The sequence below is a fragment of the Microtus pennsylvanicus genome, chromosome 13, assembly GCF_037038515.1.
Source record: "Microtus pennsylvanicus isolate mMicPen1 chromosome 13, mMicPen1.hap1, whole genome shotgun sequence".
Taxonomy (NCBI): Eukaryota; Metazoa; Chordata; class Mammalia; order Rodentia; family Cricetidae; genus Microtus; species Microtus pennsylvanicus.
In genome coordinates this window covers 71,277,106-71,564,589 of record NC_134591.1, presented here as the reverse complement: position 1 = coordinate 71,564,589, position 287,484 = coordinate 71,277,106, and the positions used below count along the sequence as shown (strand labels likewise).

Sequence of the window (287,484 nt, the reverse complement as noted above, 5' to 3'; positions counted from 1 at the left end):
CCAACCTGTGCAGACGAGTTTCCTGGGCCCTAAGAGGAAAGAAAGTCTTGAACGGGACCTTTCCCCAAGCTATAGGTTACAGAAGAGTGCTAGGTCACCTGTTACCCCGTGTCTTTGATCTCCTCAAATAATCAGAGGGGCCGTGGGGGGCTTATCTTATTATTTCTTCATTCTTGGTGCCTAGAACGGGGTTTTTTTTTTCAGATAGGAAATAGTCATGGATAGACAGATGAATAAAAGGAAGAATGGATGTATGGATGGATAAATTGATCCATGGATGGATGGATGAGTAGATCAATTGAGAGATGGATTAATGCATGAATGATCAATGGACAGATGTATGTATGTTTGTTCAGATGGATGGATAGACATATGTATATATGTGTGGATGGGTGGATGAATGGATAGATGGATGGATGAATATAGTAAATATAAGCAAAAATACAGATGAAAAGATAGACACATGGGTGGGTGGTGACTTGGTAGTTTGATGGGAGTGTGGATTTATGAATGAGAGAGCCGAGGAACAGATGTGTAGGTGGAGCCAGAGTAGTGGTTACATGAATGAGAAAGAGAGAGGTTAGGAAAAGGATAAGTGGTGGGTGGGATTCAGGAGTACGTGGGAGCATTGCTGCTTTGCAGGGCGAAGGAACTGCATATGGCTGGGTGGGGCAAGTAGCGTGGGAGAGTCCGTAGGTTACAGCTAGGGCTGTAACGGTGGTGCGAATGCTCAGATTCTTCCCAGCGCCCAACATCTCACTCAGACTTCTTAAGTGAAATGGCCCTTCTGAACTCGGTTTCATCAAATCCTGTCCCAAGTCCCCCTTCCTTTCCAGCTCTCGGCCCCTTCCAAAGCTAGGCTCTTGCATGCCAGATGGAAACCTTCCCAGGAAGCTGGGCTCCAGTCCCTGCCTCTGCGCTTAGCGCTCATAGTGAACAGATTTAATACTTAACTCCAGCGTCTCTCCGCTCCTCACCTGCCTGAGGAGGTAGAGGCAGCAATTTGCATATTTATTAAATATCTCTTAGCAGGGTACACAGCCGCAGTGCAGCCTCCCGCTCCTGCTGGCAGACAAGCCGCACGATCAGAGCCGCATCACGGCCCGATAAACAGCTATTAGGACCCGGGATGCTGGGAGGGGAGAGCGGGGCTGTGGGAAGCTGGGACCTTGCTGGGGAAGAGGCCCCAGGGGCCCAGCACGAGGTTGTCAGACACTTGCCGGGCAGCAGGAGCTGCCGTTTGTGGCCCAGACAGAAAGGGCTCCCGGGGTATCTGTTCAGCTTGACTCCATGGAATACCCCTGGAAATCAGCCGTTTCTTCAGAAAACCCCAGGAGAAAAGGTTCAGAGCACGCTTGTTTTGTGTTTCTTCTGCTGTTCAGAATACCTGGGAGCCCTTCCTACTGTCTTCACAGAATAGTGTCTGTGTGGGCACAAGCTCACTCCTGACCTGCCTTGGGTCAAAACAGAGACACATCCACTGTGGGTTGGGCTACCATGCTCCAAAAGGAGTCACTAAGAGGACCAGGCTTGGTTATAACATCCAGGGTCTTGGTTACAGGTCTCTGCATAGGTGCTGAGTGCCCTTCTGTAGATTAATAGGACCCTGCCAGAAGCCTGGACGAACTGGCCCCCTACACAGTTCATCTTGGGGGGCCAAACTCACCTATCTGCCTCCTGCCACAAAGTCTAGGCTGGGTCTTGGGGAGTCATCCTGTCCTGGTGTGAGTCTCTCTTCACTTTTTTCCAGCTGGGTGACTTTGAGGCTCACCTTCCCCACTCGTTCAATGGGGTTGAATGATCGGACCCTCCCAGGCTTGCTATGAGGAGTTACATACAATGAGGGATGCCCAAGGCTCAGCACAAGGCCTAATTCCAGTCGGGCAGGCTGGAAATGTTTGCTATTGTTAGTGAATCATAGAAAGTCCGAGATGCAAAGTCAGGCTGGTTTAACTACCCGTGGTCAGCTGTGGTCTGAAAATAAGAGATGCAAAATTCCAGAGTTCAGCAATTCGTAAGGTTTAAATCTAATGCCGTTCTTAATGGAGTATTGTAATTTTGCTCGCCTCCGTCTTGCTTGGGGGTGTGCGGCATCATTCAATCTGATGTGTCTATATGTACTAACTGTTCACTGGTCCACTGAGACGCAAGCCATTTTGTTTATTAGGTCGGACCATTTCAGAATCCCACGCTAAGTTCAAAGGACACTTATTCGACTAAGTAATAGTGGCAGCTGCAAGAGTGTGACAGAAAGGTGGCACAGGGACCCAACGCAAACAACAGGGTGGCACAGAGGCTCAGGTTAACTCTGGTTCCCCGGGAGCACTGCAGGACATTAAGAAGAAATGGTATAAATAAAGGCTGGTCACTATCCACAGTTCAGGTTTTCATTGGGGATCTTGGATCTTGTCCGCTGTGGATAGTGGGGCTGTTCTGTTGTGTATGTTGTCTGCTGCCTCTGCCAGAATCTGAGTCCTCAAGACTCTTCAGGGTGGGTAACACAAGACCCTCATTTTGCAGGTGATGAAACAAAGTCCAAGAATAAGGAAAGGGACATGTGTGGTCACATGAGAGTGGGAGGGGCTCATCTCTCTTGGTCTTCTCATTCAGGGAGAATAACAAGAAGGGTGGCCATGAGTGGGGTGACCCCAGCAGGGAGAACCTGGGGACACTCCTAAAGTCTCTGGAAAACTCTCGTAAACGTAAGGCCTGCTGCTTGCAGGGCTGCTGCAGACAGCAAAAATCTCTGGTCATAAAGTGATCCTCATAAAACAAAGATGAAAAGAAAAAAAGTTCACAATAAAAGCAGCAGTGTCCCTTAGGGAGGAGGCGGAGAAAGGCTAAGCTCTGAGGCTGGCCCCTGCACGCTGGGTAGATCCAGAGTTCAAAGCCGAGAGTAAGTGTGTGGCCAGCACAGTAAGGAGGGCAAGACCAGAGACCATTGCTGCAACTGTGGCTAGGATGGGGGTCACTGTGGGGGTCTCCGGTGGCTTCAGACATGTTCCTGAGCATCCCTTTCTGTAGTCGGAGATGATCTGTCCCAAGTCTCCTGGGAAGATGAGGAAAGTTCACTGTGTGGGTGAGGTCTGGGCTTGCTGAGTGTGGGAGTCGGGTGTGGACAGTGTGGGACGCTTACAACCATGGTGGCAGTGGGCTTCCTGGGCTGAGGGACAGGCAGGTCCTCGTGGGTGAGAATGGCTTCTAGATGGGTATGACATGAATCTCTTGGGCCATCTTCAGAGCCTCCTATGGAAGCAGCTCTACTCAGTGAAGCCTCAGACCCTGGCACTAACTGTCCCCTGAGCTCTCTCTGTTCCTCACGCTTGTCTTTTATCTACTGGATCCCAGCGAATCCATCTTGATGAGTGTTCCGTTCCTTTTCTCTCAGGCTTCAGAGCCGAGAGACATTGTCCTTCCTGCTGACAGAGGCAGACTCTGCCTCTCCCTGTGTAACGGCTGGTGCCTCTTTGGACCCTTGCTGCCCAAGGACTTAGTAGTTCCCTTAGGACCCCTGCCTAAAGCCCCAATTACAACCTCTTTGAACAAAAGGTACCTCTTAACTAACCAGGGACCTCTATCTGTCTCCAATAGAACCCTGTGAGAACCTCGCTGACCCCTTCCTGGCATGCATCTCTCTTATCCCTCTTAGCTGGACAGAGTTAAGGACCGTGCTGACCCATCCTCATCTTAGGAGGGGTGTGCTTGGGATGCATGCTTCCCTGGGGGTCATGGAGCCTCCTAGGCTGAAAGGAGCTAACCTGCTCATAGGCATGCTGTCTCTCTCACACTCTGGAAGATGTAAAAAAAAATCCTCTCAAAAGTTTGACCCCACACCCTGTTTGGGGGACACTGTGACAGGAGAGGGCCTGGGTTTGGGACTGGACAGGGAGGAAAGCAAAGCTTACAGAGATCACAGTTTCACTGCTTGGAAACCGGCTTCTTACAGTCATCCCCACGGGGCTGCTGGGAGATAAGGCAAGCATTTCATAGCACCTGACATATGGCAAGTGAGAGTCACGTGTTGTCAGTGATGGTGCTGTCACGGGTGGTAACATTATCTCAGAAAATGCAGTTGTCACATAATGTCACTTTAAATGGCTCCCTCAATGCCTCGTATCACCCTTGTCATGATCTGAACAGGGGCCACCTTCATTCCCTTGCTCTCTCATGGCAGTGGAGTGGTTCTTCCAAACATAGAGTCAACATCTGTCCACATCTGCATGGGACCCTGCCACCTCTACTACTGGGTGACTGGACTAATACTTGCTTTCTCAGCCTTCATTTCATCGTCTGTGAAGAGGAGGCTCACATCTAAAGGACCTGAGGAGCAACAGAAACATCTCTAGTTGGGCTAGGTGACTAGAGGATGAGGTTGAGGACTGGGGCATGTACTCTGCATGTGGAGCCTCCTGACACTGGGCTGCAGCAATCCTTGACCGTGGAGAGACTGAGGTATCAGTAAGGCTGACTGCATGCACCCTAGGCTCAAGAAGTTAGCAGTGATGTGCTGGTTCCTGGGAATACCCTGGAAGATACAGGGAAGGCGGCAAGGAGGTATCAGGGTTGGAAGCTCAGAGCCCAGCAGTGGCGGAGTGAGACAGTATCAGCAGAACAACTGAGGCTAAAGGAGGTGGTACCCTCTGCACTCGGTGGTGACAGTAACAGCTGGGGGGGAGGGGCAGTCTCGCCATGGCTGAGTCATCATGGTAATGGCAGCTTCAGCCTCCATGCTGACCGAACTTGGCACCTTGTGGTCCATGTTTCACTCCGGCAGTCCTCGGGATGTGGCGGGATCCCACCTCAGTCCACACACCTCATTGCACTTGAAAACAGGTTATGAGATCAGTCCAGGACCACGCCCAGCTCTGGGTTGGAGCTTGTGTCTGCCTCCAGTGCCTATGATTGTTATAAGAAGTTAGACCAGTGGTTATTTACAGGTGGTCAAGTCCACTCTCTTGCTAAGCACACTGCCCTGGGGGGCGGTGCGTCCCAGGATTTGTGGGTGGACAGACCAGGGCTGGACTCCTGGCCCACGGGAACCCTAGTGTAATGGATACTTGTGAACATGATGCTACACATAGAACTCGCACGTGCACACCACCTCTCAACGCTGAGAATCCTCTCATACCCTGCCTGCTCCAGTACCTTCCAGCACGCCTGAGACTCTATTCACTGCGCCTGGTTTCCGTGCCGGGGACATGTTTTCCAACCCAGCTCTGCCTTGCTCTTTCCTTCAGTTGGTTCCTTCAGGAAGCTGATTCTGATTCCCCAGGCTGTTAGGGGCGCCCCCTCCCTTCTGGCCCTGCAGCACCTCTAAGAGCCAGCTCCTCCTGGTAATTGCCAATTACCTGTCTGTTTGGAGTACCTGGGGCAGGAGGATGTCATAGCTGTCCCCAGCACCCTGCAGTTGGCAGAAGGTGATCTGCACTGGGTGCAGAGCAGATGAGCGATTGAACCAGTGAACAAATAAACAAATAAATGTGACAATAACAGGAAAGCCACCACGAGCAGCCCCGCCACTCAGCCTCCTTCTGGGTCACAAGCATTCTTCCCTGCTCCTCCTCAATGCTCCCCCATGCCCCCCGCCACCGCCAGTCCTATCACCACAGGCGACTTTTCTCAGCACTTGAATCTTCCTGTCATCTTTGTAGAAGATGTTGTCTGGCTAAATATGATGGTTCGCGCCTGTGATCTCAACACTCAGAAGCTGAGGCAGGAGGATTAAAATTTTTGTGAGTTTGAAGCTCTCCTGGAATACACAGTGAGTTCGTCTCTCAAGGGGGTGGGGATCTTAAAAGGAAAGAAAGGAAAAAGCTACCTGGATCCTGAGTCTGTAAGGTCCAATTACAGTGACTGTACAGCTAGGGTTCACATCCAGGACACAATCTGGATGTAATGGGGCCCCTTAGAGTTGTCACATCTAAGTATGAGGATCCCTAAGATGCCCAAGAGAGCTTCTGAGTTCACCTCCATTGTTTTGCCTTCTGTATTTTGCTGGAAGGGAAGTTGTCTTCCAACACTAGCCATCAATTTCCTATCCCAAGCGTGTCCCCAAAAGCTCTGGCTGTGGGTTCCGCATCACCATGAACCGATAACCCCCTCACACCTCATCTCAGAGAAGTTTCTCTAGAGCTCACTTCTAAACTGCCAATCCCTGTCTTCCTGGACTTTGGACACAATCCCTGGAGTGGTCTGTCCAGAGGAGATGATCTCGCCACAGTTCCCTGTGTCGTAAAATGTCAGGGTGTCTGCGCTCTTTATTTATAGACATTGCTTTTCAACTCTTCTCACTCCAACATTCCAATGTGTTATTTCTGAAGATAAATGCACATTACGGTTTCATAATAGAAACTGCATCTCTCCCGTGTGTCACCTCTAAGCATGTATATACATAAATATGGCACATTGCCTCTGACAGTAATTTAAAAGGCACTTTGGGGAACATATTGATCATGACCGAGGAGCTGAGCTGGCAAGGTCTAGATTTCATAGAATCTGCCTCCTCCCAACCCTGGAGTTGGGAGCTGGGGACTTATGGATTTCATTAATCTTTATATATTGGGGTGCTTGCTCAATAAGCACCATGGGCTTAGAGAGGAGGGGAAAACAAAATTTTATAACTAGAGTGTAAACAAGAAAAGAAAAATGCAGAAATGCAGACTCCACAACGCAGAGCAAACGGCCAGGAAACCAGCTCTCCTTTCCCAGATGGGACTTAAGGTTTCCCTGAGGAAGGCCATCTGAAGCTGCCAGGGGCCCTGGGGACTTTCAGCTTAGCGACCCATTCTCCAAGGATGGCATATGCGGTCCAGCCAGAGCATCCTCTAGGACCAGCGTAGTGTCCTCTCTCCTCACTCTTCTGCCTCCTGAGGACCTCTGAGGCTCACCTTGATCTAGTCACCTATGCCCTTGGAACCAGTCATCTTTTGGACACTACTAGAAACCCATCTCCTCTAGGAAGTTTCTCAGAACTGAACCCCAGCATCTCATTGGTACCCTGGGCCAATCTTAGATGTGATTTCTCTCTAAACTGTTATGAAAATGGTGTTGTCTATCCTAAGGTACCTTTGGTTGTCACAGCAAAAGATGCTAGCATTTGCTGAGTGTCTGTGGTACCCCAGGCAGGTTCCTTCGGCCCTTCCCAGTCATTCTCTACAACATTCCCAAAGGGCTGTTCTATTCCAATTTTTCAGGAGAGTAACTGAGGCTTGGTAATTAAACTATTCTCCCACCACAAATCTGGAGATTTGAGAGTACATAGAGTTGCTGCTGCAGGGGCTTCAGGTGGACCTTTTCCAGGCAAAGGAGAGTTTGCTATGTAAGCATAAAGGCCTGAGTTTTACCCATCTAAAATTTCAGGCATGGTGGTGGTTCTCAACACTAGAGAAGTGTAGACCCAGAGGATCCCTGGGGCTTACAGGCCTGTCAGTCTGGTGTAGTCTGGGAGCTCCAGGCTAGTGAGAGGCCCTGTCTCAAAAACCAAGTGGAGACCTAATGGAAAAGAATACCTGTTACCAACCTGTGGCCTCCACAGCTGCACACACACAGAACACAGACACACATCCTTTTTTAAAAAAGTACAGCTGATTTCTGCAGTTCTGCTACTCACAAAGCCTATAAATTCAGAAGCTCCTCCATCATTCCTTGGCTTTTTTGGTGCTGTCCACTAGGCTGGTCAACCGGAAGTCCTCTGCTTCCTTCATCCCCCTTTCCAACACTTCCCATTTCTCTCCATCCTCTGATCCCTCATGAGTTCGGGCTTGAGTTGCTGTGGTGGCTTCTTAACTCCCTTCTCAGTTGTCTTCCTGTCCACATTGCATGTGGCAGCCCGAGGGAAGCTTCTCAGGCGGAAATGAGTCAAGCCATTATCTTGCTAAAAACCCACCAATGCCATGCCACCAATGTGCCTTATTGGTAATGTTGATGATCAATGAATGTGTCTCGACTGTACCCCTCTTTTAGGTCAGATGTACTCAGTAGGTTCTCAATAGATGGTTGCCAAGTAAGTTCCTTCATCACCTCTGGGTCTATTCCCAAGGCTTTGTGCCCATTAACTTTTCCTTCCAGAACCTTCCAAGAATGATTCTGATTCAGAGCCTCAGCTCTTCCTTGGAGCCAAGAGCATGAGGGCTGATCTGGCCTTTGCCTCTGCCTTCCCCTCTCAATTACATGGTAATCCCTGTTAAAATTACAAATTTATTTATAGGTTTTTTTTTTGCTTCTTTTTTTTCCCACACGGCAATTTTTACGGCTCATCGGCCATAACAAATTCTACTTCATAAAGCGAAGGCTTGCCATTATTACCACATGGAAATAGACGGGGCAGTGACTCCTATTCCCAGCCGGCGTGTTGTCTCCACACATCCATAATAGTCTCAATCAATGCCCTCGGGGGATTTGTTCTGCTCTGCAGGGACAAGAGCATCCGGACCCGAGAATGACGCTTCTGCCTCCCAGCCAGCTGGCAGCAGTGGCCTTGCCCCATGAAAAAGCAACAGCAAAGAAGCCCTAACTGTTCTATCTGGAAACAAAGGGCCCATATTTAGTGCACAGCTGTAATGGAAGCCACAGGCACATGCTAATCATTGTCCCATTTTCCAGAAGGGGAAAGTGACATCTGAGCCAGGCATGGTGGCCTATTCCTGTGATCCTAGCTAGTGGGAGTCGAAGGCAGGAGGATCAAGAGTTCAAGGATTGTCTTCAAGATATAGAAAGTTCAAGGGCAGCCTGAACCTCTTGAGACCCTTGTCCCAAGCATCATTGACAAGAAAATACATGTAGCCGACTCCCAAGAGAACAGGGAGTGGGGACAGCTGTAGGGGCATGTCCCTTCAGGCCCAAGCGACTGGAAAATCCTTGGGTTCCCTTCACTTCTTTCCTGGGCATCACTGAGGGAGTCCATTACGCCATCCTACCATTCATTCATTAGCTCGTTCATTCATACAAACATTTTGGCATTTCCTGGGTGCCGTGTGCTCTACCAGATGCCTGGACTCTATGTTGTGATAACCATCTGTGAAAAATTGGGCCATTATCTTCTCCATCATGGGAAAGGACATTTGTAATAATGTTCTATCAAAAAGAGGGAAGACAATGAAGAAGGTCTGGAGACAGAGGAGGAGGCACAGACCTCTCTAAGCCATTGATTCCAGCATGTGGTCCCCTGTTGGCCTTTTTGTATCACAGACATAAGGGCCTGAGGGCCCACCATCCATTTCCCCTCTTACTGACGTCAGACTGGGAACTCAAATGTCTGTCCCAAGGTCCTCATGATAGTCCCTCTCTGGGTCCCAGACAGCCTATGGAGCAGAAAGGAAAGTCAGGGGATGCAAGAGTCAACTTGAATCCTGCTTCTTCTCTTCCAGTTGTGTGACAACTCTAAGCCCCTTCACCGGGCCTCAGGCTCCACCTTTCCAAAAGATAGATAAAGACACCACACCCAAGAGGACCTTGTAGGGTTTTTATTTTTATTTGTTTCTTGCTGTTGTTTTGAGACAGGGTCCCATGCTGTAGCTTAAGCTAATCTTGAACTTGCTATGTAGCCCAAGCTGGTCTTGAACTCATGGTGATCCTCCTGCCTCAGCCCCTCTCAAGTGCTGAGCTTACAGACATGTACTCCTTGTCCCACTCTTAGGCTTTTTAATCTAAAGTAGAAAACCACATGTGGCCAGCGTGTTGTTCAGCCCACAGTAAACTCTAGAAGCTCTGGGTTTCCTTTCCCACCCCCGTCACACCCACCCTGGTCCTCCCCAAATTCCTCCATACCTCAGCCTTCTCTGGCTCGCTCATGGAAGATCATAGTTACCATGGCAACATCCACAGACAGTGAGGCGCCTGGTCTCTGCTCGCCCAGCCCCATCCCTCTTTGTCCTTTCACCTAGCCTGGCCCATTTTAAGCTCGGCAGCTGCCAAGGCAACAGATCTTGTGAGAGGCAACTAGCCTTTCGTCCTGGGGCAGGCCCCTCTGCCTGGAGGTCTGAAGGGTTTAGGATTAAGTAGGCACCATGGGCTTTTCTCAGCCAGACTCTCCCTGAAGATATATTCCTCAGCATCAGGACAAGGCACCATTCATTGGTCTAAAAGCAGAAACAGGCTGCCTCACCCTTCTGGAGGCAGACATCTCAGAGGGAGGTGTTGAGCCATTGATAAAACTACCTCCAGCTGAAGCCATGAACCTGCTGCAGCCCCTATCCTGGTGGTAGCTTGTAGACATTCTCTGGCCCCATTGGTTTCTCAATGTCTACCCTCACCTTTGCCTGACATTCACTCTGGATGCCTGCCTTCTGTGTGTTAGACTGTCCCATTTTATTGAGAACACTGGAAATGCTGAGATCAGGGCTCAATTCAATGCCATTTTAATTCGGGGATTATTTTCATTAAGACCTTGCTTCCAGGGCTGAGGCAATATCCTCACCAGTAAAGCACTTGTCTCCCTAGCATGGTGGCCTGTTTAGTTCACAGAACACATGTAAACAAAGTTGCATGTGTTAACACATGCTTGAATCCTAGAAGACAAGAAAGGTGAATACCTGGAGCTTGTTAGTCAGTCACACACTAATTCTCTCTCTCTCTCTCTCTCTCTCTCTCTCTCTCTCTCTCTCACACACACACACACACACACACACCACACACACACACGTGCACACACACAAATTTACACACAAGCACAAACACATGGGAATGGTGGGTGGGGTAGGGTTGGGTATAATTCAACCTCTCTGACTATCTGTGTGGCCTTGAAAAATTACGTCACTTCTCTGGGCCTCAGAAAGGCTTTACTGGCAAATAAGGATAAAAATCATGGCCATGAGGCTGTTGTAAAAATTCTAGGTGACAAAGGGTACTATCTGTCACTAGCTCCATAGTTGATGAGGCAAAAACTGTGTGCCTTCTACATCGTGTAACCATGACACAGGTACTATAATCACCAATTTATATAAAAGGGCATCGGTGCTCTGAGTCTAGTGTGGTTTGCCCAAGGCATGGTGAGGCTCAGGCTTAGCAGTTAAGCTGCAAGCCTGTGGCAAGCCACGGGGCCCCCCACAGGGAATCAATGTCTTTTCTCCACTGTGTGGCTTTATGAAAATTTCAAGCCTAAGCTACTGGTCCCTTGGATCATCCCACCCTGAAGGAGGCCTCACACACTCCCCCGCCATTGGCACCCTCCGATGGCACCCCAGCATGAAGCCCCTGGTGATCTGTCTGGTATTTTTATCTTCCCTCTCTTTGCCTTCAGTTGTTTATTGGTGCAACGCAGCCTGCATACATGTTAAATATATATGCGTCCCCGTGCGCGCCTTCTCGACTATATTTACACAGCTCCTCAGAGGATTAATTTAACCAAATAACCGGAGCTATTTAGGTAGCTGACATTTACGTAGAGTGGAGATGGCAAGGTGCTGGCTTTACTCCCAGGCCTCAGTTTCCCTACAGCCAGGGCCCAATGGATAAGGAGTGCAGTAGTTGGTCTGGTTCAAGGTTATAATCCTGACCCTATTGCAAGGATCTGTGTCGTGTTAGGGAAAGCCAAACGCCTAGTCTCAGTTTGTTCAGCTAAAATGTCATTTTCCTCACAGGACTTATCAGGTGGGTTGGGCATACCTGGAGCTTTTTTCATGGTGGGTATTTATTTGTTGGTGGCATTTTTTGTCTCTTACCCCTCTGTAGGGGTAGCAAGTGACACAGACTATAAAATCAAAATTCCCTGGCTTGGCCTGACAGGGGGATGGTGCTCCCAATTCTCTGGTTCAAGTTGATTTTTCCTTCCTGAAGAACATTCTGGAAATGTTGCTTTCCCTATGCTTAGACACAGAGCCGTTCTATTGAGACATCCAATGATAGCATACACTCTCAGTCAATCATTACTCCCATGAGCTTACAGTCAGAATTCGGGACTTTCTCTGGTGGCACCATTCCACTTGCCTTACAGTCTGATGGACATGGGGGAGACAGGGACATCCTCACAAAGACTCTCACCCATGGTCAGGAGAACTGTAGACCCATGCTGCCCTCTAACCTACTGTTCCCAATGTCGGGAGCCTTGGTGGTCCCTGGAAATATTTTCCCTCAATGTTCCTTGTTGATTTTCTTCTCCATTTCTCTTTCCCTGGGGACCCTTCAAAATAAATTCTTGACATGGAATTTTTGTTTTGGGAGGTCTTGTTCTTGTAGCCATCCCCTTAATATCAAGTTGTGCATCCTAACAGCCTGGACTCTGGGACCTCCCAACTCACCTGTGAATCTGGATTTAAGAAGTCCCAGGGATGATTAAGCTTTCTGGAGATGCAGTTATACCTCTCTGTACCAAGAGTGGTAATCCTTGGGCATGCTCCATGGAGGCACAGATGTAAGCAACCCCCCAGTCATCTAGCTTCAGTGGAATCTGTTCACAGCTGTGGATCAGCACCTTGAACAGCTGCTGTACAGCAGAACACCTTTCAGCACTTCGGACAGCTGATCTACCCACGAGACTACTGTTCAGCACTGTGGACAGCCACCGTGCTGTCTGAACAGTGTTTAGGTCCTTGAACAGCTATTTGCTCCCCCTCTCCACCTCTCAACACTGCTCAGCACCATTGCTAAGCATTGGACCAATGCTTTGGACCAGTGGACAGCTTCTCAGCCCCAGAACACTGCTGACTCCTCTCCTTTCCCTTTTCTCTCCAGTCTCACAGGGCTGAATTTTGCTCTCCTGTTTCTACCTCACTGGATTCTTGCTCAATCCTCCACAAATCTTGTCTTTCCTTCATCCACTGTTTTTCCACTCATCTCAGTGGCCCAGGCTTGGAACTTGTTTCCTGAGGTGACCTCTCTCAGCTCTCACTCTCCTTGCAGGGTCTGGCAGGATGCATTGGTACCCGCAGCCCGCTTCTTTCCTTAGAACCCAACACAGAGGCATCAATGAGCTTCAGATCCCTTATGCTACCACAAGATTCTCAAGATTCCCAAACTTCCCTTTCTCCATCATACTCCGACTAACTGATCTTACACAGCTGGGTCATCAATTTTAGATCTGTATCCAGCTTAACCAGTTCTGGAGATGTGACCTCAATTTCTTTTTTCTCTGTCTCATGTCTGGGACAGCTCTGAACAAGAATGGGAAAACCAAATTTGATTAACTGAATTAAACCACAAAGGAAACTCTTGGTAGGTGCAAAAAGCATTTATTTAGCATGTTATGGTGCCACCCACCTCTCATCCAAGTGCTCTGGGGACTGAGGCAGGTGGTTCAAGACCAGCCTCGTCTACATAGTGAGTTCCAGATCAGCCAGAGATACACAGTGAGACCTTTTCTCAAAAAAACAAAAATGGCTTTAAAGATCTTGGCCTGCCAGTTTTTTACATGGCTTCAGGGAGTTCTTTAACCTCTTGGTGCTTCAGTCTCTTCATATGTACTCTGTACCACATAAGCAGGTTATTCTGGGAGATTCCTTCAGTGGAGAAGAAAGGGTCCTCCACTGAGTATTAAGAAAACATCAGAAAGGCTCATAGCTGGTCGTGATGTTGATCCTTCTGTGCCCTAATAGTTCAGCAACTGACCACCCCTCCCATCTACAGGAAGAAAAGTATATGGGGCTGGAAACCCTGGAGATATGCTTTCTAGTGAAGTATCAGGACATGCTCTCCTCTTTGGGAACAGAAGGCACTTGAGCCTGAAGGAACTGTCGCAGTCTTGGGCGAGGATTCACCCTCGGCTACTGCCAGCCTGTGACTCAGAAGCAGAGTCCCCTTGCCTGTGGCTCAGTGGGGGTGCAGCCTGCACCTGGTGTGTGTAGCTCCATTCCCCTGAGACATGCAGCTTGCAGCAATGGCCCCACACTTGACTAAGGCTAACTGCATCAGAGATAGAAGCCTAAGACAAAGGGCCCCACCATAGGCCGATGGGAAGTCCTCACTTGGGGACTCTAAACCACACTGAGAGCTCATCCTGATGGCCATGCCATGTGCTGAGCTCACAGTGTGAAAGTTAGCCACCCTGCAAGGCCAGTGGTAGGATTCTCATGACCATTCCACAAAGGAGAAAGACTCCAGAGGCTGGGCAGTTTGCCCAAGGCCAGGGTTTGGATCAAGTTTTTCTGACTCCAGATCAATCACTGGAAATGTCTCCATCCTCCCTAAGGCTGGCGACTCACAGAAGTTCTGATTCCTCCTTGACTCAGGAAGCTCCATGTGTCCTTCCTGCTTCTATAAGAACAGGCAAACAGGCAGGCTGGGGCAATACAAAGGAGCATACACAGAGAGAAAGACAGTCAAGAGAAAGCTTGAGCTGAAGCTGAAGCCAGAAGTGCATGGGAGCCTGGGGGCTGAGTCTGAGAGTTAAGGGAAACAACAAAGCAAAGAAATTCCTGGGCTGTGAGGGCCATGCCTCCCTGTGGCCTCTCTACCACCCCTATGACACCAGTGTGAGCCAGAGCCCCACTTGTGGACAAAGCCTGTGTTTTCTTGAGACTAGTCTTATGGTGGTCGAATGCTTTCTTAGCTCTAGAGAAACTCCAATATTGTGTGATATTTTGATTTCATCCTGACACTAAAGTTTGTTTCTAATCAGAGGGTGGAGCTAACCACTAGCTGACCAAAATTTTTGGAGGACTGAACACACACACACACACACACACACACACACACACACACACACACACGGGGGGGGGGGAGTAGTGAGGCAGGGCTTAGAGAGGGGTCTTGGCCCATTTGGATGGAGAAATGGAAGAGGTAGGAGGTCATTGGTGGCTTCTCCTCTACAGATTATCTGATCATTCAGCTTTTTTACTCCAATATCTGACTCCTGATTTTTTATTGATAAAGAATGATTAGGTCAGGCGGTGGTGGCACATGCCTTTAATCTCAGCACTTGGAAAGCAGAGGCAGGTGGATCTCTGTGAGTTTGAGGTCAGCCTGGTCTACAGAGCAAGTGCCAGGACAGGCTCCAAAGCTACACAGAGAAATCCTCTCTTGAATAAAAAAGAAAGAATAATTAGATAAACCCTTCACCCCAGTGTATCTGTGTCCCAAGTAGACCCCTGCCCAGATGCTCTCAACTCTGCCATCACACACCACACTCTGAGAATATCTCTCTACCCTGTCCCACGCCACTTCTTGAGCTCTGTGTCATTGCCCACGTGAGCACCATCATCCTCCCCTCCTTCCATCCCACAGATACTCACTGAGATGTTCTCTCAGCCACCGAGAGGACAGGGATGAGAAAGGCAAGCTTCAACTTGCAGGTCCACCCACCATCCCCTTTTCTCCTCCAATCCTTAATGTTCAGCACTATGGTCCCCAGTTCCAATGGGATAAGGGTACTCACCTCGCTTACGGAGTCAACTTTCCACAGCTGTGGCAAATGCCATAGAAAAATACCTTAAGGAGAAAATGTTTGCTTTGACCCACAGTACAGCCTCCATGGGGGCTTGGCCCTGTGGCACCAGGGCAAGATAATGCCTCATGATGGAGGCTGCTTACCTCACAGGGGGCTGGGAAGCAGAGAGGAAGAGAGAAAGGGGTGAGGTTCCAAAATGTCCTCCAAGGATACTCACCCAATGACCTAACTTCCTCCTCCTATGGCTCATGTCTCACCTCCTGAAGGTTTTTTCATACCTTGGGCCTCCAGCCTTTAGCCTGTGGGGTTTGTTTTGTTTTTAGGGGGCACCAAGATCAGCACTTCCTGAGCCCACATTGACTGTCATACTCGGAGCAAAGTATGGAGAAGACAGAGGGATTCCCCTCCTGCTCAGTCCACAGCCTTACTTCTACCTTGCATCAGGCATGGAGGGAAAACCCTTCCACACAGACAGACTCCAGCTTCCCCAGATGGTCCCTCCTGAAAGGCTGCTGGGAGTGGGTCTGGCTGGCTGTTTGGAAATCTTTGAGTACAAAAAAATAGCTGAAATGACACCCAGGAGGCAGCTGTACTTCCCCAAAAAGGGAACACCGCGAACAATGCCGTTCCTAAATCGCGAACCACCCTGTGCTGCCAGAGAGGGGTGCCAGAAAGAAGAAGATTGGAGTGTCAGCAAGGCCCTCTGAAAGGCAAATTTAAGGGGCAATTCATAACCAGGGGTGGGTAGCTGAGGACCCATCTACTCCCCATGGGTCCTGTGTCTGCAGTCTCCCCACATCGTGCTTCCTTCTGGCCCTATGCTTAGTATTACAGAGTACACCATCAGCCCGGGGCTGGGATTTACTTAAATGGCCAGTGAGTCACATGGCTAACATATGTATTAAGCAACATTTATGAAAATCAATATGCCAGCCCCATAACTGATCCAGAAATAGAACAGCTGAAGGAGCTCAGACTTCAGAAAGAGCAGGGTGCCTGCAAACCCGAGGGTGACCACCCAGTCAAGACCAGCCTCCTTCAAGTGATGGCCTTTGCCCCAGGGTGGGATTGTCTTCCCCGGCGTTTTCTCTTCTATGTTTGCCTGGAGGAGCATTGGGAAGAGCACGTGGTTGTCTTGCCTCCATGAGGAGGTAGGATGGAGAGGCAGCATAGGCTGAGAGCAGAGGCATGGTTGAGGGGACAGCATGCTGGTCTAGGACTTGGTGGAGAAAGCTTCTGTATCTCTTGTTGTTGTAAGAAGGCTGCTTGGCTGCTTGTTCATTACCCTGGACCAGGGGAAACAGAAACCTATGTCAACATCTCATAATGACTTCTTTCCTCATGGGACCAGGGCAGCTTCGGATGCCTGGATGCTTTGTGTCTGGAGAGAGGGATAGGACACAGGCGACACTCCCGATTTTCAAAGCTTTGTGTGTCTCTGGGTCTGCACGTATTTGTGTGTGTGTGATTGTGGGTGAGTGAACCTGCCCGTGTGTGCATGCCATGTGGCAGAGTCTCTCCTTGTAGCCTGGGGACCATGGATTCAGTTAGGTAGCCAGCTTGTCCTGGGCATTCCATCTCTGCCTCTCGAGTGCTGGGATTACAGACTAGATTCTTTACCCACATGGCATTTGCACATGGGTGCTGGAGATCGTTGATCTGGTCCCCAGCCCTGCACAGCACACACTTTCCCTCCTCCAGAGCTGTTGTCTTAGTCACACCACCTTATTTTCCAGTACAGGGTCTCTCACTGAGCCTGGAGCTCACCTGTTTTACTAAGCTGGCTGGCTAGCAAACTCCAGGGACCTTCCTGTCTCCTCCTCCTCCACAGCACTGGGATTCTGCTAGGCTTTTTAATATGGGTTTCCAGGATCTGAACGTGTCTCCATGCTTGAGCAACACGCGCCTTGCTGACTGAGCCATCTCCTCGTTCTGAAGCTGCTTCTACATGAGGAGAGCATTACTTAAAGGACAGCTAGCTGCACTGCATGTTTAAAACCTCTGCTTTGGTATCCCAAAGTGCTGGGTTCAAATCCCAGCCTGGCCACCATCTCCAATGAGTCATCCATTCTGTTTGCCACCGACTTCAATTAGTCATCTATCCTGTCTGAGAAGCCACTGCCTTTGCCTGTAGATGTGGGCAATAATACCCCCACCCCCCCGCAGCAGGCTCCAGAGGCGCGCAGTCAGCTGATGAGCAGAAGAGCTGAGTGTGGAGCCTGGGTGTGGCTAGGGATGGCAGATAAGACTTGCTGTGCTTGGCAAACAATGGCCCCAAAGTCCTTGCCCTAACCCCCAGAACTTAGAAGTGCAACATTGTGACATAGGGCACTTTGCAGATGGGGTCAAGTCAAGGATCTTGTCAGAGATCTTAAGACAGGCAGCTTACCCTGTGTCCTTATAGGGTTGCTCTAACAGGGACAAGGGAAGCCCAGAGTAAGAATAAAGACACAAAAGCAGAGGGGAGCCATGTCCATGACCTAGTACTCAGGAGACTGAGACAAGAGGATCACAAGTTCAGGACCAGTCCGATACCCTGTCTCAAAAAGCCCAGGGCTGGGGACAGGCAACCTACCACAGTGACCATGTGCCCTGGCAACTATGGGGGAAACCTGACAGACTGTTAGGACAGAATGACAGTTTCTTTCTTCCCAAGATTGTTTTTGCACTGAGGCACACAGGGCGGGCTCAGGCAGGGGACCCTGACTAGCTCACACAGGGGCTGGCTCAGCAGTGACTCAGACTGGGAAGCAGTGGGCGGCCGCTTCCTTCTCTTTTGTCTGTTCTAAACCAAGCTGCCAGCTCTGCAGCTTCCTTGCCTGCCCCAGAAAGGACTACAGGGGGAGGCGAGATGGTGGGTATAGATGGAGGAGGGTAGGTGCTGGAACTGCCGTGGGGGTGGGGAGAGATATGGGGAAGAGAGTGGGAAGGCGTTTCCAGTATGGAAGATTCTAGGGATCTGTCGAGAGCGTTCAAATAACTCTGTGAGGGCCCAAGCTCAGGAACCTCATTCGGTGATCTGGGGTGCTTCTCAGCTTTTATATGTGGTATAGGTTTGAGGACTATTAACCTCCGTGTTAGTTTGAGCATAAATAGCTTGCACATTGGTTTTTGAATGAGCTGTGTCAGAGAACAGAGAACCTATGAACTTGAAGAAGACAGAGAAAATAAACAGGAGACGTGGAAATGAGAATGGTCAGAGAAATAAGAAAAAGAGATTTGAGTCTGAGATGCTCCCCTGTACCTGCTCCTGCAGAGGTCACTGCCTCGGGCCTGCTCCAGCGGAGGTGGAGGTCGCTGAGATGCAAACTATGTCCAGTCAGGGCCACCAGGGAGCAAACTTGAGCCTGGGGCCTTTTCTCACCAGCCAAGGCCACAATGTGTTTCCCATATTCAGGGAGCCTGGCAACAGCAGCCACATGGGTGACCTCCTGCGTGATTTGACCCTTGCCACTCCCTGCCAGCTTAGCTAGCACCCTCCTTCTCCGTTCAGATGGCAGCTACATTCCTTGCCGAAGGTCCTGGCTCCCCCTCTTGCCATCGGAGAGACTTTTCCCAACCTGCCTCTGTACATCCATAGTGTTCCTGATGCAGACATGGCATGGAGGCAAGCTCCCTCAAACTAGCAGTTATCTTGGGTCTAGGCTGGCATTCCCAAGTGTGATAGGAGGTTCGGAACCGATCCTGGTGGTGTGAGTCCAGCCTCATCAGGAAGCGGAGGAGGAGGCAGCTTAGATGTGCTGTTCACTGGCTGTGTGCCCACGAGGGAGCCTCTGCAAGCCTGTTTCCAGTTCCTCAGTAGGAAAGTCCCATCTTTCCTCCTTCACCAGGAGCACTCAGAGTGCAGGTCACCACCATCTGCACAACAAACTCCACACAAGAGATTTATTGGGAAAGACTCAAGAGGGTGACGACCTCTGTTTGGGTGAGAAGCAGCAGGGAACTGAGCGGGAATTGTGCTTATATAGGGTTTTGGGGGGAGTAGTTTTCCAGGGTGACACTTCAAGTCCTGAGCTTGTGGCAAGACCAGGGATTGGTGGGATTTGGGCATTGTTGGGTTTTCAGGCTCAAGGTTTGGTGGATTTTCAAGCTCAGGAATTGGTGGGTTTTCAAGCTCAGAGACTGGTAGGTTTCGAGCTCAGGGATTTGTGGGCTTTAGTGGGTTTTCAAACCCAGAAGTGAGCCCAGACCTTTTACTCTACACATACACCTCCACCTTATGCCTGCAGCTTTGCCATTCTGCCCTCTGAAGAGGCCTGGGCTAGCCTCACCCAGACTTTAACGGAAAGAAGGCTTTGGGAGCAACAGATGTGGGTCCTGGGTGCAGGCCTCAGAGGGCCTCAGACATTCCCATACTCTCCTCAGCTTTTTGCCTTCACCAAGGGGGGGGGCGTCCTGGCCTGCAGGAGCCTTGGAGGAACTATTAGAGTTATCATAGAATCACCAGGAGCCACCTCATGCAGGGTACCCCAGAAGCACAAGATCAGCAGTCACTTGCCTGACCTGCAGGGGACCATGGCTGCAGAAAGAAGCCATGCCCAGAGGCTTTTAGAACTGGGCATTTAGTATTCTGTATAACTGAGGCTGGAAGACATTTGTTACCTGGCGCTATTGGGACAGTCAATTACTGATCATAAGTCGCTGGAGAAAGAGCCAGCTAAGGGCTGGGGAAGGAGTCCGTGGGCCTTAAGAGTGTGTATGTCTGTGAGTGTGGTGCCGACCTTGATTGCTACCTTCTCTGTCACCATTTCTGCTGAGCTCCCGAACAGCAGCATCTTTTAAGCTCTGCTTTAGGGCTCCAGGCACCTCCCCACCCGCTGCAGAACAGCCACAGCTTGGCACTGAAAGCCCTGGGGCAAAACCCGCTTCAGGAGCCCCAGGCTGTTCCCAACATGCCTTGGGCAACTGTTATGGGGGAGACAGTGAGGGCTAAGTCATTTGGGGATTCCAGATGTCAGCACTTGGCTGCACCCCACCGAGGCCTGCCTGCCCTGGTTTGTAGCTTTCCAACAAACTTTTTAGCTTTTGAGAGGCCTCATGGAGTTCACGTTAATCTCCTGTGTTAGGACCATACAGTGATCCCTTCTGTCTCATAAAGAGTGGATAATTACCAGGGCCGTCTACCTGTGACCCCAGTGTCCTGTCTCTTGGCTACCCTTTCACCTAGCCAGTGCTCACATGGTACCACCTGTTCATGAAAGGTCCAAGAGAAAACAAGAGTTACATTTGCAGATTCTGACACTCTAGCTAACATTCTTCAGAGAGAGAGTCAATTTTACAAAGGCTCATTTCTGGCACCTAGCTGGGCTAGACCTGAAGAACACTGCCCAGGTCTAGCGTTGTAGTGGGGAGGAGGATGCCCCTACCTCTACTATCACTTTGAAGCCACCAGCATCACTCAATGTGTTGTTGATGAGTTGTCCAAACACGAGACCTTCCAAACACTGGATAACCTCTTGACTATTCCTCAATGCAGAGAACATTCACAGACCAAAGGAAAGCATCTTCCGAGTGTCCCTGGAGGTTTACATGGTGCTTGTATGTTGATCCCATTCTTTCTGCTCTTATTCCAAGGGGCAATGGTTTCTTTTGCCCAGGCAGAACTCATCGTGGCTTCTTCCCTAGGGAGCTGGCCTCAGACAAGCTTCAAAGACGTCTGTAGGATGCATCAATGTGGTGGTACACACCAGTAACCCAAGAAATCAGGAATTCAAGGTGATTCTTTGTTAGATAGTAAGTTCAAAAACAGCCTGGGCTGCATGAGATCTATCTAAAAAAAAATCATGTCATGTTGATGGTCTTGGCACTTTTCATTGAGATACCTGAGGCTGAAGGATTGGGAGGAGTCCCTGCGTATGTTGAACAAGCAGCTCCACATCCAGCACACACACTAAAGAGACATGCTGTGTCCATAGCGGTGATACTGACCACCACAGCCAGGAGGGTGAACATGCCATCAGTGCATGCACGAGGAAGGTGTGGACTCTACATGCAATGGACATGTGACTCAGCTTTTCATCTCTGCCCAGGCACTTGAGGTAACAGTTTGAGGGAGGAGGGCTTTATTCTGGCCTTCATTTCAGAGTTCAAAGATGCTGCATCCATCGCTTCTGACTTGAGTCCAGGGAGAACACCGGGATGAGGCAGTATGCTCACCTTACGTCAGAAAGAGCTCATGAGGGAGGGACCATGGGCTGGAGGATAGCTTCCTGAGGTCCACCTCTAATGACTTATTTCCTCCAAGTACACCTCCACCCCGCAGTTCCACCCCCTCCCCACAGTCTTGCTTCTTGTGCTGGCTGTGGAGATCTTTCCATGCCAGAATTTCCCAATACCTCCTTCAAGGACTCATCAGCTTCCTGTGCCGGTCAGAGTCTTCATATTTGAGTGGGTATTCCTGGCTAGGTATTGCTCCCAGTGACTAATGTTGATAACTTGCTTAAGCTCTCCGGTAGCTTCCGAGAAGGTCCTGTTAGCTTCCTCGTCGTATACAGAGAGAAACAGTCCTACAGTTGCTTTGGCACTGGCCCAACCTCAGTAATTGCTCAATAGTAAAGCAGGCATCCCACTGGGCCCAGGACCAGGTGGCATTTCTTATCACCAATAATCTCCATGTGACTACCCAAAGTCCTTATTTGTGGACACCAAGGCTCTTTTCACTCCTTCACTGTTACAAATAATGCTGCTTGGATTTATGTATGCACCCGTGTGTCTATTATACATGTGTGACCATGTGTATGTTGATGCTTGTGTGCATGTTCTGTGTGTGCATGCTCAGATGTACATGTATGTATGTATATATGTACACGTGTAAGCATGTCTACATGCACGAGTATAGCTTGTGTGTGCACACATGCACAAGTGAGAGTGTGTGTACATGTGCTTGTGTGGGTGTGTCTGAGCTTGTGCGCATGTGCATCTTTTACCTAAGTATGAGAAGGAATCCCTGAAGGAAAGTCCTATCTAAGACAGCCTACAGAGTCTGTGCTTCTCAAAGCTTGGTATTATCGTCCAATTACCTCAGAAGCAGTGGAATCAATCCACACTCTTGTCATTAACATGTTGAGGGGTAGGCACGGGGTGTTTCTGAAGAGTAACTGAGGATACTGCAGGAACCCTGGGGAGGTCCACAGCCTCTATAGTGAGGCCAGCTCCTTGGGGAGACCGGGGCCTGGACCACCCCAAATCCAGAGGCTGCAGAAAGTGTGAACGGCTGTGATGTTGTGATCTGGCTACAGACCGATGTGCTGGTACCTGGCTTTCCGAGAGGAAGAACCTGCCTTACCCAGAGAGCTCTGGGGACAGCTTCCATGTGGCAATTAGGCAGGCAAGATGACACCTGGGTTCCCACCCCAGCCATGCCATCACTGGCTGTGTGAGCCTGTGTGTGCATCCTTCTTTCGGCCTGCGTCTCTATCTATTTAGTGAGAGGGAGGTACCAGTGCTGAGATTCACCCAGGCTCTTGTCCTTAGCTTGGTGGCTTTCAACATACGCAGGAATTCCTCCACAATCCTCCTTCAGCATCAGGTATCTCTATGAGACACAGCAAGACCCTCAAATACCCTGCAGCCAGAAAGCCTGGGTTAAGCCCATGGTAGTTGTGTGTCTTCCCAGAACCTCTTGATGGTCCTTCATCCAATAGGACTAAAAACAGTTGTGCGTGCCAGAGCCGGGCATGGTGACACACATATGTAATCTCAGAACTCTGGAGGGTTAGGCCAGACGATTGTGAGTTTGAGAAAACCTGGACTACGTAATAAGACTCTGTATTAAAATCTAAGAGAAAACCGTTCAAGGTGTGGGCTGTTGGGAGGTTAGAAGAGAGATGGCAGGCATTCTGTCCAAGCTATTTAATCACTGGGGAAGGCTCGCACACTTTCTCTTGGCACCTGAGGCAAGGAGACCGGGCAGCGCGGGCTGCTGCTCAGACTTCAGCTGCCCAGCTGGCCGCCCACCAGGGTGCCTTACCCTGCCTTAAAATCCATCTGTAAATGAAGCTTTCTCTGTCACATGCCAAGGACGTCTTGAAGAGCCAATGAATGCAAGTCGGTGTTTGCACCTAACAGCAGGAAAGGGCTTGGGGCCAAGTCCGTGGAGAGGAGCCCCGGAACTCCATCTCTCGCTCTGTGCTGGTTGGGAAAGCCAGGATTGAAGAGTCTCCTACCTGCAGTCAAGGCTGCCTGTGGCACCCAGGAGTTCGTGTGCTTGGATGAAGAGCTGTGGTCTTTAAGCCCTCTTTTCTTTGAGAATGGCGGAGCCAGTGCTTTGTGGGGCTGGAATAAGGAGATCATCCACAAGCCGGGGCCTGTCCCCACCACTGACATTCTTCCCTCTTTCCTGTAAGTCAGGGGATCCTCTGTGAAGAGCTCAGGCAGACAGACAATGGGGGTCTGTGGGAAGCAACAGCTGAAGTCCCACCCGCAGGGCACACCCAAGCCAAAAGGGCCATAGGTTCCACTTTCGACTGTCAGGGGTGTCATTTGAAAGCTCTGGACACAGTGTGTGCAGGGCCTGGACCTAGAGCCCTAGCCTCCCATGGGACGCCCCCCCCCCCACACACACCATGTCATTTCAGGTGTCAGCTCCCATCCTGGAACTAGAGCCCCATGTAACTCATGGTTTAAGAAGCCTCATGTATAAACCAATGGCATCTGCCCTTTCCAGCCCAGAGTGGTCACAGGCCCTCTCTGTGGGTGCGGTGATTTGAAAGAAAATGGCTGGCCCCCAAATAGAGTGACACTCTTAGGAGGTGTGGTCTTGTTAGGGGAAGTGTGTCATTTTCAGGGTGGGCTTTGAGGTTTGCTCATGCTTTCTCAGTGTGACAGTCAACTTCCTGTTGCCTCTGAGTCAAGATGCAGGACCCTCAGCTCCAGCACCCCATTGGCCTGCCTGCCACCATGCTCCCTGCGACGGTGATAACCGACTGAACTTCTGAAACTGTAAGCGAGCCCCCTCGATTAAATGTCTCCGTTTATGAGAGCCGTCATGGAGTCCCTTCACAGCATGACCCCAGCTAAGACAATGGACCCAGAAAGAAACAAAGGAAAGGGTGTGGCTGCCCAAGAGCTGGGTGGGGGTGGGGCAGAGATGTTCCAGAGGGGTCAGCAGTCCAGACACAGGCTCCAGGGACAGGAGACAGTCCCAGATCAGGCCATCAGGACACAGCCTCCGCCTCTTCCAGGACAGGATTGCCTCAGCTTCTTCCCTCCACCTCCTCATCCCCAGAGTGCACTGAGGAGACCCAGGCAGCTAGGGCCAGCGGCTGGTAATGAGGCTGAGCCACCAGCCAGGCCCCCAGAAGGCACATTAAGGACATTCACTTGATCCCACTTTAATAACTTGCCAGCCTGTGCGGCCAAACGTGGCTTGGAAATTGTGGGACAAGAGGGGTTATCTCTTATTATTTTTAATAAAGAGCTTTCCATAACTGACTTTGTCGGTGCTATTAACATGCGCCATGTTTAATAAGACCGCGCATAACAAGGGGCCTGCCTTGTTACTCACGGGCTGGGGAAGCCACAGCAGCTGCAGGCCCATCAGCCTTCACGTGCCAGTGAACACCCGGGATGGAGGCGGTATGCCAGGTCTGCATGAAACCTCACTCACTTTGGTCCCTATGCACAGGTGGGGCACATACTTGCTCTCATAGGATATACAGGTCACACACATGTAGGCCCCATGTTCAAGTGTATGAAAGAGACCTGGTCATATGGGATGATGTACGTATGTGCTCATATGTAAAGAGATGTGTGCCAACACACACACACACAGTTTTCCAATCCATGGCCTGTTGGGACATCTGAGAAACGGATGTCACAGGCCCTTGGATGTTGTCCCTCAGATAACCTACAGAGCAGTACTATTGGAGAACCGGACCTGGGGGCCCCTATTCCCTGTCAAGCACAATGTGGGTGAACAGAACCAAAGTGGGTGTGGCCAAAGAAAGGTGTCGCCTTGCCCTGTTTCCTGCCCTCTGTCAGTAAACGGTTTGCTTTTCTGTCTCTGTAAAGGACCCTGGGCAAGCAGGCTTCGGGCCTTCAGGCTCTGACCACCCCCACAGCCAGCCTGGCTGGGGATTAATATGGAGAGAGCGGGAAGGAAGAAAAGAGAAATCAGAATGAGTGGCCCCAGCAACACAGCAGGGACAACACCATTGTTCTGCGTTAGTCTTCATGTTAATCCCAAGGTGGCAGAGGCTCAGTGGCCTCCTTTCCACACCAGAGACCTGGAGAGCTGTGCCACGTGCCTGTGACCCACTGATGCCATGAGGCAGGTACCTTTCCCGGGTCTGTTGATTATAGTGGGTCCCAATATAGGACCTCGCAGCATCACCACCCTCCTGCCCACTCTGCCCTGTGGGCTAGCTGTTCCTTTGCGGGCTGAGCATAACAGCCAGTGTCCTCTGAACATCCCTGCTCTGGCTGCTGTGACAGACACCTGTCAGCCTCTTGTCCCAGCCTCTTCAAATAGGATGAGAGGGGCCCTTTTATGAGCCAAGCTAAGAGGGGATGAAAAGAAAGGGGCCAGCGTGATGGGCCGGGGAGATAGGAACAAAACCATCTTTTGCAAAGGAACACGTGAGCAGCTCTGCCTTCTGATCTATATGCCTCTGGAAGTTGGGGTCTGCGGGGGTCCCTCTGAGCAGCTGTTTTTATTCTGACTTCTCTGCTCCGAGCAGCTTTCCAGACCCATCATCGAACAGGCTCCCAAAGGAGCCATCGATGTGGCCACAGAAGACAAAACAGTGAACCCCTCTGCCTTCCCCAGGCCCTTGGAGCAGGCAGTGACAATCGACGTTTTAATAGCTGTAGTCAGCATGGCACCGGACGCCCCTGGCCCAGACAAAGGCACTGGATGCCTGTGTCTCCCTCCCCAACCCCAGCCTGGCCTCCACCTACCTGCAGCTTCCCGGGCCCTGTTCAATGTTGGCCTCCCTCACACTGGGCCCTCTAAAAGGTCAGAGGCTCCAGCCGGTCTGTGTGGAACCCGGACCTTGAACTTCAGAGGGAGGAGTGAGAGATTGCAAGAAGACTTGGGGCTGGCAGATGCTGATTCAGAAAAGAGGCCTGGGTGGGAACCGTGGTGCTGGGAGCAGAGAGAGCAGGTGAATAGAGGAGGGAGGGGATATTGGTAAAAAGCTTCCAGCGTTGTGGTTAACAGCTCTCAAGTCAGGTGGAGCCGCCAGCCCCTCCAGCTTCTGCACTGACCTAGTTTTCCAAATCTGCATCTCTCCGCTCCCTTGCCCAAATCCACCCAGTGTCCCTGCCTCTCAGTACAATCAAATCCAGTAACGATATTGGATGTGCTTAGGCACACCCCAGAACCCCATTAGTGCCCACTGTCCCAGCACACGTCTCTAATTGAGTCTGAAAGCTCAGCAGGCCTCAGATGAAGGGCACGAAACATCAGAGGGGCCACATTTAAGTATAGACCGAAGTCTTAAGATGTTATAGTCACCACCACGGGGATTTCGACACCACAGAGTTAGCTATTTACATGCATGTGTTTAGTGTAGACATGATTGAAAAGGGAGACATGATGATCTTCCTTTCCAGGTAGGGAAACTGAGTCAGGACACCTGACACCACATTCCATATAACTTTATCTGCACCCAACATCAAGGACCTGGATGTGCGGTTCTCTGCTAGGAGGGCTGACTTCTCCCCACAAGGGGGCTGTCCTCTCTGTCCAGTCCTATTCTGTCCTGATCACCCCCAAACATTCCTATGCATGTTGTTGTTTGCTCTGACAAATATAATCTCCCCCCATCAGATGTTGAACAATAATGAACCGATCTCAGCCACCCCCAAGCAGGTGGCTGCAGACTTTGCACCCACATTCTCTGCTGAGAAGGGGGAACAGGCTCTTTGGGCCAGTTTCCCACTAAGAGATAGAAGGTGTGGAGCCTGGGATGTGTAGGGGGTGGGGAGATGAATCTTGTCCTAAGGGGTTGGGATCAGCAGGAGCAAGGATCTGCCTGTGGGCACTGGGTTAGTTGTTTTTCTCTTGGCTGTGGCATAATAAGGGACATAAACAGCTTAAGAAAGAGTTTATTCTGATTCAGTTTGAAGATGCGGTCCATCATGGGGAGGAAAGAGCTGTCCATCATGGGGAGGAAGGGGCAGTGGCAGGAAGCAGCTGGTCATGTCAGGAAGCAGAGGGGATGCAAGAGGGTGCTCAACTAGAAACATCCTTTTCGTGAAGTTCAGAACTTCAGCCCATGGGATGGGTACCACTCACGTTCAAAACGGCCCTTCTCGTCTCAGTTAGAACTCTTGGGAACATCTTCACAGACACACTCAGAGCTGTGTCCCCTAGGTTACTCTAAATCAAGTCAAGTTGACAATGAGGATGGACCATCATGCAACAGAGGGGGCAGTGGAAGAGTGAGGGACCTAATCTCCTCTGCTTGTGAACCGTGCAGTTGCCACCAGCCATCTTTAATGTCACCTCCTTTTCCCAATTCTGGAGGTTCAGGGACAGAGACGGGAGGGGCCACATGGAGCCTACACTTGAGAACCATTCAGACAGATCCAGCTGTCCTGTTGTCTTCATGGTGTGACTTTGGCAAATAACTACCTCATGGCTATGATTGCTGGCCAGCAGCACCCGGGGATGCTCCTATGTTCTGCTGCCCCAGACACATGCTTCTCCATGGTTCTGGGGAGCATACCTCACATCTTCGTGCTTCTATAAGGAGCTCCAGGTTCAGTGAGAGACTCAAGAAAAAAAGTGGAGACTTACTGAGAAAAGCATTCAGTGTTGACCTCTGTACATCAGCGTGCGCACACACCACACACATATGAAAAACCACACACACATATACAGCAAATGCAAGTGTTAAAAAAGAAGCCAGGCAGTGGTGGTGCATGCCTTTAATCCCAGCACTCAGGAGGCAGAGGCAAATGGCTCTCTGTGAGTTCGAGGCCAGCCTGGTCTACAAAGCGAGTTCCAGGACAAAGAAACCATATCTTGAAAGACCACAAACACATACAGAGAGGAGGGGGAGGAGAGGGAGAGGGAGAGAGACTGAGACAGAGAGAGAGAGAGAGAGAGAGAGAGAGAGAGAGAGAGAGAGAGAGAGAGCAAAAAACCACAGCAAGGAGAACCACCAGGGCAGATCTCTTGCTCTAAGAGCACTAGCTGTCTTGGGTGAGGCTCACTTTAAGGAGCTCATTTTAACTTTACACCTCTCCAGAGTCCTTGTTGCCAAACACAGTCACATTCGGAGATAATTGGTGACAGCTTTGCATATGCAAGGGGGCAGATTCAGCAACCAAGGAGGTTCATGGAGTCAGGTGGGAGATGGCACTGGAGGGGTGAGCGCTCTCAGAGGATGCACAGAAAGGATGCATCTGGACATCTGGAGGCACAGGTGAGGCCCCAGGTAGTAGGTTCGGCTGGAGTCCTCCCCCTCAGCCTCTCTGGACGGGGTTGGAACATGAGAGTCCCAGGTGTGCCCACTTGATGTCTACAGAGCAGAAATCCTGATGATGCCAAAGCATTTCCTCCCGAGCCACAGCACATGTGAGCGTCAGCCAGCTCCTGAGTCGGCAAACATTTCGGGACAGGCTAAAAGCAAAACTAACCGAGCCACCCCCAGCATGCTCTAATGATAACAGCAAAATCAAGTCAGTGGTCCTCGAGGATTCCAAAGCCAGGAGATCCGCCCCTTGAAAACTCCAACTTCCAACTCCACCCTGCTGATCCAAGGAGCAGGTATCTATCTGCACAGGCACAACAAACTGAAAAGTCCACACAGAAGGGGCATGCATGTGGTAGGGCCCAACTGCTGAGTGAGGCTGTCCGTCCACGGGGCACCAGGTCTCTTCAATGCTTGGTCTGAGCATTTGACTGGCGTATTGCCGTCACTGTTGATAACCGGGGATGGGGGAAGGTGAGGGAGGGTTGTAAGTTGATCACAAAGAGGTCTGAGCTTGATATCAAAATAAAAATCTGTGGGAACCTGAGCTTGTCTAATTTGTTCATGGCCCCCAAAACGTGACCCTTGGTGCCTGAGTGTTTATACATGCACACACACACACACACACACACACACACACACACGCACACTCACCATGAACTAAAACTACTGCCATTTGATCTCTATACTGGTCGACTGGTTCCAGCTCCACAACAGGTTTGTCTACCAGGATAAAGACAAGAGGGAACCACAGCATTTTAAGATGTGCTCTCAGTGAGGGAGATGCTAATGTTGTCAACTCGATAGGATCCATAATCACCGTAGAGGTATCCTCAAGCGACTGTTTAGGTTAGCTGAGGTGGGGCCACGTGAATATGGGAGACACCGTCCCATGGGCCGAGGTCCTAAATTAGATAAAAAAGGGGGAAAGCAAGCTGAAGCCAGCATCCGTCTCTCTCTGCTTTCTGACTGTCAATACAATGTAACCAGCCGCCTTCTGTTCCTGCCACCATGCCTGATAAGCCCCTGAAAGTGTGGGCTGAAATCAATTCTTTCTTTCTTGTGTTTTTTATTTAGAGTATCTTATCATAGAAACAGGACAGTTAATGAACATGGTGGGAGAGGTGAATGCTTCCTTACCTGTGTTTAAAAGTTCCTGCAAAGGCCTCTATCATGTTACTAACAGACTCCAACAGGAAAAGCCCTGACAGGAAGCCAGAAGGCTTGGGTTTGACCATGAGTCACCTGGATAGAGGTTTTTCTTCCCTCTGAATGTACTATACAGGGGGTGCCCAGGGCATGTCCACTTTACCTGTAGCTCTCCATCCTATTCATTTCCTATATGAGTCAGCTGTTGCTGTGTAACAAGTACCCCCAAAATAAGAAGGTGAAAGTTTATACTTGCTCATATTGTATAGTTTATATGGGTCAGGAAACCAGGTCCTCTGGCCCTGCGTCTGCCCCCAGCTATAGTTATCTAAAGGTTCATCTGGGGACAGACCTTTTGGCTCACTCTAGCGGTGCTGGATGAGATTCAATCCCTGTTCCTTGTGAGATGATTTCAGGGCCTCTTTCACTTGCTGGTCACAATGGCATTGCTACAAGGTTGCTGCCAACATGGCAGGTAGAGTTATAAGGCTAGTAGGGACAGTGCTGGAGAACATCAGGAATCTCTTATAGCCTGAGCATGGAAATGATATCACCCCACACCCCCCAATCTCATCCCTGAGAAGCCAGCATGAGTTGCCTCCTCAATGGGAGGGGACTGTGCAAAATCAGGTGACAGGGATCAATGGGGACTATTTTAAAAGCAAGCACCTGACTTCTCTTGTCATTCCCCTTGGCCTCTCTGGGTCATGGGAGATCATGGTCCACGCTTTTAATGTTTACACTAGGTTCTCCATCAGGAAGGGTAGAAAGCCTAGGAAGAGGTAGATGGAACTCAGGAAGCAGATCAACCGGGCAGCCCCAGGAGCAGGTGACCAGACCATGGTGAGCTGGGACCTGGCAACAACTGTGTCCCCATCACCACAAGCAGGAACATGTCCAATTGCAATGGAGGTACTACATCCGAGTGACTTAAAGAACAGGGTTAAAGCCACAGCTCCATTTGTAAAGCGTTCATCTACTATACCAAAATCCCTGGGACTGACCCCTTAACACTGCATATGCCTGGAAAGTTGATGCTTGCCTAGTATCCCAGTACTTGGCATGGATCAAGAGTTCAAAACTAGCCTGGGCTACAGGGCAAATCCAAGGTCAGCCTGAACTGCACGAGAGCCTGTTTCCAAAGGGGAAGGGCATGTGAGATTAGAAATTGTCAGCGAGGTACAACAATTTATCTGTCATGGTCCCAGCGTTCTTGGGGTCTGCTGAACCCTGACTCACTAGGGCACCAGCAGATACTGCTGTACCCAGATCTGTGCCTTCGGGCATGCAAAGGCTTGGCCTCTGTGAGAAGGCAGAGGGAGGAGACCCTCCAGTGTGTGGAGATAAAAATCTCTGCATCAAGAGAAGTTGAGGACAAGATAGATGCCGTGGAAGACAGAAGAAAAAGCCAGGACGGGTCCCCAAGATCTTGCTTTCATTTTGTCCTTACAGGTGGTAAAGAAGACCTCAGAATAAGGAAAGCCAAGTGTCCTGCCAAGCCCCTGAGAGGGACAGATACATCATCACAGGTGAGACCCAGCTCCCGCCCTCAGGCTCACGGACAGTCTCACAGCCCCCATGCTGAGGTGGACTGGGCTAGGTCCCAGGTAAGGCACCGAGAGGGTGTATATGCTACCTTAGCTTAGGAGTCCTACCGTAGAGTGCAGTGCGGTGTGACTTCTGCATGTGCCCTGGGGCTGACAGATCAGCCGGCTGTGTGATTATTCACTCAACATCAGCCTTCCCATCTACACTGGGCACTGGGTCTGGCTTCGTTTAGTGTGTTTCCAGCATCTCCTCCGGGGTCCGGCGCTTGTACTAGGGATGGATGAAGGAAAGGATCAATCACCCAGTCAATCCATGAGCTCTCCAGTGAGGGCAGGCCCATTGATCAGGACCTCGTTCGGGGGTGCTTCCTCCCAGATGCCTTTGCTCCTGTCTGAGCTGCTGTCACCCCAGGCATTACAGTGTGAAGTGCCCCAATCACAGAGGGGTTCTGGAATGCTGGGATAATGCTAAAACTCTGAAGTTCACAGCCGTATATGACTTTGCTTCCCTACTCCATCTCTTTTGAGTTCTGTGATGCCGGCCCATTTGCTGGCCCTTTCTGAAGCCCATTTCCTTCTCGGTAAAATGTAGTCAGTGACAATGCCTTTTAGGGATGAAATGTTAAGCACCAGAATGATGGCAAGCACACAGTAAGTGCTCAATAAATGCTGGTGCCAGCCCGCCTACCACCCTCCACTGTAAAGACTCCAACTGGTTCCTCTTGGTCAGCTCCTGTATTAGATAATACATCCTACCTTTGCTTAGGGACCCGGAGTTTTGCATGAGGAGGGTAAAAATCATCTAACTCTATAGCCTTTCATTCCCTCTCGTCTGTGTCCCAGCACTCCCTAATCCACACCCCTGAAGAGGACTCTGGGTCCCAGGCTCCCCTGTCTTATCCTTTATTAACCTTGATTCCAGAGTCCTTGCTCTTGAGTTGATTTTCAGGTAGATGCTGATCAGCCATGAGAGGGGAGGGGAGGGGGTCTGGGGGGAGTGGAGGGTAAATGCTCTCCTGGCTAACGAGGAATCATGGCCTCATCATGATATAGCGTAGCTAATTAATACTGAGAGTGTGTTGTGGTGAGAGAAGTCGGGATGAGATAGGCGGAATTGGGGGGAAAAGCTGTAATTTCCAAGGGGCCAGAGTACGGCTGAGGTTCTGAGAAGGGCCAAGACTCAGACACTGGCTTCAGACTTCTCCTCCCTTGGACTAGACCCCAGAGGTCAGGCAGGCAGAGAAGGTTCCAGCATCTCTCCATCTTGCCCTGCCTGGTCATAGCAGCTCTGGCATGGAAATCTGATGTAGTAATAGGAACAGCCAGCTACGTTCCTGGCACCAGGCCGCCCGCACGGCTAGCTTTTGCCCTGAAATAATTACATGGAAACTGTATTCTTTTAAACTCTGCCTGTCCCATTAGTTCCAGCCTCTTATTGGCTAGCTCTTACATATTGATCTAACCCATTTCTAATATTCTGTGTAACACCACGAGGTGTCTTACCAGGGAAGATCTTAACCTACATCTGTCTGGAGTGGGAGAATCATGGCGACTGCCTGACTCAGCTTCTTTCTCCCAGCATTCTGTTCTGTTTACTCCACCCACCTAAAGGGTGGCCTATCAAATGGGCCTAGGCAGTTTCTTTTTTAATTAACCAATGAAAGCAACAGATTAGAAAGAAATCACTCCCACATCAATCTGATTGACAGCCCGGTGAGTAGGCGGTGAATGGGGGGACAGGAGAACCTGAGAGCAGGAGGGTGAGAGGGCAGGGGTGGTAGAATGACATCAGGGTAGTCTGACTATAGGATGAGGGCATCACAGCCAGCCCAACATCCAGGAATCCAGAGCTGCTGAACTGAGGCCTCCAGGACTCATGAACTTCAGCTCCATTCTGCCTGCGGGGCCTCTCCACAGGGCTGCTGGAAAGCTTGGCTTCTGTCTTTATCAGAGCAAGCAAGGGCCAGGGATGGAGAGCAGAAAGACCACTGTCACCTGTGGTCATATCGTCTCAGAACTGGCACCCATCACTTTGTGTGCTATTATCTAAGAAAAATCTCCAGGGGCAACTCAGGCTCAAGGGGAGGGCCGGGTGTGAGCACCTGGAGGCTGTCCAGTGGAAGCCACATTGGAAGCTGCCTTCCACAGCGGATGAGAGCTGCCTGGGAGGAAGGACTCAGAGAACCGGGCTTTGTGTTTCTACCCCTAGAAAAATGGCTAGCATCAAAGAGGCACCCAATACTCTTCAGTATAGCATTGAGGATTCTTCCCTGCAGAATGAGTGGTATCCTGTCCTCTCTGTCCTTTTCTGGGATCCAAGCAGGATCTACAGTTCATGGCTGTGTCTTTTCTTCCTATCCAGCCTGATTTGTCACAGCTCCTGTCTGCCTACAAGGCAAGCTCCCCCAGTAAAAAGTGTGGAAACAAGATTTTCAACTGGGGTGCAACCTCACCATGTTTTATCTCTGCTGCCATTTGCCTTACAGACAGAAGCCATTTCTTTAAGCAATCCTTCCTTGCTGGAGTCTGAGCCCACATATCTTTATCGATGCCCTCTTGGCTGTTTCTGTGGATGTATTCACCCAGGCAAGTTGTCACTTTTCTCTGGCCCCAGCCATGGTCTCCAGCCAGGGAGCCTCTACCCAACTCTCCTTCTTCCTTACTTTACCCTGCAGTCAGAAAGGCAGTAGGAAAATGCCTGTCAGGGTTAGAGACAATGCCTGTCTGTAGAGAGTCTGCCTAGAATCCATGGTAAAGAATAGGGGTATGGCTTAGTGGCAGACTTTGCCTAGAATCTATCAGTGAAAAGATGGAGAGCCTTATTTGGCATTAAGCCACAGTTGCCTCCATAGCCTTATGCAGCCTAGTTGCCACCTCCTTCAAGAAGCCCTCTTGATTGCACCATACCCCTTTTGTCATGGTTCACATCGTCTTCATTTACTGCCTGAGACAGGCTGCCACCAGCAAGCTTCTCAGCCTAGCTGTTGACTTGGATATTGTGCTTTTCCTGCCAGCAGACACCCAGCTCCATAGGCCAAGGGAGTACTGGTGATCTCAGCTGTGACTCCAGGACCAGAAGACTTTGGGACAAAGTAGTTCCCCCTACCAGAGGATAGCAGCAGCTTCAACTGCTTGGTGTGCCCACAAACTCACCTCCTCCAGCCTTCCTGGGGCATGGCTGCCAGATAAATCCATGAAAGCACAGCTTGGAGCTCATCCTTTGGTGGCTTCTGTCACTCCTGGTTCCTCATTCACAATGCAACTGTTCAGACTTTGTGAGTCTTTTTTTTTTCTAGAAAGTCCCCCCTGCTGCTTTTGTTGTAGAGATGGGAAAAGCCTTGAATTCTGAGTCAGGATGGGGTTTAAACCTCTGCTTTGTTACTTGCCCTGGTACAATTTGGAGTCTGAACCTGCTTAGAAGGTACAACTCTGTCTAACCAGCAGAAGAGAGACTCTGACCTAGGTAGGTGGAGCAGGTGGAGCAACTTAAGAGTTCTTTTAGATTTAATGGAAATAGATGAGCCCCTCTCTTAACTATCCTATGATGTATGCCTCTGTCCCTATTGGTCAACGAGCTACTTCCATCAAGTCCATATCTTCAGAGGTGAGAGCAATATGACTGTGACATCTATCACCCTGTTGATTGCCAAGGTTGGCTTGATCTGCTCTTCTGGATGCCCAAGTGGATGTCCCCTTCCTCCATCACCTCTCCACATGTGCCGAATTTGCGTTGTCAGTGGGGAAAGGTGAGCTTCCTCCATCGAGGAAGACCATTCTCCAGTCAAGGATAGAGGAGCCATGCTCACCTGCTAGGACCACCAGAAAAACTCTGATGGTCCTTTAACAGGAGAACAGGGGTGCTTAGGGTTCCAGAGAGACATATCCAGATGAGGTGCTGTGCCTGGTGGTATCTGTGGTTTGTTGACTGCTCTTGTTCTTGATCCTCCACTGAAATCTCAACGAATATTCATCCTTGGTGCTCCCATTATGCCAGCAAGAAAGAGCCTAGCCAGCATCTCTTATCTAGAATGTTCAAACCACCCCAACTCATTTGGTCAAGCTGTGGTCTGAAATGTCCCCCTGCAGGCTTGTGTGTTTGCAACCTTAGCCCACAGCTGGAGGTGCTGTTTGGGGGTTTGTGGAACTGGCTTGCTGAAGTAGGTCACAGGGCCAGTCCTTTGAGGGTTCGAGTTCAGCCTGGCTTCCAGGATGTTCTTTCTGCTTCCTGATCCACCGCATGCAAGCTCTGCTGTACTGAACAGAGCTTCCAGACACCACCATAGACAGAGACATCCAGATACCACAATGGACAGAGCCACAGAGTCTACACCCTACCATGCACACTACCGTGGACAGAGTCATCCAGACGTCACTATGGACAGAGCTGCCCAACCGCCATGTCTACATGGATAGAGCCCAGACATTACTGTGAACAGAGCAGCCCAGTTTCTACCCCACCTTGGATAGAACCACCTCATACCACCATGGACAGAGCTATCAATTACCACCTTGGACAGAGCTAACCTTTCTCACCGTGGGCAGAGCTGCCAGCCAACAAACCTTCTTCATCAGGGACTGATATTCTGTAAACTGTGGCCAAACTGCTTCCTTCCTCCAGGCAATTGTGTGTCAGGTACTGATGACAGAAGTGAAAAAAAGAGATGAAAACAGCCAACCATCTGTCTCTTCCTATAGAAGCTTCATCTCCCACAGTCCTTACCCATTAATTAGGACTGGCCCCTTTCTCCCATAGCTTGGTCTGCCCTTTCCGGTTGCTCTGCGTGGTTTCTGGGAGGACATTGTTCCTCTCCCTAGAGAAGATGCCCACTCTTCCCACAGTGAGACATTTGAGATATGAGTGCCATTTTGCACTAGAGCTATCCTGCCCCAACCTGTCTGACCAGACTCACCACCTTCAGAGGCAGCTGGGTGCTTGTTGAGTCCTGTAAGGACAGTCTCCATCCTTAAAGAAACCCGTTCCCAGGTGCCTAACAAGAAGAATTGGAAGCTCAATCTAGAAGACATTTGTCCACCTGTATTCATAGTGGTGTGGCACAGGATAGGTCAAAGGTAGGGGGATGGATAATGGACAAGTAAAAGACACTGTCTGCATGCAAGGAGTATTACTAAACCTCCAAAGGGGAGGAAGTTCTGGTGGGGGCACCTCAGTCAGTAAAATGCTTTCTGTGCAAGGATAAGGAACTGGGTTCAATCCCCAGCACCCATGTAAAAATCTTGGCACAGCACACATCTGTAATTCCCCAAGCTGGGGAGACAGAAATGGGAGGGTATCAGGGATTTGCTGGCCAGCCAATCTAACCAAATCAGTGAGCCTCATGTTCAGTGAGACCATTTCTCAAGAAGGTAGGTGGAGAGTGATGGAAAAGGACACCAGAAACTGACCTCAGGATTTCACATGCATGTGCACATGTTGTGCATACAGCTCTGCATACACACACGAAAAATGGAAGGGGTGGCAATATGTATTGTCACATGGGAGAACCAAAAGGACATTGCGCTAAGAGAAATAAGCCAGTCATGTGAAGATGAATTCCATGCTTCACTACTCACACGAGGAGCCTAGAAACCCCGAAGTCAGAACAGAGAGGAGGGCTCTGGCTGAGAGAGGAGCAGCAGTGGGGGGAAAAAGAAAGGCAGAGGTGTGGAGGTGTTTGATGTGTGTTCTGTGAGATTGACTGAACCGTCATGGGACTCCGTGGAACCTTCCAAGCTGAGCTCTTTAAAATGCTGAGGATGGTGGTTCACTGTGAGGTCCAGCATCTCACCAGACAGAGCAGTGGTGCAAACACCTGGGCAGGTGGGTGTGGCCCCAGGGTTTAGCTTGGTCTCTGTGCCTCACCTGAGGCCACCAGATTCTGCTTCTTCTCCCTCCTTTCTTCAGCGTAGATGTACCTCCTCTTCCCACACCACCTGGTAACATAGCATGGCCTGCTTGGGCTGCTTTTTTTTTTTTAAAAAAATAAATCCCTGAAGTTAGGAATAAACCAGAAAGGAAATGGAAATAGTCAAGGATGGAAGGTAGGTTTCTGATTCTAGTTCTCCTTCCGGCCTCTTTCCTCAGGACTTGACCACACCAGCAGTCACCGACTGACAGCCACACTGAACTCTTTACTGAGAGCCATGATGCTTCTCCCATCAGCCCCCAGGCTCTGTGGATTCAGAGGCTCTTGATAAAATCCACTGCTCTAGCCTCTTGCCAACGCGAGGCTCTCAGACTCTGTCTCTGCCTTCTCCAGTCTACCTAGGGTTCTCCTTAAAGGTATCCAGGGCTACAAAGTGAGACCCTGTTTTTTTTTTTAAAAAAAAAAAAGACTTAAAATAAAAAGACAGAAGATACAGAGATCAGGGGAGAAAAAGAGACCAAAATGTGGGGCTGGAACTCAGTATCTTTTGATCTATAATTGTTTTCTTATCTGTCTTACCCCAGACACATGCCCCCACACACTAGACTGTCTGTCTGTCTGTCTGTCTGTCTGTCTGTCTGTCTCTCTCTCTCTCTCTCTCTCTCTCTCTCTCTCACACACACACACACACACACACACACACACACACGCTGGTGGATGAAAGTCTGCTTTCACCCAAGCTTGATGAGAGGCAGCCCTGGAAAGAGAGCAGATGTCTCCCATTCCCTCATTTTCCCAATGAGCTCTTCCATCAGCACCCTGGTGGACCATGGTGGCTAGACTTTGCCTGGTATGATGTCGCCTTCCAGGAGAGAGCAGCCACATGTGGCCACCTATTGGAAAGCATTGAAGTGCCCCTCATTCAAGCCTGGGCTCTCCAGCTCATTAGCTTCTTTTATTTCTCCGACCTCCGACGTCCTCCATAAGCAGGAGACGTGTCTCCCACTCCGTGTCACAGCCATGCTCAAGTTCAGTAATGTATGGAAAGCGCCAGGCCCTGTCGCAGGAGATCTGCGGTGGCTCCCCTTCCTCCACTCCTCTCCCCATGGGTGCGGAGGCAGGAACACCCTGAGCATCCATCGCTGGCATTACCACAGCTGGCCTGCGCCATCACGAAGCGTGGCTGGGGAGGATTCGTGATAAGCCTCTTACACTTGTGATATTAGAATTCTCAGAGCCTACTGCAAATTCTTCATCAAATTTGTTCTTTAGGAGAAAAAACTGGGAAGTTTATAGGGAGGCAGAGTTAATCTCAGGGTATAGCTTTCCATTCCAAGCTAGACACAGGGGAAGGACCTGTCCCAAGGTCGCATGACTGCTGGGTGGCAATGTTAAGGTGGAAAGGCAGATCTTTAAAAACTTGTTTTATTTTTTAAGTGTTGTTCTGGAAAAGTTGGCTCAGGTGTAAGGGCAGAAAGTATCCCTCTAGGAGATGGGCTGGGGAGGTGGCAGGCATCTTTGTCCCCGTGGAGTCTGTGCCCTGTGTGAACTTGTCACGCTGTTCTCTGTCTCACACAGTGCATCCTTCCAGAGACCCTAAAGTGCTTCTGTGCGCCTCGTACATATTTATATGCCTGCGTGCTCGATAAAAATAAAACCACTTCACCCACCACTGAAAAGCAGTCACTCGGGGTGTGAAATATGGGACTTATCGAACCACCAAGAAGAATGGCTCTCAGGAGAGACCTCGTCCCTCCTGACATTGCAAGGGGGCAGTGGGGAGGAGGGAGCGTTTGTCTTGATAATGAAGTTCTGGACCTCTGTGGAGGCAGGTGCCATGAACACCTTGGCTTGGGTGTTCTAGAATGTGCCCTTCACACACGTCTTGCCCATATCCCTGAGCCTCATTCCCTGACAAAGGCCTGCAGGCATCTGGCTCCCTGCATTCCCAAAGCCCTTGTTCCTCAGGAGTCAGCTCATGCTTCAAGGAAGGACTTAGAGGCTGCTGTGAGGGAAGAGGCATCCGATCAAGGCCCGGCACCTTGGATGCTACCGTTAAAGGTTATTCCAGGTGGGAATAGACCCACCCTGGCTGCTGTGACCTTCCTCTGGCTTGGTGACTGTCATATGCGCTGGTCAGACTGAGGCTTTGTGCCACTCTCTTCTTCTCCCTGCACTCTGACCTCTCCTCACCATCGTCCTGACCCACTGGGGCAGCACAGTGTTGGGAGAACCTGGTGAAAGCGCTGCTGCAGGTGTTCTGAGCGAGGGGCAGCAAACCTGAACTCTGAGCCTGAGCGAGGATCAGCCAGCTTCCTGGGCAGAAGAGCTCCTGTGCCCGGGGTGGTGCAAGGGAGATGGCAGTGGGTGAATGGCCTGAGAAGGGGTGCTCCAGTCTGAGGGAATAGCTTGAATGAAGTTCTGTGCCAGAGAGTGAGTTGCCTGGGCTGCTGGTGCAAGGCTATAGCCCTAGATGTTTAGGAGGATGGAGCTGGAACAGCAAATTCAAGGTCATCTTAGATACCTTAGTGAGACCCTGTCAAATCAAACAAAGAAAAATGAATCAAAAGGACCAGGACTGTAGCTCCATGGTGGGACATGTGCCTGGGATGTATGAAGCCTTGGATATGATCCCCAGGATATGAGAGGAAGAGCAATGACCCAGCAGTGACCCCATATGGAGCTGGAGGCTGCAGAGAGAGTCTGAGGCCCCAGGCCATGGTTATACAGGGAAGGGCTCTGCGGGGGGTATTTCATCAGCTTGTCACTGCTGCTCTGTCTGGGGACATGGGCTATGTGTACAGGTAGGGCTAGGCCCAGTAAGTGAACAAAGGCCAGTTATGAGGACCCTCACTGTCCCTTTCAGTAAGGGGGTCTTATGTGGGCTGAGATTGGAGCATAGAGGATTTGGAGAAGACCAAGGGGATGCCCGAGAAGCAGGCATGGGAAGTAGGCATGCAAGTCTGATTTGAGGTGCAGGTGGGTACCCCAAGGCTGGCACCCACCCCTGCCAACTGTGAGCTCCTCATGGCAGAGACCAGGCCCTTCTGCTTTAGGTCCTTGGCACTCACCATAGGGCCTTGTCCAAGTCTAAGCTTCATGAGTCTACATGACCTTCAGTTTCCTTGACAATAGTGGTGAACTTTAAGAACCACTGAGGGACAAACAGGGCATGGTGACGTAGGTCTGTAATCCCAGCACTTGGAAGAGAAGCTGAACATAAGTTCAAGGTCAGCCAAGGCTTTATAACAAGACCATCTCTAAACCATCAAACACTAAACAAAAGGGTTTGGGTCACATCAACCTGTGCTGTGCTGTGCTGTGCTGTGCCACACGCCAACCTGACCCCCTTTCCTAGATGTCATGAAAAAGATTAACAAGACTGTCTGTCTCTCCAGTTGGTGTCCATTGGTTCCCCTTCCAAGAGACGGATGCTTTGAGGAACAAGAAATTCTCTGCTAGGCATCCTATAGCCTCTGTCTCTGGGAAAAATCTCCCAGCCCGATTCACCAGCACCTTCTCTGCAAAGTCAGCCCCTCCACTTGACAGAGGGGATGGACAGAACGACAAGAGCCAGTAGTGAAGGGAGAGCCGAGTAGCCTGCTGGGATCAGCAGGACAGTTTTTGTCACCTACCCAGAGCAGAGTGTGATGGCAGTGAGCTGCCAGGATGACTTGAACTCTGGGGTCTGAGGATTGGTCATTTGGATGGATCCCAGGATCTGTCAACAAGTGTGTCCTCCCTGCTATCTCCCCCATCAGTTTTCTCTTCTGCACATGGCTCTGAGCAGTCTCCAGAGACAGCCAAAGACCAGAGACTTCCCCCGCAGGGTCTAGCTGCCCGCTGTTCTTAGATGGTGACCATGTGGAGTGGTGTGTCTGGAAGGCTTCCTACGGGTGATTCCTCTACCAAACTCTCCCTCCCTAGCTAACTGCCACCCGCAGAGCCTCAGGGTTGCACCTCATTCAGGAAGCCCGGCTCAGTGCCACAAATGACACCTCTCTTCATTAGTGGCCAAAGACAGAGTGAGGAGGAAGTGGTCCATGTCAGCTGTCACAAAGAGTCAGCCCCATCTTTGCCGCTTCCCAATGGGAATCATGAAACCTACAGAAGAGGAATCATCTCTCTACCTGTCCATACTGGAAATCGGATGGGATTTTTCTCTGACACTTTGGGACCTGAAGACACAAGACAGAAAACAGGTTGCATAACGGGCAGAGGCCGTGGGGCTTTACCCTGAGCATTTTGTAATGAACCAAAGCCTCGGGCAGACACACCATTATGCTCCCAGTTGCATGCTAACCTGGATAGTCCGACTCTCTTCTTGACTTTCGGAACCACAAACCTGGAGTCTGCATGAAAAGCAACAAGAGAGGTCTCACAGAATAAGGTAAAGTGGACCGAGAACTTCTGGAACATTCAGTGAGACCAGGGGAGACAAGATTCATGGTGGGAAAAACTCTGCTCTTCTGTCTAGTGGGAACAGCATACTCTTCTACACATGTTGTGGGGAGCCTCTCCCCGGGCCTCAGTTTCCTCATCCACAGTATTTCATCGTCCATCACGTAATGGCGACTCACTAGGAGCATGTCGGGGGATATCATGCCTTGTCTTGGAAACACTGACACCTAAGGAATTTATGGACCATTTTATGATTCAAAAGGCTAAAAATATGGGGGAAAATCACATGTTTCATGGCGCCACCTATTGGTAATGTGCAAAATTGCAGCGTGGTAGGGAAAAGTATGAAAGGGAGGGTCTAAGAGTGACCTCAGATTTCAACCCCTGAAGTGATAATCCACAGACAAGAGTCTAAAGCCACAAATGGATGGAATAATTCTTTAAAGTGTAAAGGGGGAAATGCATTGGCTCCCCCCTTTGGTTTCTGATTATGGTCAACACTTTGCGAGTCTCTTGAGACCTTCCAACTGTAGTCCACCAATTCCTCCCTCTCCACTGCAGAGGCTGGGTGGGCGATTAAGGGCCGTAGAATCAACCAGATTGTGGGTCATTATAACACCACGTGTTGCTGACTGCCCCGGATGCAGGCCTAAGAGCCACAGTCGATCCTCCTGGTATCAGCATCATCTGATTTGATTACAAGCCACCCTGGTCACTCTTGTCCCATCCATATGTCACAGGTGAGGAGGAGGAGACTAGCCCAGGCAGGTATAGCAATGTGATAATTCACATTTTCACACTGGATATGAAGGGAGTACATCCTTCCTATCTTCCAGTCAGAAATTGCCTTTCAGAGAGTTGAGGCCAGGATTTGAGTCTAGGCAGCTCAAGCCCAGAGCCCATGTTTTCAGTCACTTGACTGCGTCTGCTGTCACCTCTGGTAATGACTAGCACCTGCTGGCCTGCTCCTTCATAGCCAGACAATGCAATGGAAAGGAAAAGAATAAATCCTGCTGCTGTTTTCTAATCTATATTCATCCATTCACACCAGCCTCTCTGTGCACAACCACCAAGCCTTTCTCTGATCTGTCTGTGTACCTGTCCCTCCATCCCATTGCCCACCCATTCATCCATCCCTCCATTACTAAATAAGTATCACAATTCATCTACTCATCTGCCTATCCATCCGTCTGTCTACCTACTGTCCTTACATCCATTTATTTATCTATCCATTCAGCCATTCATTCATTCAAGTGTACATTAATTCTTCTATCTATCTATTCATCTCTATATAAATTCATCTATCTATCTATCTATCTATCTATCTATCTATCTATCTATCTATCTTTCTTTCTTTCTATCCATCCATCTCTTTCATCTATCTATCTATCTATCTATCTATCTATCTATCTATCTATCTATCTATCCTTCCCACCCATTTCCCATCCTCTTATCCATTTTTCCCATCCATCTACCCACAGCCTATTCATCCATCCATTCATCTACCCATCCAACCACCAATTCATCCCTTCCTTCCCTCCTTTCTTCCAACAGTCACTTTCTTGAGTCATTTTCTATCTTTTTGGCACAAATGATCAGAGATGAATCATCTGTGGTCCTGCACACACCAGGCCTTCAATGCCCCATGAAGACAGAGAGCAGACATCTCCAGCTTCAGCATGGAAACTGGAGTGAGTGGGATAGGTTGGAGAGAATGGCCTGGGAAGCAGATCTGGAAGCAGAGGCTGATCAGCAGAGGCCATCTAGTTTTAGGTGCCTGTTTTACCATGCACTAGGCAGGTGACCTTGGGCAATGGCTTTATTCTTGGTACTTTCACTTCCTTACCTATTTGATGGACCTACAGATGGAATCTGATACACAGAGCTGTGCAGGGCTCAATTAGTATAAGCAAAGCACCTAACACAGCAGGCTGCACCCAGTAAGTGGGAGGACATGTCATCAGTCTGTGGTGGCCATTTCTACTTGCTACTGCTGTCACCTGTCTAGAGAGGGACCCAAAGGTTTGTCCAGAGCCATACTCCCCACCCTGTCACCCATAGAATCCTGGGGCACAAGTGTTAGTAAGAATTGACAAGAACAGGCTTATCAAACAAAGGCAAACTCTGCCCAATAAAGCTAGAAACAGGTGAAGAACTGCAGGACTCCTCGGAGCCTTTACTGTGCTCTTGTGGACTGAGGGGAAACTACTGGCATTTTTCATACAAATTTAGCCATGGAACCCTCTTTCAAAGAATTTTCATTACAAGCTTGCAAATGGTCTGTGGAACTCAGTTTGGGACATGGTGGCCCCCAACTCCCTCCTCTAGGTGAACGATAGGTAGCACCCCCATGTATATCTCCAGAGATTCCCACCAGAGCCTGTGGGGTCCTCTTCTGGGAGATGTGTGGAAGCCTGAGAGCGTAGATGGGTTAAGTCTGTTAAGGACATGAAGTGGGAGTTAATTCCGTGTGGCCGACTCGCAGTTGATTTGGGTCATGCCTCCACTTCCAGTTGTGTTTAATTTAAGCAAACAATAAAGAGCTGGTCCTGCCTGGGATGTGTCCTGGTGGTGCTCATCCACATTATAAAAAGAAGCAAAGGTAGGGAGAGAGAGAGAGGGAGAGAAGGGGGGGACGAGATGGGGAGGTAAAGAGAGAGGGAGGGAGAAAGAGAGATCCTTTGGACACATACCTGTCCCTACCTCTAAATTCCCTGCCCTACCTACTCTACATGATTCTTCCGGCATCTCTGAGACTCAGCTTCCTTATCTATAAATTATTTATACACAAAGTTGCCATGGAGTGCTTCCACGATGAGCCTGTGGGATGAAAGAAATGGACGCAATAGACTCATGCAAGTTTTTCCATCTGACACGTGTGTATATTCACAAATATATTCTCACACATACATGTGTGGGTGTTGTAGGTGTGTACTGGCCTAGGAGGGTGTGTAAGAGCTCTAGCCCTGGAGAGCATCCTGACTTAGAACCTGGGTGTGTCACTAGCTGTGTCCTGGAAAAGTTGCTTAACTTCTCCGTTCCTTAGTTTTCTCTTCTTTAAAATAGGAGTCACACCAGCACCCACTGACGCCTCCCTGTTTCACACACTAAATCCTCTGCCAGAACCCGGCACAGAGGCAGGTCCCCATATTCTTTGCCTCATCGAGTAGTTGTACCCAAACCTGCTAAGCCCACCTCTCGGAAACTAGTCTGCGAGAACCAATGGTACCCTCTCCAGGATGAAAGCGAACTAGAAGCCCCTTCGTGACCTGCAGGGGAGATCCCTGGAGTGGGGCGGGGAAGGTTGCTCTGTGCGCTAGCACCCTCTGTCGGGAGAGCCCGTCTCAGCACCAAGGACAGAGGACTAGGGCGGGCTCAGTGCTGGGGGCAGGCAGAGAGCAGCACCTTGGCTGCCTAGAGGCCTGTGGCGCCTACTGGACCAGAGCCCAAGGAAGAGGCGTGGCCCACTGTGACTCATGAGTCTGAGTACCAGGACAACAAAATGGAAATCTTGCTTCTGCCGGGCGGCAGATCCATTAGTAGACAGAAAGTAAATTAAAAGCCCGTGGCTGCCCTGGGTGACTTTTCCTTTGCTAAGTCACCCCATGCCCCCTGCTAACTGACTCTCTGCGCTTCGGAGTCGCCTTTCCGTGCAGCAGAAGAAAGGACTCCAGAGCTGTGCTTTACGGAGCTGGAGGGGCGGGGCTGTTGGCTGAGCCGGGAGGCGGGCTGTTGCTGTTATCATTACCATATGGTAATAGGCCTGCATTGGCAGCCTGGCCCCTTCTAGGGGAACCAACTCTGCACCTGGGCAAGATGCCTTTTCTTTGGTGGGCCCTGCTGGGCTTCACAGTCCTGGGCCTCTGAGAAGGTTTGTGCTCGCAGCTTGCCTGTAAGGACCAGCTAGAACTCAGAGATAAGGGACAAACCCGTGATCTCTCATTCAACCTTTCATTCCTTCTTCCATTCATCCAGTACTTAGTGGAGACCTGCCATGTGCCACTGCTGAAGGTGACCAGTGCTTTTTACGTAGGGTAATGTTCAAGGACAGTGTGGACAGTCAGATGACTTGGAATCGAAGGTGAGTCCACTGAGGGTCTAAGATTCCAGGTCTAAGATTCTCCGTAAAGACGCACATTTCCTTGGTCTCAAACCTTTTCTCCTAGCTACCTTCCCCATAGATGCTGTTCTCAGAAGGCTCCATGGAGGCGATTCCCTGACCCTCTGAGGCTATCCAGGACTCTCCCCAGCTGCTTGAGAGTGGGGCTGATGGGGAGCATCCCCCAGGTAGGCAGGGGTTACAAACACTTCTGCTCCTTTCATCCCCCCAATGGCAGGGCTGGGTAGGTGCAACCTGGAAGCCTTACCCACACAGCCTTCACTTGAGGAACTCTTGCCCGTCTTCCCTCACCTGGCTGCCCCCTAGTGCAGCTGGGCTCCGAGATGATGAATGGTGTGTGTAGGGGGGTATTTTGGCTTGTTGCTCCTTAGGCAGGGAGCCTCTCACTCAGAGGGTTTGGAAACCTGGGTAGCTTTTTTTTCTGAGGCAGAAGCAGAGAGGTGGAAGGGAGAGCCTGGCAGGAGCGAATGAGCAAGGCTTGTACTCTTCCTGCAGCTGGGTTAGGCCAGAAAGAGGATTTGGGAGAGATGCCCTGGAGCTCACCCTCAGCAGCTTGAAGATGAGGAGCCTTGGGGGAGGGGCAAGAGAGAGCAAAGAACAGCCAGAGGAAGGATAAAGGCCCAAGACTCCTGCGTTCACGCCAGATCCAGCCCAATCAGGCTGGCAACCAATTAGTCTGATTCAAAAAAAAAAAAATACCCACGTAGGGACAAACTGTAATCAAACACCTATTTATAAGGGTTTATTACGATCATTATTATTATTTTACTGAGAGGATCATTCTAAAGCTTGTCAGGTGAACGTATGCGTTCAGATCTAAATAAATGCAAATCGCTCCTTCCCAAGGAGCAGAGGGGCTGGGCAAGCCTGAGTTGCAGTTGGGAGGCCACGTGCTGAGGCTGCAGAGGGCAAAGAAAGGGAGCAGGTCACTGCGTGGGGCATCCTGGCACCAGTCTCTACCAGTACCTGCCAAACCATTGCTCACTGCCCACCTCTCTCCCAAGGACCACAGCCAGTGGAACTGGCAGTGTACCCATTGCCCATCTGAGTAAACTGAGCAACAAATGGATGCAGCCGCCTAGCAAAGCTAGGGGAGCTGGGACTTCCCAGGAGAGCGCGGTATAATGAGCCCCGAGTCCTGGTTTGTGGGCCCAGATTCACCCCCTGATCCTGCTGGTCATTCTGGACCTTGTTAGTCTAACTTCTGGTACCTTGTGTAGCTTCACTCCCCGCCCAGCAAGAACTAAGAGCACCTGGTTCCTCTTCACGTGGCAGTAGACCCCAAGATAGTCGTACCTCTCTTGCTGGGTCCTGCCTGGATGCAGAATGCAGCTGCGCAGGGTGCGGGGGTGGATCCCTTATTTGTGGAACACTGAAGCCCCGAAGCCTCTAAGGAGGACATTCATGGTGTCAAAGCCAGCCCCGAGGACCCACAGACCCCCTCCCTCCCGTCTCGGGAGGGAGGCATCTCTCCTAGAGGGAGGGTGCTTACATCCATCTAGATCATGAAAGGGGGCGTCTAGAGACACCGTCAGGTGGAGGTGGGGGGGGGCGGTTCGGGTGGAGCAAAGCGTGGTGTGTGTGTATGTGTGTGTGTGTGTGTGTGTGTGTGTGTATAGGTGGATGTGGCTCACAAGCAAGCACTTGTAATGTGATGGGGGGGGGGGCGTATATAGGGTAGGAGCCGAGGGGGAGGGGGCGAGTTCTCCTCTCTGCAATAAATCGGCTTAGCGGACGAGAGCCGAACAGCCCAGAACGGATTAAAGAAAAGTCTGTAGAATACAGCGGCGAGAGTGGCACGGGGGGGCGGGGGCTGGGGGCGGGGCGGCGGGGAAGGAGGAAGAGGAGGGGGCTCGAGAAGAGCGAGCGCGGGGCAGAGCGCAGCGGTGCGGGCAGAGCTTAGGCTCCAAACTCCGCCGCTGCAGCCACGGATCCGACTTCAGCCGCCTTGGGCGCCGCGCGCAACCGACCAGCCGGGAGCAGCTGCACGCCCCAGCTAGGTCCGGTGCAGCCCGGAGCAGTCCGTGCATCGCAGAGCAGCCCTGCGCAGGCGGTGCAGTCAGTACATCTGGTGCAGCCCGGAGCATCCTAGTGCAGCCCAGAGCAACCCGGTGGTGCATCCCTTAATAAGCCGGGGCAGCCCGATACAGCCCAGAGCAGACCCGGGAAGCCTGGCGGCCCGGTCGTGGTAGCATGGGAACGTCCCCGTGGAGCCCCGCGCTGCTCGTTACCGCCACGGCCGGCGGCCCGGGTCACAAGCGCGTCTGAGCCCATGGCGAGGGGACCCACAGCCGCCACCACGATCGCCGCCACCGCCGCCCCGGCCAGCTCCGTCAGCTCCTGGGCACCATGCGAGCTGCTCCAAGCCTCCGATGCGTCGCTGCCTGCCTGCTGCTAGCCGCGATCCTGGACCTGGCGCGCGGTGAGTGTGCGGGCGCCCGCGGGAGCCCGGGGCCAGGGGACGCGCGCGGGGACCGAGAAGGGCGCGGGCCCGGGTGGCTCTGCGAGTCTCGGGCAGCAGGCACAGTCCTGGAGTAGGAGCTTTTGTGCAGCAAAGCTTGACAAGAGAAGACGGGTCTTTCGGAGAAAGCCTTCATGGGTCTGTGCCAGGGTGTGTGTGTGTGTCTTTGTTGCGTCTGTATGTGAGTGTCCGAGAATCAGTCATGTGTGGAGAGGGCACGGGAGTACATTTAGATGTGCCAGTGTGATGGTGTGTGGGTCTGTGTTTGTGAGGGGTGTCGGAGAGTCTAAATCAGTTACGGGGAGGTGTCGGAGAGAAAGTCTTGAGTATTTGGGGGTGTGAACTCCTTCGTGTGGGTATGAAGTGTGTGAGTGAGTGTCGCCGCATGTGCGAGCCTGTTAGGAGGAGGATTGTGAGGTGTGGCATTTCACGTGTACCCCTGGTGTGCTCGCTGGCCCCTGGAGGGCTATGTAATAAGCTGGTGACTGTATTTCTGTGATTTGTGATGTGAGTGTGCCTGCCTACACGTGGCAGTACAGGACTTCAGGTCCTATAAGCTTGTGGTCTGGGAGCAGGTGCTGCGTGAGGGAGCTTGGGGTTCGGCTGTGCAGAGAACTCTGGTCACATCTCCGGCTGGAGAGGAGTCCAACGGCTCGGCTTGAGCTGTGTGTGTGTCCTGCATGTACTTGGCCCTGGACTGGGCTGAACCAAATGAAAGGGAACTCGAGCTCAAAGGGTTGCCCAGAGCCAGCAGTGCTGGGCAGTTCTCGGGTGCCCGGGTTGGGGTTGCCTGGGAAGAGGGGCATCCTACCCAGCACTGCCCTCTGGTGGGTCTTAAATGCTGTGGAAGCCAAACCTGACGACCTTTCCAGCAGGAAACAGGGACAGATGCCTGGCCAGCAGGGCAGAGGCAGGGCCGACCAAGAGTCATGGGTGGGGATTCCTGAGGGCCTAAGAGACAGAGGCCCTTCCCCAAGTCAAGTCACAACCAGAGTAGGGCTCCCCGCGGGAGGTGGGAGAGAGTATGTGAAGAGTAACCACTGTCTCCAGCCCAGCCTTGGCCTCTGTCCCATACAGGCCATGGTGATGGGTCAGGCCTTGTCCCCCATACTGGGAAGGGCCTATGAGCTCGCGATTGTCCTGCGTGGGGGGTGCCCCTAAAATAACCTACACTCTTCAACGCCCTCAGTCTTTGGCGAGGCTTAGTCTGTTGATGGGAGGATTTGAGTCTTGGAAGGTGGTCCTGTAGGCAACGGGAGAGGGGCTGGTGTGACCCCAAGGTACTTTGTACCTCCTATCCTCAATACGAGCAAAGATTTTCCGAAGTGTGTCACATCCCGCTGTAACTTTGGGAGTGAGGGCTCCCCCTTTGGGATGCCTCTAGAAGGAAAGATGGTATGTGGGAGGGTCCGGGTCCCAGCGCCACCGTGGTGAAGGCATGAAGGACTTTGTGGGAAAAGGCACTGGAGCCCTCACCTGGACACTGGAGGGAGCGGGATTGGGGGTTGGGGACCTGACGGGAAGCACCCCTTTCCCTCAGCCTGGGATGCGCATAGTGAAAAGAAGCAGGGAAGGGGGTTGGAAGAACCGGGTGGGGATCCCCGACTGCGTCAGGACCCCACCCTGTGAGCTGGCACCAGAGCTGTGAGCCCTGGCTCTGGCTTGGCAGCGGAGAGCTATCCCAGCTCACTTGAGCCTCAGATCGGCTCGCTAGCTCTACTGGCTGCGGGGAGCGCTGACTCCCGATACCCGGGTGAACGCGTGGAACCAGGACTCGCGGGTGGGAGGACACTTCGCCTCTCAGCTCCGCAAACCCAGATCTCTCGGATTCGAAACTTTGTGCTAAATGCAGGGACCCCGGGGCAGCAGAGGCTCCTCTTCTTGAGATCTTCCGGATAAAGATACACTTTCCCTTTCTAGGCTAGGCCATCTTTAGAGGCGGGATCGCGAAGAGAGTCCTCGCGAGGCGTGACCGGCGGGCTGTGCCGGTGGAGGGCGCCTTTCCTACAGGCGGTCTCGATGCCCACTATCGGTGCACCTGGTGTAGCTTTGCGGAGACACCTGCCAGGAGGATGCCTGGGAAGAGATGGGAGGGTAGATTCCAGGCAGCACACCCAGAAACACGCTGGCCCTCCCGGAGGAGGACAAAGACCGTCATTACCGCGGGACGGGTACGATCAGTGTGGTGGCAGAGCAAAAAGGCTGAGTTGGAGAAGTGCCTGTATACCCTTCGCAACACTCCGTGCTCCGGTCTCCAACACCAGGCTCTTCCAAGAAGGCCTTGTTTTCCTGGGCTCCGAGATCTCCTAGGGACTCCCTGAAGCACCCTGAACTGGGCAAAAGGAAGCCACACACCAAAGAGAGAATGTGCGTCAGGCTGAGGAGGTGGAGGGAGAAATGAGGCTCTGGGCTTGCCTGGTTCAGCTCTGGAACATTCTCCATTGAAAGCGGTGGGCACTGGGCAGACCTAATTAGAGCTAAAAGGGTCCAAGGGACCTGGCCTGCTGGAGTCCACGGGGCTGGGGGTTGGGCAGCTCTACAAGTTTGGCAGCTGGGTGTCATCAGGTGTGGTCTGAGCGCTGGCTCCACGATGTTCATTACTGTAGGGGCTGCGGTGCTGTGAGCAGGTATGCGGACTTAACACATAGTCCTCTTTCTGCTATCCCCCATCCCACCCCCTGCTGTCCGGGGACACCACCCTCCTCTGCTGGGGACTGAATGGGGGCCTGGCAGAGACTAGCTATGGGACCTGAATCCACCATCCAGCCACCGTGGTCCCGCTTCTTCCTAAACCGCACCTCCCACACTCAAGAACATTTTTCTGGGAGGTCGAGTTACTGAATTACTATAAATGGGGGTTTTGTAGACTCCGGACAACTTCTGACTTCCGGGCTCAATGAACTTTGTGACTTTCACCTCTAGCCCCCAAATCCCAGTGCCTTGAGCCGGAAGGATGCTATGCTTCTATGCTGACCTAGTTTGATTTAGACCAGTCTTTGCTCACAGTATGTATGTATGTATGCATATGTATGCATTTTGACAATCCAAGACCCCTTCTAGCTATCCTACCTAGCTAGAAGATATCCTAGCTGGAACCCGCGGTGGTTTGATTTCGACTTTTCTCCTTAATAGCTTCCATTGTAGTGGTCTGTCCTCATTTCTGCCTCAAGATGGGTTCACAAACCTATTTTTACAGATTAGGAAACTGAGGCTCCACTCTTCAAGATTAATCACAGACAGAAGCATGTCTCCTTCCAGCTCCCTCTTGGCCCTGCCCCACACTCTCTTTTCCCTGTTCCTTCTGGCAGAAGAGATTTCCAGTGGGCAGGGTGTGCCAGCCAAGGCTGCGTGGGGCGGGGGGATAAGTAGTCGGGGGTGGGGGGACGACACTCTCAAGGATGCCTCTCTGCCTGGGTCCCCTGGCTCCTCAGAAGATGAATCGCTCGTACACTTGCATCTCGCTCTACTCTGGCAAGCCTGGCAGAGAGGGGAGGAGGTGATGGGGTTTAGGGAAATATTCTGGTTTGTAGCCATCCAGGACTTGAGCTGCAGAGGCCAGTCATGAGGAGATGGGAGGCCAGTGGTTCTGCTCACTGGTTCTTAGGATCCTAAGAATTTTTGATCTGGGTGACCAGCAGCCTCTCTTTCCTTTCTGTCCCTCTGACATTCCCTAGCCCAGCAAACACTCATTTGTACACTCAGCCCATGCATATTGTGTGCAGTATGGTGCTGTGGACCTGACCAAGCAGGGGAGCAGCCGCCATAATGAGGCTTGCATCCCCATGAGAGGTGGATCCTTTGCTTAGTGGAGGAAGGGGCTGTGAGTGCTCCAGCCACATGCTTTTTCTTTCATATTTCCTTTAAGTTGTATACTCCCTCTGAGGCATAAAATTAGTCCCATTTTTGTAGAGGAGGAAACCTAGGTTCAGGGGAGTTAAGTGACTTTGCCAAGGTCACCCAGTCAGTAAGGGGTGAGCAGGGGCCAGCACTGGGCTGTCTGCCTCCCAGCCTGAGCTCTTTGACCTGGGGGAGATTGATACTCCCTACTTTCCTGGGACCCAGGTCTGTCTGAGTACTTTATCCTTCACTAAACTCAAGGTGAAAGAGAATTATTCAGTATGTTCATCCGCACAGATGGGAGAGGGCGTGTCACTGGTAGACACTCTCATCATTAAGAGAATCAGTGGGCATCTGCCAGGGACAGGGTATACCTGCAAAGAAAGAGAAGGACCAACAAACATGACCTCATCCCAATGTGTGTGTGCATGGGGGGGGCATGTTCCTGAAGAGATAAACCCTCTCTCTTTTCTTTCCCAATCTTCCTTTCCCCCACCTTCCCTTTCATTCCTATACTTTTTCTTTCTTTCCCTCCCCTCCTCTTCCTACTCTCCCCCTCCCTTCCCTTTAAATTCTTCCCTTCCCTTTCCCACTCTTTTCCCTCCCCTCCCCTCCTTTTCCTCCTGTTTTGTACCCTCTCTCTTCCCTTCTTTCCTTCCCTCCCCAGCTCCTTTACCTCCCCTCCCCTACTCACTCCCCCTTTAAAACAACAGACAAGCTGAGAATCTTTTCATCAGTGGAGGCTTGGAGTTTCTGCCAGGTCAGAAGCGGTCCCCACACAGCTGCACTGTTGTCCTTGAAGGCGGATGTGGCCCCTTGGAGTCTGTGCTGGAGGTACCGGGTCTTCCATTTGAAGCACAGGCGGTGGAGAGTATGGTGTCACCCCTAGGAGTATCCATTCTTAGGAATAAGTCTCAGGTACAAACAGGGTGGCCAGGCCCCACTGAATGTTCCCAGTGGATCAGAGGCAAGAGCGGGGCCTGCTGGCTGGTCAAGGCTCCTCAGAAGGAGCTCCTGGATGCAAGGTGAGGGACTGGAGGTAGTCACTGTGGAACCCAGGGTCTTAGCCCGGGAAGGAATCTGTGCTGGCATCTCTGCCAGCCTCTCTCACCTCCTGGCCACACAGATCTGCTCTGGGTTTCACTTAGAAGCATTTCCAAACTACATGGCAGCGAGTGAGCCAAGGTCTTCGGGTTGCATGACTCCAGCCAGAGCTGCTCCCTCTGACATTCGTGTGTCTTCAGGGAAGAACTGGCCTCAGCTATAGGCAGGTGTGGCCCTCAGGTCAGGCCTCCCTGGGACAAGATCATCAGATAGAACCAGAATTCTGTGGAAGAAGGTGGAGAACCACTTAGGCGGCTCCCCTTGCCAATGAAGCCCTAAGAAGCTACCCTCTGTTGTTTCCCAGGGCCTGGTGTTGGTGAGACTGGCCTCCCTCTCAGGAAGAGAGCTGAGACAGAGCCAGCTACAGTGTGGAGGCATTTGAGATCCTGAGGGTTCCAGTGGTGGGGGTCCCCTGTGTTCTTAGCACATTCAGCTCAAGAGGAAGGTGTTGGGTGGGAATCTCCCCAGTCTCCTCATCAGCCCCTCTGGAAACTGGAACCCTTTAGAGGTGGTATCAACTTCCTGAAAAGAACAGCCCTGGATCCTGTATATGGCTCTCAGTAACACTGGGAGGACCATGTGGTCCACTGGCAAGAGGTGGCCGGTCCCATCTCCATGTTCTGCCTTTCCCTGGAGGCCAGAGCCCCACTGAGTGCCGTCTGAGACCCACATTTGTCATCTCTTCTGAGTGAGATGGGGGCCTTGTTTGTTTCTGCTCATTATTGAGTCTTCCCCTAACACATAGTGATGCTCAGAACTGGGCTATTTGGATCAATAAGTCACTTTTAACCTTTAGACTCATATGCCCCTGCTTAGAGGAGCCAGTAGGCAGCTTCCTGCTTCTACAGAAAGCACATGACGAGGTTTACAGCATGTGAGATTTAGTCTGGATAGATAAGAGAACTGCCTGGCCGGGAAAGCCTTCCGCTCTTGGAACAAGCCTCTCTTGCAGAAGACTGGCAGGTCATCAGAGTGGTCGCTGGATGAATGAATGATGTTTTCCAGTGCCTGAACTCTCAGACAGACACTGGTCCTGGCTTGTCTCCTGGTGCTGCTCTGTCCACCACTGGCGGAAGTGTGAGAGTGTGCCTCCTGTCCAGCTCTGTGCATCGTCAGGACACGGTCACTCTGGCTGGTGTCTGGGCAGACCAGTCAACAGTAGAAGATGGCGGGCGGAGCCAGTCTGCTCCCCAGGAGCGGGGAGGGCACTGCCCTTGGCTGGCGCCAGATGTTGGAGATGAAAAGGAAGAAGAAAGGGGATGGAAAGTATTTGTTGAACAGTGACTCTAGACCAACCAGATGTACCCACAGTTTGTGTTACACCCTATTTGTGAGACAACCTCTCCATTTTGCAGACTAGGCTATGAGACTTGGGTAGCTTCTGTGGCTGTCCCAAGGCCACCCTGCAGTGAGGGGGGTGAGGGGAAGCTCTTCCAGGCCTCTCTCTGCCTGGCCCTCCTCAGCTCCGAGGGCTTCCTGTTACTAACTTGCAACTGACTGGGGGGGCACTTTGATATCCCTGAAAGGGTCAGTGCCACCACAAGGGCTCCAGAAGAACCTGCTAGAAAACACTGGGAAGGACACCTAGGCCTGCTGGGTCTACCTCCTTCTCATCCCTACTGGCCCAGTACCCAGTGCTCATGAGTTCAAGTCCTCACTTGAACTGGGGTCAGAGAAGGCCACTTCCTGGCATAGTGTACCTGGACTTGTCCCTGCCCACCTCAGTCTTAGCTGTTTTGTCTTTTAAGGGGCAAGAGCAGGAGACTGGGGGTGTGGCTCCATTGTTAGAGCACTGGCCTACCACACACAAGGCTCTGGAATGGTGCCACACACCAGGAATGGTGACACCTGCCTGCAACTTTATCCTAGAGATGGGAGAATCAAGAGCTCAAAGCCATTCATAGTTGTATAGTTTGAGGCCAGTGAGGGCTACATGAGACCCTGTCTCACATAAATAAATGTAAATAAGTAAAAAGCAAGGGCTGGGGGATGGAGGGAGATTTTCCATGACACACTCCTGGTGCAATGGGGCCTGGGGTTTGTGCTCCATAAATTTCTGGCAGGCTACGTGGACTCGCCCATCCCTGGCTTGGCACCACTGCGGGCTGACCTTGAATCCACTAATAACGGCCACCTCAGAACTAATGTGACCCTCATGAAAGATCCCCAGTGTGTGGACACCTATCTACACAGTACCTCTCGGCTTAAAAACAGTCGTCAGAGAAAGCGAATCATTAAACAGGCGATAGAAATGGGGCCTGGTGATGAGAGAGCTGGCCCAGGAAGGCTGTGTAGACAGGGACACAGTAAGCCTTTGTTTAGTTCAAAGAGTCCCAGAGTCACAGTCACACACAGCTTTGAATTGCTACAAACACAACATCATAAGCTAAGTTAAAACCTTAAGGTGTGTGTGTGTGTGTAGTGTATGTGTGTGTATGTGTATTGTTTGTGTGTATATATGTGTGTATGTATGTGTGTGTATGTATGTGTGGGTTTGTATATGGGATATGTGTATGTGTGTGTATGTATGTATATGTGTGTGTGTGTGGTTTTATTACAATGTCTTTCACTGTCAAGAGGTTGCATACCCCTGATAGTGAGGAAGGGGTCCAAGGAAGATGGAAGAACAAAATTCTACCACTGAGCCAAAAGGGGTGGCCAGCGACCAGACTGGCCCTGGACAGACTGTGGATGAATAGCAGGGAGAGGTTGCTGCTACTCAGGCCCAGGATTTGGTCTCTTCTTGGACCCAAGGAGCCAAAGTGGGCTTGACCCTGTAAGTGGGAGCTCTCTGGAACTTCTCTGGGTGATGAATGGTTGCGGGGCTGCCAGGGCTGAGGTAGCCTCTGGGAAGATACGCTGCCCTTTGGGGACTGTTCATGGCTCCCTGTGTCCTGAGTGGGGCCTTCCAGGACTTCACAGCCTGGACCACAGCTAAGACTGATGGGAGAGGGTACTATTTCTGGAGAAACTTCTAGTCTTCAGCAGGCACCTGCCCGGTCAGGTCTTGTCTCCAACATGTGTCCGGTTTATGAGCTCGAGGACGCAGTCACTGCTCCCGGCCTTGGTTTCCCCAAAGGCACAAGTCATGTAAGGCTGCTGGGATAGGCTTACCAGGGGAGGCGAGGAAGCCTTGGTGCTGGTGTAGAACAGGTGCACGAGCTGTGGCTATTATAAACAGCTCCTGGCTCTCAGAGAGCGGGTGGAACCCCTGCCCAGGGCCCAGACAGGTTGACACAGTGCAAAAAGCCTTAGAGTTCCAAACTCTTAGAACAGCGGAGTGTTGGAGTCAGAGAAGAGAGACACGGACTCTTCCTCTTCCTTCAACTGTTTGTTCGTTTCCTTATTTCAGCACTGGGGGCCTTGTGTGTGACAGGCACAGTGACCTTCCGAGCCACAACACAGACGGCTTTTGTTTTTTTTAAACTTTGTTGTTGTTTTTTAGATGGAATCCCTCTATGTAGCCCTGTTTGTCCTGGAACTTGTAGACCAGGTTAGACTCAAACTCACAGAGATCCTCCTGCCTCTGCCTCCCAAGTGCTGGGATTGAAAGCGTGCACCACCACCACCGCCCAGCACTCTTATTTTTGATACTGGGGTTCGGTAAATTGACCATGCTGGCTTTGAACTTGCATAATCCTCCTGCCTCAGTCTCTTAGCAATCCAGATCTCAGGCTTGTGCGCCTGATCTAGCTTGTCCTCCCTGTTACTAAGACACATCTAGAAGCAAGGGATGAGAAGGACTCTTTCCTAAGCATGTATGGAGTAATGCAGGGGACGTGTTCCAGCTTCCCATCCCTGAACCGCCCAGTGAGAAGATTTCTGGGGTCTTCTAGTGCCTGGTGGAGACTTGGCAGCAGTCCAGGGGGTGGGGGCCGTCCCCAGCCTCATAAATCACAGGGCCGCCAGGGAGTGGGGCAGCTGAGCCGCTGGGTTCCTTTACCAAGCATTCATTCCCCTTTGCCCTTTTGTTTCTGTTACTGCAGAGGCTCCCCGATGGCCTTGTTTGTCACTACTTGTGGGCTCTCCTATTATCTCGCCAGTTCCGTCCCTTCCTTCCGGCTCGCTCACATCCCACCCGAAAGGAAGGTGTCCATTGGGACTGCCCTGACATTTTTCTGGGTTGGATGGGCAGTGCAGAGACTCTGGGGCACAAAGGCCAGGCTGGGGGTAGGCAGGGGACTGGGAACCGCGTTTGTAGTTGGCACTCATGGTTCGTTGCCTGATTCAGCCTGGCTGGTATTTCATCAAGCAGAAATTCAAGGTGTATGATAGCCAAAGGCCAGGTGCCTGGCTCCAGGGAGCAGGTGAACAGCTGCTAATTGTCACGGGGCACCTACTGTCTCAGGCAGGGGTGGAAGGAACACTGTGGGGGCGACCATGATGGCCACTTCACAAAGACCTCTTTGTTCACTTCTGCTGCCGAGAAGTGGGTCGCTGCTTGCTGGGAGGGGAAGCGGTGTGTATGGCCGGGGATGAGGGTGGGGGTCTGGGACCTGCTGCCTGACTGAGGAGCTTGAGGTGGGATAAGGCAGAGGCAAGGAGGTGTGGAGGCTCCTGAGGCTGGTACTGTCTGGGTGGGCAGGGTTAGTGGCTTCCAGGATAGCCAGGGCTGTAGGGCGTGGCTTCTTGGCGCAGGACCCAGCAAGGTCCTCCCCCCTTTTCCCTCCATCCTCCTTTCCTCTGCTCTTTTGTACAGCAGGTGAAGATTGCATGGTCCCTGGACCAGGGACCATATTGGGTTCTAGAAATCCGAAGGATGAATGAACTAGTTCTGGCCTTCATGGGACTTAGAGTCCAGGGCCACAGCTGTTGACTGTCATGGCTGTGGGGCCAGGGAGATGGCTTGGTGGGTAAAGTGCTTTCTGTGGGATCCCCAGAACCCCTGAAAAATCCAGGCATGGTGCACACCCATAACCCCAGGGCTCGGAGGAGGAAGGACAGAGACAGGTGGGTCCGGGGAGCTTGACGACCTGACAGTCTAGACAAAGGAGGTCCGCCAGGATCTGTGAGGACCTGTGGAGATGCAACTGAAGAAAGACTGAGGTCCAGCATCAGCCTCGGACCTCTACATACACCTACATGGGGTGGGAGTACACCTGGACACACATAAATGCACACACGTATATACATACACAAATACACATGAGTAAATACATCCATGCAGATATACACACACATAAACACATACATGCAAACATACATGTACACACACATACAAACTCTCACGTACACCCGCATAAAAAGATAAACACTAAGCAAAGTTTCTCAGTGTTCCTTAGACTGAGTCAACAAGGTTCAGTCCCAGTGACCACACAAGCCTCTTGGCATGGGGGCTGGTGACTGATGGGACATGTCTACTTCAGCAGGTCCCACAGGCAGGTTGGTCTGTGCCATATTCCTTTAAGATGGAGAAAGGTGTTGCCATGACGAGTGGGGTGGGGGTGGGTGTTCTTGTGTCTTTTCTTTTTTCGACTGTCCTCAGGGGATGCCACCCATCTTGAAATCTCTGCCCCCACCTGCTAGCCTCCCTGTTCAGCAAAAAATAATGAGCTGGAGGCTAGCCTGAGCTACATAGCAGGTACCAGGCGAGCCTAGGCTACATAGCAGGGCCCTGTCAAAGGCAGAGTTCCATCACTGGGGCTGCCAGCCTTCCATAAGAGAGAGGGAGCAAGATGCCTCACATGCCAGTCTGGCTCTCTTTGTCATTGGTTTCTTGGTCTATTTAAAGCAACTGGTGTTGGCTTGCCATTTGGGACCATGATTTAAATTCTCGCTCTCTCTTTCTTTAAAGTGGCTTGATCTAAGTAAATAACAAGGGGAGTTAAAGAAAAATGTTAAGTGCAATTCAGAGCAGGTGGCATGGATCAGGTGGTCTGCGGAGGGGGTGGGGAGTGTGAGTGTGAGCCACTGGGTGGGGTGGGAGCTTTCGATAGACAAGGAATGGGCTGGGGCTTCAGGGGCACCGCCTGCAGGATCTGTGAGTGCTCAAGGTGACATAGGGGACCCAGGGGAGGGGCCCCCTCAGGGCTGTTGGTGCAGGGATTGGATCCCCAGTAGCCTGGAGAACTATGGAGACCAGGAAGCAGTAGGCATAGAAGCTGCCTGAGGGCATGGTAGCCTGGACAGAGGGGACTTGCCAGGGACCTAAAGAGGGGAAAATGCCTAGGAGTCTGCTGTTGGTGCCCACTGAGCAACAGCTGGAAGTCCTAGGTCAGCCTATGAGGCGCTCGGCACACAGCCAAAGCAGAGTGGGCTTTATGGCCAGTATGAGAGAAGCAATCCACTCCCATCAAGCCTCAGTTTCCCCATTTGTCAGGGGAGGATTGCTCTGTGGTAGCCTGGTGTGATGGTGGTGGTGATGTAAGCAGAGCTTGGTACGCTAACGGAACTCTCACAGTGTCACAGTGACAGGGCCCGTGACAGGTTTCCCCTGAGAGAGGAAAGAGGTAGCTTGGCTTCTATAGGTCACCGCAGTGTGCATGGGGTGTGCCAGCTTCCACACTGGGCTGTGATGGCCTCAGCTATGTGTCCCTTCCAATTCTGGAAGCTGCAGAATCCCTGGGCCTCCCTGATCCCCGGCCGTCTCTCTGATGGATGACTTCACCTCAGGGTGCACTGATTCGTCATTCCCGGTCTATTTTCCACTCTGTTTCCCACGGAGATGTCCTTTCTTCTTAGTCCATTCTGATCATCTTTCCTCACATCCCCACTGGCTCTTGCCATGTGACACCCAAGCCACATCCATCACCAACAGGCTCCAACCTCACTACTCCAAGCAGGTGCTCCCCAGCGGCTACTCTGCCTCACGGGTGCAGGTAAGGGGAGGAGGCTGGTGAGTGAGCCTCATGGGGGTGTGTGTGTGCGCGCAGAGTCTTCCTCTTCTTTAAGTTTTTATTTTAGAGTGCTCTCAACAGGGAGAAGCTGGCCCCAAAGTCTGAGAACATCCCTAGTCTGCCCACCCACTTCCCCACTCGAGCTCTTTCCTCCTGACTGGCAACTTCCCCGTCCCCAGCCCCTCCTCCATCTACCTGAAGGTTCAAATTGACTTTGATGCCAACTAATTTTGCCAGTTGAAATTCAGGAGAGACTGGTGCACACGGTGCTCGGCGAAAATTCGCTGTGACAAATGCCAGCAACAATTTCTTCTCTGGCACCATCTCTGAAGTACTTGGGGCAAGACAGAACTCCCTGACTCAAGTTGACTTACGACCTTCCACGAAGCTAGCCCTGCCCTTGGCTCTGCTTCTGAGTAGGCCCTATTCCAGACCTTTGTTCCCCCCAACACTCCTCCCCTCCCCCCCCAGCTGGCTTTATGCCCTGAGCCTTCAGGATATCTGGCGCCACCTTGGGGAGCAGGTGATAGTCCCACGCTTATTACTTTCTCTGTGTACCCGACTGTTCAAATTGTTTGATAAGGACCACTCTGTGTTCTGTGTCTGGTCTCTGTCCACGCTCCTAGGACAGGGAGCTAGGTCATCCAAGAATTCCATTTCCCCAGACACTGGGTGCTGGTGGGTGTGCTCCTTCCTCCTTGCACTCAGATGAGCTATCAACCCAAGTCCCCTTTCTGTGACCTTTGTCCTTGGAACATCCTGCCTTTACTGTTCCCATAGTGGCTCTCTGAAAGTCAAGCTGAAATGGCTCCATTTGCCTTGTGCTGAGCGTAGTGTATGACTTACAATACTAACTGAATGACTAGTGGTTTATATTCAAACACTCGCGTGGCTGGTTCTCCAAGACAGACCTCAAGGTGGCTGCAGGGACTTTGAAAAGGACTGGTTTGATGGGAAGTCCCCCAGTCTGGGGGTCTTGGGCCTCAGGAGCTGATGTCTGTGAGACATCCCGCCTGCATTAACCCTCCCATCCACTCTCCTGAAGTGCTGAAGATGGATGGATTTCCGGGTGGATTGGAGCTATCCGGAAATCTTTCACAGTAGTGCGTGTGGAAGACAAGCCCACTTGTGTCCACGAGGGCTCCTAAAGACCCAGCAGGTACTTCTCTCAGCTGCAGGGACCCAAATTTTACAGAAGGAAAAACTGTGGCTCAGAGAGGTTAAGCCACTTGCTCAAGATACCGCAGTCCTGAGATAAAACATCACCCCCTGAATGAGTAGATGCAAGAGTAGATGCAAGAGGGACAAGGGACAATGCAATTGCCATGCATGCCTTGGAGCGTAGACCTGTCCAGTCCGTAAGCATCAGCTCTGGGTTGGACCTTGTCCTCCAAGTGGGGCTAAAGTTGGTTAAGATCATTGTCTTCAAGTGGACACAGAGTCACAATTCAATAATTACTATTAGAAAGTCTAAAATGGGGAGAGCCACCAAGTCCATGGGGGACACGGGCTGGGGAATCACTAATCTACGTGCAAGGAAGATAATAGAGAGGGCCACGCATGACTGGGTCTTGAAGATTGTTTAGAAGTTTACATGGGAAACATGGGAGCTGCAAAAACGGAGAACTTTGTCTACAAAGAGCCTTGGGCGCCTGGAGTTCTGGGAGGCAGAGAGAGAAATGGGGTGAGGTGTGACACACTGCAGGTCCCAGACAGCTTCAGTGGCAGTCAGCGAGACCAGCTATGAGGTGGTTTCCCAGGTGTGAACTGCAAGTCCCTGGTGTCAATGTGACAGGACCTGGAGTCACCTAGGAGACAAGTCCCCAGGCATCTGTGTGGGGTCATCTAGGCTAGGTCAGCCTTCAACCCATCATCAAGGGACTGCCTTGATTAAGTAATTAAGATGGGAAGACACGCCTACACCTGGGGTCATGGGCAGAACAAGAAGCAGAAAGTGAATTGAGCACCAGCATTCATCACATCTTGCTTGGTCACATGACTGTGGATGCCATGTGACCAGTTGCCTCACACACTTGCCACCATGACTTCCTCATCATGATGGACTGTGTCCTTAAACTGTAAAACCAAGTAAACCTTTCCCTCTTGATTTCTTTTGTCTGATTGTTTTAATCACAGCAGTGGGACAGGGGACTAAGATGCAGCTGTACTCGCAGCTCCATCCTGGGACTCATGAGAGGCTCTTCCCACTGAATAGTCCTCTGGGGCCAATGGTTGCCAGTACTCTGTCACCCGTGTGTACCAGGGGACAGTTCTGGACTCACAGTCCAAGATGGGGCTGCCCAGGCCCAGGTCCACTGCAAGTGGAACCATCAGCAAATGTCCTTTGAGCATCCTCTGTGTGTCCAGCACCGTGTCTGCTCTCGCCTGGTTGAAATCACTCCCATAACATCTTCCTAACAGGCACCTGTTTGTATGGAATCTTCATTTATTTTTTCAAAAGAAACTGCAACCCCAGAGATGTTAAGTCACTTTCTCCAGGTAGCATGACTAGTGTGTGGTCCTGTTTTCTGCCTGCTTGTCTCTCTGCTCACTTGGTTTAACCTGATCACTGCTGACCTCCCATCCAGACTTCACGTAGCTCTTGGTGGAGCTCTGGGGCTCCAGGATCTAATGGATGGGCCACTGGGAAGGTCGCAGGGCCTGTCCTTCTGCGCATCTCCATCAGTGGGAGATGTTCCCTGTGCATTGTTGTCTCTGGCCTCGTGATTATTCCTTCTTTAGAGGACACGGCTAACAGCTTCCTGCAGAAAACATGCAACCCAGGTCTCTAAACTTTAAAGGATTTTACTTAATCAGCATTGTTTTTTCACAGAAATGAGCCATAGAGGCAGATTGTGTGGTATATCTAGTGTGCCATGTGAAGCTGAGGAGACAGGTGGGGTGGGGTTGTGTAGGTGTGTGGGTGACAAGGGAGGCGTGGTCCATGGTGATGGGATGCAGGCAACTCTTCCTCCTCCTAGAACCCCAGAGAGCATGGCTCCAAGGAAACCCATTGTTTATTGTTGAGGAGAAGTGGAGGAGGGGTTGCATACAAGGAGGGCCACTAGGGACGCACAAAACTAGACAGAAAGGTCTGCCTTTCCATACTGAGCTGTCCTAGGACTTTTGATTTTTGTACATGTCAAACCCTCTGTTCAAACCCACGTCCTTTGCACTGAGTCCTTCTCATGTGATAAGAGTCTTCTCTGAGGCATCACTTCATTCATTCATTCATTCATTCATTCATTCATTCAATATTTGGGGGTCACTTGCCAAGCTCACACACTGTGGAGCCCAATAATGCCTTATCTTCATCTTCAGACCCTCCCCCATACCCTAGCATGTGCCCTGGAATGATTCAGTAATCTGCAGAGTTTGGGGAGTCAGTGTGTGTCTGCTCACCAGGAGCTTAGGACCTTCACACCAGAGACACCCAGAGGTATGGTTGGGTTCACTAGACCTTCAAAGCCAAACGAGCAAGCAAGGATGGAAGAATCCTAGCTTCTGTGCTCTATTCATCTGCCTGCCCATAGATCCATTTATCCACTTGTGTATTGTATCCACCTGTCCCTCTATCTATACATCATCCTCTCATCCACCCAAGCATTCACTCCCATATGCATCCATCTGTCCATCTATCCATACATCGATCTTCTCATCTACCCAAGCATTCACCCATATATGCATCCATCCAACCATCCATCCATACATCCATCCATCTCTTACTCATTCTCTCATCCACTCATATCTACCTACCCCATCTACCCATCTTTTCATTCATCTGTATTTTCATCCATCCATCCATTGTCCATTCTCCCACCCATCCACCTATCATGTACCTATCTATATTCTTATTCATCTGTCTTCTTATTCATCTACCTATCCTTTCATCCATCCACCTGCCCACCTATCTATCTATTCATGCATCTATCTACACTCTTACCCATCCATCCATCTATCCATCCACCCACCCACCCACCCATCTTTCTCCAACAAGCATTTACTGGATTCCCACTGTATTGCAAGTGGCACAGCAGGCATTGGACGTGTGGGGAATGAGGCTAAGGTAGAGGCTTTCCTCTTGAGCTGTCTCCTCAAGGGCACTACTAGAGAGCAAAGGTCTCCATGAGTGGGGAGAGGCACCCTACTAGTAGCAAGAAGAAGGTTAAAAGGAGGGATGGCCACATGTGGGGTTCAGTGGGGAGGGTCCTGACTGCTACACATCTGCTAAGCTTCAGGTGCTCGGGCTGCAAACAAGAGCAACACCCGGTCATCGTGGCAGGACCATGTGGCTGGAGGCTGGGCTTGGAGTTTACAGGGACTCAGATGAGGCCTGAGAGGGCTTTGGAAAGCAGGAAGGGGTAGCCAGTATTTGACTGGCTCAGAGTTTCCAGACTGTGCTTCTGGGAACCCCCAGTTTCCCACTGGGTACCATGGTACCAATCAGGAGGTGGCACAGGGGTCATGATGGCAGCTTGGTACATGGGTCAGGATGGTGGCTGAGGGGCAGCTCACTCCTGATGTGGGGATTTCTGTTTGTTCTTTCCTGCATAGGGAAGTAGCAAAGCCGAGTAAAGCCTTCAGGGGTGAGGACAGGAGAATGAAGGGAGGTCTCAACCTCAGGGTGCCAGGTTTGGGATCCTCTCTCATCACTTCTGTGTGGGGACAGTAAGGCTTAGGGAGCTATGAGTTGTCCTGGGCCACTTAGATTCTTCCCACCTCCCATACAGTAGTACCATGTGGGTTGCTGTGGAGACGCCCCTCTCCATCTCCACACCCTTCCCTAAGACACCCCTGTGCCCCGCCTTCTCCACTGCCAGCCAACAGCTCCGCCTCACCTCATGGGAGCCTTGAATTAGCAGAAATGTTCTAGGATCCCACGCTTCATTGTGTTTTATTAAGAGCACCCGAGCTGGCTCTGGCTGGCACAGCTGCTGGCCGTTCCCACCCCTCCTCTCTGAGCAGGGCCTGAGCCACGTGTGACTTGCTGCTGTGAGGGGGGAACCCTGCAGATGCACAGAGACTCTGGGATTTAGAGAGAGAGTCCTGCGAGGTGTTCACACATCTCACGTGTCTGGTCTTGTAGTAGCCATTTGGAGGATGGGTTCAGAGAGACCAAAGGTCCAAACCAGGGTCACACAGCGCAGGAAACATGCCCCTAGTCTTCAGTTTATGACCCTTTCTTCGGGATTTCTGCAAATCCAAGACCAGACCAGTGTCCTGTCCCAAGAGGAGTTACTCTCTGTCCCCTGATGACCACAGGGATGATTGGTGCCCACCCAGCGACTTATGAGTTTGGGCTTGGGACCCTGAGAAAGCACAAACATCTGGTTATATCTTCTTGGGAAACCACCCTCCCCCCACTGCCTGGAAGATGCTGCTGGGGTGATGGAGCGTGGAGGCCGTGGTGCTTTTGTTAGTAGTCACGGAACGCATGTGGTGGCACTGTCTATGGAGTCTCCTGGAAGGACCGGAGGTGTCTTGGGAGAAGGGAGGAGGGAACGTCTTGCTCTCCATATTATTACTGTTGTTGTTGTTGTTGTTATCTGTTGCAATCGGCTTGATTAACTAACACTGACTGATCTACCATGTGTCAGCTGATGTGGCATTATCTGGGACCCCAGGACTGACAATGGAGCAGATGAGGCAGCTGTAAACATCTGGCTGTGGCCCTGCAGTGAACAGAGGAGACAGTGAAGGGTCTGGGGTGGAAGAAGGGACGATCCAGGGTGGCTTCCCAGAGGCGGTGTCCTTGAGCTGAACAAGGGGAGGAAGGGAAACGGGAAGAGTTCAGCTCCACCTAGCCAAGGTGTGTGCTAGTTGCTGACCCCTTCTCAGGGAATCTTTACCCAGATGTCCACATTACGGTCACCTGCAGTCTCTGGTGCTCTTTTGGCCTTGGATCCCAGAAACAAGGCATTCTGAGTCCAAAAATGCAGAGTAGGAGCTGGGCACAAACACACACTGGACCTGCTCTGGAGGGCTCCATGGTGGGTCCTGCACTGTCTCTAGTAGGCAGATGAGGAAACTAAGGCTGGGTGGGGTGCTGTTTTTAGGGGAGCTGGGTTCCCCTGGAGTCTATCTATCACTTCTGACTCCTCTTCTGCTTCTGCTAGAGTGTGTCTGATGGGGTGGGAGCAGAGCTATAGCACTGACGATCTACCCCTCGCCTGATCACTTCCACTGGGTCCTCAGATGGCCTCTGGGTCCCCTAGGCCCCAGGGAGGGCACAGTGGGCTAGGTGGCAGGGAGCCCATATGTATTGACGTCCCTCGGAGCTGGCAGGCGATGGGAAGCAGAAAGGTATTAATTAGCAGTTATTTGCTGGCAGCGAGATGGATAGAGATTAAGGTGTCGGCCGGCATATCCGTTTTGTAGCAGCCGAGAAGCAGTGGTAAATCAGCGCTATGAATCGATGCTGCGAGAAGGAGATACGTTTTAATCTTATTAGTGGCGTAGCGTTATGGAGCTGAGAGAAACCTCACTCAAGCCGAGGAGGGGGAGGCTATTGTGCGTGAGGGGGGGGGGGGAATGCCTGATGGGAGGATTCCAGGCAGGGAGTCAGCAGAGGGGCCCTGCCCAGCTTCCTGGTGTCTTTGTCAAGGATTTACCCCTACTGTGTGCTCTTCTTGGACCTCCTCGGGAATGGAGGGCTCTGAGTTGATCTGCACGGGCCTGGTTGGGGTTTGACTTGTGCCCTGGGTTACTCAAGTTCAGGATCAAAGTTAAACTATGCTGCTTCTTGGTGAAGAGCTGAGGTTGAGAGACTGGCTGATGAATGTGAAGAGGATAGGGCTGTGGCTAGAACCTTGGCGGGTATGGGATGCTACTATGAACAGTACAGCCTTCCAACAACTTAGGACAGTGGGCGTGTCTGTGCACATGATTGCAGGTCACGTGTGCATGGCATGCCTGCAGAGGTGAGGTGGCAGTGTTGGCAATCACCTTCCATCTATTCTGAGACCCCAACACACTGCATATTCTGGAGTAGCTGGCCCGAGAGCTTCCAGGGATTCTCCTGCCTTCGCCTCCCATCTCACCACAGATGGTGGCTCACAGTTACACACCACCATGTCTGGCTCACACAGGCTCCAGATATTCAAACTCACAGTCTCACAAAAAGTGCTTAACCCACTGCGCCACCCCACCCAGTCATGTCCCCTTTCCCCAGGAGAAGAGACGAGGGCTCCCTGTGAATCAGGAAAAGCCATCCAAGGTTTATACACTTCTTATGGAATTGGGCACAGCCCCAGAGAATCTCTTGTCCCAGGTCGGGGACAGGATACCAATAATGAGATTTTGTTCTTTCCTTTCCATGTGTCTTAGGAATAGGAGACATACTGGTGGCCCAGGGTTGACTTCCTGACCCCTCTTCTGTACCCAGAGACAAGGGAAAATGTAGCATCTCCATCTCCAGCCACAACTCCCTCATTTATACCTCCTGCTGTGTGTCATCTGGATATTGGATACTGGAATCAGATGCCAGTCTTGGACCCTCCCCCCATCTACCATCTGTGTGGCCCTGGGCAAGTAACTTCACCTCCCTCAGCCTCGGTTTTCCAGTGTTTAAATGGGAAACAGCTGCCACACGTGGTTGTTATAAAAGTCAAATTAAGTAATTCTCTCACTCACAGAATGGCTCTTTGTAGGGTGTAGCAGTTAGCCATGTGGTGCTGTAACAAGCAAGCCTCCAGCTGCCCTCAGAGGGCTCACCTGCTGTCTGTTTTTCTGCTCATCCAAGGGCCCACTGCAGCTGGCTTTCCTCCACACAGAGTTGTAGGGATCCAGGCTCTGTCCACCTAGCAACCCTGATGCCCTTTCCTGCTTTTTGCCCAGTGGAAAAAGAAAGAGAGAGAAAAGACTTTCCTAATTATTTGAAGGTTGGTAGCCACATTCTTCTCTTGACCCTTCTGTCACCTGTCACTCCAGGGTGCAGGCTTGGGATAGCAGGGGCAAGTGGAGACAACCTTGCCGAGGGAGGCCATGGGTTTCTGACCTTGCTGTAGTCAGACAGAATCCCACGCCTTTCTTGCTGCTGGCTCTGTGTAATGCCAGAGTCTCTGTTGCTTGGACTCATCTGCTTCAAGGTATCTGCTGCCCCAGCGCCCAGCGCTGAGAGGGTACAGTGTTTACGCAGCATGAGATAGGCACATGGGCCAGTGGACAGAAAGAGACTTGGCCATTCCACAGGGCCCTGAGGCTCTCCTGGGATTTACTGCCAGTCTGTGACCTTGTGGGCCCAGCCTGCCTAAGGACTAGACTGCTGGAGTCTTGCCTCTGAGTGTGTGTGTGTGTGTGTGTGTGTGTGTGTGTGTGTGTGCAAATGGCAGATCGCCTGTCTAAGGAGTGGGGTCCTCTGTGAGCACCCTTGGAGAGGTCATTCAACCTGGGTGATCCCAACTTGCTGCAGAGGGGTGGCCAAGGTAGTGGAAGGGACCCCCTCAGTCCTTCCTTGGCAGAACCCCGAAACCCCAAACTGCCCGCCCACCACATGCCAGCTGTGACTACTACTCTATGTTCTGCTGTACTTGAGGCCATGGAGAGTGCCGTGGCAGGTGTGACAGGTGTCCTGTGGTCACCCTCCCACCCAGGGTGTTTCTGGTGGTCCCTACTTCCTCCCCTGGTGGCCAGCAGAGCAAGCACAGAGACAATATAGATTAGACAGGCAGAAGCAGGAGGGAACCCCGGTGACAAGTGAAGTGGGTTCCTCTTCTTTGCCAGGCTGGTAAGAACTTAGCTTTAAATTCTTCACCTAAATAGAGCCGTCTCCACACTGCCTCCCCCTAAGATGCAGAGCACTTTTTTGGAGCAATTAAGGAAAAGCATAAATCAGTCCGGGTTTAAAAGCTCCCTCCATCTGACTCTGTGGCTGGCTAAAATTAGAGCCTCCGACAAGGAGGGGGCAGGGAAAGCAGAGGTTCACCAGGGCTGGGAGTGAAGCCAGTCTTCAGGCCAGGCTGGAGCAGGGGAGTCAGGGCCACCAGCCCCACCTTACCACTGCTAACTGGAGCACCGGTGCGTCTGCCTCCAGACCTGGCCTTCCCAGATGCCCGCTCTGGGGGACACTGTATGTACACAATGATAGAATGAACTCACACATGTTTACTGTGTGGCCTTGAGCAAATGGCTCTACCTCTCTGAGCCCACAGTGTCTGCTTCTAACAGCCCTTCCCCATTATGGGATCACATCATGTGAGCAGATGAGATAGGAGCGAGCGCTGCTGAGCATGGCTGGCTGGGGTGCAGGCTGAGTACTCCGCAAAAATGCTCAGGTGAGAACACTTTCAGAATTCGGGCTTTGGACTGGCATTGCCTAGTGTATTACCCTGGAGATAAGACTGGTGTCTAAATGGTCACTTGGAATTGAATTGTCTCATCTGCATTTTAAACATGGAGCCCACTGGGAAGTTCAGACAAGATCAGAGTGGTTCCAGGCACCAGACAAAGTTTTGCAGTGTGGAATTTCCCACTTATGTCGTCACACACCTTCCAGAAAGTTACAGACCTTGGAGAATCTTGGACTTCAGGTTTTTTGATTTAGGGTGCTTGACCTGTGTTCACAGCCTCTTGGAAGACTGGCAATGTCCCTCTGTCCCCTCTGACATGAGACCGTCCCCTGTACCTGGCCACCACAGCACACAGTGAGCACAGGGACTGTGATCCTCACCTTAGCCACTAGTGACACATCCCCAAGGCGGACACCCTCCCTCTCTCCCCGCAGCCTAGGCCCAACAACAGGGTTCCTGTGCAAATGGGGTCCCTGAAGGTTGATGGCATCTGTCCCTGATGCAGCGCTCTGAGGAGACAGAGAAAGGGTGAGAGATGAGTGGAGGAATGAGCGAGTCGTTGGAAACGGGAGTGACTGAATGTGTGAATGAATGAATGAGTGAGTGAATGTGTGAGGGAGGGAAGGAGGAAATAGACGAGGCACGGAATGAATGAGTGAGTAGATGGAGTGAATGGAAGACTACACCTCTCTTCTGAGGCCTCCTGACCCCACCCTTCAGTTCCCATTACATAGCTCTGTCCACCCTCTGCCAGTCACTGAGACTGTACACAGGCCAAGGCATAGCCATCTCACTCAGGCCCCTCCAGAGCTAGGCCTTCACCCATCGCCTGTGAGCCCAAAGGCCCTGAGTATGGACTGAGTAGCATCTCTCTCTGCGGGATGGCTTTGTGGCTCCCCCTGGGGAGAGTTAATTGCTCCCAGCTTATCGGCTCATCTCCAGGCTTCTTATCTGGGAGTAAGCATTTGGGCAAACACATTAGGTCCAGCTAGAGCCTTTGGATAAACACCTGCCACCTCTTCTGGTCCAAAGCTGGGTGCCCACCCAAATGGCCAGCGCCTTTCTGGCCGAGCGTTGCTGTTGCACACCGCCAAGTCTGCCCAGCTACCCAGCATCCATCTCCTGGGGTCCTGACAATCCCTGGTGCCCGAGCCCTGGCTCTTCATCAGCTCAACCATGGCCTCCCAGGTAATAGAGATGAAGAAAGCCTGCATACAGTTCCTGGCTATGTCCAAAGGACTAGGAGTGTCTGGGTCTTGCACCCAGTACTGCCCTCAGCCCTGAGAGAAATGAACTCTCTTTATTCCTGCCTCACACTTTGGGCGACTGAACCCCTGGTATAGCCACTAACAGAGCTGTCTGTGGTTCCCTGGCCAGTGGATCATCCTGGGTGGAGGGGATCTCTGAGTCGGTCCCTAATATCCAGTACCCCAAGGTGTCGGGAGCCACCTTGGGAAAACAGAGACTTAAATGGAGCTCACAGCTGTGATCCGTTTGCATGGATTTTCACCACGGAGGGTGGATTTTCACATGTTTATCATCTGATGATCCCACCACAATCCTTCGAAGTAAGCAAGACATATTTATTTAACAAATATTTATGTACTACTTACAGTGCGCTGGGCACGCTCTGAAGCACCTTATGAATATTAATACCCTTAATCGGCATTAAAAACGCTGCTGGAGCCTATTGTTCCCCCCATTTTATGAATGAGGACATTAGGCACAGAGAGGTTAAGGCACTGACTCAAGGCCACATAGCAAGTGAAGGACGGAGTTAGCCAGTGAGGCTGTAACTCCTTCCTGTACCTCTACCTGTCTGGGCTGGGGCTGAGCATCAGGACCGCCAAGACGGGGATTAACACATGGGCGCTAGCATCAGTGAGCTTTAAGATCCGTATCTTGCGTGGATACAACATAATCCCTCCCAGGCCACAGGCCACCTTTCTTCCCAGCAGCAGCTTTGTGTTGGCGTGGGCTTTATATCTTCCGTGACAAGGCCCAAGAAGCTGCAGAACCAGAGGTCACAGAGAAGTCATTTCTCAGGGGTCACGGGCTTTGGGGGTTCCCTTTGAAGCAGAGCCGGATGCAGGGATTTGGACATGGCTAGTATCTTCAGCAGCGGCTCCAGGAGGCAGCTGTAGCGTGGAGGCAGGAGGTTGGTGACCTGTTGATGCCCAGGGACACTTTGGAGTGCAAAGTCCTGCCTGGCCCCACATCGAGTCAAGCACAAAGGTGGTAGATTCCTATTGGGTGAGATTGTGTGTGTTGGGGGAGGGTACCCAGTGTGGTTTCTAAGCTTCTGCTCTGTTTGCAGATGGGGAAACTGAGGTACAGAGGAGAAGCCCTATGGTCTGTGACCGAGGCAGGAATCAGGCTGCCAATCATGGAGCTTTTATGGGGTGCCCACTGGATGCTGGCAGGTAGCTCTAACCTGACAGTGGCCCTGATGGGCCTCAGTCCCTCCTGAGTCCTTAGTCCCTCCTGGGCTCAGCCTGTATTTTCTCGGGGATGGTCCCAGTTGAAGATCCTTTTATTCCTTTCAATAAAGATGATTTGTGGCATGTGTAACCCAGCACGTGACATTTAAACCTCTGTAAAATGCTTTGTGTGAGTAAATTTACTCTTCCCTTCTCTCCGGGAAGGAATGTGGCCACTGAACAGACCCGGGGTGCAGGCTGACTCACAGAACCCATTGCTGGGGAGCTGTGCCTGGGGCACCCTCATGAGAGCCAGGGACTCTCAAGTTCTCCACGGCTGGAAGATTGTGGGGCTTCTTGGGTGACGTCTCCCAGTTGGTGCATGGCCTCTGAGCTGTCCCACCCTCCCTCTGACACCCTGGTGTTCCTCAAGGTCCTCACTCTCCTATGAGGGCCAACCAGCTGGTTGTGGTTGTAGGCAGGCCCTGGGGCATGCTGGGAACTGCCAGTCTGATTTCTGTTGCTGTAACAGAATACCAGAGACTATGTCATTTATAACAACATAAAAGTTTATTTGGCTTATAGTTCTAGAAGCTGGAAGTCTGGAGCCTGGTGCTGGCATCTGCTTGGCAAAAGGTGAACTTGGGGGTGCATCTGGACGTTCAGCCTAACCCTGGGTAGAAGTCTGGCCACACAGTGTACCAGGGCACGAGCCTGGAGAGATTGCATAGTTGCTCTGGGCCTGTGCCCTCCCCTGTGAGATGGGATAAATTAACTACTGTGCCTGTCTGTGCCTGTTGGTACCTGCCGGTGCCTGCTGGTGCCTGCACCCCAACACTGTGACTCTTCTTGTGCCCCGGCCCCACTGTAAGATCAGCTCTGTCTGGGGATCCATCCCAGAGCTGAGAACTCTAGTGGTTCAGAATCAAGGGCCAAGGGGCTTCCCCAGCAGCTTCGGACCTGACTGCCTACAGGCCATCTGGATGGACGTCTGTGGGAGGAGAGACATCTATGGCAAAGCGGGGGTGGGGGATGGGGGACGTGGTGATGATCTAGGCCCCATCGGTTAATAAGGACAAGTTCACTTTAGAGCAAGAGAAATTGGGGTCAGACGCAAGAAGGCACTTTTCGCTCTTTGGATTAGCAAGGCTGGCTATCTGGTTCTCAACTGGTTGTGTGTGGAATGATGGTGGAGTGAGAGGAACCCAGAGCCCAGGCCATAGAGCAGGCAGTGAAGAGGGAGAGAAAGGAGGTGGGAAGGGAGCTACTCAGTTGAGAGAGGCCGAGAGGCCCTGTTCCCCGTCTGCTCTTCCTGGAGAAATGAAGCAAATGGCTTCACCTCTCTGGGCCTCCATTTACTTATCAGTAAAAGTGGGAGAAGTGGCAGCAAATTCCACTGGCTCAGCCCACTGTCTCTCAGTTCCGTCTAGAACTGTACAGTCTGTAGCCACGACTTCACACACACTATGTCCAGCGTAGACCCTGCGTAGTCTACACCCCACCCCATCCCAACCCACCCCAAGAGGCCCTTTCCATCTCTGCAGCAGCCTGGCTTGAACACACTGTCTCTATTTTACAAACGAGAACACTGAGGCTTAGAGAGGTTGGTCACTCGTTCATTGTCAGAACAAGAACTCAGGAATCAAACCCTGGCTTGGGATGGGATGCTGGAGTCAGCCTGGGTCTCCAGCGTCCACTCCGCTGGCCTCTGGTGGGAAGGCTCGAGGCCCTGACCCAGCTGGTGAAATCACTGCCTCTGTTTAATCTGCAGGCATTCACCAATGCTCAGCTGACGAGGTATACAAGGGGGAACCTGTGCCAGGCAGGGCGCAGGCTCCATGGGGGCCCCTTCTCTGAGGGACCAATGGAGGTGTTCAGTTTCTCTGTGCCTCGGTTTCCCTATCTGTGACCCTCAAGGCTGGTGGCCAGATGGAGGTGAGGGTGGCCCAGCGGCAGCTGCTGTCCTGGCTGAGGAAGTGTCTGGGAAACCAGGCTTCCCGCAGTCTCAAGTGAGACAACTTTATAAAACTGCTTCTGGATTCTGAGGGGGCAGGGTGCCTGAAAGCTGGGGGTAATCAGAGTGTTTGAGACACACAAGAGAAAATCGTGCCTCCATCAGGTGTCATTATCCCACCTGCTGGCCTGAGCAGGGGGACATTGTCAGCTGGAGGGAAAGCAGAGGGCAATGGAGAGATTTCTGTCTTAGAAGTCATCACCCCGCATCCGGGGACAAGGCTGCCCTGGCCTTTGTTCCCTGGCTCTCACGCTGGTGTCTAAAAGCCACCCATTACCCTGTTTTCACCACCAATTTCCTGGAATCATCCTCCCGAACCACCTGGGGGACTTTGTAGACACACAAAGGCATTCAAAGTTAATAGCAAAGCCGGGGTGGAAACTCAACCGTAAACCCACCTCCTCCCTGTGCCCAGCATCCGGTCCCTCCCGGCCCCTGCTCGGCAGTGTGGGCTCTGCTGTCCCAGTTGGCACTGGGCCTTGGACATGGGGAATGGTGACAGCAAAAGTCCTAAAAGGGTGACCTTCCCCCTGCAAGACACATTTGTTTGTGCCCAACAACACACTGGCAATAAATATAGCCATAATTTATGTAGATGTTTTGAAGTCCTGCAGAAGGGTGAGTAGGAACCAAGATGGTAATATTCCTCATGTCAGCTTTGAGGGCAGTCAGTAGTTCAAGTTCACAGGAAGCCCCTGTGGACACGGACTAGAGGGCGTGTATGTCCTTAGTGTGTCCTTGGGCCCCCAAAGGGCTCTGGGAGGAGACAGGGCCAGATGCCAGAGGAGGCAGCGCTAGCATTTCTAAGCTCTGCTCTTCATCCTGGGGAGACCTCTAGATTGGAAGGGACAAAAGCCTAACCTGGTCTGGTAGGACTGGGTGGACCAGAGTTGAATCTGGCTGTGCTCCGCAACCTTGAGAAGACCTTCTATCCTCTCTGATGCTGTTGGGAGCGTGCAGGGCATTGTGAAGAGCCAGGCAGAGCTGGAGGTGCGACACGCCAGGGGCTCTCACCTCTGTCACTTGCCCACTTCCTTGCAAGCTTAGAAGGGCCAGATTGGCTGCTTAGTTGGCCTTAGAGCTCCCAGTGAGAAATCTTGTTTTGGGTGGAATGTGCCATGTGGAATCGCCATGTGTCAGGTCTGGCCTATGCCCTGGAGATGACCCTGGTGGAAGGGGACACTTCAGGCCCTCCAGGGAGCAAGCCATCAGGGTGGGCTGTGGGAGTGGAGGGTAGCTGCTTCTGGCCCTTGGCAGAGAGGGGGTTTCTGTCATCTATTTGGAGTGGGAGGAGCAGGGTGGGGTCCCCCAGCCAGCCTGTGCTGTGACCAAGATTGCAACCATGGAGGATCTCAAGAGTCTAATTGGGGTCACCCTCAGATATTCTCCACCCCTCACCCCCATCCTCCTAGCACCTCTCCCATCCTTAGCCAGCTTCCAGCAGATCCCACGGGTGTCACGCGTCTTCTTCCAGGTTGCCAAATGAGAAGAGCATGGCCCAGAGGTTAGGTGACAAATCAAGGTCACACAGTGAAGCCAATGTCGGGGTCCACACGTGTCTCCTCTTCTCACTCTTCCCCATATCCAGAATCTGGCTGCTTTTCTCTGTTGCCACTGCCGCCCCCAACCCAGACCACCATCTGCCGTTTCTGCTTCCTCCCAGCTGGCCCTGGCTGCCACTCTAACCCTCCCTATCAGCTCCTCATGGTGCCCAGAGACACGTTATTAAAATGTAAATCAGATCCAATTGCTTCCCAGCTCAAACCCTCCAAGGCTGTTGTACTTGACTCCTAATCCCACAGCTCATCCAGCCTGCAGGCTGCTGCCACTACGACCTTACCCCCCTCCCTCGTCTCACCCCCACACTTACAGTTTCGGTTCCCTCAGGGCCTCCTGGCTGCCTCCCCACACCTCTTGTGAGGGGCTGTGCCATCAGAGACTTTAGGTATCTTACCTGAGGTGGCACAGCTGGTTAGCGGTAGAGCCAGGATTTGAACCGGCAGTTCTGTTTGGCAGACAGGTTCTGAGTCTCAATGCCAACCGTGAGCTGGTCTGTTTTATTCTCTGCGATGTCTCCAGTGCCCAGAGCAAGGTGTGCTTACAGGATAAAGGAACATGGACCCAAGTGAGCAAGACCCGGTGGGAGTCTCAGAGGCCAAACCCACGGAAGCAAAGACGAGTGGAAGAGGCGAATCTGTGCCACTTGGGGAACATTTTGTTGTCATCAGCGAGTGAGGTTATTTGTATGCAGTGTGGAGCGGCCACCCCACACAAAAGGACCAGTGTTTGTTACAAACTCAGACCCAAAGCCCAAGGCTTGAGCTTGAGCAGGCTTGCCTGGGGCCCTGGGAGGCAGCCTGCTGGAAGGCATGTGGTTTTATCCCCAGGTCTCCAACAGACTGAGTCCGGGGACAGGGCTCTGGGTCTGTATTGGCCTGCAGGGCATCTCACTGGGACACCAGGGGCTAAGTGTGTGCCACACGTGTGCCCTGAGCTCTGCCAGTCAGTGCTCGGACCCAGACCAGCCACCTGCAGGGCCTTGGGGCCACTTGGGTACTGATGCCTAGAGACAGGAGTACTTGGGAAAAGGGAGACTGGGGTGTTTGGGAGGCCAGGGCTGGAAGCTCCTGCAGATCTTGGGGTGAGGCCCCTGTGTGACAGGGAAGGTGACTGGCAGAAGGGCAGTCATTCGATTGCATGGCTAAATCACTAATTGGTGTTGTCAATACCGGCCTCTGTGAGACACAGGGTGGTTGCTGCTCAGAATTGGGGTGATGCATCTCATGGAGCTGGCTGGATGACTGCCTGGCACAATGGTGTCCCCAGTGCTGCCTGGCTCAGTAGTCAGATCCACACATGGAGAGTGCTCTTAGCAGGGTAGCCCCTGGGCTAGGTTCTCCTGGCCTTCATTTACCCACTCTTCCTCAACTATGTGACTGTGGTCCAGTGTCCCCCCTCATCACTTACTTGTAAAATGTCATAAAGTCTACTGTAGGGTCTGAGGCTTCTGAAAACTCCAGTGAAGTTCTGATCAGAATGTGGACTCTGAGCATCTGGATCCTAGAAACCCCAAATCCAAAATGGTCCCAAATCAAAGTGCCAGCCCGGAATCTTGATGGAAAATTCCACACCAGGAAACGATTTTGTGCACAAAATAATTTAGCGCATTGTATGTGGCCTGGTGGTGTTGCTCAGTGTTCATGGGACCCTTGTTCCTTTCACACTGCAAATAAACAATCATTCATCTATCCATCCATCTGTCCATCCACCCACATATGTGGTATGAAATCACCACGAGACCATGTCAGAGTCACATGAAAAGCAAATGTGAATTTGGAGTTTAGATGTTGACTAATCTTAGTTGTCAGCCTGACAGGATCTAGACTCACCACGGAGACAAGCCTCTGGGCATGGCTGTGAGGAAGTTTCTAGATTGGGTTAGCTGAGGTGGGAAGACACATCCTGAATGTGGGTGGCACCGTCCCATGGGCTGGGGTCCTGGGCTGAATAAAATGGAAGTGAGCTGAGTAGCAGTATCCATTTCTCTCTGCTTTCTGACTGGGGATACCACGTGACCGGCTGCCTCAGGGTCCAGCTGTCTCAGGGTCCTGCTGAAGCACTACCCCACCATGGATGTGACTGGGGATGCCACGGGACCAGCTGCCTCAGGGTCCAGCTGTTTCAGGGTCCTGCTGCTGTGCCTACCCCATCATAGATGTGCCTACGGATAAACCCTTCCTCCTCTAAGTTACTCGTGTCAGGTGTTTTGACACAGTCATAAAAATGAGACCTTTCCAAGCTCCCAAATCATGGACACACAGGTATCCTTCGGTTGGAGGCATTATGACCTGGGGCATTTTGGATAAGGGTTGGGAGAATCCTCTGGCTGATACTCACTCAGAGCCCCGGGCCTCCCAGACCCCCAGTGTCTTCATCTGTAATATGGGGCTATCGCTGTGACCGTGTGAGGGTCAAGCACTGCTTCCGATTAATCTGAGGACCCACTGTGTTTCCACTCGGCCTCCTAGGAGCTGTGGGAACTGGAAGGAGTTTAGTCAGTCCCCCTGAGCCTCAGTTTCCCCACAATCAAAGCTATCTTTGGGGCAAGGATAAGGACCAGAAAGAGAATACCCAAAGAACCGAGTGCAGAACCTGCCCACCATGATGATGTAGCGAGCCGCTGCTGTGTGTGCCGCAGCCATGAGTTGAAGTCTCCAGGGGCACATTGACCCTGCCCTAGGTTGCCAACAGCAGTAGCACATGGCACTGAAGGGAGAAGAGTCCCAAGGTTGTACCAGCTTGGAGCAGGTGGCACGTCTAGGAGGTGGAGGCTTGCCTCTTCCTCTCCCCAAGGAGAGTGATGTGCGTCTTTCCTCCTGGCATTGACTTCTGAGGTCACACTGGCATCCCTGTCCCCACTGAGCCCTACATCCGGCCCATGTCCAGGCTGCACCCAGACTGAACTGAGTCCTGTACCCAGGCCTGTCCTCTGACCTCAGCTGGGCCCTGGCACCTGACCTCCACCAGGGAGCTGCAGCCAGCACAATGATTGCTAGTTAAACAACAGTGACCAGATTCTCACCTTGAGCCAGGTGGGGCCTGGTCGCTCTTCTCCTCCCACCCTGTGACTGAGTTACCATCCATCTTCGTAGATAAGGCCGTTCGGGTCAGGGAGGCCACACGACCTGTAAGGGAGGCCACACGACCTGTACAGGGGAAAAGAAATGATCGACTCTGCAGCCAGGTGTGAGTGACCGTGGCTGGGGACGCAGATCAAGGTCACGCCAAATCCCGTGTTCAGCAAAGAGCTTGTTGTTAATAGAACAGCAGCGGCAACAAGGAGCAGGTGTTTTCAGATACATCATTAGAAGCATGAGGTAGGCAGGTTACTGGAAGCCACTGCCACAGGCCTCAGAGGGGAACTGAAGGCATCCTTTGCCTTTGGTGGAAGCTGAGGGTCGGTCTGTATATTCCAAAGCTTTTTATCTGATAGCCAAAAGGGTGTCCGGTTAAGACAGGTGGGCAACCGATGGCGATTGAGAGGGCTAAAGACACCTTGGTTAGGATTTGCAACATTCCAACTCTCCAGCATCACTGGAGAGTTTCATCAGTCTGGCGGCCTTGTCGTGTGTTTAACACAGGCTCAGCTTTTGCAGGAGCCCCCATGTAGACCTCCACCGTGTGTGCAAGTCCATCACCACGCCTCCGAGCCCCTGTGGCTCCATCTTATTCCACAGCCGAGTTCACCTCACTCTATGAGACACTGACACTCAAAACAGGTAGACATGGGCCTGTAAGCAGGGACTCTGTCCCCTGAGTACGTGTGATGATGCTCCTGTGTCTCCCGCCCGAGCCCCCTCCTCCACAGCTGTAACCCCTGTGGCCTGATTGGCGGTTGCATTAGTACCCAGCTCAGTATGGGTTTCAGACCCTCACTCCGTGGGAACTGCCAGGAAGTGATGGTTCTGTCCTCTTTGTGCTGTGTGTGACCTTGGGTACCAAGGAGATGAGGATGCCTGGTTAGCATAGCTGCATGGAGTGAACCCCCTGGACTCTGTGCACAGTTTACTGCAGGGAATTTCTTAGGAACCCACCCAACACTGGCTGCAGCACAGAGAGTGGCTGGTCCCAGCTCACCTTCTCCATGGGTGATGCTACTGAGCCCCTGAGTGGGAGGGGCTTTGGGGGATAGGGCCTCCTCACAACAGGCTGCAGGGACCTGGTGGTTGTGCGTGGTTGTGCGAACTCAAGGATGGCAGAGCCTGAGCTGGGGGCTGAAGGCGGACTGCGCTGGGATGATGGGCACGGGGAAGCGCTCTGTCAGGCCTGGAGGCAGAGAGCTTTGCGTTTTCTGGATGCTGGAGCCACGACCTGACCTTGGTGTCTTGGTGTGCCTCATTTGTAGCCGGGGGAGGAGGGAGCTAATGAGGAGTGGGTGCAAGGCCAGGAGGCTAATTGATTAATGCTGGGCTGTGTTTTGATGAGCAACATGGGGCCGGTGAAAGGTGAGGTATTAGTGCTCGCACGCATAATTTCACGTCCGCCGATGGCAGTCTGTGTAAATAGTTACCCAGCAGGAGCCGGTCTAGTAAGCAGCCCACTGTTCCAGGGGTCTCCAAAGCCCTGGGCGGGGGCTAGCCATGGCTGTCCTTTCCCACTATGAAGGCATCTTTCCGACTGGGTAAGCCCATGCCTGGGACCGAGACTGGCTCTTCTATTGTCAAAGGCACAACCTCATTGAAGTGACTTTCAGGAGCGGAAGCAAACTCCCGGCAGACCACATGTATTCACCTTGCCTCTGTTACATCTCCCTCTTCTTCGCAAACAGGAAGGTGAGTTCAGAGAGGCTAAGCAATGGGCCCAAGGATGCACAGCAAGTGGGTGTCAGAGCTATGATATCCATCCCAGTCAGCTTGGCTCTGTGCCTGAACTTGGCCTTTAGGAAAGCGAGGCTGAGGCCACGGATCCCAGGCTTGGACCCCAGTGGAGGCCTCTCCTGCTGGGCCTCTGCAGAACCTCACGCTAAGAACACAGACGGGGGCTGCAGCTTCCTGACCAGGGACAATCCCAGGTGGCTCTGGGTTCCCCTAACCTCCATTTCCCTCCACGGTGTGACAGAGAGATGCCAAGGATAGACTGAGACCTGATTTCAGTATCCAGTAGGTCCCACAAGAACCTCCTGACTCCCACAACTTTCTTTATCCCCAGTGCTGGAGGAGATGGGACCCGAAGCCTCTGCACACTGGGCAGGCTCCCTGCCGCTGAGCCACACCCCAGCTCTGTCCGTCTCTGAGCTGCGCCCCATCTCTGCCAGCCTCTGCTGCACCCCAGCTCTGCCCACCGCTAAGCTGCCTTCCTCCTCCATAGCGCCAGCCTCTGGTTCTCCTGGACCTTGGGGACTGAATGGTGCTGACACTGCTCCATCCTCTGTCCCTTGGCCTGGGAACTGAAAGGTGCACCTGCTCCATGTCCTTGCAGTGAGAGACCTTGCCCCGTGGCTGCCCAGTCCCCGTGCTGCGACTCTGTGGGTCTCTGCTGCAGCCCCCATCTGTAGTCGCTCTAGGCAGGGCCTTGGCTCCTCTCTGGGGCTCCCATGTCATCCTCCTGCAGTGGCTGTGACTGCTCTGGCTTCTGCCTCTGGGTCAGGCCAGTGGTTGGGAAATCAGTTCAGTTCGCTTCCACCTCCCTCCCTGGGCTGCCGGGCTAATGGACACTAAGTGGTTATTTTGCAGACGAGGAAACAGCAATTAAGAAAGGCTAAGTAACTTTCCTGAGGTCACAGATTTGGTTCTCGTTTGGTTCCGGACTCAGGGTTTTTCTGCTTTGTCAGATTGCCTCAGATGGACAGGTCCTCACAAGCAAGCATCTTCCCCACTGGATGTGGAATTCCCCTTGCGTCGCCTCCATCAGGCACTGTGTAGGGACAGAAGCTGTGCACCTCCCATCAGCCTGGGACCCTGCAAGGGCAGGACCTGAGCCTCCCCCATCAGACTGGGGAGCTACCCACAGAATCATTCCCCGCCCTCAGAATGGGCTCCCTCACTGAAGCCAAGCTCCATGCCTCCTCCATCAGAACCAAAGACCCCGGAATAACCAAAAGCCTTTCCCAAACACACTCCCAACCTCAGGACCTCTTGCTAGGGCCCCTGCCTCGTTGTGCCCTGCACAGGAGCAGCCCGGGATCAGGGCAGACACTACCAACAGACCACAAGACCCAGGCGTCCCAGGTGTTAATTAGTGTCTCCTGCTCTCAGGTTTTCCCCCATTCATGCTAATCAGAAAGGTAAGAGGCGGATAATGAAGTGTTTGGTTTAATACTATGTGTTAGGAGGGAAGTGGAATTTTAATTACTGGCTTCTAATTGGATGGATGGCCTGTTAATATCCTCCTGACAGCGTGTCTGAGCTGCTGCTGCCCACTTGCCCAGGCCTTGTTGTCCAGCCTGGCTATGGATGCTAGCATCTTAGACACCTGCCCAGTCCATCCTTGTTCAGGGGATCGGGCCGGCAGCCCTCGGCCGGGACATTTAGGACTGTGTGACCTTGATCCAGTTGCTGACCATCTCTGAGCTTCCTGCTCTTCGAGGGTAGGGACAATAAGCAGGGCTGTACAGTCAAAGGAGGTTTGCTAGAGAAGGGGACCTGAAGTGAGAGTGTGTAGGGAAGAGGTGGGGGCAGCCTGGAAACCTGGAGGAGAGGAGGAAGTGGAGAGTCTAGGGAAGAGGGGAGGCAGCAGGTTCAGAGGGCAATCTGCCATCCACCTTCGGGGCTTGGCTGGTGGCATACCCCCTAAGCAGACTCTTGATCCCTGGACTCTTGGTTAGGGGTATTGCCCTGGGTTGAATGGCTTCCATCCAATCCCTAGTTACCTTGTCTATCACACGGGGCTGCCACTAAGACCATCCGATTCAGAGTTCCCCAGGGCCTGTTCTGTCTTGCTGACCCCGTGTCCTGGGTCCTGGACAGCTCTGGAAACCCACTCTTCACTTGGCACATTTATCCAAGGAAAGTGGGCCTGTTTCCAGCTGGGTCTGCTTGCTGGGCATGCTCAGTCAGAGTACAGTCTAGGTTCCTGAGCAGGTAGGCAAGAGGGAGTCACAGAGGATTCTACACAGAGGGCCAATGGGCTGATGTGGGCCTCTCCTTCCCTTTGAACATGCAATATCCCCCCACACACACACCTGTGTGTGTGCTCTCTCTCTCTCTCTCTCTCTCTCTCTCTCTCTCTCTCTCTGAAGCACTGGGCTAGGCAGCTAGGCAGCTGGCTGGTGAGCTCCCAGGATCCACCCATCTCTTCTCCACAATCCTGAGGTCACAGACCTGTGTGGCCAAGTCCATCTTTACATGGTTGTGAGGATTTGAACTCAGGTTCTCATGTTTGTGTAACAAGTGTTCTTACCCACTGAGCCATCTCCCCAGTCCTAAGTATCTAAACCTGGACCAGATCCAGGTCCCCACGGGGGACACTAAGGAGTGTTCTGGGTCTTCTGAGAGGAGCAGAGAGGATAAACTCTCTGGGAAGGAGAACCCCGGGGAGAGGAAGAAAGAAAACAATTACTCCATACCAGGAGGGTCACTGGATTCTCTCTCAGAGTCTAATAAGGGTCAAAATGCCCCAGGAGCCTCTAGATTGGGGCCTTTCCCAGCCCTGTGGCCTTCTGAGCCTTGATGGGTATGTCTGTAAACTGGGCTGAACCTTCCTTTGCAGTGCTTCTAGAAGAATCAGTGACAAAGAGCCCAGGTGGCATTGGACCTGTCCCGTTCTGGGATGGCACCTGGTGGGAACCACTTATAGGAGGGGAGGGTCGTTTAGTCATTCGTGGTTCTGAAATCAGAATTTGGCCCATGGCAGCTGTCACAAGTCAGTGAGCAGAGACGGGAGTCGACTCTTTAAGCTGTGCTTTATTCAGAGAAGATAGGGATCTGAGACGACAGGGGATTAGCATCCTAAAAATCTCTGTTTCATCTCATCGTGGCTGCCAGATTGTACAGGGAGAGAGGAGGCGGGGACAAAGGCTGCCAATCAATCCTCACTCAGGCTCACTTCCCCTGCTCAGGTGGACTCGTCCAGTCAGTGTCTGCCAGTATCAACCTTCTCCCCTCCAGTGGCATCTGGGCTGGGAGGGATTAGCCCACAATAAATAAAATACACCATCAACAGTGTGTGTGTGTGTGTGTGTATGTGTGTGCGCGTGAGCACGCGCGTGCTAAATTAGTAACAATATGTGTCTGCAGATTGTATTCTACAATGTGGAGGACAGGTGTCTCTTTGGAGTACAGAATTCAAAGGAGCCCCTGTCCATCCCTTCTGTTCCCTATCAGCTTCAGAAGGTCTCAGTCCATCACGGCACTGGAGGCCTGACAGGGCAGCTTAGTCTCTGTCAGCAGGACTGCCTGGTGGAGGCTGTTCCCATCGTGGATAACTAGAAAACAGTGGCAGGGAGGCTCCAGAGCCTGGCATCGCTTTCACGGGGCCCCTGGGGCCCACTTCCTCCAGCCAGGCGCTCTTAAATGTTTCACAGACTCCCCACTAGTCCTGCTGCCTGGAGACCAAGTGTTCAAAACAGGAGCCTTTGGGAGGACTTTGAAGATCTAAGCCCCAGACCCAGGACAGGGCTTAGCACACAGAAGGACTCACTGTTGAATGCTCAGGGGAGGATACTGCTGTCAGACGCAGGGGTGGATTGGCTTCCTGGAGGGAACTGGTTCCCTGGGCAGGGAAGCACAAGTGTGGCAGAGGGAAGGATGGGACCCTGCTGGGGCTCATTAAGGGACGTGGGTTGGTCTAAGACAAGCGGTTCTCAACCCAGGGGTTGCATGTCAGATATTTATATTGTGATTACTGACAGTATCAAATTATAGCTTATCATGTACCAACAAAATAATTTTATGTTCGGGGTCACCACAATGTGTGGAGCTGTATTAAAGGGTCACAGCTTTAGGAAAGCTGAGAACCACTGGTCTGAGTGATAGAATTGCGGGCAGTGCTCACGCCAAGCATGCTCACTAAGGGTGACAGTGGGCGCTCCAGCTGAAGTCACATTAGCCACCACCAGGGATAGGAGCAATGGCTTTTCATTCTGTACTTCAACCTCCTGGCTCTGTGCAGAGTCACTGTGGGGTTGGCAGGCCTGTCTCTATCAGCCATGACATGCGAGGCAGATATGCACACCCAGGTTGGGACTCAAGAGGTACCGTGGTGCAAGTTCCCTAGTGGAGCAGCTCTTCTGGGAACAGCTGAGTTTGGCGGGGTGGAAGTTGATTGTGGCTAGTGTTTCCCCACACCATGGCCACTAGGCAAGGATTGTAGGTGGCTGGGAACAGCCAAGGAGCCTCTGGCCCACGGTTCTGCAGGGGTTTGGTCTCTTGGCCCTCCACTGGAGATATTGAATGCCTCCAGTTCAGGAGCCTGGGGGAGGGAAGAAATGCTGCCCCACCCCCCAACATTGCCTCCATTCTCAACATGGCTGTTCTTCTCCAACCAGAGTCTCCAAGGCCTCACAGTACCTGCTGCGCTCAGGAGGGGAGAGCCAGCAGCCACAGTGTGACCACTGTATACAGCAGGTGCTACAGAATAACCATTGTATACAGCAGGGGCTGCTTGATGCAAATTCATCCCCAGAGGAGGTGACTCCTGGAGCTGAGGGGACAGTGAAGGAAGGGCTATAGAGGATGCCACGCCTGTAGGACCATCCACCTCTGCTACGCTCTCTCCTCTGGGCCTATGACACCTGTTCCTGCGCTTATGGAGTACAGCTGCTCACACTGTCCCTAAGACATCACAGGGGACCAGAAAAGCCATGTACCCTATCTCAGGATCTGGGGTGGCGGTTGGTGGCAGAGCCTTAGAAGATAAGAGCGCCTTGCAGCAGTGAGGAAAAGTCAGGAGAGCAGATTCAAAGCAGCCCTTCTCCAGCCTGCACTCATGGAGCCCATGGGGCAGTGGCTGCGGAAGAGGCCAGTGCCCGCTAAACATTTATTTGGGTAGAGCAGATGAAATAAACCCAGGCTTGAGTCTCAGCTTCCCCTCCGGAGCTGTGTGACCTTGGGCATGCTCACATAACCTCTCTGAGCCACAGATTGCTTATCTGCCAAAGAGGGCTCCTCAGAGGACTTGCTTCGGTGTGACAGGGACAGCACAGGGTCTGGAGTGTAAATATTCCATCAGCATCCATTTGATCTTGTTCCTTGATGCAGTAGCTAGCCAAGGCTACAGAAGGATGCTCAATTCCCAGGCTAGAATGAAGAGAAGAGGACACAAAGGTAGGCTTTGAAGATAAGAGATGAGCCCCAGCAGAGCCTTTGGCTTTGGGGGAATCCTGGCTATGTTCTAGACAGCCAGAGGCGTGCAGGGTGGTGGGGGGAGTCTGTGGTGTGCCACCGGGAGGAGGCCTAGAACTGAGTGCAGGGTGAATTGAAGCTAGGCATGCAGGGTTCTTGAGTGGTGAAGCTAATGAGATCCCATTAGTCTGCGGTGACTTCTGAGCTGAAGAGGTTCCCTGTGGTCTGGGGCCGAGGCTGCAGTCTGGGGTCAGACTATGTGAGTTCCAGTCTGCTCGTTCCTATCTGCTGACTCTGGATAAGTCTTCCATGCCTGTCTGAGATGCTTCCTGCTCTGCACAAAAGGGGTGTCACAGGACCCACCTGCAAGGTCACTACAGAGACAGCGCAACAAAGTGCCATGCACACAGTAGGAGCTCAAGAAAAGGTGTCGGTAGAACGGTGATCAGGGATGTAGAAAGAGCGGGTAAGGCGGGAGGCCTGAGGGGAGCAGGGTACAGTGGGGGAGGGTGCTGAACTGCATATGTGCCTTCACTTCACGGCTCTGGGTGGGTGATTCTTCTGTGTGGCATCAGATCAGGCTCCGGGTAGATCCTCCAGACCCAGGACTACTGTAGAGGTGTATTTTAGGCTACTTCCCTGGTTCTGCAATAATGGATGGAAAGTTGAGTCCAGGTTCTGAGTTAGAGATCTGCTCAGCCCCCATTTTCCCCCAGCGCTATTCCATATCACCAGCTTTGAGGGCATCGGCAAATTCCCCCTGCACCACCTTGCTGCCAGGGCCATGGAGGAGAGTGTCTTACCCAGGGAAAGTATTTCTGATCTCCAGTACCAAGCTTGGCTCTCAGGATCTGGAAACAGGCGAGAATGAAAAGCATTTACACGTTGCTAGTTGTCACTTCCATCAGGTCCAAACTTGGCTATTAGCAGAATTGCTTGACTTGAAACAAGCAGAAACTAGGGAAGGAAGAACCTGCCTGCTCTAGTTGGCATCAAGTCGGCACAGCCTAGAGTTGAGGGATTGCCCAGGTCAGGTTGGCCTAATGACAAGTCTGGGGTGCAGATGGTGTTTGGATTATTAACTGATACAGGAGGGCACAGCCTACTATGGGCGGCACCATTCCCTAGGTCCCTGGGTGGGCGGTCCTGGACTGTATAAGATAACTAGCCAAGCATGAGCTCTGATGGAGCCAGCAAGCAGCATCGCCATGGTCCCTGCAAGCTTCCTAGGCTGTGAGTGAGTCCTCTCCTTTAATGCTGTGTTGTGTAGCAGAGCAAGCAGGCCCAGCTTCAGCTGCCGGCCCCAACTTCCCTCGACAATGGACTGTGACCTAGATTTATAAGTCAGATAAGCCCTTTTTTTGTCCAAGTTGCCTTTGGTCAGCAGGAAGCCAGAACAGTGCCAGTACAAGACTGACTAATAACAGAGGACGCAGTTCTGTCTGTGTGGCACACTGTGGATCACAAGTGGTTATTGTACCTTTTACTGATAGGGAAACTGAAGCACAGATGAGGCAAGTAACCTGACCAAGATTTTAGTACTAACAAGCCTCAGGCTCGACCTAGGTTCCCAGGAGGCTGCCCTGGTCAGGATGAGCGTTCCCTAAAGCCCCCAAGGCTTGGTCTCTGGCCGGGGAATGGTGGGGAGGTGGTGGTGCCTTTAAGAAGCAGGACTTTGAGAGAGGCTTCCAGAAAAAAATGGAGGGAACATTAGGACCTCAATCTATGGTGATGTTCTATTTATGTTTTAATAAATAAAGCTTTGCCTAAAGATCAGACGGGCAAAGCTAGAGGTCAGGCAGTGGTGGTACACACCTTTAATCCCAGGATTTGGGAGACAAAGGCAGCCAGATCTCTGTGAGTTTGAGGTCAGCCTGCCTCTGCCTCCCTGAATGCTGGAATTAAAGGCATGTGCCATTACTACCCAGCTTCTATGGCAAACAAGTGTGGCTACTGGTGTTAAAGGTGTGTGTCACCATTGCCTGATCTGTAAGACTGAACAGTGCGGCTGTTTTACTCTGTGAACTTCAGGCAAGCTTTTTGTTGTTGTTGTTAAAATACAAATGGAATATTATTACTACAGCAATCTCTTCCTCTTACCCCTTGGTTTCTTCCACTATGTTACTTACCCCGATGTTGATATTTATCCTGTGTGAGAATAAACACCTTTTCCTATGCAAATGTCACTTGTGTTTGTTTCTCTTTGATGAATTTATTTCCAATTCTTTGCTCCAAAGTTCTTTCCAAAGTTAGCTCCTTTTCTTGGTTATTTCCAGGGGTATTTGTTGCAATAGGGCTCTGCATTAGTTTCCAGGGCTGCTGTAATTAAACACCAAATGCAAGCTTAAAAAAAAAAAAGCAGAAATGAATTTCTTTCCCAAATCTGGAGGTTGGATGTTCGAGATCAAGGTGTGGGCAGGGCTGGTTTTTGTCTGTGGTTCTTCTCCGCGGCTGGTGGATGATCTCTTTTACACTGCCTCCTTCAGTGATTTCTGTTTGGTGTGTTCATATTTTCTCCACGTGTCAGAAGCAACAGTCCATTGGATCCGAGCCAATATTAGTGGCCTTATTTTCACTTAATTCCTTGTTAAGTGCCTGTGTCTCGGTGCAGTCACCTTCTGGGGTCCTGAGGATGTCAGGGCTTCAACACGGGCATTCAGGGTCACCCAGTTCAATCCAAGCCAGTGCCCCGCATGTTTTCCTCTTTACACCCGTGTGGTTTTCTTATTCATGGCACAGAACAACTTTCTTAGATCTCTGAACTTGAATACCTAGGTTGCATCTTCTACAGAAAATGCTGCTTCTCCCCCTCCCCTCAGCCTGTCTTCTGAGAGCGTGGGCCCCCTGGGAAAGGATGCAACTGGCTTTGAAGTTCCACTGGCCTGAAGTCCTGGCGCCGACAGGCAGTCCAGTGACCTTGGGCATCGGTTTGCCCCATCAGCATCTCAGAGTCTCTATAAATGAGCTAAAGATAGCTGGCGGCGGGACTGCTGGGCAGAGTGAGGTGATGTCTGCTCAGTGCGGGGCTCCCAGCCTGGGGCACGGGAGAGGCTTGTGGGCAGTGGCCATAGGGACTGTCTTGATGAATTGAAGCTGGCATTTATCAAGCTCCCAGGGCATGAAAGGAGTCAGGCCATGATTCCCTGGTTGCCTGTAGGAAGAATGAAGAAAGCAAATAAATACAGCCTAAAGTCCCTCGTGCATGCTCACTGGGGACCAATGACCAATCAAGGGCTCCCTGGAGGACACCACACTGGCAGGGAGACAGTTCAGCTTGGCACAGGTGGCAGCAAGCCAAGAAGGAGTGGAGGAAGCCCAGAGTCACTGTGACGTGGTAGGGACAGACCCAGGTAGCTCCAGAAGATGACGGGAGGGAAAGGATTTTGGTGGCTCTGCGTTGTCTCCTCCGAGTCTTGCCAATGCTCGTGTGTGGTGCTTCACTGGCCTGGCTGTACAGAGCGGGACCCAGACAGGAGGCTGGAAGCAGAGTTCAGGCAGGAAGCAAGAGAAGGGAGGTCTGCATGCCTGCACCTGGTTGGAAACATTTTGGAATGGGTGGCTGAGTGAGGAAGATGGCTACTGCCTGCCCACTGGCCTGTCAGGGACAATGTTCCCTCAGCAAACCTGGACGTCATGGTCCTCCAGCTGCCTCTGGGGGGGCAGGCGGGGAGGATCCTACTTCCCATCTGTCCGAGAGCCTCCACCTTCATGGTCTGGAGGACAGAGGTCACTTTGTTTCTGCCTTCCCTGCTGACCCAGCAGAGCCTGCACTGTCCCCCTCCCCCCATAGCATGAGGGGCTGTGATGGGGGCTTACGTGCTTCCAGGGCCCACCCCAAAATGTACAGCTGCTTTTCATGGATCCCAGGACCAATGCCATCGTGGGCCCCTTGTATTTCTCCCTATTCCATTTAAGACACAAATCCCTCATCCTGGAAGACATGTGTGAGGTGTGTGTGTGCGCGCGCGCTTGCGTGCGTGCGTGCTCATGCCCATGTCCATGCATGCACAAGGTTGATGCTGAGTGTCTTCCTCTATCACTCTCCAATTTATGCTTTGAGTCGGGCTCTGTCATTGAACCTGGCGCTCACCGATTTGATGAGACTGGGCAGCCGTTGAGCTCCAGGACCCACCTGCCTTCCCAGTGCCGATGACACACCCGCCTTTTTCACTAGGGTCTTCATGCTTGCCTGGCAAGCATGTTACTGACTGATCCCATTCTCCGGTCTTCTCCCGGAGGTCTGCTTTTAATATTGTACTTTGTAGGCCTTTGTGAGTTGCTGGGAGGAGATGGCAGGCTTAGGGTCATGGTCCAAATGCTTTCAGACTGAGACAGGGTCCTTTTGCTGCCTTGGCATTCATGTGGATATCAGGAACCGTCGAAGCACTGCAAATGGCTGAACTCCGGGGAGGGTCTTGGCCACTGCTAACAATTGTTCTCCATATCCCTCTACGGCCAGAGGAGTCCACAAGGCTGTTAACTCACATATAATAACCCTTAAACACTGCCATTAACTCACCTCTCATTCCTGCAAACTGCCCAGGAAGGCTCTTGGCGTGATCGATGGCTGCTCTCAAGTCGGTACCCAGCCGCTCACACACTCGGCCGGAAGCCCGTGTGCAGTGTTGCATAAATAGACCGCAGTAGCATCAAAGTGTGGTTCAGCGTCCACCCTAGGCCTACACCCAGACTGTCACCTCTTAGATAAGGGACACTGAGAGTGGGACAGTACGTCAAGAGCTGAACTTCTGGGTCTCCAGATGTTATTGCCGCTGGTGATTCCAGGAGGGTCAGTGGCTTGATCTCCAGTCCCCTGTCCTTTCACGGTCCCTAGTCAGTGGGCTAGGCTAGTGGTCGGGCTGAGGAAAGAGAGGCCGCCTGTCTGGGTTCACATGTGAGGTGCCAAGTCTTCTACAGGGCTTATACCAGGGTGTAGGTCCTGACCATTCATGGATGGGAACCCGGGAACAGGCCCCAGGTCACCAGCTTATAATAGACAGGATTCACAGGCAAGGCTTGGGTAGAAACCTGAGCTCTGGGCTGGCGGTGGCATGGCTGGTGTGGGTGGTTATGAGAACAAGCTGAGAGGGGACCCGGGAAGGGAGCTGAGCGCTTGATTGGCTCTCTGCTTTGCACGGCGCTCACCCAGAAGCTGCACACACATCCACGCTGCACTTGGCAATGGACACTGTTAATATTTAATGAGCCACGGTGGCTGCGGGGAAACTGCTGTTTGCTCAGCAATTCACGCTCCCTCCTCCCTGGAGGCTCGGATCTGTGAAGGATGGCAGTGGCCTGAAGGAGGCCCCAGGCTGAGGTCCCCTCCAGTAGGACTTGAAGCAGAGCCAGCGTGTGGAGCAGCTGTGTTAGCTGTCATGAGTCATGGGGCCCTGACCCTACATCAGGCCAGGGTGGAGAGAGTAGTCAAGAAGGACTCAGCGTGCTCAGAGACCACTGTCGGCAGCATCCGCTAACATGGTTGCTGCCTGCATACCAGGATGGGTGTCCTCACTGGCTGGGAGACAAAAACACAGGAAAGAAATGGGATATGGGGCTATGCCTGTTGTCTCAGCACTAAGGAGGATGAGGCAGGAGAATGCTTGCAAATTCGAAGCCAGCATGGCCTACAGAGTGAAACCCTGTCTCGAAATGCAGTAAAATGGGTCCCATGGCTATGGCTAGCGCTCAGTGGGTAGAGTTGTTGCTCAGCCTACATGAAGCCCTGGGTTTTGTCCCCAGGACTGCATAAGCAGAGTATGGTGGGGCACACCTGTGATCTGAGCGCCAGGGAGCTGAAGGCAGGAGGATCAAGAGTTCAAAGTCATCCTCAGCTACATAACGAGTTTAAGGCCACTCTGGCTACATGAAACCCTGTCTCCAAATAAATAGACAGACAAGCTGACTGCTGTGGTCCACGTGGTGTGTGCTTGATGGAAATACAAGATGAGCTAATGGCTGTGGTCCATGTGCTGTGTGTGTGTTCTTGGTAGCTGGCAACTCAGACACTGGAGGGTTTGGGGTACACAGTCAGACCTGCGAGTGTGAGGATTATGGGTGCTGAGGAGGGGTGTTGTAGGACCTTCAGCTGGGCCCTGCCTGCCCCAGCAATGGGTGCGATGCAACCTTGGGGGTCTTTTACTGGGTCACAGGATACAATGTTGGAGAATGTTGTCAGGGTTTCTGTCCTGCCCGGTTCCTGCAATCGTTAAGTCCCAAAGAAATCACACAGAGGTCTACATTAGTTATAAACTGATTGGCCCATTAGCTCAGGCTTCTTACTAACTCTTATAACTTACATTAGCCCATTATTCTTGCCTATGCTAGCCACGTGGCTTGGTACCTTATTCAGCAAGGCAGTTACATCTTACTTCTTCTGTGGCTGCGTCACGCAAGCCTGAGGACCAAGCTTTCCTCTTTCCAGAATTCTCCTGTTCTTGTTGTCCTGCCTCTACATCCTGCCTGGCTACTGGCCAATCAGTGTTTTATGAAAATACAATTGACAGGGTACAAACCATTGTCCCACAGCACTCAAGAGGGGGCCATGAGGGAAGGTAGAGCCTCCGGCCGAATGTCCAGCTGAGGGATGGGGTTGTAGTATCTCAAAGGAGTATGACAGTGAGTAGAACTTCTGCCAGGGTGGAGCAAGGCAGATCTGTGGCTCCCACAAAAACAAATGACTCGGGCTGGAGAGATGGCTCAGTGGTTAAGAGCATTGCCTGCTCTTCCAAAGGTCCTGAGTTCAATTCCCGGCAACCACATGGTGGCTCACAACCATCTGGAATGAGGTCTGGTGCCCTCTTCTGGCCTGCAGATATACATACAGACAGAATATTGTATACATAATGAATGAATGAATAAATAAATTTAAAAAAAAACAAATGACTCATTTGGGGTGTCAGGGAAAGAGTGGTGTGGTCGGTATAGAAATGCAGACTGTATGGACGGCTCTTACAGAGGACTCAGGTTCAAGTTTCAGCACCCCATGGGGCAGCTCATCACCTTCACCCCACGGCAAATGTCAGAGGCAGTGTTTGAGCCCAGAGTGCCAGGCTCCAGAGCCCATACTTTATGTATCCACCATGCAGCCCTTCTGAAGGCTGGGACAATCTTGTTGGTCTTTTTTTGGGCAATTTTCCATCTGTCTGTGGTTCTCAGGGGCTACAGATTTGGAGCTCTTTGGTCAACCTGTGTTCTTGGGTTCAGAAAACCGGGAGATCAGAGCAGGTCGGCACCACCAGGAAGTATTTCCTGCCCCATGTGGTCAGGAGAGGAAGGGACTCGGGCTGAAGGTAGGCATGGGTATGGAAAAAGCCAGAGAGGTGGCTATACAAGCCTGTTGGGGAAGGCTGTGTGTGGGAGGACGGGTCAGGGTAGCAATTGTGGCAAATGGAATGGAGATCCCATCTGAGAAGTTTGGGGAGTCAAGACTCCCCATCTTTCCTAGAACTACCTCAGAATCAGTGAGCTCCATCTGTGGTCAAAGAGTCAGGCCCCACAGGGAGCACTCCCAGCAGCCCCCAGGACTTAACTGTGATTGGCCAAGGGCGAAAACAATTTCCTATATCTGTGATTGGTTGCAGCATGAACATAGGACACAGTTCTAACCAATGGCGGGAGTTCTGCAAGGGAGCTCCTGCAGACACCTGGGAGGGAGGAAACAGCCCCTTTTCTTCTCCGGACTTGGTTGTATCTGCTGTGTCCAGTCGGTGACCGGAACCACAGCAGTCATCTTGCTGCTACGAGGTGAACTAGCCTTACAGGCAGAGGGAGGCAGGAAAGAATGACAGCAGACTGGAACCTGGAGGAGGGCCTGGGCTGGTGAATACATCAGTCCTAGAGTCCCCAAGCTCAGACAGACTGATGTGAGGTCATTTTCAGCATCATTTAAGACATTGTCAACCCCCTGTTGGGGTTTCTTGTTACCCGAGCTAGAAGTAGCTACCTTACACCTTGCATTAATTAAAGTTTATTAAGCATCGATTATTCCTGGAGAGAGTCACAGGTGTATTTCACCTCAGAGAGGCACAGCAGAAGTGAGGACTTCACTGCTTGTCTCAGTCAGTCTGGGACCCCTCCACAGAGCACTGTGGCCTGGGGCGCAGCCACAGGGGTCTGGATGTCTGGGATCACAGTGTAGCAGGGTTGTTTCTGTGATTCTCACTCTGTGTGTGTGTATGTGTGTGTGTGTGTGTGTGTGTGTGTGTGAGAGAGAGAGAGAGAGAGAGAGAGAGAGAGAGAGAGAGAGAGAGAGAGAGAGAGAAAGAGAGACAGACAGACAGACAGAGGCAGGAAGTGGGAGATGGAGAGGGAGAGGGGGTGAATTCTGCCTCTTCTCACAGGGCACCAATCCTATCAAATGGGGCCTCACACTCCTGATCTCATTAATGCCCTGACTCCAGGTGTGGTCACTCTGGGAATTGGGGCTTAATGCACAGATTTGGGGGACTCACTTTGGTCACGAGCCATTGAAACTGGTAGAAGGATGTCACTTTTCCAAGGACCCAGTTTGCAAGGGGACAACTGAGACGTCCGCACTGGCCTGACAGGATTCATTTCAGATGTGCACTCTGTGTGTGACAAGCAGCGTGTGTGCATGTGTGTGTGTGTTCCCGTGTGCCTCACATTCCTTCTTTCCCCTTATTCTAGTGTCATCAGCAAAAGACCCTGCGTCAAATATGACAGTAGGTAGAGACCAACCCAAGGCTATTCCTCTGATCTGCACCTGTGTGCATGACGTGTGTGCACCCATGTGAACACATGCACACATGCATCATACATGTATCACATGCACACGTGCATTTTTATTGAGATACGGAAGAAGCCCACCCCACCAGCAGCCTGTTCTTTGCCTTTGAGTGTACCTTCATCTCACCCCAGGCCCAGGTGGCTACGGAGCTGCTTCTGTCTCTGAAGTTTGGCTTTTTCTCGAATTACTATAGAACCAGGCAACCTGTGTCTTGGGGACCTGGCTTGTTTTCCCTTAGCACAATGCATTTCAGATTCAGCCCCGTGTAGGTATGGATCTATAAGCTCCCCTGACACCTGTATGCCTGAGTAGTATTCTACCGTGTCACTAGGTCATCTGGGATCATCTGAATGTGGCCTGCTGGCTTCCTGAAATTGGAGTGTTTATGGCTTTCTGCATCCCATTTCCTCTCTGCAAGAAACACACACCATCTGTGCTGCTTACCAGAGGTGACACGTGGCACAGGACTACTACTCTAAACAGCTACGGTCCCTCGGTGTCACTGGAGAGCCCGAGCCCCGAGCCCTGCAGAACCCCACTTGTTTGTCACAGTCAGTGTCTTCACAGATGGACAGTTAGCCCTCTTTCTCTCTGGTCCCAAACCTTCATGCCTCATTACCACCACCCTCTCTGTCGCTGCTGAGGAGCTGGGGGCTTTGAAGTGGGAAATATCCAAGTTTGAAAGAGCAGGACAGATACGCATGCATGGGCACACATCCCTCCTCAAGCTGCGGTGTCTTCAAAAGGCTGCTTAAGGGCAGACATGTCCCGGCCACCTCCCCTCCCCTAACTTCACAGAGTCCACACTCCCATGTCTGCCTGGAGGGGATTCTTTGCTGGCAAAGCTGTTCAGCCCGCCTCGTGCCATCTTCTTACCCCAGGAAGGAAGTGAGACTTGCATCAGCCCCACACTGGTCCTGAATTTTCACCCTGGTTCCCACAGAGGTAGCTGCCTGCCATACACCAAGCCCAGCAATTTCTAGGTCTTTGCACTGGTTACGAGGCTCATCCCCAAATCAGCCAGGTGTACAAGAATCCTGGATGAGGGTGGGTCAGCCTGCGCAGGACCTGCCCTTGGCTGCTGGGTACTGGTATAGAATATTGTGTCTGTGCAGCTCAGATCCAAGCCAGGTAAGGTGAGGATGGCTCATTTCTCCCCAGCTCACAGCAGGTCTGAAACGTTATGCCTGAGACCTACATTGGGCAGAAGGCACTGGGGTCCTTCCTGCACGGCTATGTGATAGGTGCAAGAGTCATTTTGTTCTGCCAGCATAACCCCCCCCACCCCACCCCCACCCCGCACAGCCACCTCGCCACGCGGAGTCTGGTTTTGTATTCCTTCCAAGGGTGAGAAGAGGCTCGGCCCCAGTCCCCAAGGAGATAGTGTTCAAAGTCACTGTCAACTGTAAACATAAAGGGACCGGGAACCAAGGGAACTTTAGGGGCCGTCCTGGGACTCCAGCGACCAGCCTGCGGACATCTGCCACATTTACAATGATGGCCGTAATCACACCCAGGGTTTACAGAGCACTGTGGGCCTTGACCTTAGCACTTCCTTTAGTTGTTCCAGGCTTGTCCAAGTTTGGCAGTCGTGTAGCTAGTTTTAACTGTCAACTTGACCCATCCTACAACCGCCTGGGGAAAGACTCCTGACGAGGGATCATTTGACCACATCCGTGGGAGACTGGCTTGACCGCCTTAGTTGCTGTGGGAAGGTCCAGTCTGAAGGAGGGTGGGACCTTGCCCTGATTGGGCCTTGGACCGTCTAGGAGTGGAGAAAGCTAGCTGAAGTGAGCATGTGTGCACCGTTCTCCCTGTTCTTGCTGTAATGCAATGCGACATCCATTGCTTCTTCATGCTTCTGCTTGACGTCCCCGAAACGGAAGACAGCCTGGGATCTCGAGTGGAAATAAACCCTCTCTCCTCTAAGCTCGTTTTTGTCAGGAAGAGAACAGGGTGGCCATGGCATTGCTTCTCTTTAGTAGGCGCAGCAGTGGCGAGGTGTGTCCACGCACTAAGTGTGTGCTGCGAACGTGACAGGTCTCTGGGATGTCTGCTCGCCCAGCTGTTCTGGGAACAGCTTGATCCTGGAATCTGTCTTACAGGTGAACTTTGGGGACACACCCCTCTGTAGAAAACAATGATTGCAAGCCAGGTGGTGGTGGCACACGCCTTTAATCCAAGTACACGGGAGTCAGAGGCAGGTGGATCTCTATGAGTTTGAGGCTAGTCTGGTCTGCAGAGCAAGTTCCAGGACAGCCAAAACAACACACAGAGAAACCCTGTCTCGGGAAGAAAAAATAATTGCAGAGACTCTGGTGGCTTTGAGGACCAGAGTTAGAAGCAACCCAAAAGAAGTAATCCAGTGGTAGCCACTTTCCAGAAAACCCAGGACTGGGCAGCTGGGTCTGGGGTTTGGTTCCTACCCAGAGAAGACATGGGATGTCCACACAGGGAGCAGAAATGACTTCTAAGCTCTATGGTGTGCACCCGGGTCCACAGGAAATGGATCTCGTGACCCTTGGCACGCTGACCATGGTGGGTGTTCCCCAGCCTTGCTTTGTCCCCATTGACTCACGCTTTCAAGTGTGCTTGGTGATGTGCCTGCGCCTCATTTGTTTCTGTGGCACCGGGAATGATGAATGCCTTCTCCTCACCCTGCTTAGGCAGGCAGAACCCTTTATATATAGCAAGGGCACCTGGAGGCTTGGGGATTGGACCAGCAAGCAGCGCAGCCCCTGTGGAAAGTGACACCCAGTAAGCTGCTGGGATAGTTGGAGAGGCCCCAGAGTCAGGTGTGGATCTAGAGGGGCAAGGGTCATAAAGGCCAAGAAACCCCCAAGAGCCTCCAACTGATGACTACAGGCTGGCAGGGAAGAAAAGGTGTGTGGAACAGTTTTTCTGCTTTACCAGGCTCTCTCTGTCAGCACTGGGTGATGGCTTGGGTTTGAATCAGGGGAGTAATCTATGACCTTGAAGTGTAAGGTCGTGGGGAAAGAAAGAGGAAGAGAGGAAGGAAATGGAGAGAAGGAGAGAGGGAGAAAGAGAGGTGGAAGAGAGAAAGAGAGGGGGGAGAGAAGGAGAGAAACAGAGAGACAGGGAGAGAAGAGAAAGACAGAAAGAGAGAGAGAGAGAGAGAGAGAGAGAGAGATACTGAATACCTGCTATGTGTAAGGCCACAGGGTCCCTCCCCCCCTCTAATGACAGTCCAGAGATGCACAGTCAGAATTTGCTGAGTTCCTCAAGTCACTTTTAGCAATAACCTACACTTTTTACAGTTATAGCTGAGAAAATGGAAGCTTGAGAAAGGTCCTTTGCCCCAAGAAGGGACCAAGATTCAGCCAAATGCCTGTCTTGGGGCCCCAGTCCCCCTTACTGCTATCAGCCCCTACTTTAGCAGGACTTGCTCAGTTTCCTTAATTTCCCTCCCTTGGGCTCAGGGAATTAGAAATGGTTCAAAAGGCTTATACTGACAGTTGCAGAGAACACAGCCGGGCGTATGCTGGCACTCTGGGAGCAGAGACAGGAGGGTGGAGAGTTCAAGGCTAGCCTGAGCTAAAAGGGAGGTGGAGCACTAGAGCCTGTTTTTCTTCTTCTTTATTCCTTACTGTGGCTTCAGCTCCTTTGATGTTACCCTTGGGGTCACCTTCGGTACCTCTCCTTGCTTTCTCCCCTGGAGCCTTGCCCCCCCCCCCCCCGTGACAGGTGCATCTAGGCCCTGGTGCAGGTGGAGCACTGGGCTCTAAGCTCAGAGATGCCTGTCCCCGCCCCCTTCTCTTTGAGGCTTGGAGGGCATAAGTTAGATAACCATGACACCTGTTTTAAATTAGCCTTCAGAAGCCTCCGACAGCTGAGAAATTATTTAACAGGGAAAGAATTGAGTACATGAATAAATATTAATATTAAATCACAGCATCTCTCGATTTGAGGGGAAGGGAGGGGGGGGCCTTGGCAAGAAACAGAGGCAGCCTCGGTGGGAAGACGCCGCTGAGCATGGAATGAGGACAGCCCATCGGTCACCCGGTCCTGTCAGAGCCACGCGGGGACTCCATCTGTCAAGGAGGCCGGCAGGTGGCAGAGGTGACTTCTGAGAGTCTGGTGATGGCTCAACAGGTGTCTAGTCTGAGCTCTCGCCTCAGGCTCCGGCTGTGGTGGAGGGACGGTGCCTGTCAGGGAGCAGATCCCTACCCCAGAGCCCAGAGAGGAGCTGCTGCCTGCTGGGGCCTCTGGGGCCCTTCCCCCATATAACAGTGCTGATGTGTACCTTCAGTAAGTGCTTTGATGTGAAGATAGACACGAGCCAGGCTGAGTCCTAGTCATCCGCCCACAGGTACATGGGCTAACCTGGGCTTCCAAGGGAAACAGAATGGAAAACTTTCTGCAGGAGCCTGCCAGAGGCACTGCCTCCCTGGTCCATCTGGGTGTCTGATGCCACATCCAGGGAAATGGGGGAAGCTGTCCCGGAGAAGAAGGTTCCAGGACAGGCCAAGTGCCTAATGGCTGGGAGCACTGGGAAGCTGGTCCCGCCTTCCATAGCAACATCACAAATCAACATTAAGCCACAGTCAGTTACTATGGAAAACACAATCATTAGCATGAGCTGGGCTCTTTGTTTCACGGCTGGGCAGAGGGATCCTCGGGGTTCCTAGAACCCACCCAGTACCTCCAAGACTCAAGATCTTGGTGTCTGATCACCTTTACTCCTGTACCGTTCAGACATTTGTCTCCGTGACTGAAAGCTTCACAGGAATGGTGTGGAGGAGTGGGAATTTAGCTTGCAAATAAATGGTTGAGGGGGTTCTGTCCGTGGCCAAGTGGTTCTGTGTTTCTGGGCCCCTGGCATGGCTGAGCGTAATAGTGGCACGAGAGTGTGGGAGGAAGCTGCTCACTTCATGGTGAGTGGGCAGCAGAGAGGAAGGAGGACACCAGGGACTGGTACAACCCTTAAAGGTACCCCCCACCCCACTGACACACTCTCTCTGGTGTTCTCTGTGTTTTCTTCCCCAAGCTTTCAGGACCCTCCAAAGATAGTTCCACCAGCTGAAGACAGAGAGTTTAGCCTGTGATTCTGTGGTGGGCCTTGCACACTCAAGTCATAGGGCCTGGAACTCCCCACCCCTGGTTTTGGAGCACTTGGCTCCTTCATCTCCTTGAGGCCTCCCTTCCATGCGTTCACCCCAGTGACACTCTTCTCTGCCTTTTGATCTAACTAGCCCCCTCCCCTTTCCCTTATTGCCTCTAACTCTGCCGCTTTTCTTCTTGAAGCTTACTATTTCCTAACACTACAGTATGTACGAATATGTACCTAGGATATAAGGGAAGATATAGGGACTCTGTGTGCACAGAGGATTCCCAGTCATAATCCACTTGGTTGAAACCTGTGAGGATATTCCCTTGATCTCATCCACTCTGAGTCCTTAGCTTCTATCTCAGTGAATGAATAAATGAACAAATGAATGAGGTATGTCTGGCACTAGATACAAAAGGTTTTGCTCCTGGCACTTTGGCCCGTGTAGTTCTCACACTCTGGGCAGGAGGTGTCTGCTTTTAGGGATACTGAGGCCGATTCATGACCCGAAGGGAACTGCAGTCAATACAGCAATGGTTACCCATGATAGAACATTGTGGGAAAGTCCAAGACGTGAGGCTAGGAGAGACTTAGTAAAGTGCTTCTTGTGTAAGCTTGAGGGCTTGAGTTTGGTCCCCAGAACCCATGTAAAAAGCCAGGCCAATATAGTTGTGTGTATTTATGCTGGTGAGGCAGAGACAGGTGGATTCCTGGGGTTCACTGGTAAATCAGCCCAGCCTAGCAGGAGAGTTCTGGGCCCATGAGAGACCCTGCCTCACAAAACAGGTGCCTGGGGTGCACAGTGCTTGGAGAATGATACACAACATTGACTTCTGGACTATACATACACACACACACACACAGGACACACATGTACCTATATACATATGTGCACATACAGAGGAACAAACATATACTCATGTACGTATATGCATGTGCACATATGCGTAAAAAAAAAGAAAGAAAAGAAAATTCCAAGATAATGAGCAAAAGAGGAGTCTGGAAGGTGCCACAGGGAAGGGTGAGGCTGTAAGGAGGGTGACTCAGTTTCCCCTCCCTCTCCAGTGTTCTTGCTGTTATTGCCTCTGAGCATCCTACGCTCTTGGTTGGAATTTGGGAAACCACACCAGTCAAGAGTGGAAACTAAGGGGCCAGCTTCACTCTGGCCTTAACTCCCCTGTGAGGGAGGGGACAAATGGCCAAGACCCGGGGTACCCACCCTTGAGGTCTCAGTGCATCTTGCCTTCGACCTGGCCTCTCGCTGGGCTGTAGCTGGTCCTTCTTCCTGCCCCTGCTCCTACTGTTCCAACTTAGGGCCTGACACCTATGGGTCCTCGCGATCCTGCCATCCTGAGACACTCACCTCATGTTTCCCTCCTCCGTGCAGCCTGATCGCTCTGCTCTGCCGCACAATGAGACGGAACTGCCACCCAACTCTGCTTCGTGTCTGGTTCAGGCTGTGCTGCAGATGTTGACAGGGTGTACTTAATTGGGGTATAGCACACAGTGACCTAGATGCTGCATCAGTTCAGGGTCCTCTGGCTCAAGCATCCACATTCTGTAGGGGACAAAGGCTATGGGAGCTTTTAAGTGTTAGGAACATTAAATGAGATAGAGTATGATTCTAGGAGCCAGAATACAGCAGCATCCTGTCCTCAGGTCCGAGACCCTTCCTATGGACACTGGCTCTGCCTGGCACACCCTGGGATGAGGCAAAAATTCCAGCTCCTTCTCTGTGTACTAATTGTTCAGAGATAGCAGGTGTTGGCGGGCTGGAGGAGGCCTTCTCTAGGGATGGCCACCTTATTCCCATCTCTGCAGAGTGTGGAGGACCTGCCATTACCTTTGGCTCCGGGGGGCCAAGACCCCGGACCTAGGCACTTGTGGGGCCTCTGCTAAGCTCAAGCTCCCAACTCAGTGGCAGTGTCTCATCCAGTCACACACGGAGCAGGAGTGGGTTGTGCACACGGTGTCTGGTGAGTTCTGCTAGAAATGAAGAAGGTGGACTCAGAGTTAAGAAGCTTGCCCAGTGTCACCCAGCTATAACATTCCAAAGCTGGACTCAGATTCGGGTCTGTTTCATGCCAAGAACCCATGCTTATGGGGTCTGAGTCTTCCATTTGTTGAAGCAAAACCTGGAATGTCTGACAGATTCTTGACTAGAAAATAGGAAGTTCCTAATTTCTGGAATGTATCTTTTGAGGGTCATCTCCTTCTGCTGTTCCTGAGTCCTCTGTACCTTGGACAGGCTGTCCTGGTACCTGGGACCTCCCCTCTTCTATGTGACTCCTGAGTCTCAAATGAACATCTACCTATACTGTCTTAGTCATCAAGGATGGATGGATGGATGGATGAATGAATGAATGAATGGATGGGTGGATGGATGGATGGGCGGATGGATGGAGATCAGAGGATAGGTAGGGTTGATGGGAAGATGGATATATGGGAGGATTGATGGGTGGGAAGATGAATGGATGGATGATAGATGGATAGATGAAGGATGGGTGAGTGGGTGGATGGATAGATGGAGATGGGTGGGTGGGGTTGATGGGTGGATGGGGATCAGAGAATAGGTAGGGTGGATGGGAAGATGGATATATGGAAGGATTCATGGGTGGGAAGATGAATGGATAGACAGACAGATGGGTGAGTGGGTGGATGGATAGATAGATAGATGGATGAGAAGAGACTGTTCAAAGGAATGATAAATGAATATATGCTGGGTAGATGAATGAGAGGATAGATGGATGCATAGATAAATGGGTGTGTGTATGGATGAGTAGATGGATGAGTGGATGGGAGGATGGAGAGATAGTCAGTTGAGTGCTTTAATGGGTGAGAGAATGAATGGATGGACGGATCGATGGTGGATGGATAGATGAGAGGATTGATAGATAAATCGTGAATGGATGAATAGAGGTATGGATAAAGAATGGGTGGATGAATAGATGGGTAAGCGGATGGGAGGATACATGGTTAGGTGGACAAGCTTATGAATGGATGGGTGGATGGATGGATAGATGGAAATATGAATGGATTGAGAGCTGGCTCAGTGATTGGTAGTTAGATGAATGGTGAGAGAATGAATGATGGGTAGATGGATGTCACATACAACTCACTAGAGCTCTGTCCCCTCATGAATGGGGCATTCAGTGAAAACGAAGCTGCCTGGCTCTGCCACACTCTGGCTCAGAAAATCGGCTCTATATAATTAAATAAAGAAGTGAAAGTTCAGCCCATGGATTTTGAGGCACCAGTTTGCTCTCAGATCTGGGAGCCATCCCCTTCCCACTCACTGTGTGTAAGGAGGCCCATGGCTGTGAACAGGCAAAGCTTTAGGTAGGTGGCATCTCAAGGTAACTTGCAAAAAGAAATGATTGCATACATACAAGATATATGGCAATCGAAAGAATTTCACGGGAATGATGAGGAGCTGGCCACCAGTACTGACAGGAGTGAGGTCAGAGGTGAGCCGGAAAGCTAGTAGTGCTGGGAGAGTCAGTTGTCATGTGACTGCCAGCCCTAAACTCAGCAGCTTGAGGGCGGGTGGGGGGCGGTGACTGGAGCTGGGCTCTGCTGGTCGGTCTCAACTGCAGGTCCAGTTGCCTGAGCTCAAGGTTGCAGGCTGAGCCATGTTCTGGGTCTGCAAGATGCTGCTCCTTGCAGAAGAGGGCTAGAGGATGCCCATTGTTCAGTGTATTTGAAGAAGCATTTGCTTGCCCCTGCAATCCCATTGAAGTCACATGACTGGATTCAGGCTAGATGAGATGGGGAAGGGGGAAGGGAGTAAGTTGAGATTTACTGAACAAGGGTCAGGCAGCACATGGTGGCTCAGGGTCAGGATGAACGGCACACTGATTCTTAGTAGCTCTGTTTCTTTGGATGGACAACTTTTCCTGTGTGTGACTCCGTTTCCTATTTTAGAGTCAGACATCACTGACCAAGGCCTGTTCAACTGTGCAATGCCCATGAAGCTCAGGAAGTACATCTAGTGAGCATCTGCCTCAGCCAGGATCTCAAAGATGATGAGGGATGCTCCAATCTCACCCTTGCCATCATTTCTGGTCCCCTCTTGACCTCCTTTTCCTATGTTGAGCCTCCCCTTCTCCCATTCCCCCTCCCCAGGGTCTCCATTCTGTTCAAATATTAGGAAATGTCCCCCGAGGTCCCTGATCTCGGTCATGGTTAAGCCCAGCCTGGGAGATTTGCTTGCTTTAATCTTTCCACGTAAATTAATCCCTCTGAACCTTTAATCATTCTCCCTGAATGAGAGTCAGATGAGACACATGTCGGGGCTCCCGTGGTCCGTAGTCTGATGACAGGCTGGCATGCTGATGGGGTTCTTGTCTTACAAAGAGGGTGTAAGAGGCTGCCCAGAGACCAGAAGTTTCTGAGCCTCAAGAGCGCACACTCAAGCATCTGTCCAAGCTTGTGTGTGTGTGTGTGTGTGTGTATGTGTGTGCACACGCATGTGCGAGTGAGTGCACATGTGCATGTGTGTGTGGTGGTGGCAGGGTTCCACACCCATGTGTTTCTTGAAGAAAGAATTGGGAATAGGAGCGTACCCTCCCCTGGCCAGCTCCCCTTACAACCAGTTGGGCACCATCTACCTGTGTGCAGAATGTGTGCCAAGTTTCTGTTTCTCAACATGAGGGAACCCTTTCGAGCAGTGGTTCTCAACTTTCTTAACACTGCAACCCTTTAATACAGTTCCTCATGTTGTGGTGACCCCAAATCATAAAATTATTTTTTGCTACTTCATAATTTTAATTTTGCTACTGTTATGAATTGTGATGTAAATATCTGATATGTGACCCTTCCACATAATAATCCTTCCACAGGGGTTGCAACCCTCAAGGTGAGAACCACTGCTTTAGAACCTTCTTGAGAGCATTAATAAGACAATAGTGCTTCATTGTACATAGACTATGGGTTCTAATCCCAGGCAGGACACCTTGGGGCTTAATGAGTGACTTTATGTGGTCACCCATAAAATGGGTGGTACATCTAAGATTATTTGGCTCAGAATTGGCTTAGAAAAGGTGCTAGGACCAGGGGAAGGGCAAAAAGGGAGAGGGACCAGGTAAATACGTCCCGACAGAGTGACTAAGTGTTTGGGAAATGGATTCTAGACTTTCCATCTCTCTCTCTCTCTCTCTCTCTCTCTCTCTCTCTCTCTCTCTCTCTCTCTCTCTCTCTCTCTCTTTTCTCTCTCTCTCTCTCCATCCCTCTTCCCTTCATTACTCCCCCCACCCTGCTTCCCATCTCCCTCTGTGGCCAGTAGCCCTCCAGTGCCTCTGGGAGCTGCCAGACCCCCATCCAGACTTCTTTCCTAGATGTCTGCCCCAACCCCTCCCCCTCTACTCCTTCTGTTATCTGAGAATCATTCCCCTACAGCAGCTGATGACAAGATCTTTCTAAAATGCCCTGTGGTCCTCTCTCCATCTTTAGTAAACTGTCCTATTTTTAAAACAAGGCCCAAAGTCCATAAAAAGCCCTACTGTCATTCCATTTTACAGACAGGAAACTAAAGCCAGCCAGAAATCAGCCCCAGAGCCAAGCTCAAGGTCCTGTTTACTTCTGTGGCTCTCCGTTGCCTCCAGCCCTGCCAAGCTTCCCTGGCTCTCTGGGCTCCCTGACTCCAGCCAGTCTCAGAGCCTCTTGCGTCTCTGTCTCCTCTCATCATCCAGTCACCTCTGGGTGACACCTACTGGTCCTTCAGACCACCGTTCCCACATTTGCTGGCTCAGGGGGCTTCCCAGGGGTCTGGGGCCCATGGTCCTCCTTCCGTGTTCCTTCCCATGATCTCTGGCTTCATATCTGCTTCTCAAGAAAAAGCACACAATGAGAGCTCTGGGTCTGCTCAGATGCCACAGTCCAGCAGTACACAGGGCAAACATTGTGTTCCCACAACTCATAGGTCAAGAGCATAAAGTTCAAGGTCAGACACCTGCAGTTCAGTCCCTGATGCGGGCTCTTCCTCAGTTGCAGATGGCTGTTTTCAAGAGAGATAGGAGGTGTGGGCTCTCCACTTCTTCCTATGGGGACAGTAATCCATCACAGAGACCCACCCCCATGACCTCACCTCCCTAAGGCCTCACCTCCAAATCACTTCGTGCTGGGGGATATGGCTTTGCTGTATACGTTCTAGATTGACACATTCAGTGGATAGCAGGCGAACGTTCCGGATTACTGGTTCCAAGCCCAGTTCTCAATGCTAAGACAACATGAGCGGCATTTGCTGATTGAACAAATGACCGAGTGAAAGAGAACAAGTGGGGTAAAGGGAGTGCTCGAGAAACGGCTCAGTGGCTAAGGGCACCCACTGTCCCCGCAGAAGACCCAAGTTTGAGTCCCAGCATCTGCATTAGGCAGGTCACACCGTCTTTAACTCTAGCTCCATGGGGTATGGTGCCTTCTTCTGGCCTCCTCTGGCACCTGCACATATGTGTGTACATGCATACACATATGCACCTAAATAAATCTTTGTGGCGGGGGAATAAAACAAATTAAAAAAACCAAAGTCCTCCTTGGATATGGGCTGAGATTGAAATGGAGACTTGCCCTCCCCGAAATGTCCCAAGAAGTCTATGAGCACAAAGTCAGCAAGTCACCACACAACAGAGATGCCGCCTCTGATTGCAGACTTGGGACTTATTTGTGGAGTTTTACTTTCTCCTTCTAAACATAGAAACACATTTGTAAAAAATAGAAGAGGGGAGGAAGCCACGCTGAACCACTCGACTCCTCCAGCCATAAAAGACAGCTCTGGGATGAGAGCCCACCTGTGAAATATTGCCCAGCGATTAGATCTCGAGCCGTGAGATATAAACCATGAATTTCCATCTCCACCTTGGAAATACACTTTACCACCGGATCAGGGTTGAAGTATGGCTTTCCGGTAGGTGCAAGCCAATAAAATATGGCCTTTGATCGGATCACTGCAGAGAGGGCCCTGGTGCTCGCTGGGACCCAGGACTTCACCATAGCAAAGGAGATAGAAATCCATGCAGGGAGAAAAAGTGAAGAAGGAAATTGGTAACAGTAATATTTGAAGACCTCTTGGAAGTTGTCAGCATGAGGGGAGGGGACTGACAGACCAAGCACGTGCTGTCCTTTGATGGGTGGCGTTGTGAGGAAACAGGTGGCCCAGTTCCCTGAGTCCCATCCAGCTGATGGGAGTTGCCTGTGTAAGTTCCTCTACTTTCTGGAGAAAGTCCCCCCCCAAGAGTCATGTGGGGTCTTATTGGGGGGTTAACCTAGTCTTTAATATGGGAGCTGAGGCTCAGGATCACACAGTAGGGCACCTGCAGAGCTGGGTCAGCAGGCCAAAGTGGCCTCTGGTCTTGGTTTACAGTCTCTCTCTCTCTCTCTCTCTCTCTCTCTCTCTCTCTCTCTCTCTCTCTCCTCCCCTCCCCCTCTCTGGAGCACAAAACTAAATTTAGATACTAACACTTGGTTCAGAGAGACAGCTTCACACGCCCGGGCTCCTGTTTAACACCTGATTTTCCTGGTGATAACGTGATCTGGGTGGTACAGTGGTCAACATGACCAACCACCCTCAGCCCTATCCAGAACAGGCCCCTGTCTGAGAGCTGCCCACAGCTAACCACTGATCATGGTCCAGCAATTGTGTCAGGGTCCTTTCAGACCACAAGCACAGCCTCGGCTCTGTTCTATGGGCTCTTGGGGGACCAGCCCTATCCCTGCCCACTTTCTCCTCCATGGCTCACAGATGCTAACTCAGGAGAGCCCTCGAATGCCCCCCCCCCCACAGCTCTTCCTCTGCTCTGTTTCCAGAGAGCTCTCTCCATAGCAGACAACCACTGCCCAGCATCCTTCCGTTCTCCCTTCCTAGCACGCAGCTGTAGAATTAGATCATTAGTGCACCTGTCCCCAGCCATTTGGAGGTAGGTGAGCTATGTGTGTACATGTAAGTATGTGTACAGAGGAAGCAGTGTGTGTGTGTGTGTGTGTGTGTGAGAGAGAGAGAGAGAGAGAGAGATGAGAGAGAGAGAGAGAGAGAGGGAGGGAGGGAGGGAGGGAGGGAGGGAGGGAGAGAGAGAGAGAGAGAGAGAGAGAGAGAGAGAGAGAGAGAGAGAGAGAGAGAGAACACTAAGCACCACTCTGGGCACACCATGTGTTCCTGAACATTCCTGAAATCTTTGGCACTCTGTTGAGTGCACACCACTGTTTCTCCTTCCTCTGTTTGCAGAGGAGTCCACAAACCTTTTCCCTAAGGTGATGCCATCTACAGTGGTGGTGGCCTTGGGTGCTGGAACTGGCACTCACCAGACCTTAGCTCTTATACCGTGTTCCTTCCTTGGTGTGGGTGTTTGGTGAGACCCTGGGAGGGAGGCAGGCACTGGCTTATCTCTCCAGAGCCAGACGGCTGGCTGGCCGGCCTTATCGCGGATTTGAGCTTGTAAAACATGGCTGCTATCATGCCATCTCCCAGACGGAGTCAGGGTGCTCCCAGAGGGGCTTTGTTCTTTTGATCATGACTTGTGATTGGGGAGAGAGTGGGGGGCCCTGGGAGGACTACGGCAAGTCCACTGAGGAAGCTGGGGACACTGGGGCTGGGCCTGACATCATTTTGGAGTGGGCAGTGTTGAAATCCTCGGCATTCCTATCCCCGTCTCCTCCCCAAAGAGAGAGGGCAGCTGGGGATAGTGGCTGATGGCTGCTGGGAACCCAGCTGCGGGAGATTCTGGAAGAAAATGAAAACAGCATCTACATCATTAACCTGCTGCATCCACCCATTCCTTGGTAAGCAGTTACTATACACAAGGGCCTCTGCAAGGGACCAGAGCCCTGGTCTTAGAGAATGAAGGTTCCAGAACCCCACTTCTGTCTGCTATGCTTTTGAGCTATGCGATCCCTGACCGGTCACCTGTCCTCTCTGAATGGCCTGCGTCCAGTTGGAAGAATGGTACCCATGGCACAAGGTTCTCATACAGGACTCTAGATGCAGTAGGTGTGAAAACCGCCTTACAAACTGTGGGGTGCTGTGCTCGCAGGAACGACAGGGTCAGAGGATGAACTCTAAGTAGATTGCCGCTTCAGCTATGGTTTGCTGCGGACTCTGGGGAAGTTGGGGTGAAGCAGACAGCATGTGTCCCAGGCAGAGGAGACAGCATCTGCAGGCTGCAGAGAAGGACCCTGGTGTGAGCCTTGCCAGGGGGGCAGGGGAGCAGACGGCCCAGGCTGAGCTGATCTGAGACTGCCTTGCTGGCAGGGGGAGGCCAGGTCCATCTGGCCCTGTTTTTCTCCTGTCACTCCGGGCCCTTTTGTGCCGAGCTCCTGACTGTCACTGCTTCCCTGTGATTCCCTTTGAACTTGGCATCTGTCTGGGGCTCCCTCTGGCCCGCCCCGTGTTCATTGGCTCAGATCTGTTGGCAACCCTGGCATCTGTTCCAGGGACAGGAGGTGATTCCTGCTCCAGCAGCTGAGTGGGGGGAGGGCAGGGCAAGAAGGGATCCTCCTGGAAGGTGTGGCCTTACCTGGTGGCAAACAGGTGGCACTTACCTGTCCTGAGAGCCAGCAGGCTGCTTCTGTTCTCCCACCTTCCTTAGGGCTGCCAATGGCTCCCATCCTTGGCAGCATTCTGTCTTCTGCCTGGCTTCAGATGGCAGGGAAGATTGGCCACACCCAATTCTTGCTTAAGGGTCAGCAAACCTAAAGGGGGCCAGCTCTGCCATTTGCTGACTCGGCTGGGCCTCCAGCAATGGGGACAAGGCCAGGTTGAGCTACTGTAGGACACAACAGGCCTGGACTGGCCCAGGCCTTCCTGCCTGTAGATAGGAGTGGGATTGTGAGTCTAATGTCAGTCTACAGATGATTCTTCAAAGGGACTTCATCAGTCCCTAAACTTCAGCTTCCTCTTGCAGAAGATGAGAGAGAGACCTAATGGACATCTCTGGTGGGCTCGTGTGTCCACATGGCCCTGAGAACCAGGCCTGGTATGCCACGGATACAACATGGGTACTGCTCTGTCACCTTCCCCATCTAGTGTCTTTGGGAGCCTGGTCTACGACCGCTGTGAAATCCCGGAGACTGCAATGGCCTCCTCAGGGTTCACCATCTTGCTAGCACCTGCGCCCCTCAGCACCTACTGGGAGCATACTGCAGTAGGGGTAGGAATGCAGAAGGGTGGGGGTGTGGAGGCGTAACCAGAACCCTCTGGCTGCCCACTCCACGTCCTGATTTCCATTTTGGTTTATGTCTGGGCAATCTCTCTCTGGTGAGAATTGTATAGGAAATGGCGCGTGAACCTTTCTGGAAAAATGCAGGGTGCAGGCCACTGACTCCATTCATTTATTGGAGATCTCACTTGAGCATCTGGAAGTGGGAAGCAGGCCGTGGGTACCAGAGTGGGAAAAGTCTGGTCTTCCTAGCATTTTCACCCAACAGCAGCAGCAGGCAGGGTGACCCAGAGAGCACGGAGCCCTCCATATTCATCTTCTTGGACAGAGTGAAGGAAGACTGGGTAATAAGGAAGGCAGCGGGGGGCTGAGCCCAGGGGGCCAGTAAGGAAGAAGGACCATTTGTGATGGAAGCTGAGTAAAGGGGTGGGGACATAAGATGGCTGGAGCTTGCTGGGGCAGGAGGTCAGCTGGAATGAAGTTAGAAAAGCCAGACAGGCTGCTGGACGGAGGAGCCCTTTCTGCTTGTCCTACCTTCTAAGCTTCATCCTCAAAGTCTGTGCATTGCTGAATGTGTGCATCCTCTGGGCCCTCGATGTCCATGTCTCTTTGGAGTGTGCTTCCTCTTCCTGTCTTCCATCTTCTGACTGAGCCTCTCGCTCACCTGGCCTCTCTATTCTTGGCTTTCTCGAGGCTGGTGCCCAGTGCAGGAAGTGGTGTGTAGTGGGTATGCTGTCAATTCTCTCGTTCCACAGAGAGCTTTTAGTGTGAAGCCTCAGGAAACTGAACCAGGCTGGGAATGAGAGACAGCTGGGTGGCAGGGACCTGGTAGCTGGAGGGTGGTGGGGACAGGGCGGAGTGAGTTCAGGGGTCCATAAAACCTAGCAGGGAGCTGGGTCCAGATCTAGTCTAGGAAGGAGGGATGCTAAGGTTTTCTGGGAGAAGTGGCAGCCAGCGCGCTGATGAGTTAGCTGCTAAGGCAGAGGAGAGGAAAGGTCACCCCTACAGGAGCGAGCAGCAGGTGCTGAGCCCTCCGGCAAGAACCAGAGCTCAGACCTCAGAGCCAAGAGCACCTTGGTTGAGGCCCAAGGGTGTGGCAGGGAGGGGAGAGAGTGAAGTCTCTGTGAAGTGGATGGCTTTATTCTTGCTAACACAGGACTGGGGTGGGGAGGGTATGTGTCTAAAGCAGGAGACTAAAGGCCCTTAGATCAGTTAGAGCAGAGTAGAGCAGACCAGAGGCAGGGAAGCCCAGAGAGGAAGCTGTCCCTAAACAACCAGAAAGAGACCAATGGACTGACCAGGTGTGGAGACTAGAGAGGGCAGGGGGTATCACTAAGGCCTTGGAACTGGGTTCAGTCCTGACCCCGTACCCCAACCCCAAACTCCACCTAACCCCGTGGCTGGGGGAAAGGCTGAACTTGAGTTCCTGCCAGATCTGTGGGTACAACGAGTGACCCAGAGGTTAGCTGTCAGCAAGAGAGCCACAGCTTTACAGCAGAGACCCTGGATTTCTAGAGGTGGCCTCCAGGGTTCAGGAGCTTGTCTGGGGCAGTAGAGGGAGTTCTCCATAACCAGGCCCTGTGTATCCATCCCATGTGTGGGTCAGCTAAAACTCACGGCAGCACCAGTGGGTGTCCATTTGACAGACGTAGAGACAGATGCTCAGAGAGGAAGTGACTTGTCCCAGCTCACACAGCACTACAGCACGGACATGTTCTCACACCTCTTCATCCCAGGCCGGTGCCACCACCCCGAGCTGTCCCCAGGAGGTTGGGCATCCTAGCTCTGCAGGGCTGAGCTTAGGGGTGCCTTGCAGCTGCCCGTCCGCAGGAGGGTAGGAGGAGGAAGGACGAACTGGCTTCCGCGATTTCCCTGGCTTCCCGGTACCCGGTATATATTTTTTTTTTCTAATCGGCCCAGCTGCTGATAGTTATCTGGCTTCGCTAGAGAGCGAAAGAGACTTTGTGTCAAATGCTGAAAAATGACTTTTCAGGCAGCCTCTCTGTCTCCTGAAAGGAGGTGACGTGCTCAGAGCATACAAATCGTTCAACAGTCAGGCGTCTCCAGGCGAGGAAGGAGTGTGTTTAGATTGCTAAAACCACTCTTGTCCCTTCCCAAGGTCATGGGCAGGCAACCCAACCATGCCAGTGCCTGCAGGATGTGGAGCCTAGGGCTGGACTGAGAGATGCTGGTGAGCTGGGTGGGCTCTGGGCCCAGGCGTGGGACAGGTCCCTTCGAGGCAGGATGTGTAAGAGCCCACAAGGAAGGCCGACCTCAGCTTCAGTTCTCCATCAACCCACAGAAGCTGAGTGAGCTTAGGCACCTTTGTGGACATCTCTGGACTTGAAACCCTCCCTGAATTAGCATTTCTCGTATTCTGATTCCAGCGAAGCAGCTCACAGACCAGATGTTCTGATAGGTGTATTTTTTTTTAGGTGCCCATGGGCTTTTGGAGGTCCTCCGGTGGCAGCATCATTCCCAGCAGCCATGCACAGGCTGAGTAGGGCCGGAGGATGGGCTGAGGGACACAGGACACTCAAATTAGTCTCTAAAGGCTTTAATACTTTCAAATCCCAGCTCCGACACTCAGTGGCTGTGTGACCTTGGGCAAGTGTCTTGGCCACTCGGAGCCTCGATTTCCTGCCATATCACCCGGAGAAATAACTAAACAATGAAGGGAGGTGGGTCTGTGGAAAACAAGGGCTCCGAACACTGTCATGCGTGTGGAACGTCCCTGTCCATGTCACTACTTGTCACGTATTGTCTTCATCTCAGCTGGACTATGTGTCCCATCTCCTAATCTTCCCTGCCTTGATTTCTCTGCCTTATTGGGGGGCGAGGGGGATTGCTAAGAATCTGAAGCCCTTCAGTCACTTGGCACATAGTAGAGAGTTTATTATCACTTATAGAGTTTTCTAGGTCTTCCTAAAACGATGCTTAAGGATTTGTTTTCAAGTGTCCCTGAAGTCGTATGACCCTCTGGAAATTAAGAGCAGAGATTTATGGGACAGAAACCCAGGCAAAATGCCCAGCTGCCTGCCCCTCCTGAGGAGGAGCACTTTCCACTTCAGGGGTCAGGGAAGGGAACGGCTACCTCAGTGACCAGGTTTCTGGTGTGCAAGAGAATAGTCACTGTTCTTTGTGCGTAGCTATAACCAGACCTTAAAACCCCAGAGGGTATTCAGGGAGGCCTGGGACGCTGCCCAAAGCCTGCCAGCAGTGTCCCCCTAACCCTGGGATAAAGCCAACAGCTCACTCTGGCTAGGGAACCACTGAAAGCAGGGATAAGGCCAGCCACATGCTGGAGGATGGTCTCAGATGTGGGCTCAAGGGGACACTGAGGCAGATTATTGGAGAGTAAGAAATTTATTAAGAGTCATTACATCACGGACAGTCAGACAGATGACGACAGCATAGTAGGGGCTCTGAAGAGAGGAGTCAGGACCTGAGTGGCAGAAATGGAGTCTGTTCTTACATCTCTCTGAGGATGGAGAGGCTTTCATAACAAGCTGGAAGCCAGGGCCTCTGATTCCTTGACAGGAGGCAGGGACGGCGTGGGGAGCTGGGAGTGTGACCGCTGATAGCCCCTTTAATGTAAGCTTACCTCCCAGATGAGAGGTCCTGGTCCCTGGGGGATCTGTTGGCTAGGAACACGCAGATGGGGTCTCAGTAGGTACCTGCCCATGTCTCTGAGAGGGGAAGGGCTGCAGATGTGGCCTGAGTCTCAGCTGGATCCTCACATTACATTCCTAACACGTGAGAAGAGGCCGGTGCAGTGTTGTGGGGCACGGGGAAGTGGCCTGCTGGGGCTCTCGGGGACTGCCCTTTACTTCCCATCTATCTGTTCCTCTTCCCCTCAGGCCTTCGATGGAGATCCAGTGCCTCAGAGACAGTGAAAGAGAGGCATGAGTCAGACAGGCTAGACCCTCCCAAAGCCAAGTTCTTTAAAGACTGCTAATGCCTGGCACCCTGGTGTCCTCAGCTCTAAAGAAATCAGTGAAGCCTCTGGGGACTCAGTGTGCCCCCTCCTGTTACTCAACTTCATCTCCTCAGCCACAGCTGCAGCCCCGACTCTGTTTAATTGTCTCTGTTGTATGTGCCACGCAGGGTAATCTCTGCTGGAACTGCATTAACCACCATTCACTTCCGTGCTGCGTGGCATCAGGGGCTCACTCCGCTGCACTGCCAGATAAGGTCCTACAGCTTCAGGGCGCTCTTCCCGGTGTCCTCACAAACCCATCCCTAGACAATTAGATTGTCTGAAACACATCTGAGGAGGCCTGAGGACCAAGGGACACAAGGAGACTCTAGAAACCAGCGATGGCCCCAAGCCCCCACTCTTCACCTGCATGTGGGTCCTCTGTGTTCCCTAGTGGCTGGGGAACCCTGAAACAGGGTCAGTTGCAGGGTGGGGATGCTTGCTTGGGATCTGGGTTCACGTCCCACCTCCATCTCCTCCTAGCTTTTCAATGGTCATTTCCCTCCTCTGGGTCTTACGTCTTCATTTATAAAACATGTAACAAGCCCAGCTGCCTTGGGGACAAAGGAGCTTCAGAGAAACCACAGTGCAAGGAACTAGTGGAAGGACGGTGCTTGGGGTATGCCCAGCTGCTTCTTCCTTCCACGTTACCCCCAAAGGTGGCTTGAGCCAGTAGATGTCCATGATCCCAGCTCTGCAGCTGGAGGTCAAAGGTCAAGGTGGGTTCTGTGAGGACAGAGCCTTCCTTGCCTCTTAGTTTGGGCATCTGTGGCAGTGTTTGGTGTCTCACAGCTTGTGGCCGCCTGGCCCCTGTCACCTCCTTCAGCCTGTGCTTTCCTCATAAGGTCAGTCTCTCTGATTAGGGCCCAGCCTCACTCACTATAGCGTAGCTGACATCTCAAAGACCTTATTTCTAGAAAAGGGCCACTTTGAGAGATCTGGCATATTTTTTTGAGGGACACAGTTCGTCCCACAATGTCATCTTCCAACCCACCTGCCTGGGATCCTCGTGGCCCTTGACAAGAGCCTGTCTCTGGAGGTTCCCTACAGGAAGTATCACATTCCTTATCTCTGTCCCTGGGAGTCCTGGCATCCTCTTTCAACTCCCCTGCCCCATGCAGCTCTGTGGCAGAAGGGTGTGTAAACAGATAACGGTGTTTGCTCAACTCATCTGGGCTGCACTAGAGAGGAGCGTTTACAGAAGCCAAGATACAGTGTTCCTTTCACACTGGGGGAGAGTAGGAAAGCTCTTGAGGGGCCGGCAGATCGGAGCCTTGAAGGGTAAAGCAGACACTTGGGGTGGAGGAAGGCCTGGGCAAGGGCTGGAAGGGGCATGCCCGCTGTGGATGGGGCTGGGCCAGTCACTGGGTGTGGCTGCTGAGGATACAACTCCCAGGAGATTAGGCAAGGGGGAAGAATCAGGCTGAGGTTTAGATGAGCACCAGGGAGCCAGAGAAGGTTGCTGATCTGGGCTCAGCGCATTCATCCAGCAGCAAATTGTTCCAAGACTTGAGTTCATGGGGAGGCTTTGCCACAGAGGTACCTGGTTACCCCTGGGATTGCAAAAATAACTTTTTCAACTGGAAATCCCTTAGAAGGGTCCTCAACTGAGCTTGGTGACAGCAGCCACACCAGCTCACCATATCCCTTCCTCTCATAGTGTGGGTATCAGAAGAGGGCCTGGGAGACCCAGGAGCCAACTCCTCCCCCAAGAACCCAGGGAAGGATTGGTATGCCTGACTTTGCCCCTTTGGCCTAGAGGGAAAGAGCCCCATTCTTGCCTGTGTCTCCATTCACCGATGGTCTAGGTTTTAACTTTGACCTCTGAGACCAAGATTTTCTTTCTTTCTTTCTTTCTTTCTTTCTTTCTTTCTTTCTTTCTTTCTTTCTTTCTTTTTTTTGATTTTTGAGACAGGGTTTCTCCATAGCTTTTTTTTTTTTTTGGTTCCTGTCCTGGAACTAGCTCTTCTAGACCAGGCTGGCCTCGAAGTCACAGAGATCTGCCTGCCTCTGCCTCCCGAGTGCTGGGATTAAAGGCGTGCGCCACCACCACCCAGCCCAAGATTTTCTTATACCCTACCCTGGAAACACACAGTTAGGTAATGACAGCCCAGCCATCTATTCTCAGGCCTGGTAAGTGGGCTATCACCACCTACGAAGAGCTCAGTTTACCTGGTCACCTACACCATGCGCCACTCCCAGAGTGAGAGCAGCTAGTTCGGTGCCGGAGAGTTCCGAGCCCCTGCACAATTGCATCTGTGCCTCCAGCCGTTCAGTTGCTGCCTCCCGCCAGCCTCCCTTTCACTCTGTTTACACGCCGCAAAGTACATATGATCACTATCGTGTACTCTCCTAATGTCAATTTCTTCATGATGAGCAGGAGACTGTAAACACCCATATTTCTATAAGCCTATTACAGCCCTATGTACTCAGAGTCAATGAGCTGGACAAAACTGTACGCCCGACATGGCTGGGCCTTGCAGAGGGTCAGGCATGGACCAAGCTGGGAGCCTGACATCTTTGGCTCTTCTTTGCCATTCATTGACCACCTCTGATACCCAGGAGGCCCTTCCATCCCTCACCCGGGATCTATTGCAGCTGTCCCTGTGAGGCTAGGGGAATGTTTAAACACCAAAAAGGACCCCAGGGTGACTGCAGCATGCATCTTCCAGTACAGGTCACCATGGGGGAGGTGCCCCATGTCTGGCCATCTATACCCATGCTTGGCTGGGCTCTGAGCTTGGGATACCCTTTGAAGCTTTGTACTAGTGATTGGAGGTCCGTGTGTCTGTCTGTCTCTCTGTGTGTTTCCTCAACCTCTAACCCCTTGCCCGAACTGGATTCTAGCGCATAGAACACAGACGGGGGGGGGGGGGGGCGGCTCTCAGTTTTAGACGTCTTTCTTTGGCGAGAGAGCCAGACTCCCGTGGTGTGAGCATATGTTAGAAGAAAACTGTTCACATCCCAAAGTTGGGGTTCCAGTATCTCCATAATTACCACCCCTCCAAGTGGCCTAATTACTTCTGCTAGGCCCCACTTCCTAAAGGTTCAATCATTTAGAACAATGCCACCTCCTGGCAGCTACACCTTCCACAGAGGAGCCTCTGGGGGACATTACACCCTGAACCAGAATATCCACTCAGAACTAGCGTGACAGAGGCTGTGTGGAAGGGGACAGATGGAAAGGATCAGAACCCAGCCTCCAGCATTTACAGATTCTGATCCTGAGGTCAGGGACTGTCGGCTGTAGCAAACCAGATGGTAGCCATTTTAGGATTTGTCTGCCAGGAAGCAAAACAAGAGAGCTCATGCGGGCACTGGTGTGACCAAAAGGAACCTAAGCATTTGAAGATACAGAAGTCACTCCAGGGTAGGGCAAGACGTGGTGCCAAGACGACTCTGGTTGCAGTTTACTGAGCACTGCGCTGAGCCCATTTCCTCCATCTGTGCTCTGTAACCAAGCCATCTCAGCAGGGAGAGTGTGGCTCACAACTTAGGCACAGGAAGTAGACCCTTGTCCAAGGTCATACGCTAGTGGAGTGCCACAGCTGGGTCTCCCAGCATCCCTCCCAGCAGCCACCAGGACCAGTGACTCTTATCATCACTGCTGTTAAGTTTATGAGCTCAGTGAATCTAACAAGGACCAAGACACAGCTCCTCCCAGGAGATCGGGACACAAGCTTGCCTCACCAGCTGAGGCTTGCATTTCTGTATTTGATGTGGCCTCTGGCTGCCCCCTGGCTTCCTGTTATTAGGACAGTGGTCAAGTGTTGGGGGAAGGGGAGATGGGACAGGTGAGTGGCACTAGAGGCCCAGAGCAGTGTGAGGCCAAGCTGGAGAAGTTTGGGGTTCACACTGCAAAAGCAGAACAGTATACCCAACAAGTAAGAGTCACAAAGTTCCAATTTAAGAAAGGAAGGAAGGAAGGAAGCAAGAAGGGAAGAAAAAGAAAGAAAGAGAGAGAGAGAGAGAGAGGAGAGAGAGAGAGAGAAAGAGAGAGAGAGAGAGAGAGAGAGAGAGAGAGAGAGAGAAAGAAAGACTTGTTTTTTTTATCTAATTACTCTGTGAGTTTCCCTCTCGGCATGAACTTGAGTCCACAGAGGGCAAAGCCATTGAAGATGGACCCACACTTGGGAAGCTACCGGCTCCATGGTGAGCACTCCCTGAGTGTGGAGGGATACTCGTCATATGGGTCTCTCTGCGTATCTCTCTGGCAAGGAGAAGGTTGGAGAAGCAGCTGAGATGGAGCAAGATCCACTGGAGCACAACACGAGTGTGTCCACAGCTCTGGTGACAGCTCTGCTTTGGGAACAAAATGAAAAACTGTGTCCTAGAGCTCAGGCATGCCAACAGCAGGCATGACTGCCACCTGGATGTCCCATTCAAGCCAGGGGAGGGCTGGTTTGGGGTTGAGCTTCAAGGTGACCCACAGGAAGGGTCTTAATTCATCATAACCTGGCCTCCGACTTCAGAGAAATCATGAGTGACAGCTGTCTGGGCTGGAGAGAAAGGATCAAATTCTGCCCGCAGGGCTCCTTGGGAAGCCTTTGGGGGGGCGGGGGAGGGAGGAGGACGATCTATCTTAATGTAGGGAACGTTCCGTTGATTTGTCATTTGCTATAAGCGCAGGCGTCATGAGGCAAAACATGAGTTCTTTGGCGGCCCTGCGAGCCACTGCCAACCATCCCCAGATGCGGTTCCCTGAAGCAGAGATGCAGCCGTGAGGGAAAATGAGGCCCATCCCTCTCAACTGACATTCTAGCTGGGGGTTGAAGCGTGTACGTAATTGGCCATAAACAACAGATAAACTTAAAGTACAGTCAGGCAGAGACATCGTAAAGAATAAAGCGATTTCTGGGAGTGGGAAGGCAGGTGAGACAGGGCTGTCAAGGCATCTGTGGGGACTTGACATTGAAGAGAGAGCAGAACACGGTGAGTGGGCCATGTGCGTGGCTGGGGTGAGGGGGTTCCTGGGGAGGGGCATTGACAGCACCCGCAAAGGCCCTGAGGGGGAGTGAACTTGAGGTGGTTGAGGAGAGTGACGAGGCCAATGGAGCCCGGATGGAGGGAGTGGCCAGAGCAGGTGTAGTGGTTTGACAATGGACCTCATAAGCTCATAGACTTCAATATTTGGTTCCCAGTTGGTGCGGCTGTTTAGAAAGGATTAGGAAGTATGGAGAAGGTGTGTCTCTTGGGGAGTGAGGTTTCAAAAAAGCCCCTGCTGGGCCCACTGCACCCCACTGCCTCTGACTGGTGGGTTAGATGTAAAATCTTAGCTAGTCTCCAGTACCATGCCTGCCTGCATGCCACCATGATCATAGACTCCACCCCCACTATGATGCTCATAGGCTCCACCCTCTGAAACTCTAAGCAAGCCTTCAACTAAATGCTTTCTCTTATAAGTGACCTTGGTCATGGTGTCTCCTCACAGCAATGAAACAGTCACTAAGACTGGGGTCAGGAGGCTGGGGAGCTGCCTCAGTCAGGCCTTGCTGCAAAAGCATGAGAAACAAGTTCTGATCCCCGGCATACCTGTAAGAACTTGTGCTGGTGTGCCCGGAATCCCAGCGCTGGGGAGATCGAGACGGCCAGATATGTGGAGCTCCTTGGCCATCTAGGGTAGCTAATCGGTGAGCTCCAGGTTCAGTGAATGACCATGTCTTGGTTCCTTCTCCTGTCCCTACAATAAAATACTCGGACAAAATCAACTTAAGGGAGAAAGGGGCTAAGGGTAAAACCCATCACACTGGGGAAATTTCCAGCTTCAGGAGTTTGAGGGAGCCAGTCATGTCACCTCCAGAACCACAACCAGAAACAGAGCAAAGAATGCACAGGGACACTCCTTTTCTTCACTTATACCATCAAGGATCCCAGCTAGGGAATGGTGCCACCCATAGTGGACAGATCTTCCCACCTCAATTGACAGTAATCAATATGATCCCCTAAGCATACCCAGAGGTCTGTCTTCCAGGTGAGTCTAGATTTTGTCAAAAGGACTAATGGCACTAATTACTGTTGTAATAGGGGCAGCGGGGCTGCGTCCCCGGCACCCGGCCGCCCACATGGCTAGCTCTAGCTTATGCCCCGAAATAATTACACGGAAACTGTATTCTTTTAAACACCGCTTGGCCCATTATATCTAGCCTTTTCTCGGCTAACTCTCGCACCTGGACTAGCCCATTTCTAATAAGGTGTGTAGCATCCCAAGGTGCGCTTACCGGGAAGATTCTAACCTACGTCCATCCTGGGTCGGAGCCTCATTGCGTGTCCGGGAGAAGGGAGCATTGTGTCTCTGCTCCAGAGCAGAGCTGTCGAGTCTGAGCTCACTTCCTCTTCCTCCCAGCATTCTGTTTTGTTTACTCCTCCCACCTATGTTTTAACCTATGAGGGCCAAGCAGTTTCTTTATTGCTTAACCAATGAAATCAACAGATTGATATATGACACTCCCACATTAAACTACCACAGACTCTGTCTCAAAAGAGATAATGTGTGTGTGTGTGTGGGGGGGAGGACCTGACGTTGATTTCTGATCTTCACAAGCAGATACATCTGCACCTTCATGTACATGCGTGTGTGCGAGCACACACACACACACAGTAGGAGGGTTGGTGTGCAAGCTGTGACACTACCAGGGCTGTTCAATATGATGGGAGCTACTTTAAAGGCTTGGAACTAGGGCAGCACAATTGTACTGATCCGTCAACAGACTGCTCCCACCTTGGATCAACACGGCGTATTAGTTCACTGTGGCACCATAGCAAATAGATTGACGGATCCAAACAGATTGACTTCAAGGAGCCCTGTCTGTTATCTCACCGCTCTGTAGATTCCAAGTCAGGAAGAGCTCCCCTCAGTCCTCCGCTGTCAGCCTCATGAAGTTAAAATCAAGCCTGTGTTAGCTTAAGGGGCTTTCTTCACAGGCTCTGAGCAAGAATTCCATTCCAAATCCACTGGGGTCACTACAGAGTTCAGTTCGCTGTGGGTACAGGCCTGAAATCCCTGCTCCTTGGCTGGATGTTCTTTGTGTGTCCAAAGCAGAAAATATGCTGAGTCCATGGACTTTGAATCTCTCTGGCCTCCTCTTGTGTCCCAAACGGAAGAGCAGTGTCCACTTTCAAGTGGGCTGATCCGGTCACATAGGCCCTCTATGGCCCTACTACTGTGTCTGCATGCATGCAAGTGTGTGTCTGTGTATCTCTTTCTGTGTGTGTGTGTGTGCGTGTGCATGTGTGTGCGTGTGTGTGTGTGCGCGCACAGGTGCATATGCATGTATGTGCTGTGGAAACCAGGTGTCCCCTCAATCATTTTTCTTGAGACCAAGTCTGTGGGGGTTAATTTTTACAGACTCGAGAATCATCTGGAAGCTAGACCTCTGACTATGGAGATTATCTTCATTACTGTCCGTTGGGGTGGAAAGACCTGCTCACTGAGGGTAGGACTATCCCCTAGCAAAGACAGATAGGGGAACACTCAGGCCAGGACAACACTTCATGATGAAAGCGTAGAGCCCCGGGAAAGGGGCCGAGAACTCCGCCTGCACACAGGCCACAGATGGCCCGGTGTCGCTTGCAGGGAAGGGATTCACACGTGTGGAAGTTCCTCTAAGTGGAGAAAGAAAATCTCGAATTATAAAGTCAGGACTAATGCCAGTCTCTGTTGGGCCCTCCCAACGCGTGTTTACTAAGCACTTCTGCGTGTCTAGGAGTGGGTGTAGCCTGAAAGGTAAAAAGCAGGAACAGAAAAGATCTCGCAGGGAAGCTGGGGCCACTTAAAACAGGAGTCAGTCATCCCTGGTTAACCACAGGGATCCGGCCTCAACCACAGCTGTTCGAGTCCCTTGCACAAAGTGGTGCAGGAGTTTCCTGTGCACATCCTCCTGTCTATTTTACATTATCTCCAGGTGGCCGGGGTACTTGATGTATACTGTGTCAATAGTTATTGTAGGAGCTGGGAAGAGGGCTCAGTTCTCTGCAGGTACAGGCCTGTACCCTGTGAAGAGCTTGCCTTGCAAGCGGGAGGGCCTGAGTTCACATCCCCAAATTCTACGCAAAATGCCAGGCAGCGTGCACGTGGATTCGGCCACTCAGGGAGATAGGATGGGATCAGAGGCAGTGCCATGGTTTGGGGAAGTGGCGGGATTGGCTTTGGAGTTCCTGGGAGAGATTGGGGCAGGGTTCTCCTATCAATGCAAATGGCCTATGGGCATGTCCCTAAGGGGAGCTTTAGTGTATAAGGCGGGGTTGCCGTGAGTGATGGCGGAGGTGGTGGAGTGCTCCTCCTCCCCCGCCCAAGGAAGGGATGGAACTGGGCTGTGTATGGCAGGAGTAACCTTCACCCTCCTGGTCCAGGGGTGGCCTCCCCATCCAGCACTGCACTTCTCGTGGGCTATGACAAATCCCTGATACAAGCAACTTAAAGAGGAAGGAAAGGTTTTCTGGCCCCATTGGTTAAGAAGGACACGGTCCATGATGACGGAAAAGGCGTGGTGACAGGGGTAGGAGGTGGATGCAGGTGCTCGGCTCCCTTCCTCCTGTAGAGTCAGCCGTGGACCCCGGGCTGTGGGGTGGTGCTGCCCACCTCCAGGGTAGGTTTTCCCATCTCAGTGAACCCTGTCTAGAAACTTCCTCACAGACAGGAATATCAGGCACATGCCATTAAGAAAGTCTAGCCAGCCCATGCAGGCTCCAGGCTGTGTGACTTTGTTTACATGGGGTCAATAAGAAAAAAACTGGACTTAATGACAGGGACAGAGATCATTGTCCTTGCAATGGGAGCTGTGGGGACTGAGGAAGGAGAACTTTCTGGAGGGGGGACCGTCTCAGAGGTTGTCATAGTGGTGCCTGGCCCTCTGGGTTTGTCAGTTCTGTCCTATAAGGAGGAGCGGTTACCACAGTGAGAACACAATCACTGGCTGAGTGGCGTTGTTAGCAATCTCTGGCAATGGGAGGGGGCACCCAGTTAGTAGACAGAAAGGGGCCTGCTCTGTTGACTCTCCCCTCACCCCAAGCCTGTGACCATCACAGGACAAGAAGCTAGTCTGGATCCACCCATCACCCCAATATTTGCGCACAGTAGGCTTATTGTTCATAGAATTCCAAGTGTCATGGGATGGCTGCTGGACCACGCTGCCCTTCCCCTGAATTCTCATCCCCAGCTCAAGACATGGCCCAAGCATCCTTGTCTGAGCCCCAAGATGTCACTAGGAACAGGCAGCCTACATCCTGCAGGACAGGACCAAATGTTTCCAGCTTACCTATTCAGCCCACCCGCTCCAGGTCTGTCCCCTTCATTGCGAAACACCTGTCATCTGGACTTTGGCCTCTAGCAAGATGAAGTCCAGCGACAACCAGCTCAGACCAGAGGAACCTCCAGGGACAGGCGAGCGCTCTATCGTAGAGCAAATATAATAGGTTGATGTTTATCTTGCAGGCTGCGTGCACCTAATAAAGTATTAATATCAAGAGCAGATTGCTTCTCCCATCGAGCAGGCTGAGTGTGATTGCAGAGGAGGGGCGAGCTGGTGCTCTCTGGAAGACAGAGTCTCAGATGCTCCCTGAAGGAAGGAGTCCCAGTGGGCTTGTTTCTTGGTGGAATGGACGCCTTCTGTCAAAGGTGACTGCAAAGGACATTTCTCACAGCATTCCCAGGTTGCCAAATCGCTACATATTCAGAGGTCAGGATAGGTGCCCCAACTGGAGGTGGAGAAGTTTGCCTAGGCTGTGCTGGTGTACTCTCTATGGTGAATTTTGGGCAGTCCATGTTTGGCTGGCCCCGAGTTTTTGGAGACTCTCTGCTGTGTCAGGGGATCCCTGCCTCCACACCCTCACCACCCTAGAAGTCTACTGCCTCCTTTAGGGTTGGGCTTCTCAGTCTCTGTATTGCTGACATTTGGGACCAGGTGACTATTTGTTATCTGGGTCTGCCCTGCATCCCCTGAGCTATTTCACAGAATAATACCCCTCTGGGAGTCTTTGAGTCATCTCCACATGTTCCCTGGGGACCAGAACTCACCCTGCCTGAAAACCACTCTGCTTTAGTCAACTGCAGTATAGAGCAGAAGGGTCAGGCACTCAGTGATGAGGTCCAGTTTAGGAGCTGGGCAGATGGCTCAGTAGAGAAAGTGCATTCTGTACAAACATGAAGGCCTTCCGCTGGTCCTCATGTAAAAGTGGGGTACAATGGCGTGTGTCTGTTACCCCAGTACTGGGGAGGCAGAAGCTGACTGATGAATCCCTAAGGGATGCCTGATCAGGCAATCTAGCTGAACTGTATTAAAGAGCTCCAGATTCAGTAAGAGATGTGTCTCAAAAAAGAGGGTAGAGAGCCTTGTCCTCCGGCCTCCATCTGCACGTGCAAATACGGACACACACAATCACACCACCCCCAACACACACATGCACATGTACAAACATGTACACATGCAGACACTATATATCCACACTGAAAGAGAGAGAGAGAGAGAGAGAGAGAGAGAGAGAGAGAGAGAGAGAGAGAGAGAGAGAGAGAGCGCACAAATCAGAAAAGCAGACCCATTACCATTTGGTCATCAAGAGACTCTGGTCACATGAGCTCATTTGGAACAGGCACAAACTGCATCTTTCAGAGCACATCTTAAAATAACAGGGTCAAGGAAACAGAATTGTCACCAAGCAAACTCTTCAAATTTCTAAGCCTTTGGTGCAAGAATGAGGTAATCCCATGCAACGCCAGTTGCTTTTTTGAGAAAGAGAGAGAGGGGAAAAAAAAGACAAAAACATTAAAGAAAGATCCTTTTCCATTGCCCTCAGCTCCCAAGCCCTGGCAATTAATTCTTATATGCTAAAGGACTTCTGTGTTTATGAGGCATTATTATTTAATGGAGGCCTATTTTAAATTGTAATTTTTTTCATTAAATTGCCTCATTTTACTTATTAAGGCCAGTTTATATCCTAGCTTATTCTGTGTTTCTTGAGTAATAACTATTTTTCTTTTAAGATATTCTGTAATAACTTATTATTCCAAGATGGAGACGCCTCCCCGTGGCTCATGAGTTTGTCCCTGTAATGTTGCATATGAGGGTGGCAGATGAAGGGGAAGGGACAGGATGCAAGCAAAAGCAGAGGATGCAGGGGAAGGTAGAGGATGCAGGCGAAGGTAGAGGGTGAGTGAGGATGGTGGATGCAGGGGAAAGGAGGGGATGCAAGCAAAAGCAGAGGATACAGGGGAAAGGGAAGGATGCAGGGGAAAGTGGAGGATGGAGGGCAAGTGTGAGGGTGGAGAATGCAGGGAAGAGAGTGGATACAGGGGAAGGTGGAAGATTGTGTGAGGGTGGAGGATGCAGGGAAATGGAGAGGATGTAGGGGAAAGTGGAGGATGCAGGGGAAGGTGGAGGATGTAGAAGAAGGGAGAGGATACAGGGAAAGGAGAGGATGCAGAGGAAGGGAAAGGATGCAAGCAAAAGTTGAGGATGCAGGATAGATCACCTATAGCCTCTGCTCTGGGAATCTCTAGGCGGGAAGCCAATGAGGAACGTGTAACTTCTATGGGCCCTTGAGATATCCAGGAGACTGGATCTATCCTCCTTGGAGTCTTCACGTGCCAATCCATAAAGCATTTAACTAGAAGGAGAACGGAGACACAGGTCAGCTGTGAAGTCCAGCTCTGTTGTTTTGACCGAGTCCCTGTATCCAGGCACACAGCCCTGGGAAGCTTGCTTGTTTATCTTCCTGCCTCTTCCTTGCCAGCAGTAAGAAACAGAGAGTCATCCGCATATGATAGAGGTGGAAACTGAAACATGGATCCTCACAATGACTCACCCAGGGCTGCATGGTCAGCCCATGGAAGAGTCAGAAGCTGTCACTGATTTGTCTCATTCCCAAATTCAAGGTCATCCTCTCTGGGCACCAGAGTCCCTAACAACATACAGAATGCCATCCTCTTCCTTCTCAGCCTCACCACTGGTTTTGAGAAATAAACACAATTGGCCCAGTTCTCAGCTGAGATGACTGAGGCCCAGAGGAATAACCCTGTGTCGTCTGAGCACAGCAGATGAAGGCCAGTCCAGTCCGGTCACCTGTATCACAGCTGAACCAGGACAGAGTAGATCTGTCTGTCTACTAATTTTCTTATTTCCTCCTCCCTCCCACCACGAAGCTACTGAACACCTGCTGTGTGCACTGTTAGTGGAAGTGAAACAAATGCCTGGGCTCCTTCCCTACTGTGTGGCCACGCCCTTTTCCTCATCTTTCCAGTCCTTTCCATCCATGTGGCAATGAAGAGAGAACTGTGTGGGACTGCATGTTCTCAGACACAGACCTGGTGGTTGCATTGCTCATACAGCCAAGCCAAATTGCAAGGAACACTGGGGAAGTGTTCCTGACTGAATACTGGTGCATGCGTGTGTGTGTGTGTGTGTGTGTGTGTGTGTGTGTGTGTGTGCATGCACACTTAGGCACATAACAGTCTGTGTGGGTCAGGAACACGCATGTGTGCCACAGAATAGGCATTACATACAAGAGAGGTGTGAGCATTCCAACACAGACACTGCTTAGAGAGCCTGGCATGGACATAAGACCACAGGGTCTGGACAGAGCCAAGGGTGGCAGATACAGTGTGTAGGCATCTGCACCTCTAGCCCTCGGGTATAATGTTCCCTGACAGACACCTCAGGGGCAGGGGGTGCACTGAGCAAGGCCTGCCCCCTCCAGCCTCAGTGTCTCCTCTTTTGTAAAATGGGAAGGGAAATCCTTCACTTTAGCTTCTGTGGGGAAATGGAGGAGCCTCAGGTGTCTGTGAACAGCCCCAGGGTCTCCTTATTAATAGTATAACCACATCATTATCAATAATGAAGCACAAATTAATAATAAATAAACAAACTAATGATAAATAATACATACACCATGAATAATACATTAATACACCCAGGCTTCCAAACATCTACTGCCTTTGACGTGGGGTACTTGATGAGCTGGCTGGCAATCACAGGGAGGGGGCTCTCTCGAGGAGGCTGAGGTACTGAGGGTCCAGAGCATCAAGCACATTCCTAGAAGACTGAAAGTGCTTTGGTTCCTAGGGGACCAGAGCTGACCTGACCTTCTTCTGGGACATCAGGGACCAGGAGTCTAGTGGGATAAGGTGTGCCTTCTCCTCTGGATGTTCTTACCTAGAATAAGATAGCAGTGGCAAACACAGTGCCCAAAAAGCTGGGATGTGGCTCAGCTGGTAGAGTGCTTGCCATGCAAGCCTAAAGTCCTGAGTTCGAGTCCCAGGACTGCATAAGCCAGGTCTAATGGTTCAAGTGTATAATATCAGTACTTGAAAGATGGAGGAAGTAGCATGACTCATTTAAGGTCAACTTCAGCTACATAGTGAGTTTGACCAGGACGGGAAGGAGCAATCGAAAAGAATTGAAAAGAAAAGAAAAAAAAAACCTTAACAAAATGACATAGGGGGCTGCCAGCAAGGATGTCTGGAAAACGACTTTTCATCTGTAGTTTTATCTACTTGGAAATAGATTATCATTATGTAGTTCAGGCTGGCCTTGAACTCACCACCTTTCTGGCTCCACCTCCAGAGAGCTGTGTTTACATATGTGTACCACTGTGTCCTGGCCATACAATTTGTCTTGAGTTAGCCAGTAGCTGCAAAGCATGATGACGTAATAATGGGGAGATGCACTTGACCTTGAGAAGGCCCATAGTCGACTGTGGGAGGCAGGGTGACTGGCTGGAAAGGATGTCACTGTGCTGTGCTTTGGGATCATGCAGTGGGAAGGCTCTTGACCCAGATTTAAGAGGCTCTGCCCAGGATGAAGATGAGGCATGAGTCAGGGAACTCTAGGGCAAATCGTGTCTTTGCCACGACCTGAAGGCATGGTAAAGTGTGAAGTGATTGAGATGGAAAAAATGTTTTCCCAGGCAGAATAAATGGCAGATACAGAGATCTGTTCACTGCTGGAAGCCTGTTGTGTTTAGGGAGGGCTAAATAACTCAAGGTGGCCGAGTCTCGGGATGAAAAAGGCAGAGGGGCTGCGGATGGGTGGAGGATGAGGCAGGTGCTTTAGCTGAGCCTTTCTGGGGCCATTGCTTCATCTCTAGATCAAGGACTTGGGTATGGAGCCCTGACAGTTTAAGAGCTGTTCCCAGCCATACAGATCATGAGGGCACATGCACACTCTGTGTGTGTGTGTGTGTGTGTGTGTGTGTGTGTGTGTGTGTGTGTGATTGGAAGGTGTCCTTCAACATCGTACTGGTGCAGCCACTACATGTCCATGTCACCCAGAAAGCTGGCCATGTCTGAGGATGGAGAGTCCCATGGAATATCCGGTGGCATTCCGGCAGGCTTCTGTGGAGATGCCAAGTGAGCCACTCCGAGTTCCTAAAAGGGAGTATCAGTCTGGTGTAAACCAGGCAGGGAGAGCATAGTGCTGAACCAACCGCGATATTCATGACTGGACCCATTTAGCTGAGCTCAGAGAAGGAAACCCCACAGGAGGAAGGAGAACAGGGTAGAGGCGGAGGCTTGGGAGGACTCCTGGGGGGGTTTCAGGATAGCGAATGCAGGATGTGAGACTGATTGAGTTGGAGGGGCTGGGAGAGGGGAGCTCATCAGGGGCCCAGTTGGCCTTGACAGATTCTGAACTTGATCCTGAATTGGAAGGCAATGGGGCGGGGAAATTGAATGATATTAAGCAGAAACAGGGCATCAGTATTTGCATTTTAGAGCTATCTGAAGCACCAGGGGTGGAGGTAAGTGAGATTAGCAAATCTGCAGGTTACAGAACAGAAATCTGCATTGCAGGATCCGGAGGAATGATGTTCCCAAACAGAGGTAGAATGGGGCAGAGAGCGCATGAGAGGCAGTTTTGATCCAGCCCTCCCGATACTAATGAATGGGTAGCTTTCTGTTCTGGGTGGCTCTCTTTTCTTTTGCAGTCAGAGACGGTGGTTGGGGGCACTTGTGAGTCCACCCGGAAGGGCATATTTCACAGAACCCCATGTACCTGTCCGTAAGGTGTGCTTGCAGTAGTTGGCTCCCTGTAATAGTATTTATTACGACAGTAATTACGCAGCACAGGGACCCAGGGAGGCTGTCGGTGGCTCTGCAATATAATATTTATCTTCATGAGATAGGGGTGACCTCATTTCCTCATGAGTGGTAATACATGGAGTTCTCTCACTGCCATGTGGAGATAAATCCCAGACCTCATCAGGGGAAGGGGCATCGGGAATTGATGTGTCCCTGATTCCCATGGTCCATGCCCCACCAGCCTTGAATCCAGCAGGTGGAAGCGCAACAACCCCCAGTCCACATGTCCTCTTACTTTGAGTCACAGTATACTCCATGCTGGCTCCCCGAAGAATAGATCATCTCTGAACCATCTGCGTCATTCAGCAGATGACCCAGAACAGAGTGGATAGAGTCCCTGCCCACCAAGATCCCTTCATCTGCTGGCAGACACAGTCCCTGTCCTGAGGTGGAGGAACAGACAGCTCAGGCTGCGTTTCTTTCTCTGCTGACTTGCTTGGAGTCAAAGAGTGATGGTTTAGGTGACTGGCACTCATAAGACCAAAGTCATTGGTCTAGAAATGGCTTCATGGGATTCTGCGGCAGCAATGAGCAGAAGCAGACTGCTGCTGTTTAGATGCATGTCCCACAGGCTTGTATGTTGGATGTGAGTATCCCACGGGCTCACTTACTGAATGTGAGTGTCCCACAGGCTCATGTGTTGGATGTGAGTGTCCCCATCGGCTCATGTTTGGATGTGAGTGTCTCCACAGGATACTGGCACCAGCTGGTGGTGCTGTTTAGGAAGGTTGTGGAAGGGAGGTGGAGTCTGACTGGAGGAAGTAAATTTCTAAGGACAAGTATTGGAGTTGATAGCTCAGTCTCACTTCCTGCTTTCTGCTTCCTGAATTTAGTGGTTTAAGAATGTCCTCCCATAGGCTTCTTTGGTCCTCAGTTGGTGGCCTTGTTGGGAGAGATTTAGGAGGTGTGGCCTTGCTGAGGGAAGCATGTCACTTGGGATGGCTTTTGAGAGTTTAAGGCTGGAGCCAATTCCAGTTTGTTCTCTCTGCTTCATGCTTGTGGTTCAAGATGTGAGCTCTCAGTGTCCTGCTCCAGCACCATGCCTGCCATTTGCTGCCATGCTTCCTGGCCATGATGAACTCTTATCCTCTGGACCCTAAACCCAAATACACTCATTTGTCTAAAAGTTGTCCTGGTGTTTCATCACAGCATCAGAAAAGGACTGATACACTAACTGTGGATACATTGTATCACAGCATAGAAAAGGACTAATACACTAATGTGGATACATTGTATCATAGCATCAGAAAAGGGCTAATATACTAATGTGGATACATTGTATCACAGCATCAGAAAAGGGCTAATATACTAATGTGGATACATTGTATCATAGCATCAGAAAAGGGCTAATATACTAATGTGGATACATTGTATCATAGCATCAGAAAAGGGCTAATATACTAATGTGGATACACTGTATCACAGCATCAGAAAAGGGCTAATATACTAATGTGGATACATTGTATCATAGCATCAGAAAAGGGCTAATATACTAATGTGGATACACTGTATCACAGCATCAGAAAAGGGCTAATATACTAATGTGGATACACTGTATCACAGCATAGAAAAGGGCTAATATACTAATGTGGATACATTGTATCATAGCATCAGAAAAGGGCTAATATACTAATGTGGATACATTGTATCATAGCATCAGAAAAGGGCTAATATACTAATGTGGATACACTGTATCACAGCATCAGAAAAGGGCTAATATACTAATGTGGATACACTGTATCATAGCATCAGAAAAGGGCTAATATACTAATGTGGATACATTGTATCATAGCATCAGAAAAGGGCTAATATACTAATGTGGATACACTGTATCATAGCATCAGAAAAGGGCTAATATACTAATGTGGATACACTGTATCACAGCATAGAAAAGGACTAATATACTAATGTGGATACACTGTATCACAGCATAGAAAAGGGCTAATATACTAATGTGGATACACTGTATCACAGCATAGAAAAGGGCTAATATACTAATGTGGATACACTGTATCACAGCATAGAAAAGGGCTAATATACTAATGTGGATACACTGTATCACAGCATCAGGAAAGGACTGATACACTAACTGTAGATACATTGTATCACAGAATCAGAAAAGGGCTAATATACTAATGTGGATACATTGTATCATAGCATCAGAAAAGGGCTAATATACTAATGTGGATACACTGTATCACAGCATCAGGAAAGGACTAATATACTAATGTGGATACACTGTATCACAGCATCAGAAAAGAACTGATACACTAACTGTAGATACATTGTATCACAGAATCAGAAAAGGGCTAATATACTAATGTGGATACACTGTATCACAGCATCAGAAAAGGGCTAATACACCAATATGGATACACTGTATCACAGCATCAGAAAAGAACTGATACACTAACTGTAGATACACTGTATCACAGCATCAGGAAAGGGCTAATACAGTAACCATAGATACACTGTATCTCAGCATCAGAAAAGGGTTAATATACTAATGTGGATACACTATAACCACCTGCCTGGAGTTCCAGTGCCCATGCCTGCCCTGCCATGATGGGGTACACCCTCACACTGTGAATTTAAAGAAACCCTCCCTAAAGTTGCTTTGGGCAAGCATTTGGTCATAATGATGAGAAAGTTGCTGATTGTGGGTACTGATTTTTAAAAATGCTGAGACAAGTGATTTGGGAGTTTAAAACAAGCATTTTCTTTTAAAACACTAAGCAAAGAAACAAAGAACCAAATGAAAACTATAAAGATTTTTTGTTTTAGACGTGTATGTGTGTGTGCACATGCGTGCATGTGCACACAAGCAGACATGTGTATTTGTGCACACACACATGAGTGCAGGTGTTCCTGGAGACCAGAAAAGGTCATCGGACCCCATGGAACTGGAGTTCAGGTGGTTGTAAGCTGCTTAGCATGGGTGCTGGGAATGAAATTGAGATCCTCTACAAAAACAGTGTGTACTCTTAAATGCTCAGAGAACTTTCTCCAGCTCCCAAGTAAAAACCCTAGACTCCCTTCCTCAAAGAAATATAGTATAAGAGATCCTGGAGATGGAGAGAATAGAGATGACAAGGAGAGACCAGTGAGCTTGAAGACATCAGAAGAGATGATGTTAGGAATGAGGGAGAAGAGCTGAAGATAGCCATGGGAGTGACGGTGATGCTAACATGATGAGCAAGTAAATGGAGACAGGCATGGATGTATGTTTTGGAGAAACGGATAAGAGTCAAGCGTTAGAGAATGACAGGATGAGATTCCATACACAATGATGTCAATGGAAAGACCTCTCTAAAGAGAAGGTGCATGCATGGCTGAAAACTGAGGCACGGGGCTGTGTGTGGAAGGTCACATGACTCTGGCAAGTGGAGGTGTCATGGGCAAAGACCCTGAGGTGGGAGCATGCTGAGTGGGCTCAAACATCAGCGGTGCTTCTTGTGAGTAAGGGGCACAGAACAAGCGGAGGGTGAGGGGGTTAAAGCTGGAGTAGTAGGCAGGTGCAGAGTTGGTGCCAGGGGACCAACAGGTGCTATAGTAGAGTAGTCAGTGGGTTGTGGTGCCAGATCCAGGAAGGTGGCAATGGAGGGATGAGGCTGTTGGATTCTGTATGTCTTATCCAGGCCTTGCTGTCTCATTGGATAAGAGAAAGGCAGTGTGCTAGGAATAAGTAGGTGCTTGAGAAACAGGGGAAGTACCCCATTACTTGGAACCTTGTCCTTTGGGGGCGTAGAAGGCATCCAAGCCATGTGTTAAGTCATGCTGTGTCTTCTGTTGCCAGGGGTAGGCACAGGGGATGACTGCATCTCTCTGGGCAGAGGCTCCTGGCATGGGCACGAGATAGCGTGTGGAGTGAGGAGCTCAGTAGCAAGAGCTACCTGGAGAAGCTGGACTATGGCTGAGATCAAGGTAGCTGGGAGCTACAGGGTAGCATTAGGGACCCCAAGGTAGCGTCACCTGTCACCCTGTGTCTGCTGACCTGTCATACCCCTCAAGCAGTCACCACCGCTCCCTGACCCCAGGCTGTCATGCTGAAAGTTTTTCCTGGGATGCTGTAAGTGAGTCCCACTGCCTGTTCCCTAGCTTCTTCTCTGCCCTGCACTTCCTGCTGACCCTATAGCCATGTTGTGCAGCATCCTGAAGAGGAGAGACTGTTGGATGGGCACTTACCATGCAGGGCTGATCTCCGTGGAAAGGAGTCCTCAGTCTGCAGCCATGAGAAGTCCCTGTATGCTCAGCTGTCACAGACCTGGCCCAGAAGACATGATCAGAGGCAGGTTGGAGGACACTTGAGGACAGCAGCAGTCCTGACTTATAGGGGCAAGGTGCTTCTGGTGGGGCCCCTAGGACCTTTGTCCTCATTCACTATGGAACAGTCAAAGAGAAAGACTCTTTTGTTCTTGTGAGATCTCCAAGTATGGGTGATGGAAGACAGAAACGACTCCATGGTCAGTTTGTGTTGTTTGAGATGGGGCCTGGTTTAACCCAGGCTGGCCTTGAACTCACCAAGTACTACAGATGACCTTGAACTTCAGATCCTCCTTTTCCCTCCACCAAGCATGAGCCAGCATGCCTGACTTGTAGAAAGTGAGCTTGTAGTAATTTATCCGGGGTCACTCACTCATGGACCAGGTGAAGCTGTAGCTGGGATAAGCAACTCGACAGTTTTCAAAAGTCTCTTCAGGTTTCTCCTGCAAAGCCCCTTATCCTCGGTCCTGCACCAACCAGGACAGACAAGGATCAAGCTAAAGTTGGCCTTGCTTGGCTCCCTTGCTGACTCATCCCATGTGAAGTCAGGTTTAAACCAAGTCTGGTCACAGCCTTGAGCCTGGCACTCAAGAGAGTGACTCCACAATGCCTCTAGGCTTCCAAGGAGGTTATAGTCATATCATCTCCTACTGAGGTGGGGGGGAGGTGTATCTTTTGGGTTTTGTATTTTTTTTTTTTTTGAGACAGGATATCTCTCCATAGTCCTTGTGTAGATCAGGCTGGCCTTGAACTCACAGAGATACACCTGCTTCTTTTCTCCCAAGTACTGGCAATAAAGGTATGCACTACTACCAGCAGCACTAAATGTATCTTCACCTATTCTGTCTATGTCACTGTCAGGGGAAAGCAATGGCTGTGTTCAGTAAAGAACTACTTAGTTAGGATGCAGGCAGCTCTGCTCCCAGTCCACCTGATGCTGTGCTTAGCGGGACTCAGGCATTGGGGTTGATTGACAGGGAATTTAATGCTCACCATCACAGATTCCATCTACCACTGGTGTCTGAGTAATTGGTGGAAACACTTGTCAGACCAGTGATGTGGGGTGTGTGGGAAGAAAGGTGGCTATGTGCTCCAGCCAGGCCTCTGCATCCAGACCAGATCAGGCTGAGCTGGCATCTGAGGAAGAATTCTGCAGAGCAGAAAGGCTCTAAAAATCCCTGGTTTGGCGGATGAGGAAACCTGGAGTCAGTGGGCACATGCCCGAGGTCCCCAGAGCTGGTCCAGCAGCAAAGCTAGGACCAGATACAGATCCCTGCACTCTCCTCTCTGTCCTCGATGCCCTGGGCTGGCAGATGAGTCCAGGTCCCTACCCCACCTGCTCAGCTGCCTCTGCCCCACCCCATCCAGCCCAGGTCAGGATGGGGGTTCAGCGAGGCCCATAGATGCAGATCTCAAGGCATGAATGACCATTTGAGCCCCACTGCATCATCTTCTTTTACACTATTGCCCAGATGTTTGCCTCTGTCTTTCCTTCCTGGGATTCACCAAGAGGGATAAGAGGTCAGAGCTCAGAGGCCAGAAGGGTTGATTTCACTTTCCACACGGGTGGTCACTGGGGAGAGTGAGGCTCACACCCGTCTTTGCTCTTTTGAACTCAGTGGACCTTTATCCTTATCCCATGGGAGGAAACAGTCCCACAGAGGTCCCATGTCCTGCCAGGCCACTGTGGAGTGGTAAGAAATGATGCTTGGCCTGGCCCTGCACTAGCTGTGTGCCAGTCTGAGGTCGGCTTCCAACGATGATCCCCTAGCAACCGAGGAACCTGCAAATTGGGGGGTGGATAGTCTTGGTGGACCTGGTTAAGTCCCGTGACTCTGCTCTAGGTGGTGGCAAAGGGTTGGGGGGGGTAGATATTGGCTTTAGAAAGTCAGTTAGACCTGGGTTCAAATTCTACCCTGCCATTGTCATCCACGTATCATGGAACAAAGTGCTTCCCAGTTCTGAAGAGCACAGCCTGTGTAGACAGAGGCATGCGCCACTAAGAAAACTGGGAAATCAGCCCTCATCTTTCTGTTGCAGTGCCCTGGGGATGACCAGAAAGAGAGGCAGGCAGACAGTCACACGCTAGTGCAGTTTTGTTGTGGCTACCTACAATGTTCATATTGCTGACCCAGCTAATGGTAACAGGAGAACCAAGATGCTGGGCAAATTCGAAAGAGTTCTGCATAGGGGGTCTGCCTTCCTTAGAGTGTAAAGTCCAACACCCTCAGCACCCAGTGTACCTGGACTTGAGGAGACACAGCACCGATAAGCCACTGGCCCTTATGATACCGGACCAGAAGAAGGCATGTCTGTAGTGATATTTTGTTTGTGTTTTAACAAATAAAGCTTGCCTGAAGATCAGAGTGCAAAGCTAAGCCACGAGAGACCAGAGAGCGGTGGCACACACCTTTAATCACAGGACTTGTGAGACAGAGGCAGAGGGATCTTTGTTAGTTCAAGGCCACCCTGGGCTACACAAGATCGAATCTGTCTAAAAGAGAAAGCTCACACAAAGGTGATCCCAGCACTTGGGATCCCATGCCTTTAATCCCAGCACTAGGGAGGTGCAGACAGTAATGATATGGCTGGGTGGAGAGAGGAATAGAAGGAGGGAAGAGACAAGAGCTCAGTGCAATCTGAGGACAGGATCGCCCCTTTGGTCTGAGCATCAGTAGAGGTAAAAGAACTCTCTAGTGACTGGTCGCTATGCCTCTCTGACCTTCAGCATTAACCCCTATATCTGGCTCTGGGTTTTTATTATTAATACCAATTAGATTTGTGCTACGCATGTCCCTTACCTTCTGCCTCTCACTTGCCATAGTCTACTCTATTCTACCCTAGCTTCACTGAAGCTCTGCCGGAGACTCGCTCCAGTGTGTAAGCTGTTTGCTAGGATTTCCTACCATGGGCCAAGCCTGGAGTCCACCCACACACCTCTGCTGTGCTTCTGCCCTGTCTCACATGCTCTCCCCGAGATACCTACTTGGCTCACATGTTCCATTATTTCAGCCTTCTCGAGAGAAGCTTGCTGGGAAGTCCTGTTCTGAAGGGCTCTCCCCCATTCCTCTCCTTGGCATTGCCCTGATAGATCCTTCCTCCCCACACATATCACTTTCTGATGGCTTTCCATTGATAATCAATGATGGCTTTGTCTGCTAGAACATCAGCCCCGTGACGGAGGGAGATGCTGCTGTCAGCGGGCCAGCCTGTCTTAGTTTCTCATCCTGCTGCTCTGTGTGAGAAAAAGAGCTTAAGGGAAAAGGATTTTACTTATTCCAGCTTCCTGTCCATCCGAGTGGGGAGGTCGAGGCAGCAGGAGCTTGTAGCAGCTGGTCACATTGATCTCTCGTCAGAAGAAAACAAGGAATGCATGCATGCTAGCACTTAGCTAGATTTTTCTGCTCTTCTACAGCCCAGAATCCCCTGCCTAGGGAATGGTACCACCCACAGTGGGTGGGTCTTACCACTTCAATTAACATAATTAAGATTATCCCCACCGACACACCCAGAAACCATCTCCCAGGTGACTCTAGATTCGGTCAAGTTAACAATCACTTCCAACTGTCACAAACCCCATAGCCATCCCATCGAGGAGAAACAGGTGTCGTTATTTACTTGGCCATTCATTTCTCAGATGTAGCTGGAGTCAGAGCTCCATCTCTAGAGACTCCCAGTCATCCATGAGAGCCACGTGCCAGTGTGTCCTTCTAATACAGCACCTCCCCTGTCGCAGTTGTATGTCGCACCCAGGCAAGAGGCTGGTCTCTGTCGTACCCGGGGATCCCCGTGGCTTCTGACAGCATTTGCTGGTGTTGCTCACACTTCAACCCCACCTCCAGATGTGCAACCACGCTCATTCCACCCCCACCCACAACCTTTCTCCTGTCTCAGCAACAAACGGTGGTCCTCCCTGGCCAACTGCCCATGCTCTATATCCACTCACTCATGCAAGGTCTGTTCCCTTATTTGACCACTGACTCATTCCTGAGACTGGTCACCAGGGTCCAACTATCAAAACACTAAGGTCCAGCAACCAGAATTCATTATTTGGCTACACTGGCTACCCTGTCCAATCAGGGCTTACCAACTCATTCTAACACAGACTTCCCCTCTTTGCTCCTTAAAAACAAGTTTTGCTCCGGCAAAAACACCTGTTGTCTGTCTTTGTCTGATCCAGAGGCAGCCCCAACCCCATCCCCTTGCTTGTCCCTCCTGGGTAATTAATCTCCTCCGTGCTGAGACCTTGGTGTCTAGGTCCCCCCTGTCCTGACTCCAAGGGGCTGGCTCAGCCCTCCATGGACAGTACCTCTCTGTTCTTCTGTAAGGCGTTGGAGGGGGTACTCTTCTTGAGAATCGCCATGCTGGGTGTGTGTGGCACATTTAGCTAGTGCCTGGTACATGCCATATTTACCGTGTCACACAGGTTTGGCTTGCCCAAGAGCACCCCAGTTGCTTGCAGTCTTTTCGGCTGAAGGAGGCCTCCTTGTTGGCCACAGTTTGGGACCTGGATTACATACGCGGTGTCCAGCCTCCCTGTCCCCCTCAGAGCCTCCCTGACCCCACCTCTATGTGATCCTGAGTGGCAAGCATGTGTGATGGTTTTTTTTTCTTCTCTTCTCTGTATGTTTCAGAGGACATGGGCCCATCTGTACTGCTCTGTTTCTCAGATTCTGGCCCACTTCTTGTTCAGGCCACACGGGAACAACCGTGTTGTAAGACAACTCAGAGATCGGCCTTGCAGTGGTATGGTGGCTATTTCCTTGGACCCCATGGCCTCAGGGACTCTCCGTGAACCTGACTTCAGCTTACATTAGCGAGAGTCCCAGAGTGAGCCCCTGCCTTCAACCCCCCGCTCTGGAGTTGTAGCCAAGCAGGTCCGATTTGACTCCCACTTCCACATTGATCTCTGAGGTCCGCTCTTGTTTTTGCCTCTCCGAGTGTTGGAACCATTAAGCTACATGCAGGGGTCAGGCCCCTGGGGCTTGATCCGCTCAGGTCGCCTGCACAATTGAAATCCCAGCCCATCCTGGCTGCTTTTCTCATTAAGGCGATTGGACTGGATTGATCTAGTCAATCAATAGGCAGACATCAGCAGTGGGAAGCCCATCAAACGAGCCTGAGCGGTCAGGCCCCAGAATGAAGTCCCGACCAAGCTGAAGTGAGCACGCGGCCCTCTGAGTTGGAGGTGGGGAGGCAGAGGCATGTGCTGGAGGTCTCACGGAGGACTGCGTGGGGGTGTCGAGGCAGCAGTACTCCCAAGATGTGGCTACTGAAGTGATTATAGATACCCAAAACTCCTCCCCAAACAGTCAGCTTGTAGTGGGCTCCCCCAAGACCAAACATGGGACCTGCCCTCCCTTAAGTGTCTAGGCAGATGGAGTACAATTGCTGGGTGTTAAAGAGACCAGGGGTGGTGTCTCAGGGCCTGTTCCTTGGAGTAAGCGGCTCTGAAGCCAGAACAGGGGTGGCTGAACCAGATCCCATCGTGCCTCAGGGACCTGTGCGGGGTCTCAGAAGGGGCCCCCCGGCAGAGTGGTTTGGAGACCCTGGGGTAAGTGTGGTCCCTCTTCTGTAGGCCCTAGAAACCCAATATCTCATGCAGGCTCATGTTTGATGCTCGGTCGGCAGTGGGTGGTGCTGTTTCGGGGAGTTTGTGGAATCTTCAGGAGATAGGGCCTGAGTGGAGGAAGTGGGTGACCGGAAGGGGAGCTCTTCAAGGTTACAGTCCCATCCCACTTCCAGCTGGAGCCCTCTGCTTCCTGGTCAGTGTCATGGGTCAAGGGACAGCTGTAACCTGTCACCTCAGTGGACCCCAGGTCCTCCTTCCTCCCCACCACTCTGCTTAGAGGGACTACACCCTCTCTCTCAGTCCAGGAGCCAAAAAGCGAACCTTTCCTCCCTCATGTCGCTTCCACCAGGTGTTTAGTCACAGTGACTAGAGCCCCAGGCAATCATCAGCCAGGCATGTCACTATTCCCAGCTTGTTGGACCCCAGCCTTTTCCTTTGGTCTCAGAAGGTCTTAAATGTTCATTTCTTATTTGTCTCAACAAAGGATTCCAGAAAGAAATTAAACCTTCAACAAGGTGGAGAGGTGGGGATGTTGCAGGTTCAAAGCCTGATTACAACTTCCCTAGGGGTGTCTAGCCCCCACTTATTCCCTGCCCTTTTTCTGCTTCTGTGTCTGACCAAATATCAAGTGAAACCTTTGGAAAACGCGTTAACTTAGCACCTCATGAGCTTCCCCCAACCAAAGAGCTCAAATGACTGCCAGAGGGCATCTGCCCCCCCCACACAGAGGTTCCCCTCTGCTGTAAGTCCCTCTGATGTCTCCACCAGAGTGTCTGGAAAGTGCCTTGACTCATGACTCTCCTTTATTCTGTTACTTTAAAAACTTCATGAAACTGCTTCTGTGTTGGAACATGGAATTTAGGGTAACCTAAATCTGTGTTCGCAGGCCATGGTCACCCATATTTGGCTTCAGATGAATTGTCTCTTGTCCCATTTGAAATCAGAGTTGTGGTTTTTGTGTCAACCTGTGTGTGTGTATGTATGTGTGTTTGTATGTGTAGTTTATGTGGGGATGTGTGTATGTAGTTTGTGTGTGGGTGTGGTTTGTGTGTGGGGGTGTGTATAGTTCGTGTGTGTGTATGTGTGTGTGTAGTTTGTGTGTGTGTGTGTGTGTATAGTTTGTGTGTGTGTGTAGTTTGTGTGGGGGCGTGTATGTGTGTGTATGTGTAGTTTGTGTGTGTGGGTGTGTGTAGTTTATGTGTGTGTGTAGTTTGTGTGTATGTGTGTGTGTGTGGTTTCTGTACATACGTGTGTGCTATGTTGTGTATGGAGGTCAGAGAACAGCTTTCAGGTGTCTGTTCTCTCTGTCAGTTGTGGCTTCTGGGGATTGGACTCGGGCTGTCAAGCTTGCCCAATGGGTGCTTTTACCTCTGAACCATCTGGCTGGCCCGCTGTGGATCTTGTGTATAGAAGGCTGACCTGTGGAGAAAATTCTTCAGTAAGAGGGATCTATGGGAGCCAAGGAAGTGACAGAAAGGACATGCCAGCAAGAGGGAGTGATCATGAGATCAACTCTGTCCCCCTTCCTGTAGTGACTGAGTGGTGACCTCTGCATGGGAGGCCCAGCCCTCCATTCAGCGGCTCTCCTCACTTTCCTGTTACAGGATAGCGGTCATCATCCCAACTATGTATTGTTAGGTTCTCGGTGTCTTACTCAAAGAACTGAAGAATTGCATATAAATACCAAAAATAGAAAGGGACTTTATTCAGAAATTTTCACTTGCGTGAAAGTGCAAGTCAAGAGAGCAGGGCTCTGAGTGAGTCATTCCCGAAGAAGGAGGCCCACCCCTTCTCCTTCTGAGGGTTCAGGAAAAGGAGGGAGCTGAGTGTTGGGGAGGGGTGAGGGGAGTTTTCTGTTTTGATTTACAGGCTTAGACTATGGCACCTTCATTCACATGAATGTCCTTTCCTATAATGCCTATGATTCTAATCATATGCACGGCCAGTCATGCATAAACATAGATGTAGCATAGGGTATTCCCTTCAAAGTTCATTCTAGCATAGGCTGCCTTTACTGCAAGCATCTAAAGACAGTCCAGGCTGGAAGGGCTGCATGTGTTTGGTTGCTGAAAGGGAGTTGCTAAGGGTTGTCAGGAGGGGAGTGGTCTGCCTACTAAACCCTTTGAAGCTTGGGGGTGTAGCTCGGTGTAGGCGGTGGTCCTGAGTTGCTAAGTTCCCCGTTATGCTTGCCTGTTTCATCCCTCTCCCCTTCCCTCCGCAGGCTACCTGACAGTGAACATTGAGCCCCTTCCTCCTGTGGTGGCTGGGGATGCAGTGACCCTGAAGTGCAACTTCAAGACAGACGGCCGCATGCGCGAGATCGTGTGGTACCGGGTAAGTGGCCATTCCCTATGCTGTCTCTATGAACTAGGACTGTGACAGAGTCGACAGGCAAGGTTGCATCCTCAGTTCTGGACATTCCTAAACTGCCCTTGGCTCTCTTTGTTTCTTTAATTTTCTCTGTGTATTTTGATAAGCACTCCATCAGTGCCCCAGAGAAGTTACTGAGAAGTGCAAGCCCCAGGGACGGCGTGTAGCTGGGGACAATACTCATCTGCTCCTCAGCAGAGTGCTTTGGTCATGTTTTCAGAGAGAGAGGACAGGAAAGCTTCCTTCTTTCGAGATGCCTTTCAGTCGAGCGGGGTGATGCACAGACAGCTCAGGAGGCTGAAGCAGGAGATTTGCTGGTTTTAGGGCAAGCCTGAGCTCATAGTGAGAGTCTGTCTTAAGCAACCAAAACGCACAGTACATGTCAGATATTTTCTGCCACTGCAACTTATTGCATGAGACCCAGCCTGGTGCCTGGCACTAGCTACCTACACCTGAGGAAGGAAGTGGCTCAAGATGTACAGAAGTCACCCAGGTACCCAGGTGTAGCATGATTAATAAAAACCCAGAGACAGATATTGAGATTCAACTTGAGAGTCAGAAAAGCAAAACAGCCAGCAACTGGCTCTTACCTCTGCCTCAGTCTGAAACGGCGATCCTGCCTCCAGAAATCCTCAGAATGAGACTGTGTCTGAGAGCTGTCTCCTCCTGGTTTATAATCCTCTCCAGGGCTGGGATTAAAGGTGTGCACCACCACCTCCCTGTTTCTATGGCAAGCTAGTGTGACTACTGGGATTAAAGGTGTGTGCCACCACTGCCTGGTCTGTAAGGCTGATCGGTGGGGCTCTTTTACTCTCTGACCTTCAGGCAAGCTTTATTTATTAAAATACAATGAAATATCACTACACCCAGGTGCCAATGGTGACGGTGAGAAGAACAGCTTTGGGTCTTGGTGGAATGAATCTCTGTGGGTCTGAATGGGGTATCCCAACCTGGTATCTCCTAAAGGAGCAGGAGCTGGGTTGGCAGGCTTGGAGGCTGGTCGGTGAGACCGTAACCAGAGATGCCCCGACGATTCCTTTCCTGGGATCTAAGCCTGGGCATCATTTCCTGGTTAAGGCCAAGACTGTAAATGTGTTCCTTTCTGCCAACCATAGAGTGTGAGTCACAGCTCCTCCATACTGTTTGGGGACAATGTGTGAGCGGAAGGGCACACCATATCCCCAAACCTGCTGTGCATGGAAGCCAGCAAGTTGAATTTTGTATGATTTTCCCCGTGTCCCAAAAATACCTTCTTCCCTTTTATCAAACAGTTAAAAAAAAAAAGTAAAAAACCATGCTTTGTTCGTGGGCCACATGGAAATAGAGTGTGGGTGAAGTGGACTCCCGCCTCAGTTAAAGATGCCTGATAGAAACTACTCTGCAAAGGGTGGGAATGTAGCTCAGTGGGTAAGTGCTTTCCTGGCACCTAGGGAGCCTTGGTTTAGAACCGCAACGCTGTGTAAAACCTGGTGCAATGCATACCTGTAGTCCCAGCACTGTGATGGGGAGGCAGGAGGACCAGATGTTCAGGAGCATCCTTGGCTACTCTGTCTGGCATTCACACATAGAGCTTGGAAACTTGGGGTGAGGGGTGAGAGGAAGAAGAAGTCCTGGGTACCTCAATGTCCCACCCAGGCTGCTCTCCGCCACCTCCCCCTATCATTTACGTGTCTTGCTCAGTGCCTTCCTTGCCGTCCATCTTGAATTTCTGAATGTCTACGGTTTATCGTTTGCTGATGAGTGTTGTTGACTCTGCCCACGCTCTTCTGAACCCAAGCCCGTCCCCATCTCAGCATCATAGCCCCTTCTGCTTGGAACCAGCTCCAAGGCACTTCCATCCGTGCCCTACAAGAGTGAGCTGCATACTTGGACCCATGGTCCCCAGTCCTCGGAGAGGGAGACCAACTGGCCCAGACCCGCAAGAGCCTAGCCTTGTGTGTATTGTCTTCTGTAGAGTCACAGGCTATGGGGGTTGCTTGACTGTCACAGACGGTAAACACCAAGGACCCAAGAGAGAATAGCCCCAGCTGCTGGCTGACACTGAGGTCACATCTCATCCGCCTTTACCCCGGGGTAGAATCAGAGAGGAGAGAATAAAGGCATTATGGACCAATAGGAATGGTCTCTGGTAGGCGGGGTAGAGTTGGGGCTTGGAAGAGTCCAGGGGCCCCATAGCCTTCCATGTCCTTCCCCAGCAGTCGGCATGCTAGCGGAGATGACAGTTTTCCAGCAGAGACAACTTCCAGAGGAGAGACAACACAGGCCAGGCTGGGCCTAAGCACAGAAGTGTCCCTGTGACTCCATAAACTTGAGGCATAGTATAACTTGAGTCTCCAGGCTGGATGGAGGCTTCCACCTTACTTCTGCCCAGCCCAGCCTACTCCCTGCATTGACTGATTGACTGCTTAAAGAATTGGTTATATTTCCAGTGGGTGTCAGGCCCCATGTATGGGGCTATGGTAGAGTGTACTAATTTATCTTATTTCATTTCACATCCTTTGACTGAAGTTTCTCTGGCATGGGAGGATGCAGATGTATGCAAATCATATGCAAATTACCCACTGGAGCCAAATGCCAGGGGCCCTTTTAATTCTGGAGCTGGACAGGGTGGTGGCTCAGCTGTCTGGTTGCTCTCCTGGGGACCAGAAGAGCCCACATGCTCTGCCTCTGATGGGGAGGATGGAGGCTGGGGCAGAAGGAAATTCCAGGAAAGATGCTCCGTGTTGCCAGCTTTTTCTCCCCTTCGAGTGCTGCCGTTCTGGCCTTCTTCTTTTCTCACAGAGACAGCTGAAGAGAGAGAGAGAGAGATAAGAACTGACCTACCTAGGTGGAGGCTCCAGGCCCTGGGGCTGGGCTGGGTTTCCAGGGGGCATGAGAGAGGCAGCAAAGAAAGTCCCAGTCTCCTTCTCCAATGAACATCCCCCCCGACAGGACCAGCCCCCTTAGCCTGCCTCCATCTTGCCCCCACTCCAGAAGCCTAGCTACAAACAGCAAACTGCCTAGTGCCTTTTGTTTCCAGGCCCCTGTGACTTCCCTCCTCCTGCCTCCCCCAACTCCTGAATGAGTTTACAGAGCCTGGCTTAGAAAGCTATGAATAGATCCCACAGGCCCAGCCAGGCCCAGGCCTCCAATCCCTTCAGAAGGGAAAAGCAGGGGCATTGTGATGAGCCATCACTGCCCTGCTCGCTCAGCCCAATGGAACTGAGCAGTCCAGTAAGTATGTTAAGTCTTGCCGCTCTGCTGGGCTCTAGAAAAGCATCTGCGCAATAGATCATCAGTTTCCCCAAGGCATAGAAGCCTGAGTGAGTAGCTCAGTGGTAGAGCACTTGCCTAGCATGTGCAAGGTTCTGGGTTCAATACCTAGCACCACACAGACACATGCACATGCACATGAGTGCATGGGCACACACACACACACACAGAGAGAGAGAGAGAGAGAGAGAGAGAGAGAGAGAGAGAGAGAGAGAGAGAGAGAGAGAGAGAGACTTTCCAAAGCATAGAGGATAGATTAGATTGATTCTTTGGGGGAGACTTAGGAGTCAGTAATACTCTCTAACCTCTGGCTAGACATCTGGGAAGCCTAGAAGGAAGAAAAGTGATGGAGAAGTAGCTTGCCTGAGGTCTCGCTAATAGGGATGGAACGGGATGGAACTCAGGCCAGCTTGGTGAAAATGCCAAAACTACCAGATAGTCTTGAGAGTAAAAGTGGTCAGTATGTCCCCCAATCCCTCCCCCATGCCAATCTGCATCATCCGTCTGGCTGACACCGGTCACACATGGCTGTTCTGATTTAAACTAAAGAGCAAAATGCCCCCCCCCCCCGTTCACCCAGACGAGCCATTTCCAGCACTTGCCACACAGAGCCGGTGGCATCAGATTGCAACGGAACAAAAATAGAACATTCCTGTCTCTGTGTGGGTCTGTTGGAACCCAGAATGCCTCTGACATTCAGATCTCCTCCCCACTGGAATCTCTAGAATATACTGTGCTTGCCTGTCAAAGGCATGGCGCTGGCTCTTCACGCAGTCACTTCCTGGCAAACTCACGCCACAGTGAGTTCCAGCAAAGTGAGTTGTATTGATCTTGTGACCTATCATCATTATAGCATGTGTGTTTGTGGTGAGGGAGGGTGGGAGGAAGGAACTGGTTATCCCTCTTCAAATACATTTGAAAACATAGAGAGGTCAAGGAAATGGTCAGGCCCCGGAGGTCTCCGGTAGTGCGGTGTCTGTCCTGTGACCTAAGGAAGGCTTGCATCCTTCTCATCTCCCTGGGACTTTTCCACTATTGTATGGATTCATCTCCTAGACTGGAGTTCCCCAGTATCATCTGCAAGCCCTAGCACATGGTTCTTCGTATTTTCTCAGCAACCTACAGCAGCTAACCGTGTAAAGGTGCAACTCCATACACGGCCAGTAAGAGCTGGCCATCTAAGAGCCCTCCTACCTGAGGGCCCAAGAAAGAACTTGTTCTAGATGAGAATTACGCAATGAAGTTCATTTTGTCCTTCCTGTCCCTGGGGTTGTGTTTAGAAATAGGATCAGTGCTAACCGGAGTGGATGACATTGAGCCACTCCTGGGAACTGGGCACAGGGTCAAGGGCTTTACACTTCAATTTCATGTTGTCACTGCGAGGCAAATAATACTGAGTTCTGTTTTTCAAGTGAGGAAACCAGGGATATTCAAAATATTGGGGTTTGGGTCCTATTGCATCCTCCGACTTCTCCAGAAAATTCTAGACACACCCTCCTCTGAGCACCTCAGGCGTAAAAGATGTATCTTGTTCCTGAGATTCTGGCAGCTACTACAAAGTCACCTTGGTAATGCTGGTTAAATTAACAGAGGCTGGACTCTGGGGAGGTGATCTGTGGGCAAAAGAGTTTGCAATGCGAGTGTGAAGTCCTAAGTTTAAATCCCCAGAACCCAGTTAAGCCAGGTGTAATAGCATGAGCGTCTGTAATTCCAGAGCTCCAATGGGGAGATGGTAGACAGAATCAAAGGGATCTCCAGATGCTTGAGGGCCAGTTAGCCCAGAAGAGGCAGAAGAAAGCCACAAAAGACTCCATCTCAAAGAAGATAAAAGGCCAAGGTCAACACTTGAGCTTGACTCTATAGGCACGTGCCCACATTTATGCACATGAATGTGCACATGTATGTGTGCATGCTTGCTCTCTCTCTCTCTCTCTCTCTCTCTCTCTCTCTCTCTCTCTCTCTCTGTGTGTGTGTGTGTGTGTGTCTTTGTCTCTGTCTGTCTGTCTCTCTCTCTCACACACACACATACACACACACACACATTCACAGACCATTTGTGCAGTCTCTTGCCTTGAACGCACACATGTGTCCACAGAGACTAGCACCTGTCTGTCTGTCTGTCTTTCTCTCTCTCTCTCTCTCTCTCTCTCTCTCTCTCTCTCTCTCTCTCTCACACACACACACACACACACACACACATTCATAGACCATCCATGTAGTCTCCTACCTTGAGCGCACAGCACACGTGTCCGCAGAGACTAGCACCTGTCTGTCTGGAGACATGCAGGTCTCTGCAGACTCTTGGTGGAATGTGAGCACCAGGCACATTTCTTATTAGGAAATCCTGTCTAAACTCATTTAGTTGGGGGTCGCCTGCCCAGCAGGCAAAGCCAAAGGTCTGTTTATATCATAGAAATCCATTAAGCAACCACGGGGAATCATGGGAATTTAACCTTTCATGGCGGTTTTTATCATCGCATCTTTGTTTTGCCTTCTTCCTGCACTGTTTATTCCCAAGATCTGCTCTGAGCACAGGTTACAAGGCCATGGAAAGAATGCCACAGAAGGAGATGGAGGGGGAAGGAGATGGACACGTGGCTATAAAGCTCTGCTTTCTGCAGCCTTTTTTCTTTTAGGATTTATTTATATATTTGCTATGTGTATGTATGCTCATCTCTGTGAGTTTATGTAAACCACACATCTGCAGGTGCCCAAGGAGGCCAGAGGGCATCACATGCTTCAGAACTGGAGTTACAGGTAGTACTAGAAATGAAACCCATCCCCCTGCAAAAGCAGCAAGAGCTTTAACTGCTGAGCCATCTCTCCATCTCTCTGGCCCCTTTCTGCATCCTCTCATCTCACCTTCTCACTTGTGGATGCTGTGGATGCTGGCGGCTGGGGTGTGTTTGTTCTGAGATACAAATGATATCACCTGGCCCTGCATTCTCCTCCACTTATGGACAAGAGGGAAAGTACAGAGCTTGGAGGCCAGAAAGGCAACAGAGACAAAGAAAGAGTAAGTTCTGGGACTTGAACTTGGTGGTGCATGTTTGAGAAACCCCGTGCACTCTTAGACATAGATAGGTATGCTTGATCCTAGACTCACCGTGGTATCTATTCTATAAATGGTAGCCATTGTTCCACCATGTTTCCTGGTGACCTAAGAAGTCCAGATAAGGTAATTTTAGAATAAGAGTGGATAGGGTTTAGGCAAGACCACCATCTCCAGGCTCATTCCACACAGTCACAACGACACCACCTTTTGTCCCTGTGTGATGCTGCTGTGAGCTCAAAGGTCCTCATTCCTGGAAGCAGTTGCCCAAGGTGAAGCCAACCTGTGGATCTGAGACTCCATGCTGAAGCCAGGACAGCTATATATTTTTGTAACCAGTTCCTCAGCTGAGTGTGGTACCCTTGAGTGGACAAATGATTCTGGTGGGGATCAAATGTTTTGGAAGGGATACCTAATCTGCTTGTGTAATTGACATTCACTCGCCATGGGGTATGGCACTGGAGTCGGGATGGTTCTAGGCACTGAGGGTGCACCATGATGTGGAACCATAGTTCCTCACTCATGCAGCTCCCTAAAGGACAAGTTTAAAAGTTACACCAGCAAGGATTCTAGGCATCAAAGAGTCTGGCATATATGATTAAAATCATCTGTGGGGTGGACAGGAATTTGTGATCAAGAATAGACCCTCCAGGAAACTGAGATTGCCAGGGGAGTGAGGAAATCCCTATGCCTAGGGAAGGAGGCAGAATATTCCAGGGAAGTGAGGCACACAAGTCGAGGGCCTGTACTGGGCTGTCAGAGAACGGGAAACAAGCTTGGGGGAGAAAGGCAGGGACAGTTAATGTCCAGCCTGTGCTCCAGAGAGCTAAGTCTCCAGGTGGTTTCTGACCACAAGGACACGCTAAAGGCTCTAATTTTTTTTTTTATGTTTGTACCTGTGAGTGTGTGTGTGTAGGCACATGCATGCTGTGATACTCCTGTGGAGGTCAGAGGATAACCTGTGGGAGTTGGTCCTCTCCTTCCATCATGCGGATCCTGGGAATTGGACTCAGGTCTTCAGCCTTGACAGCAAGAGCCTTTGTCCACTTGGCCATCTCACCAGCCCATCACAGAAAATTTTAAGCAAAAGCAACCAGCAGCTGGCTTGCTTCATCAATCTCTGCTAGTGTAACATAGAATGGAGCAGTAAGAGAAGCAGCAGAGAGGTCACCCCGGAGGTCACTGATGTCAGAGGTGACAGACTGGGTGAGGACCACGATGCTGATGGACAAGCAAGTTCATCCTATGAATTTTGGCCAAGGGGAAGCATGGGACCCACCAGGGTGTCGCCTTGAGGTTGTGACCACCATAGGAGTTTGACCTTGAACTTCTGCCTATGATTTGTGGTAGGGCTGGAGCTTGCTGACCTGTGCCACAGATGGTGAATGGGGGACTTCAATATGGCTCATGGCTACGGGTTTGGGCAGCTGTATGAGAGTCATGGTTGCTGTCTACTGAGACAGGGAGGACAGAGAGAAGGTTGGAGGGATAAATGCCAAGAATTGAGCTGGTCACGTTAAGTTGAAGTACCTCTAAGACATGGTGATGGAGTTGTCACTGCAGAAGGAGTTCTGTGCCAAGACAAGCCTAGGGGTGCTAACTGAGGGCCCCAAGGTTCATGTAGTTGATAACTAACCCCTAATGCAGTGATGTTGAGAGGTGATACAATCATAAGGTCCCTTGTCTTTTTTTGTTCTTTGCCTGGCTCATCTCTTCCACTTTTATGTCTTTAGAACCATATTCTGATGAACCCTTGTCATTGAGAAACCAAGCCCTGGGTTTCTGATAAACAACTGTTTGTTAGACTCATGGTTTTGGAGGCTGGAAAGCCCAAGGCTATGGGGCCAGATCTGGAGGAGCCCTTCTTGTTGCCTCATATGGCAACAGGAGCAAGGCCATATCCAAGAGGGCAAGTGGCAGAATGCATGCCTCCATCAGAAACCCAATCCTGTGACTGTTAACCTCCTGTCATGGTGATGGCATTCGTTAGAGTATGCCAGCTGAGCCCTTGTGTTCCCCATGTGTGGGTGTTCCCCGCAAGGGTGTGCCCCGTGTGTGTGTGTGTGTGTGTGTGTGTGTGTAAGCAAACAGTGTGCTCACTAAGCTATCTCCCTAGCGTGTGTTGCACAATTTTGTGGGACCAAGAGATTGAAGATCCTCAAAGGTTCCTAATTACGCCCCGCCACGCACACACACACACACACACACACACAGCGCAGGAATCCCAGTACCGTGTGACTGGGTGGGTGGTTAGTGAACACGAAATCTGCAGTGTGGGTCAGTGAAGTCTAAACTCAGGATGTACATGGGCGAGGTGGGATCTGTAAGGCTGTGAGAGCCGCTCTTCGTGAGTTTCCCAGGGACCAAGACAGGGAGGGGCGGGTGCCATAATCAGCACGGGAGGGAAGAGCCGCTGCCAGAGCCCCAGCTCCATCAGCCTGGGGTTTGCACACGGCCGCTGCTCCGGGCCTGGGGAGGGAGATAAGAAAGAAAGAAGGGACAGCTTGATGTTGGCAGTTCATCACTGCCTTTCTGGCACCAGGAGAGGAATTTTTGACCAGGAAAAAAAAAATCCTTCTGTTCCTGGGGATTAAGATCAAGTTCCCGATACCGGCAACAAGATCTTTTCCCTACCCCATTCGGGCCTGATAAGAGCTCTTGGCTCCCAAGCGGCCAAGAGGAAGAGCCAACCGCTGGCATGGACTCACAAATATCAGCATGTTCTATTGGCCCACACGTGGACTTCACAAACAACAGGCTTTCTTATTGGATGGTGAGAGAAGACTGCAGTCTAGAGACTCCAAGGCCAACAGGGTGATGGCTGAGCTTGTCTGGGACGCGTCCTCATTTTTACCCACCGCATCCTCGAGAAAAGAGCCAGCACCTGGCACAGAGTACCCTGCTGTGTGGCCTTGGGCCAACCACTTCCTCTCTGCGCCTCAGGATCTTTCCTGTAAAACTGAAGGTTACTCCCAGGTGGAGAGTAGAGGCTGTTGCTTCCTTTCCACCTTGCCGGCAGCCCCTGCTTTTTCTTCTTGTCTCGGAAGACCCGGGCTAGAGAGCCAGGGCACCCTCAAGGTGAGGTTTGCGTGGCGAAGTTTGCATAGCTCTCCTTTGGAGGTGGGAGCCCTGGCCTGAGCTGCTGCGGGGCCTCTGAGCTGGTGGAAAACTGAGCTATATTAAGCCCTAAGTGTGGTTTTCAGTGTCTCTGCCCGACTCACGCCCTGCTGGGTTTAAATGACAAGGGGCTGACTTAACTTGTCAGAGAAGGATTAAAGGCAAACTTCCACTCCAGCACACCAGAGAAATAAAACACCACAGCAGACCTGAGTGTTTCGGAAAGCCGGCTCCATCCAGCTCCATCCAGCTCCTTCCCTCCTCGGGCCCTGCTCCTCCCAGAGCCATCCTTTCTCATTGGGTAAAAAGCCCCACTGGAGGTGTGTGATATATCCTTCCCGACAGCCACTGCCAGGTGCTCTTCTAGAACACACACACACACGTGATGGTACGTTACTGCCCTCTCTGCCCCACACGTCCCACAAAGGCCCTCCATCACTTTCAGGGTCAAGTTCAAGGTCACCTGACACAGTTGTCAGGTCTTTCTGGACCCAGCCTTGCTGCGTGCAGGGTTCCCAGTAGGCACACCGCTGGATGATCATATGGTTCACCCTCAGCTGTGCCAATGTTCCTCGCCACCTCCCTGCATTGCATCTGCTGGCACCGTGGGTGCCTTTCCCTCCCTCCATCTGACAAATGCTCACATTCCCTCAGGGCTCAGCTTCAGGGTCACCCCAGGGACCGATTCCCATCCTTCACTCTTCCGTGCATCCTCTTCCTCGACCTTGTCCGAGGTAGATCCTCAGCTGCCTGCAATATGACTCAACATAGGCATTAGAGCCTCCTGACTGCTGCTAGGAGGAAAAGTGTATTTGGACTGAGAGCTCAGAGAAGGGGGGCAGTTGGCCCAAGGCCACACAGCAGGATGGTCAGCCCAGTATCCTGGCTTTTCTCTCTTTTACACACGGGGAAGTGAAGACCTGCCCCAGGTGAGCGGAGCCGTCTCCTATGCTCCGGACCTGACGGTCTCCACACTTCCGCCACCTCATTGGGATTGAACTCAGGGCATGAACTGGACCAGTGAAATGACTCGTTCAAACCACAGCCTTATGACTCACACTGGGGCTGTATCCTGCTGTATCTTCTCATCTGAGGTCTAGTGTGGTCCTGAGCACGTGGCTTAGCTAAGGAGGGTGAGAAGAAGCAGTATCCGGTGTGTTCTTTAAGACCCCTCAACCTTTGTCTCTCAGTGAGCCTGACCAGGGAGCAGGGAGTCAGTGGTGCAGCTAGACTGGCTACCAGTGAGCTCTAGGGATCCCCTGTCTCCACAACTCCAGAGCCAGGAAGAAAGGAGAGAGGGAGGGAGAAAGGGAGAATGAAGGCTCTGGGGGAAACATAAAAGCTAATTTTCAGTTGATCAAGAGAAGAATTTTATTACAGTTCGAGCTGTCCAACCACAGATGGGGTGTCTTGGGAAGGAAGGGTTCCCTACTTGAAGGTGTCTGAGCACCTGTCAGAGTGGCCACCCGCCAGCATAGCAATGGGAAAGGCTCCTAACCAGCTGAACACTGAATGAGTGGCTCCCTGTAGTTCTGATCTGGGGCTCTGGACTTTTTCAGGCTCCACCGCTTAGTAGTGTCATGGTGGTAGGGATGGCAGGCTAGCCACTTAACTGATGGTTAGAGTGTTCTGTAAAAGCAGGTATCTGGATGGTACCCAATCCCATTCTGCATCCCCATCTTCCTCACCGTGAGCTCTTTCTTCCACGGATACAGAAGTTTGGAGTGTCAGAGGCCTCCCGGAGCTCCCAAAGAAAGAGCAAGGACCATGGCTGAGGAAACTTAGGCCAGGGAGGGTGAAACAGCTTGTCCAGACCATTAACTGGAGAATGGCTGATCGGAATCTTAGTCTGGGAGCCCCAGAGGTCAAATCCACTGCTAGGGGAAGCAAGGACCGACTCCCAACCATGTGGCTGGAGTCCTAGGAAGTGCTGAACCTCCTGGAGGAGGAGTCTACAGGTTGACAAGGCAGGGCTCAAACCCTGACTCCCTCATAGCCACCACTAATGCCACCACCATAGTGTAGGTCACCCATGGTGATGCTGGGTGTTTTGCTAGCCACCTGTGAATGAATATTCAAGAGCTGGGGACAATGAGACTTGGAGAATCAAACTAACTGGCCCCAGGTCTCACATCCAGCAAGATCCAGGGAGATCTGAACACTGGCCTGTCTGGTCATCATTGTGCACAGACAGGTCCCCAAGGCTTCTGGGCCATTCACTTTCACCCTACAGCTAAGAAGAGGACACGGGCGGGGGTACAGACCTGGCGAGAGGCCTCAGGCTGTTGTCATCATTGCTTGGCTAGAGCCACCTGTCTGCAGAGGCACAGACCCATGAAGAAGCTGTCAACTTCAAGCAAGGATGTGAGGGAGACATGGCTTCCCTCCCGTAGGAAGACACAGGCGGCATGGTTCACCTAGCCTGAGAAGAGCACAGGGTGGAGAGGCAGTAGCCATGCGCCCCTCCCCTCCTGTCCTCATAGATTCCTTCAAGCTGGATGCTCCTTTAGAAAATGCTGGGCATGACTGCCCAGAGCTGACTCCCCGTGGAGGCACAACACACACAGAGACCTCAGCCACCCCCAGCGGGAAGGAGGCGGGAGCCTGGGTCAACAGAAAGCCCGCTCAGGAGACAATTGAGCAGCTGAAGCTGCATTGTTGTTGTTGTTGTTGCTATTATTCCCCTGCAAGGTGGTGGAATGACTCCAATGAGTGTAAACAAGTATTGCGAAGCCGCGGTTCTTGGGGGATATACTTTAACGGCTATAATAATCATTTTAATTGGCACATTAATTATACGAGAGCAGGTGCTTCCAAAATAATTGCGGATGTTGGGAAGTTGTTTATTTCCTTAAGTGGTTCACACAGTCCCCTTTAACCCTGCTTATTCCTCGAACAGCAGATCACTCAAGGTGCAACCTGGAAAGACAGAGGAGGGAAGCCCGGCACATCTGTGAGCTGGAAACCAGGGTGGTCCCCCAGCTCCTCGCTTCACCCCTCATCCTTCCCAGTGGAGAAGAAGCATCAGTAGAGAGCTTGGGTTTTCACACAGAGGTATTGTCCCCGCATGTATTCTGCTGGGACAGATAATGGAGTCCCGACGATAGGAAGGAGAGCCTGGTATAGAGCTGGGACAGATGTGTCACACTGAGGGAAGGGAGGTGCAAAGGGCCTGAGGTGGTCCGTCTCAACTCCGTTGGGTGCTCAGCGAGGGGCTGGGGAGGGAAGGGATGAGCAGGATGCACGGTATTCAGCATCCATGTTGTGGGATTTGGACAGAATCCATGAGGGGCGATCCCAGACGGCTAAGAGCAGGAGGAGTACCACCATCCAACTTTATAAAGTTGCTGTCCTTGCAGAGATATTTGACAAGTATCTCCCATTTGGCACAGCTACCATGAAGCTCTGCATCCCCCACCTCAGCCCACTCCTCCCCTTTTCCCTCATCATAGCAAATGACGTCATCACCCACAGATTTCCTAAGCCAAATCTAGGGTATTTTCTGTCCTCTGGGTTCCCTTGTCACTGCCCCACCTGTGTATCCTCCACCTGGTCAGCTCTAAACACCTGCTATGAATCCATCTCACATGGAAGCCTTGGTCACCTCTCGGAGAGGGTTGCCCCCTAACTGCACCCTTACTTCCATGCTCATTCTCCCTGTCCCCAAGTCCATGTCCATGAGCAACTATGGAGTCTTTCAGCATCTGAGTCAGAACAGCACCAACCCCTGGAACTTCTTGTTATTGCAGAATAAAACCACAGGGCCCCGGTGGGGGTCCTCACATTACACTGAAGCACAGGGGGAAGGTGGTGGAAGGTAGGTGGTTGGAGGGTTTAGGGTGGGGCTTCCGGCTACACAGAGGGAGCCCTGTGACTGGAGCAGACTGATCTGGGAAGACAGCCTCAGAGGGGTCCACAGTGTCGCTGAACAACCCCCCAGCTCTTCCCAGACTGCACTGCAGCCCTACTGGCCCGTCCCCATCCCCTACCAAATAGCTGCAGAAACCCACTTTGTCCCTCACAGCACACTGGAGTCCCAGGGGAGGAAGGAAACTGCCCGTGTGTACAGGTCAATCATTTCGACAGATGTTACGAGGACACTTATTAGTGCGCTCCCTTTCAGCTTTCCTAATCGTTTTGTAATTCCATCACCTGAAAACAGCAGTGGCCTCGCTCTCTTCCCAACACAGGAAGCATTGTCTCCCAAGTTATAAAAGCTCATGTCCTGCCGCTAGGGCGCTCAGGTTCCAATTGTGACTCTTGTTAGATTCTCTGTGACTCTAGCGAGCATCTTAACCTCTCTGTGCCCTAGTTTTCTGCATGGCGGGTTGGAGAGATGACAAAGAGGTCAAGAGTGCTCGCTGCTTTTCCAGAGGACCTGAGCTCGTTCCCCAGGGCTCACATTAGCTAGTCCAGTCACCTAGAACTCCAGCACCAAGGGTCATAACATCCTCTTCTGGCCTCCAAGGAGACCAGCACTCACAGGGCGCACACACATACACACACACACACGCATACATACATACATACAAACTCAGAAACCAACCTTGCTATTTATGGTGGCTAGGACAAGGACGGGCCCCATAGGCTCACCCATTTGAATAGTTGGTCCCCAGCTGCTGAAACTGTTTGTGAGGGTTAGGAGGTGTGGCCTTGTGGGAGGAGGCACCTCACTGGGGGTGGCCTTTGAGGTTTCAGGTGCAGGTGTCATTCTGAGTCTCTTTGCCTCCTTCCTGTGGATGAAGAAGGTCAGCCCTCAGCTCGCCTGCCAGGATGGCTCTGTTCTGTCAGCATGACCTCTAACCCCCAAACCATAAATCCAATTAAATTCTTTCTTCATGGTGTCACACCAGGAGAAACGTAACTGACACGTTAGGTAGGCAGGACCGTTAGACCTACTTGAATTTCTTTTGTCATTTCTTGACTTATTCCGTTGTCAAAAACAAACAAATAAACAAACAAAAACCTTTTCCTGGATTTCATTATTTAACTTAACATATATTTACTGCCAATTTCTGATAAATACTTTTGTTGGTCATGCGTAGGAAGGTAACTTCTATTTCAATTTTCCTAAAGATTTTTAATAAGAAAAGTTAATTAAATGTTCCTTAAGAACCTATTGAAATAATCATATCTTTTTTCTCCTTTAATTTACTAATGGGATGGATTATGTTGATGGCTTCCCTAATATGGAGCCTCTGTTGGGTTTTTTATAATTTCACTAAACAAACATCTAGTGCCCCAAATTAAAGGAACTCTCCAGTACTTATTTATTAGTATAATAAATGGAGCCTGTTTCTTTGGCTTTTCTGTGGGTCTCTGGGATGGAAGAATGCGGGGCTATTGATTTTCTTTGTGTGGTTTTTATCTAGTCTACAAATGAGACGCGCTTGACTTTCTGGCTTTCCGTCTGTCCCCTTGATTAGTCCGAGCACCCTGTCTCCCCAAGCTGATGCCTTCTCCTTCACTCCTGTGGCTTTCTGGGGACATGAGTGTGAGGAGTATCCTCTGTGTGCCAGGCTCTGGGCCAGGCTCGCTGACCCTGGCTCCCACCGCCCCTTGTCAGGGTAGAACGGAGACAAAAACATCTCTTCAGCTGCTGTACTGAGGGCAGGGGTTCAAAGAGGGGTCCCCAAAGTCACCGAGAGGCTGATCGGGACTCGAACATTTTAGCCCTCTGGTCAGGCCCCCTTTGAGAGACATGAGTAACTTAACCTTGACCCAGAGGGAAAACTGAGGCTGGAATCACAGTGGCCAGAACTGGCAACAACTTGGGGGCGGGTATATGTCCTCATCTTAAAACTTCATAATGGTCTCTGAGAACTGTAGCCTGGCCTTGTCCTGGGTTTCTCTGGTGTTTCTCTCCTACCTCTGCGACTGGTGGCATCTCAGTGTTCACTGGGATTTCTTCTGCCCACCTGCCTCTTCCTGCCTCAGCCCTGGGACTTCCTGCTGCAGAGAGATTTTGGTTCTTCTCCATCCCATCACTCTTGACCAGCTTCTTCCTCTCCCCAGAGTCCATGCCTGCCAGCCTGGGTCCTGTCATCCCCCTTGCCTAGTCCCAGTTGCCCTAATTATTCTCGGAACCCTTACCTCTGGTCTCTGGCTGATTCTCACATCCACTTCTGGCTGATGCCCTTTGAATTTCTGTTGCCTCCTCCAAAGATGGTGGTTGACATCTTACCATCAGTTAAGCCTTACAGAGGGAGCTGACCAGGCCGGCCAAGGTGGCCGGTGTCATGTGTGCTACAATCACTGGGCTCTGTGCTCAACACAGCTCACATTCATTTAAGTCCAACTCCCATGTGGGCTTGAGGCAGCGTGTCTGTTGTATCTGATAGGCAGCAGAGGGCTGCTATCTGAGTCCTCAGGCTCAGGGCTTCCTGGGTGCAGCCCCTGTCCCAGACTCTTGGGACACAGTAGCAAATTCATTCTAGCCAAGGTAGGAAGCCGCTTCCTGCTCAAGGAGGAGAGCCTGAGCCCCCAAGAACTACCTGGGCTTCACCTATCCCTGCCCACCATGATATTGGGGACACTGGGGTTCAGGGAGAAGATATGATTTCTCAGAAGTCACCTGGCTGGAATTTGAACCCTGGTCCTTCTGACCCCAGACCTCCCTCTAGCATCTTCTCATTCCCTCACAATGGTCAGATAAGGCTAGCTCTGCCAGGTTGGCAGGGCACATCTGAATGAATGGCCTACCCTGGGACAGGTACAGCAGACACAACCCCCTCCTCCACAGTGCTGCCAAAGCCCTGCCTGGGAGACTCAACACAAAGCCCCACCTAGTGAACACTTTGCTTGTCTGGGTGGTGACCTGGACTGAGAAAATTGATCATCCCTTGATCATGAGCTCCCGGAGTTCTCACCAGAATGGGGTGTGAACATCTGAGGGGGGGGGCTTACTGGACTGAAAGCATCAATTATTCCTTCATAGCAAGCTCCCAGAGTCCTTGCCAGAGTGGGGTGTGAGCATCTGGAGCCACAGGTGAGGTCCTTCAGATGTCCCTGAAGGCCCTTTCTCGGGAAATGAAGGAAGCCCCATATGTGGTACTGTGAGAATCAGGAGATCCTTCTGGGAGGGCCTCCTACAGTTTCCCCTTTTAGCAGGGGTTATAGGAACTCTCTAAGACTTGACCTACATCTGGTCATTGAAGCATCACCCCACTGGACGGTTCTGTGATGTCACTGTCTCCATTCATCAGTGGGATACCGAGGCTCGGGTCAAGCTGGAATAACTGTGAGCCGACGTGGCGCTGCCTGTGGTGGCCTGGTGTCTGCCTGCACACTCTCATGTAGCCTTCACGTTCGCTCCTCGCTCTCACAGAGGACGCATTCTAGGATGTGTTCTGTGACCCGAGTTTTCCCGTCTCGTCTAAAACAGGGCTGGGAAGTGACTCCGTGCATAAAGCACTTGTCGTGCCAGTGTGAGCAGCTGAGCTCCTAGCTCCAGAACCCACGCAAAGTCAGCCTAGGTTCATCCTCCCAGCGTTGCCACAGGGAGGGTGAAGGCAAAAGCAAGAAAATTCCCAGAAGCCCATTGAAACAGCAGTGAACCCCAGAGAGACCCTGTCTCCCAGCAAAACAGAAGGTGGAGACGGACACTGGCCATCCTGTGCCCTCCATGTGTGCACTGTGCAGTGTGTGCGACACTCAAGCCACAATCATGAGCATACATCTACAACGCCACGCCATCTGTGTTTCACCAGCACAGTTCCCCGGATGCTTGAGTCACCTCTCGGTTGCCTCTGCTGACAATATAATTAACCACTGTGTTTTTAGTTTGTGTTATTATACTTTATTTAAGAAACAGCAAGGGGCTGGAGAGATGGCTCAGCAGTTAAGGGTACTTGTTGCACGGGACCTGGGTTCTGTTCCCGGTATGCAAATAGGGCAGCTCACAAGCATCTGTAACTCCTGCTCCAGCAGATCCGATGCAATCCCACATGCAAGCATGCACACACACACACACACACAATCAATAAAATAAAATCTTTAGAAAGGAAAAGCAGGAAGAAGAAAAAAAGACACATGTGCTCAACGTAGACACAACTATTGTAGCCTGATGTGTCTTCAGTCTGTCTTCAGACTGAGTTCACCATGAACTCAAAACCCAGGACAGTTAAGAGAACAGCCAGACCTGTCCCTACCCCCTAATTTCTCTCCTATACACCTAGATACAGTAGCAGACAGAAATAAAACCAAAAAGCCCAGGGTTGTCTCTGAGACCCAGGACACTGGTGAGGGGGCACGACTGCCCACAGAGCCTGAAGAAGAAACCCAGCCAGTTTGTTGGGATTAAAAGCTTCCAAGGCTGAAATGTGCCCACCTCTCTTCTGCTCCCCTGGGGGGTGGCTGAATCTGTGCACACCCCAGGACCTGGCGGAGCTGGCCAATTGGGGAGATTCCAGCAAAGCTGCCTGAGTGAAGCCCCCCTCAGGTCTCCGGCACTCACACAGCTCCGGGGCTCAGGCAGCTCTCAGAGGCTGGCTTCTCTCAGCACTGGTGGAGGTTGGTGGCCTGATTGATAGTGGCCTCTGTAGAAAGTGGTGCTGGGATTTTCCATTAGAACCGGGAAGCTCGCTGCTGTGGCTTTTTAGAAGGTCAGAGGGCAGGGCTGAGAAAAATACCGACAAAGCAGCCAGACGCCTCTTTCGCGGGCCTTTCTGCTCAGTCTGTTCCCCTCCTGCCTGTCCTGGGGTTGAGGATGTAGCAGGCCTGTGCAAGGTGAGTTGGTGCTGATCTGAGCCTATATCTCTGCCACACTCACTCCTGACCACAGGCACTTCCTGTGGCCTCAGCCTCACTTCCTTTTGCCAGTTAGGTCTTGGAGGATTCAGAGTCCTTTCTTGACTCTTCTGGGAGTGTGCTTTCCTCCTACTGCCTAGGGAAAGAGCATGGCTGAGGTGTGGTTGGGAAAACAGAACCTAGTGCCCATTCCCTGTTCCTTTTTGCTTGTCCATCTGTCCTTCAGTCTGTTTTCCTTTGTCCCTTCATCCTTCTTTCTCATTCCCCCCCTCTCCATCCTCTATGCCCTGATCCATCCATCCATCCTGTACACTGTGTCTAAGTGGCTCGGAACAACTCCCATGGCTCCCAGTGCTAAAATTCTGCCCTAGTTGTCTGTGAGGGTATTCCTTCAGGAGAAAAGGCTCATGCCTCCTCCCTCAGTCTGGGAACCCCTAAAGGCAGGAGCTGCATGAAGTAGGAGAAATTGCTAAACACAGAACCCTTCCTTTCTTTGTGTTGTACCGAAAACCCCAGTTACCTTCCCTTCAAGGACAATGAGGTGGGAGATGATGGTACATCGGACACTTGTCTTGTTGCAAAAGCAGCGTATTGGAGGGTTTGTTGTGGCTCACAGTTCAAGGATGTGGTTCATCATGACAGGGAAGGCACAGCAGCGGAGCTTGAAGTGGCTGGTTACACAGCATCCAGAGTCAGGAAGCAGAGACTGGTACCCAGCTCACTTTCTCCATTTTATTCAGTCCAGGACCCTGGCACATGTGATGGTGCCACCCACATTCAGGATGGGTCTTCCCACGTCAGTTAACTTAGTCTAGAAGCTTCCCCACAAATGTGCCCAGAGGCTTGTCTTTTCAGTGATTCTAGATTCTATCAAGTTGACAGTCAGTATTAACCACCATGGATGGCTCCGTCTGTGAAGTGCTTGCCTGACAAGCAAACAGACCTGAGTTAGATTCCTAAAACCCACGTAAAAATCCCAGCATGGGGAGGAAGAGACAGGAGGATTCTTGGGGTTCAGCAGTCTACCAGTCTAACCTAATTAGTGAGCTTCAGGCTCACCAATGAGACTGTCTCAGAGGAGGACAGTTCCTGAAATCCACACTCAAAGTTGTTCTCTGATTGCAATGTACACACATGTACATGCAATCTTGACACACACACACAAGCACACACAACCCTTAAACACACATAAAACCCCCTCTCTCACACACACACACACATAAAACCCCAACACACACACACAAGCACCCACAACCCTCACACACACACATAAAATCCTTACACACATGCAATGCAACGCTGACACACACACACGCACATGCAATTCTGACACACATGCACATGCAATCCTGATACATACACATGCAACTCTGACACATACACACACATGCAACTCTGGCACACACATAATTCTGACACACAGATATATACAACTCTGACCCACAGATACATGCAAGTTTGACACACACGTGCAATGTAACCCTGACACACATACACGCAACTCTTTTTTTTTTCTTTTGTATTTTCGAGACTGGGTTTCTCCGTAGCTTTTGGTTTCTGTCCTGGAACTTGCTTTGTAGACCAGGCTGGCCTTGAACTCACAGAGATCCGCCTGCCTCTGCCTCCCGAGTGCTAGGATTAAAGGCGTGCGCCACCACCGCCTGGCTACATGCAACTCTTGACACACACACACATGCATGCATGCACATGCAACCCTGGCATACATACAAGCACACACAACCCTGACATGCACACAGTGCAACTCTGACACACACAAGCACACACAATCCTGACACACACACGTAGAATTTTTTTAATTCCTTTATAAAGAGGCTCAAAACTTACAAAGCGGAAAGATGGCTGCAAAGCTAGTCACAGCCGGCTGAAATCTGAGCTCTGCCGCTGCTGGTTTGGGATTCTGTGGGGCCCGTGTCCTCTGGTTCTGGTACAGGGTGGCGCTGCACAGAGGGAGAGAAGTTAATGCTCCTTGTCTACAGCCTGCCTAATGTATCCACATGCCAGGAACTATGCTAGGACTGGAATATAATTGTGATAAGACAAACAGAATCCCTCCTCTAGTGGGGTAAGGAGACAGACCATTAATTAAGTAATTAGCAAGGAAATAGCAGGCGGTGATAAGCGCAGCGCAGATAATTGAGGATGTGTGATGGGGAATAGCTATAACGTTCTTTAGATGGCAAGGCCAGAAAGGAGGCAGTGGAGAAAGTGACATTGGCACCTACTGGACTGTATGGTAAGAAGGAGGGAGCCGTGCGCAGACCGAGGTCCTGTGGCTGCAATAAGACACCCTGAGAAAAGCGACTTAAGGGAGAAAGGGCTTTAAGCCCACTCACAGTTCAACGGCAGGGTCCGTCACGGCAGTGGTGGCAGGGAAGCCACAGCAGCAGGAGTGTGAGACAGTGGTCACGTCACATCCACACCCAGGGACACAGTGGGTTGGATGATGTTGCTGTTGCTGTTCTGTTCCTTTTCCCCATTAACACAGTGCAGGATCCCAGATAGGGAATGGCGCCGCCCACAGTGGCTGGGCATTCCCACCTCAGTTAACCTATGATGAAGATAATCCACATGGGCCTGCTTAAGGGTCCATCTCCCAATCATTCTAGAGGTTGCCCAATTGACAGCTGGCACTGACAATGGCAGAGAGCATGCTGGGCAGAGGGGCTACCTAACCAAGGAATGAGCCTGGTGGCACCGTTGACTTCAAGCCCTGGGCCTGGAACATGGAGGGGCAAAGGAGAAAGAGTTTAAGTCAGAGAGTCCTGGCAGTCCCACAGCAGGCCTGGTAGAGCCCATTCTTAACACGGTGGGACTGGGGACTCCCTGGAGAGGTTTGTAAGGTGTGTGCATGTGTTCACGTGTATGCTTGTGTGTGTGCGCACATGTGTACATGTGTGTGTGCATGCATGTGTGTGTGCGCGTGTGTTTGTACATAGACCAAGGGTCACGTGTCTTCCTCTATGGATCTCCACTTTTGAGGCAGGGTCTCTCACTGAACCCAGAACTCACCAACTGAGCTAGACTGGCTGCCAGTGAACCTCGGTCTTCCTGTCCCTGCCTTATCCCCAGTGCTAGGTTGCAGACAGGGGCCACTGTTCAGCTTTTATATGGGAGCTGGGGATCTGAACACAGGCTCCCATGGTTGTTCAACAAGTGCATCATTGGCTGAGCCATGGTCCTAGCCCCGGTGTGGAAGAATTTTATAGGCTCTGACTTACATTTCCAAAGGAATTCTCTGGCGGTGGGGAAAAGCCTGAACAATGAGGGATTGTGTGTCAGGATGGTAAAGGTGGTGCCACGTTAACAAAACAGCCCCCAACCTCAGTGGCTGGGTATACATGTACTTCTCATTGACAAGGTCAGAGGTGCAGCTGTCCCCGGTGAGGTGGCTCTGAGATCCATTCCATTTGTACTGTCTAGTTTTATTTTATCTTGACACCAGTTAGAGTCATTCTGGAAGAGGAAATCTCAATTGAGAAAATGCTCCCACCAGGTTGACCTGTGGGGCATTTTTTTTATTAGTGATTGACATGGGAGGGCCCAGCTTCCCGTGGGTGGTGCTACCCCTGACCTGGTAGCCCCAGATGCTGTAAGAAAGCAGGCTGAGTGAGTCATCAGGAGTGAGGCCGGCCATGACCTCTGCTTCAGTCCCCATCTCTGGGTTCCTGCCTTATGTGTCTGCCCTGACTTCCCTCAGTGACGGAGCGTTACCTGGTAATTCTAAACTAAAATAAACCCTTTCTTCCTAACTTATTTATGGCCATGGTGTTTCATCGCATAATAGAAACCCTAACAAAGACACCAACTAATGTATCTTCCCTTTCAGTGTGCACAGAAGTCACCTGAAAACCGTGTTACACAAATACAAGAAAGCCGCATTTTGCTTTGTGGTTCCAGAAACAGCTTAGGTTATCGTTGCTCATATTCCACTGGCTGGAATTCAGCAGTAGCTGCAAGGGAGTCTGGAAAATATGCTTTTTTCCTAGTTGCTCAGGTAGAAGCTGTTACAGTGGTATCTGGTGAGCTCACAGCTCCATCTGTGATGAGGTCAGAGGTGGATGTGGGGAGGAGGGCTGAGAGGATCTGACAGACTTCCAGAGCCGGGGCTGGTGGTGACTGCATGTGACTGGTGGCCATGGGGAGGCAGACAGCTGTTCAGTATCATTGGACACCTGCTGCTATGCTTAACTGGGAAGCTCCACTCTGCAGAACTCTTATAGTAATTCCTCACAATGGGGCCATTGTCCTCTTGTTTTGTAGGATGAGGTCAAATTCCCCAAATGGCTTCTCTCTACTTCTGTGAGGTCAATAGGCGGAGATATTCTCCCAGAAAGGTTGCCAAATGTAACAGTCATAAACCCTGGAGTGTAACACCTGAGTGGCATTTAGAGATGTTCGTGTCTTCTCTCTGCATTTGTCAGGGGAAGGAGTGCCCCAAAGGTGACTATGGACTTGCACCTGCTGCAAAGGTGGCCAGTGTCTAAACAGGACCTGAGTCTGGGTGTCTCATGTGTCTCCCATGCAAAGTAGTAAGTTTCAAATTTCTCCTTTTTCAGAAAGGCCAAGGGCACAAATAGCTGGAAAAACTCCTGAGGGTAAAGTGTCTTCTCTGAGACCTGAGGGAAGGGAAAGAGGGTGCTTGGCCCTGCGGCCATAATGGGACCTTCTCATCTTGCCTACTTACCCTCTCATTCTCTCTCTCCCTGAACCCCAGACTTCTCTTTGGAAGGAGGGGGCATGCCAGCCTCTTGTGGCTGTGAAAAGAGCATCCTGGAGCTGGAGGGAAAGCTCAGAGTGGATCCTGGGAAATCCTCAAGGATGGACCCAGAAGAAGGACAGGGGACGCTGAGCCCCGCTACAACCCAGCCCCTCACACCCTACATACTAAGGCGGTTCAGCTTATCCTGGGTCCCAGGAACTAAGTGTCTCCCGTGTCACCTTCAAGCTTGCAAACCACCCTCTGCCCCACAGCCGCTGTTGTCATTGCCCATGTCTTTCTACCTTGCCTGGTGCCGCTGGAGCCAGGCAAGTGGTCTCCAGGCTTCTACTCTGTTACCTAGTCAAATCCTTCATGAAACAGGATGAACACAATAAGTATGACCCTTCATCAAGAGGACTTCTCTCCCACACCCCCCTCCACAGTGCAGCCATAAGGCCTGAGTATAACTAAACACCCTCAGACCCACAGCCAGAGACCCCAGGAGCCACAGGAAAGCCTCTCTTCCCAGAGTCATCTGACCAGCCCATTCTCCTGGTGGCGTTGCTGAGTGTGGTGGTGCACACCCACAATCCCTGTACTCTGGAAGCTGAGGCAGGAGGATCTTAAACTCAAAGCTAGCCTGGGCTACACCTCGAGATCCTGTCTCAAAAAGGGCAGAGGCTTCTGACATTTGTCCTGAGTCAAACTGAGTGGGTGTGGGAGAGAGAAAGCTGTCCTTGGAAGGAGAACCAGGTTTCAGAATTCTGGCAATAGTTCATGAGCCCTCTGTGGCCCTGCTCAGGGAACTGTAGGCTGGACCCCACTGCCCTGTTGTTATCCATGGGCACTCAGAGGCAGCTCAATAAAGAGACTTTTAAAGCCTTTTAATGCTTCACAGGGAATCTATCCTTTGCCAAAGTACCAATTAAAGAGCCAGGCAGTTCAACATGACTTTATTACCCACATTTGGTCTGGAGGGGAGACTTGGGCAATAAGTCCACTATACCACCCCCCCACCCCTCCCCCCCATGTGCTTACTCCAGCAGGGACTCTATGCCTCCTTCTGGTCTCCAGAGAGAGCAGAGGACACTCTCCCCTGGGAGGGTCCCTGCCACAGAGAGAAAGGTATCATGGAACTAGGAACTCGGAGAAACTCTCTGAATGGAAGTTTTCAGCCAAACACTGGAGGGTTGGGGATGTCAGACACCTGGGTCAGAGACCCTGCCAGCAGAGGCAGGACCAAGAAAACTAATCTAGAATGACAACCAGGCTATTCTATGCCCTGGATGCTGTGCTAAGTTCTTTATATATGACCTCTGATGTGTCAGACCACCCCTGGCTCTGTTGTCGCCATTCTGCAGGTGGGAAAACTGAGGCCCAGGTCAGTTCGACCAACGATTCTTCTGGCTACTGCTGGAGGTAGGCAGGTGGTTTCAGGGTTTCTGCTGTCAACCCCAAAGCTGAAAAGTGGCGAGAGGAATAATGAGGATCTTAGAACGGCCCATTTGTGAGGCAAACTGTCTGCGTTCAAAGCCCACTGGTCTCCATTCCCCCCTTCTGACTTCCCCTGAGAACATCTCTCTCTGTCCACTCAAGGATCCAGAGCTAGGCCTCCCACCTAGACTGGCCTGGCCTGGACCTGTCTCTTATTGGCTGTCTCCATTCTTGTTTTCATAGATGCCATTAATACGAAATCCCTCCCAAAGAACTCTCTATTGGATGATCTCTTCAGTTTCGTTAATGGTCTGAGAATTCCTCACGGACCATCAGATAGGCTGCTGCCCACACTGTGTTCGAACACAGATGGTCCAGCAAGGCGTCTCTCATGGTGCCACCTCATTCAAGAATCTTCTGAAGAGACTCTGTCTGTGACTAGGGTCCATAAGAGCACAGTGGTCACTCCGATATGTGTCTTTCCACTCAGCCAACCATCCCTCTGCCTATCCATCCTTCTACATATCCATTTACCCATCCATCCAATTATTTATTTATTCACCTATCCATCCACCCATCTATCTTTCCACATATTATTTCATCCATCCACCTGTCTATCCATCAACCTATCCATCCATCCATCCATCCATCCATCCATTCACTCACCCATCACCCATCGATCTTCCATATATCCATCCATCTACTCACCCATTCATCTGTCTTTCTGCATATCCATGCATCCATCCACCTGCCCATCCATCTATCCACCCTCTATAACATCCATCTGTCCACCATCTATCCATCCATCTGCCCACTCACACATACATGCATCTACCCATCCTCCCACTCATTCCTCTAACCCCACACACGCATCTATGTGCCTGTCTAGTACCTCTGTTTGAGCATGGCTCCTTCCCCTGGTCTCTTAGCACTGTAGCTGGAACTTTCTAGACACTGGAGAGTTAACTCACTTCATTCATTGGCCCTGAAACTTCATCAGTGCCCTGCAGTGACCCTAGAGGAAGTGACAGGCCAGGTCTTGCCCAGGTCTGTACTTCTATTCCCCAGTCCTTCTTTCCGCGGAGAAGTGGATAGAAGGCTGGGACGATGGCTCAGCTGGTCGAGTGCTCATTACGCAACCATGAGGAGCTGCGTTTAGATTCCTGGCCACAAAGCTGGGTATGGATACTGCCTGCCATCCCAGCAGAGTAGCTCAAGGGCTGTCCATGGTGTTGTTTCCCACTCTCCATGGTCAGAGAGGAGCAGCCTTATGCAGACACTGCCAGCCAGTGCCCTGGGCTCCTTCCAGGATTGAGTGCCTTGCTGTGACCTTCTAAGGTCTGTCCACCCTGCTGGAGCGTGTCAGGTCTGTCCATTGTGGAAGCTCACCAAGAGTCTTCGCGCTGGCTGCTCGCCCCTTCCTCCCATTCTGTGTGCCAGGCCTCTGGGAAGGAGAGGCCAACCCAGCAAAACATTACTTCCTAAAGACTTCGAACAAAGCCCATGAAATCCCTGCTCCCCCCAACCTCTCAGAATAGGCAGGAGATGGAGGCCAGCTCCCCTTTCCTGAACCCAGCATGGGTGCCAGCAGAGCCACCCCCTCCCTTGGCTCTGGTGCTCCGGTTCCTGCCAGGAAAGGACTTGCTAGCTGTCTCCGCAGCCCAACGTCTCAGTGGCTTCTCTTTGCTCTCGGTAATATTGGATTAGCCCACTTTCTCGCAAGCTGGTTTTCTATTTGCATAATCCTCCCCTCTTGGAGTTTCGAGGCCCTCGGTGATAAGCCGATGGGCCAGGGCAGTCAAGCAAATTATACTGTTGATTCTGAGCACCCGTTGAAAGTGAAAGGAGGCTTTTTTTTTTTTAAAAGAAAGTCATACGTATTATTTTTAATCTTCACCCTCCTTGTGACCAGTAGTGATATTGTCATGCAGGATGCCTTTGCCTGTGCCTCCTGGAATGTAACCCCTTCACCAAAGCACAGCAGGAGAGAGATGAAAGTCAGAGCTAAGGAAGGACTTACCCCGTGAAGAAACTGCACGAAAGAAAGAAAGAAAGGAAGGAAGGAAGGAAGGAAGGAAGGAAGGAAGAAAGAAAGAAAGAAAGAAAGAAAGAAAGAAAGAAAGACGCACGCCTTGGAATGACAATGCTTTTCATTTTACCCGTAGATATAACACACTCGTGTCTCACTGCCCTGGAACACGGCTCCCTTCCCTGGGTGATGGTGCAGACAGGGAGCCGAGAGGGGTTTCCTAGATCTAATGCCAAGCCCTGGTTGGAGTCACCAACCAACTCTGACTCCACTGAAGTCTTGACTAATAGCTCAATTCCCATTAGCAAACACTGAATATTGACACACTCTGTGGTATAGGCCTTTTCCCTGAGGGCCTCCTATGTGCCAATCCCATAGGACACCACCCAGAGCTACTTACTGTGGATCACGGGTAACAACAGGAGAGCATCCAAAAGGGAGTGCTCTTCTTTGGGGGCCCCTCTCCCTCCCCAGACTTCCCTCTTGTACAACATCCCACCTATATCTCCATTGCTTCCCTTCTGCTCACTTGATTTATGTTTTGTTTGTTTGTTTTATTCTGTAGCCCAGGCTAGCCTTTATCTCCATGTGTTTCTCCTGCCTCAGGGCTGATATTACAAGTATAAACTACCAGGTTCCGTTTGTCTTGTCTCAATGAGGAATGTAGTCACAGAGGCAGGAGGATGGGCCCAGTGAGCTTGACAGGTAAGGTGGTTTCTAGCTTTGGCGCTTCCGGTGACCTTGACCTTGGTCACTGGTACTTTGGGCAAAGCCAGGGAGGATGATGGGAGGAACTGGATTGGGAAAGGAGAAGCCTATGAGAGCCTCTGTTTCACCCTTCGAGAAGAGCAGCCTTTTGTGAGGGAGGTGTGAAGTATAGGTTAGCTCAGACTGGCCTGTGTTCTGGAGCCTGTGTTTGTGCCTGCACGAGCCCGGAACCCATTCCGTGAGAGGGGAAAAAGCTTCACCGCATGTCCGTGAGTGGGATGTGTGCAGATAAAAGCTACAGTAGGCACCACACCGATAACTCACCGTGGTCTCTCCACCACATGCTTGTTCTCAGCCACAGGTCCTGCAGCAGCAATCTACTAGAACTAGGGCCCCGCAGCTCTTCTGACTTCCTAGCAGGCAGAGCACACAAGGAGCCAGGCCCGGCTCCACCATCCTCCCTCCCCTCTACCTCTGCTGGGTCCCTTTGACAGCAGGTAAAACACTAATAAATATTGAAAGAAAGGGAAATGGCTGTGGCTGCTGAGCCTCTGGGTGAATAAATAAAAGAGCAAAAAAAAAAAAAAGGGAAAAGATCACCCCAGGTTGGGTGCCTGCCAGATTGCCTGGAGGCCCAGGGATGTGACATTCGCGTACTGCAAAGAGCCTGTGCTTGGGGCAGCCGGCCCAGGTGGCTTGGCACCTTAAGTGTGGAGTGGGGTCACTCCGAGCGCCTATCTCTTCAGCTGTAAAGTGAGCACGTCCACACCCATCTCACGGTGTTAGGATTAGAGAAAAGAGCTGCCAGATTCAAAGAGACAGCAAGCACACAGTGGTGCCAAATACAAGCTGGCATTTGACCCTGCCCCAGGACTGTGGCACAGAAGTGGTGGTGTCCAAAACTGTGGTCCTCTGTGACGACAGTGAAGAACAGAGAGGGCCAGGACGTGATGCTCACTCATCCCTCGGTGACAGTTTGCTTGTGAGTATCCTTCGCCCTCCTCAGAACCTCGTGCATTCTGGCTGCCCCTGTGCCCCTCACTGAGGACCTCTCTCTTGACAGGACTGTGCGGGACTGGCACTGTGTGTGCATGTATGTGTGCATGCGTGTGTGTGTGTGTGTGCAGGAATTTGTTTACATGTATGCTGGCATGTGTGCCCATTCCTGGCAGAGGGAGGGAGCCAATGGGTGAAGAGGGATTGGAGGGGAGGTAGAGAAAGGAAATGAAGAGACAGGGACCTTGTAATGCTATAAATGGAAAAAAGGATGGTGGAAGGGTACCTACAGGAGGCGCTCTGCAGGCAGACATGGCATCCCCCAACGCCAGGGAAGGTGATGCCTGAATACTGTGCAAACTCTGTGTGTGAACAACAGCTGTCACTGGCTAGACGTGTGTGATTGCCTCTCCATCCCTGAGTCTCAGTTTCCTTTCTTCTCTGGTGCTGTAAGAACACTCCCCACCCACCATCACTGATAGCTGGGTGTTTCAGAGAAGCCCCTAGAAGGTGTCTGGTCCATCCGGCATTCTTTCATAGCCATGATAACCTTTGCCTCCTGGGGCAAAGTGGATGGACACAAAGACCCTCAGGAATAAATCTTCAGTGGCATCTTTTTTTAAAGATTTTATTTACTTATTATGTATAGAAAGTCTGCCTGCATGTATGCCTGCAGGCCAGAGGGCGCCAGATCTCATTACAGATGGTTGTGAGCCACCATGTGGTTGCTGGGAATTGAACTCAGGACCTCTGGAAGAACAGTAAGTGCTCTTAACCGCTGAGCCATCTTTCCAGCCCCTTCAGTGGCATCTTAAAAGGACTTCCTATTGGCATCACGGAAAAGGGCAGGTGGCCAGTCCAGAGACCCAAGACCAGACAGCATCCAAGAGATCCAGGGACGCTGGCAAGATAGCCAACCTCCTCAAAACTATGGCCTGGTCACCATGGAAACCCATCCTGGCCTTGGCCGGTGGTCATGTCCACCTGTGTGAGGGAGGCATCAGGGCTGAGGACTCCATGGGGTCCTTAACAGTAATGACGAGAATAGCCTGGCTTTCGTTAGAGCCATAGCCTCAGTCATAGATGCTGATCCAGCAGCTAGAGCACAGAGAGGGGCCCCTACGCCATCTCACCTCAACCCATCCATACTCCACCCCTGCATCTATTCCACACCACACCACACCCATAGGGACCACAAGTGCTTCAGGGGACCTTGGACGGTTACATGAGGTGACACATGAGGCAGTGGGAAGGCACACCTCTTAGATGTCAGGAGCCACATCGACCTCATCCCTGGGAGGACCCACCAACCGGTGTCTGTCCCCACTCCAGTGTAAGCTGAGGAGAACTGCTGGGAGGTTTGCCTCTGGTGGGGGGCTTGTGGTGACCTGTTTAGGGGTGACAGCCCCTCCTGTGTCTGGGCCAGAGGATCCCAGCTTGAATCCTGTCACTGGTTTGTCCCTGTATGATTTGGGTCAAGTCTGTAACCTCTCTGAGCCTCAGTTTCCTTATCCCTAAAGCCGAATTGATTCTGATGGAAATTCATTCTAAGGATAGAAGATTTCAGGAGAGAATCCTGGTGGATATGCCCAGCACATAGTACGCACACAGTAATCACAGTAATATATATTTATATACATAAACATATCTATATACTATATATCCCCGTTGAAATTTTACTGGGTTTTCATCCCAGGTCCAGTCAATTTTGTGACTGAATAGATCACACACACACACACACACGCAAAGTGTTTTTAAAAATTAATATAAAAGTGTAGGTTCCAATGTCCTTAGGGCCTGCCCAGCCCGACTACTCACTCAGCCAGTCCCCCTACAAAACCCAGGATGCTTTCAGCTCCTACCTTCTGCCCATCCCCCACGACTCTCTGCATATCCTTCTCTATTCCCTCTCCTCTTCCCCCAGTTAAACAAAGCCACCCAGCCGGGCAGGTCACCTGACAGGGCTGCATGTACTATCTAAGTGGGAACAACAACTCATCAGACAGAGCGGTTCACAATTGCTGGGGATAAAACCATTTTCTTTTCAATCTTCCCTGAAAAGTGACGGATAATAACCGGCCAGGAGATTGTAATATTATTAGGGCCCAAAATAAAATAAACCCCTTAACTGCTTCCTCTCACACGGAGAGGCCAAATTGTTCCTTCGCTCATTTAAATAAAGTGATTGTTTCCCTTACTCGTTATTGTAAATTCTGAGAACTGGGGGGTCCCTCCCTCCCTTCTAAGGGGATGGTCCATTTCTTCTCTCCTAGCATCTCCAGTGGGGTATCCATATCTGCCTCCCACCAGCGTTGTGTTGAGACCCACCAGCAAGAAGGAAGCATTTATGGACCATCTGTAGTATGCCTGCTCCTGCATGAACCCCACCAGCATACAGAAAATGTCCAGCTAGCATCCCTTGCCATTACTATAGATGATGCTGTGCAGAGCCTGTGTAACATGTGGTTGTTGGGTGCTGTGGACCATGCCTTGGTTTTTCCAGCTATGAAACGGGCAGAGAGCACATGAGCAGAGTCCTCCTGGGACCTTTTGACAGGACAGGAGGATAGGTGACACCTGCGCAGAGGATCAGAGGTCTGTGGACCTGGACACTTTTATTCTGGAGACAGATGGAAGCTACGTCTGCAACAGGTGGTTCTGTGTTGGGAGAAACCATAAACTGAAGCCATCTCTTGAGAGGCCCTGAGTTCCAGAGGGTTCTGAGGGCAGCCTGCCTCCTCTATACCTCTCTCTGATCAGCAGTGACACACCGCCCCACTTTGCCCTCCTCTGCCAGAGGAAGAGGGGGCAGCTGTCCATCCAGCCTCCGAGCGGCAGCTACCCTGTGACAGACGTCTTCTGAATGCCAGTAAATGTGATTTGTCATTGACATATGTCAAAACTCCTCTATTTTTACCAGCCTGAATCCTTTCCTGCAACCTGGAAGCTCCCAAAAGTCTAAAAACTGAAAGGCAGAGTGTTAGGGAGATGGTTGGGTGGGAGGGGGGCATCTGGTGGCAAAACTGAGCCCAGCTTGCTGCACTTGACGTCAGCTCAGCCTGGCGACGGGAGGTTTCTCGTGGTCTCTATTTATCTCACTTATGCCGCCGTCCAGATGCTCAGCTGCAGAGATATTAGTGTGGGCGATTATGGAGTGAGCCCTCCGCCTCTCCACACCCCCCCCCCCGTGTGTGTGTCTCTGTGTGTGTGTGTGTGTCTGTGTGTGTATTCCCCACTCAGGATTACAGCCTGAGTTCTGGAATGCTCCTGGCGCCCTGTGTTCCAGATGTGGGTGTGAATTGACATCTGATGATGTCTGGGAAGAGTCTCACTTGCCGGCAGCTTCATTCCCCACCCTGCTACCTCTCTCCCCCTCAGGCTGTGGTCCTAACCCCCCCCCCACACACACACACACTGAGCCTCCAGGCTCAAGGTTAGTGCTGTGCCCGGAACTGCCCACTTGCCTGTTGGTGCCAGCCACCCTGCAGCTGGAGGCAAAGGGTGTCCATCCTGACTGCCACCCGCATGCTTGCTGCCTCCCCGCCCCGCCCCCACACCACATACTGTGGGCTGAATCCTCTGCTCTTTACACAGATTTTTTTTGGCACCAGATCCTCACAGTCAGGGAGCTCAAAACAGAAGTTTTCCCCGGCAAACTGCCTCATCCTAAAGCTTGCAGAGCAGCAGACACGGAGGCCCTGAGCCAATCCGCTATGCCCAAGACCTGGACCTTCCCTAGCAGGGTTCTGTATGGAGCTAGAGAGGAAGAGCTGGAAGGAGAGAGCATTAAAGATTTCACGGGGCCCGATTAGCAGAGGGAGTCCCGGTCTCATAGGCTATGCAGCCCTCGTGGAGATAACCCTGAAATGTATACATCATAGGTTCTACAGTAGCACAGTATTACTAACCAATGCTGCTGGCTGCTGGCTGTGTGCCAAGTCCTATTCTAAGCAGTTGATGTGACCCCATCATTCAATGCTTGCGACACCTTGCGAGGTGTCTGTCACTATTCTTATCGGACAGTTGAGGAGATGGAGGCTCAAAGAGGCTTAGGTAAGTTGTTCCGAGTCACACAGCCCATCTCTGGGGGAGCCAGGAGCTCATCTGGATGCTGGACTCTAGAACCCTGATTCTTGACCACCCATGTGTCATTATCTGTTGCCATGGTAATGCTGTGCAGCAGATGCCTGCGGAGCCTCCTAGGCAGGCAGCAACAGCAATGGGTGCTTTGTGCTCACCCGTCTGGGGGGATGCTGGGGCAGCTGTGTTCACTCACACATCTAGGGCTGGCTGACTGTTAGCTAACCCAGGCTGGCCTTACAGGCACACCAGCAGTGGCTCAACTCTGTCCCCTGTCGGCCTCCAGCTGACAGCTCAACAGGTTCCTGTGGGTATATCAGAAGCCCTGTGTGCTGTCCTTGAAGGCTGAGAGAGGTTTGGTGACCTCTGGTCACCTTTTCGTCTTTTCCAGTTCCATGGCCAGCCAGTAACTCGGTCAGGAAGCAGAGAATGGCTCTCTATGGAGAGACGCTGAGTGTGGACAAGGGAGGGGTGAAAAGTTGAAGCAGGGTCTCAATTCACCACATCACGAAGGGTCTCTGCTCTTTCAGCTTTGCAAAGTCTGGGCCCTCCTGGGTCCCTCAGTAGTGCAACCATAGACCCCATCTTTGTGGACGTTCCACCTGATCTCGTGGAAGGGGTTGTTTGAAAGCCACCATTGCCCCTGTCACTTTAGTGTCTACAACAGCAGGTGAAATGGTTGCCGGCAACGCTGTGGGACTTTGGGCTTCAGACAGGTACCTTCTGGTTCCCATGAGGACGTTTGTCTGGCTGGCTGCAGACAGGAGCTGCAGGGTGGGAGAGCCTGACTCCTTCTTCGCTGTACCAGCTGCTGGGTGCAATTCCAAGCTCTGTGCCTGGTTCTTAATAGGTGCTTGAAGCAATAGGCCACAAGCAGGATGGGTGAGCTGGCCTCCTTCCCCACCTGCTGGGAGCTCAAAATGGCTGCTACCCTGTCCAACTACATACTGAGTTATGATCAGCCAGGATAGATCTAGAAATGCCAGGGTGTTCGTGATGGCATAGCATTGAGTGTATCTGTGTTTCTAAAGAGGATTAGGGGAGTACCAGAAGACCCATCCTGGATATGGGAAGACCCATCCCATGGACTTGGTTCCCCAAATGAACACAAAGGGAGAGAGGAGAAGTCAGCTGAGCACAAACACTCGTCTCTTCCTCTTGGTCTGCCAGGCTGTGAGCCAGCAGCTTCCGGTTCCTACTGCCACCGACCCAAGTGTCTCCTGCCACCAGTCCTTCCCCACCATGGTGGGCTTAACCTTCAAACCATGAGCAGCACAGACCCTTCCTCCTTATTTCAGACACTGTTCACAGTGGTGAACAGCTACAATGAGCTGTACCCAGGCCTTGTTCTATTGACTTGCACGGTCATCTTTGGAAGATCTAGGCGGACACTCAGTGTTCGAGCCATCTGGGAGCACATCTGGGCATTGGCATCCCGTCCCTAAGTACCAGCTGCCTCTGCCAGTCACACTGGCTTGCACACACTGGCATGCTCAGCCAGGCTGCCCGAGCACTGTCAGTGGCACTCTCTGGGGCTTTCTAATGTCCTGGAAGATTCCTTTTGGTTCTCTGAACTCCTGACTCACATGTTATATCACACCTACTTATATCACACCTCATCATCCCCGTCCTACCCCCCCCACACACACACATACATGTGTAGCCCAGCACTTATGAACATATATATACACAAAACTAATGCCTTTTCCACACCCTGGCTTGTCCAGAAAAAGGGGGTGGAAGAAAGAGCATCCTTAGCTACCTCAGTGCTCTCTATATTTGGTATGTCCTCCCTGACTCCATATGCCCCAGGACGGTAGTCACCATTTCTGCCCACCTACCTAAGGATCCCATCCCCATGTTGGCATGTGTCTCCACCATCAAGAAGGGCCAGGCTGAACTCCACTCATGGTTGCTTAGAGCCCACCAATGACTTCACAGCAGTGTCTGACGGCAGGAATGGGAATGACACTCAGTCACACTGAAAACAGGCTGGGCCTGGTGACAGGTGGTTTTTCCTCTCGCCTTCCATGCAGACCCCAGGCCCCTTCATGTCGTGCCTATCAGATTCCAAAAGGGAAAGAAACTGCCCCCACTGGTGCCATCAAAGCTGTCAGTCACTGCTCCCTGTGCTGGCCTGTGTGGATTTGATGCCCTAGCAGCCTTCCTGCCAATCACACCTCATTCTCCTGCTGAGGCTGTACCTTCGACACTTCAGTATTTACCTGACAGGGCAGGGTGGTTTCCAGGCTCTACATTGCAGGCAGAATAGGCCTGGAAGAAAGCAAGGGGTGTATCATCTTGGGACACCGGGCCCCAAAGTTGCTAAAGTGTGAGAACACAAGGTCCTTGCAGTCCACGCAGGCACTGAAGGATGGCTCCTCTGCCTGCCTCATGCAGTTGGAGATAGAGAATGAACCTTCCTGGGCTTCCATGCAGTATCTGTTAGCAGAAGCATCGTTCCATCTCTGAGTTCCCGACAGCTATGCAGAAGCATTGCCTTTACACAATGGCGCCTGTCACGCCAGTGTCAGCTGCTCTCCCTCATGGAGGACGTCGCACTAAGGTAGCTAATTCGTGACAGCTTGCCTAGGCTTTTCCCAGTTTCAGTTCAGAAGGCTCCTGGGTGAATGACTCTCTGTCTCTGTCTCTCTCTGTCTCTGCCTCTCTTTGTCTCTCTCTGTCTCTCTCTCTCTGTATATGTGTGTGTACATACATGTGGAAGCATGCATGTAGAGGCCAGAGGTCAATTGCTCTCCGCCTTACTTTATTTGCTTGCGCCTATGTCTGTGTGGAGGCATGTTCGTGTCCTGGCATGCTAGCAGAAGTCAAAGGACACCCCTTGGAAGTCAGTTCTCGCCTTCTTCCCTGGGATCCAGAACCAAGCTCAGACTGTCAGATCTGTGTAGCAAACACCTTCGCTTGCTGAGCCATCTCCCTAGCCCTCCACCTTACATTTTGAGGCAGGGCCTCACACTGAACCTGGAGCTCACTGAATCAGCTAGACTGGCTAGTCAACAAGCCCCAGGGAGTCTAACCTCCCCACAGGGCTGTGACTACTAGCATGCACCACTGTGACCAGCTTCTGCAAGGGATTTGAACTCAGGTCTTCCTGTTGGTATGACAGGCGCTTTACTGCCTGGTCCATCTCCCTTTTTCTGACTACCAGGTTTTAAATACGAAGGTTCCACACTCTGGTCACTACTACCATCCCAAGCTATTCTGGGCTCTTGCACACCCATCTCCACCCTGCTGCTTTCCCACCTCTGTCTTCTCCGCACACCCAGAGTGGCCAGATGACCAGTCCATAATCACAGTGGCTGCCCCATCAACCTCAGGTATGAGGCCTTAATTGAAGCCTGTGGCCCCTGTGTTATATGGAGATAGTTCTGCCTCCTAGGGCTCTGGACAGGTATCCATGGGTCACTGTAAGATACCCTAGGTCACCAATGACCCTGACATGTTCATCAAGTGCCTGGCGTGGCAGAGGGCATCTTGAGAGGGGGTCTGAGACTTCCTGGAGAGGTGTAAATAGATGTCTGTACATTCCAGGCAGGGTACAGACCAAAGAAACAATTCAAATTGAGTCCAGTGAGAGTTTATTAGCATTACTTACAGAATATCTCCAGCATTACCAAAGAGCCCACTCCCACCTGTATGGTTTGTCACCAGAGTCACATCCCTGGAGCTCCCTGTGTGAACTAAAGGCACTGAGTTCTTTCCAAGTCTCCTTACTGTAGCAATTGATCCTGCTGAAATAACTTTGGGGCAGGGTCTTGGAATCTTGTAAGTCTGGGGAACTTCCTGAGACTTGTGAGTTTCCTTGACTTCTGGGCCTTAAGGAAACACAGCCACATAAGAGGCTGGGCTGTGGGGAAGATGTTCCATGGGGGCCACTGTGAAAGGTGGGGCTCTCTGGTGACATCTTCTCACCACATGTGAGAATTTGGATAATTAGGCAAAGGCCTAGTAGAGAGCCGAAGTTTCATCATGATGAGATGTTTGATGGCCACAGCCTTAATATATGCACCTACAAATAATCAGATCCTATTTCTGAGAGCTGTAGTGAGTGGACATGGAGATTGTGCATAGAGTCCTGCCTCTTGCTCCCTCTCCAGAGGGCACTCTTGCTGCCCATACCATGACAGTGCTGCTGTCCTAGGCCTGTGTGACCAGACCTGCTCCCTTCTGAACCTTCTGGCATGGGTTGAGTGATCTGGGGACACTGAACCTCAATGAGCAGAGATGCCTCTGGTTCTTGTCAAAGTCTGACTGTCCTGACATAGGGGAGGATCTCTTCATACTCCCTTAGCCTAGAGCTAGACACTGGCTGTACTTGAGCCTGCAGGTTCCATCAGGCATTTGACAGTCACTGAAGTTCCTCAGAGGACAGGGATATGCAGGATGGAGCAACAAGACCACCCACTCATGTCTTGGTAGGACCTGCTGTCTGCTCCCACGCTGGAGGAGCCCCTGGTCAGGATTTCTGGCCCCCATTGTACCCCACAGTCCCTTCTCCACTAAGAGCTAAAGAGATCTTCTAGCCACACACACCAGGCCTCTGCTTTAAACCTCCCTTTGTCTCTTCATGACAGTGAGAACATAATCCAACTTCCTTACAGGACCTCATGGGACCTGACTCCAGATACTACCACAACTCCTTCTGTCACCAAACTCGGTACAGGCTCAGTACAGACAATTGTGTCCCTCGCTGGACCTTGACAGCTGCTCTGATTGTTATTTTCCCTCCTGACCCCCTACCCTGCACCATCCCTCTTACCACCCAGGTTTTACGGAAGACCCACGTTCCCTAAACGTGATCCTCAGGCGATCTCCTAGCTACTTGTACCCGACTCTTTCAGCGGCTTGCTTTCTAGCGTGGGGCCCACTAAGTGTTCCCTTTGCCTGTAGGTCTCTGAGGGCTGGAGGCATGCCTAGCTGTCTCTCACCAGGCCCTGAGGCCAGCGGTCACCCAAGGCAGTGACTTTCCTCACCTTGGAAAGGACGCTGTCACACCCCATTTTACAGGTGGGAAACCTGGAGCCCTCAGTGTAGATGCCTGTTGTGCAGCGCTCAGGGGGCCAGTCCTTCTGGAATGTGGGCCCAGGGCTGCGTACCTCTACTCCGACATGTTCCCTGCGCCCTCTCTTCAGCCATTCTGTCCATGCAGCCCTGCTGCTCTCGGAACAAGAAAACAAAATGCGCCAGACCTATAATGAAAAGAAAATGGAATTTTTTTTTCATGTTTGTAATAATACCAAGTGTTTGTTCAAAGCCAGGTAAAGATTTTTTTAATATGCTGAGTGATCTTTATTGAACAGCATCCTTATAATAAGAGCGCACCCCAACTCTCCAATTCTCTCTCACTAGAAGAACATGCCGCCTGCTGAGCAGAGGGACAGTAGGAATTCTGTGTACCACCCCACCCCCCCAAAGACCCACGCTGGGAGTCATCTCCACTGTGGTCTATAGGACAAGGGTCACCCTCTGGGCTCCGGCAGGGAGTCAGGGATTCCGGGTGAGACCAGCTCCGTAATCAATGTGTTGCTGTGTGTCGTGCCAGGAGGCAAGTTTCTTAATGTATCTGGGAGATGTCCACAAGGTCCGCCTCGAAGAGGATTCCATCTGGGCTGAGAAAATGGCTCAGTTGGTAAGGTGTGAGGGTCTGAGTTTGAACTGTCAGAATCTAAGCAAACGATCTATGTGTGGTGTTGCGCCCCTGCGACTCCAGGGATGCTAAGAGGGGAGACGGAGACAGGAGGATCCCTAGATGCTCTCTGCTCGGCCAACTTGGCCCATTAGGTAAAGCTCCAGGCCAGAAGAGACCCTGTCTCAATAAACAAGACAGACAGACTGGCCTGAGGAATGACTCCCAAGGCTGCCCTCTGTGCTTACATACCCACACATATGCAGGTGCTCACACACACACACTCGCACATGCACACACACTCATGCACCCACACACACGCTCACACACGCGCGCGTGCTCACACACACACAAGCTTGAAAGGGGTCCTGAAGGTTTTTGCAATTCATTCTAAGTAAGTATCATCTCAAAAGAAAAGGAGACTCATTAATGGGCTATGTACTCTAAATTGTGGCATCTATGCAGGAGATTTAGGCGCTAAGCGAACTGATGTGTGCACCTTACCAGGCAATGGGCCCAGTGAGTGAGGCAGGTGGATACCAGAAGAGACAGAGACCAGACTCATCCACAGGCTTCTGTCTCAGTTATGAGGCCGGGTGCCAGGTCGACCGAGGCTGGCTTTTACATCCCTCACACTCTACTGGGTGTTTAGATATGCTGAGACACAAAGAATAGCAACCGAAACACAAAGTCGCAGGGCCTCACCCAGGGCTCAGCACCTCAGATCCCCATCTGGGCAGTGTGGAGGGCGCCCCTGATCCACGGCTGTCCCCAGGACTGATTCTAGAGGACCCCAGCCTCCTCTCCTGAGCTTGAAGCTCAGTCATCCACTCTGATGGGCCATGCTTACCCATCCATGCCAAATGAGGACACCCCTCCCTCCCTCCCTACCTAATAGGCTTTTTCCATCTTCTTTAATTTGATTAATTGTCCAACTCCTCCCACTACAACACAGACTGCGGAAGAAGAGAGGCTGCACAGCCTTGCTCCTAAAACAGTCTCTGGCACAGAGTAGAAACCCAGGGCATCCTTGCTGAATGAGAACTAAGTGACGATAACCTGCAAGTTCCGATGTGGTCCCTAACTGTTGATTCCTGCCACCCGAAGTCTACCTACTGCTCAGACCTCCTTATGGCAGATAGGACAAAGAAACCAGCCATCCTAGTTCCACTGGACAAGTGAGGAAACTGAGGCCAAGAGGTAGAATGTAAATTTCCCAGCATGCCCTGCCAGTGGCTGAACGGAGGTGGATCCCAGGTTCTCAGCGATTCTTTCAGAACTCTTTTCTCCCTAAGCAGGCTGCTGAGCTTGTGTTAAAGGGCCTGTCCCCGGAAGCAACCCGCAGATGGACAGGCGGACAGGCGGGCAGGCTCCGCTTGGCTGAGCTGCCCACGATGCCGTGTTAATTACACAGGGAGGGAGATGCCAGCCAACACTGTCTGCAGTGTAGCTGCCCTAGTATAGCAGGTGCACAGGCTGGCGTGGGCTGCTGATGGCCACGGCCATGGATCTGCTGGCAGCCAGACCTGCTGACATGGCCCAACTGTTTGCAGCACCACTGGGCATGGGGGCCCAGCCACCTTGTCCCAACAAGGGCTCTCCCCAGGGACGGGCATCCTTCCTGATGGTACCAGTTGTCCTGACTGGCTCAAGCCAGGCAGCTGTCCTCCGGTGACAGTGTCCACACAGGTGTGCTCTCAGACAGGATGGCACAAGGCTTTGAGGGCCGAGTACTGGGAAACTGTAGAGGTGTCGTAGCAGGGCTCTAAGACAGAGCCTTGCACACAAATACCCAAATCCTGGGACTAGGACTTAGCTAGGACCCAATCAGGGCTCTGTTAAACCCTTTAGCTGGCCTGCTCCTAAGATCCTATGATCTAATTCGTGGCCCCGAAGAGGACCCAGAAAATGATCTCTGTTCTCACAACCTCTCCCCAGGTCTGGTCACTAGTTTGAGGTCCACTGTTTTTACAGAAGTTTGGGGACTATTTGGTATCCCTGGACTCTGTAATGGCCTCTTTAATGCTTTTGGGGGCTCCCCATCTCCATTTGGTGGCATAAACAATGCCAACAGTGCCACATCCCAAAGCGGACAGTGGGATCCCCACTCTCCCCGAGGTCTGACTACCCACCACACAGAACCCAGAGCATCCTCCGGTGCCCTCGGGGTGTGCTTCTCCTACCCCTGACTTACAGCTAAGGAAAGTGAGGCGATCTAGAAGTGAGCTCTCACCTCAGAGAGCAAACGCTACCCCACTCGGCTCTGCAGTGTGGATTAGGGCCTCGCCGCTCCCCGTGGCTGCTGCAGCTCAGGCTCTTCCACCACATCCTGGGAGTCATGATGCTCTCCAGCTGACTCCCTGAGCTCTCCCACGTGGTCCTGGTGATTGTGCTGGACTCTGAAACCCCAGTGCCTGGCCTCAGCCCTGAGGCACCGTTTGTGTCTTCCACTTCCTGTTTGCGATAGGGAGGAGGGTACCCAGGAGGTGACGTGAAACCCTCACGTAGCTGATGGAGTGTAAAGGCTTAGGGGATCTTGCTAGGTGTGGGGGGTGTAGGGACAGCCAGCCTGGTGTCCTCAGAAATCTACATACCCTGCCCCGGCTGCTATCTCCAGTTTCTCCTCCTTGAGTCGTAGATCAAGGAGGGAACATAACAACTGGGGTTGCCACTGGGGGGGGGTGCAAAGTACACACCCACTATGCGTCACAGACATGCACATACCCCACTCCCCATAAAAAGTACAAACATTTACACACACGGGCGCATGCACACACACACACACACACACACACACACACACACATACATACACATCATTGTCAGCTCAGTACATCTGAGCCCCATAGACCCATCCCCACCATGCCCCAGAACATAGGCTTTCACATTCAGGCACATGCCCACCTGACTGAGCTGGCTCCCCACCCCCTACCATCTCCCCACCCCTACCGTTAGTACAGCCATCACACCTGCCTGCTCACCTGCCCACATGGCAAGCCCAGAACCCACGAGGAAGCTGGCAGTCACTCTGCTCTCCTCCTCTACCGTCACCCCCCCCAGTCCTGTCCCTGAGCGCCTGTCTGCCATCACACCATAACCAGATGAGACAAGGCAATTTATGATACCAGCTGTCTCTGTCAACACCGGATCTCCCACACACGCCAGGGAAGCCAATCACCCCAGCCCAGCCTTGCCAGGAGCGGGAGCGTACGGAGTTGGCACAGGAGGGTGGAGTCGGTACCCAGAGAGGTGGGTGGCTCTTGACTTCTCCTCCCTGGCTGTCACCCATCCTCCTTCATGCCTGCGTTTGTGGCGACAGCTCCCCACCAGAGCAGAGAGCAGGTGGGCAGGAGCTTTACAGGAAGAGTGGTCCAGGGTCGCCATGGCAATAAGACCACTAGAAACTCTGTGACCTCCCAAACCCAGAGGACCATTAAGTGGCTCCATCAAGGTCCTCTGGCTTCCCTCCATATTCAGGCTTTCTGCTCCCTTCCCAGGCATCTTTGTCCAGATTCCTCTCCCCTAAAATACCTATCCCTTTCTTTGCCCTGCTCCTGGCCTTGGCCCGGTGCCCCACCCCCACCCTGAGGCCTTTCTATAGAATCCTCGGAGTCAGACACAATGCACGCTCAAATGTCCACTTCACCTCATGCCAGCAGGGCAGCCTGGGCAGGTGACATTCCTTCTAGAATTTGAGTGAGTCTTTGCCACATGCTTGACTCTATTATAGAATTTGAACTCATAACCCCCTCCCCTCTGCCACACCTCATTCACTCCCACCCTACCCCACCAGCACACACAGAAGACAATACTAGCTCCATGCTGCCGCCCTGCTGGAGGAAACAGAAAACACACAGAGAGAAGCCAGTCCCCCACTGTCCACATCTGCTTGGCTATAGTTACCTCAGTGCAAGCCCAGCCTTGCATGACAGATGCTAATCTTAGGCACACAAGGGACTCAAGCTGCAGCCCTGGGCCCAATTCCACCTGAGTGGTCCTTAAGTGAGGCTGTGTTGACCTGACTGATGTTGTCTTGGGCCAGCTCTGTTGGTGTAAGCATCAAAAGTGGTAGTTAAGGACCGGGGCCCTGAGGAGCCCAGGCCTCCCTTTGCTGAGCGGTCCACTTAGCTAATAAATGTCTATTGAGGACCTAGTCTGTGTTTGTCTCCATGCCAGACACGCAGGGTCACGTGGCATGAGGAAGGGACCACTGGATGACAGTCACATGGTGGAAGTTTCTAGAATCGCTTTTCATTGTCTTCCGCAACGATCAGAATTGAAATTCAGTAGCAGTATCTACTTCCCTACATGTTTTACAAGTGTGTGTCTATTTCTTACAACATTTAAGACACGGTCTCGTGTAGCTAGCTAGGCTTACCTCCGACTTCTTGTGTTGAGGATGACCTTGAACTTCTGATCTTCCCGCCTCTGCCTCCTGAGTGCTGGGATTATAGGTGTCCAACCTTGATTTTTATGCATGACCAGCAGGCATTCTATCCTCCGAGGTTCAGAGCTGTGCCATGGGATAGTCTGGTTCCGCATTTGGTCACTTGCATTGTTTGATAGCTGCTCTTTTCACCCTCGGCGGTGCCAGGAGGCTAACCTCACTCTTTCTCGTTCACTGCCAGGGAGTGTGAGTGGCCTTGCTGGGGACTTGAACCTGTGCCTGGCTGATGTAAGCTCCCAGGGGCCATCCGCTCCTCCACTTCTAATCAGTTCATTAAAGTCTGCCTTGCAAACACTCCCTTGCGCCACCCAGGACACGGAGACCTCAGCTGCTCCATTTCCAGGAGAGCGAATTCCTTCCCCGCTGGAGAGGAGTGGAGTAATGTAGGCAGGCAATTTAAACAGCTCCACAAACCCGCAGTTTCCACTCTCCGCCACTATTACACTTCCTGGCCGCAGCGGGATTGGCCCGTAAGTGGGATATCAAGTTTATTACAGCCATTTCCAACCTGTAATTGGTTTTGTGGAACACAAAGGGAAAGGCTGGGGGAGGAGAGAGGTGATCCCCCATTTTTTTCTTCATTTTTTTCCTTCCCTTTTACAGATGGTGGGTGGCATCTAGGGGCATTGGTGAGAAGGCTGACTTTGAGGACTTATTTGTTTTTCCGAATTAAAATGTGGCTGGCTGACCAATGGGCTCTCCTGCTACTGGCTGGACTGCATCTGTTGGCATCTATGAGTCGAGTCCACATGTAAATCCATCTGCCCACAGCCAGGGTTGCTGGTGGGGGGTGTGTCTGGCACTGATGGTGGGGTGGAGGGTTGTGACAAGCTGAGGTCACTTAGAGCCGGCTCTTTAGAGTGACAGGACTGGGGCAACACCTCTATAGCCACAGCAGTGGGACCACGCAGGTAGACAGACTCTCCAGAGGCCACCAGGCCTCAATTTCCTCATGGAACATTTAGGGAAACTGAGGCCTGCATAGAGAACAGCATAGAGACAACTGATAGCTAATTACTCGGGGAACTCATAGCAGAAAGGCTGGCAGGGTAGGACCAGAAGAAAACACCTTTTTAAAGGCACCTACTATGTGCTGGCTGCCCAGCCTGGCCACACAACAATGTGGCCACTTGGAAGCTGATTGTCCCTAACACACATTGAACACGTTTGCATCTGTGTGAATCTGTGTTTACAGCAATGCTGAGCCCACACAGTAAGAACTCGGTGAGTGCTGGCCATTCAGCCCCTGCTCGGGACATTACTCTCCACAATTTCAGCTACCGGTGTGTGAGGGTTGAGCTTTACTGTCGGGGTAACTGGATTTAGAAGCGTCATAGAAACCCAGCTCTGGACATTTTTGCAAGAGAATTTCTAGATGAGGTTAAGTGAGGTGAGAAGACCCTCCCTGAATGGGGAAGGGACGACAAGGGGCGGGGTAGAGGAGGAGGTGGGAGGGAGGGAGAGGGAGCCCTAGACCTAGGTATGGGCTGGTACCACCCACATGCATGGTGGCCCTTTCCCTTAGTTAATCCTCTGGGAACTTCTGACAACAACCCTCACAGGCACACCCACACGTGTGCCTCTCTAAGCCTTCCAGATGCTTCTCGGTCCAGTCTAGCTGAACCTACACGCCTCCAAAGAGACTTCTGGGGTCACCTTTCCTCTCAAGGACCTCTGTACCCCCAGGAGCATCATGGGTAGCTCTTGGCATATGCCTGTCACCGCAGACCTGCCCTCTCCACTCATCCTGTAGTTGGCTGTGGCCTGAGCTCTGTCCCCACCAGATCCTGAATGGGGCACACAGTTCCTGCCTCCCTCTTGCCTGAGGACGGAAACTGTGCCCGTGTCTCGTACACTTAGCACCCTTGCCTACAGCTTATGGTCCAGCCTCAGCTCAGAACCTCTGACCAATGAGAGCGCCATAGTGGCCCATGGTGCATGAATGGAATCTCAGGGTTCAGTAGGCAGAGGCACCAGTCACTCTCAGAAGTTGGAGATCAGATTAGAGTCCCCATACTGAGTTTCAGCACAACTAGACACTGTCTCAAAAAAAAAAAAAAGAAAAGAAAAAGAAAAAAAAGTAAATAAAACCATAGAAAATCAGACTCGTCCTTGAGGCTCTCCTGCGCCTCAGCCTCTAGCAAGGATTTATGACTCAGGTAATTCTTCCTTGCTTTGTCTGGGGTGTGGGTGTGTGTGGACGTGTGGGGGGCGAGTGTATTTTCCTCGCCATAAAACCCTCAGTCCGGTGAATAAATTTGAGGAGACAGTTTTACTGACAGGTTTTCCCCCCTCTGTTGTGTAATAAAAAAAATGGAGTGAAATTTGAGATTGGGACGATGAGGGCTGCAAGTTTCAGAAGGATATCAAAAGCTCTCTACCTGAAGGTAGGCAAGGCTGGAGCCAGAGGGCTGCCGAGAACCTGCTGCCTGCCCTTCTCAGGCGGCAGCTGCCATGCAAGGTGAGGCCAAGGGGCAGTTAGGCGGCCTTGCCAGCCTGGTAGGACGGGCAGGGAGTGCTGGGCCTCAGCTGGGCCTTCAGTTGCAAAGTGGCTTGCGTGATGCTTGCCTTCCCAGGGCATGGGGGGAGGCATACAGATGAGATGGAAGGTTTCCCACCTTGGAGTGTATGTGCGTGTGTGTGCAGGTATGTGTGAACACTTGTACAGGGATGCAGGTTCCTGTGTGTGCATGTACACATGTATGTAGATGCTCATGGTATGTGTAGGCACAAGTATGTACATGTTTATAGGTACATTTGTGTGTGTATACATGTTCATGTGTCTAGGTGTGTGTGTGTGTGTTTGCACCCGTGCATGCATGCAATCATGCATGTGTTAAAGGCCAACCTTGTGTCCTTCCTCAGGTACCCTCCATCTTAGTTTTTAAGCTGGAACTCAGTGATTAGGACAGACTAAATGACCAGAGAGACCCACCTCCCCTGTGCTGGGATTACAGACATGGGCCACCATGCCCAGTTTTTTTACTGTGTGCTGGGGATTAAGCTACCTCCCCATGCCAATCTCAGCGTATCAACAGTTGTTACATGCCAGGACCTTCATAGTTACAACCAAGAGTATCTATAGAATATGCCATGTCCCCTGGCAGAGAAAGGGGTCAAAATGTCTCCCAGGGGCTGGAAAGATGGCTCAGCAATTAAGATCACTTGCTATTCTTGCAGAAGGCCTGGATTCTGTCTCCAGCACCCACATGGCAGCTCACAGCCATCTGTAACTCCAGTTCCAGGGGATCCAGTGACCTCTTCTGGCCTCCATGGGCACTGCATGCACATGATATACAGACATACAGTCAAAACACTCCTATTCATAAAATAATGAAATAAATAAATAAAATTGTCTCCCAGTTGAAGGCCCCAGTTGAAAAGTACCTTGACATCTGTAAGGGGCCAAGTATGGTGGACCCACCCTGTAAGTTTGTTCTGACTTTGAAGGTAGCTAAGCCACTCGACCCACTCACCCCAGACCCTGCACCTGTCTGGTTCAGTCCACTGTGGGCATACAGTGGTTAAGGCATCAGCCTCAGAAGCAGGCTGTGGGTATCCCCAAATTGCATCCTTCCTGGGCAAGTGCCATCACAGAGAGCCTCATGCCAGGGAGACGCCACCTCCTCTCGCACACCACATCTCTCCTCCCCCACGCTGCCACCCTACTCTGGAATCCGGGTCCTTCTTCAGAGCAGGTGAGGCAAGAAATCATCTCTCTCTCTCTCTGTCCTCAGGCTACACAGATGAGAACAAAACAGCCGATTTCAGAGGGGAACAGACCAAATCATGAGCTAGATAAGTCCAGAATAGTGATGAGAAGCAGACAGGCTTGGTGAGGGCTGATAGGAAAACCAGTCAGGGAAAGTCCTACTGCTGATCCCACTGAGAGCCACCAAATCTATGAATGTGTTAGCATCCTTCCACCTACCACTGGTACTCACTGAGGTGTCCTTGTTCTTGGTTGCTCCTAGTCTATGGGACAGGTAACAGAAGTGGCCACTGCATGACACAGTTGAAGCCCCGTAGAAGCTGGCTGGTTGCACTAAACGTGTGTCTTACTAAAACCACCAACATATAGTTGAAGGCAGCCTGGGTGCTGATAAGGCCAGTTCTCCCTGTTTGAGGGGGGGGACGACGACAGATGCCTGGGGAAGCCACTCTCAGCATCTCCCCATCCCTGACCACCTCCCTGGCAGCCCCCTCCCCTGCTTCTACCAGAGGAGCCGCAGGGAGTTAATTCTACTTCTCCAGGCCCAGGCATGAGGCCGCCCCATCGCAGGCTGTTAGTGTGGAGCCCAGCTGAGCGGCGAGAGGCTGCAAGCTCGCGGTCTATAATAGAGTTGCTGAGACAAGCGGAAAACTGCAGCCGAGTAAACAGATAAATAATTGAAACAGTGACAACACATACCTTGCTGCTGTGTGGAGTAACACTTTCATTAGCGGGAGGCGGCGGAGACCAGGCGTGTGCTCAGGGCAGCCGCGGCTGGGGAGCCCCAGACGCATGGGCCTGGCTCTGTGAACAGCAGGACCCTGCAGCAACCTGGGCCCCAGCACCGGGGTCCCCTGGTGGAATGGAGACCTTGTGGCCTCCTCCTAGGGACTGTCCCAAGGGTTGCTACAGAAAAACAAAGGCAAGCGTCCTGTACTGATAGACCCTATCTGTCTGTTCCCGGGTCGCTGCTTCTGGTGTGGCCTCCCTCTTGGACTTGCTTCTGGAAGACCAGAGGAGGTTATAAGCAGAACCCAAATCTGACCCTGGGTGACTGGTGTCTGCAGGGGGGTGGGTCCTCAGTGGTGATAATCTGTTGTCAGCATCCTCTCGGGCCCCTTCCCTCTTGCTCTGGGCACTTGAAGCAGTCACTTTCACAGAGGCAGCTGAGCTGATCCCTCCTGCGTCTGCCCTTGGCTCCCATCACCTGCTCCACCAGGCTGACTCTTCTCGCACCTCCTGCAGAAGCAGCTTTGACTTCACATCCTCCAAGATGCCCTTGTGGGTGCTCCCCACCCTCAGAAAATGCCCTTCCCCCTCTTCTGGATTCCTGTACCATTCTGGACCTAAACCTCTCAGGGTTTATCAGAAATGGCTGTGATGGCTTGGGCTGGTAAGAGCACCTGTTCTTCAGGCCTGGAATCCACATGGCAGAAGGATAGAACGAACTCTCCAGTTGTCCCCTGACCTCCTCAGTCACCCCACACAGCATGTGCGCATATACGATAATAGTAAGAACACTAAAAAGAAGAAATAGTTGCAATGTAGTTTATTTGTCTTTCCACGAGTTATTTGCCTTCTAATGGTCCCCTGGCCCTCCATTCCCCCCCTCTTACTAGCCAGCCTGCCACCCTCCCCTGTCTTCTCTCTACTGACCAAGGCTCTGGGACCATAGCTCACTCTACAACTCCCATTCTGGTCCTGCCCACAGTTACCCAGGCCGCACTAGCCATTTCAGCAAAGCAGAGCCTTCGTGGTGGATGGTGCTCCTGGTGCCTGGAAAGACTCAACAGGGAGAGGCCACTAGCTTCCTTCCACCATGCCTGCAGGGCCTCAGAAGGCCCCCCAGTGTTCCACCATGCCTCTAAGGCCTCAGAAGCCCCCCCCCCAGTGTTCCACCATGCCTACAGGACCTCAAAAGGACCCCCCCAGTGCTTCACCATGTCTGCAGGGCCTCAGAAGGCCCACCATGCCTGCAGGGCCTCAGAAGGACCCCCCTTCGTGTTCCACCATGCCTGAAGGCCCTCAAAAGAAGCCCCCAGTGGTCCACCATGCCTGCAGGGCCTCGGAAGGCCCCCCTCAGTGTTCCACCATGCCTCCAGGGCCTCAGAAGCCCTCCCACTGGTCCACCATACCGGTAGGGCCTCAGAAGCCCCCCCCCCCCCCCCAGTGCTCCACTATGCCTGCAGGGCCTCAGAAGGCCCCCAGCGTTTGCAGAATTGAAAGTCCAGTCCCTCCCTGCTCAGAAGCCAAGGCTCTGGTGGCTGGCACAGGCTTACTCACAGGCTGGCTGCTGCCTCCCAGCTCCATATCACAGGGCTTTGCAAGAGGGAGGAGGAACGTGGCAGGGGAGTTCTGTGTGGGGTTCTCTTTGTGGTCAGCGCACATGTCTTCCGTCTCCTTCTCTAGGGCGTGGCTTAGGTAGTGAGTTTGGCCTCCGAGGCCAGAGGCTACCATTCTTTTTTATTAATTAATTTGCTTTATTTAATTATTTATTGTGCGTGTGTATGTGTGTCTATGGACATGCCACAGTGCACGTGGAGGTCAAAGGGCAACTCCCAGGAATCGGTTCTTTCCTACCATGTTGAACCCAGGAATCAAATTCAGTTTGTCAAGCTTTGGCTGCAAGCTCCTTCACCTGCTGAGCCATCTTGCAGGCCCTGTGGCTCTTACAAATGCCTAAACTGTTAGTGGAGTGCTGGGATTCAAAGACCAGGGAGACCTAGCAAAGGCTATCAGCCTGGCAGCCTCTGTGGATAACGGAGGGGCGGGGCAGGACGGGGCGGGGCACCTGCAGCACCTGTGTGGGACTCTTCCTCTGCATAGGGAGGGAGGGAGGGAGGGAGGAAGGAAGGAGCAAGGGCAGGGACAAGACAAGGGAACTCCTGAGGAAAGCAGTGACCAGGGTCTGCTGGGCCCTCACCTGTGGCTTCTCTGCTCTGTGGCAGGTGACAGATGGTGGCACCATCAAGCAGAAGATCTTCACCTTTGACGCCATGTTCTCCACCAACTACTCACACATGGAGAACTACCGCAAGCGGGAGGATCTCGTGTACCAGTCCACTGTGAGGTGAGGCCACCCGAGCTGGCAAGCTGGCAGCAAGCATGTGAGCCGGAAGAGGGAGGGGCGGGCCTGGGGGCGTACGGAGCCAGCCCTGGACAGCATCCCCTGGATGCTCTTAGGCAAAGGCTTTTAACCTGTGGGTCATGACCCCCCACAGGGGTTGCATACCAGACATCCTGCGTATCAGATATTTACGTTAGGATTCCTAACAGTGGCAAAATTACAGGTAGGAAGTAGCAGTGGAATTAATTTTACAGTTGGGGGTCACCACAACATGAGGAACTGTATGAAAGGGTCCCAGCATTAGGAAGGTTAAGAACCGCTGCTCTTAGGGGATGCAACCCCCTCCTTGATCTGGGGCCTCTCTGCAAAAGTGGAGCCACACCCCGGAGGGAAGAGGCAGGAAGAGGCGGGACCTTAGCTCCTCTTCTAATCATGCAGGGTAGGTTTCATAGGTCCTTTCTGCGGGTGAGGACTCTAAGGTCCAGAGAGGGCGAGATCTGTACTGAAAGTCACCCAGCTCCCAAGGCAGAGCCAGGAAACACATGCAACCCATACCATTGTCCCCCAAGATCCCTAAGGTCACAAAGACCCCAGGTGGGGACACCTAGACTCTTAGGTCAGGAGCAGCAGGACAAGGAAACAGGAGCCCTCCCTGGTTTTCTGAAAAGCTGCAGAATCAAGATAATTCAGCCTCATACAGGGGCCCAACCTACTCTACATATGTGGGTGCCCACAGCCCTACACATTCCGCAAAGGCCCCCATTGTCTTTTATTCCCCTGACCCGTTATGCATGTTAGTCTCTTCTGATGGGGGCCTCTCCTGTCTTTGGTCACCTGGTAAACCCCTCTTCAGTCTTCAGAACCCCACTCAGGCTGTTCCATCTCAACAGCAAATTAGCAGACTAGACCGCTCTGGGCTGGATAGCGAGGCTCCCTCAGTCCCCACCCTGCTCCAGGAAGGGGATCTTATGACCTGTGTAAAGTAACTTCACAGTAGTGCTGGGTATGAACACACAACCACACACACCTGCACACAGGCACACGCGCACGGGCATGCACACACACACATGCACACGCACATGGGCATGTACACATAGGCGCATATATGTGCACACACACACACACACACACACACCTGCACACTCTTTCCTACTGTGTGGTAAACGCTTGGCCTGGTGCTCTCAGAAGGCAGAACCCAGGCTGGGACACTTGGGTTTGTGGGGCAGCAGGAGCACCCCAGCGAGGTTGTGATGCCACACAATCTTCTGAGTCCTGACTGGACAAGGCTCCACCCCTCAACTGGGACTCTCACCTACCCTTCCCTCTGCTCTTAGCACTAGGTCTCTGCCAAGGTCTGGTTGCACATCTGTGCATGACAGCATTTGCAAAACGAATGGGCCCAGAAAGCTCTGGAGATGCTCCTATGTGGTTGGGGGCCTTGGCTTGCATGAGAGTAAAATTACAGAATGGGACAGGAGTGTTTTGTTTTTGTTTTGTTTTGTTTGCTAAAGGCGCTACTGGCTCTGCACATGGGATCTGGCTGGGACCTCCTACCTGCTGAGTGAGGTTCAGGAGGTGGCTGTGAGCCTCTGTCAGCCTCTGTCCCAATCCACCGCCCCCCCCCAGGAGCTGGTCCCTCCCCCTCTCAGGCATTGAACTACGACCCCAGTCCCAGCTGTTCTTTCTTGGAGCACCTGCAGACAACCCTGGGCTTCCGGGAGGCAGGCAGGTACCTCTCTGTATTTTCCCTTCTGAAAAGCAGCTCATGGCAAGGATAAATCAGTTAGCATCAAGATGAGAGCAGAGATAAAAAGCATTTTAAGAAAGGAAAATAAGTACTGCCCTGGGAGTCACAGAGAGTCCCTCGGCAGGGGACTTCCTGGCTTATAGCCAGGTTTCCCTAAACACAGTCATGGGAGGAGTGGGTAACCCAGCACCCAGCAATGGCGGACCCACTGCTCCCAGTCACGGGTGTCCCCACCCCACACACACCATGATCCCTTAGCCAGAAGGAAACACAACTCCCCCATGCACCTCTTGCAGCCATGCCCCTGCCCCTGTACACCGGCATTCAGGAAGTCAGCAGGTGCATAAAGACCTGGGTTCAAATCCCAGCACAGCTACTGCTTACCTAGTGCCCTTAAACCAGCTCCTCCCCCCATCCCCTTGGAAAACAGGCTGACCAAATTAATCTTCCTGAATTGTGGAATTTGGTAGAAATTGATGCCCAATGAGCCCAAGTCAGATGCTGGCTGCAGGTGATCCAGGGTCAGTTTCCTGGTCTCTAAACATGGTTGAGTGGAGCATGTTCACCCCTGAGTCTCGAGCAACCCTTTGTCCCCACCACAAGGCAAGCCCCACCTTGTGCCAGACCCCCCTAAAGTCTCTGTGTGTGCACTTGCTCTTCTGCACCTCACACTCCTCAACAACAGCCTCTGGGACTTGGAAAGGTAGCAGCTCTCTACACCCCCTCTCTGCATTTTACTTTATAGCAGGGGTCAAAGTTCAGTAAGGTCAAGGGTCTCCCACTGGAAGGACTTGGTCACACCTCAAGCCATCTCTTCCTACACCTAGACCATGGTGCCGTCTTTGTTTTACAGTTGATAACACAAGACCCAGAGAGGGTACAAGACCTGCCCAAAGTCACACAGCAGCAGCAATTTGATCCAATCTTAGGACTTAGGGCCCAGACGCCTTTCTTTCCTCATGTTCATGCGGGGGTTTCTGCAGCCTTCTTTCTGAGGCGAGACACCAGGGGCTCCTGAGCAGAGGGTACCCCAGGGAGTAAAGCCACCATGCTTAGAAGATACCAGGAGACAGTGAAAGAAGAGACGGCGCTGGGAGCATCTCCTGACGCCCAGCCAGTGGAGAAAGAGCTGCCGCGGGTGCCAGGCAGGCAGCAAGGCCCCGTTAGGGCTGGTGGCGGGGCTCCGGGCTCCGCATTTACATATAAATGAAGATATTTACAAATTAATGCATCTCGGCCCAGAGTCCCAGCTCTGCAGCTGTCTGAGCTGCTTCCTCTTCAGCTGGGAAAGAGGGGTGAGAATGAGGCTGGGAATATTACCAGGAACCGGCAGAGAACAATTTCCTGGGGAGCCTCAAGGAGCCCCAGGGACTCCCCGTGCTTGTCTGCAGCTGGTGGGCAGAGAGAAGGGTGCCTGCCTCCTGTGGGTGCAGGTGTGCCTCCCTGCAGTGTCACCTTGGGCCACGTTACTGTCCCTCAGAGGTCCTGGTCCATTCAGTGTGTGATGGACTGGGGAAGTGGGGAAGAGGCTGGTGGGCAGCGGAGGAGGTCACTCCTCAGACCAGAGTAGGGGGTGGGCTGGGCAGGGAGGAGAGTACCCCGCAGTATAGGGCAAGAGTACTAGAGTATTAATACTAGGTGCTAGAGGACCACCTACCATGTAAAGCATTGGGCCACAGAAAGTAGTGTGTGTGTGAGTGTGTAAGTTCACTTGTAAGTTCACTTGCACGCACGTGTGTGCAGGGTGACACTTCCTCACTCTCTCTACCTTATACACGGAAGCAGGGTCTCTCACCTAAGCTGAAAGCTCATTTAGTTTCACTAGTCCAGCTAATAATCTAGCCCTGAGAATGCCCTATGTCTGCCTCTAGGGTTGCTGGGCTCCAGGCAGGCAGGCTACTGTAACCGCAAGTGCTGGGGACCTGGACTGCAGTCCTCACACTGATGTAATAATTGCTTTATCCCCGGAGCCATCTCACCAGCCCCCGGAAGAAGTACTTTAGGATGTTGAGGGAGAGTCCCTCATGTGCAGTTTCCTGATATATAATACACACTACGGCAAGGAGGACAGGCCAGGTTTGGCCAGGGCACAGTTTGGCAAGGTTTAGTTTAAGCTATCCAAGCAATTTCCAGTGTGCAGCCTCTGCTATGAAAATTGGGCCCATGTAAATAAGGGGTCATGCAAATAAGGAATATGCAAATAAGGGTCATGCAAATAAGGGCATTCCTGATCAGAGAGGGTGGGTCTCAGGGAATGGGGGGGGGGCTTCATGACACAGATGACATCCGAGCAGAGAACTTGAGTATAGACAGTCATGCGTCAGTGGGTGGGGCAGGAAGCTGGGTCATTTCATATTTGCCGGCCCAGCAAACACGAAGACCTTGAGGTGAGAAGGGCTGCCTGAGATGGAGCATGGCCAGGGCATAAGAAACAACAAAATAAGTAGCAATTTACCCTCAGCATCCTGGAAGTCACTGAGGGCTGCGGCCCACTGTGACCCATACTTGAAAATTCACACTGGCTACTGAGCAGAGGGAAGAAAGGCAAAGTGATCCACGGAGGAGGCGGGGCCTGATCTCTGAGTCCCACAAATACATGAGGACACGTGTCCTCTCACCCACGTGGCTGAGAACAGCTGTTTGTTTGAGCACAGCCTGGGGCTCCATGGAGAACTGATCACACAGCCTTTCCCTCCCAGGTTATGATCACAGGGAGCAAGGTGGGGTGCGGGTGGACACTGTCAGGTAGACACTAAAGGAAGTGACTGTCCCTGATGGCTCTGAAGGGTTTCGGGTCACCAAGGCGGCAGAGCCACGGTAAACGAAAGAGGTTGGGGCTTCAAACCTGCCCCTTCCTCCCTGATATTTATCGAGGGGTACTGTGTAATGGGGGGGGGGGTGCCAGAGCTGAGGAGCCGCTCAGACACAGGCCGAGATGACTCAGCTGGTCGAGCAGAGGAGATGGTGGTGATTGTGGCATTGAAAGTGAATCCAGAATCAAAAGGGGCTTCGAGACAAAAAAGAACTGGGAACAGGGTTTCTAAGTGGAAGGGACAGCGTGTTCAGAGGAGGTGGGGCACCCGGAGAAGGACAAGGCCACTCCAAGTAGGCAGACAATGGTTTTTACAGAGAAGCCCTCTGGAGTCTGCTATAATGAAAACACACTTCTGGGTTTTAAATAGACACATTAACAGCTCAGTCCAAAGAGCCGGGCATCCGTGGCCCTTCGAGACCTTACACGTCTTCCCCTGAGGGTGGCTTGCTTGAATGCTTGTCTTGCCGTGAGTATAAAAAAAATGCGGTCCCAGCCTCGATGATTTGGAAGCCTGAATTCTTGGCCCCTTGGTCCTCTGGTTGCCATCATATGCAATGCATCTGTTTCCCCCCAAAATGTATGTAATGGGAACTCCTTGCCCATTGGGTAGTCACTCGGTCACTTACTACCACCTTGACTCTCAAGCACACATTGAGTGCCTACTGTGTGTAGAGCTTGCTGGGCATAGACAATAGGGTAAAATCAAACTCCGCCTCTCTGGAGATGGCCACTCCGGATTCTGCACACCCAGTTACAGGCCCATTGTGAAACTGTGCCTCTCTCCCAGCTCAGATCCTCGAGAAAAATGGGTGAGAATTATGTGGTGAGAACAACTTTGGGTCCCTTCCAGTATGTCCGTCTTGACAGTTGATGTCTGTTTTAATCATAAAAGGAAACCCCCAGCCTTCAACTGTAGTGGGAGTCCTGTCTGTCCCTATGGCAAAGTCAAGGTTTTTTTGTTTTTTAGAAGGAGTTGCAGTTCCCGTTCTGACCACTAGGGGAGCTCTCAGAGACTTGCCTTTGTGCATCTCCTGAGCCAAAGCTAGGCCACCACCAAGAGGCAGGATCAGAACCACCTGCTCAGTGATCTTCTTGGAAGTTGCCTAAAAATGTGAATTCCCCAAAACTACCAGGGCAGACTTTGATTCCAGCCCGGAGTTAGACTAGAAAACCAGGAAGCCGGGTGTTAAACCGATGCTAGCACACCATCCGCCTGCTCCTGTGTTGAGCCTAGTGGCAAGAGATCCATGGACAGGCGCTGTAGAGATGGCTCAGTGGCTTAGGACACTGCCTACTCTTCCAGAGGACCAGGGTTTGCTTTCCAGCACCTCTATTAGGTGGTTCACAACCACCTGTAACTTCAGCTCGAGGAGATCTGATGTCCTAGACTCCATGGGTATCTTCACTCAGGTGCACACACACACACATGCACATACACTCACATGCAAACACACACACAGAGAGAGAGAGAGAGAGAGAGAGAGAGAGAGAGAGAGAGAGAGAGAGAGAGAGAGAGAGAGAGCTGCTAAATGCTCTGATCGAGGAATGCAAACCAAACCCAAGGCAAATGCTGGGAGAGAGATGCGGTTTTCCCAGTGTCCCTGCTGCCGCAGCTGATCCATCCAATTCCACAGATCTGCGAGAGAAATCCTTCCTTCCACCTAAGAGCCCTTGGCTGTGTTGCCAAGGTCCCCATGGAGCTGTCCTCGCCTGGGCCCCTTCCTCCTCTGTCCCTGCTGTTCCTGCCCAGGGTGTTGACCTGTCCCCTCCCCAGTTTGTCCCTCCTCAGAAAGCACCCCCCCCCCTTTCACCCAGAAGCACTCCAGGCCCAGCTCAGATATCCATTTGGTTCAGTTGCTTCCCTGCCCCTCACCAGCAGGTGGGATCCATCCTTCCTTCAAGGCAAGAAGCCCGCTGTCTTTCCTTCAGCTTCCCAAGCCAATTGTTATCATTTCCTGGCCCCTTTGCTGACCTGGGTCATGAGGGGCCCTGTAGGGCAGCCCCTGTCTCCTCCATGGTTCAGGCGGCTCCTTGGCACCTCCTCCTTCCCTCCCTCTCTCCACCCATCCCCCAAAGTGGATATTTGCCATTCCTTCCCTGACATTGGCCTTCGTTGATTTTTCCAAATATTTTTCTTTCTTTCTCTTCTACCCGGGGCCCTGGGACTACCTGGGGTATGTCTGTTATATGTAGGGCACACACATTCTCACTCACATGTGCATGCACGTACACTTGTATGCACACATGTATGCATACACATGTGTGCACACTTGCATGTACAACCCTTTCGTCTCTGGGTTGGAGTAAGTGTCTCCATGGTCCCAGCATCTTGCTGGCAATACAGCCCCTGCCTCTGTTTCCATGGTTGGCAGGAGGGCCAGGACATGCCTTCTCTGTATCTTGGGAGAATAGAGGCATTTTGAGGCAGGAAAATGGAGTGTATTTGCTGAGGCCACAGCTTCCATTAAGCAGCCTCGCCCACCCACCTGCCCCAGGGAGACCACTGGGTTTACAGAACACCCCTACCTTCCTGCATTTCCCCAATTCATCCATAGAGCCAGGGGGCAGAACACACTACAAAGCTGTCTGCTGCCCTCTGGTGAAGAGCTGGGGTATTACAAGTAGGGGCTCACATGTTGCCCACCCCTGTCTCCAAAGACAGGCCTGATTTCTAAGAGTGGGCAGGCACCCTCTGCCTACTGCGGTCTCTAGGACCTCAGTGCTCGGCTAGCAGTTTGGTGAAGGGTTGTTAGGCTAATGAGCTGGTAGCTACCGCTCGTCAGCAATCAGCCTGTCTTTGGCTTGCACCATCTGATTAAATCCAACATTCACTGCGTGACACAGCCCTCAGGCCTCCTTCACGTGGCTCCAGCTCTGCTAAGGAGAGAGTGGCTTGGCTCCCAGCAGCCTGTCCCAAGCCCCAAGCTTATGGGTGGAGACTAACGGGCAATCCCATCTCTCCTCTGGGGAGCGTTACATCTCTAACTGGTGGTCTCCTAGAGACAGCGGTCCCTTGGAGTTGTCAGGAACCATGAGCCAACATTAGACAGGGCTCTGAGTGAGTGGTGGGAACCTGGCCTTGATTCCTGCCATGTGCCATCTGCCTTATAACTAGTTAAGAAAAGTTTCCTTGCTAACTGCGGGCACTGAGAGGAGGTGAAGTCAGGGCCCAGTCTCCTGGAGTGGAAATTCCCAGCTTTGTACTGTTAACAACAGAGAGCGAGAGATGACTGGACTCTGTTGTCTGAGGTGCAGTCTCTCTGTGACCCCATGGTCCCCATGGTATGGTGATGCAATCAACACCCCTTTCTGCAAGCGGGGGTCAGAGGCTGGAGAAGGGACAGCCAGAGGGTGGGGACTCAGTGTCCCTGCTGAGTGATGAGCCTGGGGAGGCTGGGAGGCCAGGTGTTGTGGAGTAATATGGACTCTTTCATTGAAATGCAGCTTCTGAACCAGGCCCAAGTTTCTGGAATCTGACCGCTGCCCAGAGAAGGCAGCACTGCTGATCTGAAGCCCAAGCAGCCTCTTCTGAGAGGCTGAGACAGGAGAACTGTTGAGAGTTCTAGGCCGATTTAAGTTAGAATGAAACTCTGTCTCAAAAAACAAACAAACAAAACTCTCTGAGTTCCAGTACATCAAACAAGCCAGTGGGATAGGAACCCAGGTGTCAGGATCACATTAGACCAGGCTGAATCTAACCAGCATGCAGAATGAGGACACCTGTCTAGAACATTCTGGGCCACGCAGGAGAGATCTTGAACTGCGCTCTGAGGGTGGGGAGGAGCCCCTGAAGCAGTTCATTACAGCTTGACACCCCTGAAAGGTAAAGGGTCCCCAGGGGAGTGATGGAAACAGAAGAGGAAATGGACCTGGGAGAACACACAGAACCCTGACTGGAGCTGAGGGACGTGAGGAGAGGGTCAGGTGACTCCTGGGGCATGGCCCAAGCCCTGGGATTGGGGAACTGGTGAGGACTGGGCTTGGTGCTGGGTTTACAAGCGCTGCTTGGATACGGTGTGCCACACTGGTGGACCGCACTGGAGAGACCAAAGAGGTCATGGAAAACACAGGTGGGGGAGAAGCTGCTAGAGTCATTAGTACAGATGCCACTTAGAGCCACCATCCCCTCCCAGATGCTCAGGCCTGCCAGCAGCCTTCAGTATCACCCAGGTCAGCCCTCACATTCTCCAGACGGGAAGCCATGGCTCAGAGAGCACAACTTCTCTACGATCCCAAGCAAGTCGGCAACAGAGTCAAGACTCAAACTCCAGTCTCTTCCAGGCCAGTGTCACCATGGCCTAGCCTGTGGAACAGAATTGCTGACATAGTAAATAATTTATCTACCTGCAGTCAGAAAACCTCACACACACACATACGCACACAGTCTTTTTACTTCTAAGTAAAACACCAATAACAGGCTGCCAGCTTTACTACTAATTAAATAACCATTTTATTGCTGGTATTATAAAATTGAAGGCTGAAACTGTCCAGGAAAGGCCTAATTTAGTAAACAGCTCAGAACAAAGTCTTTGTCACGCAGGTGTTGCAGCAAATGAGAAGGGACTCTAGGTGGTTCAGACCCTGCCTCTTAATATGTTATTGAGGCCTAATAACATTTCTCAGTTCTGAGAGAAGCTCTGTTGCCATGGAAAGCAATTGTATTTGTAGTGATGAGTTTTGAGGAGGCTGATGGAGTGGGGGGGGGCTGGCACAGACGAACAGGTGGACAGATAGGAAGATGGACTGGTGGGTGGGTAGATGGAGGGTGGGGTGGATGGATATATGTATAGATGTATGTATGGATTGATAATTGTGTGTATATATATGAATGTATGGATTGATGATTGTGTGTATATATGAATGTATGGATTGATGATTGTGTGCATATATAGATGTATGGATTGATGAGTGTGTGTATATATGGATGTATGTATGGATAGATGATTTTGTGTGTGTATGGATGTGTGTATGGATAGATGATTGTATATATGGATGTATGTATGGATAGATGATTTTGCATATATATGGATATATGTAAACATAGATGATTTTGTGTATATATGGATGGATGTATGGATAGATGATTTTATGTGTATATGGATGTGTGTATGGATAGATGGTTGTATATATGGATGGATGTATGGATAGATGGATGGTTGAGTGGATGGGTACATAGTTGAGTGAATGGATGTATGCATGCATAGATGCTTGGGTAATTGGATGGATGACTGGCAACATGGATAGACGGACAAGTAGATCTTTAGATAAAAGGATGGATGGGTAGATGATAGATGGAGGATGGATGGGTAGATGGACAGATGGAAGGATGGATAATGGGTATTTAATGGTTGGAAACTGGGCAGATATCCACATATGGATGGATGGACAGATGGACATACCTGGACACAAGAATGGGTCATGGATAGATGAGTTGAAAAAAAAGCTCATATCAGACTTCCACTGACAGAAACAAGGCTCTGAGGCTGGTGAGCCACTGGGCCCTTTGTACAAAGTGGGTGTCACCACCTCAATTTGTAAACACCACCTCACAGGCTGAAAAACATGGCAACCCTTCAGATTGCAGAAGGAAAGAAAAGACCAGAGATGACGTTGAGTGACCGCTTCAGGTCAGACAGCCCAGAGATGATGGAACTGGGCCAGGAGCGAGGCTTTCTAGTGCCCACAAGGGCTGTGAGTTTCTTTCTGGTTCTTTCTGGTTTTCTCCAGGCGGGCATCATGGGCCCTCACTGTGCAGCATCTTTCCATGTCCACAGCAGCCAGAGGGGCTTCCTACAGGGGCATCATGCCAAGCACCTGCAGCTGTGGCCCTGTAAGGGCCCCACACTCTCTGGGCGCAGAGCTCAGCTCTTACCAGCTCTGCCTACCTAACCTCCTGGCTGGGTTCCTCCAGATCCCTTGTGTAAACTTCAGTCACCTGGCTGTCTTGTCAGGTTTGTAGCCACCCCGGGACATTTGCTCCGGCTTTCTGTCACTATGCACTCTCTTATCCCCATCTCAGATCAGATGCCGCCTTGGCAGGGATGGCCCCATGAGCTCCTGGGTCACCCACAAGCAGTTCAGCTGTTTCTTGGTCCCATTGACCCCCTAGGGGGATCGCCAGTCTCCTCTGAGTTTGCCGCTCTCTGATTTACCAGAGAATATTTTCTTTTGACCCTGCCAATGCACATACCTTGTGGGCCATGACCTGTTCACTCTGGTTCCTTTCTGCCAGACTCCCAGTGTGACCGCGGGTAGCACTTCCACACCCAGAGACTGAGAGCTACTTCATACACGGATAAGAGAGCCTGGCAGAGGACCTGGCTAGCAGACCCCTATGAAACACAGAATCAAGGGACCTGGGCCGGAGACAGAGCAGACTCAGCCAGCCACACAGCTCATCTGAGCCTCAGTTTCCGCTCACCCCTCACACAAATGGAAGGGCACTTTTGCTTCCCTGCACAGCTGAGGAAAGTGGACAGCAGATAAGATCCTCCATAGCTCGCAGCTGCACACAGCCATTGCTGGAGCCAGAGGCTGATCCGTGGAAGGCCAATGCCCATGACTTTCCTGTGACCTGTGCAGATGTTGGGGGTGTTGTCGGGAAGTGAGCACGCTTACTTCCAGTCTTTTCTTCCTTTCTACACAGGGCACGCTTTTGCTTTTCTTCCCTACCATGCGATTGTGTGTTCTGTGGGGAACACAGGCCCAAGTTCAGCCCTTGATCCTCTCCCCAGCCCCACTTAAGACTTTTGAGTGCTCTAACTTAACATCTCTGCCTCTCTTTGCTTCCTGCTTGGGAGCCATCTACGCCCTGCGTCCTCAGGCTGAAAGAGTGGAGCTGTAGTGACGCGTCGAGACGTGTGATACCGTGTTCACACCTTTATCAATCTACCCTCATAACGTAATAACAAATCAGCCCCTGCTATGACCTCTGTCATGGGTCAAAAATGAAGCTCAGAGAGGTTGTGGGATTTGCCTGAGATGGGCCGGTGAGGTCCAGCTTTGCCAGGAGCAGTCTGTGGTGAGGCTGAGCAGGAAAATGGGAGGTGGAGCGTCTTCCCTGAGAAAAAGAGGCAAGGTCTGGGTGTCACACTACTGTGGGGGACTGGATGAGTTCTCTTCTTGCAAACGCTCTCCCTGGCCTTGGGCAAGCAAGCCTGGGAGGATGACGACTGCAGTTGCTTTTTTATAGTGCGTTTTGTGCCTTACCTCGTGTTCCGTGTTCTGTGTAGGACAATCAGATGCCATAAAATGTAATAGGAATTGTGGGAGAAGCCACTGAATGGCAGATGCATGCGCCTGCAGAGTGAGCCACCCCCAGCGCTGGCGCTTGCCCATGATCTTGACTGAGGATCCTCTCATGGCCCCGCCACACACACACACACACACACACACACTGTGGTTTCTGTCTAGGTCAGCCTTGTGTCCACCTGGCCTGTAGAACTCAGCGCTGAAGAAGTAGGGAGGGGGAAGGAGCATGAAGAGGAGACTCCTCTGACTTTGTGTGTGGAGGGGTGTCCTGGACCCTCCTCGTGCCCCACCCTAAGTGCAGCACCCATACACCTGCTCCCACCCCCGACTGGCCAGGGACTCTCCAAGTATGCAGCTGGGTGGCAGGTGAGCCTCCTCTGGGTTCTGCCCCTCCTACTCAGATGCTCTATTCCAGCTCTGGAAACACAGATAACTGTGCTTCCTCCATTATAGGGACCTGTGTCGGGTTACGACCTAGGTGTCCCCACCCACCCTCTCCTCAGAGAACCCAGACAAGAACCAGACAGCTCCTTCTCCCTGACCAGACACGGGTGTGATGTGAAGGCAGGGTGTGTGCCTATGGCCCAGCAGTCCCTGCATGGTCTATATTCAGGAAACCTGCAGGGTAGGCCCAGGGTTTGATCAGGCCTCAAGCTGAGGTAAACTCTGGCAGGTCTCACCAGTGCAATGGCAAACTGGAGGTATCTGGACGGTGACTGGTAGCCTCGCCCAGGGACAAGCCACAGCTAAAGGCTGTGCTTCAGTACCCCATAGGGCAAAGAAAACCCTTCACCTTGTGCCCACTCCTACCCACCCTGCCCCAGCAGAGCCATTACGGAGGAAAGAGGACGTCCCTGAGGAATTCCATCTTGTCCCTTAAAGGGCTTTACAGCACAAGTCTGGGCTGAGCCCCCTTGCCTCTACAGTCTCACTGTCCCAAGAGGTAAAGGCCACGCATGAAAGCAGCACCCACTGCCCCGGGGCAGGCTGCATGAGAAAGGTACCACTGTTAGCCCATTTTGTAGATGAGCAACCTGAAGGGCCCAAGAGGTTAAATATCATGTTCTGGGTGAGACAAGAGGCAGAGCCAGGATTTGAACCCGGGTAACCAGAGTCCAGAATGGTGCCCTTTCTCACTGTATCATACTGTCCCCCATTCAAGAGTTCAGTCCAGGGAAAGCCACACCTGCCTCCTCAGGGCTGCGAAGCCTCAGGCAGATAGTTCAACCTTTTGGACCCTGTATCACTTTCAGAGACAGATTTTTCAGCAAAATTCTTCCCTGTGCTGGGTGTCCATTCCCTTTGTCCCAATAGGTGCTAATGGCCCCTCATTTTGTCTCTACACAGGCAGGAGGGTCGGGTGCAGAGTAGTGACTGTGGGGGTGCCCTGGGAGGTTCAGAGCCCATGAGAACTAAAGGGAGCCTGGCAAACAAGCCAGCAAGAAGAGTCTCCTTCCTTATCATGGCTTCTCTATGGTACCACCAGCTGCTGTTTAGGACAAGTCGCCACTAAATGCCTCCAGTTCTGCCCACAGCTGCAAACAGCTCAGGCCCAGATGCACAGGCCACCTCTGGCCTCCCAGTCCCACCTCTAGAGGCCAGTGGAGCCATGCACCTGCATCCCTTGGAGGCCACTTCTCTGTGTGGCTCCCATCTCTTCATCTTCCTATTACCTTACAATGTGAATTGTACGCAATAAGATGTGCTGCAGAAAGAATCTAGCTTGAGGCATCACCCACACAGGGTTTCTGCCTTAACCACTCTCCAACTGCTATGCCAAAACACCATGACCAAGGCACTGTATAAGAGAGAGTGTTTAATTGGGTTTGTGGTTCCAAAGGGATAAAGTCCATGATGGCGGAGCAAAGGCGTGGTGGAAACAACAGCTGAGCGCTTACATCTTGATCACAAGTAGGAAGCAGGCTGCACACTGGGAATGAATGGCATATTTTGAAACCCAAAAGCCCAGCCCCAGTGACATACCTTCTCCAGCCAGATCACACCTTCTAATCCTTCCCAAACAGTTCCACCAACTGGAGACCCAGGATGCAAACATATGAGCCTATGGAGGCCATGCTCATCCAAACCACTGGTTTCCTCCCCTCTAGATGAGCAAACTCCTCTGACCGTGGCATCTCTTTAGCCTCTATATTTTGTCTTTGTGGTACACAATTTCTAGGTTCGGCCTCTTTTGCTCAGTATAATGTCTGGCAGCTTTGTCTCTGTTTGTATGGAATAGGGGTTCATTTTTCATTGCTGTGTAATATCCCACTGAATAGATTTGTTGAAGTGTGTCTTATCCATGCCTTCACAGAGGGTCATTGGAATTGTGACTTCCATTTTTGAGCAACAGCAAGCAAAACCGCTTGGATCATAGCATTTGTCTTCCCTGAGCATGTCCCTGGGAGAGGAAGTCAAGCAAACTTTCCAGCCAGACAAGTGATCAGGTTCTTCAGAAGCTGCCTGTGGTTTATGTTACAGAGTGGCTGTCGCAAAATGCCACAAACTTCGTGGCATTGCAACAACAGTTTATTTCCTCAGTCCTGGGGTGGAAATATGATCTACAGTTGTCACAGGGCTGTGATTCCCCATGCGCTCCAGGGGAAAGCCTGCCTTGCTTCCCAGCCCGTAGCTGCCTCCCTCCAATCTGTCTCCGTCAATGCGGCCATCTCCTCTGTGGAACTCTGTCTCTATCCACTTTTCTCCTAAGGAGGACACTCTGATCCAGGGCCCCCTCATCACTGCACCTGCAGAGACCCCATTTCCGATGAAGTCACACTTACAAGCATGGCCATCAGAAATTCAACGTATCTCTGGGGCTCAACCCACAATGTGGCCTCATGGTCTGCCAGAGTGTGCGTTCATTGTTTGTCCATCCCCCTGCTAGCCCACGTGAGAGCTGAGATGGTCACCATCCTCCACGTACCTCTCTTCTGGCTATATGGTGGCTCACTGCTGAAGGCAGCTGATGGGTTTCCATCCCAGCTTTGCCTCTCAAAACCTTTATCCTTTAAAGCCAGAGTTACCCACCTCTGACTGCAGCGGCCCCCGGGAGTCTGCCCTGGCAGAATGTGGCAGCCTTCCCTGTGCCCTCTGCTCACTGGCCACTCCAGAGCATCTCAGATCCCGGTACCATGTGGCTGTTAACGCTCAATGAGAGCCATAGCCAGCTTGACCTTCAGACCCCCTGAGTAAGCACTGACCCAGATATCCAAATAGCTCCTTCCTTATTTCTCCACGGCCTTGGTCCAATGTCCCCTCTCTGCAGAAAACCTTCCCTGGCCTCCTTGTCTTAAAGCAGCATCCTGGGCTGGGGCGATGGCTTAGTTGGTAAATTGCTTGTGGTACACACTTAAGGACCTGAATTTGATCCCAGAACCCACATAAAAAGCTGAACACGGCAGTGCACGTCCATTATCCCTGTACTGGGAAGGCAGAAGAGGCAGGCAGATCCCTGAGGCTTTCTAGCCATCCCATTCAACCTAAGCAGAGAACTCTAAGTTCAGAGAGAGACCCTGTCTCAAAGACTAAGATGAGAACACCCAACATCGACCTCAGGCTCAAACATACACGGGGTGTGTGTGTGTGCCTGTGTGTGTGTGTATGTATGTGTGCCTCTGTATGTGTATGCCTGTGTATGAATGTGTGTATGTCTGTGTGTGCTTGTATGTATATGCCACCTGTGTGTGTGTGCCTGTATGTGTATGTGCATGTGTGTGCCTGTGCCTGTGTGTATGCCTGTGTATGTGTGTGTATATGTGTGTGCCTGCGTGTGTGCCTGTATGTGTGCCTGTGTGTGTATGTATATACTTCTGTGTATGTGTCTGTGTGTGTATATGTGTGTTCCTGTGTGTGTGTGTGTACGCCTGTGTATATATGCCTGTGTGTGTGTGCCTTGCCTGTGTGTATGCCTGTGTTGTGTGCCTGTGTGTGTATGTGTATACTTCTGTGTGTATGCCTGTGTGTATGTGCGTGTGTGTGCCTGTGGGTGTGTGTGCCTGTGCCTGTGTGTTTGCCTGTGTATGTGTGTGTCTGTGAGTGTGTGCCTGTGTGTGTATGTATATACCTCTGCGTGTATGCTTCTCTGTGTGTGCCTCTGTAGCCAGGGAGTGTGCATGCATGCGTATGTGTGTGTGTAAAATCATCTCTGCACTGCCCCTGGTTTCCCCATAACCCTTTACTCACTGATCTGGTGCGGCAGGAGCTTCCTCAATGGCTCGTTCTCTGGAAACGGATTGTTTCATTCTCCTCTCTCTGATCCACCCTTATCTTCCGGAAGGTTGCCTGGGGCTGTCCATGCCGTGTTTGCAGTGAGCAGGGTGAAGCTAATATGAGGCAGCAGCCGCTGGGGGCCCTGGAGGGCTGTCTGAAGGAGGCTGATGGATGACAAGCTGATGAGGCTGGAGCTGGGCACTCAGTAGGTGTCCACTGTGCCAGACTCTGGCCACGCCTGCCATCCCATACTGATGCGCGCTTGGAATGAAGCATCTTTGAGGTTGGACTTGTGGTTCAGTTAGTAGGATGCTCACCTGGCATGCATGAAATTCTGCACTCCACACCTAGCACTATATAAACTGACCATAGTGGTGCATGCCTGTAATCCGGCATGTGGGAAGTGGACATTAGAGGCTTTGGGGTTCAAGGTCATCCTTGGCTATATATCAAATTTGAGGTCAGCCTGAGCTATGTGAAACTCTCTCAGGAAGAAAAGAAAAATGAGTAGAGTAGACTTAGTACCACATGACTGAGAAATCAAACATCTGCCGTGTCCGTTCCTAGGGTGGAGCCTATGACCTGTGACTCCCAATTTGTTGCCTCTTGGCTCTCCCTGAACCCACTGAACTCTGCTCCCCTGCCTCTCCATAGCAAGGACCTCTGTGATCCCATCAGTCACCTGGGCAATCCAGCTGGATCATATCTGCAAAGCCTTCTTGCAATAGGAGGTGACATATTTAGACACGCGCATCTCTAAAAGGGACACTATTTATTCCATCCCCACATAGCTGTGGGCATCATCCTAGCACCAGCTCTCAGTTCCACATTTGCCTCCTCCGTGGAAGGTGACCTCACTGGGTCTGGGGGTGTTCCCCTCTTCCCTTTGCAACCCTAGTTCCTCTGATGGAGTCTGGTGTGGCACAGAAGCCCCATGGTGTCTCAGGGGCAGGAGCTCAATAACCCACGTATGTGTTCCACCTAGCCAACCTGGGTCCATTTGCCATGCATCTGTGGGGTTGAGTCTTCCCTGAAGATGTTGTAGGGGGCCAGTGTGAGACTTCGCTTGGTGGAGAAAAGTGAGGCTGGAGAGGGGTAAGAGGGGAGTGGAGGAGAGGACAAATAAGAGAGACGGGGCTCACAATGACAGGATTTATCCCAATACCCTTCACACAGCTCCCTCCCAGTACCTATGGGACAGCTGTGTAATTAAACGGATACGTAATGAATGTTTATCACAATAGATAACATGGCACTCTTTTGGGAGCCCCAGGCTCTGAGCCCCAAATCTGCCGCTAACTCCTATAGAGCCCTGAGCAAGTCACTATCTCTCAGGATCTCAGTTTCCCCATCTCCGAAGTGGAAATGGCAGTGGCGGTACCTATTTGCAGAGGGCTTACAGGCAGAAATGAGACAGGCTGTCCCCAGGGCTGGCCCAAGGCGCATGAAGAAATAAGCTAATTTAGGACTGACTTCCAGGTGAGCGGTGTATGAGCCTCAAGCCTTCGGGGGAATAGTGACCCGAGCTGGCCATGGGCCAGGCATGGTGCTGGGCTCAGGGAGACAGCTGTAGACAAACCCAGATATCCAGGGCTCCCATTCACCACATGGGTAGAGATTACCCTATCTTCCATTTCATAGAGGGAAAAACCAAGGTCCTGAGAACCTGCCTAGAGACACACGCCAAAAAGGCAAGGAGCCGGCGTGAATAGCAAACCCTCACTCTCAGCCGCGATTCTCTGAGCTGGTAACTCAGAGCCCTGGAACTCTGCCCTGAATCTTACTGAAAAACTTGGATGAGGTTCCTAAGCAGGGGTCTCTTCCCCCCGCCCCCGTAATGACCATCTAGGGATGATGTGAAAATTTGGCTTTGATCAAATTAGGCCCATGTTGTGGCGTAACTTTCCCCATTCACCACAAAGCTAATAAACTAATAAATTAGACAAATGAAAATATCACTGGCCAGGACCACACGCTAAAGTATCACCGTAATTGCTTTCACGGCCAGGGCCAATTTCTCAAATTTCGCCTTGGCCAACTTTCCCCAGCTCACCATGCCTCTAATAAGGCATAACTCACTCTATAAACATTCGGTTGACTTATTTTAACTACAGTAGAACTGAAAGGCACCTCAGGAGCCCATTCTCATGCATTTGCTTCCTTGGGAGGGAAGCCCATCCATGCTAAAGCAAAGAAGCTCTGTAGTGTGGGACTTGGTCCCTAGCCCAGAGCAGCTGTCCCTGCCTGGCCAGGTTGCTCTGTCTGAGAATTCTATAGGCCATCCGCGCAGATAAACAGGACACAAATTTTGGGTGGAACTTTGTGGGACCTGTGCTCTGATGTCTATGGACATTCATTTAGGGTTCTGATGTAGGTTCCATCTATGATGAGCCCTGCTTTGGAAGAGAGAAGAGTAGATCAGAGGGATCAAGCAACTTTCATAGGGCCATGTAGAGTATGGCACAGCCTGGGTAGGCTGTAGGCTCTGCAGTTGGCATGCCTTGCCTCTTGCATGTCTATGTAGATGACTGATAGGTACATCTTGGCAAACAACTGGGGACCCTGGCTGCTAGGAGATCCAGTCTTCCAGTCTTTGAGATTAGAGGAGGTGTTCATAGCCTTGAGAGGAGGACATAGGGCTGGACAAGCAGGCTATGTCTGTGCTCAGGGGCGGGTGTATGACAGAGATGACTGTTAGATCCCAGGAGTCCACAGTGGTCGTCTTTACTTGGCTGGAGGAGGTGAGGGAGGGAAAAGGGCTGAGTGCACTAGCCTGAGGTCATAGTTGGTGTGAGTGACTGGGATGAGGCTGGATAAAGAGGAAAACAGCTTCTGGGTGGAACACACGGCAGAGGTGTAGGCCGAGGAGGGTGTCCAGGGATCGCTGGCTGCAGTGAAGTTGGGTGAGCATGGTGGGGGATCCCAGTCAAGGACAGCATTTACCCTTTTCTCCCACCTTCTACCAGGCTGTCATCGGTGACCCTGTGGAGACCTTGGGATCTCTGTCCCCAGGGCCTTTCCTTTCTAAGCTTTGCCTGACTGTCCTGCTAGGTAGAGCTTCCTCTGGCCAAACCTTCCATGCCCATCACACTGTTGATCTGATGTGTGCTTAGGTGGCTCCCTCCATCCCTGCCTGCAGCACTAGAAAGCAAACTCTATTGGCACTGGGAGCATGACTTTCCTGTCACCATTGTCCCCGTCATTACCCTGGGCTCCGTAGAGTGACATACATAAACCAAATGGGGGGGACTATTACACGAAGGGAAGAAGCTGGATGGATGGACAGACAAAAAGATGGGTGCATAGTTGGGTAGATAGGTAGGTAGATAGATGTAGAGATAGTAGCTTGTTGGCTGGCTGGCTGACTGGATGGTGACTGTAAGGACAATAAGTGAATGGACAGAAGGGTAGATGGTGGATGGATGGATGGATGGACGGACGGACGGATGGATGTATGATAGATGTTGTATGGACAGATGAGTAGATACAAGTAGATGGAGGGTGGATGGGTGGTGAGTGAGTCTTTGGACAGAAGGGTAGATGCTAAGTAGATGATGAATGGATGGGTGGTTGGTTGATGCATGGTTGATGAACAGATAGCTAGAGGAAGATGGGAGGATGGATAAGATAGATAGATGGATAGATGAGTGGTAGACAGCAAATATATGGTAAGCGGATTGATGAATAGTAGATGATGAGTGGGTAGGCAGAAGGACAATTAGAAGGATTAGTGTATGGATTAATGAAGAGATGGGTAGTAGAGGGATAGTTGGATAGATGAATGGATAGTGGATGGTAAGTGAATGAATGGTGGGTAGTGAATGGATGAATATTGGACAGATAGATGGTATTTGATGAATGGATGGATGGATGGATGGATGGATGGATGGATGGAGAGATGGATGGATGGATGGATGGATGGATGGATGGATGGATGGATGGATAATAGTGTATGCATAGTGGTTAGTAGACAGATGGTGGATAGCAGATGGATGGATGGATGATGATTAGTGGATGGATGGGTAGATAGATGAACATCGTGGATGATAGATGGATGTATGGTAGACAGTAAATAGGTGGACAGATGGTGGTTAGTGGGTGGATAGATGGTAGATAGTAGGTGGATGGATGGTAGATAGTGGACAGACAGATGAACGGTGGTTAGTGGCTGGGTGGATGATGGTTAGTGGCTGGATGGGTCTTGGATGGTGGATGGACGGATGGACGGATGGATAGATGGTGGATGGAGAAGTGGATGGCTACACTGGAGATATGCCAAGAACCCGAGCAGAAACCTCGTTCCATGACTGGCATAGCAAAGTTATTCCCTGTTCGTGAGATTTGAAGCAGAGTGCAGACATGCTCTAACTCTGGGTTCCGGCTCCTCTCCTGCCCCCTTTCTGGAAGGCAGAGCCTTTGATGGGAAACCAGGACCCAAAGCCAACCCCAAACCTGAGGCGTGACAGAGGCCAATTGGGGTTGTCAGCCATGCCAGTCACTGGGTCTGGGTTCTGCCAGGCAAGATGCCAGCCAGCAGGGCCAGGCTCTGGGGATCTTGGCCCTGTCAAAGCAGAGCTATCCCCTGGCCTCTCCTTCCTGGCATGGGCCTGGCCAGTGCCATGACCAAAGCGCATGAGCTACAGAGATAAAGACTGGGGAAGGAATGTCTCCTTTTGACAGGGCAATCTCCCTAAGCTTGCCAGAAGCTGCAGCTGCTCTGCCCTTGCTCAGAACCTCGGAGGGTGACTTTCGTGTCTCGGCCTTTTCAATCTCCCAGCACCAGTGGGGGGCAGCTGTCCTCATCACATATGAGCCCCCATACCTCGCCCTACAGTCAGGTGCCTGATGTCAACACTGCCCCTGCTTCTTATCCACAACCCCTCTCAGGGTTGCCGGGAAGAGTCCAATTTCATTTGCCTCACGTTGGCGGGGGGAGGCATCATTCTTAGGGTGTTCTATAGAATGTGCAACTTGTACCTCAGTTTCCCCAACTACTGACTCTCCCTGAGCTCCCTCTCAACCTACTCAGAGAGTGTGGCACCATATCATGTACTGATGCCAGCGCTAGGTGTGGGGCAAATGCCAAGTGGTTCCACCCCCTGTTTAGGACTGATTGACATCTCTTCCCACCACTCCCTGGGGTCTCCCTTGCATCTAGTACCTGTTCTTCAGGGTCAGGGTGAGGGCTGGTCCCACAAATCAAGCCCTCAGAACCCATACAGTCTTGAGTAATCTGGGGCCAGTATTATTCACCATCTCCTCCAGGATCTTCACTTGGGCGACTCTAGGGTCTATGACAAGGAAAAGAAACTTCTAGTCTTTCTCACACCACCCTCTCACTCCTGCACAGCTGGCAGCAGAACGTTACAAATTAGGTTGAATTAACTGCGCATGGTCGCAGCGCCTCCTAGGGGTGGGGGCTCAGCAATGGTATGGCACCCCCCTAGTGGTGGGGCCTCAACTTTCACCCAGTCTGTTCAATTCCAAGGATCACTAGCTTCACCCGCCTGAAGCTGGTAGTGATAGTGTTAAATAGATTCTACACCTAGCAGGACAGTGGGCTGCACCACACCCAGGTGCTGGCATTTTTGTAGGGCCAGCCAGGCTGTAAATGGCAGAGTCGCTACAATGAGAGGTGACAGCTCCCAGGCTTACCTCTCTTCCCGGTTCTTAGCTTCCCAACACTGCCACAGAGCCCTTCTCCCATCCTGGCTCTCAGCAGACAACAGATGGCAGGGGCTTTGGCTGAGTGGTGTGTCAGGGCTGGCCGCTGCTCACTTCTGAAAGCCTTGTCTCTGCTGGCGATGTAGTCGTGTGTGTGTGTGTGTGTGTGTGTGTGTGTGTGTACATGTGTGTGCAAACGTGTATATGTTTGTACTTGCGTGTGTGAGAGTGTGTTTGGTTGAGCAAAGCTGTTTTTATCTTAGCTTTGGGTAGACTCCAAGTGACTCCCTCTAACAATGTGTGCCCAGTGAGACGCACAGTAGGAGCATAGGTGGCTGAGCCCAGTGAGATGCACAGTAGGAGCACAGGTGGGTGAGCCCAGGGGTCACACAGTAGGAGCACAAGTGGCTGAGCCCAGGGGACGCACAGTAGGAGCACAGGTGGGTGAGCCCAGGGGTCGCACAGTAGGAGCACAGGTGGGTGAGCCCAGGGGACACACAGTGGGAGCACAGGTGGGTGAGCCCAGGGGTCGCACAGTAGGAACACAGGTGGGTGAGCCCAGGGTTCACACAGTGGGAGCACAGGTGGGTGAGCCCAGGGGACGCACAGTGGGAGCACAGGTGGGTGAGCCCAGGGGACGCACAGTAGGAACACAGGTGGGTGAGCCCAGGGGACACACAGTAGGAACACAGGTGAGTGAGCCCAGGGGACACACAGTGGGAGCACAGGTGGCTGCTCCTAGTTCTGTGGAGGGGTACCCACTTTAGCACCCAACCACTCTGGTTCTTCCTCTCTTGCCCTTTCAGAGTCTCCTGTGAGTCCTCCCTCACCAGCTTGGAACTGGAAGGTCGGTTGTCAAGTTCTGCGTGATTCACATTGATTATTTCTGTTTAATTGAATCAATAACAAACTCTGGAAAATTGAGCGATTTCACGTAAAAATCTGTATGTGTCGGATCTCTGTTAGGAGGTTAAAGACACGGCTCTCTTTAGTGGTTATTTCCAAATTATAGTCCCCAAACACTGGAAATAGAGGCTTTAAATCAAACAGTGGCCTCCTTGATCCGCACCATCCATAGCACTGAATTGTAGATTTGGTTCGAGGTTACACAGATCAGAAGGAAGAGAGGGAAGGAAGGAGGGAGGGGGGAGGGAGAGAGGAAGGGAGGGATGAAGGGAAGAAGGAGGGAGGGAGAAAGAAAAGAAAAGAAAGTTTAACCCAAACCAGTTTCTTCTCTCCCCTGTGTATCTCAGGGCTCCAGTGTGTCAGGGGTACAAGTCACTTCCCTCTTTGTATCTTGTTTTCAAAGTCTCCTCAAAGTTCACGAAGGCTGCTCTAGCTCCAGCCATTGTATCTGTACTCCAATGGGTCAGTCAGCTTTCTCTCCTACCAAATCTACCAAAGGACAACTTCAGAGGAGGCGGGGCTTTCTTGGGCTGTTAGTCCGTGGTAACCTGCCTCTGCCCCTTGTGCCTATGGTGGGGCATGGGGTATGTGTGGTGAAGCAAGCTACTCAGGTCACCAAAGTTAGGAAGTGAAAATAGAGCAGGAAGAGGAGGAACAAGGTCCCAGTCTCCCTTCTGAGGATACACCCCCTCTCTTCTTTCTTTGCCAGTTCTAAGGGTTCTACCAGTCCCCATTACCCCACCCTATCAGGATGGAATCTAAGCCTACAGAGTCTAAGCCTATGGTCTCTGTGGGGGTGGAGTGTTCTGGAAGTTGTACCTAACTTCTCTCCTCACTCATATGGTCCCCCTGCTACAAGGAAGCCTGGGAAATGTAGTCTTCATTTCAGCCAGCATGTATCCATAGTAACTGTGGGCTGAATCACCCTCGGAAACCCTTGGGACCACGATTGCTGTGGGTTTGGAAAATTCTCGGATTCTGGAATATTTTCGTATGTATTAATGAGATATCTTGGGGATGGGCCTCAAATCTAAGCATGTAATCCATGTTTCCCGGGCTCCTGACATACACAGCGCCAAGGCAGCTATCTGCTGTAGTTTTCTTTTTGAACAATTTTGTTCATGGAGCAATGCTTCCAAGGTGTCGGGTTTTCCACAGGGGTGTTCCGCGGGGGCTCAGAAAGCTCCAGACTTCCGAACCTCTCAGATCCCAGAGTTTCCTATTAGGGATGCTCTGCCCATGTAGCCGTGAAGAGGCGAGATGCTGAATCATGCGGCTACCTCACCCAGGCTGGGCACTCAGGAGCCAGAGAGCAGGCTCTGCCCTGGCCTCTCAGCGCCTGCCAATCCCGGGAATTTACACAGCATTGTTCATCTCAGAAAGTTGTTCCAAAGAACTCACAAGGACAGGAGGGCCCAAAGAGTGATTAGCAAAGCGTGTGGGGTTTAATATAAACATAGAGACTATTAATATAAACATAGAGACCGCCGCTTCCATCCACGCGTGCCTCCAGATGTCACAGGAGCACCCCTCAAATCAGGAGTCTCTTCTTGGGTCCACCCACTGAGGCTTCCCCTCTACTCCCAAAACACCCCACCCATGCCCAGTCCTTATTTTCTATAGGATGTAATATGATCATGCTATTTGACAAGCTGTTTACATGTATGTGTGCGAGGAGGCTGAGGACAACCTTAGGTGCTGTTCGGGAGCCGTTGGCCTTGTTTTGAGACAATCTCTCATTTACTTGAAATCGGCAGTTGGGTCAGGTTGGATGATTAGCGAACCTCGTCTCTTGCCTCATCTCTTAGCTCCCTGGCAATGGGATTACAAGCACAGGCCACCACGCCCGGGATTCTTACGTGGGTCCTGGGGATTGAACTCAGGCCCTCCCGCTCACAAGGCAAACGCTTAACTGATTGAGTCATCTCCCCCAGCCCCTGGTTTACATGTTTAAAGCTGACTTTGCATGTATCTGCCATGTGCGCCTAAACCGTGGGCTCCAGCGGACAGTGGTTGGCTGGATTGGATTGGGTTTAGCTTTTGAGACAGGCTCTCACTGTCTCGCCCTAAGTAGTTTGGAATTTCCTCTTCAAACCAGGCTGTCCTCAAACTTGGGGAAATCCTCCTGCCTCTTCCTTGCCAGCACTGGGATTATCGATGTGAGCCACCTTATCTGACGGACAGTGGGCTCATTTTTTTTTTAATTTTCCTTATTTGCGGCTGTATTTCCAAACCCTAAGGCAGGCTGGCACATAGTAGGTGATCAGTAGAGGCATGCTGATGGAATAATAAATGAATGCCGGGATGCCCTCCCTCCTCCAGCACCAAGTGCCCTGCTCATTGTCAGAGACAAACCAAGAAGCCAGCAACCTTTCAGCTTCCGGCTCCCCATGGCAGGGAGCCCAGTGCCAAGCACGCTAAGATAAATACCTATTACCGCGGATGGGATCTCGGTGCCGGCTAGAGTCCAGGCATTTTAATTTTGTTTTGACAAAGAGGCTGATGGGAGAGGTTAGCGAGGCCCCCCTGTCTCCCATCTGCCGCGGCCCTGGGCACCCCGGCCTGCCCTTCTCTGCCTTTGGCAGCGCGTAGCTCAGGACTGTGAAATGTAATTGGCCTGCCCTACTTTTTAACAGAACGCAGATTGAAGGATTGGGTTTTTGGTGGGATGACCTGTTTAAGAGTCTTAAGAGGGAACTGGGAGTTTCAATTTTCCACTGCCAAAGCCAGGCTGTTTTTAGCTTGGCTTTGATGAAGCAGCAGGAATTGGGTTCGGCCTGGGGTCACCCATCAGCTGACCTCATTGGGAAAGGCCTCCTGCGGGGCTCCAGGACCAGCTGCAGCGGGGCTGGCAGGCAGAGCGAAGGTTTGCTTTACTGATCTGAGTAATTGGTCCCTCACAGACCCTGTCTCCCCCACGGTCTACCACAAAGCCCCACCCCCAACTTTGGTGCTGTGAACTTCTGAGTTTCCCAGACCCAGGCTCCTGCCCCAGCTGCTAGCCGAGTGACCTCTGACAGTGTCTCTCAGCGCCACTATCCCCAATCTGTTCAACCAGCGCTCTCATTGTGATCTGGCTGGGGGTGGGCGGGTACCGGTTGCGAAGATGCCATGGCTGCCCGTTGGGTTTGCTCAGGCTTTGAGGTTGTGTCGTGAGAACCTGTGTCCCTGCAGGTAGCTGAGATGATCAACAGCCATGTAGCAGGGCCCGGTCAGGTTTACCTTGCCCTCCCGAGAAGGCTGCTCTGAAGTGTGCCGCACGGGTGTCCTGCTGCTGGGCCAGGAGTCAGGCAGGCCCCTTCCCTTTGAGCCTGTCTTCAGATCCCTTGTCCACCTGTGTTGAGTAGATGGCCTGTGGGTGCTTTTGTCCCGTATCAGAGGAGTTTGTGTGACGGTGTCTTGTTAGAGTTGGCTTTCAGGAACGAAAGTAAGGTGTGGTCCCTACAGTGACCATAGGCAGAGCCAGGCTGTGCACCAGGCCCCAGACTCCTGTGGCTGCCAGGAGACTCCCATAGAAGCTCAATCCTCTGCCTCATGACCCCATGGTCTGTGCTCCTTCTGCTGCCTTGCAACTCTCTCTGGTCTGAATGAGAGAAACTCTCTGGGCCTCTGTTAGGAAGGCAAGAATCTACCCTAACAGTACCCCCGCAGGCCTGCTGGTTTTCACCATCACGTTGGGGATTAAGAAGAGGGACTTAGGTTCCTTAGGAAGAAGGACTCCCGTGCCTCAGTTTCCTCATGGGGCTGTCATGAAGATTGAGATGGGAGAAAGGCACAGACACTAGATAACCTGCCCCCAGGACACTCATCAGTAACCTGGGAGTTCCCCACTCACAGAAACTTCCAGAGTAACTCCAAAGTCTATGATTTGTCCTGTGGCTGAGCTGGAGGTTGTGGGGGAGGGTGCGGAGAGTTCAGCTTTCAAAGTCCTCACAGAGGGTCTGTCATGAAACAAGGGCTGAGTGACACAATGCACTCTGTCTCCTCTAGAGTGCTGAGGACGGGTGACCTCATTCTGGCCTCGCACACATAGGTGTGTGGTTGTATTCACGGAGCAAAGTCAAAATGATAACCAGTATAGACAGGAAGAAGGGAGGTTGAGGGTCTCCCCACACTTCCTCTCTTCTGCTGACCACCAACTCCAGTCAACAGGTTTTACCTTCCTTTTACCTATTCTTACTGGCTTATTTGGGGACAAAGACAGAGCCTTCAAAGAAACAGAATAGCCACAAGGGACAGGAAGGAGTGGTTAGTAGGTCACACACCGTTGGCTTTTCTGGCTCCCTCGATGCCCAGCACCCTCTGTTTGATTTCTCTTTGCCCAGCTGCCTAGTTTAGTCTGCGTCTCTACCCAGTGTCTTCTGTGGAGCGTGTGCCCCACACTTCCAGCCAGACCCAGTTGCAATGGGGTGAAGAATAAAGGGCAGGGCCTTTCTGATCCCTTGCCCCCACCGTACTCCTATCCACCGCCACCTGCTGCCTGGAGCCATCAGACATGAGCAGCCTGACCGTGAGGGGCTAAATGAATCCATCAGGACCTGGAGGAGGAAATGGTTTCCATGGTAGCAGCAAGAGGCCAGGAAGAGAGACCTGGAGAGGAGGAGGCAGGGAGCGAGGTGGGGTGGGTCTGAACGGAAGAGGCAGGAGGAGAGGCAGTGAACAGAGAGTCAGGGTGGGGTCTGCAGGAGAGTGGATGAGGAAAGAGAGGGTTTAGGTACAAGCTGGGAGTATCAGCTACACAAAGCAGGAAGGGTCAAGATAGAGAACAGACCAGAGCAGCGAGGCCTGTAAGTGCTTCCAGTCTGTCTCCTCCCAGGGTCCCTCCTGGACTTGGAATCCCCAGGGTGGCTCTCTATGGTTTTGCTTAGGCAAAATAAAATGGGACTTTCCGAGATGAGGCAGGTGCTGGCCAGGCTGCCCACAGGCAAATCATGGCCCATGTCTCTAGAGTACCCCTCAGGTGGGAAGGAGGTATCCTCCAGGCTTACCCCACCCTGGAACTTCATATTCAGGGCTCAGAACAGAGGGCTCACTTCCATTTAAGAGGCAAAAGCTAAGGTTCAGAGTGCACAGTTCCACCCAGCTTCCTGCTGTGCACTTTGGACAGTCCTTTTTGACAGAGACTGACAGGGAGCCCCCTCTGGGTACTTCTCCTCATATAGCAGAGTAAGGGTCAGAGAGCCGCCATGAGACCCTCAAACTCTTAGTGAAAGGGCTCAATGCTCCAGGACAGTTCTGCTAGTCTACTCCATCTGTGGCAGCTGAAGGGCCTCCAAAGGTCCCCAGAGAGGGCAAGGAAGGGACAGCCTGGTGGTCATTCTCTCCAGATGCCGCTGCCCTGTTGTCCCTCCCTGTCATCACCCGCTCCCTGCCCAGCCAGCCTGTATGCGGTTAGAGAGATGCCTTCCGGGCCGGTACCCACAGAGCAGCTAGAAACCCTTCTCAGGTCTAAAGGGTGAAAATTGCACTGGTAGGTTTTAAAGGCTCCGGGAAAGGCGCTTGCACGGCCTCTGCCAGGAAAGGAGAGAAAAGAGAAGGCGGTGACGGAATGGTACCAAGGCCCCCAGGGAGGCAGACTTGTCTGAAGCCTGAACACTTGCCCAGGACCGCCCCTGCCCAATTGATCCTAGTCAGTCATAAAGCTTTGAGTACCCAGCAGGAGCAGCTCAGGCCCCCCAAGATAGCCTACTACAGACACCTGAATCTAGACCTTTCCTGTGCCCAGTCTGGACTCACATTGGGGCATAATCCAAGTATTCATTAATGCCATGGCTGGATGTAGGTCTGGTCTGACCTGGGTGTGGCCATTGCCACAGCAGATTTTGCTCCATTGTTCCTGTGTGCCCAAAAATCAGACCCAACAGCACAGAGAGCAATAGTCTTTGTCCGCTGCCTGAGGTCATATTAACTAAACTCACAGGGCAGGAAGCGTCCACCCATGTCATCCCCTGTCCCCAAGGCCCACTCGCTAACAAAAGGCATCATCTGTGAAGGACTGGCTCCTGTCAAGCCCCCCAGTTTCCTTAAAAACGAGTTACTGAGAGCCAGGCGGTAGTGGCGCACGCCTTTAATCCCAGCACTAGTGAGGCAGAGACAGGCGGATCTCTGTGAGTTTGAGACCAGCCTGGTGGGTTCCAGGACAACCAAAACTACACAGAGAAACCCTGTCTTAAAAAAAAAAAATCAGTACTGCCTTCAGGACCTCCCGTGTCTCCTGTCCCCCATGAAAAGGGCATACAGCACCTGACCCTCCTTGGGTCTTGATGTCCCCAAGAACCAGCGAGTTGTTTTCTAGTTCCCTATTTGTTGGTGTGTGTTTGTATTCAGGGGTGTGTAGAGGTACCTTCGGGTGGAGTGTCTATGGTATGATACCAGAGCTCAGACTCAGGCGTCCATCCTCAATATTGGCCAGGACTGACAGGGCCTCCCATTAACCTGGGTTCCAGTGGTCAAGTTAATCTAGCTGGCCAGCCAGTGCCAGGGATCTGTCTCCATCTCTCCAGCCCCGGGACTGCAAATGCACCGCCCCCCACTAACCCCAGATATGTTTATGTGGGTTCCAGGGGACAAATTCAAATCCTTATACTTTACCAAATGAACCATTTCCCAGCCCCAACTATTTGTTGGTTGTCTCTTTAGATGGGGGTCTCATTTTAGGGCATAGGCTTCAGGTTCCGGGGTTCCCGAGAACCTTCTGCCTCTGCCTCCTGAGCAGCTGAGACTATCAGTCTGTGCCACTGAGTCTAGCTTCATAGTTGCCGAATGTCTTTGTTTCTTCCTTGCTACTTTGTTTCAGGAAGCCTCCAGTGGCTGGGAGGAGAGCCTCCCCTTCACTTCTGCACAGGAATAGCTAGAAAGAAGGGGCTGCCATCGCCAAAGCAACAGCTCTAAGCGATGTTTTTCCTGTCTGAAGTGGCTGTGGGACAAAGTGGACCCAATTCATCAGCTTGTGTGAGAACACAGGTTCACCTGTCTTCGTGGAGGCCTCCACTCATAGCAACCACTGCCACGGGGCCCTGGGTGCCACTATATGTCTACCCATGTAGGAGGGCTTCCTGATGCCATCAATCAGACATCAACACCCTGTCACCATTCCGCAGGCACCTCCAGGGAGCATTCATCTGCTGGGCCCTGTGGCTGGTCCTGGCCGCTCTCTGTCCACTGCAGCCAGTGTCTGGCCTCGGGCTAACCACGCCCCTCTCTTTAGTGTTTCTGCCTGTCAAAAGCATTAGGTGACTAGTTATTCTGGAAGCTGGACCTGAGGACTTTCTGATGAAACTGGGCAAGGCTGGGACCCCCAGGACTAGAGGGTCACTCTGGTTGGATGAGCATGTACTAGGTGGTCTGGTAGGGAGGAGACAAAACTATCTATAGGCCATGTCTATATGACAGGTGCCTTTGCTCAAGGGACAGGCTTTGTGTGCACGCCCATGTGTGTTGTTTTTTCAGTGTTGGTCCTTAGTGCCATTCACCTTGTGTTTTGAGAGGTTCTCTCATTGGCCCAGAGTTCATCCATTAGCGTAGACTGGCCATCAAACCCCGGGTAATCCTCCTGTCTCTAACTCCCTAGTGCTGGGATTACAAATGTTCCCCATCTGATCAAGGCTTTTTTTTTCCACATGAGTTCTGGGGTAAAATTTAGGCTCTTGCAAGGCAAGCACTTTGCCTACTGAAGCATCTTCCCAATTCCTGGGACTGCCTCTTCATCCGTCTGTCTTCTGCCCTATGTCTCCCTCATGAATCCACCCTTCTCCCATGGACCTCTTTGCAAAGGGCTTTCTGAAGGAGAAAAATCAAGGTGCATCACAGAGGTGTGTTGCGTGTTGGGGAGGGGCTCATTTCTAATTCTAGACTGTTCTGTCCTGTCTTCTGAGAATTAGACCTCCCTCTTTGTGGCCAAGTAGCTCAGGGATATATACCCACACCGTGGTGGAGGGTGACCGCAAGTGGCTTTAGTCAAGTCAGACAAGACAGGCTGCCCTTGGCCTGGGTCAGGAGTCTGTTTCTTCTGGGCTAGGCTGGAGTGCAAAACCACCTCCAGGAGCCGTGAAAGCCAGGAGGTGCTGAAGCTTGCAGAGATGCATAGGAACAGAAAGGGTTCAGAGAGCAGGATGGAGGCTGTAGGGTATATGTGATTAGCTTTGTGACAGCCTCTGCGATTGAGGCGACCCCTGCAGGGCTGTGACATCTGCCATCTAATCCTGTCCCTTGGTACCTGTTAGGATCCACGCAGTCTAAGCTCTAGGTTCCAGTTTGGGGGATGGAGAAGCCCATGGGTAAGAACCACCTGGACTCTTTTGTGGGCAAACGTCAACAGATGGATAAGCCTAGATCGCAGGGAGAGCCAAGGAGACTCCGAGTGTGTTTCCTGGCCAGCTGCAGCCTCTGCTTCCCGCTGAGGGCCTGTGCAAAGCCGTCACCCCACCTTCAGCTGGCAGAACTCCAAGGGAGGGGGTTTTCCCCGCGCTTGCCTAAGGTTAAGCCATGCATTCGGCATCCTCCTGAGGTCTTCCACTGAGGCGTTCCATTCCCAGCCGAGCTGTGATCATCTTTTCCTGCTGTCCCCAGATATCATCTCCCTTGGATCTAATGCTCCCACCAGTAGCCAGTCTGTCTCCTCCCAGGTCGGGGGCATTTGGAGGAACAGTGAGGTTGCCTCTGAGAGGAAGGTAAGAGGCTGGGAGGACAGCAGAGGACAGGGGCTGGCTGAGCAGTTGCACATCTGGACCACTGGTCCTTCCTTGAACCACTCACTCTCAGCTCCCCACCCAACTCTTTTAATTGCACAGGTACAAACATGAGAAGCAGGGCAAGGACCTCACTCCACCCCTTTCTTCTTATAAGCAGTGGGCAGCTCTTAGTAGCAAATACCCAACAGCTGCCAGAGACTTTACAGCCATTTTTTTTATTAGCTCTGCCTCACCAAGTCGCTCCGCCAGGGCAGAGCGGGCATCAGCATCAGAGGGCATGACCCTGAACTGAAAGAGAGAGCAGGTGTTTGAGGGAGACATGGGGGCTGGGGTAAGGGCAGAGCAGCCAATGGAAGCAGTCTGGTGATTTCAAGAGCTGTAAAAACTTCATGACCTCACACTTGGTCTCTTTCCAGCAGGGATGAGGGATGGCAGAGCCCTGGCAGGCTCTGGGCTCATAAGATTGCAGGGGGTGTGTTTAACCTACTTGCAAGAAAGAACTCTTCCCATCCCCTAAGAGGCTCTGTTTCCATGCAAACAATGCTGTCCAAATGAAAAGGCGCTCTCATCTCTTCATTAAAGCTCGGCCTCAGAGGACCCATTGCTACCTGAATCTTCACTCCTAGCCCGCAACGAGGTGCCGTGTGTATAAATGAAGACGTTTGAATTACAAAATGCCTTTTAAATAGAGTGCATTATACAACTTTGGTCCTGAAGAGTCTCCTCATTCGATTGCTGGGTTTTTTGGCAAGGGATGTGAGGCCACAAGCCATTTTCTTCCCTCCATCTGTTCCTTCCATCCTCCTTTTTGGGCCCGAGCCAGATCTGAGCTTGCAGCTAGCCTGGGCTTGATCCTTCTGTGTGGAAGGAAGCCTGGAGGAGGCTACACGTGTGGGAAGGGATGGATTGCATCCCCGTGCTCAGGAGATCACCATGGCAGCAGGGTACTGGTGGGACAGGCTGGATGGGTGGGGGGAGGTTGGTGGGAAGGAAGAACAGAAAAGAGAGGTCCTGCATGAAAGAGGGGCTCAAGATGGAGGGAGGGAAGAAGCCTGTCCCTGAACGTACCCTACCTGTGCAAAGAAGGGAGCAGAGCAGGGCAGAGGAACCCACTTGAGTCTCATAGAGAAACCTACATCTCCCCACCACTCTCCTAAGTTTTGTTTTGTCTGGCTGGTACCCCAGAAACCTGGGCCTTCGGGCATGGTAAGTGCACACTGGGGTTTGCCCACAGCCCAGGAGCCTTTCTGCCCATGCCACACACCCACTGCCACCTGGGCTTGAAGTTTGAGTGGAAAGCTCCCTGAGAACAGTTCCTTAGATGTGGGAGCAGACCGGATGTCCAGAAAAGGTGGGGGTGCTTCTAAGAGAAGGCCCTTGAGTAGCATATGGAGAAAGGCAGAACTCGGGCCGCTGAGCTGGCTCAGCAGGTAAAGGTGCCTGCCTGAGTCCAGTCCCTGGTAGAAGAGAAATGCTGCACAGAGTTGTCCCCTGAGCGCCACACATGCCCATACACAACACATATCAGGCACACTCGCTCAGTTGTGCAAAGTGATGCGCTTTAAAAAAAAAATCAAACCTGAGAGAATCAGGAAGTTGGCTCAGCGGGTAAAGGTGCTTGCTGCCAAATGGGCAAACCTGAGTCCTCCCACTCCTACGACCCTTGGGGTGGAAGGAAACTGACTCCCTCTGGTTGTCTTTTGACCTCTACACACATGTACCCGTGCTATGCAACACGTATGCTCATACACACCCACGCACATACAATAGGTAAATAAACGTTAACGAAAGTTTTAAATAAAAAATAAAGGCAGAAAGCCACTGAGGTGGGGAGGGGGACTTGTCTGGTCCCTTTAGAGGAAAGTCAGGCCGTGACTTTTAAAGGGAGCCGCATACCAGCCATGCTGTCCTTCCAGGATGGCCCAGGAGAAATGGAAGCTGGTATCCGAGGATGTATTGCAGCTGCATTCCTAATGGCGAGAACCTAGAGCAGTGGGCAAAGAGATAGAGATGCCCGACGGTGGGGTGACGCTGATAGCCAGAGCCACGCAAGAGGATGTGACTCAACCATGACCAGGAAGGAGCTGGTGTGGACAGAGCCACCCAGGAGTGTATGGCAAGATAATAGAGCCATGGAAGTTGTGTGTTAAAGGCTCTGCTCCCAGCTTGATGCTATGCCCAGTTAAAAAGAATCATTTTTAGTATATGTACGTGGGGCAGAGGGTGACAAAGACAGAGACAGAGCAACAGAGAGAGGTGGGGGGAGCGTGTGAGTGCATGTGGCTCAGCCCACATATGCAGGCTGAAGAACAGCTTCCAGGAGTCAGCTCTCTGCTTCCACAACAGCGAGGGATTGTCACTCTTGCCTCTGCTGCTGGGCAGCACACTCCAGGCTAGTGGACCCACAGGCTTCTGGGAGATTCTCTTGTCTCCACTTCCCATCTCACCCGGGGAGTGCTGGGATTAGAGATGCTCTTCCCGTGGGTCTGGGAACCAAAGGCAGCAAGCACTTTTACCCACGGACATCTCCCAGCCCAGTGGCGGAAGCTTTAAGAGGTGGGGCCTGGTGGGTGGTATTTGAGTATCTTACAGGGGAGAGTGGGACCTGCTTCCTCCTCCTTTGTCTCTTCTGGGATACCTGCAGCATTCTGTCATAGGCCCCAAAGTATCAGAGCCAAACCCTATAAGCTGAAATCTCTGGAACACCCGAGCCAAAATAAACCACGCCTTCGTTTATGGTGATTGTCTCAGGTGTTTTGTTGCAGAAGCAGAAAGCTAAGGCAGAAAGCCAATATAATGCAGCAGGCACTGGAAGAGAACTTATAGCAGATCCTGAGCAGTGGCTTTCGCAGGGACAGATGGATCTGCCGTCTTCTAAGGATGGGAAAGTAGCTTGCAATAAGGCACGAAGAAGCTTCGGGAGCAATGCATGGGGTCATTATGCTGATGGTAGCCATAGTTTCTATACGCTGGGAACCTGTGACGTCTGTCAAGTTTAAATACACCAACACTGAAGTTCATCCGTTGCACTTCAATAAAGCTCAGGACAAAACTTAAAACCAGCAAGCGCTGGGGAGGCGGCTCGGTTGGTGAAACCCTTGCTGTGCAATTGTGAGGACCTGAGTCTGGTCCCCAGCATCCATATAAGAAGCCAGGCCCAGTGGTGCACACTTGCTATCCCAGCGATGAGAGGCCAGAGACGGGCAGATCCCTGGAACTTGCTGGCCACCCAGCCTCACTTGATTAGTCCTAAGTCCCAGTGAGAGAGACCCAGACTCAAAACACAGGTTGTCTGACTCCTGAGGAACAGTAGCTAAGGCTGGCCTCTGGTCTCTACATACACGCACACCCGTGTGCATATGCACCCACATACATGTGAGCACACACAAACACATGTGCACATACAAGGAAACAAAAAAATGCAGCTAGTAAAATAGGGGACTGGAGAGATGGCCCAGGGGTGAAGAGCACAGGCTCCTCTTCCAGAGAACCCAAGTTCAAACAGCTGGCTCACAGTTCACCTGTAGCTCCAGTTAGGGGCATCGGACACCTCCGGCCTCCTTGGGCACCTGCACCCCTGTGAACAGACACATGCATGTAATTAATAATAAAGAATAATAATGTAGAAAAATTCAGAGCATAGAAAAGCCCGGCAGAATGGTGAGGCTTCTGGGAGATGTGCAGAACAATGCTAACTCACCTAGAGCATCGCAAAAGCCCCAGAGGCCACAAGGTGGGGCCGACCTTTTTTTAAATGATGACCTTATTCCTGAGGCAGGTTCATTACTGTCCAGCTCAATTCTTCTGAGAAGGAGGGGGGTGTGCATGCAGACGAGACAGCAAAACAAGTTCCCAGTGTCTCCATTCAAGCATGCATCTCTGTCTGGTTCCTGGCTATAGACTAAGAATTGAAAACAGTGTGAGGCGGTGGCTTAATAATTTGTCTTAAAATTTTAATCAATTAATGGCATAGGAGAAAGCAGGAAGGCAAGTGCTTAGAACTTGCCTGGCTCAGTTCTGTGTGCATTTGTGTGCTCCTTCACTGAGTCTTTGTAAAGATGAATCGCTGGCTCTCCTGGTTCCCCAGCAAGGCAGAAGGAGGCCACACACTTGGCCTTCCTTTGCCTGGTCGGGCTCCTAAGTCCACTACCTGAATTCTATGAGAGTCTGAGGCTCTCTTCTGTGGCCAATCAAAGCCAAGCTTGGCAAGGCGAGCAGAGAGGCTAAAAGCCTTCCGGAACTTGACAAAGTGCTTGGGAGATACCCCGGATTCCCTGAAAGCTTAGAACAGAGAATTTAGGGAAACAAAAAGCCATCCTTCTCCTTCCAGCAGGGAGGAAGCATATGGCTCTTGTTACCTGGGGAGGTGGCAGGCTCAGAATAGAAACACACAGGGGCAGCAGAGGCCAAATCGCTCAGGAGGAGCTCAGCTCAGGAAGCTGTGAAGTGCAAGGGCAGAGTGAGGAGGGGCAGGGAGTGCATGTGCTTGTGCCTGCCCTCCCCCCATCTGCCACCTCTGGCTTGGGTTCACACCAGGGCATCTACCTGCTCACCTTGTGACTAGCATCATGCCACATCATGCCTGTGTGCCTCAGTTTCCTCGTCTGTACAGTGGGAGATCATAGCCCTGCTGTAGGAGTCGGTGAGTTGGGGAAACGCTCATTGAGAACCTTCCCTGTGAATCTGCACAGGCTAGCACTTCATTGCTGTCACACCCAATCATCAGATTGGAAAAGTGAGGCCTTGGGGGTGGAGAAACAGCTTCCGCCAACACCACAAGCTGGCCAGGTACACCAGAGACTCTGGCTTTTAACAGCTGCTTTCACTGGCGTGTGCCTCCCAAACACTTAGGAGCACTTAGCTAGAAGGCAAGAAGCTTTTGGAAAGACTCCCAGGGCTGGGAAGGGAGGTGGGTGGATGGTGGCTGTAGGCAGACACAGAGGAGAGGGAGCTGGGTCTGTCCACACAGAGGATGAGCAGTCAGGGCAGCCTGCCTGGCAGAGGCAGCTCAGGAACTCTACCAGCCTCTAGGATCTATGTCACTGGACACTCATGATGCACCAGCCCTGGGCAGTACCCTGAGCCTGACAGAAGTCACATGCTCTCCTCAGAGGTCCAGATGGCGGCTGAGACTGAGCTGGGGGTCACATATTGATCCAACAGGCACTGGAAAGAGGGAAACTCTCGGAGTATGGATAGAGTAACTGGTGAATATCTCCACACCACCACAAAGCTCAGTCTTGAGAGTCATACGGTAGGTCTAAATGCTAGGGCGCGTAGTTGGTCTAGACACCATAGGCATAGATCAGGGCAGACAGTAGGTCTAGAGTCCAGGCCACATAGTAGGCCTGGATGCTGAGGTACACAGCTAATCCAAATATCAGAGCACACAATAGACTGAGGTACCAGGACATACGGTAGGTCTAGATGCGGGTCACACAGTAGGTCTAGATGCAGGTCACACAGTAGGTCTAAGTCTCTGTGCAGATGTGGCCCTCGGTGCCTGCCCCGCCCCACTCCACACTGCAGAAGCCGCAGTGTTCAGCCCTCATCCTCCCCAGGATGAGGCTCAGACCAGCAAGCTAAGGCAAAACTTGTGCTCCCCCTGTTCCCAGCTTTCCACAAACACAATTACTCGCCTTTCAGAGATGCCGTCAGTGTTGGTAAACTCCAGCCGCTAAACTGCATTGCCTCTATCTGCACACAAACGCCGCGGTTATTAATAGTTTATCGATCTGATCTCAGGCCATCACCGATGAGAGCGGCCTCCTCCCCACCCCCTCGGCCCCCTGCTGCCTGCGAAGACCTTCTACCCAGCCTTCTGATCAATGTGGCTCAGGGCTGGGGGCGGGGTGGGCTCTGGGCCACTTAATCCACTTTCCGAGGACAACAGGGGAAGCAAGATCTCAGGGTTTGATGAAGGAGACGAGGCGGTTAGGTGTGGAGCAAAGCTGTGACCTGGCAGCTGCGGATCGGAGATGAGAGCCAGGCCGAGCCTGGGGATGAGGCTGCGTCTGGATTCAGATGGTAGCTGAGATAGGAGAAAGGTAGCGTGGGGTGTCTGGGGACTCTTATCTTGGCTACTTTCCCATGATTTAAGATTATCCCAAGTAAAAATGTTATCTTATAAAGCAGGAACAAGGTATATGCAGGAAGAAAGAACGAGAACAGAGGAGCTGTGACTGGAGGGAGGGGAGGTAGTGGGGCTGTGGTAGCTGAGGAGGCTCTGTGGGAAGTTCCTGGCCATTTTCTTCCAAAGACTGAAAGCAGTTTTCAGAGCGGTTTAGAGGGGAGTACTTGGTCTGGATTCTGCAGGGAAGGGGCATTAAAAGGTACAGAGAAGCCCCACTTAAATCCTGAGCCTGGCTGCAGGAGAGAACGGGGCGGGGATAGAGTGGAGAAGGGGAAACAGTGCAGCTCAGGACTCGAGAAGAGGTGGATGCCCAGGACCTGTCCACTCACTGCCTGGGAGAGTGGGACGAGAACTGTCATGCTTGTGCCCAGTAAATGCTCTTGGTTAACGGTCCAGCCAGGCCAGGCAGAAACCCTGGAGCCCAGCGAGGAGCACTGAGTGGAGCTGTAGGAACAGACCCAGATGGGAAGCTGTCTTTTCTTTAAAAGCGCCGTGCCACCACGTGTCCACTGAGCTGTCTCCCACACCACCTGTGAGGTGTCAACCACACATCACCCAAACACATGGCTTGTGTTACCGTTACTTGAGCATGTCATCAGCGGAGCGGCTCCCGAACACGTCCCCAGTGCTGGGGTCCCATAAACACATCTGCATAGCCGCCATGCCCCTACCATCTGGTGATGTCACCCGGGAGCCCGTCCCCTGAGCCCGTTTCTTTACACACCCCCTGCACCTGTCTCCCTCGAAAGTCACTCAAGCAGGTCGGCTGCATAACAGACACCTGTGAGCATAGCCGAAACATGTCACTTAAGGTGGTTGTCACTCAGTTCCCAGGCGCAGCGAGTATGTTGCTGTTCTCAATCTAGCTGCATTAACAAAGGACATCATTCCCAGGGGAGAAGGGTTCCCTGCTGTTCCCACCGTCAAGACACTTCCTTCTGAGAGGAGGAGTGGAAGGGGCGGGGGCGGCATCCCCCCCTTCCCCCGCACGCCCACGGAAAGGGCGCTCCCCACACTTCAGTCCCTCCTGACAGTGAGGAGACCAGATGGCAACCTCTGTGGAGTCTATGGAAATGAGGGTGTTGTTTATGCTAATGAGTGCTGGGCGCTGTGCAAGGGAGGGGCCGCTAGAGGAGCTGGCTCAGCTCAAAGTGACAACAGCCTAGGAAGAGGCTGGGAGCCCAGGTGGGGGAAGTGGCATGTGGGGGGCGGGGCATAGAAATGACTCATAAGCAAAAGAAGCTGAGACAGGCTGGAACCTGAGGTTAAACTGCTCGGCACAAGATTAAAGAGGAGCTCGGAGCAGGCAGAGGGGGAGGAAGTATTGCTCGGAAGGGGACTCCCAGTTCAGGAGTTGCCCGGGAAGAGCCTTGAGCTGATAATGGTCTCTCCACTTCCCTCCCCACCACGGGCCTCTGCAGGAGGGCTAGGCTGGTTAGGTGGAGGAGGACCATGAACAAATGTGGGTGTCTCCCCTGGTTTTCTCCCTGCTCTGAAAATGCAAACGTCAACACCAAGGCAGAGTGCTCAGAAAGAGGCCAGTATAGGTTGGGATGTGAGGAGATCCGGATTTGCCTAGTGTAGTACCAGGTTGAGACTTCTGCTAGCCAAAGTTCCTGGATACTCCTTGGCAGGAATTCTCTCCCTTGGAGGCATCACAGGGTGAGGGTCACCCATGGCCTCTGGACAGGTGTGTGCAGTGCTAGCAAGTGTTTCTCAAAGTCTGTCTTCACTCAGTTCCGGGATGTGTCATCTCCATTTTTTTTTATAAGAAAGTGGGTGCTCAAAGGTATGGCTTCCCCAAAGTTCCGTGGATTCCACACAGGGGGGAAGCACCATTTAAACTTGGTTCTTTGCAGCCTAGATAGAAGAAAGGGGTGTCTGGATTATGACCAGACCCTAGGAGAAAGAATGGCATACCAACTCATTCTGGAATGACATGACCCTGTAGAATGATCTAGAACATGAATCATCAGACTCTAGTCTGTTTAGCCACAGCTTGTGAACTGAGAATGTTTTAACGATTTTTAAATGGTTGGAGGAGAAAAAGAAAAGTACAAGTATATTCCGTGACATGAACATTCTGAGTGGCAGAAAACTCAATAATCACAAATAAAGTTTTATTGGAACCCTGGCACATTGATTGGTTGACATATTCTCTTCAACTGTCTGTGTGCTATGAGGAAACAGTGAGAAATTACAAGAGATCAGCTTTTTTTTTAGATTCGTTTTTTAATTGTATGTGTATGAGTATTTTGCCTGCATATATGTATGTACCCCATGTGTGTGCAGTACCTGTAGTGGCCAGAAGAGGGAGTCAGATTCCCTGGAACTGAAGTTACAGACAGTTATGAGCTGCCATATGGGTGCTGGGAATAGAACCTGGTCTTCTGCAAGAGCAACAAATGCTCCTAACCACTGATCTATCTCTCCCAACACCCATGTGTGTGTGTGTGTGTATTAATTTCCCTATGTGTTTCTGTGTCTTTGGGTGGGTATGTACATGAGGGATCAGAGATGTCAAATTAGATTCCCCTGGAGCTGGAGTTACAGACTGTTATGAATCATCCAATGTGGAGGCTAAGAACCAGTCTCAGGTCCTCTGAAAAAGGTCCGGGCTATCTCCCCAGACCGAAGACCAACTTCAATGGGGGAACAAAGCCTGAGCTATTTGCTCTTGGGCCTTTCCAATGAAAAGGCAAGAAGGAAGTATAGGGGGACTCCCACACCATAGATCTGGAAACCTTGGAGGCAGAGCCAATGGCCTGAGTGTGGAGCACTGGTCAGTTGTCCTCTGTCCCTGTCTATGGGGGGGGGGGGGATTCCTTGGAGACAGGAACATAATTGTGCTTCTTTTGGTGTCCTCGGAACTGGGCATATGGTGTCCATGGCGGTATGGAGACAGGACTCCAAGGCCTCACGGTGACAGCTGTACAGGATGGGGTAGTCATGACCGTCTCCTGCCACAGTTTACCTGTTCATGGAATGTAGGGACCACATGGAATGCATTGTGGCTGTGACAGGTTACATGGGAACGATTGCTGGTGGAACAGTTTGGGAAGGAGTAGGAGGTGTGGTCTTGGAGGAAGTGTGTGACTGCAGTGGGCTCTGAGGTTTCAAAAGCCTATGCCAGGCCCAGACTCTCTCTGTGCCCCCTCCCTTCAGATCAGCCACTGTTTCAGCACCGTGATGATCATTGGACTCACCTCTGAAACAATACGCCAGCCCCTAATTAAATGCTTCCTTCTAGAAGTTACCTTGGTCACGGGATCTCTTCACAGCAATAGAACAGTAACTAAGACAATGGTGGTTGTCAGCACCGTGATGATCATGGACTCACCTCTGAAACAGTACGCCAGCTCCTAATTAAATGCTTCCTTCTAGAAGTTACCTTGGTCACGGGATCTCTTCACAGCAATAGAACAGTAACTAAGACAATGGTGGTTGTGAGGAACGAGTGGGGTCAGGCCCCATGCTGGTAGCCACCCTCGAAACCTGCATCACCCAGAGGGCATCCTAAGAGTGTCACATGACCAGCCCAGCAGCTGCTCTCGGGCACAGCTCAGGGCAAACATAGCACTCACTGTCCCCCTTTGAAGCAACAGACACAGAGCCTGTATACAGTGGGTGCTGCATGAATGCCACCCATCCTCCCAGCCCAGATCACAGGTGTGCAAAGTCTTCACCGAGTGGATGAGTGGAGCCCGAACAGGTGTGCACGGGGGTTGGTCTCATGGAAAACTGCCTGCTCAGCCTTCTAATACAAGCCTAACCCTTTCATCTGCTCCCCCGCAGGCTGCCTGAGGTCCGGATCTCAGACAACGGTCCCTATGAATGCCACGTGGGTATCTACGACAGAGCCACCAGGGAGAAGGTGGTCCTCGCCTCAGGCAACATCTTCCTCAATGTCATGGGTGAGTCTGTGACCTGGGAAGGAGGGATGTGGCGTGGGCGTGTGCATGCACACACTTGCAGGCTCACAGGAACTGTTCTGGGACCCTTTGTCAAATCCCTGTGGTTTGTGTATGACCCTCTCCCATCCACTGCCTTTGGCTGGGAGGAGGAAAAGGTCAGACTGTGGCAAGGCTGTGATGGTGGAACTTGGTCCCAACAGCCTCTTGCTAGGGACCCATTCTCTTCCCAGCCCCAAGCTGTAAGGACTCAGAGTCTCTTCCTTGTCCCTGATCATCATGTATTCGGCGTGTGACAGGCTGCTTGTGGATTGGACTAAAGGAGTCACCGACGGAAGTATGACTGCTGTCCAGAGACAGCAGGCTACCACAGCCCCTGAGCCACATTTATAGAAGGTTGGCAAGGGATGTCATCCCTTGAGCCACCCAGCTATGGGCCCTGTGGCATGGCATGGCTAGTGGAGGGAGGCCCTGATCCTGTGGCCACTGCAGCTGCTTTCCCAGCAGAGGCCAAGGCCCCATCAGTAGAAGCCCTGAGAAGTACGTTCCCTGAGCATCTTCTATAGGTGATAACTGCCCAGGAGCCTCAAGGGAAGGAACCCAGCATCTCAGCTATAATAATACTCCTCCCCTCCCCATGCTCCTCCCAGGGCTTTTCTGGGGGTGTTGAAAGGCCAGGAAGTCAGAAAACATTCTGGGCTGAGTATAGGGCTCCTGGGTTCTCACCCTGGCTCTGTGCCTTAATTGGTGCAGTGTGGACAGAATACTAGTATCTGTGTCCAGTTGATGTGACATTGGCTGGATCAACCCTCACCCAGCCTTAGTTTCTCCATTGGAAATGCAAGGCCTTGCTGTGAGTGATCTCCGGAAGTCCCACCAGCACGTTGGTCTTGCCAGAGGAACCCCCATTCTGTGGCCACTCCCCTGTGGGAATGCTGGGGCTTGGCCTTGACCCAGTCTCTGTGTCTCTGTTTTTCTTATCAAATAATATTTGTCAGGGCAACAAAGCCTGTTATACTCTGGCAATCAATGAGAGCACAAAGGCCCTGCGGAAAGTCCTCGATCTAGGGAAATTGAAAACCTCCAAAGGCCAGACCTCTGGAGCAACATTGATCCCACCGCAGTAGCTTGGGGAGAGGTGGCATTGCTGGGCAGACTGGCCGGCTCCTCTGACAGAGCATGCTCAGTGTACAACCCTGCTCTGGCCGCCCCAGGGAAGAAACACAGCCTGCATCATCCAGGGGCTCCCAGGCCAATGAGAGAGACAGGTCTCACTGTTTACTCATCAAATGTTTATGGAGCATCCAGGGCACCTGCTCTGGGCCTAGACACAGGGACAAACTTTGAACAGAACCTACGTTCCGGTCCTTGGTGCGTTTGCAGTGCAGGGTGTGAACCAGGCCTCAGACACAGGCGCAGATGAAGCAATACAATGGCAGGTGACCGTGATAGATGCTGGCAGGAAAGTAGAGGAGGGCAATGGGCAAAGAGGACATGGGAAGGGAGGACGTGTTAATTAGGACGGAGGGACTCAAGAGGAGGCCAATTCCCTCTGCGGCCACTGGGCGATTAGCCAGGTGCTCACACGTACCCATGAACCCATGTCTCTCCACCCTCACAACTAACCAGGCAGGAAAGACTATCATGAACCCCATTTTGTTTATTTGTTTTTGTTTTCGAGACAGGATTTTACGTAGCCCGGGCTGGCCTCTAGCTTTCTATCTTGCCAAGTGTGACCTTGAACTCCTAAACTTCCTGCTTCTGCCTTCCCAGTGCTGGGACTGAACCCCTGCTTCTGCCTTCCCAGTGCTGGGACTGAACCCAGGGTTTCGTGATTGCGTGATTGCAAAGCGAGCGCTCCACCCACTGAGCTACACAGCTGGACTTTTGAGGAATATTTTGTAGATGCCTCTCTCGTAGACCACGGTGTTTATGAGTCACCCGAGGAGTGAAAGTTCTGGAAGCTTGGAGTGCTTCTGGGAGTGGCAGGGACAGTGGGAGTGTTTTGCCTTTCTGGCTTCCCAGGGCCTCCTATCTAGAGTCCACCTGTCTCTGCCCCTCACCTGGAGAAGGAGCCAGGAGCTGTGGCAGCCTTGAGAAGGGCAGCAGCCACCCGCTGTTCATGCCACCTGAAGAAGTCTTCCCTTCAGTGGCATTGCATGAGGTCACCATGACAGCATGCCTTCCTTTCCGTGGGGTCTGCACCCAGTGACTCAGCAACTGTCAATCAAAATTGGAGGGGGAGGGTATGATGATAGCTGTGTTGAGTGTCCTTGCCCATGCGCGTACACAGAGCCCAGAGGAAGGCATCAGGTGTCTTCTATAACTATTGGCCCAGTGGCAGGCTTTTTCCATGGACGGGAAGCTTGAGTTTGCGGCTAGACTGGCAGTCAGCAAGCCCCAACAGTCCTCCTTTCTCTGCCTCTGTGTTGGGCACACTCAGAGCATATCCAGTTTATGCAGGGATGCTGGGATTCGAACTCCAGTCCTCACATTTGCACGGCAGTTTTTTTTTAACCACTGCCTTTGTGCTCTCGTTGATTGCCAGAGTATAACAGGCTTTGTTGTCCTGACAAATGTTATTTGATAAAAAAAAAAAACAGAGACACTGAGGCTGGGTCAAGGCTAAGCCCCAGCATTCCCACAGGGGAGTGGCCACAGAATGAGCACTCCTCTCCAGCTCAAAGAGATTTAAGTTTTATTTTTCCATGTTTGTGTGTACTTGTTTGCTCGTGTGATGAGTGCATGTACGTGGGCGCATTTGCATGTGATACTGAGAGTCCTCCTCAATTGCCCTTCTACGCTATTCGTGGAGGCAGGGTCTCTCAATCAACCCCAGAGCTTGCTGCTATTACCAGTCTGTCTTTCCAGCTTGTTCTGGAGAATTCCAGGTGGGCCACCATACCTTCTCAGCATTTACATAGATTTGGGGGATTTGAACTCCAGTTCTCATGCTTGCAACAGAAGCTCTTTAACCTGTTAGCCATCTCCCCAGCCCTGAGAGGCTTTGTTTGTTTGTTTTTAATTATGCTTCCTTCACCTCCACAACATTCTTCAAATTTGTCTGTGCCAAGGTCAGTTTCCAAAATCACAGGCCCTCACAATCTAGACTTATCTCTGACCCTGCCTGGATCCTTTCTCGGTGTTTCAGAGACCCTCCAAGCAAGTAGAGACCGTTCAATGCCCAGGTCCCCTTGGTGCCACGAGGGTGTGACAGCTAACAGTGAGGCGGGGTGGAACCCCAGTTCTAGGAGTACAGAGAGCCTCCCAGGATAGTGAAGAGAGGAGCCGAGACTGTGGACAGGGCCCAGGCTACCTCCATCAAAGTCATTGCACGCTGTCAGTCGACCACAGCTTCTCACAGAGGCCTCTGGGTGGAGATAAAACTGAAAGAGTGGCTGTAATTTCACGCCTATCATATCCTGCTATGTGGTAGGAAAAGACATTCAGGAGGCCCGTGAGCGACACTCAGGGTGTGTGCTGCACACAGCCATTAAAATGTTTTTATCCAAGCCGCCGACAAATCGTGAGCCAATTTGAGAGCTGCGTGCTGGGCTCTGGGAATATGTGGCTTGCACAGAGTCACGGGAGGATGGTAAAGCTACCTCCTGGAGGTGCAGGTCACGGGGGTGAGCGTGTTAAGGGGCTCGCGTTACAAGCAATTAAACATAATGAGGCCTGGGCTCTTCGCCCCTGTCGAGGCTGAAGTCTTCCTCCTGGCTGGCCGGGGTGCCACCTCAGGTCATAGCATCTTGCCTGTGCTGGTCCCAGCTCAGTGCACACACCAAAGCTTGCCACATGACCCTCCAAGGGCTCCTATTGACATGGCTGTCCTTGTTTTACAGGGCAGGGAGCAAAGGCCCTGAGAGTTAAGAGACCTGCCCTGTGAGTGACAGAGCCTGGGGCTAGCAGGTCATATCTGGCCTGCATTGTTCACACCCAGCAGCTTTAACTCCGTTCATACTCCCAAGGGAACACCCCCCACCTTTGTCATAGGTTGTTTGTAACCCAAATACCCATCATAGTAGGGTGTAGGACAGAGGCCTCACTCACCAAGGCCAGGTTGGAGCATCTGGCACTGGACTCTCCTATAGGCAGGTGGGGTTGGGGTACCCAGGTGAGGATGTAGGGGTGTAGGTGGAGTTTTCTTTCCCAGCTGCCAGTCCCAAGTAACCACAGAGAGGCTTAATTACAAATGCTCGGTAGATAGCTCAGGCTTATTACTAACTAGCTCTTACAACTTAAATCAACCCATTTCTGTTCATCTATGTATTGCCACATGGCTCGGGGCTTTACCTATCCTCCAGCATATCTTGCTCCCTCTGGATCTCCTGCAACTTCACTGCTTCTGCCTTCTTCCTCCTAGCATTCTGCTTGGCTGTCCCACCCATACTTCCTGCCTGGCTTCTGGCCAATCGGTTCTTTATTAACCAATGAGAGTAATATATAGTCACAATGTACAGAAGGATTATTCTACAACACAGCAGTTTGGAGAAGGGAGAGCAAACATCCACACTGCCTTCATTCCTATTCCCTCACACCTCCCCTCCGCTGCCCGTAACAACCGTTTCCTCTCAACTATTCCTAGCAGTGCACTGGACTTGAAGTCCTGGATACGAACTCCAGTTAAGTTAGTATCTACTTCTGATATGTCATTCAACTTCCTTTCCAAAAAATAGTATTTAATAGCTAATAATACATAATGTCTTATTTTAAAGACAGGGTCTCATGTAGCCCAGGCTATCCTCAAACTCAGTGTGTATCCAGCAATGACCTTGACCTTCTCTTTTAAGAAAATGTATTCATTTTATTTTAAGTGTGTGTTTTGTCTGTGAAGCATGTGCACGTATTATCTTCAGAAGCCAGAAGAGGGCGCCAGATCCTCTAGAACTGGAGTTGCAGATAGTCGCTCACTATCATGTGGGTGCTGAAAATTGGACGTAGGTCCTCTGCAAGAGAAACCAGTGCTCTTAACCACTGAGTCATCTCTCCAGCCTCCCTCTTGAACTTCTAATCTTCCTGCTTCCATCTCCCAAGGGCTGGGATTACAGGCATGCACCATGCCAGGTTGCATGAGGTTCTGAGAACAGAACCCAGGGCTTCTCTGCAAACACTCCACCAGCTGAGCCCAGAAGGTCTTTTTTGTCCAAATAGATCAGAAAGTGACTCCCTTGTCTGCCTCGGGTCACTCTCTCATCTAATCTTCATCTGGCAAGTGTTTATTGAGCAGTTAGCAAGCATGTCCAACCTTCAGCCCACAGGCGGGGTGTGTGGCTCCGGATAGTTACGGATGTGGCCCACCGAAACCTGAAACCTACTGGAAGCCTTGTGAGATACATTTTGCAGTTTGTAGATGACAGCGTCATATGGCAAGGTCAAAAAGTCAGACGCGTCTGTGACGCTTTCTAGGTACCATCCTGTGCACTGGAAGAAGACAAACAAAAGTGCCATGGACTTCAGGTGCAGACCAGAAAGTGGGCTCTGAGCCTGTGTGTGCCCAAAAATGTGGCATAGCGGTCAGGGACCAGCAGAGAGAGGTGGGGTTGTTTTGAACAGGGCCCCTTGGAGAAGATGGCATTTGGAGAAGGTACGATGGCCACTCAGGAGCACATTTCTCAGCAGCCTCCAGCCCCAACCCTGTTCCAGGTGAAGAGTCCAGTGGAAAGCAAGGCAGAGTCCTCACCCTGTGACCTCCTTCCAACAGGGACGACACAGCTTGAGATCCCCACGTGAACCTTCAAAGTGTACTCATTTTCCAGGCCTGCCTGGAGCTTGTGACCATGAACTGGTAGACAATGGTCACAGTGACTGGCCACTGGTGACTGTCACGGCCTTCACGGCTCTGCTCCGTGACCCAGTCCTCCTTCATGTGAATCGGTCTCTGTGCCACGTGGTATCTCTTTCCACAAGGTTGTGCCACCCTGTCTACTTTTCTTTCTTTCCGATTTTATTTTATTAGAGTTTATTTTAAGACTGGGTCTCATGTAGCTCGGGCCTGCTTGGAACCAAGGATGGCCTTGAACTTCTGATACTCCTGTGTCTGCCCCAGATGGCGGGGCTGTTTACAGGCGCGTGTTTACAGGCGTGTGCCACCACATGCTGGGGATCTAACCCAGGGCTTTGCACACGCTGGGCAAGCACTCTACTTATGGAACCACATCCCCAGTTCCTACACTTTCTCCTTCCGAGGCCACCAGTCATTCGATTAAGACCCACCCTGGTCCTGGATATTCTCGTCTCACTCTAATTACACCAAGAAGGTCACACTCTCAGGGACTAAGGCTTAAGACTTCACCATATGTTTGGGGAAACAGCTTTAAGCCATGACTGTAATGGAGCACAGAGGGAGGAAGCTGCAGCTGGGAAGCCACCGCTCTGTGTTCCCAGTGACACGGTCACCTGTCATTGTGTGAGCCCTCGCACACCAAGCTCCGCTCTTGGTGTGTTCTCCTCAGGACACTCAAGCATTGAAAGGGGCAATTCTGCCGCTTTCCCTCCGACAGAGGGAAACAGAAAGGTGGTGTTGCTTGCCTGGGTTCCCCAGCCAGAAAATGGGGGGTGGGTGGGAGGGTGGGAAGCAAAGACTTATCCTATGCCATAACCAACCACCTGTCTTAGTCGGCATTCTAGTGCAGTGAAGAGACACCATGACCACAGCAACTCTTACAAAGCCAAGCGTTTAACTGGGGCTGGCTATAGTTCAGAGGCTTAGTCCATTGTCATCCTGGCAGGGGAGCATGACCCTGTGCAGGCAGACATGGTGCTGGAGAAGTAGTTGAGAGTTCTATATCTGGATCCACAGGCAGCAGGAAGACAGAGCCACTGGGCCTGGCTTGGACTATTGAAACCTCAAAGCCCACTCCCAGGGACACACTTCCTCCAACACGGCTATACCTCCTAATCTTTTCAAATAGTGTCACTCTGGTGACCAAGAATTCAAATCTAGAGCCTATGGAGGGCATTCCCACACAAACAACCACACCATCCACAGCTTACCAAGCAGTGGGAACTCAGACAAACAGGCCTTGGTGGGTTATCAAGAGGACTCCTCTCGGGGAACTGGAGTGGGAAGAATGTTCGCCTAATAAGGACGAAGCACTGGGTTCCATCCCCAGCACCACACAAACTGGATGTGGGAGTGCTCTTATATTCCCAGCACTCAGGAGTCCGAGGAGTTCAAGGCCATCCTCACCTATAGCTATATAGTTATAGTCTGTGTTATATAGACTACAACTATAACATAGCGGGATGGAGGCCAGCCTGGGTGACATGAGGCACTGTCACGAGCAAGCGTGAGCAATCCTTCTCTCAGGGATCCCCCCTCCCTTCCAATGAGGATGGCAGGTGGAGTGACCCTTTGGACCCCCAGGCCAAAGTGCAATGCTTTCCACACCTGGCACGTTTGTCTTCCAGAGTGTTCTGTGCAGCTCTCATTGTGGCTGGCACTCACCCCCACCCCCACCCTCCTTACCGTTTCATGCAATGGTTCTATTGAGCGATGACTCCACATAACCATTCTTGTAGGGGGTCCCATTTACATCCAGGGCCCACAGCCACCACCATAGTCACTTCTAGAATGTTCCCATCATTCTCCAAAGAAACCTTGTGGTCATAAGTCGCACATCCAACTTCCCCCCCAGGATTCCTTACTCTGAGTATGTCAAACAACCAGAATCATATAAAATATAGGGAGCTTTTGTGACTGGCTTCTTTCGTGAATGTTCTCACAGTTCATTCATGGTTTACCATGCATCAACACTTCATTGTATATTAGTATTAAGCAGTAGCCCACTGTATGGATTCCCTTATTCATGGATCTTTTGTCTGGAAAGGCATTGGGTTGTTCCCACCTTGTGGCGCTCTTGAATTGTGCTGCTATGACTACCCGTGAACAAGTTCTTGAATGACTGTAGTTTCTGCCTTCTCCTCTGGGAGCGTATTGCTGAGTGAAACGGTGAATGGACTCAGCCTTTTAAGGGAATTGTAGAATGCTTTCACGGATGCTGTATAGTTTGGGGAGGGGGGATTAGGGTGGAGGGTTTTATTTTTTTTTTTTTGCTATTGTTTCGCTTTTTTATTGTTTCATTAGTGTTTTTGAGACAAGGTCTCACTCTGTAACCCAGGCTACCTTAACTCGCAGCAATCCTCCTGCCTCAGCCTCCCAAGCACTGGGATTTTGTGAGACTCCAACACACCCGTTTTATGCTTCCCAGCAGTGTATGAAGGACCCAGCGCCTCTAAGTTCTTGCCAGTACTTGTTACTAAAAGCCAGAGGTCTTTTTAGTCCAGGCAGCCATCCAGGTGGGGGGAGGTGGCATTTCTTTGTGGGTTTGAACTGCGCCCCAGGCAGGAGGCTCTAGGCCACTTAGTCAGTACCTCCCCTGGGACCCTCCAGTTCACACCCTTTGCTCCTGTGTTGTGGTCCTTGATCTCCTTAGATGCAAGTCCCTTATCAGCTCTCTGATCTGCATATCCCTCTCCCTTTCCGTGGGTTTCACTTTCAGGAGGGTGACCTCTGCAGAACAAAAGGCTTTGATTCCCGCATTCTGTTTGATCTGCTTTTCTTTTACTGCCTTGATGTTAGCGCCTCAGTTAGGGAGCCATTCACTGATGCCAGGCACAAGTTACCACATAGTTTTCTTCTAACAGTTTTTATGACTTTAGCTCTTTCATTGAGCAGATAGCGCATACTGAGTTATTTTATTGGTGGTGAGAGGGAGGGAGTCCAGATTTCCCAGCAAATTCCTGCAACACCTATCCACCCAAACTGAATCCAGCTGGCAAGCCCGCTCCAGGGTTTGAAGGCCTCTTAGTTTCCATTCTTACTCTGGTGGTCACTGTACTTCACCCCACTGGTGAGGACTGTACCTCACCATATGACAAAGGAAGGGGAAGGGTGTGTCAGAATCAAGTCTCAGAAATGTCCAGGGCTTAGGCAAAATTATGAAATATTGTCTCTTGGTGGGCGAGCCACATTTGACACACACACCAAAAAAATGTTTCTCACATGCCTGAATTTTTTTTTAAGTTTGCTTACTTAATTAATTTCTGCTACGTGAGCTTATGTGCACCACCTGCAAGCCGGTATCCACAGAGTCCAAAGAACACCTGATCCCCCTGGAGCTGCAATTGCAGGCAATTGTGAGCCACCGATCGGGTCATTGGAGATTTAATTAAATGTAGATAGGTCTTTTGCAAGAGCAGTAAGCTTTTAAGTGTTAAGCCATCTCTCCAGCCCCACACCTGACTTTATGTGAATGTTGGAATCTGAATTCAAGCATTCTTGCCCTCAGAGCCATTCCCCTCTCCACCCCACCCAGCCCTTAGCTCCTGGAACTCTGCATTCTGTCTCACAGTTCTGTGTTGGCCCTGATGCACACGTGTGATTGGCTCGGCAGTCATGTGACTTTGGCATTGGGTTCACGGGATGCTCCCCAGTGGCCAGTTCCTCCAGCTTCCCCATAGAAAGAAGCTTGCCTTGGGTGGATGGAGGCTTCCAGAAGAAAAAAACCAGGAGTTCCTAAGGATGGGTGGAGGCCAACCTGCCTCCCTGAGGTCTGGCCGGAGCACAGGCTTTTTGTCGAATCAGCCCAGAGGAGAAAGGCGAATTCCCAAAACGGGTTACTTAGAGGTGTCTAGAGCACAGTGCTGCCGGAAGAATTCCTTCTTGTCTGGTTTATTACTCTGCTGCTGTGGTAAAACACCATGATCAAGGCATCTTATAGAGGAAAGAGGTAATTGGGCTTGCGTTTTCAGAGTCAGTCCATGGCCATCATGGTGGGGACTATGGCGGGGAACAGGCAGGCGTGGAAATGAGGCAATCGCTAGAAGCTCATCTCCTGAGATGCAACCCTGAGACAGGGAGAAAGAGACACTGGGAATGGCACTGAGTCTTTTGAAACCTCGCAGGCAGCCTCCAGTGATGCCTCCTCCAACAGCACTTCCTCATCCTTCCCAAACAGTTCCACCAACTGGGGACCTAGCGTTCAAATGTGTGAGTCCGATGGGGCAGGAGAGGGGGTTTAGGAGTCCACCACTGGGTGGGCACTGCTCCGAGGTTCCTGGCAGGGGCTGCTGAGAGGCAGGACTCACAGCAGCAGGACCACACATCCCAGGATGCCTGCTGGGAGGCAAATGATGGGCTCCAGTCCCTGTCTGGGAGCCTGAAGGGATGAGCCACCCACTGGGCACACACTAATTACAGTAAACCAGCCCTAAGCAATCTCTAAAGTACAGACCCAAGGAGCCAAGGCTGGGTGGAGGAAGAGGTGGCAGTTTGGAATCCAGGCCAAAACTGCAGAGAACTGGGGAGAACTCAGAACCAAGAAGCTCTGGGAAGCCAGGCTGTGAACCCCAACTCCTACCTCCTGCCTCAGAAACCCCTGGAGCCCTGGTGAGGCCAGATCTGTGACCTCTCTGTTTTTACTGTGGCCCAGGCTCACAATGAAGGCGGTTCTCCTTCCGCCGCTTTGACCAGCACTCTCCCCTGTTAGCACCAGCTTCAGCAGGGCAGGTGACAGCTGCAAGAAATGATATCAGCTAGGGGCAGATGTCTCAGCAGGATGGTGGCAACTCCATCCCCTCCCAGGGTGTTCCAGTGTGTTGGCTGCCAAGAGATGGAAGCACATGGAGCCAGCACCCGCCCAGACACCCTGTTACTTCCTCTCTGAGTGGGTCTTCTTCCAGGTCTCCTCTCCCATGGGGCTGCTACTGGCACAGGCATCATGGTGGCCATGAGTGGACAGGAAGCACTCAGCCTGCTTGAAGCATTCAGCTCACACACAATACACTGCTATTGCGGTGGGGCAGAGCAGTCATAGAAAGGTTGAGACCGCACAAGCCAGACCCAGGACTGAACAGTAAGTAAAGCATCTGGGCATGAAGGAACATTCTGCACAGCAGCCCTCAGGCACGGGGACCAACTGGAGAGAGGGGACAGGCGGGAGATGTCTAGAGAGACCTAGCACAGGATTGAGATGCTTCTCTGAGAAGGCACCAGGACAACTATGAGACTTCAGTCATATAATCTTTCTGGGCCTCAGCTTCAGGGATATGGATTGGAAACTGAAGACCCAAGGAGCCTCCCCAGTCCTTCTTCCTGTTGACTGGATAGATCTTCTAAGATGAGCAGTGCAGGGCCTGAGAGAGCTGCTTGACTTGGCTGCTATGAGGGTCCAGAATAAGGGATGGAGGCCAGAGTACTCAAGCAGGATGGACCAAGGTCCTGCAAGCTGGAAACAAATATCTCTAGAGCATGTCACTGCTGTCTTGAGGGCCTGGAACCAGCTGGGGGTCTGGAGAAGGACTGATGTCCCCTCTACCCACGTGCCTGCCCATGGGCCTCTCAGTTGCCAAAGTCACCGGCTGAGCAGCAGTATGGAATAAGCAGACAGATGGGGCTGAGCTCAGAGGAGCACTTCGGAGTGAACCGAGTCATCTAGCAAGGACAGTCACCTCCCAGCCTCAGCCCCCAAGGTCTGAGCCTGCTGCCTGCCTCCTGCACAGGATCCCTGAATCCCTACCTACCCTCTTAGAACACAGCTCTGCCAAGCTGGGGTGCCCTTGACAGCAGCCCACTGTGCACCTCACAGACCCAGCACATTCATCCCCTCAGCCATCCAGCTCATCCTCCCGAGGCCCTTTCAAGGGAAGTGGGACAGCAGATATTCCCCCAGGGGGGCAGCAGGACAGCCAGATGGCCACCGGGTGGAAAGTCATCCACACTAGACACCAAGCCTCTTCTCAATATGAACAGCATGAGATGCCCAGGCACACTGTCAGCTGGTACTCCGGCAGCCTGGGAGTCAACAGGTGAGCGTCCAGGGGAAACTGAGTCAGTTCAGAATACCAAGCTGGCACTCGGTCACACTCTGATGCCATTCTTTCTCGACAGGGAACTTGAGGCTTAAGCCACAAATGGGGACGTGGCTGTCAAAGCCCACTCTGGGTGTGGTTTGCATTCACTGTCTCCATGATTGTGAGTGGGAGAGTAGACAGCTTGATCAAATAGCACACCCCTCTGTGAGTGTAGATCCCCTGGAACCACAGAGCTCAGGGCACCCTCTGCTCCCCGAGGAGCTCAGCACCCACGGGGAAGAGAACAAGCCATGTGTCCACTCGTCTCACAAGCTCTCCTTTTAATTCAAACCACCTTTACAAGCTCCCCCTGTCTTAGGGCTTCTATTGCTGTAAAGAGACACCACAACCACAGCAACTCTTAGAAAACATTTAGTTGGGGTGGCTTACGGTTCAGAGGTGCAATCTATTATCATCATGGTGGGACATGGTGGCACGCAGGCAGACATAGTGCTGGAGAAGGAGCTGAGAGTTTTACATCTTGATATGCAGGAGGCAACAGAAGTGAACTGAGATACTGGACATATCTTGAGGATAGAAGACCTGAAAACCTGCCCTTGCAGTGACACACTTCCTCCAAGGCCACACCTCCTCCAACAAAGCCACGCCCCCTCATAGTACCACTTCCCTATGAGCTTATGGGGGACCATTACAGTCCTACTACCAGACCTCCTGGGCTCCTGCTACACTGAAGGGCTGAGTCCTAGTCTCCCTACGGAGGGCCAGTTGGGTCAATAGAGAGCAGACAAGTAAGTGTGGTTATCAGTGGCAGACTTTGCCCCAAGCACTTTAAATGTAGTAACTCACAACCCTTGGGGCACAGGCCTTCGGCACTTCAGCCGCTGAGGAAGCTTAGGCCCAGAATGATTATACATCATGACCAAGGTCACACAGTGAGTCAGTGGCAGAGTTTGCTTGCGAGCCCAATAACTCCAGAAGCTTCCGTATGGCCTTTCACTGAGTCGCCCCTCCTGCCTTCTGGAGTCAAAGAAAGCTCATCTCCTTTGAACTGTCCGCACGGGTAGCTGCAGCATCCAAGTCCCCCTGACTTTCTGGACCGTCCGCATCTTGCCACCCACAGTGCCTGTCTGTTCGCAGAGGCACATTGCTCTGCCTCCCCATCCCCATCCGAGCATGTCTGCAGGAGCACCGTTAAGCCCTGACAAGTGTTAGGTCAGCGCAATGCTTTATTCCCCACACCACCGGGAGCAGGATTTAGTGTCTCTGGCAGAAGGTAAACTCCCTTCCCTGGGACAGGACCCTTAATTACCAGTGATATGTGATGTTGGAGCCTCCGTGCCTCAGGCCCAGAGTTGTAAAGAGAGCAGAGGGCTGGGATTCTGTCTTCCTAAGCTGTCCGAGGAACAGGAGAGTCTGGAGCTGGAGCAGTGGGAAGCTGGCAGTGTGGGAGCCAGCTGCAGCCCTGAGGGGAGGTGGGTTGGAGAAGCACAATCCTGGAGCTGTGTGTTGAAGGGGAAGCTGAGACCAAGCTCATGCTGCAAGTGAGCTCTGCCCTGAGCTTTATAGTCCTGGCTGCTGATCTGACCACAGTGGATTTCATGGACTTGGTTTCCCCCATCTGCGTAGGAGGAGGCATGGTTCCTTCATTCACCCTTAGTCACTAAAGCCTCGGCTGACAGGTTCGTGGTGAGCAGGGCATTGGGCAGAGTTCTTCAGGGATAATCTCACAGAGGCTGATATGAGGAGACAAGTAGGATTATTCCCATTTTACAGAAAACAAAACTGAGGCCCAAAGGTTCCGTGGGCTGCCGTGTGCATCCGGGGACCTGACCTCCAAGCTCCAGGACTGACTGACACAGGGATGGAAGGCCCAGTTACTTCCTCCAGGAGTCCTTGACTGGCAGGAAGTCAGGCAGGAACACAGGTTCCTGGAAGACTGGGAATGGGTGTGATGGAGGAAGCTGAAGGGTGTGGGCATCCCTGCAGGAGTTGCTTCCTGGAGGGTGCTGGCTCTAGCCAGCGGAAGCATCCTTTGGTGCCAGATGGATGAGGGGAAGGGCAGTGTGGAGCCTCCTTTTGCTGGGAAGAAACACCGTGGCAAGGCAGCTCTTAACCGGGGCTCGCTTGGTTTCAGAAGTTTAGTCCATTATCATCGTGGCGGAGCACATGGTGGCATGCAGGCAGGGCCTGGCGCAGTAGCTGAGAGCTACGTTATGGTCTGTAGGCAGAGGGAGAGGGTCTGGACCTGGTGTGGTCTTTCAAAACCCCAAAGTCCAGTCCCAGTGACACCCTTCTTCCAACAAGTCCACACCTCCTAATTCTTCTAATCCTTTCAGATAGTCCCCCTCGCTGGTGACTAAGAATTCAAATATATGACAGGACCATTCTTATTCAAACCACCACTAGCAAGGAACGCCCCTCTATGCTGGAACATGGGAAGGGGCAATCAGAGGTGCCAGTGGTACTAGCCACGCCCTTGGCAGGTGCCAGGCAAGGGTCTCAATACTTCATATAGTGCTCAGCAGGACCCCCTGTGGAGTCCATACTATGATGGTCCCATTCTACAGATGAGGAAACTGAAGCTCAGCAAGGATAAGCCACCAGCCAGTGCCATCTAACTACTGAGTGTCACATGACTGCGAATAGCCAGATTCCTAGGTCAGAGGTGAATCAGGTGACTGAGGCCCCAGAACTGAGCACACTCCCTCCCTATGCTATAGCATACAGGGGTGTTCCCTGCTCGCGGTAGTTTGAATGAGAATGGCCCCATAGGCTCATAGATGTGAATCCTTAGTCACTTAGGAGTGGCACTGTTTGAAAGGATTAGAAGGACGGGGAAGGCTATGAAGGCATACAGAGACCCTGAACTGCTGAGGCTCCAGCCAAGCCCTTCCTCCTGGTCTGTAGTTGGGCGCCTTCTAGAATAAAGTTTCATTCAGTTCTTCCACAGATCCAAGAGAGTTAGCAATGGAATGTTCAGGGTAGATGCTGAGTGACAGGCGCCTGTGTATTCATGGTTGTTAAACGTTTTAAAACGGAAAAGGAACATCATACAAGAGAACTCTCATATGGGAGGTTTATTAAGGGAGAAGGGGGGAGTGTGGGATTGGAAGAGAGAGGTACAAAGACCTGCACCATGAAAAAGAATGGGGAACAGGCAGAGCTCGCTTAGACAACATAGTGACATAACAGCCCTAGGACCCCGGGCTGGCCAAGTATCTGCCTGAATGCTGATAACGCATGTGTGCAGGGGATGCTTTTAGTGGCTACATCTGAGGACCCTGGGGGCTGGCTAGTGTGATGCCTGAAATGCTAGCAAGCATACGTGTTGTGATTGGTGACCTAGTCTTCTAAGTCCCCAAGGGCAGGCCAGCATAATGCCTGAATGCTAACAATGGTTTAATGTCCCCACTTTTCCCACTGTGTGTGTGTGTGTGTGTGTTTGGGGGGGGGTATGCACATGTGTGTGTATATTTGCCTGTGTGTGGGCACATACATGTGTGCGTGTGCACGTGGAGCCCCATGGTTGTCAGGAACAATCCTCAAGTGCTCTTCCACCTCATTCACTGAGGCAGGGTCTCTCAATCAAACCCAGAGCTCACTGATATCGCAAGTCTCACCACAGCTTGCTTTGGAGATCCTGTGACTCTGCCTTCTGAGGCTGGAATTGCAAGCAAACCACCACACCCACATGGCATTTACATGGATTCTGGGGAACCCAGCGAGAGTCCTCATGTTTGCGTGGCAACCATTCTAACCACTAAGCTCCCCGACCCTGATTGAACTTTCTTATGAACTGTCAGAGAGGAGATGTGGGAGACCCTTCCCACCGGATACGCACCCTGCAGCTCCTCCAGAAAACTGCATTAATAACTGCAAACCAAACAGGTAACTTATTTGTCTCCAACTTAAAAGTCAATCCTAAAATGCTCACAGGATGAGAAAGGCAGCGGACTCAAGCCTCCCAGAAAATCCACCTTGCCTGGGAAGGAAGGCTCTTTGCTGGTGTGTGGGGTCAGGCGCAGGCTGACGACCCACCATGGTTCTTTCCGGGAGACTGGGGGTGTCCAGAAGGCTGAACAGGTGGGCAGCCAAGAGTCTCTTGACTATTATGGAAGGTGAGTGTGTGCCTGACCCCTCGACCATTGTCTGCTGTGGCACTGGTTAGATGGGGGAGCTGAGGCCAGGGAAAGGGAAGCCATCTAGAGATCAGAGTCAAAGCCCCCACAGACTTCAGCCCTTGACCTCCCACCGGCAGCTTTGTTTCCAGTGCAATAATAAATAAGGCTGGAGAGACGGCTCCATGGTTAAGAGCAATAACAGAAAGAGCAAAAGCGGCCAGAGTCCATGTGTGCCCACTGAGCAGCCATGCATGGATGCTCATCCTTTCCCTCCCGAGAGTGGTCCAGTGGGGAGAGACACCCTGAAGATTCCTAGCCCTGGGCAAGATCAGAACCCAAATTCCACTGAGCGTGGACTCAACTGACTGTGAACTGCTCTCCTGGCTGGAACCCTAAGCTAGGGACCATCCATCTCCATCTTGTGGTGCTCAAGTTGCTCCCAGAGACAGTGCCCATATAACCCTACTGAAGAGTTTCCTCCATGCCCATCAGCAGGCTGGGCTGCTGGCCTCCAGGAAGCCCACTCGGGAGCAGGAGCACCACTGTCCCATTAGCTGAGATTTGTCTCTCCAAACACATGCAAACCCTCGGCTCCCCTCTGCCTAGATGCACAGGGCTCAGGAACCCCAGGTGGGAGGCTGTGGTCTTGGCAAGGAGAACTGTATGGCTGGGTAGCAGGCTCAGGAGAGCAGATGACACTTGACATGGTTGGGCTCCTGCTTAAGCCCACAGGGGTCCCCATCTCAGAGTAAGAAGAACCCCAGGATAGCTGGTGTCCATGCTGGCAATGACCTGAGATGAAAAAGCCCTCATCTGACCATTGCCTCAGCCCAGGAATTCCACAGCTAAGGGGAGGGGGGGGTTCAGCTCTGCATCTGTGGTCCATGTGGGCACAGTTGCTCTCTCTCTCTCCAGTCACCGATCATGGCTCCGTGTGGGGACTTGCTCTGTGTTTGCTCCTCCATGGGACTGTGACTATTCAGCTCGATATTTAATTTTTCCCTAAACTGCAGACTTGAGCCCTTCTCTCCCTCTCCTATTTCTCCACTGGCAGGATCCACTTCTACTGGGAACCTTCACCGGGAAAGAGTAGGGGGTAAGGTTCCACCCTTTTAGATGGGGCGGGGACTGGAGGCTGTGGCATCTGGACCCCTCCCCCATTTACCCATGGTACAAACATTTCTGGAGTGATCCTGTGTGGTGTAAGGAGGCAAGAGTCCTTCTCTCTGGGTGCTTGGGAAAGGAAGGAGGGGAGGAGGGAAGAACGGGACAGGGCAAGCTCAGTGTGTTTGGAGCATGGGACAGGGTGGGTACGTGATGGAGAAGGCTGGAGATGAAGATGGACTGGCCCAGGACACTCTCAGGGTCTTCTGGGATCCCTGTCACGGCCTGGCTGGTGTCCTCTGTGCTCATAGAAGTGACAGACACCAACAGGAATGGGATTTGAGCTTCTGTGACAAGCAGCCTGAGGTTGACCAGCTCCGGGTATCCATCATAAAGGCCTTGCCAGGTTTGGAGGGCTGTCTGAGGAGGCCACACCTGAGGCCAGCCTTGCGAGATGAGACGGAGTCAGAAGCGGAAGGTATCCAGGCCCAGGTGAGGTAGGGAGACTGTGCTGGGCTGCTCTAGAAGCTGCAGCTGGGAGGACTTCCTGGAGGAACCGCTGTACTGGGTGACATCGTGAAGCAAAAAGAGACCGGAGAGAATGGAAAAGGAACAGAGACACAAGATAAAGAAATCAAAGAAAGAAATGAAGGTGGACCACACGGGACATTTATATTCATGGTCACTTATGTTAGAGGCTAGTTTTCTGGTGTTTGAAATACAGCGTAATGGCTGGGCACTGATTGAAAAGGAAGGCAGTCGATAGAGCAGGCATGCTGAGAGGAAGAATGGATTTTTTGCAAATAATATAATTTTGAACTTGTCTGTTCCTTCTTCGCGCCCCTCCCCCAAATCTAATTGATGCCCTCCCTGTGATAAATGATTCTCAGGACTGGAGCAGGCTCAGCACCTTCAAAGAGTGGTACCTGGAGGGCAGGCGGGAGGGTCCCTCCCTGAAGACAATAGTGTTCCTGAGAGTCAAGAGGAAGGGCTTCAGGAAGAGGAGACACGGACTAAAACAACCTTTCTGCAAGCTCAGCATCCCACATTCTCATAAGATAAAATCCATTTTTCTTCTGCTTCCCTCAAAAAACTCGGGAGCTGGGATGTTGACAAATGTGTCAGAACCAACCCATTGCACAGACAGAAAGGCTGACGCTAGAGGGGGTGGCAGCTGATTGGTCCAACGCTCCAAGGATATTGATACCCAGTCTGGGGATGGAGCTCTGCTCTGCTTTTGTTAAAGTGGGTACCTCAGGACAGGGAGGGTGTAGAACGGATAACAAAAACCCAGAGACAGAAATTGGGGTTCAACCAGAAAAGCAAAACAGTCAGCCACTAGAGAAGTCTTACTTTTTACCAAGGCTGGGCGAGTGTAGACTAAGCAGACTAAGCCTCTCTCTTCTCCCATTTTATATTCCCTCTAGTGATGGGATTAAAGGCGTGTAACTCCCTAGGACTGGATTAAAGGTGTGAGCGACCACCCCTGGATTTGTTTCTGCCTCGATTTTGTATAGCCCAGGGTGAACTTGAACTCAGAGATCCATCTGACTCTGTCTCCCAAATCCTGGAATTAAAGGTGTGTGTCACCATTGCCTGACCTCTAGTGGCTTTCGCTTTGCCTCTGGTCTTCAAGCAAGATTTATTTATCAAAATACAAATAATATACTATTCCAGGAAGGTGACCTGGTGGGGTGGGGAGACAGGTGAACACACCTTGGGAAGGTTCCCTGTCCGTGTTGCTGGTGTTTCTTCGCCGTGTCCCCTTGCAAAGACCGAGAGATAATTTACAGAGCTGAGCGAGCGGCTGCCCAAGCTCGGAAGTGAGTTACGGAGCCCGAAACAAACTTCTGCTTGCAAGATACAGACAGGCCATATTTCAGGATTAATTTCATAAAATGGATCACCGAGCATCACCATACTCCATCTATATGAATTGCTGAGTCTAAAATAACTTCGCCTCCTGCCTCCCTCCGTGGCTGTGGCACGGGGTGATGGAGGCTAGCGGGACTGTGTGGCGGTGTCTGGTTGGAAGCTACTGTGCCTTGACAGTTGCACACAAAATTAACCGAGGAAAGTTCCAGAAGCAGAGCCTTCATCTTAATGCCTTCTAAGACAAAGTGAGAAATAAGCCAGAAAACACGCTGGCTGGGTGGTTGTGGGGTGCGGTCATGGAATCTGGGGAGTTTCCGAGCAGGGCACATAAATGCAGAGGGTTTGCGTATACATGGCTGTGCCTCTGACAGATGTCCCCAAAGAGCTGCCGGGGGCACTGGACACCACTGTCCAGTGGAGGTCGCAAAGGAGTGGGAAGAAGCATGAAGCAGGCTCTCCACTGATGATTGTTCTCCATTAGGCATTGCCTGGGTACAGCTGGACACGGCCAGGTGCCCCATAGACTGCTCACTCTGAGCCTGTCATTGAACTGGGTTATTCTTACCCAGGGGGTCCCATGAACTTTACAGCTGTGCTCTCCAGTGGCTTGCTGTCTTTGGATGAATGGAGACTAGATCTCAGGCCCAGGACACATAAAAGGCTGTTTGGTTTTGACCTTGATAGAGGCCTATCAGGGAAGGAAATGAAACTGGAGATGGGGTTGGATTCTGGGAATGGGGTGGGAGGATAAAGAAGGCAGGGATAGGAAGAAGGTGAGAACAGTGGTTGAGGTGGAAATTGAGCTAAAGCTAGAGATGGGAACTGGGCATGGTGGCACAAACCTTTAGTCCCAGAACTCAGGAGGCAGAGGCAGAAGGATTTCTATGAGTTCAAGGCCAGCCTGGTCTGCATAGTAATTGTAAGCTAGCTACATAATGAGACTCTGTCTCAGAAAAGGGGGGGTGTGGAGACTTGGGATTGTAGCTCAGTTGATAGAGTGCTTACCTTGCATACATGGAGTCCTGAATTTGATCCCAGGGTCATACAAACCTGGCATGAGCAGCACTCAAGAGGTAGGAGCAAGAGGATCAGGTCATTATCTACTACATACCAAGTTCAAAGAGTGCCTCAGTTACAGGAGACACTGTCTCGAAAAGATATGGAGGCGAAGATGGAGAGGGAGGTGGAGGTGGAGGTCAAAGAGGGGATGGAGGACGGATGGGGGAGGGAGGAGGATGGAGGTGGAGGCAGAAGTAGAGATGGAAAGAGAGAGGTAGAGGGAGGCAGAGATCAGACGGAGGCAAAGTTGAAGGCAGAGGTGGGGCCAGGGCTGGGCCTGTAGGTGGATGGAAATTCAGATGGAAGCAGAGAGGGAGTTAAGATGAAGGTGAAGACGAAGATGCATGGACACAGGGAAGGAAGTGAGGACAGAGGTTGGGATGGGAATTTATTGTGGGAGATCAAGGGTGAAAGGACACTGGCAAAGAGCCTAGGAAGCAGGGGTCTGTCTAGGACAGAGGGCTGGGCCTAGTCAAGGGAAGGGAAGGAGAAGGGACACAGCGACAGAGTGGAGACAGCTTTCTGGCTGCACTCAGCCTTCCAAGGGGCGACAGGGGGCATAATGTAGAGTGACATTCTCCCAGGGCACGGTGCCTGGGAGATGCTGGTGGGCAAGTGTCCACTGATGCTGGCAGCTCCTATGTGTCATCATTCATATAACCATTGTGGTCTTATGAGCTCGACGATCTGTTCACACATGCTCAGAAATGCTGGTGGGGGAGGGGGAAAGGGATGGAGCACAGCTCCCATGCTCTGCATGGATCAGATGCAGGGCTCTAGAACAAGATGTATCTGTATGTATAGGAGTGTGTGGGCATTTGTGTATGTGTATAAGTGTGTGCGTGTGTTCATGAGTGTGTGTGCATGATTATGTGTACATCTGTGTGTGAATGAGTATGGGTGTGTGTTCATGAGTGTGTGTGTGTGCGCGCGCTGCTGTGTGTGTATCTGTGCACGTGCATGAGTATATTGTGTGAGTGTGTGCATGAGTGTGTGTGCCTCTGTGTGTGTGCATGAGTGTGTGCGTGCCTCTGTATGTGTGCGTGAGTGTGTGTGCCTCTCCCCAACCACCTTGCAATGTTTTTTTAAAGCTTAGGCCTTTGAAATTTGGTTTGCTCTTTACACTTCCAGCATTTGGAGCTTGAACACTCTGCATTTGGGGTGCTTGAATGCTACAGGGTTTGGGTTCCTGCTGGGGTCAAGCGTGCACACATCAAGCACTTCATGGTCTCCTTGCTAAACTACATACAAGCAGAGACCATTCCAGCCTAAAACAAAGAAAATTAGCAGGGGGGTGGGCTGCCAGCAAGGACAGTTATTGCTATTATTGGGGACACTTCCAAAGTATTTTTGCATGTTCTATTTATTGAATTTCCACAAGGCTCCTTTCATTTTGCAGGTAAGCAAACACAGGGAGAAAGTTTAGGTCTCCTGCCCAAGGCCACACAGCTGACAGGTATTATGGCTGGTCTCTGAATCTTGAGTGCCCTTGGAGCCCACAGCCTCGAGTGCTCTGGTCTGGAATCCACAGCCCATCATAACACCCTTCTCTCTAAAGAGGCAGGGATGGGTGTATATCTCTGGGGTAGAGCACTTGGCCGGCCTGCAGGAGGCTCCAGATTCCTTCACGAGCCTGGCAAAAATGAAGTGGAGCCAGCAGCACTCATTAACATGACTGAGCGGGCATGTCAGGGGCCCTAGAGTCACTGTCTCATTTACTGCTTGAGCAGTTCTGTCAGGCATGTCCTCCTCAGTGTGACCTCAGCAAAGTTGGCTGTGGTGGTGTGAATGAGACTGGCCATCACTGACTCACGTTTGAATCCTGGGTCCCCAGTTAGTGGAACTGTTCAGGAAGGATTAGGAGGTGTGGCTTTGTTGGAGGAGGTGTGTCACTGGGGGGTGGGCTTTGAGGTTTCAAATGCCTCCTGCCATTCCCAGTGCGCTCCCTGCCTCCAGCTTAGGGTTTGAGATGTGAGCTCTCCACTGTTCCTGCCGCCACACCTTTGCTCCACCTTCATGGACTCAAACCCTCTAAAACCATAAGCTCAGTTAATACCTTCTTTTATCAGTTGTCTTGGTCACGGCATTTTACCTCAGCAACAGAGAATTAACTGATCCAGGGACACAGGGGAAGGAGTGATTTTGGAGGGTCCACCTTCCCTTTCTGGTGCTGCAGTATTCTGGAGGGTGAACTTTAACCAGCACATCTTGTAGGTGAAGATGAGAACGAGGCTGGGAGGTGATGATAACGGTGGAGGTAGGGGTGGTGATGGAAACGGGGCCAAATTCCAAGATGGCAGAGGTGATGATAACAGTGGAGGTAGGGGTGGTGATGGAAATGAGGCCAAAGATGGAGATGGTGACTGATGGAGGTACGGATGGAGGTGCGGGAAGAAGAGGGGGTAGGATATGTCAGAGGAACACTAAAGGTGACAGGGACCACAGACAGTGAGCTCAGGGCACAGTGTTTCACACTGAACTCTGACTGGAGAATCCTCAGCCTTGGGGCAACAGAACTAGAAGCAACTCCCTAGGAAACTGGACCACCGGGCCTCTGGAGATGCTGCAAAGTCAGGGAATGAGAACTCTTAGCAACTGGAGTTTGCACTTGGGCAAAGATGTACTGCAGACCCCGGCCCCTTTGAAGGCTGGGTTAGCTGCCTGAGAATCTGGACTCCGGGTCAGGCATTGATGGTGTTCACTTTTAGTCTCAGCACACAGAGGCAGAGGCAGGTAGATCACTAAGAATTCAAGGCTAACCTGGTCTACATAGACAGTTCTTACTCAGCCAAGGCTACATAAGAAGACCTTGTCTAAAACAATCAGAGTCTAAACTGCAGGGCCAGGTTGCTACCATTCAGATCTCGGCTCTACCTCACACTGACTACATAAGCTGGGGTCTCTCCACACATCTCGCAGTTTCCCATCTGTAGAAGGGGAATAGCACACCCACCTCCCAGGACAATGGTGAGGCTGAGGAGTCGGTTCACGGAAGCTGGCTCTCGCTGATTCTTGCTGTACGAGCGGGTTTTCAGTGCTGTTCTGTAAAAGTTACACTGCGGAGTTTGCAGCTTCTGGGTAATTGAAGTGTTCTGGTGTGCGTTTCCGTTCCCCGAATTCCTACCCCACTTACCATCTGTTTGGAGCCTCTTCCACTTAATTACAATTCTCCATCTATTGTTCTTGCAAGCTCCCCGCTCGCTTCCCTTCTCTCGCCCCCAGCATGTGTGGCTGCCTGAATGAAATGATGCCTCATACCTGGCTCCGTCTCACTGGGCCCTGAAACCGAGCGGCCCCATGCTTGCCACCCTCACCCACCAATGGGCTTCTCTGCACTCTGTCTGCCTCCTGGCTGGATGCCGGCAATGGGCCCCTGGCACCAAGCCCCACACCTGGCGGGTGTCAGGAAATGCTTGCTGAACTTAATTAAACTCAACTGGGGTGAAAAGCCCCTGCAGGAAGGCAAGGTCTCCAGCCTCTCTTGTTGTATGCTGCATGCCGCCCCTGCCCCACCAATCAATGTGCACAGGCCCAAGGCCAGGGAAGCAAGAATGGACAGTCGGCCCCAAGCAGAGTTCAAAGATGATGCCTCCGGTAGATGCCAAGGAGGTCGGGAAATCACAGGGAGAACTATCGTAAGGCTGAATTCCCGGCACAGAGCCATGTTGTTCCCCTAGCTCAAGTTCAGTCCCAGGACTACATCTACTGAGCGCTGTTCCCATGTAGCAAAGCAGAGGTCAGAGGTTCACAGTGTGGGAATGTTCCCAAGACCAAGGGTGGTGGACTGGGATGTGGACAAGGGGAAGAAGGGGAGCAGGTGAGAAGGAGGCTGCTAGCCACACTCAGCTGGGTTCCAGGAAGATAGAGAGAAGGCCCCCAGCTTGGGGTGTCTCTCAATCACTTGCTTAGCTCATTCCCAGCCCATAAATGGAGTCTACACTATTGTCCTGTTCAGCCGAAACCCTTGCTGTGCTTTCCATTTCTTCAAAATGAAGTTGCTACAGTGTCCCTGCTCTCCAAACTTTCAGTGGCTCACCGCTACTCTCAGCCAAGAGAGGAAAGAAAAAACTGGGTGAGCTGGTCACACAGCTTCCTGGGATTGGAAGCAGAGGAGGAAGGGATGGAGGCCTTGATCTACATCAGTTGCTGATGTCATGGTATAAAGACACCCACAGAGAGTGGGCGATGGTGGCGCATGCCTTCAATCCCAACATTTGGGAGGCAGAGGCAGGCAGATCCCTGTGAGTTCGAGGCCAGCCTGGTCCACAGAGTGAATTCCAGGACAGCCAGGACTGTTACACAGAGAAACCCTGTCTCGGAAAATCTAAATAAATATAAATAATACCCACAGGGACCTGTTTCAAGTTGGTAACAGTTCAACAGCTGGTTCACAAATTCCTGAAAATACCATAGGCGTCTGCACAGGTTGGAGCTGGTTCCAGGCTAGACAATGAGCAAGCTGTCACTCACCTGGCCCTCCACTCCAGTCCACCACTAGGGCTTTGCATGTGCGGTTTCTGTCTTCCTGCCAATGGTTGCCTCCTTGAATCACAGGACAGGGTGGTTTTTCTGGCAGTGACTCCCCGGACCTCTTCACTGGGGCAGGTCCCCTTCTGTACTAGGATGCTGTCTCTAGGATACGTCCTACCACGCCAATCTTCATGACCTCTTGAGTGCTCTGTATTTCTTCCATTGGGCCTAAAGTTCTAGGAAGCAGGGCCCTGCTCTGTGTCCCCAGCGAGAGTCGCCACGCTTGCCGTAGTCATCCCCTCAGCAGCCCCTTCTGTGGTGCCTAGCAGAACTCCGAGTCCCCCAACTGAGTCATAGTCTCCTATTCTTCCCTTTGGAAGCTCCTCCCACCTCCATCGAAGTTGTGGCTGCTGACACACCTGCCCCCTTCAGTCGGTACCAGGCCCAGAACTTCACTCTGGTCTGCATCGTGTCAGGAGGGAAGCCAGCGCCCATGGTAAGTGCTTGGGGCCCAAGTCCTCAGTTGGCCAAGACTCCTGCTCCCTGAGACCTCTTCGGGTACCACTTCTGTCCACAGACAGGAAGTGGTCTGCTCAGCACCTCTCTCATTCCCTCTGCCCCATCCTGCAGTTCTGGGTCTTCACAATAAGAGTCTTCCAGGAGGGCCCATCACCCAGTACACTCTGAGTACCCTAGATTTTTGAGGGGGATAGGAAACAATGAATGGGGTCATAGGGGGATGGGGAACAATGAATGGGGTCCAGAGAGGGGAAGGAACTTCTTCATAATCTCCCTGATATTTCCATAGAGATGGGTTCCAAGTTCATGTTCTCACCTTAACCCACTGCTCCTCCCAAACCTCCATGGGGTTTAGAAAGCCCCCCAAAAGGAAGAGAGGAAAGGGGAATGGAGGGAGAGAGAAGGGGGCAGGAGAAAAGACCGAGTCTGGCTCTCAGTCATGCAGAAGGGTGAGCACCCATGAACTCTTCCTCATCTGAGCATGCTTGTGAGCACACCAATCAATCCTCAGGAGCGATCCTAAGCGGGGTTCCCCCTCCCCGTCTTAGTTTGGATACAAGCCCGAGGAGTTTACTTAAAGAAACCTCATGTGGCCACCTTCTAATGTGGGGATATGAAACCCTCAAAGGTCACTGGGGCATCTCTGTGCACCCTGCCCAGAGCCTTGGAGCTACATTTGGAGGAAATTCTACCCTGGGCATTTTAGAACACTCTAGTCCTCTACCCAGTGAGATTCACATGTTCCTTGGATTTAATGGGGTGGGGATGGGGAACAGATAGGGCTGGAGCAATGAGGACCTGCAGTTAGAATCCAGATGGAGAGGTAAGTGACCTCCTCCTTCCCAATATGACCATTTCTCATGTGCTAGCCAGTGGTAGGACCTGAGGATCTGACTAGCCCCTCCAGAGCCAGCTGCAGGACAGGGGAGTGGCTACGTGTAGAGAGGCTCCGTGGGGAGGGTGCAGGAGTACAGATGGGGGCAGGGATCAGGGGTACCGAGACATGGGGGCCTGAGGTGAGGGTACAGGACACAGAGGTCAGTGATATAAGACATGGAGGTCAGAGGTCAGGGGTGCAGAGACGTAGGGGTCTGGGATAAGGGTATATGGCACGGGGGATGGGGTTTAAGACATGGAGGTCAGGGGCCAGGGGTGCCGAGCACAGAGTTATAGCCATGAGAGTCATGGAGGCATCGTGGCCAGAGCTCAGTGGGCAGGTTTAGAGTCACGCTGCAGTCCCAAGCAAGCAGATGGCAAAGGTGGCATCAGAGCCACTGAAGGCTGAAGTCACGGTTTACGAGTCTCCCCATTAGAACCCACAGGGATATCCAGTCTCCCCCAAATCAGGAAGGCTGGTCTTTCCTCTAGAAAAAGGAGGACCAGAGGGGAGGGTTTCCTGGCCCTGGGGCTACAGGAGAGCAGCCTTTTCCCACCTCACCACCTGGCTATCACTTCAGACAGTAACAAACGCCCCCTCTCTCGCTCTGTTCTTCCTGGCCTCTCCTCCCTTCTTGTTCTCTCTCTTCCCCCTCTCTGTCTATAATGAGAGATCCTCATTCCCTGACATTCCTGTCTGGAGCAGCAGAACTTGAAAGCAATCCTTTGATATAAATTACAAACCTACTTTTGAAGCACTTTTCAGAAAAACAGCGAGAAGAAAAGCAAAGAAAGGGGAAGGAAAAAAAAACCAAACTCCCAAAGTGGACCATTGTGTGCAGATTTTTCAGTGGGGTTTTAAACTCTGACAGGTCCTCCACACCCGCATAGCACCCCTACCTACTCCCCAGCCCCTCCCCCACCTACCTATCCCCAGGCTTCTCCTCTCACACCCCCAGAGTCCTTGGAGTCCCTGATCGTGGCATGGCGCCTCCTGTTCTCTCTCCCTGTCTCCTATCGATTTATTTATAATGATTTATTAAAAAATACACCCAATCCCTGAAGGCCTCTGGGTGCATGTACCAAAATAAGAAGACAGCAAATTAAATTAAATGCCGCCTCTCAAAACTTGAATTCCCTATTAGCAGAGAAAGGGAGACTACGGCTTCCTCACCTAGCTCTCCCCCACACAGGTACCTGCTTTCTGCATAGCAGCATAGCAGTTCTAAGTTGCCAAAGTGTGTGAACAGGCAGAACACACACACACACACACACCGTCTCATAGCTCATTCTTCCTCACTGCTCATTCCCTCCTCATCCTCATGCCCCCGGGGCAGCCATGGACCATGCTGGAGCCCAGGTGGTAGCTAAGTGGCATCTAAAACCAACCTCCCCATGTGACTTCATTTAAGGCCCCAATTGTTCCCTGGAGTCAATCGTCTTATTTCTCTTTACAAGTGGGGAAACTGAGGCTAAAAGGCTCCCCCCAGCTTGTCAGTAATGGTATTAGGCTGAGCCATCTCTCTCCAGGGCTGTGTGTATTCCCATCATGCCTTAGCTCTCCAGGGGAGTGAGGGAGAAGAACCAGAGTGAAGAACGGGAATGGGAGGCCCAGACTCTTCTGAGAGTCTATTCGGGGAGGAAACCATCAATTCATTATCCCTTCCCTTGTCCTGCCTGCAACTATAGGTTTATTTCAAACGGGATGGGGAGCTGATTGATGCAGTACCCCTGTCAGAATTGCCGGCAGCCAGCTCCGGCCCCCTCCAGGACAGCAGGCCCTTCCGCGGTCTTCTGCATCGAGATGTGGACGACACCAAAATGCAAAAGTCACTGTCCCTCCTAGACACTGAATACCGGGCTGGACGTCCCTACACGGAGCGCCCCTCACGCACTCTCACCCAGGACCCCAGCCTTTTCGTGCAGCCCACCACGGAAAACATCCCAGAGACAGTAGTGAGCCGCGAGTTCCCCCGTTGGGTACACAGCGCAGAACCCGTCTACTTCCTGCGCCACAGCCGCACCCCAGGCAGCGATGGCACGGTGGAGGTGCGGGCCCTGCTCACCTGGACCCTCAACCCGCAGATCGACAATGAGGCCCTCTTCAGCTGTGAGGTCAAACACCCAGCGCTGTCCATGCCCATGCAGGCGGAGGTCACGCTAGGTAAGACTTAGACATAAAGGATATCCAGGACTCACTCCCGCGGTGAATGGGAGAGCCTGGGCTAGCTTTTGTTTGTACCTAGACTGCCCTCGGTCTCTGTTTTCTGGCCTGAAACAGGTCCGCAACCACCGTGTAACCCCATACTAGGAGCCCAGCTTGAATCCCTGCAGTACACTGGGTGGCCACTGAGGGCGCTGTCCTTACTCCTATCTTTTAGCTGATGGACCTGGGTTTTCCATGACTTTGGTGGGTTAGCTGGGGCTTTATTACACCCCCAGAGTCCATTTCCTTAATCACTGCCTTAGTGTAACCTACCTAGGGTTGTGGTCAAGGGCACACTGAGTCATGAGTGTGGCCTGGCAGAATGAGGGTCCCGTACTCTTAAGAAAGGCTATGAAGTGAACAAAGCGGTAATTGGGGCACAGAATCCAAACAACACCCAGCAGGGACTTTGAAGAGCAGGCCACCAATGGTTGGGCTTGCTCTCACCTGCATTCCCTTTCCAGGGATACCTCCAGGAAGCCTGCTTGGGTCTCCCTGCCCCCCCCCTTCCCCCAGTTGGCTGCTTCTCTTTCAAGGCCCTCTCCCTGGGTTTGTGACTCTCTGGTGAGCAGCCTTGAAAGCCATCTCAGTATGAAAATACTTTCTTCCCATTGGTCAGGGCTACTCACTTTCCCACGGTCTCCTCATGTCCAGGTCACCACCTGCCAGGCCACGAGGCCTCAGAATGCTTCCCAGACCTGCCCTGTTCGTCCTTTTCTGGTAACCACCCACCCAAGCACTGTGCATCCAGCCCTGGACTGCAGCATAGCTTCCAAACTGTCTCTCTGCTTCTGGCTTTTGTTTTGTTTTGATTTTGGTTGTTTGCCTTATACTACTCTTCATTCCTACTGATCTAGTTAAAAAAAAAATCAGCTCAAAACCTAGGTAAGAGCTGCCCAGACCCTCCGGTGTAGACTCTAGGCTGATGCAGAGAAGAGAGCCCAGAATAGACCTGCGGGCAAAGTCGATTGATTTTGACGGAGACCCCCGAGGCTGTTCGGACAGTAAAGACGAGTTCTCTAGCACATGGCCCTGGATCAAGAGAACAAGAGAAAGGGAGGGGTGGGCCTGGCCCCTGCCTGGCACGCACACAGGTTAACCTGAGGATGATTGATAGACTCCAGTGTAAAAGCCAGTGTCATGAAACTTCTGGAACAAAATGGAGAAAAATGTTTTATGGAGCCGAGGTAGCCAACATCCCTTAAAGCAATCATAAAAAAATAAAAATAAAAACACTAGAGGAAAAATTGAAAATTGTTTGATGGGACTGAATCAAAATTCAAATCTTTGGCTCATAAGAAAACATCCCCAAAAGAATGCAGAACAAGGAGAAATTCTCTCAGTCCTCTGTGAAACATTGGTACCCAGGATGGGTAAAACAAAAACCTAAGCCAGGCATGGCGGTGCCTGCCTGTTATCCTGGCATTTAGGAGGTGCGGCAGGAGGATCAGAAGTTCAATGTCATCCTTAGCTATGTGAATAGCTTGAGGTCAGTCTGGGCTACATAAGCCATGTCTCAAAACAAAATTAGAAACAATAAAAAGAGCAAATCTTATAAAACCAAAAGGCACTAGTAGATACACAAGAGAACCAGGATTTGTTTTCAGTAATGGAGATCAAACCCACGGCCTAACACGTGCCGGGCATGTGCTCGGCCACTGACTAAGCCACATCCCCAGCCCATGACATCTGGCTTTTAAAGTCACCTATAGACATATTAAAACACTGACTCATCAGGGAAATGGAGACTACGGCTTCAACGAGATAGCATGTGTTACTGGATTTGGGTAAACTTTTAAAAATTGCCAATACCAAATGCTGATAAGGCTGCAGAACCACCAGAACACTCCTGCATCATTCGTGGAGTATAAAATGGTACTGATCCTTAGAAAATCCAAATATCATATTCAAATATGACAAACACCTCACTCCTAACAACAATTGCACATGGAGGGATGGTTGAGTAGATGGATGGATGGATGGATAGATTAGGAAGATGGATGGATGGATGGATGGATGGATGGATGGACGGATTAGGAAGATGGATGGATGGATGGACGGATTAGGAAGATGGATGGATGGATGGATAGATTAGGAAGATGGATGGATGGATGGATGGATGGATGGATGGATGGATGGATAGATTAGGAAGATGGATGGATGGATGGAAGGATGGACGGATTAGGAAGATGGATGGATGGATGGATGGATTAGGAAGATGGATGGATGGATGCATGGATGGATGGACGGATTAGGAAGATGGATGGATGGATGGATGGATGGATGGATGGACGGATTAGGAAGATGGATGGATGGATGGATGGATGGATGGATGGATAGATTAGGAAGATGGATGGATGGATGGATGGATGGACGGATTAGGAAGATGGATGGATGGATGGATGGATAGATTAGGAAGATGGATGGATGGATGGATGGATGGACGGATTAGGAAGATGGATGGATGGATGGATGGATGGATGGATGGATGGATGGACGGATTAGGAAGATGGATGGATGGATGGATGGATGGATGGATGGATGGATGGATGGATTAGGAAGATGGATGGATGGACGGATTAGGAAGATGGATGGATGGATGGATGGATGGATGGATGGATGGATGGACGGATTAGGAAGATGGATGGATGGATGGATGGATTAGGAAGATGGATGGATGGATGGATGGATGGATGGACGGATTAGGAAGATGGATGGATGGATGGATGGATAGATTAGGAAGATGGATGGATGGATGGATGGATGGATGGACAAATTAGGAAGATGGATGGATGGATGGATTAGGAAGATGGATGGATGGATGGATAGATTAGGAAGATGGATGGATGGATGGATGGATGGATGGATGGGTGGACGGATTAGGAAGATGGATGGATGGATGGATTAGGAAAATGGATGGATGGATGGATGGATGGATATATTGAGAAGGTGGATGGGTAAATGGATGGATTGTAAGGGTGGATGGATTGATTAGACTGAATGTATAAACAGGCATAGAGGAAGGAAGGAACGAGAGGAAGGATAGATAGATGGATGGATATGCTAGATGGATAGATAAATGGACAGAGAGGTTGGACGGATGCATAAATGGATGAGTGAGCGGATGGGTGGGTAGTTGATTGAGTGGGTAGATGATGGATGCATAGATGGGTAGATATGATGGATAGATGGATAAATGAATGAGATGTATATAGATGGATGGATGAATTAATGATGTTTGGGTAGATGGGGATGGTTGGGTAGATGTAGATGATTGGGTAGATGGGGGATGGTTGGGTAGATGGTAGATGGTTGGGTACAAGGTAGATGGTTGGGTAGATGGGGATGGTTGGGTAGATGGTGGATGGTTGGGTAGATGGTGGATGGTTGGGTAGATGGTGGATGGTTTGGGTAGATTGTGGATGGTTTGGTAGACTGTTGGCTAGATGGTAGATGTTTGGGTAGATAGATGGATGATTGGGTACATGGTGGATAGTTGGGTAGATGGTAGATATTTGGGTAGATTGTGGATGTTTGGGTAGATGGTAGATGTTTGGGTAGATTGTGGATGTTTGGGTCGGTTGTGAATGGTTGGGTAGATGGTAGATGGTTGGGTAGATGGTAGATGTTTGGGTAGATTGTGGATGGTTGGGTATACAGAAGGGAGAACTGAGTAGATGGTACATGGTTAGGTAGATGGACAAGTGACTGTCTTAATGAGAATCTGGAATTCCATGGGAGTCTGAGAGGAGTCTCTTCTTGAGTCCACACATACCATCCTCACAGACAGCAAGATCCCACAGGTTGGGGTATAATGGGAATTTCTGCATTCCTTTGAGCCAGGATTTCACTCTGTGGCCTCATCCCTCTCCCCATTGTCATTTTCAGAGTTTCTCTTAGGCAGGTGATGAACAGGTGAGCAGACAGAGCTGGCACTCCGCACCACAGCCTGAGAGGGCCTGGGCTCATATTCTGTTCTCTAGCCGGGGCGAGAGAAGCGAATCCCAAAACTGCTGACACACCTCTGCTTGGCACTCTGGATTGTGTTCTCAAAGCAGGCAGGGGACCAGGCATTTCGTGTCAGGAGCTGCAAATGGACTTCCTGATGGTGGTGGGAAGAGATGGTACAAGCTGCTGGCAAGGGGCACCCAGAAGCTCTGACAGGGGTGAGCGGGAACTCCAAGATATCCACAAGCATCCCTGTTCAGGGAAGCTCAGAGGGACAAGAGTGTAGCAGACCCCTCCCAGGCCACTCTACGTGCTCCTCGGGGTCAACTTCACATAGGAGCCACTAGAAACAGCACAGGGCGGCTGAGAAGGCTGTGTGACCTGCAGGCTAGATGCCCTCGACTCTGAGCCTCTCCTGAAACACATGACCTCCAAGCCCTGCCTTCTCCTGCAATGGAGGCCCTTCCACGCCCTCTGCTGGTTGAAGCTGGCAGTGGCACAGACCACCCGGGGTCATACCATCCCCGGGGCTTCCCATCTGCAAACCTACCTCCTCCACAGCACCCAAGAGAAACTGGAAGAGGCAAGAATGTTCCTTAGCCTCTGTGCCTTCCTGGGCTTGCAGGACAATCTCTAAAGGCTGGAAGGTGAAAAGAAACAAAACATGAAGTATTGAATCGAAAGACGTCGGACAAAAGTCATAGAGGGATGGCTGATAGCTCAGAGGTGAAGTTTTGGGGGATGGCTCAGAGGCGGAGCCTTTCCACCCCCAAGTCTGCCATCTGCCAGAACACACTAGAACTTCTCCAGTGTCCCCGGCCAGTGCTGCTTCCATGCAGCTGGCAGGTGGACGCAGCAGCAGCGGAAGCATCCTCTCCTCCCCTCACCAGGCTGCGCTCCCTCTCAGCAGGCCGGGCCCTTCCCTCTGCCCAGGCAGTCCTTCAGATGCCTTCCCTGTGGTTAATTCGTGGTTCCTTGGCCTTATTCTCCGAGAGCGAGATTGGCAGAGCCTGGAGCTTGCTCACATCTGCCTGCTGCTCTGATTTCCATTGTGAGCTAAGTGGGGACAGCCCTGGAAATTCTGTGGAGTCTGTCCCCAGCCCCGCCAGCTCTCTGGATGACCATGTCCTTGATGCTTCCTCTGCTTGGAACCTTCCTCATTCACTTCAATTTTCTGAGACACTGTGACTACTGCACCCCCCCACACACACACATACACACAAGCTGTGTACCACCTCCGCTGGCACCCTGCACACACCACAGGTCATAGTTTGGCCGAGTCTGTTTGCAAATTAAATATCTCCCCCGCTAACGGATAAGTTGCAGACACTTGACTTTAATCATTGTCCCCTTTACTAGTCCCTAGCCCTGCTCCAAAGCCTGACATATGGCCAGCTCAGTAATTACTATTGAATGAGTGAACAAATGAATTAATGAGGGTGGGGAGTCAGGAAACATGTGTAATTGACTCTGCAGGGACCTCGGACAAGCCTCTTTATTATGCCTGGGCCCGGTTCTCCCCCCCTCTGAAAAGAAGAGAAGCCCAGCCAGTCGACCTCCCACAGGCGAGGGGTACCCAGGGCATCCTGTCTCCTCAGCACATACAAAGCCGCTGAGGAAGACTGGACTGGGCCCGACAGGACCAGAGGCAGGGAGAACAAAGTCTGGCTAGGGAGTGAGGTGGCAGCTTCACACTGTCCACGCACCCCCACCCAGAGATTCTGGGAAATCCCCTGGCAGTAGGATTCTGGATCAGGATCCTGGAGGTCCTGATTCTTCCTCACTGGATGACCTTTGGCAAATCACAGTGAACTCCCTGGACCTCCGTGAACTCAGCTGGACAGAGGGGACAATGATGGATGGATGTCGTTATCTTTCTCCCCCACTGACATGTGAGACCCACAAACTCAGGGACCCATGTGTTCCTGTGTGTCACTGAATCCCCAGATCCCAGTTGGGGTGTAGCATAAAAGAGGGCTGTAGGAAATATGGAGAGAGGCACCCATGACGGTGGGGGAGGGGGATGAGTGAGCCTCCTTGGAGCTGAGAAGCAGCCAGTGTCTAGAACACCAACCTCTGGAACTTGCTCTGCTTCCTGGCCCACTCCACTCTCCGTGCTGAGCACACCCACCCACCACCCTCTTTCTCTTGATACAGTTGCTCCCAAAGGACCCAAAATCGTGATGACGCCCAGCAGAGCCCGGGTTGGGGACACAGTGAGGATTCTAGTCCACGGATTTCAGGTCAGCCTCTCTATGGATAGCTGAGTGGAGTGGAGGGTGGGTAGAGACATCCAAAGGGACCAGCATTCCTGGCTTACTCTCCTATACCCACAAGCAAATGCAGTTCGCATCAATCTTCAGTCTTCACGTTTACTCTAGCCCCAACCCCTGAGAGTCCTCCCCACCTAGTCTCCTATTGGACAGGCTGTTTTCAATTTCCCTATTTAGCTGAGGATGATCTTGATCTTTTAACCCTCCTCCCGCCCCCTCTTCTGTGCTAGGATTATTGGCATGACAGTTTATCAGATGCTGGGGATGGAACCCAGGGCTTTGTGTGTGCGAGGCAAGCATGCTACCACCTCAGCTACACCCCCAGCCTCGTTCCTGGGGTTCTAAGGTGCTACCTGAAGCCTATTGGATGAAAATCGGGACCTGGAAAGCCTCTGGCCTTCCTGTGTTGGCAGCCTGCTCCCCGATGACTCCACTGTTTCCTGCTCTGACCCACAGAATGAGGTCTTCCCAGAACCCATGTTCACGTGGACGAGAGTGGGCAGCCGCCTCCTGGATGGCAGCGCTGAGTTTGACGGGAAGGAACTGGTGCTGGAGAGAGTTCCTGCTGAGCTCAATGGCTCCATGTATCGCTGCACCGCTCAGAATCCACTGGGCTCCACCGATACACATACTCGGCTCATCGTGTTTGGTAGGGACCCCACAGGACCACCCAAGGATAGGGCTGGGCTCAAAGTCATCCTCAAAAGCCCCTTAAATTTGCCTCAGTGAGATAATTCCATTCACTGATTCTAATTGCAACGACTTTAGCATCAGAGAGACTTTAGGTTAGCATCTCGGCTCTACCATTTAGCAGGCCTCATTTCCCCATCTGTAACATGGTCAGCTATGGAGAGACTGAGGGGGAGCACCATCCCAGTGCATACAATCCACATAGCGGGTACCTGGGGAAGGTCCTCCACGCTCAGAACTCAGCGCCACCCATTCTGCTTCTCTCTGCTTCTTTCTGACAGAAAACCCAAATATCCCAAGAGGAACAGAGGACTCCCGTGGTAAGTCTCCACCCTCAAGACTGCACCCTTAAAAGAGAGTGCTTTTTCAAAGCATCTGTTGCTAAAGCCAACTTGTCTCCCCTGGTCTCTCCTTTCCTTCAGGAAGCCATCACCTCAGACAGGCAGGTCAAGGTTAGGCAAAGGCAGGCCCTAAGCAAGGAAGGCACTATACCCCCAAACAGCTAATGGGATAGCAGGGGTCAAGTGTGTCCCCTCTCATTGCTATCCAGACCCCAAGAAGCCGTGTTTGGTGCTGACCATGGTGTGGGTCTCTGACAACTCCATGGGACACTTAAAAATATAGAAGGGGGCCCCAGGCTGTTCCTTCAGCCACCCAACCTAGTGCACTGTATATGGGTGCAGATACCACCCATATACAGTGAATCTCACAGTTCTCAATGAAGCGTCCCTTTCCTGGTGCCCGCTGGGCCATCCTGATGGCCTCAGCCCAGCAGGCCTGCATGGGGAACAGGGCACCGGACTCATGGCAGCCTGCAGAGCTGAGGTTTGATCACCCGATGCTGCCTCCTAGCATCTTTGTTGGGAACCATTTTTCAACGTCTGTTGAAAGCCCCCAGATTCACACCAATAGGCCCCCTGTAACACACAGGCAGGCTGCAGCCGTGACACCGCCTCTGCCCTCTCACAGGTTCTGCTTCTGGCCTCGCTGGCGTCCGGCTCACCCTGGTGCTTGCCCTGACAGTGGTCCTGGAGCTCACGTGAAGATGCCGCCTCCTCCTGACGCTCCAGTGGCCCGGCATCTCTGCGATCGATTTTCATTTCTTTTCTAAACTATTTCCAGTCTTGTTCTTAGTCTTTGCCCATGTCTTGGCTTCTTCACTGGGTTTAATTAAAACAAACGGACCAATTTTCCCCACCTTGGTGTGTGGCTCTGTCTTTCCTTAGTCTAGTAGTAGCTACTGGGTACTTCCTGGCATCCAGTCTTGGGACAGGCATAGAGACAGAATGGCAAAAGAAATGGAAAGTTTGCACTCCTCTGAGGATTGGTGGACATGCAGCTCCTGTCTTATTCAGGCTTTAAAAAAGCCAGGTATGGGAAATGGCTGTAGAAAATGTAACAGTCAGCTGTAGCCACAATAGTGCTGCCTAACAGGTCAACCCACATCTTGGTAACAGACAACAGCAGGCATGGATACTTACTTATAGATAGCAGTGGTCCAGATGTCCTCATCCAGGCTCACCAGACAGCTTAGCTTCAGACAGCAGACCCACCTCACCGCCTGCATAACCCCTGCTGCAGGCTACACTCCAGGCTGGCCTCTGGTCTCCACTATGGAGTTATGAAATTCCTTGTGTGTTTATCCTGGAGCTGGAGCTAAGGGGGCAGCATCTACCTGACATCTGATCCTTTTTCCATGTGTATCAGTCAGCTTTCCATCACTGTAACAAAGCAGCTGGGATAATTTACCTATCAAGGGGAAAGGTTTCTTCAGGCTCTCAGTTCTGAAGATACAAGCCTATAACCTGGTAGCCCCATTACTTTGGGTCTCTCATGAGATCATGAGATCATACATCATGGCAAGGGGCTATGGAGCTGCAGAGGCAATCCACTGGGACGCAGGGGCTAGGCGGAGAGGAGAAGGAAGAACCAGGTCCCACATTCCCTCTGAGAACACATCCCACTTGTTGGCAGCCCCTCCACCTCCCAATAGGGCCATCCTAGGACCAGGCCTGTGTACGCAGACTAAGGGAGACAATGACCACCCTAATTAGAATGTGGGGGAATCATCAGGATGTTAGGAAAACCTAAGCCTCTGCCTGCCTCATTGTCTGTGGACCCTGGTTGAGCCAAAGCACATCCCATGGCCAATGGAGAGATGAGGTTGAGCCCACCCCAGGACCTGAGAGGCACCACGAAGATGATGGAAGATGGGGCATATCAGAAGCGGTAGGGTGGCATGGGTTAGGGTGGGGTGAAGTGGTATGGGATGGGCGTGCTGCGGTGAGCCTAAGTCTTGCACCCTAAACACCCTGGAGATCTATCCGGAGCTCACGGACAACCTGAGGCTGTCGAGTAGTCTTCTCGCACCGCTAGTGAACACTAACACCCTTGCTCTCTCGAGCATCCCGGATGGAAGAAGATGGCTCCAAGGTCACTGCCCCAAGCAGAATCATGACTCCTAAAGATGCCTATGCCCCACCCCCAGCACCTGAGCAGGGCTTACTGATCTGGACTGGGTCTGATGGCTCTGAGCTGGATCTGCCTTTGGACCCTAAGAGCGGGAGGAGGGGTCTTTGAGGGTGGGCTGACCCCCAGTGGCTTTGCCTAAGGTGACTCAGCTTTGTGCCTGGTGGTCTCTCAGGCTCCACCAGGGTCAGCTCTGTGAGGGTGGAGGAACAAGAGAGCTGAAGCACACGGGTCTTGGGAGGCCCCAGGGAAATTGACACACCACTATTTCTATTGTATTCAAAATAAAAACTAGAGCCCCCTTTGATAGGAGCTGAGAAGTCAATGGATATAGGGTCGAGAGCAGGGTAAGAGAGATTGTGCAGGCTACAGCAGCCCTTAGTTCTGACTTGAAGTTTATGCTAGGCTTGGTGGTTACAAGCCCACCATCCCGGCACTCAGGAGACAGGCTCTGCAGGACCAGGAGTTCAAGGCTATCCTCGTTTACATAGTAAATTTGTGGTTAGCCTAGGCTACATGAGACCCTATCTCAGAAAAGACCACCTGCCTTTGTATTCTACTTTCCATGTGTGTGCGTGTGTGTATGTATATTTGCACATGTGCGTCCGTGTGTGTTCATGTGCTCTCATAAGTGTGTGTACAGGCTCACCCATGCCACAGTGATCCTGTAGAGGTCAGGAAAGAACGTCAGATGTGGGTCTTTGCCTTCCACCTTGTTGACATTCCAGAGTCTTGGCTTTCCTTGTGCCTTTTTGTCCTCATTTAAGCTCAAATTCTTCTGCCCACCCATTGGTGTTTGATATACATCAGAAACAATGATTGATGTGGTAAATATTTACCTTCCCGAGTCTGGCCAGTCAGACAACAACAGTAGTGAAGTTGACGATTCTCTCAGACATCCGTCTGTGTGCAAACATCCAAGATCGCTGAGCAGTCAACCGCCACATGGTACCATCAGCCTCCTTCACCTACTTCCTTCTTCCTCGAAGTCCTGATTCGGCTCACATGAACCAACCGACTGCCACCGCTGATGTCCAGCAATTCTATTTTAGGCCCCTACTTCCAGAGGTTTCTGTTTTCCAAAGAAATTTTAATACGTAGGTTTATTCTCTCTCCTTGCCTCCTTAGAGGGAAGGCCACGTAGGCGTGAAATTGGACTTGCTTCGCCCTATTAGCAGCAGGGTTGCTGGGCTCCACTGACCCCTGAAGTGCATCAATAGCTCAGTAGTGAGCAGATGAACCGTGGGAAGCAAGTGGTGGAGGACTTGGGGGCGGAGGGAGCTAGCTGGGAGGCTCCAGGGCCAAGGCAGCAGGGGTTGCCATCTGCTTTGGCTTTGTACAAGGACTGGAAGGCTGCTGTTTAGGATGGGAAAGGGGAAGAAAAGGCCCAGCTCCAGCTGAGACTGTGCATTCAGTCCCCCATGGGTGCCTTTATCTGTCCCACAAACCCCAAGCCTCCCCAGCCAGGGCCTGGGCTGGACCAGAGAAGAAACCGGCCAGGTTGCATAGGTTCTGCCATTAAGAAGCCCAATCCTTCAGAATGCTGGGCCCACTAGAAGGGCTGCACCCCACTTGCGTTCCACTTTCTGTGCCATTGCTCCCTGGGAAGAGTCGAGTGAGAAGGGGACACCTACAGGGAGGCTGTCCTGGGGGGGGGGGGGTGGCTTTGTCCTGAAGGATAAGAGGGGCAATGGAAGTCAGCCCTACCTCTCCATGAAGTGGCCTCATGTTGGTCCAGGTACCTCAGCTGTGACCCACATGTGCAGAGGAGGAAAACCTCAGATTCCTGTTTTCTGTGCCCGAGTCCCCGAGGCCACCTCCCCTTTGAAGCATGGAGTGTTCAGCTGGACTCATAGCTGCTGCCACACCAGGTCCCAGTGAACTCATCCTTCCCCCATTCACCAGCCACAGTTCCCTGAGGCCCCTGCTGCTCTCCTGCCCTGGGCTACTGTCACCACAGATCCCCCGTAATCTTCGGAGGATTTCAAGTGTGCCCAGCAGGTGTAGGGATGGCTGCATCTCTAAAGTCACACCTGAGAAGGGTAACCAAGCTTCCTTTTCTCTTCATCTCTGAGTGAGGCTCATGAACAAGTGTCACGAGTATGTGCAGCTGCCACAGTCACTTAGTGGGGGAGGTGCTCCTAGGCCAGCTGTCCATACTCAGCACCTGGGGTCCCCTCCCCACTGGAGCAAGAATTCGGGGACATTCGTGACCTGTATCCCTCTGTTGTCCCTTCCAGACTGGAGCCTGGAACTTAGTTTCTGGCTGCCTGTCTGCTGCACGCCTGTGGCAGCTGTCCCTCCTTAGCCCAGGACAGCAGCCTCTGGACCCAGCAGCCTCTGCACCCACAGGCCCACTGTGATTCAGAGTCACCTGCTCCATCACCCCAAGGCCCCTACACGTAGGCACTGTTGGCTTCTATCATACTACCTAGGGCTTTTACTAGTCTTCTAAAGGTGACTGTGACCCTGGCTACAAACGCCACTCTGAGTCACCTTGTCTGTGGGAGACACAGAACAGTGAACAAAGCTCTAATGACTCCACAAGACAGCCACATAGGACACCCCGTGATCCAGAAAAATCTGTGGGTTTCGTTAAGAGTCTATGTATACATAGCACAGAGGAAACAAAAACCAGGGTCCTTGGGATTTGGCTATGCCGTGGGAAATGACAAAGCTCAAACTTGGGCTTGGACATTTCCACTCAGGCAAGATGCTTAGGCCGGTGCTGGGAACACCTGCTTCCTGAGCCCCGACCTGCTGGTGGAACCTGAAGGGCAAGGGAGGTGGGTGAAGGCTGGCAAGAGAGTGAGAGGAAAATGAGGAACAGGCTGGGTGGGGATGTGAGAGAGGCGAAGATGGAGAGAGGATATCAGTCACCAAGGGGCTGTTGGGGCATTGTGAATCAGGCTGCCCTGGATCAGTTACAGAGAGAGCTGGTTTCTTGAACGCATGAGGAGTTGGGGAGAAAGGTGCCACCTGAGCTCCAGGGGACAGAGAGTACAGACCGATCAGCATTGAGGGAAGTGCCAAGAGAAATGGAGAAAGTAGGAGACAGAACTGAGACAAGGGACAGAGCTACAGAGATAGAGGGGCAGAGAGTGCCAGAGATAGGAGAGCACAGACTGGATGAAAAGGAGAGACTTGAGCAGCATGCATAACCAGCAACCCCGAGCTCCTGCCCCTGGGACATCTTTCACTGTGATGGTCTGTAACTCTGAATTTTGAGCTGAAATAAACTCTCTTTCCCTTAAATTGCTTTTGTCAGCGTATTTTATCACAGTAATGCAAAAAAAATAAAAAGCAGAGACACAGGGAGATGCTGAAGAGAACGTGAGAGAGAGCCTAGCCCAGGCAGGAGGGACAGAACACTCCCGTGCCCAGCTAAGATGGAACCCAGTTCTGACACCCATGGCCAGTGGACGAGTGAGCTGGTGAGTGGAGCGTCCCAGAAAATGCTCGGGCTGTCGTTTCAGGGATGGCTCCCTCCGTCTTCTCCAGAATGACAGCCCCAAGTGACGGGTGGATGATAATAGACACGTAAAATACACGCATGGCTTTTCCAAATGCCAAAGCTTAGTGCTCAACCTAAATGTCAACCAGCCCCGGGCCCACAGAGTTCCTGATCGTGGGTTGAGCCTCCCCTGCCCCTGTCCCTGTCTGCAGCTGTCTCCCTGGGACCCAGCCCTGGATCTCACAATCTCCACTCCAGGCTCCCTGACCCCTTGCCTCTGGTTCATCAGACCTGAAGTTCCCAGAACCACAGATAAAGGACACTTGTGGAAAGTCTCTTTCTAAAAACCAGTGGGCTCTCCCGGTCTGCCTTGAGGGAAAGTCCTGTAAGCCCTCAGGGTTTGCCCTTCTGTGAGAGGAGCAGGCAGCCCAATCACGGCACAGACTCACCTGTCTGTGACATCACAGTCACCGCCAGCTCTGCTACTCATCCCACAACCTCCTTTCTTTGCCTCCCTGTGTCTCTGTTTCCTCTTCTGCGAAAGTGGGGTACCCATGTTCCTGTCACTGCCCTCAGAGATCTCAGTGAAGACATGAGGCCAAAGCATTCTTGCCGTGCCCAGCAGTCAGTGAGGACGCAGCAAACATGAACTAGTGTGGTCTGTACTGAACGACAGGGAGCCATGGGTACCTCATCAGAGGGATGAGGTGGGAAATCTCAGAGAGAGCAAGCAAGCCGCCTGCCCAGGTAGACAGCTGGGCACAGGAGAAAGGGCTGACGACAAAGAACTGAGCAGCTATGGGGATGAGGAAGGAGGTGGTGTGGGGGACTGATGGAGGGTGGGGTGGCCTTGGCCTTCACCGATGGAGGATGACAGAAGAGGTATACACAGCAAGCCAGTCAACAAGCTAGTCTTGAGGGATATATTAGTCAGGCTTCTCTAGAGGAACCGAACTGAGAATGAATATATATCCAGCAATGGTTGTCTACCCAAGGAAGGTTCAAGAATCCAGTAGCTTAGTCCATGAGACTAAATATCTCCACCAGTCTTCAGCATATTCCTGAGTCCTATAGAAGTTGGGTCTAATGCAAGTCAAGAAATGGACTTGCCAGTGAGAGCAAGCAGGCAGAGAGAGAGAGAGAGAGAGACAGAGACAGAGACAGAGAGACAGAGAGCTTCTCCAATATGTCTTCTTCCTTCTTTCATAGCAGGCTTTCAGAAGAACTTGTTGCCCCTATTAAAGGTGGATCTTCCAACCTCAAAATATCTGGATTAAAAGTGGGTCTTCCCACTTTGAATAATTTAATTAAGAAAAACAATTCCCTAGAGTGTTGTGCCCAGCTGCTTAATTCCAGATGTAGCCAAGTTGGCAACCAGGAAGAGACATCACAAGTCCACCCCTGTCGATCTGATACACCATCATATCTCCTTATACTGTCTCCTTCCCAAATGAAAACAATAACCAGGTCATAATTATGCCTAACATGATATAACTATCCCACATGCAATTGCAACCCCATTATATATTTAACTAGGTCATAATTATGCCTAACATGATATAACTATCCCTTGTTCAACAGCAAATGCATTATAAATTTTAGAATAGGTGGCAAGGCCCCTTGGGAGATGTTCTTTTAATATCTCAAATGTAACCAACCACTGATATTCCTTTAACTGATGTTAAATTACATGATACATCAAAGAAAAGAAAACACAAACATCTGTAAAAATACATTCTTAACAAAATATGACAGACACACTCACGTCAACTATAATCCTTGCTTCTGCATGATCACGTGACCTTAGCTGATATTGAGAACTATCCTCCTCTACTTCCCATTCTATATTTCCTCCCCCCTCTGCAAGCACCTCAGCAGGTCATGTTTCCTTCATGGAGGAGTGACCCAAGCCTTCATTCCTGAAGGGTCCGAGCCTTTTGTCATCCTGCTTGGATTAGGTCATTGCAGTTTTCCACTGATTTCAATCACAGGGCACAGTAGTACCTAAAGGATCTCCTGCACCCCAGACACCCTTCTTACCTCCATTGTGGAGAAGCAATCCAATTTCCCCCACGGTTATCTGGATCTATCACCCCTTCTAACACTTATTCCTTTCTTGACCTGTTGTCTTAAGGGCATCAGAAGCCCAAAGTGGCTAGGGCGAAATCTGAACTTCAAGTTCAAGGGAATGTTTGCTGTGGTTCTTGACAAGAGTGCTCCCTTCTCTGGAACAAAAACTTCTAGGCCAGCAGAACTTAAGATCTCAGAAACAGGAAGCAAAAATGTTCCTAGTGGGTCACTGGAGGTGATAGTGACTGGAACGATTCCCTTTCCATCACTTGATTCCTGGACTTGTGACTCCTGGCAATGGGAGAAACCGGACCATATACTGGAAGCTGATTCAGAGCATATACCGCCTTCTGGAGAAGCCTAGCCCAGCCCTCCAGGCTGCTGCCATCTAATTGATATTGTAACTGTGTCTTTAAAAGACCATTTGAGCATCCTACCAGGCCAGGAGCTTCAGGACGGTGAGGCACATGGTAAGACCGGTGGATTCCATGATTGTGGATGTACTGCTGCATTCTCTTACTGTGAAGTGAGTTCAATGGTGAGAAGCAATACTATGTAGTATACCATGATGGTGTATAAGGCATTCTAGAAGTCCACAGATGGTGGCTTTGGCAGAAGCATTACATACAGGAAAGGCAAATCCATAACCAGAATAAGTATCTACTCCACTGAGGACAAAGAGTCTTTTCCATAGAGGAAGCGGTCCAATGTAGTCAACCTGCAACCAGGTTACTGGCTGGACACCCCGGGCAAGGGTGCCATATCTGGGGCTCAGTGTTGGTCTCCGCTGTTGGCAGATCTGACACTCGGCAGCTGCTGTATCCAGGTCAGCCTTGGTGAGTAACAGTCCATGGTGTCAAGTCAGTGCATAACCCCCATCTCTATCACCATGGCCACTTTGTTCATGCAACCATTGGGCAATAACTGGGATGTCTGGAGAAAGAGGCTTACTGTTCAGAGAATGAACCAATCTATCTACTTGGATGTTGAACTCCTTCCTCCTCAACTGAAATCAGCTTTTGATGAACATTTACTTGGAACACAAGTGTCTTTACATCCTTCAACCATTTAGAGAGAGCTATCCACGTACTACTTTCTCAGATGTCTTCCTCACCAATTTTCCAATCTTGTTCTTTCTAATTCCCTGACTATCCAGCCAATCCATTGACTATCACCCATGATAAAGTGAACAGCTGGACATCTGGTCGTTTCTCATTCCAGACAAAATGTATGAGCATTTTGTACTGCCCGAAGTTCTGCCCACTGGGATTTTCCTTAACTGGTTTCTTTCAGGGTTGTCCCAGAAAGGGGCTGTAATGCTATAGCTGTCCACTTGTGGGTGGTACCTGCCTAACATGCAGAACCATCAGCAAACCAGGCCCTAGTCTTCTCTTTAGTCAACCGACTGTAGAGAACACCCCATGAGGCTATCTCTCTGTCTTCTGCAATGGCCATCTAGGAGAGCAAAGGGAGATGGGGCGGGGGCTGCCACCCCTGCATCTTTCAAGTCCTTGATGGTGGCACTAATTTCTGCAGTTCCTCCAGGGATGTGAAACTGTTTTTGGATTCACTATGTTTCCTGGCAGAGGCAACTCTAAAGGGTTTCATTTAGCCTCTCCCACCACAGCAGCCCCCACTCCACAGGTCAGGGAACCAGTCTGAGAATTCTGCCAACTTCTAAGTGTGTCTGTCTCAGTTCTGCATTCTGGGACTGGGAAAACAGCCGTGGGATGAGTTCCGGGATCCACTGGACCTATTGTGAGTCGGACTCCAGCCAAAACTCCATTCATCCATCGCCCGCCTCCATAAGCCCCTACTGTAACTGGAAGGCCACAGTGTTTCTTGGGGTCTCCCAGAATCAGCGTCATCAATTCAGAACCAGTATCCAACAGACCCCTGAAAGTCTGATAGTTTCCTTTCCCCCAGTGTACAGTTAGGTACCCTTGTAAAAGGCCTTGGAGGCCCCTCTGGGGAAGAAATGGAGAAAGGCCAACAGTAAAACTCTTATGTTTGTGGCCAAGATCCCTTTTGCCATGATCCAGTGCCACCTTTCTTTCATTGGCTTGAGAATTTTCCTGTTGATACAGAGCAAACAGAAATGCGGTAGGCTTCTTATCTGTTTTATGCCTGGAAACCCCATGATCCATTAGCCAGTACCAAAGGTCCACATGAGTCACGCCACCATAGAATTTACTTTTCCTGGGCTGACCGTTATAGGTTCGGCCATTATGGACAAAGATTCAACTATGCTGCCTATTACGCTAACTACGATCACCTTGACTTAGAGAGTCAGCGCTACCACCTGACCCCTGCTACTTCAGGGCCTAATTAAACCCATTGTGTTTAATTCACCCAGCTGAGCAGCAGCATCTCCAGCCTACGGCCTGGCACAAGGAAAAGAGCAACAAGAAGACTCTTCAAATGTGCCGGTGCCCTCTCACCATTTTGCATCTTGTAGGATTAGTGACGGGCATGTCCTCTGGGCCTTCCCATGGTGGAGGATTAGGTTTTACACATGGTACCCACTCTAGCATTGCACTTTCCCTGAGCCTTAAAATCCCCTCATCAACACTAAGCCAAGGGCTATCGGGCATCTCCAACTCCTTTTCAGTAGGCCAGTTCTCGACAAACGCCTCAGCCAACCATTCACACAAACCTTTGAGACCTTTTTCGTAACCGAGCAAGATTTCATATTAAACCTAGAATTTCTCCTCAGTGGGCCCCTATCAACAAACTCTGCCTGGTTCAGTTTTACGTCCCCTCTATCGTTATTTTATAGCCTTAAAATCCATTCCCACGCATATTCCCCCAAATTCTGCTTGAATGAATCAGCAAACTCATTAAGCTCTTTAGTGTTGTAGTGTTCCTCCTCACGGACTACACTTTCTATCTTCCCTCCAGGAACCTGCTTCGCCTTATGTCTGGTTATAGGTCTAGAGGTCACCGTAGGCGGGCCCTGGGGGACATCAGTATTACCTCGGCTGGCTTCTCCTTCAGACAAAGTCTCTGCTGGTTTAGCAGACAATGATGGATTAATTTCCCCAGTCAAAGGTAGCAAAGGCAGTATTTCCAGAGGTGGGGTGTGAGTACATCGCTGAGGGTGGAAAGACTACTTCCTCAGCTGAGATTAAATCCTTGAGAACCTGAGAAATCAGAGTTCTCAGCCTCAACAGGGTCCTCCCACACATCTCCATCCCAATCTACAGAATCCCACTCTTTATCAATTAAAGCCCTCACTGACACTCTCTGAGGTTGGGACTTGAATTTTTGCTGTAATTCAGCCAACCTTATAATGAGGGCTTCAGTTTCATTTCTGCAACTTGAGCTCTGTGGGTGCTGGGGAGAAGATTCTCTTTCAGGGCACACTCAGAAAACTCTGGAGTCTAAAGTTCAGACTGTGCATATCTGGAGCTGTCAGCTGAGTTCATAGCTGTCCTTTGCAATATCCTGAGATGCTCGAAGTTGGTTAACTTTATCACAGGGCCCTTTCTTTTCCTTTGTCAATTTATCTATCCAGAGGTGCTAGGAGTGACCAACCAGCATCATCATTTTCCTTCTATTTCCACAAATTGTCAAATTTTTTTTCTATACAGAATGGCCAAACCCATTACCTCTCACAATTGGTGAATCAGGATAATGCTGTGGGAGAGTGCTCTTGTATACTGTAAAGATTTGTCACTCATATTGGTTTAATAAAATGCGAATTTGCCAGTAGATAGGCAGGAAATATAGGTGGAGTGACCAGACTAAGAGAATTCTGGGAAGAGGCAGAGATGCAGTCACCCGGCAGAGGAAGCAAGATGAGAATGTCTTACTGAGAAAAGGTACCAAGTCACATGACTAAATATATACAAGAATTATTTATGGGTTAATGTAAGTTGTAAGAGCTAGTTAATCATAAGCCTGAGCTAATTACCAAACAGTTTATAATTAATATAAGCCTCTGTGTGTTTTTGGGGGAACTGAATGGTTGCAGGACCGGGCAGGACAGAAATTTCCATCTACAGGATAATCAAATGCATTTGTGTTCTTAGGTTTGTACACTAGTCTACACCATGGGCTTTCACTAATCTCTGAGTTTCTTAGGAGTGGCTTCAGTAATTGTAAGTGTTGGCATATTGGAAAACCTATTCCAAAACACTTAAAATATCCATCCTTTTATTTCTGTTGCTCTAGAACCGTTTCTCTAGAGGAACAGAACTGATAGAATAATATATATAATAATATAATATATTATTAGAATGACTTATGGGCTGTGGTCTAGTTAGTCCAACAATGGCTGTCTCCTAACAGAAGATCCAAGAATTCAACAATTGTTCAGTCCATGAGGCTGGATGTCTCTGTTGTCTTCAGTATACACCAGAATCAGTAATACACCAGAAGAAGCAGGCTCTAATTCCAGTCAAGGAATGGACTTGCCAGTGAGAGCAAGCAGGCACACACACACACACACACACAGAGAGAGAGAGAGAGAGAGAGAGAGAGAGAGAGAGAGAGAGAGAGTGAGTTTCCTTCTTCCATGTCCTTTATTTTTTTAAAAATATTTATTTATTTATTATGTATACAATATTCTGTCTGTGTATATGTTTGCAGGCCAGAAGAGGGCACCAGACATCATTACAGATGGTTGTGAGCCACCATGTGGTTGCCGGGAATTGAACTCAGGACCTTTGGAAGAGCAGGCAATGCTCTTAACCACTGAGCCATCTCTCCAGCCCTTCCATGTCCTTTATATAAGCTTCCAGCACAACATAAGGCTCAGATTAAAGGTGAATCTTCCCACCTCAAAAGATCTGGGTTAAAAGTGGGTCTTCTCACTTCAAATAATTCAATTAAGAAAAAAAAATTCCTTCAAGGTGTACCCAGGCACTTGGGTTTTAGTTAAGTCCAGATGTAGTCAAGTTGACAATTAAGAGCAGCCATCACCAGGGCTAAGAGACACCCCCACGCCACAGCAGCATCCTGTAGCTTGGGAACTCATTTGTTTCAAAGCAACTTGCACTCATTAGCACTGACTGTTCACGCTCTATCATGATAGCTCTGAAGATGGACGATGGCCCCTTATCTCAGACTCGTGAGTGACAGCTCGAAGAGGCTTGCCATTGGCTAAAGAACACAGAGCTGAACGTGTGGGGCAGCTCTGGGATTGGACCTTCCTGTCTACCTGCACCACTCTAGCAGGCCCAGACACTAAAGCCTTACATGGCTGGGAATGTTGGTCTGACCTACCCTCAAACCAGACCTGGGATGAAGAAGCTGGCTTGGATGGTCTATGGAACGCAGGGAACACAGTAGGAGATGGGAAAGAGCCCAGAAAGTGCCGTGTGGGTTCCCAGCCTGTACTACAGCCTGTACTCTGGTCCTAGCAGCTCTGAGATTCTGCAGTGTTATCCTCGGACCACCCATCCAGCAATCTGGACACACTGCTGCCCCCACCGAGCTTTGAGCAGAACCTGAAATCACAGTAAAATCTCATGTGGCTTCTGCCAGGAAGACACAAGCTTATAGCCCGTGGGTGACCACCGTGGGCTTTGAGGGGGCAAGATAGCACCTGCTAGTGTCCCTCGGCATCCCCTTGGCCCTGGGGCAGAGAGATGGGGCTGTCACAGGTTTGGAATGTCCATTCCCACCAAATCCAAGGCAGTGGGATGAAAGAGTTGAGCTTCTGCGACATGACCCCTTGTGAATGGAGCTGGTACTCTTGGAAGGAAAGTCCTGAGAAAGCCCAAATCTTCCATGTGGCAATTCTGCCAAAAGATGGCCAGTCAGGACATGAAGCCCTCAGTCTGCGGGTGCCTCCTCTCCTCTTCCTCCTGCAATATTTCCGTGTTTACAAAGTTCCATGAACACAAGTAGAGACAGACTTGGGAACATGCCATGCAAGGCAACTCTCCACAGATGTGTGCCATCCATCCTGATCTTCCGAGAAGTCTTGCATACGGAAGGCATTTTCTCTATTCATAGATAGCCACAGAGGCTCAGAGAGGTTATGCAACCTGCCCACAGTCACACAGACAGTGGAGAATCATCTGTGGGTAGGGATGATACCCCAGGAAATTCTGCCTCCCTGGGGAGAATCCCAGGACAGCACTAATAATGTTCTCTCCTTCCCTCCTTCTCCCTGGATGCTGCCCCAAGGCTGTGGGTTCTTCTATGTCTAGCGATCCCCCAACTGGTGTGTCTAAAGAACTCCACACAGTGGCTAAAGAACTGAGCTCTAAAATCCAGCTTCCCCAGGTTCAAATCCCAATGCAGCTGCTGACTAACAGTGTGACCTCAGACCATTTACACTGTCTCTGTGCCGTCTGTCAAAGTACTGGGAATAGCAATCCTCCTCCTCTGGTGGTTGCTATGGGAGCTGATAAGAGAGTGACTATTGAGCCGGGCGGTGGTGGCGCACGCCTTTAATCCCAGCACTCGGGAGGCAGAGGCAGGCGGATCTCTGTGAGTTCGAGACCAGCCTGGTCTACAAGAGCTAGTTCCAGGACAGGCTCCAAAACCACAGAGAAACCCTGTCTCGAAAAAACAAAAAAAAAAAAAAAAAAAAAAGAGAGTGACTATCAAAACTTAAGAAAATGTCTAAAGTGCATAGGGCCTAATAAACGATGCCTGTCGCAGCCTGAGGTGCCACCATTAATCTCCATTCTCTAATCAGATCAGAGATAAGATTCCTCCCTTGTCCCCTAAGGTCGCTTTGTGCCCTTGAATTGGGAAAGAATAGAGAAGAAAAGAGAACACAGGAAGGGAGGGAAGGAATGTAGCTCAATGACAGACTGCTTGCACAGTGGATGAGACCCTGGGTCCACCCCAGCACTGCAAAAGAAAAAAGGAAAAGAAAAAACTAGCGTGGAGAACTTACATTTACAGACCCAGATTGTCTACAAGGTTGTTTTTGCCTGTCCACAGCACAGCAGCAGAAGATGGGAATAATTCCTGTCACTTAGCAAATGGAACAGGCGGTGACCTGCAGGGCACAGTGCAGCTGGCTTGTGGGGAGCTGGGTGGGAATCCCAGGGGCTTGAAGACACCACCTCCTGCCCCACCGCCTTCACTTGTCCAGCTCCCAGCCTCAGGTCATGTTCACAGACCTCCACGCCACCCACCCACCCTCTGCAGGCGCCAAAACAGCCAGCCAGCAAAGAGGGACAGACAGGGAGTCACACTTGCCTGTGGCCAATGACAGACACAGTGGGACAGAGTGACAAGCAGGGAAAGAGAGCTATTACCTGTGGGTGTACAACTGCAGCCCATCTCTCTGCAGGGAGACAGGCTTCGGGCCATTCTCAGGGGTTCTCCCAGGTTTGCCCGGGGCTAGTGGGCCACCCCAACCTTCATCTGGGAATAGAGCCCAGCTCAGCACAGGAGGTGCTAACTCAGCAGGGACTCTCTGGAATCTAGACTTCTTCTGAGGTGGTCCAGCTCTGCAGGGAGGGGACCCCTATAGCCAGGATGAACCCAGAGAGCTAGTCTTGTGCTAAGGTCCAAGGATGGGCCTTGCTGCAGCCACCTCCCTCAAAAGCAACAGTCTGGATGTGTGTCACGTGCACCCTAGGACCCGCACCGTTTGCATACAGCCCTGGCTTCTGCCGGCTTAGAGCATCCATGGACGGTACTGGTGGGAGCCTGAAGGAGACCAGGCTTCAACGGTGGCGTGAGCCTGGTTTGACCTTGTCTTTTTCCCTTGATTTCCCCTAAAATAGGGACGTGTGTGTGTATGTGTGTGTGTGTGAACGTGCGTGCATGTGCATGTGTGCGTGTGTGTGCGTGTATGTGTGTGCGTGCGTGCGTGTGTGCGTGCATGTGTGTGTGTGTGTGTGAACGTGGTACATGTGCATGTGTGCGTGTGTGTGTGCGTGCGTGCGTGTGTGTGTGTGTGTGTGTGTGTGCGTGTGTGGTTCCTGGGGGACTATTAACTAAGAATAATTTATCCAAGAAATTTGTTATGTTAGAATTACCAATTAGATATGATTATAACTTACCATGGCTAACGCTGTACTACTGTTGGAAATCTGAATCCCATTAAAATCTAATTAGCATATATTAAGTCAAAGGTGGTTTCACTGCAGTGCGCCAGCGGGTTGGAGCTGTGACAGGCAGAGCACGTGGATTCTCCCCACTCAGCACTGTGCCTAGGTGTGTGCCAGGGGCCTTGGGGCAGCTTTTCTCCTCCTTGGCCTGAACCAGCATGTCTGAGAGACACCCCTGGAAGGGGCCATGGTCTCAAGGCTCTGACTGTGGATAAGTAGATAAGGCTCCCAGAAAGTTCTTTGGGAGTGGCCAACCTGGGCATCCTGCTCTGACAGGATGGGGAGTGGCTTTGCAAGCCTTGGGAGTCATCTGATGCTGATGCAGGGGATGAATGCTGACATCACAGAATATTCTTCCTGGGTTTCAGGAGGTAGCCAGGTGATAGTGGTACCCGCTAACACCTTCTGTACTGAGTTCCAGGGACATGGGTCAGCTTAGAAGTTGCTCAGTGCCATTTGGCCACCAAGATACAGGTCAGCACCGTGGCTCAAGTGATTTTGTTGTTGCTTACATGTAACCATACTCTCTGGATAACTTGTTGGAAGAAGGAGCAGGGTAGACATGTGTAGGCAGAGACTGGTCTTTCGTTTCCGGGCCACCCAGACCCGAATAATAACACAGAAACTATATTACTATATTAATTGCAATACTGTTTGACTATTAACTTAGGCATATTTCTAGCTCCTACATCTTAAATTAACCCAATTCTATTCATCTGTGTGTTAGCACGATGCTGTGGCTTACTGGTAAGGGTCCGGCTAGCGTCTTTCTCCTATGTGGCCTCTCTTTGACTCTGCCCACTTTCTCTCTATATCTCTGTTCGGATTTTCTGCCTGGGTTTACTTTGCTATACCACTGGCCAAAACAGTTTCTTTAATAATCAATGGTAATAAAACACATTCATAGCATACATCAGACATGCATTCAGGTCCTGGTGGGGTCCTGTCAGCAGTGGGAGACAATGAGAGGTGGGGAACATGAGTCAGGTTGCCTGTGTGGGGCTGTCAGCTGAGACCCTAAGGACGGACACTGGCTTGAGATGATGTCCTAAGGAGATTTGTTGAGGGCAGTGGGTTCAAGCTGTGACTACTGAGTGTTTTGGGGTGGGGGAGTCTTTCTTTTGTGAAAAGGTTAACTTAGACCAAGGTCCAGTAAATACTTTCCAACCCAGAGAGGACAAGGGGTAAATGAAGCAGCCCCTCAGCCGTGAGTACAGCCAGTCAGACTAGCAGAGGCTGGGGAGCTCTTGAACCCTTCTGAGCTGCAGAGATTTGTCACATGGCAGCAGCTGACTGATGAAGCATCATGGGACACCTGTACGTAGTGAGAAGAAGTCAATGTGACGATGACCAAGGAAGGGGACAGGGCCCTCTGGTCTGACCACACCTTCTTGTCAATCACCACCAACCCAATTGTTTATCAACAACCTCAGCAAATGCCTCCCACCTAGCTCCTATGAGCTCCTGTCCCACACACCTCACCATTTGCTCTGTATCCCACAAAACACACCAGTGGGCACCTGCCACCCTGTCCCTGTCACTTCCATGGGAGGGAAGAAACTCAGGGATGAAGGACGTCTGGCATTGCCATACAGAAAGACTGAGACACACATTCCTGGACCTGGAGGGCAGGGACTCACTGTGAGGCAGGTTCACTTTTCCCACCGCTGAGACAAGGCACCCAACCAAAGCAGCTGGAGGGAGGCACAGCCCATCCCTACGGGGGAAGGGTGGCAGCCGGAGTGGCAGGTGACTGGTGGCAGCACACCCAGTCAAGAGGCAGAGGGATGAATGTGGGTACTCGGCTCTCTTCCTCCCTTTTTTTCAGTCCTGTGACCGCAGTCTATTGGATGGGGATCCCACATTTAAGATCTTTTCACTTTGGTTCAACCCTTTTGGAAACATCTTCACAGAAACACTCAGAGGCACATTCATTCTCATGAGATTCTAAATCCAGTCAAGTTGAACATCAAGATGAAGCATCACAGTACCCCACACTAGCTCAGACCTGTACCCCAGGCTAGCTCAGACCTCTCCACCTTCCCCCACAGTGCTGGGGTTATAGGTGACTCTACACTCGGTTTCTAATTCCTACTTAAAGTTCTATCTGTTGGGTCAGGGCCACCCCAAAGACCTCATTTCCCTAAGTTCACTTCTCAAAGAAGCTGTCTTCAAATGCTCATCCCTGAGGTCCCAGAGGTTGAACTCACAGACTGGGGTGAGTCTGAGATAGCTCACTTAATCACTGAACTCTGGTTACCCCAAAAGCAAATGATTCTCCTTCCTATATGCCAGGTCTAGAACTCTCCAGTCTCTCTCCGATGCTGTGAGGCTCTCCTCCTGAGGGGGGCACATTAATCTGGGAGGCACTGATCCTTCCTGGCATCCCTTTCTGTGGCCAGTGTCCCACAGCCAAGATGGGGTGACAGCTGATCCTCCTGAATCCACCCTCTTCCTGAAAGTCACAGTCCAAGCTCCTTAGGGTTGTGTGCCCACGTATGGACGTGAGAGGTGGAGGAGGGGACATAGGTAATCTCCTCACAGTGCCCAAAGGAAGGGGAGACACTGAGGGAGCTCCATGGAACAGCTAGCTGGGGATGGGACAGGGCCTGTGTCCCTCTATCCTGTGCAAGCTGTCTGTCCGCAAGCAAAGAGGCGGCAGGAGTGACAGCCAATACAGGACGACGCTGACCTGAAACTGAGAGGAACAGAAATGGGGAGACAGGACTTAGGTTCACAGGGTCACCCCAGGTACTGGAGGTCAAGTTCCACTATGACCCGGGAGGGGACTCGGGGGAGCAGTGTGGGGTGCAGACGATCGTTTTGTTTAGTCTGGGTGCTGATTACAGGGTTGTCCCCATCTGATACGATCCATTGAGCTGCCTGCTTTGAGGTCTAGTTAAGAATATGGAACCAAAGTTGGGGAGACAACTCAATTGGTAAACTGTTTGCCACACAAGCTTAGGGAGCTGAGTTTGGGGCCCGGAATCTATGTAAAACAAAATGCTTGTGCATGCGTGTAACCCCAGCACCGGGGAGGAGGAAAGAGATTCCTGGAGCTTGCTGGCCAGGCAGCCTAGCCTAACCATCGAGCTATAGTTTCAGCAAGAGATTCTGTTTCAAAAAAAGTGAGACGGTTCCACTTGCCACACCACAAGGTTGTCCTTGGACACCACACACACACACACACACACACACACACACACACACACACACACTATGCAGTCAGTTTCTGCTTCAAGTTTGACCTGCCTTTGTTTGTAGGAGGCATCACAGGAGATGCTGGACTGGTGGGAACTCCATTTCTGAAATCTGGGAGACTTAAATTGTTTCGAAACCATCTGAAGTACTATTTTAAAACAATCAAAGCAAAACATTTTAGAATTCCTTTCAGATTTTTTTTTCATTCTTTTTCTGTCATGTTTCCAGTCCTGGGAGGATTGAAATAAATTTTAAGATTAGAAACAAAAATGGCAGATTGACTTTGCTGTGAGTGCGCTACACTTCAGTGAAATGCGTGGGTGAGGAAACACCCGCTCAGTATCAACGCACAGGAAGGAGTCAGAGATGTCCCGAGAGCGCAAGGACAGCAGGCCAGGCACCACTGGTCACTCAGTCCATGTTCATGACTCCTAAAGAGAGGGAGAGACAGAGACAGAGACAGAAAGACAGATACAGAGAGACAGATGATACAGAGAGACAGAGAAACAAAGAGAGAGAGAGAGAGAGAGACAGACACAGTAAGACAGAGACAGAGAGAGATGGATACAGAGAGACAGAGACCAAGAGACAGAGACCGAGAGATAATACAGAGAGACAGAGATAGAGACAGAGAAACACAGAGAGAAAAAGACAGAAGCAAAGACATAAAGACAGAGACAGAGAGAGATGGATATAGAGAAACAGAGACAGAAAGACAGAGATAGAAACAGAGAGAGACAGAGACAGAGAGAGACAGAGAGAGACAGATGCAGAGAGAGACAGATACAGAGAGACAGAGTCAGAGAAACAAACACACAGAGAGAGACAGAGGCAGAGAGACAGAGAGAGAGCTTTGGGATTGTTTGCAGAGGAGGAGAGAAAGCCTTGATGCATCTGCTGCTTTTCCTGTTACTGTTACAGAGTACCAGACAAAAACAGCTAAGGGAGGAAGGGTTCCTTTGGGTTCAGAATTGGAAGGCACAGTCCATCATGGTGGGGAAGGAATGGCTTCAGGAGCATGAGGCGGCCACCACATGGCACCCACAGTCAGGAGCAAAGAAAGAGAGAGAGGGGTAAAGACTGGCGCTCAGCTCACTTTCTTTTTATTCAACCCAGGACCATGGAGTGGTGCTTACCACATTCTGGGGAGTATGGAGGGGATATTTCCATCTCAACAAAGCTAGTTTAGAAAACTCCCCCCCCCCATGTGCTCAGAGGTATGTTTCCATGGTGATCCTAGATCCTGTTACATTGACAATCGTGATTTAGCATCAGACTGAGACCAAGGAACCAGCCTGTGTCACACAGCTTATCCATGGCTGAGGTTCAAGATGAACCACCTGTGCTTGGTCCTCTTGCTTTGCCAGCTCAGAGAGGCACCGCTCTATTCCCCAGGACTGCCCCGTCCACCCACCATCCTCCCACTCATCCACTCATTCCCCAGGACTGCCTCGCCCACCCACACACCCTCCCACTCATTCCCCAGGACTGCCTCACCCACCCACCCACCCACCTTCCCACTCATTCCCCAGGACTACCTCGCCCACCCACCCACTCCCATCCCTGAAGCAGTTAATGTAGGTCTTCTAGGCGTGTGGACCCCGCTTCCCAAGCTCGCCACACTGGGATTGACCATAGAACCGTTATTAGCATCATTAATTAATGGCAGTGCTGAGCACGCAGGCCTCTCCCTGAGGTCCCTGTGGACCCCAAAACACGTTCTGTGCGGAATCAGCTTCCCCACCTCCAGTTCACATCTCCATCCTCAGCACCAAAGGCCTGAGACGCTGGGAGCTTGGACTAAATTAACTCATTAATCCAAGCAATCCTGGAGGGAGATGCCACACATTGCCACGGGCCCTAAAATTAACCTGGTCCATCATACACTCGGATTTCAGCTCCAGCGGCGCTTCCAGAAACATCTTCCTGGCATCTGGAACAAGCTGCCAGAAAGTTGTGAGAAACTTAGAAAAAAAATCGCATCTTCCCTCTGAAAGAGGGAGACCATGCCGTGCGCGCTAGGGCTCCAAGCACAGGTAGTTGCTCCTGCAATGCTCCCTTAAAAGCTTTGATCACATTTATTTGTGCGTGAGAGAGAGCAGACACCATGGTGTGGTTAAGGAGGTCAGAGGTCAGCACGCAGGAGTCTCTTTCCCCTTTCCACCATGTTCTGGGGACTGAACTCAGGTCGTCAGGC

General features: G+C 51.4%; 1 protein-coding gene across 1 annotated transcript; it reads left to right on the top strand.

Annotated features, from left to right (window-relative positions):
• Positions 1-47,729: 47,729 nt before the first annotated feature.
• Igsf21 (immunoglobin superfamily member 21) lies at positions 47,730-267,263 on the top strand. Its single transcript, XM_075946054.1, has 10 exons — positions 47,730-48,243; positions 140,622-140,734; positions 189,661-189,782; positions 230,993-231,111; positions 255,935-256,050; positions 258,639-259,113; positions 265,261-265,346; positions 265,833-266,025; positions 266,348-266,386; positions 267,036-267,263. The coding sequence occupies exons 1-10, from the start codon at positions 48,171-48,173 to the stop codon at positions 267,107-267,109; spliced, it is 1,410 nt and encodes a 469-aa protein (XP_075802169.1). The 5' UTR covers positions 47,730-48,170; the 3' UTR covers positions 267,110-267,263.
• The last annotated feature ends 20,221 nt before the right edge of the window (positions 267,264-287,484 follow it).

Bases quoted from the DNA above. Each gene is read 5' to 3' on its own strand.
- Igsf21 (XM_075946054.1), top strand. From the start codon at position 48,171: ATGCGAGCTGCTCCAAGCCTCCGATGCGTCGCTGCCTGCCTGCTGCTA. The intron at 48,244-140,621 runs GTGAGTGTGCGG...TTCCCTCCGCAG, and splicing joins GATCCTGGACCTGGCGCGCG to GCTACCTGACAGTGAACATT. The intron at 231,112-255,934 runs GTGAGTCTGTGA...TCCCTTTGGAAG, and splicing joins CATCTTCCTCAATGTCATGG to CTCCTCCCACCTCCATCGAA.